This window comes from Thunnus maccoyii, chromosome 14, assembly GCF_910596095.1.
Source record: "Thunnus maccoyii chromosome 14, fThuMac1.1, whole genome shotgun sequence".
Classification (NCBI taxonomy): domain Eukaryota; kingdom Metazoa; phylum Chordata; class Actinopteri; order Scombriformes; family Scombridae; genus Thunnus; species Thunnus maccoyii.
The window spans coordinates 26,830,099-27,118,456 of record NC_056546.1 but is presented as its reverse complement, the minus strand read 5'-3'; the positions used below and the strand labels follow the sequence as shown (position 1 = coordinate 27,118,456).

The 288,358-nt window shown below is 40.1% G+C and overlaps 3 protein-coding genes across 45 annotated transcripts; 1 reads left to right on the top strand and 2 right to left on the bottom strand.

The window, feature by feature from the left end:
* Positions 1-91,943: 91,943 nt before the first annotated feature.
* Positions 91,944-144,957, bottom strand: bcl11aa (BAF chromatin remodeling complex subunit BCL11A a). Of its 2 annotated transcripts, none has more exons than XM_042434443.1 (3): positions 144,665-144,957; positions 140,061-140,513; positions 91,944-97,759 (listed from the first exon to the last, which is right to left on the bottom strand). In XM_042434443.1, exons 1-3 carry the CDS (start codon positions 144,717-144,719, stop codon positions 95,511-95,513), a joined length of 2,757 nt encoding a protein of 918 aa, XP_042290377.1. In that variant the 5' UTR covers positions 144,720-144,957; the 3' UTR covers positions 91,944-95,510. The 2 variants fall into 2 exon arrangements, with proteins under 2 accessions (XP_042290377.1, XP_042290378.1); XM_042434444.1 differs by having other exon boundaries at positions 140,061-140,510.
* Positions 144,958-158,536: 13,579 nt separating this feature from the next.
* On the bottom strand, positions 158,537-259,849 carry LOC121911669 (regulating synaptic membrane exocytosis protein 1-like). 25 transcript variants are annotated; one of them, XM_042433384.1, is made up of 35 exons: positions 259,632-259,849; positions 255,480-255,554; positions 234,239-234,449; positions 230,632-230,643; positions 212,039-212,122; positions 207,303-207,574; positions 204,227-204,924; positions 197,110-197,150; positions 195,765-195,878; positions 195,503-195,602; positions 194,678-194,801; positions 191,327-191,373; positions 190,458-190,573; positions 190,233-190,363; positions 189,667-189,838; positions 187,693-187,846; positions 183,496-183,661; positions 182,215-182,319; positions 181,553-181,612; positions 180,118-180,195; positions 178,750-178,863; positions 178,274-178,363; positions 174,903-174,986; positions 173,186-173,242; positions 172,753-172,818; positions 169,839-169,948; positions 169,476-169,594; positions 167,724-167,884; positions 167,363-167,577; positions 165,721-165,753; positions 164,267-164,432; positions 162,517-162,629; positions 162,290-162,391; positions 161,956-162,095; positions 158,537-161,015 (listed from the first exon to the last, which is right to left on the bottom strand). In XM_042433384.1, exons 1-35 carry the CDS (start codon positions 259,790-259,792, stop codon positions 160,797-160,799), a joined length of 4,710 nt encoding a protein of 1,569 aa, XP_042289318.1. In that variant the 5' UTR covers positions 259,793-259,849; the 3' UTR covers positions 158,537-160,796. The 25 variants fall into 25 exon arrangements, with proteins under 25 accessions (XP_042289318.1, XP_042289321.1, XP_042289320.1 ...); XM_042433387.1 differs by having other exon boundaries at positions 164,267-164,429; XM_042433386.1 differs by having other exon boundaries at positions 183,496-183,658.
* On the top strand, positions 214,676-284,376 carry asrgl1 (asparaginase and isoaspartyl peptidase 1). 18 transcript variants are annotated; one of them, XR_006099923.1, is made up of 11 exons: positions 258,769-259,016; positions 265,520-265,726; positions 266,386-266,528; positions 267,024-267,178; positions 268,069-268,190; positions 269,430-269,540; positions 269,905-270,204; positions 275,599-275,705; positions 281,486-281,720; positions 281,816-282,246; positions 283,555-284,376. XR_006099923.1 is itself a non-coding variant. In XM_042433411.1 (10 exons), exons 5-10 carry the CDS (start codon positions 265,540-265,542, stop codon positions 270,117-270,119), a joined length of 933 nt encoding a protein of 310 aa, XP_042289345.1. In that variant the 5' UTR covers positions 214,676-214,720; positions 215,168-215,238; positions 221,806-221,932; positions 258,769-259,016; positions 265,520-265,539; the 3' UTR covers positions 270,120-270,321. The 18 variants fall into 18 exon arrangements, 5 of the variants coding, with proteins under 5 accessions (XP_042289345.1, XP_042289347.1, XP_042289348.1 ...); XM_042433411.1 differs by lacking the exons at positions 275,599-275,705; positions 281,486-281,720; positions 281,816-282,246; positions 283,555-284,376 and adding exons at positions 214,676-214,720; positions 215,168-215,238; positions 221,806-221,932 and having other exon boundaries at positions 269,905-270,321; XR_006099922.1 differs by lacking the exon at positions 283,555-284,376 and having other exon boundaries at positions 281,816-283,277.
* Positions 284,377-288,358: the final 3,982 nt, after the last annotated feature.

Sequence of the window (288,358 nt, the reverse complement as noted above, 5' to 3'; positions counted from 1 at the left end):
CATATTCAAAACACTGCCATCAGACTCCGCATAAAGACCAAGAAAGCAGATCATGTCACTCCAGTACTCAGATCTTTGCACTGACTTCCTGTTTGTCAAAAAATGTATTTTCAAATATTGCTTCTGGTTTAAAAAGTACTTTCTGATCTGCTCTTCAGATGCTGACCTCTCAGGTCATCAGCAGAGTCAAAACTAAGCATGGACATTCAGTTATACATAATGTATATGAAAGAAACTTCCAGAAAGCTCCTTAGTCATTTTAATTCAAGACTCACAACTTTCCTGTTTTATACTGCATTTTATAACTCTGGGGTATTTATTCTACTGTACTTATCTCTCACTAGACTAACTACACTGCCACATTTTATTCCTCTGTTTATTCTTTTTAATTCTATCTTCTACATTATTTCATTATTTTAAATCCTGTCGTTTTGTATTGCCTTGTGTTTCTTTATATCTTGTCTTAATGCCTTTCATGTCTTATGTAAAGCACTTTGAATTGGCTCGTCGTTGAAAGGTGCTATACAAATGAATTGCAATACAAGGAATACCATACAAAATCAAAACTTCCCTTAATTTCATTAGCAGCTTCACTAAGTAAATGTAGTAGATGTATCATGACCCCATCACATGAGAGCAAATCAGGCCAAAAGGTGAAGATGACACCCTCACCTCAAGTTTCACTCTGTCGTCTAAGCTTATAAGACAGATGGACTTTTACAAAAACATCTTGTCTCCAGTGCAGCTTTAACTTCTATTCATTTGGTAGCTTTCCTCTGGTATGTAAAAATGTCATGAAACATATGTTCTCATATCAAACATACAGACTTTAAGTGAAAGTTTGCATTTAATTTACATTGGTCTGGCATGAAGATGGGGATGAGGGGGTGGGGGGCAAAAGAAGGGGGGAGAGAGGAAGGCTTCTTATTTCTCTCCCTGTGGGTCAGCTGCTAATCACAACTCTCTCGAGACCCCCGCTCCCCCACATCCCCACCCGAAAACCCCCCTAAACCCTGACACACACACACACACACACACACACACATCCGAGACAGCGATTCCTCTGCTCTTGAATAACCTCACCGGGGGCGAGGGATGAGGGAGGGAGTGGAGGGGGGGGGAATGGGGCAAAATCACCCTCCTTATTTAGAGGGAGAGAGAGAGAGTGAGAGAGAGAGAGAGAGAGAGAGAGAGAGTGTGTCTTTTGAACCCTTCCTCGCTTAACTGCCACACAGCTACGGGGCTGTCGGCTTGTCGAGGATTTCTCCTGGATGTGTGTGTTAAAAGACCCTCCCGTGGAGAGAGAGAGAGAGAGAGAGAGGGAGAGCAAGAGAACGAGAGAGAGAGAGAGAGCGGTAGCCCTGATTAAATGCTGGAGCCGTCATGCCTGCGAGCCAGCCAGGAGATTAATATCGGCGTAACCTGTTACTTAATTCATTATGGGGATACAGGCTAATTTGATTTGATATTATTTTAATAAAGTTCTGTGATATCCAAGATTGTTTCAGGCTATCAAAATAATTTTCCAGTTATTACAGTTCGTCAGGCAGGTCCCTTTGATAGCAGTGGTTGGCCAGGCCTGTCCTGAATACATTACAACCCCCCGCTCCCACTTCCCTCCACACACACACACATGCACACACACTGTTCCCCTTTTTCCTGAAACTCTCACATTCATACACACATGCACACACACACATACAAACACACACACTCCTGTCGAATTCCTCTTTCCCACATCTCTTTTTTACTAGCTTCACTTTTCTAGCAGTGCAGACTCATCCCTTCTTTTTATTTCGTTCCTCCACAGTAATCTACACGTTTACAAGGGATGGCATAATAAATAATACAAAAAAATAAGTAAACAGGAAAAGGTAACTGGGTTGGAGAATAACTGGAACTAGTAAGTGGAGGAGAAAATGGATGTATGGACAAGCGATTGGAATGTATAATCAGGAATGTTTGCATGTTCTGTCAAGGTTAAAGGTGCAACATTTAAAATATTTCTTATTACTAATAATAGATAATAAAATGTCTAAATACTTATAATAGTTAAACCAAATATCAGGCCAGTCAGGCTAGCCTTCTGTTGGTTAGACTCCCTCGAAGAATCAATAGTAAAATCAAATGTATGTTCACATAAATCTGTACATACATATTACAAATGAGGCATTATTTATTTGAATTTATGAATAGGATAGCCCCTTGAGATATAGCAGCTGATTTTGTTTTTTACAGAATATAACACATTCACAAAGACATTGTTACATAACAAACATAGACTACAAATCTACAGATACTGACAGCTCTCTCACCATCTCCTAGACTATCCCAGCACATGTTGGAAATGCAGCAGGTCACATGTCACCAGTCTATAAAGGGCTACCATAACTTTTTGTGCTCACATTCACATGTATGGGCAACTCACTTCTGAGTTTCCAGTTCATTTAACCCTCATGTGGGAGGAAACTCTCCAGTCAGACTTGAGTCATGAATCTGGTGAATTTAGCACTTAAACATTTTGAATTCTTCGAGCCAAAATATTAGAAAATGATTTTAGACAAAAGTCTGCGGCAAAGCAAATCTTCAATTTCCTGACAACAGATACACTTTAAATCAATTCAATATGCAACCAATCTCATTGTTTTAGGAAAAAAGTGGAATAATGGAAAATAATTGGAAATAATGTTTAGGACTTAATTTGGGGCTTAATAGCAAAGATTTGAGACTCACTTGTGACCTTTAAATCAATCACTTTGTCCCACCTCTGGAGGAAACTGGAGCAACAAGACAAAACCCATGTAGACACTGGGAGAACACGCCAACTCTACACAGAAAATTCTAGTTATGCCAACACTCTACTGCTTAAAGCATACCAGGGAAGTCCACTGTCTGTCAGCCCATTGCATTTGACGAGAATGCGAACAATGACAAACTAACCAATGGAATTTTGACTATTACAGCTACCCCACACATTGTCCATGTGTAGGACCCTTGTCTCTGGCAAGGACATATTACAACTTATCTCACAGTAGTCATACACCACAGCTGTGTGTCGGTATGGCTGCTTCCATACAGGAAAACTGTTGTCATTGATCTGCAATTTACCAAGCAAATGGCTCAGGTAGTCCTGGAATGATGATGATATGTTTCCCTCTTATCTAACTTAAAAACATGAACACACATCTTGTCCTGCATATTTGGTTTTTAAATGAGCCACAAACATTCAGCGAGGAAAAGTGCACTGCCAGTGTCAGTTAGCAGGCTAGGTAGCTAAATAGCTGCTCAGCGTCAGCACATTAAACTGTGTATAAGTGTACATGCAAATGTCAGTTCTTACTCTTCAAAAGCACTGCTAACAACACACTGTCTGTCCATGACCAGTAGCCTACAGCAGTTTGTTTACTTTGTCTTTTATTGCCCTGCCGGAGTTCAACCTTCCAGCTGCTGTCAATCAAACACAGACACCTCCACGCTGTTGCAGACACCAAAGAAAGGAAGTGGGTCTTATGTGAGTCTTTCTCTTCTCCGGCACATCACTTCACGTCAACTGGGTTGCTGAAGTGGGCCAGAAAATATGAAACTTTAGCAATGTTAGCAATGGAAAACAGTTCTTTGTTTGTGCCATAAAGCAATCTCTGGCTGCCAACTATTGGTGCTGCTCCATTCACAATAACTCTACTAATGTCTCAACATACATTTTGTACTGTCTTATTGATGTTAAAATACTCCACAAAGATCCTTTAATCAAAGTTCTCTCTTTCTCTCTGGCTCCCTTTTACTTTCTGCCTCTACTTTCTCCCATCACCAATGTCATCCATTCATTATTAAAGCTCCCCTCGCCTCGTCTTTCCTGTGTTCTGCTCTATTAGAAACCCTTGTATCAGCTGCTCCGGGCCATAGAAGGACAGAAGAAAGAGGGGAAAAAAAATAAAATGAAGACATGTTCGGCTCTTTGCAGAGGGGCGTGTAAGTCGCCTGTCAGCCTGTAATCACTGTGTCTGCGACTCTGTATGCTAATTCATCTCTCCATACTGCTGACTAGGACATGCAATATAAATGAAGTTTGTTGGACTGCACAAGGGCTGACTTGAATAAAAGATCAGGGTCCTGAGGAGATTCGGGGCTGTTATTAGCCATGTGGAACTTCACAACCACACCGCCAGAGACCTAATGTTGTAATGAAAGCCTTTTTACATGGAAATTGGCATCTTTATCCCTGTCAGAGAGGGATTAGTATGACTGTGGCAACTTTGTGCATTAGTGATTTGAATGGATGCAAGCTCAGGAAACTAAGTATGTTTTTGCTAAAAATATATGTTAATTTCTGTGTGATCAGGTTGAATACTACCTGATGCCTGAAGATTGGGGTTATTACTTCAAATTGCAGCACAAAGTATAAGCTGTTGATTCATAAATACGGTATTAGTGAAAGTGACAGATAATGTTGGCATTCTACAGGAAACCAGTTTGATGTTTGTCCTGCAGCTATGACTCCTTATAACACTGTCCTTAAATCTAATTATGGCTTGTACACAAGATACAAGCTAAAAGGCTGAGCACTGTAACTGTCATAATTCTCATGTTTGTACATAACTGATAAAAAAAAAAAAAACATCGCCACTCCACCTATTTAATACTATGTTTTGGTTATTTAAACTGAAAGTAAGCTAGTAGGTGATGTTGAGCTTTCTGTATACTACTTAAGTGTTTCAATTGAATGTTTTATTTGTAGCATCTCTTGGATTTTTTTACTCTTTTTTTACGTTATTAGCACAAAATTAAAACAAATTTATATATATTCTACATAGTTTAGAGCTGCACCAATCAATATTCTCATATTAACAATAGATTAAATGATGATCTTCCTTTGTAGTGACAATATTATCATTTGCAATTTCCCTCGGCTAAAACCTATCGCGTGTTCTAGTCTGTTTTTGGCTCATTGTTTTGGTTATTCAACAAGAAAACCTGGCTCTCATGGCACTCTCATGTTTCCAGACCCAGCAGGCAGCACTTTTCAGGAAAAAAAAAGCTCTGATACACCCACTGTATAATTGTACAGCACCAAACTACAGACAGACAAAGTTAGCGATTAGCTGGTGAACATATTGAGTATCTAGCCACTAAAAAACAGATATCTAAGGTGGTGGAGACCAAAACAGAGCTAAAAGGAGAGTGAAAATTGGATATACATTACTCAGGTAGCCAAAAAAACACAACTCTGAACATAATTTGCTCCATGTCTCCTCCTGTCAAGTTTATGAAGTGATACTGTGTCAAGATGTTGACCAAAAAAAAAGAATGAATGCAGCTTGAATTCTTGAATTGAGATCATACGAGTTCTTTGTTATTGTTGTAAAATTAACATTAACCAAATCTTAACCACAATACATGCATATGTGGTAACAAATTCATGATACATTCAGGTACAGCACCACAGTGTGAATATATGATGCCAGGAGGTGTGTTAAAGATTAAGTCCGTTAAAAACAGGGTTAGGTGTCACAGCCCTCTTTGTCCGGTTAGTCCTGCTATGAAAACATACATGCTCCTTTGTGGATATTTGGAAAATGTGGAAGCATTTTGCTCTACACTGAGTTAGAGTTTCGAGGTCAAGGCCTTCAGTCCCCCAGAGGTTCTATGAAGGGGGCAGGTGTGCGTGTGCGTGCATGTTTGTGTGTGTGTGTAGTTGTCCATCTGTGCTCAGCGCCTTTTGTATTCCTTTGTCTGTCTGCATCTGTGTGAAATATGTTGCATGTGTTTACTATATGTATTTAGTGTTTGTTAGTGCTCACTTAAACATGCACATAGTGTGTGGACATGAATCTGTGTATTTGTGGGCTTGCATCATACATGTCTATGCGTCTGTGTACAACAATTTATTTAACGCATATAGACATAGATATGACTGAGCATTCTGAACTTTCTGTAGACCCTGAAAGTGAAAGAAGAGGCTGCAGGTACCTGTAGACCTCAACCCCTCTTCTTATTTTACTCCTCCCTCCTCCCCTCTGTTCCTTCTTTGTTGATGTTTCATTGTAGCAGGGATTACGAGGATGAGAGGAGAGGAAGGAAGCAACTGCAGAACAAACACCACCGTTAATATGGCGAAACTGAAATCAGCTGTCGCTTCTTCTATATCTCAGTTTTCTCCTCCATATGTGTTTCTCTTCCTCTTGTCTTGTTTCTATTCCTATACAGAGTGTCCAAGAACTCTGGAATCATTAAGGTATTAGTTGCACTGTGTAGGTTTTGGATGCAGGTTGTGAGTATGGCTGACAACTGGTGCAAGCAAATAGGATGTTTGGACAATGAGGATTTAAAATCTGTTTCTGACAAGCAGTTTTGGTGCACATTTTTTGGAAGGAGTCCTGATTATTATTATTATGTGCATAAGCAGTTTCCAGTCAAAACAGTCAGTTTTTGTACAGTGGGTTCAAATGGTCCCAAATGGTAGATGGTGGTAACGGTTTGAAATCTTTATTTTCATACATCTAATGCATTTTATAGGCCAGAAGTTTATATCATGCCATGTATTTGTATGTTGTGGTAATAGTGCTGCTGTTGATAAGTCTTGTTTTCTCTCATTTTTTATCTTATTTTTTTATTTTTTAGCAATAATCGGTTCATTTTCTTGCCAAGGTCGATCCTTATTACCAGATTTTAATTTGAGAAAATAATGTTGTGTGTAGTTTAAAGTAACACTTTGTAGTGTTTTGCTGCAGGGACAAAAGGCCTTGTTGCTCAAGTATTTCCTCATTTAGGTAAAAGCAAATAAAATAAAGGGGAAATACCATCACCAGGTCAACAAATACAACAATTACTGCGGTCAGAGGTCAGGGGTCACTCTTATCCAATTTCTCAAATTCCGCCACAGAAGAAGGGGCCTCTGCTAGATCCCTTTAGACACTACATACTAACCCCAGTGTTTTTACAGCCTGACTCAAAATGATTATTAAATTTGTATATACAGTATAATGTGATTTAAATTATATTCAATGTCTGCAACATCAAACTCTTGAAATAATATAATGTGGTAAGTAAAGAAAAAGGCAAACAATGCTTGATGCTCATTAAATAAAACAAAACTGAATTCTGTATTTTTACCCAGCAGATAAAAATTCTAAACTTGTTCTGTGAAGTGCTGATCTGTTGGGAGCATGGTGTGATGAAAAGGAAAAATCCTCATTTGCATACCTTGATGAAGCACAAACAATTTTGTTTTTCAGTGGTTCTCATTATTTGTACCATTAGAACAAAGACGGTCCTTTTAGGTAACGTGTGATTTGTGTTTGAATTGCAGATACTCCATTGTACTATGATAATCCTCAAACATTTACATTTACATGATATTCTTATGGAACATGGCAGATTTAAAGCAATTTTGGAAGAACCACACATCTCCTAAAGTGAATTTTGCTCTATTTGAACTCCATAAAAATATCATAACTGACCCGCATCTCTTTATGAACTCTCCCATCATCCTCCGTGTAATGTCTCAGTAGAAGAGACCCTTCTTTTTCTCCTCTGTGCTTAAAATGACAGACTGTAAACCTGTTTTACACAAGGTTGTAAAGAGGCCCTTACCCTTTTCTGGGGTCTTTGAAAGTGGCCATAATTTTTATGCAATATTGCACTTTTTTTGCATTTGTATTTATTGTTGTTTCCTTTTTGTCCTTCAGTATAGGTGGCAGGGCAAGGCTGAGGAGGGGAATAAGAATGGCACAGCTATAAGCATTGAGATTGAGTTGTAAAATACATTGTGTGGCTCAGGGGAGCTACTTCGTCTCTCTGTGTATGATGACTGTCAGTGTTGCAAGAAAAGAAAAGAAAGACAAGACCGGTGGGTTCAGCCCAGCGTACTCTTAAATAACCTCCTCTTCTTTCACTGTTTTCTTGTTGATATTCAGAAATTATTTTCAAACAGCACATCAGTCTTTAAATCTGTATTACTGAAATTACTTTCACTGTAGCCCTTCAATAGTTTTAGGACGGGGAATCCAATTATTAGTCATATTAGCTTCATAACTCAGTCGTATTTGTGTCTTTTGGATGTTTTGACACCACAGACGTGATATTTGTAGACACTGAAAGGCTCAACACAGAAGATTTCTCCAACATTGATGACCAGAGACAGCCGTGAATCCCCTCAGGCACTTCAGCGGAGAGGTGAGGATGACGTAAAAGATGGTTACAATTTCACGTCCACAGCTACTTCACTACTTTTGGAATGACTAAAACAGTGGTGACCATCATACCAGTCAACCATTGCACTTAATGTACTGTATCTACAATCCTGTTTCATCACATGGAAGAACTGAACTGATGAAAGCTGCACTGATCAATATTTTCATATTAACAATGAGCCAAATGACTGTGTGTATTATGAGAGGTGTTGCTCCTCAAAGAACTCAGAGAATTATCATCCAATCCTGCAGCGCCCCTCAGCTCTGCACAGCGTTCACCTCACTGTTTTGGTTCAATCTCATCAGCCCTCTTTCCAGTACCAGCAGGCACCTGTTTTCACCAATAAAGCTCTAAAAACTCATCTTACCTTATCTGCCCAGGCAAAGTTTGTAATTAGCTAGTGAACACAGTGGTGCGTTTAGCAGTTAAAGAGACAGATATTTTTCTCAGGAGTTGGTGAAGCTAAAAGGAGAGTGATTATCAAAACACAACTCTAAATCAATAGTAATGTTGCTTCATGTCTGCTGGCTGTATAAATAGGTAACTATTTGCTAACACTTTAGCCATAACATGTTAATGAGACCGTAATATGTCAAGAGTGTGTGGTGTTCAGTTTGTTGTGGAGCTCTGTGCTCAATTAGCAAACAAACTGATTATTGCTGCTTACAGATTTTAATGCTTTCCTTTAACTCATTTCATCTTTATTTTTGATATTTTGGAACACACTAACTTGCTCAATGTGTCACCAGGTCAGCCAAAACTGAAGGATTTTAATCATATGACCAAGTGACAATGCTCAAAAGTGCCATAACACAGCAAATGATTATTATCTAAAACACATAAAACATAAATATAATATTTATGATAGTTTATATAATATAAGATATTTTGGCAAACTTGACTGTTGCTCCATCTGTAAAAATTTCCTCTGGATGTGAACGTCACATGGGGTTGTGAGGAAAGTTCTTTCCAAAGCTGCGACTTTCACATTATGAGTTCATACTTCTATTAAAGAATCATCAGACATTGGCAAGTCATGCCCTCAATCAATAATTATGCAAACACAGGACTAATCAATATGTGAAATATAAAATAAGGACAAATGATAATATGGAGATGGAGCACATCTCATTTCTTCGCCAGTCAGATGAATATGTTTGAATAGTAAACATTAGCATAGCAAAGCATCTATTTGGCTTTTATGTGATGGGGCCTTGCATTTTAGTTGGCACATGATTCAATATTTGAACAGTATTTACAGCCAGAGAGATAGAGAGAAAAAAGTGTTTTAACTCCAAAATTATATTGCTCGGAGTGATAGTGGTAGTAATAAAGAAGTTATTGACCAAATGATATTGATCGACAGCTCCTCGGGCAAAACGAGCCGACCTTGGTCTCCCTCTGTGCCTTGCCCTCCCTCCGCCTGCCTCCCCTCTACTCTCCTCCCCCGGAATTCAATAATATATTATTTTACACAGTTTAAAGCCGGACAACAAATAGCTGCACAGCACAAGGTGAAGAATTGCTGGCAAATATTTCATGGCTATTTGCCTGTAGGAATTTGGCAAGGGAGTGTGTGAGGGTGATTAAAATCAAGACTCCAGTCAAGGCTTGATTAGGGGTTGCCATTCAACAGAAGGCATGGCAGAGAAAGAATGAGAGCGAGAGAAAAAGGAGAGAAAAAGGTTAGTCGGAAGAAAGGAAAAACCAGCTCGGCATAAATCAGATAATGACCTTGAAGTCTTTGCAGGAGAGAGGCAGCGGTAACTACATCCAAGCTCTGTCCCCCGGTTTATTCACAAGGTCAGAAGAGGGAAACAATGGCCATTGATTTGGCCCTGAAGAGGCGGGGAGGAAAGGCCTAGGTGATTGTCACATTACACTCTTAAAAAATACACTTTAACACATGGCAGATTGTGTAAAGTCGCAATTCTTTCAAAATGGTAATGGTTTGGCCATGATTGGTCTCTGGTAGTTAATTCCTCAATAGAAATTAATGTATTTTATATCTACACTTTGTTTGAAACAAAGACAAGAAAAAGTGGGATTAGAATAAAAAGCGATTGCCACCGATGCAGGCCAGACTGCACCGATAACAGCTTTAAACATACTTAAGAACGTGTCCATCTTGTGTCAGATTTCAACGTGTCCATCAGTATTTTTCAACATATATTTTTTAAGAGCGTAAACCTAATGGCTGGCAGCTTTGTTCTCATGAGACAAAACTGATTGTAGTACACAGATGACAGCTGGAATAACACTAGCAAATTAATAGTCTCTCGGGACTACTGAGTGTCAAAAAACTTGGTAAGTGAGAAATGTTGGACTTGAATGTAACTGGTTATCAGCAGGTCTCTTCTGTTTTTAACAGTTCAAAAGAGATTCTCATGGAACTGCCATACGCCCTAGTTAAAAGGAATCTGACTCCTGGTCGATGACTTGACCCCTTCTCAGTCGATGCAAGTATTTAATATTTAAGACAGATGTTATGAGTAGTCTGAGTTCTGGAGTTTAATGTGTAACTCAGTTCATTTCTTCTTCTTACTTCTTGTCAGTTTTGCCAGCTCTTCAAGGAAAGCTGCTGCCATGTACTCAAAAAGTTGGTTTTGAGCTACTCACATATGTTATTTGAATATGTTTGTGACACTGATTCTGCCTTCTTAGCACGCTCTAACACACACTTTAACACAGTACAACTTCATTGCATATGGGAGGAGCTGTTATAATCAGCCATGCTCAGTTGTTGCCAAATGCTAGGCCTTGACACCATATTTTCCTTAGCAGTCTGAAAAAGTCCCTACATTTGTCACCAGTCTTATTTCTGCTTTGAGAGAAAAAAAGTCACAAGGGTGGTCTGAGAGGTCACTAAACATTGCCAGTTTGGATAGAGTGATACTTGTTTAGTTGGCTCTGGCTTTTGAGCACATTCTGTGTAGGAGTGAGGTATTTCCCTATGACTGCAAATTTTTCAGACATATCTTGCATGTTTCAAAATCAGCTGCAGACTCAGAGCTGACTGCATAATAACTGCTGGAATTTCTTCCCTCTTTGGCATATCAGCATATTCAAAAAGGTGTAAAGAGACAGGAGCATTCTCACATTTTTGAAATGCTTCCACCCATTGCTGTCATAACTCCCTGCAAAGAAAGCCACATCACAGGCTGGATATTTGACTGAATAAGGCAACCAACCAATAGTCATAGCATAAGAAGGTGTCTCTATGAATGGTTTGCACTAGTCAAAGTCATCATATTTGTAAGAATGCTACTTCTGTTAATGGTACAAGCAGTATTGTAATAATAAAATGTGTGATAGGTTACCCAAACTTCATCAGGACACATACTACTGTAGAACATGTATTGGGCAGTAATACACTACAAAGTAACAGGTTACAGCAATGTAATTATTTTAGTTGGTGAAATTCTGTAATTTCATTACAGTCCCATTAAACTTTAACTGTTTCAACATTTTTTAGGGGCTTGCTGTGAGGAGATGGATGACATCATTGATATCAATTTTGTCTGTTCTGGTCAGAGTCATGTTAGCTTAGCGCAGTTAGCCTTCACCAAAAGAGAAGAAATACACATTCCAGTAAATCAAAAGGTGTTTTATTTAAATGTTGTGTATTTTTTGGTGCATATACAAGTATCACTTGGGTTTTGTTCCAAGTTGAATGGCTCACTGTGAGAAAAGGACTTTTGAAGTGCTGCGTGCAATCACCAGGGCTAAGCTTGCTTTCCACATTCGTTAAATGGATATGTGTACAATGCAATCCAACATATAATGTAACTAATTAGTATAAAAGAATAATCTTAACTCACAGGTCCACTTACAAGCTTTTTCCTGAACTTTTAACCACATCTCTTAGTCTTCATTAGCAACAGGATGGATCAGAGTATTGAATTTCTACATCAGGTTGGGGAAAGACTGCAACCCCTGTCTCTGCTCTGAGTCATCTATTCACTGATGAAGCACTATATGTCTGAAAGCTCCAGAAAAGGCTAGTAAGTGGCCCTTTGACTGCAAATCTCTCTCTCAGTTACTGTGCTGTTTCCATATTCAAGAATGAATTTTGTAAAATATAATGTTACCTTTTCAACAAGCAATACACAATGAGTAATTAATACTATTTTTTGACTATGTTGCCCAACACTGATTAAGTCACCAGCAATGCTTCCTCTATTAGGACACCTCAGAACAGGTGAAGTAGAGCTTGATTACCGGTGGCACAGAGAATAAGTGAGGAATCAAAAAAAGGGAGGGAGATCAGATCATCTGTAAAGCATGCTATCACCGTCACCTCACTTATCCTGTGTGAACACGATCGTCTTGTTCGTTTGCATGTCAGAGATGCTGATGGAGAAAGAGATGGCGGTTATGCTCAGTAAAATATTCATTCTGCTTGCAGGCCAGCCAAGTGAAACATCCAGCTACTTGGCAGACATGGCAACTGAAAAGAAGAACGGGGGGCAGGGTGCATACATTATTGAAGTGCCAGGATGTTATCAATTCATACAAGGTCAATATGGAAGATTTCAATTTGTGCCAGTGTCAAGACAAAGATTTCTCCTTGTTTGGCTCACATACTTGCTCTCCTGCTTTCTACCTTTCCTGCTCCGTCACATTTCTTAATATTCTCACAACTCTGTGGCACACTGTGTGTTACATTGTCTTGGTTTTGTTCTTAACTGCATTGAAAGTCTTGTGAAGCTTGGGTGCATGATGGTACAAGATATGACCTTACCTCTGGCAACTTAAAATTCAGCCCACAAGTCTATTTCCCCTGCAACACAGATACACACACACACACACACACATACACACACACACACGCACAGTGTTTGCCGTGGGAGAGCTCCTCATTTACATCAATTATGGATAGTCAACTTCCATCCTCGTGGCCTGGCGCTGCATATTTCATGGAGAGGGGGGTATTTTATGAGTTAATGTGTCCAGTTGACATGCCTCTGAAAGCACTGGCCTGTCCCTTACACCGTGTGCAGGGCTAGGGAGAGCACGCAAACACAAATCTTGTGAGCCCATGTGTGTGTGTGTGTACCCACTCAACCTCTTCCCTAGCCACATCAAGCATCCAGCACAAATATGTCTTGCAACCTCAGTTTCTGCTACAGGGAGGAAGCACCGCTACATAAGTGCCTACACAGTTTTGGAAGTGACTCTTTGGAGTTTCTTTTTTCTGTCTTTTTGTTTGTTTTGTACGTTGGTGAAGAAATCAGAAGAAAAAAATCGGTATGCAACACAATAAGTATGTGTGGGATACTTGTATGTGGGATATAGAAATGTGATGTGGTGCCTAACACCTAACATCCAACACAACTTTTCAACCCTTTTTCAGAAAGGCCCGTAAACAAAGCTGATAACAGCACTCGTTATGCCTGCTCTCACCGCCGTCACTCTCACTCCTTCTCACTTTTTCATCACCCCAACCCTCCAACGCACCCACCCATCCATGATCTCCCCACTCCGCCACCAGCTCCACCACTATTTCTCTCCTCGCCCTCTTGCCAGCCTGTTGGGGAGGTGTCACCAGCAGCTGGTGTCTTTGCATAATGTGCGAGGTGTTTATGTGCGTTTTTCATCTTTCTCCATGTCTGTGTGTGTGTGTGTGTGTGTGTGTGTGTGAGTGAGTGTCAGAGAGACACGGAGAGAGAATGTGGGAAAGAACGGAAGCTGTTCTCGGATGGTACAAATTGCTTTTTTGACCCCGTAATTAGTGGCAGAAGACACTCTGAAGGAGCCAGTGATGAAGCTCCCGTGGCCGGATTTCAACATGGACGCATAAATTATCATTTATGGAGCACTAATGGCCTGTTGAGTTGTCCTCTCAGACCTCGCTCTGCCACACCGGCTCTGTGATCGTCCACAGCCGCGCCTGGTCATCTTTTATGCGTTATATCTCCGGCATGAACACTAACTATGACATGAAAGAACGCTAGCTCTCCTCCCATCTCCTCTCCTTTCTCCTTTCCTCTCCGCTTCTGTCATCTGCTTTCCTTTTCTTTCCCATCTCATCCCCTCTCCTCTCCCCTACCTTCCTCTCATTCTCTCTCGTTCTCCTGCTCCTCTTTTCCTCTCCCCTCCCATGTCCTCCCGTATAACCTTTAACTCCTTCTTCCACTCCTCTACCTTAGTTCCTTGTCCCCTTCTCCTCTCCCCTCCCCCTGTCCTTCCTCTCCTCTCCTTCTTATATATTCTTTTTGACTTTCTTTTCTTTCTTTTTTGGTAAAATTTATTGCACTTCCTGTGACCACAACCTATAGGAAGCTGTTCCTACAGATACAAGGTTAAATCCTCTCATGATACTACAAGGTGTTTTGCATAAACACATTCAACATTTTTCCAGTAATTTTTTTACAGAGCAGATAGATTGCATTATATGCACACACATGTGGGTTAACAGTGTGTATTTTGATGCAGGCTTATGTATGTTTCTTGTATGCTGTACAGTGTTTGACACTCACAGTGGGTGAGGTTTGCCCTTAAAACAGCTGTCATTACAGAACAGAGTAGGAAGGAATGCAATTAGACACGTCAGCTCTGCGATCCATCACTGGTTATTATGGCTTCCACAAGGTGAGGAAAGGAGAGAGTGGCCCATAGATACTGAAAGCAACACACACACACACACACACACACACACACACACATACACACACACACACACACATAAGTGGGCCTCCGTGTCCGACAGCTTTGTGACCAAAAATGAAAACACAGATGTGCTCATAAGCAGGGAAACAAGTAAGCAAGTCAGCTTATGCTTTCTAACACTGTCCAACACTGGAGAAACTATCTTTCCTCCCTTTGGCCATCATGAACTCCCGACCAGCTAATATGGCGCCAGAAGAGGAGGTAGACATTGTGTATTTTGCTCAAGGACACTCGGAAATATTTTGTTGCATGGAAAATTATCCTGTTGTGGAACATCGTCAGTAATGTTTGGGACAAAGTAAGAAGACTGGAGTCCAGACTCATTTTAAAAACTGATGAGCACTGCAGGTCAAAGTTGCTCTGTCAGGTTTAATGAGATTAAAAATGAACAGTGTCGGAAATGTTCACCTTCATTCTTTACTCTTAAATAGATCAGTGTGTCCCAACCCGGGGTGGAACCATGTCAGGTCAAAAGATAAGTCTGAGGGGTCATAAGATGAAAGAAAACCAAAAAAAACTATTTCTGCGACTATTCTGTTTTTTTTCTAGTGAATCATCATTTTACGTCTTCAGGCGCCTGAAAAGGAAAAATCACTCTTTGGTCGCTCTTTGTAGACATGCACAGGTTGTGATGTATGTATATATTCAGTGTCAGATTTCATCTGTTGATACCACAACAACACCAGATGTATGTATTGTACATGATCAGGCCATATGTTGCTTTAATTATACACCACACAGTGATTGTGTTTACATTCTTCCATTCACTTTGTGATATGGAGAGGCGGTGGGACGGTTTGCTTTGTCTCATTATGGAATAGGAGACTACTGCCGTGCAGACAGCAGGTATATGCTTTCATAACTCTGACTGAGAGCAGCGAGCAGAAGGATTGCAGTGGAGATGGATTTGCTAGATGTGTGAGTCTTTTTTCAACTTGTTTAATGTTGTCTTCACTCACAACAGTCTCAACCAGCATCAGAAACTTGTAGGAGAAATTGCAAGCAGCCCATGCTGACCAATCAGTTTTTCACTTTTCCATTACATCTGCACACCATGTTCTAAACACCCATTATTTTACAAGAAAATTGGACAGTAATTTTGATGAACATACTGTGCATGTAAATGGACAATGTAAAAAGTGAATTACAGAATTTCAATGGCCATTTTGACAATGTTTTTCGCAGTAAAAACTTGTCACCACGGGAATCCATTGTAGCTAATGTGAATTAAAGCTGACCACTGACTGCTGCTTTCTCCATGTAGAAAAAATCTTCAAACTAGCAGCACTATTGTAAGTTTTCCAGTGGTATGTACGCTCAAAAAGAGTATTGTTTTAACAGGGAACTGCACCGATTTTACACATCGAAGTGTGTTTCCAGGTGTTGGGGAGCACTACTGTATGTATGAAAGAAAGTTGTATAAAGCCTTTAGTGTCTCCAGAGGGAGATGTGTGAAATCTGATAAATTGCCTCAAGTGATGTCACTTGAGTCAGAGTCGGTTGGGGCTGAAGACTATAAATTTGAAAATGAAACAAATCTGGAGGCTAGCAGCTCCAGGCTACATTAGTAGGCTACATCTGACCTTCTATTATAGGAGTGCAATGCTAAATCAGTGGAGTACTCTTTTAAAGGTCCTGTGCGTAAAATTTAGTGGCATCTAGTAGAACGGAGTTGGCAGAAATGGAATACAATATTGACAAGTATGTTTTAATTAGTTTATAATCACCTGAAAATGAGAATAGTTGTGTTTTCACCTCCATATTTCTACAGTAGCCCACATTGGACAAACCAAACACTGGCTCTAGAAAGGGTATTTCAAGTTTTTCGCAAGTTTCATGGCCACCGTAGGTTGTCCTACATGCTTGAAAGGGCAGGGGGAGGAGTATTCAGTTTGTCGCAATCTGCTACCTCACTGCTAGATGCCACTAAATCCTGCACACTGGTCCTTTAACAAGACAAGACATCCCTTGTGATTATCAGAATGGCCAAACTTGGTCTAAAGTGACCCAGTAATCTTAACACATGCGCATGATGCCAACTAGTAAGTAAGGAATCAGGCAAAGAAGAAAGAAAGGAAAAAAGAGGAAAGCAGGGGGTTCAGAGAGGCCTAATAGAGTGCTGCAGTACCTCCTGGACTGTTTTAAACCGTCAGTTAGCGGAGCCCTCCACATCTTCAAACACACTGCCTTAGTGTGATGAGTTCCCCGAAGAGGTCTGCGGCTACTCTGCCTTGAAAGCACCCAGATTTTTGCCAGTGTGTGCACTTTTAATTGCACTCCCATCGCTTGCCCCCCAGTCCCTCAAATATCTCTCTCTCTCACACATACTGCCCCTCACTCACCCTTTCTCCACAAGGCCCCCGACTGCTCACGCCTCCCCCTTGTCTCTTTCTCATTCTGTCGTTTTAGCCCTTTCTCTCTATCTGTCCATTCTTCAAAGGGGAACTTCATTCACTTTATTTTAATTTCATAGACGACCCCTAAGGGGAGGAATGAGAGATGGCAGTGTGAGAGGGAGGGAGAAATAAGAAACTCGGCTTTATTTTAGTGATGGCTCTGTGGTATTGGGGCAAAGCCTTTGATGGTTGGTTACTGGCCAGCCATGGGCACTGCCTAATAAACAAATTAATAATCCCTTACAGTATGGTGTTCTTAGCTGATGTCTGGGCAGACATGCAGTTAAAGGATATTTCTAGTTTATTACAACTTTAGCCTTCTATTTGTCATTTTGACCATCATTTCTTTTACCTATAATATTGTACTCAGCTAAGTGATTGTTGACATCTGGGAACATGGTGACTAAACACTAAAACAAAGTCTGAAAAGGAGCAGTCAGGTAATCAGACAGGTTGTAAACAGACCAACAGTTTAGCCAGATTCTGAACCATTTCATTTGGAGGTAAAACTGAGAGTGAGTACACAGGAAAACTACAGTAGGTCAAGGTTGAACCACAAACGGTTTATTGACATTTTCTCTCATGACTTTTTACGAGCTTTCCCCATCCAAACACAAGAAGTACATCATCGGCTTTTACGGTGTAACCAGTGTAGGAGAAACCAGCTTCTTTGTGTGATACATCTTCATGACTTCTTTGAGCTTCAAGATCAGATTAAAGTGGCTGAAGGTGGCTTTAAACAGTATGATGTCATTACTGCTTTGAACAGGAACACCATGATGAGTTTGATCTATGCACGGTTGGAGAACCCGGTCAAGTTCTAGAGGTGGCATGGTGTTAATGGCACCTTGAATACTGATCGTTCCAAAGTCAGAAAGGACTCCAAGAACAATTTATTTGATGGCGGATGTTAACAAGAGACAGTTTGGGCAGTGATTTTATCGTTTACTGTTATTTTCTCTTCCAAATAAGTTTGACTAAGCTGGCTGTATCGGATCATCTGACAACTCATGGTCCTTGCCTCATCTGAATAGTTTTTAGTGATGTTGCACAATAAACTTGGTGAATAAAATATTATTATCAATAGGAATGATGGTCAAAGCAACGAAAATAAGTGTTTTGAATGAATTATCCTTTATACAAGAATCTTTGTTGTATTTGTTAATCTGGACACCCTTCTAGGACATAACTGTGTGCACAAGTCCATACCACTGGTCACTGAAGAAAACCCTCATATCTCCAAAAGGTCAGCTTTTCAGGGTCTACAAAGACAACTTTGTTCTGAGCTCGACCTCCATGTCTTTTTCAGCTTATCCAATGTAGTTTGAAAGGTTTTCATAAGCCTCAAGGGTCGTAGGTTTCTCTCAGCCCATACCATTTCAGTTCAAACTTGTTCATGAGGTTTTAACAGGTTTTACTATTGCATGTGCATGTGTGTACTGTACATGTACTATGCCCCTGTGAGGGCTTGACATCCCGAATATGATGTATCTGTGTGTGTATGTGTGTGTGTCAGCATGCAGGTGTACAGGTTGTATGAAAGATGAGCCCTGACGATGGGCCGTCCACCTTGCCCTTTGGCTATTTCTGTACCATGCCTTCCCCGGCGTCGGTTGTGTAATGATCTGGGAGATAGAGATCGCTCTTTGTTTGTTGTCTCTATCAGCCATAACTGGGCCTTGGTGCCAGAAGGTCAAGTGTACAGAATAAGAACAGGCTTACACAACACAGAAAACACAGACACACCTTTGATGTGAAACAAGGGATGTGTGTGTCTCTCAGATTGAGGGCGGTGATTGATTTCAGACAACAGGAATCTAGCTGTGCAGAAGTGGACTTGCAGTATACCATTTCAGTAGCAAACACTATGTAGTGTGTTGAAGCAACAGCTACTGTACTGCTTGTATAGATCAGTGATTTTTTGGCAAGCGACTCCTCAAAGTAAAGCAAAGTTTACCTGGAACCCCATGTCACACGCTGCATTGTCTACCAGTTAAATGAAAAATGACCTACTTTGTTTTATTTGAATAACTTTTAGAGGCTTGAGGAGATAAAATACAGTAATTCACAAGAAAAAAAAAAAAAGAGGACAGCTTGGGAAACAATTGTGTGTCAGAAATGTGTTTTTGTCTCATCTCCAGTGAGCCCTTGTTAAAGTCCTCACCACGAGGTTTGGATATGTGCTATATTACATAATGACATAATTTAAAAGTTAAAAATGAAAATCAGCAGTATACTGCTATGATCGCAATCTTATCAAATAGTTTCTCTCTTTCTTAAAACAAATGAAAAAATCAGCCAGTGAAGTGCAAATATTTAAACTCAACTCTTTTTTGAGAGTTTTGTAAAAAGGAGTGTTCCTCTTTTGAAACAGCAAGAATAAGGCAGGTAACTTCTTAATTTTAGAAAATACTTGAAATAAGTTTAAAAAAAAAAACAAAAAAAAAACTCCTAGTCCACTTACTAGCTCTCTCCAGGCCTTCCAATCACATCTCATGGTCTTCCTCAGCAGATGGAGTTAAACCTGAGAAAGAAAACAGAGAGAAAGATGGTGAGATATATTTAAAAAAAAGAAGTTGGACCCTGAGTTTGTTTTTGTTGTTGTTGTTTTTTTGTCAAACAAATGTTTTCAAAGTCAAAAATGAACTGTCATTAATTAACTGAAACAAGCTGATTTGCATTATAAAGAATGTGGACAATCTGTACTGACAGATTTGATCTGTTTGCTTTAAGAAAATAAATAACAACAAGAAACAAATAAGGCCTGAGGTGTTTGTGTGGGAAAGTTCTTAAGATGCAAACACTTGTTGCTAAGAAATTTTACCTGAATTCATCTGACAGTTGTCCAATGTGACAATGTGATGATGCTCCATCATTTCACATTTGACTCATTGGAGAGAGAAAAGAACACAATTGAAACACCACATCAAGGTCTTTTTAATTGATGTTTAAATCTTTTTTTTATTAAAGTGGGTGTATGTTTCACTGCGCACTATACATTTACAAGAAATTTTGTCTTGATATTTCAAACTTCCGCTGGCTTTACTTATTGTCTAATTGGAAACAGCTATGATATGGTAGATTCATGCTGACTATTAAGCAATTATCAGTTGTTTGTTGCTTTGTTAAGTTTTTGTAAGAAAGGTTTCAAAAAATAAATCAATAAAATGATTTTAAAAAACTGGCTATATGTGATGTGACAGCAATCGCTTTGTTTTCAGACTCTGCAGTTATTAGATCTCCAGAGAACTTGAGCATCTTTTAATTCATTATTTTGGTTTTACGGCCCCTTTTATCAGGAGTTGGTTGAGACCAAAGCAGGGCTAAAAGAGAGATGAATATTGGACCTACATTCATTGGATGATCGAAAACACGATTCCAAATAAATGTTGATGTTGATGTTGCTGCGTGTCTGCTGGATGTGTGAATAGGCGACTGTTTGCTAACACATTTGCCATATCAACTTAAGGTGATGACATGTCGGTGTTGTATTTACAGCTCTTTGTGCTGCCACCAAGTGGCCAAACAATGATGCAAAAAGTTGTTTTGAAAGTAAGTATTTTGTCCTTGACATAATTCATGTGTAGAGCTTGGTGTATTAGTATTCACATCTGTTTCGAAGTTTTGACAGAGGTACATTTTGGCACTTAAAGTAGGAGAAAGAACAAACCTGTGTGGGGTCTCGGGTAAAATGCTGCAGGGATGGAGAAAAGACATAAATAAACATCAAACGAAAATGAAATTTACCTGTTTGATCATTAACTTTCTCCAAGTCCTTACCTGCCAACAAGGACCAACACTGGAGAGGAGAAAGAGGGAGAGATTGAGAGGAGAACGAGAGTGTGAGGAACAAGAGCTGAAGGCAGAATGTCCGCTAGGAATACATGCTGTGCCTTGCCAAATACAAAAACAGGCATCTCTCTCGTCTTTCTTTATCCTCCTATTTTATTCCCTTTGTTCGAGGAACTCGGCGTACAGGACTTCAGAGGAGGCTGCAATGAGCACATCAAAGCATGCCGACAGATTGTGGCCCAACGGACACACTCGAAGTGGGCATTAATTTCTTTGTTGAAAATGTAGAAAAGGCGAGCACAAAGTGGGGAAATGAAAGCAGCTTCTTTTCTTTTGTTATTTTTGCCTCCTTCCTCTTGTTTCGCTGTTGTTTAAGCATCGTTCCCCTCTCAGAGTTCCACATGTCGAAGGTACTGAGGGTCAGGTCAGCACCTTGTTTTTGTCAGATGCTCGTTTGGGGAGGTTTCCGTCCTCCCTTCTGTCTTCCTTTTTTACTTTCTTTCTCTCTCTCGCTCTCCCTCTTGCCGACTCTTCTGACGAACTCTCTTTGAGTTCAGCCCACATGGCTCTGGGCGAAAATCAATGCCCATATGTGTCTTCAGCTGCTCTACACTGGACTGATGAAGGTTAGAAAAGAGAAAGAAAGACAGATGAGCAAAATTGAGAGACTAAGAGTCCACTGATTACACACAAAATATTCATCAAACTGTGCATCTGTTTACCAAAATAATGAATGAATAATTAAATGAGGAATGCTCTCTTGACTCTTTTTTTGTTTTTCATTCCCGTCTGCCCCAGGTGCCTTTTTTTTGGCCAGTGATGGATGGGGCGAGGGCAGACTAATTGTGGAAAGTGTCGGTGCAGGAATTAAAGATTATTACCAGAGGATTCAGCCAGGGATTCGTTCAGACCAGCATTCAATGACCATTAGCCTACATAGTGTGCTGCTAAGTTCACTGACCTCGAGTGGTGAATCGCAGACACACTATTGATCGCCATCACAGTGCTTCATTGTTTCAGTGTCATGGCTAAGGCTACTCACTTTTTTAATTGTTTCCCGTTGAATTGCAAAGTAGAGAGTGGGAGGCAATTGAAAGAGGCTTAGAAACGAAACTTACAAACTGTGCTTCGACAAGATACCTTAAGGAGAGGTCAAGGCAAATGAGAGGGCTAGAATCTTACTTCATCTTTACTTCACTTCATTGTTAAACTTTCCATAGAAACCATGACAGGTATACATTAATGATGGGACAAGTTATAAACTCATGACTAAAACATAGCTTCTAAATACAAATGAACCCAATCAAAAGTTGGTTTTCAGTGCTGTTCTTGGCAACCCAAAGTTCAAGATTCAGGAATTCAACAGGCATCTGAAAAAATTTCAAGTGTCATAGTCTTCAGAGCAACTTCACCATCACAGGAATTGGGTGCCATTCAGCTTGGCATAGCCCCTCAGGGCGATGTTTCAGTCCGTTCTTCAGGAGTAGCCGACATTTCACAGCAGCATACTCTTCCTGGTTTTGATGCCTTTTTGCTCACTGCACTGACCCTTTTAGAAATTCTGCAGAGACCACAGATACTTCCTTGGACTGTAGATGCTCCCCGGATCTTTCGCTTTTTACGTCGACCTCTTGGCCTCTTCTCTCCGGTTTTGATCTCCCTTCCCTGGCTCCGCGGCCCCTGGAGGGTGTCAGCGCTGGCTGAAGGGGCTTCCAGGGGGCTTCAAGGGGCCTTTCAATCCTTCATCCAGGTCTTAGTGTTCAAAGACCTTGGCCAGCCATCCATCCAGCTGCACACACATAGTTGTGCACAAGCTCGCACTCACACACATTGGTGTAGAAATGCACATAGCTGCACTGATAAAATAAAGAAGGGAAGACCAAAAAAAAAAGCACTAAGAGAGAGAAGGAAGTGGTAAAGAGGAGTAAGAGCTGCTCTGAATTTCAGAATAAGATCAAAAAGAACTTCTGTGAGATATGGCCTTAGCACCATCAAAATGAGATTAAAGATGTCAAGTGAGTCCAATGTACAGCATGCGTGTGGAATATAGTCGATATTCTCCCCCTATAAACAGAAATGAAGACACACACACACATTCATCCACACTCTAACTGCTCCCCTCTCCTCTCTTCCTCTACAAGGTCTCGGGGTCACGTCAGAGCCAGATTATAGCTGGTTCGTAACGTTGTATAAAGCTGCAGTGTTCCCTAATTTAACACTGCCTTCTGGGACCCTAACGGCTGGAGCCTGGATGGAGAAAGCAGATGTGCCTTCCACCAGAGGAAATAGTCGCTGCTCGATCAAGCGTAAAACGCCACAGCTTACCGGCGAATTTCATGGCAAAGTGATGGGCAGGGCGGGAGGAGCTGCAGCAGTCGCTACTCTGAGATCTATCAGAAATGTGTATCTAGACCTGTGGACTGCTGGGAGGGTGATTTAGGAGACGACAGATTGCGGGATAGAGGAACATCGGGAGTGTGTGTGTGTGTGTAGGTGTGCATACGGTGCTTGAGGGTCCTTTGTTGTTTATGAAGCTGTGTGTTCGAATTTGTGTGCACACAATATGCTTTGCTGTCTATGAAGCCCTGGTTGTGTTTGTGGATGTGTGTATGTCCGTGTGAATGTGTGTGTGTGTGTCCTTCAGTGGTTCAGTGGGATAACTGTGTGTGCACAAGGCTTGCTAGGCCTTATCTTGATGTCCTAGTTATCGATTGGGCGACATGGCAGATAAGAAAGGATGAGTACCCCCTCCCACCCATCCACAACACCCCCCAGCCGTCATCCACATATCTACCCCCCCACCCCCACCCACCAGCCCTACTCCTCCTGCTCTGTGTGATACAGATGAGGCGAATTATAGCACTTTACGTGTTTACATCAGTCCAACCTCACTTCCAAATTGACAGCAGATTTTGTATCTGAAACTAATTTGTAACTAATGTTGTGGACGAACCTCAACATGAGTTGCTTTTGTTTTTGTTTGGGTTTTTTGTGTTGTTTTTTAATGGCAGCATGGCTCAAGTAATGGATCAGTCGGTCGGTTGGTCCACCACTTTGTTCAAACTGAAATATCTCAAAAGACAGACCTTCATGTTCCCCAGATTTTAAAATGTGTCCATTTCTGTATTTGGACACATTAATAGTTAATTCATTAATAAACATTAATGTCCCACTTGGTTTTTGTTCCATATAACAGTTTTGCAGGATGATAAATATCATCTGTTGTTTGGGTTATTTCTACTAAGTGTCTTGAGCTGATAAAAATAATTAGTTAATATAAAATTACAATTTGGTGATCTCTAAAACAATGAATCAATCATAAAGAGAATGGATCCCGACTAAAAATCAAGGCACACTGCTGTGCTAAACCACAAATGTTAAAAAGCAACAGGGTTCAAAATAAAACCACTGTATATCAACCACACACTGGTCTTCTCCAATGTCAAGGTCAAACTGGTGAAGACCAGTGTGTAGTCGATGTTCATTGGTCTTTGGTTTTTGGCTTTTTAGCTTTTGTACTGGACTAATTGATGTTTTTATATTAGCAATGAGTCAAATAATTCTGTCCAATGAGAAGGTGTAGCTTGTAGAAATCAAGACACAGAGAGCTTCAAACCTGGCCCAGCTCCTCAGCTCTAGTTTTGTTAGTTACACAAAGTATCACAAAATTGTGCATAATTACAACCCTAGTGCCATTTGTAAGACATTACACCACTGCCTGTATTTCCTCTGTGCACTGTGCCTAGCAGTGGTACAGCTCAGTGTAAAACCCCAATCACCAATTCTTTGATTAGTCAGCAGCACTACATGGAGTATCACAGAATGGAGATAGACTGTAGCTACCAGCAGCACTATTTGAAAGGTGATGATGTTTATGACACCTTGCATCCCCTTTCAGATAGTATCAAGGCAAAGTAATAGGTGTCAGTTCTGACTCCTTCCATCTTCCCTGAAAATGCTCTTACACTGGGAGTCAGTGGTAATGCTGCACTGGGAATTAAAGTGTCTAACATTCAGATCAGTATCTCTTATTTCTGAGATCCAAATGTGTCTGAAGTTAAAGTATGGTAAAATATTATATCTGCTATATATTTTATTAGATTGAAAATGTTGTTCTTCAGCTGAAGACTTAAGTTCTAGAGTGAACACACAGGGCAGATGGAGTATACAGAGTGATAAAGGCAGAGCACAGGTTGGATTATTGCCAAAGCAACTTGGAGACTTCACGGTCTCTGAGAAAATGTAGTTGTTAATTTCAAGTCCTGAATGGGAAGTTTAGAGAGCAAAGCACTGAAAAAGTGAGATATAGATTGGCAGAAGAATGGATGTGAATGTTAAAAATATATGATGAGCATGTACAGTTTATAAGAGAGTTTGGGGAGTGCTCAATTCAGATGATCAGTTGCTGTTGAAGTCATGGAGTAAGTAGTCTGTCAGTTGATCTGATGTATTGTAAAAGATGAGTTATGTGCAGCGTTTGTCTGAGTTGTACTTTATGTGGAAACATGTTTGATGTGACCACCAGTCACTACATTTGAAAACACAGAATATGTAATTCATGCCGCTAGAGGTCTCTCAATCAAAACAATAACAAAAGACGGAATATGATGACATTGTGAAGTAGCGGTTAGGATTCCTTCAGTGTTCATTGTTCAGGATGTTTTTATCAGGAGCCAAATTATCCGCTGAGGTTTCCTTTCCTCCTCTCCAAAACAAACACCCGGTGATTAAAACCAGTAAAACATTGGATAAAATGGTTTCACATAAAAAATTAGTGTTTCCCAACGCTGTTTGGTGGACACAGGACACAAGGATGGGCTGCGAGCCAAGCTGCTGCTAACGTTTGCTCAACTTGTTTCTCTGACGACTTAAGAACGTAAGAACAAACGTTCAGCAGGTTTTTACTGGGAGCCGAAATATCCGCAGAGGTCTCCTCCTCTCCAAAACAAACATACAGCTGCTCAGCTAGTTTCTCTGACAACTTAAGATCCAGGCGTCCGATGACTAAAATCCTTCATCCAGTTAAAAGATATATTTAAAAAACAATCAAGATATAAAAGGTTTATTGTAAAAATGTGGCTTAAAACTGAATAAAAGTCAATTTATGACACTTTCTTGCAGACAACCACAATGCCAACATATTATCTTGTATGTGTATACAATACATTGTCAAGGCTGTTGCTAGCCTATGACGCTTGCAGCTCTTTCTGACAGAACCTGTCAGTATGCTAACGGTTAGCATAGTAGTAGTCTTACTCCTTCCTTTGTAAAGTACCCGGCAATCTTCATAAAGCTAACTTTCTTTAAAGACTCCTTTTTTGTTTTTGTTATTAACGAACTGCCATTGTGATTTAATGTTTTGACATTTTAATCTTTGTAAACTTGCGACCAGCGTGTGGCCTAGTGTGTGAAGATGTAAGTTAAAGTTATTTTTATGTTATAGCCTAGAAAGTTTGTACCTCGTTTTGTTTAAAAAGAAAAAAAGAAAGCTGGCAGAGAGCGTGTCACAGTCGGCCATCTAGCCAGTGTCGTGTGCACACTGACAAATACCTTAATGAATTTTGGGAGACAAAACATCATTTTTCGTCTTCTGAGGTGTTGTCCATGGTGTTGAAAGGTGCGCTCAGAAGGTGTGCTAAGTGCTGAAATAACTGGCCCCCATCCTGATGAAAACGCCTGTGGTGCGTGCATAAGCCCATACATGTGCGCGTGCATGAACGTGTGGTACACATAATGGTCCCAGTTTGGGGGTTTGAAAATATGGTTGGCTAGTCAAATGTTGTGTTTTCAGCTTCTTTGTCTTCTTTATCTTGCTATCTTTAGCTAGCAAGATAAGCTAGGGGATAGCAGGTTAAACTTCAGCTAGCAAGATAAAGATGTTCAAATATGATGTAGTTGGCTCTGTGGACGTGCTAATTCCAAAAGACTGATGCTGTTGTTTAGAAGTTTAGGTTATGCAATAAGTGGGATGATTTGGATAGATTATATTTAGCATTTTTACATTATACTGCATACGTTTCCCTTCTTTGTAATATTTTAATATTATCATTTTTTTTCCTTTTTTCTATTTTGCACATCCTTTTGATAATATAATGTATTATATCATACTTTTACCACCAAACCTGAGTCAGTGTAATTTATGTGCTTGTTAATTCTGGGCAATGTTCCTTCCCTCACCAGTTCTCTGTCTTTTCTACAAGCAGTTTCACTATGGCAGATCAAAAGGTCAAAAGATGAGCTTGACTCATTTATTCATCATACAGTACACATGAAGGGATGTCATTTTCTTTTTCTCTTTTTTTTTTCTTCTTTTTTTCCGTTTTCACGGCTGCTCGGGCTCATAACAGGAAAACCTGTTTGTGTTTTGTAGTCTCACGCTTGACTTCACCCTCCTCCTCCTCCTCCTCCTCCTCCTCACTAACCGCTGTCTTGTTTCTTCTGCCCGAGTGGCTCCCTTTAAATACGCCACTTGGTTGAACAATTAATTATTCTAATGATAGACCAGCACTCAGTGGTGCTTTAAACAGGGACAGGGAGAAAGAAAGAGAGAGAGAGAGAGAGAGAGAGAGAGAATGGCACAGATGCAGATAGCTGTGATAATCATTTGGAGTCACAAAAGTAGGTGAGCTGCAGTCGGTGTCAATGCGTGCCACATTTTATTGGTGTTTGTAGATAGACAGACAGACGGATAGATGAGTGTACATTCCCCTGTTACACTGCAGTGATGAGGGTTAGTCAGTCGATAGCTCTGAGCAGAATCGACTCTGCAGAAGCCTTGACCACTTGACCAGACATCAGCTCTTCTACGCTGCCCGCAGGCCTCACACACACACATGCACGCACACACACACACGTGCACGCACACATACACAAACAAACAAACACAAGCAAGCATTGAAGCACAACTGTGCACACTTGTCCTGCAAACACACAAAGTACACCTTCCCTTATCTCAGTAGTGTGTGTATCTTAACATGAACTGGGTCAAATACAACACAGTTCTGCACACACACACACACACACTCCTTCAAAGCCCTTTCAGATGTCTTACTAGGGCATTTGGTTCTCCCATCCGCACCTTCCAAGCAACCACCCCATTTCCTTGTTCCGTGTAGCCCCCCTACTCCCCGAATTTCACCCCTGTATACTGAACCGCCCCACACACACACACACACACATCTCACCAGCTCAGCTTGCCCTCAAGCTTCATGTGAATAAGGCCGGTGTAACATTTTTACGGCTACAGCTCGCGTTGGGCGTGAGCCACTCCACTACCCGTTTCCTCTTTATCCTTTTCCATGCAGCTTTTGTTGTTTGGCACTTTGAGAACTCTGAGAAATGTGAGTCTCTATAAAAAATGAATGCACCCTCCTCCTTTTTATCCATTTCCCCCATTGCACCGCTTCATTTTTATGAAAAGAGGGAATAATCTGCAATCCCTCTATTTTTTCCCCCCCTTTCTTCTTCCTCTTCCTTGCTGACTGTTGCGCTACAACTGCCAATACTCACCGTGAATCCCTCACGGCGAGAGGGGAGAAGGTAAAGAGGAAGAAAGAAGGGAGGCGTTAAACAGAAGGACAGAATAAAGGGCACGAGAAGAAAGAGGAAAAAGACAGAGGCAGGAAATAGAAAGAAAAAAAAAAGGTGTCGCTTTAAAGCATGTTGTCATTGTCAAGGCAGTGCCAGTGTGCCAGGCAGGCAGCAGGCAGGCAGTCAGTCAGTCAGTCCCCTTGGCTTCAATAAGATAGATGCCCAGGGTTCGATTTGCATATGCTATTCAGGGCATGGCCACACCATCTCTCTCTCTTTTTTTTATTGTTTTTAATCAGAGGCGAATGTCAACAGAATAAATGAAGTTGCGCGGCGAAGTGAAATTTTTATCACATCAGTGGTGGTTGGGTGGGTGTCGGTGTGTGTGTGTGTGTGTGTGCGTGTGTGTGGGGGGGGGGGGGGGGGGGGGGGGGGGGCATGATGATGCCTCCACACATACCTCAACACCCCCCCCCCCCTTCACACACACACACACACACACACACACACACACACACCACATACCCTCCACCTCCATTCATCACAGGCCATATTGAGGGAGTGAAATTCAGTGGCGGTGCCGGTAATCAATGGAAGGGCTCCATATGGCGGGGATCAAAGGTGTCACATAGTGTGTGGTTCTGCTTTATTGCCAGCCAGCACTGTTAATTGGACAACAAGATCAGAGGCAATATTAAAATCCAATTAAATTGATATGAACAGATTGCCAAGTGATGTACACTAATGTATAATTGAGTATCAAGCAAATGCGAGTGGCCCGTCTCGAGCGCCGAGCTGCTGAATAAATGATGGGCGAGCCGTAGAGGACGGAAACAAGTTTCCACATTAGCCCCCCCCCCCCCCCGCCCCACCCTCCTCCTCCTTTCTCCTTCCCCTTCCCTCCCTTGCTCTCTGGGCCCTCAGATATGGAGGGACACAGATTTTTTTTTTTTTTTGCTTGTTTTTTTTTTTTTTTTTTTTTGGGAGCTGGCTGACATTCTTAAAGGGACATTTTTGTCCTGCATAATAAGGGCAGAGGAGTGGAGGGGTTGTCTGGCTGTGTGTGTGTGTGTGTGTGTGTGTTGGTGTGTGATGAGGGCAATGAAGGAGGAGGCTCACATGTGTATGTGTGTGTGTGTATGAATCTGTGTCAGTGTGCGTGTCCAAAGGGATGGGCGGGGCTGACGTGTAAAATTTTAAACTGCGTAATTCCATCACACGCACATGGCTTTAATTTGAGTTTAATAAAATCTAAATGATTTATTGCCTTTTTTTGCCGGAGCAAAAGCGAGTGCATGTTGCGGTGCTTTGGCTAATCAGACATAAACACGGACAGCCCCCATCTCCGTGGAGACGCTCCACGATATGGAGTGCTCTTTAAGAAAAAGAAATAAATAAGCAGATAAAGAAGGATGCTCTGACACTATTTAACAGACCAACGAGGCCTAGTCCAAGGTGACATTCCCTGATAAGGTACACTTGGACTGCAGCCCAAAATAATCAAAAGTTCATCACCACTCATTCATTTATTAATTGAATATTTTTAGCCTTGATTTAATGCGTGGAGCTGTAGTGCTAATTCGTGACATTGGGAGGCCGATAAGGAGATTTACATTTCAAATTTTAATGATATTTTGGCTCTAGCGATCACTGCCTGTTTTAGGGCTAATTATTTATTTCTGTTGTTTTGGTTGCGGTCCAGCATATGCTGTGTGTTTTTTTTGTTTTTTTTATGTCCCCCCGCCTCCCTTCTTTCTTGCATTAAGCTGGTTTCCTTAATTAAGCGGGCACGGGGCTCATTAGCTGCCATGGCGATGGGGTGGCATGATGTGCCCGTCTCAGTTCCCGCCGGCGATGCCCGGACAAAGTGCCTGGGGAGCAGGTGCTGACAAGGTCGCGGTGGCAGCGTGCCATCTGGACCGAGGCTCAGGCCCCATCGCCGCCTGGCTCTTTGTAGCTATAGCTGTGGCTAATGCCATCCACCAACAACCCTGACTCAAAGACATCAAAACAGTGCTGCGGTTCTTAGGAGATCTGTGGACTTAACAACCGCTAAAACAAAGGCGCAATAATTGGTTTTGGCGCAATCTGTCCTTCGTTTGCCACTCAAGGAGCTTTTGTGGTTATTAAGGGAGCTCAGAACAGAAGGCACATTGAAGGTTTTCTTCATTTAAGCATGATGCACCTCCATTTGCATAACATAGATGTCCATGGCAGACTCACATGTGCACATACATTAATGCATAGATTACAACAATACACAGCTCTCCTGGAATAATAAACATCGCTTAGGGACTATATAAAAATGATAAGTGGGGAAGTTTAAAACAATTAAATTTTCTTTTGGTTAAGGGGAGGGTAGTGTGACTTTATTTTTTTTTTCTTTTAGAGAGCAGGGGAGGGCCTTTAATGTCATTTTTCTCAACCCAGATTTATATTTCATTTCATCTTTCCCTTGTGAGATGAATTGTTTAAAAGGTAGTAACAGTGAAATTGTGTGTGCTGAAAATGCAGCGTCACATGCAGAGGACAACAGTCCTCTCTCTCTGTCATAGCTTTATTTTTCACAGGTAGCTAATTGAACTAATATGTTTGTTTGGAGAGAAAATTCTTGCATCTGTGTACAGAACATAATCTCTCTAAAAAGTTTGTCATAGCACGAGCTACTACCCCCGCAATCATTACAGAAACTTAGTACATTTAAATGTGTCATTAGAAAATAATCTGTAATAAAATGAAAGTGAAGTTTCTCACATGCTGTCTACTTGTTTTACTAAGATGCGAAGTTTGGAAACTTCAGTTTGAGATGTCATTTTGGAGCCTTACTTCCAGTTCATCATTGCATTTTCTTCAGTCCATGGTGATGTAAACAGACAGTTTTATCAGTTCTTGTAGAGTTAGCCCAACTGTTACAAATTTATTTAAATCTTTGTTTATACATATTACCTTATATGTACATATCACATAACTCTATATCAGCTGTGCCTAAAAACCAAAACCTTTGTCTGACTGTAATGAACTTGCACTGGTTCCCTCTGAGTCTCAGTCATATGATGTTGAAGCCCCTCAGCACATATAGAGGTGATGACCATGCCCCTTTCATTCAGTGACCATGGCAACCTAATGCAGTAACCTTTCATTTAGTGTTTCTTGGTTCTAAATAGGGGGAATAAGTTATTAAGGGTGAAACAGTCGTACCAATACTGATATATTTTTAGATATTTGGGGGGAGGGTGCAGATTTTTTTTCTTTTTTTTTTGTTTTGAAGACTGAACTAGAGTAACAAAGGTGAATACTTAAAGTTCAGACCCTCCCCACACTCCAATATTTTTGTACAGGCCCTTACTGTACTGTTTGTTTTCTTTGTTGTTGTTTTTGCAAAAATTACAACTTGACTGTATAGTGTTTAATACACTGAATTACCAGCACTAATGTGCCAGTTGTTATTGGTATACAAGTCGTTTGACTATCAAATCACATGGTTAACCTTGTCCAACGGCACTAGCAGCATTATAGCTGTGTTGTTGTGTTATTATATGTATATTGCTGAGTAAAGCAAATCAAAGTTAACATTAATGTTGAAACCCACAAAAAAAATATTTTTCTTCCTTCCGTAATGGATATCTGGAGGGAACTAGTTTGTAAATGTCTAGGAATGCCACACAGGACTGTCTAAACTCCGACCACGAACGCTAATCACAAATTACCAAACCCTGAGACTTGGATGTCATTCAAAAATCCCTCCTAAAATTAAGTGAATGTCAGAGAGCAAATGCTTACCACAGCGGGACGAAGAGTCTGCAATTTGTCATTTGCTTTAACCTGCTGTACAATTTGTCATGAACTTGTTGGTTGGGGTGGTTTAGAAATACAGAAGAGGGTTCCTTTCTCCTCCCTGACACCGTGTGGTATCACCTCCCTCCCCACAGAGCGGCAGATTGTCACACGGTTCTCAGGCTTTGACTTATGAAGCTGCCGGTCGCACTCTATTTGAGGCGACCGTTCCACTGTTGGGCTCGCTGATCACAGGGCCTGCACACACATAAAGACACATATAACCAAGAAGGAAACCCATACTTAAGCACTGGTCATTCCCCACTCCCTCCTTCCCTCCCCACATTATTTTACAACCTCTGTGGCCTCCTAGCCAGAGGCCTTGGCTGTCATTATGCGGTCCAGTGTTTGGGTTTGCAAGCCTTCGCCCTCTGATTTGGTGGACGGATGCTTTCTTTTAAAAACGAAGGTATAAAACGTGGCTTAATCCTCCTTTCCTTAAACATAAGATGTCAAGGTCATTAAGGGTCCCGGACCTTTCAGTAAAACACAAGCATGAGCGCCACATATGGATGTTGAGACATGCTCAAAGAGAGCGCAGATGTTTATTTTAGAGATTTCTTGGAGGCTGGTTTGTGGTCAGCCATGTGGTGCAAGGCCATACATGAAAGGAAATGTTGGATTTTGAACGCAGAAGTACTAACAGGCTTGTCGCACACAAGCTCTCCGATGATGGAAAAATGCTTGCATACTGTGAAAGCCTGACACATGCGGGGCGGGTGAAGTGCAAATCTGATATGAATCATGATGTTGTGATTGTGTGATTATGCTCCTTTTTAGCAAAAAAAAAAAAAGACATGGAACAGCCCAGGAAGTAATTAACTTTCACTTTAACTTTTCTCTTACACTTTTTACAGCTAAAGCATTACAAATTAACTGATTACATTACAAAGGTATTTACATTGCATGGAACTGTCTACATTTCCACCAGACTTGTAATTGCTAGTTTAAGACTAAATAAGTCAATATTCCTGTCAGAATTTATTCCATTTCTGCCAACTTGGAGAACTTAACAGAATTAATTCACCGTCCAGAGAGGATGTAACACTTACTTTTATTGGTAATATTCAGAAAAAAGAACATTAAGTCTGTTATAAAACAGTTTTTTGTCAATAGTCCAGGAATCAAGAAAAACAGTTTTCTCTACTCTTTCTGCGATGTCATTCGATCAAAAAAAAAAAAAAAAATCCTTACTGGTAATTAAGTGCATAAGTACTTAATGTACTTTGACCACTGATACACACAACAGTATTTATGGCTAAGTTAAAGTGGTGTTTGCCTACATAGGGATAAACAGAGTGGAGTCTGAGGGATTTTCTTGAAGGCTCCTAATTTAATCCTCCATTCCCTAATCTGGTGTGAACCCCTAAACCCCTCCACACACAAAAGCTGACCGACATAATCCCTGGTGTGGAGAGATGGCCACTCATTCCCTCAAGTTTAGGACTGCAAGCAGAGAAAATGACTACTCTGTTCCTTACCACGCACATTTTTACATATTTATCCTCCTCCTCTTTTTCATTCAGCCGTCAGTCATCGACTTGCATCCGTCCATCTGCTGTCCGTCTTCACTTCGCTACAAACGTGTCTGAGTAAGTGAAGAGAAAGAACAAAAGGACCGCAAAACAAATCACTGATTAAATGTGCGAAAGACAGAATGTGAACAGAGACACTTGACCACAAGTTATTAGTAGCACCGGCTCTGCTTTGCTACAATGCCATCAGAGACATATATTTTCCTGTCACATCATTTCCCTGCAGCACATACAGTAAGAATTAAAATGGCAGAAATGGACAGCCTTGACTCTCACACGCCCCGTTACTAAAATAAACCACATTATTTGGAGAAAATCCATGATTAGGGCCAAAGGAAAAGAAGGCCCCTCGGTTAGGGGGCGAATGGGAGGAAGAATGAGCGGTGGAGGGAGGAAGGTTGGTGGGTGGAGATGGACGGGTGGGGTGTGGGGGGCACAGTAGGGGGCTAATTCTCCCCATGCCCTGCTGCAGCTGTGCCCCTGAAACTGACTGACAGATCCCTATGCGTAGGGGGGTTTCGGCATATGTCAGAACAGTAAGGGGCCTGCCAACTTCCTGTTACAGTTTTCACACTTTATATAGCAGTCAATCTTAAACTTTCTGTCTGGGAAACAGCATTGTTGCAAATATTTTTTCCCCCTTTTTTTCCCCCCAAAAGGTCATTCTGATGCAGACTATAAGTGAAGTGTTTGTGTAGATTGTCTGAGGGGAGTGTACTTATGTATTCAAGCTAATTCCTGCCAGCAAAAAAAGGATGAAAATTTGAAGTTGCCTCACTTTTTGTGTTAGAGAATATGAACTGTAATGATAGTACAGTGATTATACATGTTTATCCATTTTTCAAATAAGTATAAAACTATTTTAGGACATGTGTACTGAAAGCATCTAAGTCTTGAGCCTCTGAAGGGGGTGAAAACTGCCTGGAAATCATACTTTATATTAAATCAAATCCAATCAAATTGAACATATCACTCCCTGGATGACACTACTATCACTGCATAAAAAAACATATAAAATATAATTTCCTCTTTTTTTTTCTTTTTCCAAATATGAATTTAAATTTCTATTTCTATTACTTTTTAGTTTAGCATTTGGAGTCGTGCTTCTGTTCACGTGTCTTTAACTTTAAAAATAAAAATTCTCACAGGGGTTTGAAATGATGAGATTTTACTTAGTTTTTTAGTTCTGAGGTATTGATACTGTGAAAGAGCTGATATGTTATGCACATGTTTTCTCTATATTTAACTCCAAATGGTACTTTCTTATCATTCCAAGCTGTCATTATGACCAAAGTTATCTTAAGTTAATCACTTGATCATTAATCAACCAGGTTATTTACTGCTGTAAAATCTTTCATTCCTCAAAGTAGACTCAGCTAGTAATTTTGAATTCTTCTGTTTAATTTCAGACTGTCCTCCTAATACAAATGACAGAATCACTGGTTTCAGCAAGCGCCTCAAAATGACATATGTTTATGTGTAAAGTGATAAAGCCCTGCAGCGGTCTTCAGAATCATGACAGGAGCAAAGGAGGAAATCAGGTGACGTTATTATAAAGCTCACAGACTTTCAGAAACTGTTTTACAACTGTCTTCATGGCTACAAACCACTAATGATTCCATTGCTAATGAAATAGTCATTTTTTGTTCTTAGCTGTAACCTCCTAAAAACTGCACACCATTAGCAGCCAAGTCTCGGAGAAAATACCAAAACATTCCAATTATGTCTGGAAGAAAATATGTTTTTAAAAGAATCGCTGAGTCTCACTAGAATAAGAATACTGTGACCTTGATCGAGACCTGCTCCTGCAAGGACACCCAGGGCCAAACAGGAGAGGGTCCTGTATGGGCATTTAAAATAGGAAGACATGAAACGCTGCGCTGTTAGAGCAGCCACCCTCCTGTGGCGGGACCCTAAGCGCATAACCTTATATCAAAGCTTGGCATGTAGCAGAGCAGCCAGGGAGAAGCACATTAATTATTGAGGAGCATACGGTAACAAGCTGTGAGCGCCAGCGACGGCCTATTGTAAGGAAGACTAGCACCCCATGTCCGATTATCTATTGTTAACCTCGTTTTTTCCCGTCTCTGTGAGCACGCCGGCTATGAGAGGGAGAGAGATATCCGCTGTCATTCTCTCTCTCTCTCTCTCTCTCAACACACATTCATACATACAAACACACGTCAGGGTACGACTGGGAGGGGAATGTTTTCTTTGGGTTTCTATTATACTCCAACACAATATCCAACTCACTCTCTCCTGCACACACACACACACACAGTTGGATGGCTCAAAGGGCAGGTTATCGGCTCAAACAGTGGAATAACATGTCAGCCTCGGGGGATTTTGAGCGAGGTACCTGCTAGTGCAAAAAGGCCGTGTGCAACCATCCTCTGTACACCTCTGTACTTCCCCTTACCTTCCTGACCAGCTGCTGGCTGCTGTTCACCATCTTTACTGAGAAGTTGGAGGAGGAAAAGGCAGGGGGTGGAGATTTAGATCTTTTTTTCAACAGGCGGTTGCATCCTCTTCCCTCATGCTCCAGTAGCTCTGCACTGCCTCCACATAATAGTTTTTTTTTTACAAAACTTTGTTAGGTGCCTTGAAATTAAGAAAAGTCGAGGACTGTGCCTAGCAGGCTTACTTGCACTATTATCCATAAGAAGTGCACTGGAAAAAATTGTAGAATAGTATAACAATAGTTGTATATTTTGTAGTTTGTTTGGGGTTTTTTTTGCTCATTTTTAAATTCTAAAGTCTTAATCTTGAGATCAGAGGTCCATGTGATTTTGAGTTATTTTTAGTCAACAACATTTCAGTCTCATCTTTGTCAAAGAAAATATTTTAGTCTACTTTAGTTGATTCAAATGCTTATACTGGTCTTGTTTTAGCCATCTGTAAATTAGCTGATAAAAAGTTTGTCAGTATCTTAGTCAGGACCAAGTATGAACATAGTCAAACTTTATCAAACCTCATTGACTGATTTTACTGTAGAATAAATTGTACTGAAAATTAGCCATTAAATAACTGATATGATTAGGAAAATACAAACATTAATTACAAAGGCAACAAAATGTAAAGACAGTTTAGATTTTTTCAAATTAGATTTTTGCAAAATCCTGTATTTTGAATAAAAAAGCCTTAATAAACAAAACTAAGCAAACTCCCTTTGATGAACCTTTCCCATCCTGATTCAGAGTTACTGACTCAAATCATGTCAAAGTCAGAAATAATTCTGGTAAGATTATGAGTCCTAATTAACTTTAAAAGTGTTTTCATAGCATATATCAACATTTATCTGCCAAACTCACTGTTAGCACTTATCTTTCCAACACCTTCTCACTCAACAAAGCTCTAGTTCTGCTGAGGCTGCAGAGTGTGACGAGGAGCTGAAGCTGCACTGCAGGTGTGCTACTGGCAGGACGACCACAGCACACCGGAACACAGGTCATGGATTAATATTACTGTTAATTGTTAAATTAAGTTTGTGTAATTTCTTTTTACCTTAATTTGTCAGAGATTTTGTTTTCAACTCTTCTTCATTTAACAATATAGAGACTGGTTTTGTCAAGACTGATTCATCTCGTCAGTGTTTCATCATCTTCATCGGAAAAAGGTGATTGAGTTTTATATTTTGTCACAGTTTTGTTAACAAATGAGCACTACAGACATTTTAGTAAGAGTTGTTAGTATTGTGTCCATTCATCTTATTTATATCTATGCCATCACAGTCAGAGTACACACATGGCAAGAAATCTCTTTAAAATCCAGATGTTAGTGAAAAGAATGTCACATCTACATCTAAACACGGTGATTTCTGATACGGTAGTCAGTTGTATCAAGGCTGAGAAGTGAGTCATTTACTAAAAAAATGGGGTTTGAGAACAGTGAGAAAAACAATGTGTGGGTCAAACAGAGAGAGAGGAAGAAACTTCAAGAGCCAATATTATTCTCTTACATGAATATTTTACTGTAATTTATATTTATTATCAGCCGTAGTTTATAATGAAATGTTGTTGCTTAAATTCAAGTTCATGCAAGAAACAGTATAACTGTCCAAAAAGAGTTTGAACAAAGAGTTAAAGAGTTTTAATAAAGAGGGAAATAAAGTAGAAGAAGTTTAAAAATGATCAAGCAGAGTTTGATGGCCAGTTAAAGACTCAGGCCAAACGTCATATTGTGTTCAGTGTATAAACACACACACACACACACATAAGTCAAATGTCATGCCAATAAAGCCTATTGAATGAACTCAGCAGGGCTGGCCAGTGTTGACCGCCCTTTGATCACAGAGTGGTTTGTTTCCTCAGGACCGTGACCTCTGACCCCTGGTGGGGAAAGGTCGAGTGCCTCTTCAGCTCAGTGCTAATGATCCATTTAACACCCTTCAGCTGTGTTAGTGTGTGGCATGCCGAGGGTCTGTGTGTGTGTGTGTGTCTGTGTATGTGAGACAGACAGAGTGCGCTGTTGTTAAGTACTTCAACCAACACTTCAACAACATGTAACCTTAGACATAACAGCACAAAATGACAGCTGACATCAGCCGAGCTCTCATTTTTATGAATTTTTCAGAGTCACATTTGACAGCCACTGAATGCAAACATGACAAGTATCAAGAGGAGTCACACACGGCTCTGATAATGTCACATAAGTCCTGTAACACGGCAGCCACCGCCTCACACACGGAAAGAAAAAAAAAAAAAACAACAAACCACAACTTTTCCAAGGCTTCCAACTCACACGAACCAATTCATGTATCCTCCACCACCCTGCTTGCTTTTTTTATTTTTAATACCACATTAAAAGGGATTTTATTAATTAGACAGAAGAAGCCAGAGTGCCACACATTCAGCCTCTGCTTGCATTTGATGTGATTTCTGTTAAAAAGGAGCATTCCCACATGTCACAAATCCCTGCTGCCGTTCCACAAAAAAACAACGGCAAACAACAAAACAACAAAAACAGCGACTGAGTCGCTCTCAGTAGGGGCCGGGGCCAGAGTCCCCTTTCAAGTACAGTTGCAACAATTATCTTCAAAGCCGAGCCGAGCGGGAACCTTTGTTTTCCTCCCAATCCGCATGGCTTGAACCTGACCCTGTTTCTTCAAGCCTGTTGGAGGATAACATGTTCCTACAGTTTGATAGCAAGAGTACATTTTCTTATGACTTATTCATCTTTTTTCCTCTCTCTCTCTCTCCTTAATTTATAATTCATTTGATCTAAAATTTCATTAATTTTCTAAAATGTTCCAATTGGGGCCTTGCTGGGCCCGGGCGAAGGGGTTTTTTCTTTGTCCAACCCTCTTTTGTAGTCGGCTATTATTCTTTTATGTAGCAGCCTTGTAGAGGTTATCGTCTTCTGAGGGCAAACAGCGCTCGCTGGAAAAGTTTTAATCAGCTTTAATGAGTGGGGTCAGTGCTGGAACCAGAGAGGGAGAGAGACACAGACCGGAGCTGGGAGAGAAAGTGAGAGGGAGAGACAGCTGGCCTCTGAAATGTATGGACATTTTTATCTTTTTACATTTTCTGTCTCTCTCATTTGCACTTTTCACTTTTTTTTTTGCCTGTCCTTCTTGTGATAGCCAGATTTAGCTCAAATTGCACTGGAATCTTAGGCATGGGAACAGATTATAGATAATGAATGAGAAATTCATTTTGGGCCCGCTATCTTCAAAGTATCATTCCAATCAGACACTACAAGACCGCAATTAGGAGGTGAAAGTTAATTTTTAAAGTCGTCCGTCAATAGCCATCAAAATATTTCCAACGTGGCTGAGAGGAGGGACAATTATGTGTGAAGTCCAAAACCTCATCTGCCTTAAATTCCTCCACAATGATAACGCTAGTTTAGTCTTTCTGCTTCGACAATCCCTGGCTTTTTATCATTCCCTGAAATCCTCACATATCCCTCTTTTACCTTCTCGTCTTTAAGTTACCTTGCCTTTCTGCGCTCAGTCTTTATCAAATGTTACCGGCCTTTCTCCTGGCTTTAGCCTTGGACTCTAATCTTCTTCCAGGCGATAGTCTAAGCCATTCCATTATTAGCATTTTACAGCCAAGGCTGACTCGCTCATCGTGACATGGTCTGTGTCTCGTTTTAGGCCGAATGGCAAAGATATGACATACCTCACCACTGCACAGGATTGGCTGTTTCAGAAAGAATTTTTACACTTGCAGTTAGGAGTTGAAGTTTGGATTCTCAGGGCGTCTGTCAGGGTGGTTCATCTGTCCCTTAATTACTCTGTATAGAGTTCTTGACTGCTTTATCTTTCAGTATTATAACTGTCACTTATGACTTGCTGTAAGAAAATATAGAGAAGAGTCATCAATCAAGAAATCATTATGCAAACAACTTAGAGAGACGACAACTTAGAGTGGAGCTGAAATCTCAGAGTGGCAACATCACTAAAAGTAGGTCCAACATTTAGCATCTTAGCAATGCTGCCAAGTTCCAAGATCTCAGCAATCACTTACTGTTAAAAGAATTTCTTCGTAATGACCATTAAACAATAGAGACCGGAGCCGAAGTATCAAAATTTAACATAATTTATTTCCCTGTACAAGAAGGAGCGTTTCACAATGCAACACACAGGATGAGGTTAGAAAGAAAAAGGCTCCCAGTGGAGCGCTTCTAACAGGGTTTTATACACCTGAAGTAGGCGTTACAGTTCTTTTCTTAATCTATCAAATATAGACTTATAGATAGGTCATGTCTGTTTTCAGTTCTCCTGTCCAGGAGCCATCCTGCCCAGCTGACCCACAGATGACATGTCTCACCCTTTCTCCAACGAATTTTCATTTCTACATCTTCCTCTTTACAAATATAATGCTGAACTTCCTTTAACCTTAGCTGATGAGTCTGCTGATGTTGCAGAATTGCAGTACAAGACAGGAACAGTTCATTGTGATCTAGATAAATTGTAACACCCATACACAGTGTAATCATAATTTTTATAACACCAGTAGAACAGATCACTGGAGCTATGAAAATACCCAAGTTATGACTAACCATGACTAACCTTTGAGCAACTTGTTTTTGTCCCTGAACGCAAGAAAACCTGGAAGCAGCTATTAATGACCACTTCTATGGAAATGTAGTGATTAAGTGATTGTCATCTGATTCTGCAGTTCTCCTTAGCGTATGAAGCTTCATAGCAACTTTTAACTGATTGTTTTCACCTGATAGTCTCACCGCTCTAATAGCTCTGTTTTCAACCACTACAGGCAACTGTTTTCAGCAAAAAAAGCTTTAAAATCCCACCTGCACAGCACTAAATGACAGTCAGGCAAAGTAAATGACTAGCTGATAAGTGGAGCATTTAGTAGATAAAGAGGTTTGTCTCAGGACTTGGTGGAGAACAAAAACAGAGCTAAAAGACACGTGAACAGAAGTACGACTCCAAATGCTAATGTCGCTCTATATCTGCTGGATTTGTGAGTAACTATATTCTAACAAGATTGCCATATCAGCTTAAAATATAATAATAATATAATATATTGCAGCATCTATAAAATGAGTTTTGACAGTTAACACAAGTTAACTGTTTATGATTGAGAGCATAACTTATATTGTCTGCAATGGCAATGAAAACAACCTATATTTGGATTAGTGAAATACAGAAAGTTTAAAGTAGTCTTTGCATGCAAGGTAGCATATGTAATAATCTTAAGTCAGAGTTGGGACCATGTTATGTAACTGTAAACTAATCAGAGCCAACTGCATTTTAACTTTTCTTTGGTTGATAGAGGATTCATCAGTTTAAGGTTTTCTATGTTGAATCTGAGTTGCAGACTGAAGCAGTGGTCAGTTCTTCACAATAGATGTTAGATTCCACCTTCCTCAGCTCACCTCTTTCGCACCATGAGGCCACAAAGCTCCATTGATCTTTGTCTTGCAAGCATTACTATGTTTTCCTCCCTTGTATGCCAAGGGAAAAGGTTAGTGTGTGTATGTGTCTGTGTGTGAGAGTGTGTGCATATGCTTGTGCCCCTATCTCCATCATCCCTATTATCTCTTTCCCCACATATCGAAATGTCACTACATCTTTCTTGCAAATGTCTTCCTGCGTGCGTGATTTCTGAACGCATGTGTGTCTCTTTTACATGTATATGTGTACGTATGCACCTGCTTTCTAGTATTTCAGCCTGCATTTGTATTGAATTTATTACAAGCAAGAGTGCGTGAGCATTGGACGGTGCATGTGTATGTGTGTGTGTGTGTGTATGTGTGTGTGTGTGTGACCGGATCGTGATGCAGGCAGGCCTCACCACGCTCCCAGCGGTGCCGGAGCCTGAGCTCAGAGGGCCGGCGCTTAGCCCTGGTGTCGATAAGCGGCCGCTCTTCAAAGAGTGCTGAGGAAAAACGGCTCGGCCCTGTCAAAGCCGGACAAATTCCCTGCTAACACCCTGAGCCTCGCTGCTCGAACAGTTCAAAGAGCGAGAGGAAGAAAAGCCAGGAATGGAAAGGAAAGGGACACAAGGGTCTATATATACATTATATATAATTATATATATGTATATATACATATAAAATATCAGCATGTCTTTTTGAGGTGAAGTTCAGGTGGGCATGTTGCACCGGAGGTTGCATTTATGGCCTTCAGTATTAAAGAGCTCTTTTTGTTAGCACATCAGACCAACCAATATTTCATAAAAGTCTTTGATGTTATTGAGTATATGATAGAGGTAAAACCCACATTCAGTTTGGTAAAGTTCCCTGACTGTTCAGGCAGATGAAAATGCAATGAATCGTCAATTAATCAATTAATCATTTAGGTCATCTTTTAAGCAAAAAAGTCAAACACTGGATGGTTTCAGGTTCTCAAATTTGAGAATTTGCTGCTTTTCCTTGTCTTACATCATAGTAATTGCATATCTTGGGGTTTTGGACTGTTGGTTGGACAAAAGACATCTGATGATGTCATCTTGGGCTGTAGGAAATTGTGATGGGAATTTTCACAGATTTTTGATGTTTTACAGAACAAACCCATGAATTGATTCATCAAAAAAATAATCAGATTAATTGATAATGAAAATAATCATCAGTTGCAGCTGATTGGGTACCGTGTGTGGTGGTTGCTTATTTGTGCCTAAAGGGACAAACTAGTGGACTAGTGGAGAGTACCATTCAGCCAGTTGAAGAATGTCGTGCGTGACTCAGAAGGAGCACTGAGAAAATTACCCTAATGATGACATAGTGATGTCATCAGGGTTATTAGCTTGAAGGCTACACATTTTTAACAGAAAGCTTGACTGGTAGGCTACTACTACTCTGCTGCTTCGTTTGTGACCATTCTTTGTATTTTTCTCTCTTGCAAGTCAGCTAACTTTATGGCAACACAATACTAAATCAGTGGACTACACGCTGCTATTGATGAATATATAAAGAACCTGTGTGCTGAGACTCTAAGTGGTGTTGTCAGCATATTGTTTTAACATGCTTCCTTTTTTAAAAGACGACTTTTCCCCTCCTTTGCCTTTTTCCTTTTACATATGAATTAAACACTGAAAAGCACTGTCAGACTGCACATATCATGAAGACAGCAGCTCTATAATATGTAGTCTGGGTATTAATCCATTGGGATTGTTTAATTAGGAAAAGTGCAAATAATTTGCTCACATATCTCTCTACACTGTGGCAATAATAACTAATAACTAATGAAACAAACACACAGTAGATATCAAAGATCACAATTTACACTTACACTTAACAGAAAGGAATGGTTGGAATTATTAGTTCTAGGATACAGTGATCATGTCTACAATAATGGAACTGTACATGAAATAAGTTATAACTGCTCTGATTTATCACTGTGGAGCTGCAGCGCCACAGGTGACAGCAGGAGCTTCTATACATAGAAATCTCACCGTATGTGTTCATGTGCGGGTATGCATTTTTATTAAAGGAGACAATATTCTGCCTTCCATATCTGAGATCATTACAGTGACAAATATCCTTGTATATGGGTGAATTCATTTGATTTATTCATACAGGGACAGTGAGGGACATTGGGAGGGACAGTGATGAAACATGAAAGAATCTTAATCACAGTGGTTGAAATAATTGGAGGTCCGCGACGCTGCTGCCATATTGTTCCCAGTAACAGCACTATCACAGCAGCTCCAGCCTTAGCTCAGCAGATGCCAGTCTGCAGCCCGCCTGCCTCTAGGAGACGATTTACTCCAGAAACACACCAAAAATGACCAGGAAAGCCTCGCCCGTGGAACAAAGGATCATGTGATGTGTTAAAGTTCTACAAAAAGCAGAGGGGGGTGATAAAAAAAGCGTGGCCTCACCAACTCCACTTTGTTTTTTGGGGGGGAGGGGGGTTTTTTGTTTTTATTTTATCATTGGCATTAGTTCTCCAGAACAACAAATGATTCTCAGCTCTGCTCTTGTGAGAATTTTATTTTTTTTCTTTTATCTGCCTCTCAGACATTAATTATATATTTATACATATAGAATATGCAAAAAAGAGCTGAGGAATGTTGGGGAAGGCAAACTGATTAAAAATTAAACAATGCAGAAAATCACTCTGTTACCTAAAGGGATGCTACAGTACATTTCTCTAGTTTTTTTTTTTTTTATCTTTATCTTTACTCCCTCTCTCCCTTGCCGCTTTCATTTGTTTTTTTTCCCTTCTTTTTCAGTTGGAGATTTCTTTAAAGCTGTCTGCTCCGCAGGCACGCATGCTTCCCAGCCCACAGACAGCGGCAGAGTGTGTGTTCTGCATATGCTTGTCCTCTCTCTGTGTGTGTGTGTGTGTGTGTGTGTGTGCGTGCAGCCGCATCCAGGCTATTTGTCATGGCGTAGGCTGTTTGCTGGGTCAGTCCAGATAAACTAATGTGTCAGTGCAACGGGGCTCCGCCGCTGACCAGAGCGCCTGCAATATGCAAAGACTTTGAATTATTTCTCTGCCCCGTGGCTCCCCCGCCAAACACCATGCGAAAAGTAGAGAGGAGAAGAAGACGAAGGGAGGAAAGGAGGGAGGGGATGAGAGAGTATAACTGGGAATAAGGAGGGACAGAAAGAAAAGAGAGTGAGATATTGGAGGGCAGTGAGAAAAAAAAAATAGAGAAAGAGGAATTTGGAATGGTAGAGAAGAAGGGAGTTGCCAACTAGCAGAGAAAAAAAACACAAACAGGGAGAAAAAGATAGAGTGAAGGAGAAACAGATGAGAAAAATGGAGGTGGGGGGCAGTTTGTGCCTATGTTTGCCCTCAGGGAGAGCATTAGCCAGCCTTTGAAGAAAGACAGAGAGGCTTAAGTGGCAGAATTGAGACTAACACTCACAAGGTCAAAGGGTCGCTGGTCACACTGATGGCTTGGAACATGTGTGTGATCACAGGCAGACGTGCGCGCTACCTTTTGTGTGCCTGTTGATGACTTACATCAAAGGCTACAGACAGGAAATGGAGCCACATGTAGCATTTTAGCGCTTATGATCAGAAATGAGAATTATTTACTGTTAAGTGATGATAATGAGCAAACGTCAATTCAAATCTGAGATGGATGTAGAATACCCCGTACATAGAAAGCAAACACTTCACAGTCGACTACTGCCGCCTAAATATATCACTTACCAACTTTCCCAGCGTTGTTTACTACTTAACTGTTCAGTTATTCATGTGCACTCAACTCCTAATTATGATGTTTCTAACCGCACTTGAAGGCAGCGTCTGTTTTGCCTAATGGGGTGTGGCTGTGAGTGCGGGTTTGTGTGTGTGGATATGTGCTGTTTGACTCACAGACTGTCACACAGTGTACTTGTGAATAATCTTGGGAATCCAAACTTGGATTAAAATGCAAACTACTGTTTTCAATGTGTAATTAATGAGAACAGGCTAATGATATGTTAGTTTCCTGATAAAGTGGGAAAATATGTAACAGTCAGTTATAAAAATTTGGGTTTCTCACCATCACAGCTTGAAGTGTTGGTAAACCCACATGTTTTCTCATTTACTCCTTGTGGTACAGTATCTTAACGTGTTTATAGCTTCTAATTTTAATTTCTCCAGGTTTTGAAATATGTGTTTGAGATTTCTGACTCCACTCCCAACCCTGTCTCCTCTAAATTATATAACTCTAAATTGCCACAGGCAATATGTTTCCTCAGATGTAATGCTGGCCAGATTATGTTTTCTAGTAGCATAATGATAAATGTTGTTAATGTATTTGGCGAGTCAAAAATGCTGATACAGAATGTATCAGGAAAATGTTCAGTCACAATGTATTTCATTTACTTTCATATCCAACCTTGCAGTACAATATCTGCTGGCAATGACTACAGCATTATTCAACTTTTTTACTGTTATGTTCAGGCAGTGGAAGTACTTTAAGGTTAAGGTTAGGGTGAGATCATAGTCATGTTTGAATGCAGGAAAAGTCCACAGTGATTTGAAGCACAGGTCACAACATGTTTAGTGACATTTAACCAAAAACTGTAATTTTACACTAAACTTAACCAAAGTGGGGTTTTTTTCCTAAACATACACTCAAATGTGAACCCTAGTCTCTGGTGTCAACATCCCATATTCAGTACGCCCCCCAATCCACCCCGACCACCTCCATCCGACTTTAGTGCAGTCCATAAATGTAGCACTTCATTCATTCACAAAACGTTGCCTGTGAACATAATCTAGGCAGCAATTACGCTTGTGAACACAATGTAATTGGAAAACCAATTTCGCAGTATATAAATGTAACTTCAATGATACAGTGTTGCCTCTTGGTTTGAATTGAATTTTGTCTGTGGTGCTTCAACAGCAACGTTGTGTTTATGTTCTCATTTACTGTGACAGAGATCATGGTTAGCAGAAGGTCGGCAGTGGGGATGGCTTTGCTAGCGTGTTGCTGATGTTTTATGTTTCCTTCACTATCGACAACCTCAACAAAGATCAGAATCTTAATGGAGAAAACACAAGCAGCCCGAGCCTACCAGTCAGTTCTTGCAGTCTCCATATGGTACCTCCACTGTAGCCCGGAAATGTATTTATATTTCTGAGGAGGTGAATGGTAATTACAATGAAGCAAAGGAGCCTATATGCATAACTGCTGTAGCTACACCATCACCCCTTAACGCATTAACTTAACTATAAATCCAGCTTTACTCTGGATAATCCATAAAGCCAGCATCAAATGTTTTCATAGGGACTACTGTTGCAACTGTGTTCAAATTGTGACAGGGATACAATTTCTGACAAAAATAACTTGATCTTCACTGCAAACAAAGTTCCATTCACCTTCATTTTATCGGAGTGGAGGCAGAAATCGCAAATAGATATCTCAAAACCTGGTCAAATCAATTCAAAACCACTAGATACCACTAAAGTTTGAAAATATGTTGTTGCGATTTATATGAAGTGATCCTTTAATCTATGTTTTGAATTCTTTTCCACCCTGAGAATAAAAGTACAAGGAAAATGTTGAATACTTGGATTTTTTTTTTTTTCATGAAATTGTCTAAAGATGGGGAACATACATTAATAGGACAGGATGTCAGCTCTAACCCAAAAATGCTGGTACTGGCCTTCAAAAACCCACATTAGTCGACAGAACTGGCAGTTTACCCAAAAGTTACTCTAAGTTTGTAATCAGAATGACCTTGAAGGCACATGTTTGTGTGTACACGCCTATACACCCACCCCTCCATCAAAACACACACGGTACCCTAAACGCGCACATGTATAGCCATACAGATGCTAGCGATCATTATGGTCTTCTGTTTCGTCAAACCTCGGATTCGGCCTTTTTGCCTCTAGCTGACAACCGTGTGAGGGGAGATTTTTTTTTTTGCCTCATTTTTGGCAAAGGATCAGACAAGCTGCACAGTGGTGTATTAAAATGTCAGCTTAAAATGAAAATAAACAACTTAGGGGTGGAAAAGGTTTGGCGATACCGCTAACATCAACCCCACCCCCGGACAGAGTTGGTATGGCCCTGGGGCAGAGGAGAGATTGACAGGTGGGCAGGCTGGATCTCACAGCCGCAGGGGGGTTTCCCTGTTTGAACGGCAGGAGCTTTAGGACTTAGTTTGAGAATCTAAGAATAAACAACGATAAGGCTCAAACTTCATTCTGCTGCACACATACATATATACACAAATATATACTGTGTGTTGAAGCACAAATGCAAACATGCCACAGCAGTGTATCACTGTACTGTAAAACAATATACTCTAGAATGGTAGAAAATGAAAAAAAGTGTCCTAACATTAAATCTGACACGCTCTGTGTTCTTTTCTGTGTAACTTTTATATACATATATGTATATATTACATGTATTGCTCACCTTGCATTATCAGGACACAATGCCTTAAAAAACATATGAACCTTTAATGTTTATTTATGCGGTATAACGGCTCTCATGAAATAACGTGAGATAATGATGTTCAAGCATTGTATAAATACTTACAATTACTTTTTATTGAAGTTGTCCATTGAGCCACTTAAACTCAGCAGGATAACGTATTTATTTATGACTTGTAGTTATTTATGACTTGTATTTGACAATAAACATACCCAATGACCACTGATGATAACTTATGATAACAAAGGATGTTAATAGTGCATTCAAAATTTACAATTTGACCTTATCTCTAATATTACTCAATAACATTAGTTCAACAAGTCTAAGGCCATGGTACTAAACAGTGGGATCCCCCATTGTGTTGAGGGTAAGATAAAACGCAAGGTCGACAAATGGATTGGTTTGGCATCCGCAGTAATTCAGGCTCTGCACCTGATGTGTTGTCGTGGTGAAGAGGGAGCTGTGTCTGATTTAGTGGCCAATCTCTTGTATGTTCCAATATGGTCATGAGATTTGGGTTATGAACGAAGATGTCAAAACTCCAGCAACACCACTTTATTATGAGACCAATGTGCTTCAGCTTGTGGCCTTCATCATGGTCAGCATACAACACAGTAAACATTAGTAATGTGTAAAGTTGTTCCAGAAATCTCTACTCTACTTTGGGTTATGACTGAAAGAATGAGATTGCACATACAAGCGACTGGAAGTTAGTTTCCTTTGCCAGGAGGCTAGGCTTCCAAATAGGGTGAGGAGCTCAGACATCTGAAAGGAACTCAGGAATAGAACAACTATCTGAAGGAGTCACTTGAGGTGGTTTGGGCATATGATCTGGATGCCTTCTGGACACCTCTTTGCAGAAGTATTCCTGTCATACTGTACATGACAGGAATACTTCTGTCAGATACTTCGGCCAGATCCAGAACATGCTGGTGGGATTACATATAACATCTGGCCTGGGAACATCTGGCCTGGGAGGATGTAGCTAGGGAGAATGCCCGGGCTACCTTGCTTAGTTCAACACTGAGCTAGCTTAGAGCATCTGTCAACTACATTATTTTGTAACAAAAAATCCACTTTCTAGGAAAAGAAGAATGTCTGGGGAAAAAGTAAATCATTCATTTATAATGGATGATGTTACTGTTTATTCAATGTGATTAACAGACTCAGCTATTGAAATTTTGACAATGCTCACCATTTACAGTCCATTTATTATATGATATTAATCCAACCACAGCCGAATCAATGTAATAGACATTATACATTAAACACATAACAGAGAAGGTTATGTTGCTATGACTGACCTCGCTGGGTTTACTTGTTTTACCACTCTTCTGTCTTTAGTTCATTGTCAATGCACTTCCTGCAGCTGCTTCACAGTAAAAGCCTTTCAGCAAGAGAACTGATTGTGGCTTTTACTGTGAGGAGAACATGTTGAGTTATAATCATTTGGGGAAGTTTACAGTAGTAAAGGTCTGTTGCAGTTTGTCTACAGTAATTATTTGGACATGTATCAGCTTATTTTGTCACCTGATGAGTTTTGCACATTAAGATGAAGAGCAGCAGGTGTTTACAGGGTCTGAGTAAATTCAGATCACCAACATATGGTTTATAATGAACTTAAGCAACACTTTATTATTCCATTACTTCATCCCATCCATCCACATCCTAACCATTGACCACTGAGGAGTGCTTAAGGAATGCTTGTTTTTGTTTCCATTTGACTGATTTGTCTCCAAACTGTCACCTTTAGCTTAATCAGTGCTTTTCATTTAAACCACATCTACAAGTTCAAATTGAGATTCACTTCCTGAAGGGCTGACAAATATAAATAGTGACTTTTATCAACAAAGGCACTTTAATCTCCTCTGTGCATCAACCGTCATCTTAGCAAAACACTCTTAACACTCCCTTCTGAAACATCCTCTCTTTCCTCATTTCCAAATTCCACATCCTAACCTATTAATGCACGCGGCGCTTGCTCGCTCTACCCTGCATTTTCCCGTTCCTCTTTTTGTATAAATATACGATTAACTAAAAAAAGACATCATTTGTTTGGCTCAGTGCGGTCCCTGAGCGTGTTGTTTCGGCCCCATGTACAACACGGAGAGTGTTTGTTGGCGTTAACTAGCACACGTGTCGAAAATAAACACCTCGCTCAACAACGCTCCATTAATAACACGCCTTCGCTTTGTTGCCTGCTTGTTTCTGCTGCTGCTGCGTTTTGTTACTTCGCTGCCTTACTTTCCATGTCTTTTGTAGTGCCTGTGTGTGTGTGTGTGTGTGTGTGTGTGTGTGTACAGTAGGTAGTGTCTTTCTATGCTGTACCTTGCTTGTAGTTTATGAACATAGAGATGTAAACAGATATGAACAGATAAACACACAAAGTAATCACAAGATGATCAGATTGTACACTTGAATTGACTGTGTGTGTGGCTTTCTGCCTCTCCCTGCCCTAACCTGGGCCTGATTAACCCCTATGCTGACTATATATATTATATTCTTACAGAACGCATGTACATATATGTGTGTGTATGTGTGTGTATGAAAAAGAACTAAGAGGCAACCATCAAATCTAACAACGCAGGACTTCTGAGAAGTTTTCAGTACTCCTGGCATTTTTGCACATGCATGTTTGTAGTAAAGTTTGTGTGTTTGCATTCATGTTAACCCTAGCTGGGCTATTTTGGGTGGCTGGCATTCAGGAAAAAAAAAACTCCCAGAATGTCACAAGAAACAAATAACCCTCGCAAACCCACTACCCCCCCTGTGAACAACAGAGACAAAAAAGAAAAAGGGGGGGAAACTTTTCCTCTCATGAATATGCAAATATATCACAGAGGAGTCAGCGCTTGTTTGAAGAACTGCTGCTTTTGTTTCCAGCAATTAATATCGCAAACAACTGCTCTCTCTCTCTCTCTCTGTCTGTCTGTCTGTCTTTCTGTCTGTCTCTCTCTCACTTGGTCTATGAATATGGTTAGCAGAGTCGATAGAGCTCTCTCCTCACTCAGCTCCCTGGATGGATTGAGATTAGCAATGGAAATGGAAAATACATAATGCAATAATAATAATAATGTTAGTCAGATGGATGGATTTAGAATAACCTGCAATTTAAAAATGAAAAAAAATGAAATGGTCAGCTTCTGAATTGCTTATAACTCTTATGCTCCCAAAGATGATATCTTTCAAAGTTTTAAAGTCAAGAAACTTCTTTTCCTTTACTACTAAGTACATCTCACCGAGAGCTTTAATAGCAGAGGAGCCTTCCTTCTTCCCAAATGGAAGTGCTGTGGATTCACCTTCCCTGCCCAAACCATCTAATGTCAGGTCTAACCTTCACAACTTGAGTGATATAAAAAATTATTATTGAAAAAGTTGTTATGCCTCTTTCATCCCTATTAAAAATGTAAAAAGTTTTTTTTTTAAGTTCCAGATATCTCCAGGTTATTACCTGTCACCAGCACTGGGACATCTTTATCCTTAGGATTGTCTGTTGTTGTACTTTAAGCTTTTGTATTTCTTTTTTTTTTTTTTGGCTGTTTAGACATGTTTGTCACTGCTCATGCTCACTACCCAAAGAAGTTTTCCCAGAGAGAAGCAGCAAGCCACCAGCAATGGTTCATTATTTTAGCATAGTGGCCACAGTCAGAATTGCAAGTCACATGATGCCAAAAAGACTTTTTTTCAATGCTACAATATTCTAATACTGGTATATTTTCATGAATACGTTTCAAAAGTAAGGCTGCCTTTGCTGCTTTGATACTGCAGGATGGAAAGCATGAGCTGTTTTTAGAAGGGGACACAACACTTACTGCTTTCTTAGTCTTGAAATGCAACAAATCATGTATGCATTCACAGCGCATCACATCCAGTATGTACATTTACATGCTGTTTAATGTGCTGCAGCTAAGCAGCTAATTAGCTAACTTTTCCCCAGTGAATGTTTGTTTTTGGTGGCTCGTTCAACAAGCTAAGGTGCAAGATAAGTTGTGTGTTCATGTTTGTAAGTTAGAAAGTTAGGAAAGCTAATGTGGGTTGTTGTTCACAGTCTGTGGCTCTTGTGTTGTGTAGCAGGATGCTATCAGGCTCAGTGCGACTATCTGTTCTGCCTATGATAGAATGCCATGTTATTTCTTTATGTAAGATTTGATTATCATCTAAGTACTAAGAGTATTCTGTTGAATAAGTGCAAAACTAGGGGAAACCAAAAAGTGCAAAATATACATTTCTTACTTTTGGTTTCACGGGGCATGTGGCTTACAGAGCAGATATGTATGCTGTAGAGGGGAAAAAAATGCAATTTGATTTCAGATGGAATTAAAGAATTGTACCTAAAAAAACTGTAACAAATATTGAGTTTTGAACAGTGAGTGTACACTTGGCGGAGCACCAGAGGACACTCAACACAGCTTGAGTGAAGCAACACAGTGGTAAAGGAGTCTGCTCACCAGAGGTTCAGGTAAGGCCTGCATCCTTTCTTCTGTGTCAGGAATCAATGACTATCAGTAGGTTGTAGCCTGTAAGTAGCTAGTAGGCTTTGTGTTGATTATTCCTCGAGACACAACATCAAATCATTTCTCCAGTACTGCCTGTGACATGATAATAAACACAGTTTTTTGAGGCTTGGTGGTACATTATATTCAATAATCAGACTTTGCTGAGTCCTTGTTTCATTCTTTACCATTATTAAGTCCAAATGCAGACCAAATATTGTATTGTGTTGTTTGTGATCTTGGCCATATCTGTCAAAAGAAAATCCAGTCAACCTTCATTTCCCCCAGTTTAGACACCCCAGCACTCAGTCCTCATATTTTGATAAACAGCAGAGAGAGGGGCAAGGACGTGCCCTGTCACATTTCATGAGAAGCTGAGTGCTGAGAGAAGAGGGCATCTGTCCGCCCTGCACAGGCTACTCCTCAAATATTAATAATGATAATGAGCAAAGGGCTGACCAGGGCCCGGGGCCCACAACTAGCATCCCCTTATTAGAATAACCCCTGCAACTCTCCATGTCACACACACACACACACACACGCACTCAAGTGAATATGGACATGAACACGTGCGCATGACAGTATGACAGTCAATATGCACATATATGCACACGCAAATGCATGCAAGCCAACAAAGACATATTATTCAAAAGATGGATAATGTGAGAACATGCAAACACTCACACACACACACACACACACACACACAAATGGGACAGACATGCAAATGGGAACCCATTGGGACTGAGAAGAGGATTCCCCTCTGGCCAGAGAGCCCATACTCAGAGCCCATCACCCCTACCCCCCATACCCTCCTGACCCATGTCACACACAATCAGCCTCCCAGTCCAACACACACACACACACACACTTCAACTCTCCCTGTCTCCTTCCAGCACACCACATCACCCCCCCCCTACACACTCTGTCTGTGTCTCTCCTACACATCCACACACACACACTGAGACATGGCGGGTGCCCTGCCTCACCCCTGGACCCCGTTGGTCATTAGTATGGAGGCCTGTCTGTGTTTGTTTGGCTTCTAATGGACCATTTAAATGCAGAATATTCACAGCAGACAGGGCCATCCTCAGGGAGAGTGCACACAGAGGCCTGAATATGCTTCGGCTCCATTATCCTGGAGGAAGTTATTCTTATTATCATCACACAACGCCACACTGACTGGCAATGAGTTAGTGTGCTCTGGCCCTCGGCTGGCTCCCTCTGCTCTTCATGTACTATGTTTAGAGGAGGGTTGCAGGTTTGACCGCCAGAGCCCACAGCACCTGCAATACTGCCTCCTCTTCTTATTGTTATCTATAGCATATGCAACTATAGTATATATTCTATTAAGATTATTCACAATTTTCCTGGTGTACATACGATAATTCACATTGCCTTTCTGTCTCAGTTGATTCTGCTTCTGTCTGTGTTGTCTATGGCTGCTTCAAAACTCATTCAACCTGCATTAAATTCAAGGTGAGTTCTGTGTTTTTTAACGATATGGGTCTTATTTTGGTAAGTTTGCCCATCATTCTCATCAGTTATGATGACGCATGATGAAACACTATTGCTGAGATCTGGGGATGTCGTGACATTGCAAGTAAGCTCCTGCTTTGCCAAACCTATTTAAAAGAGAAAGTAGAGGTGAACATTAAAATTATTACACAGTATGTCCTTTATTAATTAGATTTTGCTGACCGGCTTCCTGGTTCAACCCTTTTCCTGATGTATTTACCATAGTTTTTTTATGCAGACCATTTGTCTGTAGAAAGACACATTATAACCAAAATTTCATGTGTGCTCATTTTTGATTTAACGATTTAGATAATCTGGCTAAACTGTAGTTTGGTATGTTGCCAGTTTGCCAGATTTTTGCAGTTAAACGGCTGGAGAATGCTGAAAACAAACTATTTGATACAGTGAGTGTTGTCTGACCCAGTCTGAAGACTGTTGATACTTATTCCAAATGTCACAGAGAGGGCTGGGATGTAATTAAGAGATATAATTAATCTGAGAAACTTCTGTACTAATTTTAACAGTGTACTGTTTTTGCAGTTAGCATACATGATCTCACTTCTGTTTTCTACAAACAGTAATGATAAAGACTTGTGCTGAAGCACGTCAACCAAATTGTGACTTTGGAGGTCCGATTTCAACTAAACTTTACAAAGAGAACGCAAAATGTCCTTTCAACAATTTAATACTCTCTTTTTATTTTTTTTTTCACTCTTCTTGGAGACATCAGCACCCACACATTTTTCCAGCTGTAACTTGCTACTCCTTTTCCTTTGTGGATTTCACTGTAGGACAACAGAAATCAATAGCACACTCAATCCAGCTGTTTTTAAAAGTGCATGCCAGTTTTTGAGATACTTAATGTTGTAACTTTTCCAGTTTGATCACACTTCATAATCAAAACATGAAGTGATGCTTCTTTTAATGGTTCACTGTAGGATGTTTGTGTGCTGTGAAGGTCAACATACTGTTCCAGTAGATTTTTCACAATAACAAGTTGCAATAACAATAACAAGTGTTGAATGTTTGCATTTTTTTCTTTTTTGGGGGGGGGGGGTTGAAGGACCTGGCTGCATTTAAACATAATGAATGTCATCACAGTACACTGACTTATTAGCACATTCAATCCGAAGATGTTGATAAATACAAACAATGACAGTCTGGATTCAGCCAGAGCCAAGTAGGAACACAACAAAAAAGATTCACTCAAACTCCCAGCCCGTGTTCCTTCAGCAACTGTCTAACAATTGGAAGATTACATTGATCACAAAAGCAACAGAAGGTCACAATAAGGCACTACCTTACAACACACTGTAAGGTACTACAGTATTATCCTCCTGGGTTTTGAATGACTGTTCAGGCATATTGTGTTAATGACCTTCAAATGTGTGTTTGCAGTCAAACTAAAAACATGAGCTGAATGCTTCTTTATATTAATCGCTACAATCAGTTATGTCTACTGATGCAGAGCGTTAAGTTTGGCCTGGTTGTTTAATTCAACTCTCAAACGGTGTTGTCATTCGTGTTTATAGCGGTAGATGTTTCAAGCGTTATGAGGTATCAGACTGACAGATAGGTGTTGCTGTCCAGTTAACTTGTCTCGTCTCATAGCAGCATCGTTCTCTTTCTCTCTGTCCTTCCTCATGGTTAATCTTATAAAAATGAAAGGGAGTTTGGCATGAGGCCGAGCAGAGTGCCATCCTCTGCCGCCGGCTGTAGATTAGCATAATGTTTTAGAGTTTAATGTGCGCGCCTGTAAATTGTGTGTGTGAGTGGGTGTTTGGGTGTGTTATGCATTCCTGTTTGTGTATATATCACAAACTTACGTATGTGTATGTGTTTGCATCTCTGTGCATGCATGTGTTTGTACAGAAAGTATATGTATGTCCACATGTGTGCGTGTAAGTGAGGTGTTGAAGTGTGCGAATATGTATGTACATGTACATTTTCTTGTCAGTGCATGTGTGTGTATGTGTGTGTGTGTGTGTGTGTGTGTGGTATGTATGCTCAGTGCTCTCCGGGGAGCGGTGGTGGTGGTAGTGGAGGAGGAGGGCTGGAGGGAGGCTGCTGGCCCAGCGGGAGGCTCCAGATGTGGGGCTACTGAGCTGACAGGCCTGGGCCCCTCTGGGCGTATGTGTGCCAACCACAACCTCTCTCGCTTTGCAGCAGCCCCTTCTGCGGTCTGGTTATGGTGTATGGACAGAGAAGAGAGAGAGAGAGAGAGAGAGAGGGGAGAGAGACTTTGGGTTATAAAAAAAAGAGAAAAATAAAAAGGGGAAAAAAGAAAGAGGAGGTGAATGGAAAGCAACCAGAGAGAAAGAGAGAAAGCAAAGCTTTAACGTGCAGAAGCTTCTCAGCATACAGACTGTTATCTGTTGCTTTAGGACAGTATGATGTAGACATTCTGGAGGCTCAAATACCTACAAATTAGACACAGATACATTAAATCTGTCACTGAGCCCAGCTGAGCCCAGGTGCCTTCCAACACGCTCATACACCCTGTCCTCTGTATTTAAACAAATACAAATAATACAAATAATGTTTGTCGAGTGTTAAATGAGAAAATTGATACCACGCTCATTCTGTGAGGTTAGCCTTGCTGCGAATAATGTGTTAGCAGGTGAAAACAGCTCTGTTAATAATGTTAATTCACTAATTAACAAGCTGTATCTGGTTTATTTAATCCATACACAAACAAAAATGTAAAAATATTATTTGTGGTTTTCTGGAGAGTTGCATGCTGAAACTATTCAGAAGTACTGGATTAACAGATTATGAAAAAATTGTTTAACTAAAGAACTCCCTGTAAGACTGCAAACTTTTTATCTGTTTCTGTGCAGAGTAAACAAACCAAATACAAAATTTAATTAGCTTTAGAGGTATTCATATGCAGTTTTTTGAACTTTGGAGAGAACCAGGCTAGCTGTTTCCCAGTGCAATCTTTATGCTAAGCTAACATGATGACCTCCCTCCGGGCTTTAGCTCCTTACTTACCGCAAAAACATTGTCTACTTAAGAATATTTTGATTATTACTTATTGAATGATATGTTACGTGTACCTATAAGGTGTTCTGCTGTTTACTGAGTACTTTTTTTTCCATGCTGTGCCAAAAACAAATTCCACCAACTCTGGTCATATGGCCATTAAAGTGAAGTGAAGAGAAGAATGGTATGGATTTTCTGATTTAACTCTCAGCAAAAGAGGAAATAACCATATGTACAAAAATGTTTAAGTATTGTGTTAACATGTAAAAATAGAAAGCATTTCTGTGATTAAGAAAGCAACCGGCATGGTTTGGAGGAATTTATTGACCATCAACAACTAGCAAAGGCCTTAGCTGCACACGGCACTGGCGAATTCCCATCCTCACAGTGAAGTCAAGGGGTTCACACACCTTCCAACTCCGAGCAAATCAAGATGATTCCTAAATGTAGGCTAACCGGTGGCTAGCTAGTTAGAAAAGAAGACAAAACATGTAAATAAGAGAACTTACGCCATTATTAGAGGGTCTTCATCCTCTTTTGGTGGAGGCTAGCTGCCTCTCTCAACCTCTGGTTCTTATACCAACTAACAAGTTCCAGACCAGTGTTTCCACTAATTACACAGAAATAAAATTTATCCAACTACTTTGGTCCAACTATTAGTAAGACAACAAATAAGCCGACCCCCCCAAAATATGATATGATGCAATACGCAACCACTTTATTATCAGTTTACATTGAAATTCATTTTGCATCCTTCAGCAGTTCAGTTTAAGAGGTTGACACACAGATTAAACATACAGTTATACATATGACACTTTTCACAGTCATACATAACACATCAAAATGTCAAAATAACAGAATGTAATTGGGATTAGGAACTGTAATCACTAAATTACAAACTGTAATCCCTTACACTATTTTATACTGAAGAAAGTAATCTAATTACTGTAACTCATCGCTGCCCGACACTGCAGTAGAATAGCTTTTTTTTTTTAAATGGACACAGTTGCTTACACTGACAACAAATGTGTTCACTGAAAACTCAAGTTCAGTGTTTTTCTAAAAAGAATATCCCAGTCAAAAGTTTACTTTCTGAGACAACTGCAGGATTTAGATGTTGCCACTGAACACTAAACCCCAACCTCTCCAAAAGAGCTGCTCCATCGTCACCGCTACAAGCTGCAGCTTTACTGAGCAGCTCTAAACCTTAAATATGTTCAAGGATGCGAAAATGAAACAAGGCAGTGTTGAAGAAGAGCACAATGCTCATTTGAATCTCCCTAGGAAAAAATAAAAGATTAAAAAATAAAGCAAATTCTCACATTAACAAAGCAATTTATATATCGAAGCTTCCAGAGCAGCAGCAGTGAGCTAACTTATTGGATCAGAAGCATTCAGCAGGATTAATCCGGAATTCCAGATTTTCTGACCTGAACATGTGACCCACGTGAATCATGGTTGTATGAGTAGCCCAAGTGAAATGGAGAGGATTTGAGGATAACTATCAGCTGAAGTGTGTGAAGATTTTTTTTTTCTTTTCAAGTACATCCACAAGGATGTTTGTCTGCGTTCAGCTCGATCGGTGCTGCTGCACCATACTCTGTATATTTTCCTGCTTTTTTGTCCTTTGCCAGTCACATGCCTGAAACACAAAGGATTTCTTTAAAAACTTTTTTTTTTTACAGTAATAACCCCTCATAATCTTCTGTAGAGAGGCACGCTCACAAGCACATGTGCTAAAGATTGCTCCCAGACACACCAGTACAGATGTACACTGTTTATAGGCCTATATGTCCTCACGCACACACACACATACAAGAACTATAAAACACACACACACACACACACAGACTACTTTGCGGTGTGTGTTGTGTACAGTGCTGTGTCAAGCCTGCAGCAGTTCTTCCACTGAATGTTATCTATTCTTATCTGTATGTGTGACTGGCCTGGTAACACTGGGCCTGCTCCATACGCCTTATCACTGGGACAGGCAGCAACACCCCCCCGGACACACACACACACACACACACACACACACAGACGAATACACACATGCATGGACATATATGCAGACATACTATACATGGGCTAAGTCAGCGGTAGAAAACCTGCACACTATCAAGCAAATGGCCATCTTGAGTTTACACAATGAAGAAAAGGTGAAGCATTGAAGATGGTGTCTTTACTGAAAGGGTTGTTGCTCTTCACTTCTGTTAGCCACAACTGCGGGAATAAATAGCTCCATATCTCACATATTGTTGGCGGTGGTGATGTTTGCGCACATTTTATAAAGAAATGAATGGTTTCCTTGCAACACTATCAGCGATGAAATGGAAAGTGAAAAGGTAGCCGAACTGTTCACTCTTCACACTTTCACAGGTGATCACCGTGAGGAAATAAACAACAACGTGAGGAAATATCAGTTATATTTTTAGTTATTTTAAAGTGCTTGCAAACCTTTGCTGAGGCTGCGCAGTGCTCGGAATGTGGTATTTTAATGAAAGACGTGTATTAGAAATCTTTAATCTGCATCAGGATTCAGATTTGCATCAAAATACACAAAATGATAGGCAATCATAGGACATGTGTCAGTGTTTTTTTGTTTTTAAAAAAATGTACATACAGTATGTGCAGGAGCTAATAAGAAAATTGAGAGAAAACCTGAGAAATCTGTCAATAAAATTCCTGGATCTGAATTTGCACCAAAGCACTTTTTCCTTGGCTCAATGCTTAACTTTCATAGAAATCTGTTAAAGGGTCAATTCATCCTAATAACAAAAACACACCTTTGCTCTCGTACCACTAGTGATGTCTGGCCATGCAAACAGTTTCAGATTTGGAAGGATTTGGACACTTCTGCTGCAGCCCCGATACAAAGGAGGTGAATAGAATATTGTTTCTTTTATAAAGACTTCACTGTCTACTGTCAGAATTTGGGAAGCTGCGTCTGTAACTGTCTGACATTCACATCCGCTCCTTTTACTCTCTTTACACAACTGCTTATGTCATTTTTCACGTGTACAACCATTAGCAACACAATGAATGCCTTCAAGACAAGACTGTCCAAAATTGTGCACCATTTTATTGCGTGTTGACCCTCCCTCTGTTCAGAATATAGCTATTCTGAACCATGTGGCAAAACTATTTTTCAATTTTGGATGAAATGGGACGATACACATAAAATCATACACAAAGATACACAATTATCCCCCAGTTTGATGCTGTGGATTTGTGATTTAAGATATATTTCTGATTGGAAACCTGACTTTAAAAATGGTGTGCACAATACACCCTGTGATTCCAGATTCATGAGACACCCTAAATACAGTATAAACAGCAGGTTTATGTGGGTTTGGAAAGAAAATGAAGGTGAACTTGTAAGACACCATCTTAATAAGAAGGCTTTGGGAAACTTAGTCCATGTTTGGTCAGCCCATCACCACTTTGTTCACTCTCCCTTATTTTCACACACAATGTGGACGCACACACACACACACACACGCATATAGAGCGCACTTGCCCCTGGTGTGCTGGAGGCAGGTGGGGCGGGGGTGGGGGGCAGTGCCCGGGGCCATATGGCAGAGACACAGACATTTACATAATGTCATATTTTATTCAATTAGCCATTCTAAATGCAATCAAAAGCTGATGAGGGCTCTGAGCTGCCTTGCTGATTGGCAACATGATAGCGCTCTGACCCCAAACACAGCCGCGCTGCATCCCAATGATGCAATATTGAAACCATCCCTGTGCTCCTACACAAACCCAATTCACAACTCTAGAGTGTGTGTGTGTGTGTATGTCTGGGAGTGAGGTAGAGACAGAGAGTGAGAGGGAGAGAGAGAGCATGTGTGTGTGTGTGTGCATGAGAGAGGGAAGTAACTTCATCATTTAGTAATTGAGAAGGGATGAGAAAAAAAACATTCGGTAAAGTGACAAAAGAAGAAAGAAAGAGAAGAAAGGAAAAAGCAGAAGACAACAAAGGAAAGAGTGAAAGGAAGGAAGGACAGGTGTGAAAGAGAGAGCAGGTCAGCCAGTGTGTGTCACATGGTGTGGGTTATATTTGGGCCGTTTGGCTGGTGTGATGGTGCAGGTGTGAGTGTGTGTGTGTTTCTGAGAATCAGGAACTAGACCGATAGACTAGTCCTTTAGGACCACCGTGCTCAGCCAAGTGTCAAGCACACACTCACACAAACACACACACACACACTGAAACTGCCATCCCAGAGGAGAAAAGCGTTGGTGGGTAAAGGGACCAGGTCCCCTTGAACAGGAAGGAAGGAAGCAAGGCCTAACGCCACCGCGAACACACACACACACACCAGAATGAGCCTACAAGCTTGAATGCACATGTATAAACTTCATCAAAGCACATACACACAAACACAAGTGGCTGTTCATGCACAGATCCACACACATGCAGTTAATCCTCCAGACACACACGCACACACATTGCCATGCTCTCAGCGGCAAGTCAAATAAACAGTTTGAGCAGGGCGGTCAGGTACTGCATGGTTTAACAGGGCCAAAGTGTTTTAAAGAGGCTGCTGAAAGGTGCTCAATATGGAATGGGCTTTTTTTTCTGTTGGAATAAATCATTCTTTGTAGTCCTCAGCTCACAAAACCACCAAGGTAAAAGCAAAGTTACTTCAACATGAGAAATTAGATCTGATTCAGTCACCGCTGCATTATCTAAGCATTCAGTTATTTGATATGATTAGTTTAACTTAAATGAACTGATATTGTTTTGGTTTTAACAGAACATTAAGTGTGCTGACAGATATGTTTGCACCCTCATGCTTTGGAGCAATATATGTTCATAATATTATTAATCTATACTGTAAACTGTAAAATCTCAGATATGCTCATAAATGACAGTGAAAGAATAAGTGGTTTATTTTCTGAAGGTAATATCACCGACTTAATTCAAGTTGGCAAGCATGCACAGGAAGAGAAAAGATATTTCAAAAATAGAGAGTGTTTACATGATTCTTTCAACAGCTTGTGAAAGGTATTAAGATGTAAAACCAGCCCTCTGAGCAGAATTAAGTTCCCTTCAGAAAGGGCAAGTTATTCTTATCCATGTGTTTACATGAAGCATGTTCATTCAGAGTTTTTTATTAGAATATACAGTACATACTGTACATATACAATCACCGAGCACTTTATTATGAATACCTGGGCAATCTAATGCAATCCAATACAACAGCTCTTCCATTAATTCTACTTTAGCGAAGGTTATACATTTTCAGTTTTTGTTCACATTTGTCCCCTTTCATGGACAAGATCTTAGGAACACTTTTCAATATAATGCACTCAATTATAAAGTAGAATTATCACTTTTCTGACATGGTCAACAAAAACTGAAAATGTAAAAGTTTTGTAAAAATAGAATTGATGGCAGAGCTGTTGTACTGGTTTGCATTAGATCACACAGGTATACATAACATAACTACTAAATAAAAGAAAAACATCTGATAAAACCATGCTGAAAGTAGGAAACAGCACACGGTTAATACAAACTGACAGTGGTGTGGAGTCACTGACTTGGACTCAAGTCATGAATCTGGTGAATTCAGACTCGTCTTGACAAAATCAAAAAAGAAACTTGAAACTCAACTTTGATTGTGGAAACACTTGGACTTCAGCCTTTTGACTTGGAAACACTTGACATTCTTCTCAAGTCCAAAGATTATTGTTGTTGTTGTTGCAAAAACATCTACTAGTCATTTTCCTGACAACTAATATACAATTAGGTTGTGCAAGCAGGAGGGGAAAGTGCAGACTGATGATTGTTTACTTGTTTCGAACTTAATGCAAAGTTAAGGACTTCTGAGCATTCATTAAGATCTTTTTCCTGTTTTTTTTCGCCACATCTTACTGATTTGGTTAAATGAATGTTGCCTTGCTTATCATCATATTCTGGTTCCGCTGTGGCAGGAGCACAGACACGAGCGCGCACACACACACATACACACAAAGCACAAATGTCTGTCTTTCCTGCTCACTTCTAAGAATGGTCTTATCAGTAAACCGCATCTAGCCCTGTCTGCTCTATACTGTACAGTGACCAACACACACAAACACAGGCAACCTTAATGCCCCCGGGGTTAACTCCTCCCACCAGTTCTTGTGCACTGTAGGTACTGAACTGTAGATAGGGAACACTGAAGACTCACATGCAATATCTGATGTATACATACAGAAATGAGAAAGAAACACACAGAGAGAAAAAAAAGAAAGCCACGAGGACAAATTTGCATTAATTATGCATTCATGTAGCAAGGGAGAAAGAGACAGACATAAAGTGAGAAAGATAAGGATAATTTAACACTTAGGACACCAGACCTGCAAGGAATGTGCAAAAGAAATGTTCAGAATTAAATAGTACAGATGAATTAATGTTTCTTATCAGTTAAAGCCATTTGCCACCCACATGATTTCTGCATATTAATATTAATGTTAATGTCAAAGGTCAATACCAATGTTAGTACTTCTTAACCAAGGCTGCTGAAAATTCATATTTGGGTCACTATGTATCTTCAGTAGGTACCATTTTTATTGTATAATAATAATAATCAAAATAACAACAAGGCTTTGGTGTTTCCTAAAGAAATGTTGTTCTCGGAAAAGCCCATGAAACAGCATTTCGACCACCACGGGACTCCAAAACTCTCAAGAGATTCTCCAGAAAACCAGACGGTGAAATAGTTTTAGGTACTTCAGCACCTTCCTAAGGCAAGGTGAGACAGTCTTCACTGCAAGTTTTCTACACAGTTATGTAATTTCCTCCCACACCACACCGGAATGATTTGTCTGGTCATACATCTGATGAAAGAAGTAGATTCTTACAGACTCCCTACACTTAATGGTGAACTTATTAAATGTAAGATGTTTTCAGTCAGATGAGAGATCTTCATCTTTCAGTGTTTTTATTTTCACTTGATCAGTAGGAAGGGCCTTCACCTTTGGACCTCCAGCTGACAAAACCAACTATTATAATTTGCCGCTTATGAAGCAAACACAGTTGGAACTGGGTTGAAACAGGCCGCACATAACTCTAAGATACAAAGACACTCTGGTATCATAATGTATATCAGGGTCACATTTGGGCAATATTTTAGAGCAGTTATAGTTTGGTAATTTCCCTTCAAACTTTTATGAAAACTACTGAAAATACTGTTCATTCTGGTCTCAGTGGTTTGAAAACCACAAGTCCTTCAAATGAATTGTTTGTGTTTTAACTTTTGTATGTGTTTTAGTATTTGTTGCCTTTTTTGATTTGGAGGTCATTTTTCTTATTGTTTTTGCTTTCATTTTTGAATGGATTTGGGGGTAATTTTTTGCATTTATTGATTTGGGGGTCATTTCTCACGATTTTTATGTTTTCACGTTTGTATGTGTTTTACAATTTGTAGTGTAGTGTGTTTCTCAATTTGGAGTGCATTTCCCTCATGTTTGTGCTTTTAGAAAGTTTTTTTGTTTTTTGCTCTCAGGAGCCACCATACAGGTCTCCTTTAGTCTTCAAACTAGATTAATTTATTTGTTCCAGGAGACCTTAAGGAGCTTCCACACAGTCCCCAGTCAAATGAGAAGTTGTTTAATTTCACATTCATTGGAAATGATTCCAGCCAGTGAATGTATTTAAAAACAAACAAACTGTGGTATTCTAATCATAGATTTCTCCCTAATCTCTTGTGTAATCTAAAAAATGTTGGCATTATAAAGTATCACCTTCCTGTTTCAATTCACTGGTCAGTTATTCTGGTCAGCTCGGGATGTTTGTGGCCCCTGGAGGCTATATATTCATCACACCACACAGAATTGGACAGAACAAATATAGACATTGCTATTAGGCTTGTGCGTATCGGTGATCGGTTGAAGGAATGATCAACAATTGTTTTTTCCTGCGGCGATGTTAAGACAATTTTAACTAACTTACTATCAGAACTAAAATGATACAAAAATCATCTCTAGAATCTGCGCCCTACTGTAAAATATAGAGATGCTTCTGGTGGAGCAGCATGTCCATTCAACCAGAAATAACGAATGGACAATATGAAAATAGAAACAATTGTTCAACCCTAGCTGTTATTCTTTGTCTCCTTCCACTAGTGGGGCCTCAAACATAAAGTTCTTCCACCTTCGTCCTGACATAGAGGAAAGGTCATGGTGTCATTTAAAAATGTTTTTTCCCTTTAGAAGAATGAATGTGCTCAGCAAATTTCATACCAATCCTCGTATGTGATTATGAGATATCTTGTGTACCTTTAATTCTATGGGAATCTATCTGCCCATTAATTGTTGGCAATTCTTGTGTATAGATGGAAGAGTTTGCCTGATAGTGGTGCAAGAGATATAAAAGGTAAAGGATTCACCAAAAATATTAGGATTCATCCTCTGGAAAGAAAATCTGACCTTTTGTTCTCGAGAATATTTTGTGCTGGTTAAGAGGAAATTGTGATCTGATGAAGATGCCACACCAGTAAATGTCTGGCCAGTACTGGTCCAGATGTCTTGCTGTGACTTACACCACCATCCTCAGACCCTGCCACTAGTGGGACAAAATTGAATTTGAGCTTCCTGTCAGAACATAACTTAATAAATGACTCTGCTGGTCTGTTAGACCTGAGTGTTTCACTATTCTGTCTTTCACCTTTTCTGGCTCAATCAAACACAGGCTAACACACACACAAACAGTCTTTTAAGGTTCTGGTGGTCCCTCCTATTGTTTGCAGAACCAGCAGGGCTCTGGTCATTGTGTTTGGAGAAGGGGGTGGTGGTTTGTTTGGGGGGGGGTCTGTCTGGTTAGGAATTGATTCAGTCTGGGACTGAGACAGGGGTGGAAGGTCGTAGCCTTGACGGTGACCCCCCTCAGCTGAGACAGTGAATGTGTGTGTGTATGTGTGTGTACAATGTTATATAATTATTTATGAGAAACTGAAGATAAAGAAGATAACTTCTGTCGGCACATGCACACTGTATAATGGCAGTTAGTGATATTTGCAATTATAACTGTTTTTTTTTTGTGTTTTTTTCATGTAGCATTGTTTGTGTGCGTGAGTGTGTGTGTGTGTGTTGGTCCCATGATGAGGAGTGTCTCATTAGGCCCAGGAGGAGGCGCAGGAGGAGGTGCAGGGTCACTCCAAAGGGAGAAAGGAGATCGATCAGGAAGTATACCCCCCACCGCCGCCACCACCATACTCGTCACCTGCTACACACACAGAGATAACACACACACACACACAAACACATACACAGTTCACCATATATCCTGCATCCTAAAATACACCCAAAGATGTAATTAGGAACAAATACCTTTGATGTAGTTCATCACATAGACAAATTTAGCTCAATATTTTAAAAAAAAATCACTCACAGACACACACAAATTCAGTCAGGGTCCACTCTGTTTATTGCACTGTTTCTGGCAATACCTCAGGTTCCTCTGCATTGACATGTGATAGACAGGCGCATTAACACGTAAATGAATACAAAAGAGATGTAGGCACACAGTGAAGGACAAACACTGTGCGAAATGACCTCAACGTACACACACACGCATACACACACATACACAAACACAAACACACTCCAATCTAAATTACGGGTGCAAATTGGGTGAAGGGGGAGACGCAGGAGGGGGTTGGAGGCGACTGAAATGGAAGAGCCGGACTGATCAATACTGCTGGAGATTTTCCTCCCTCTACTCTCCTCTCAATTGTCATGCCTCCAAGCAATTAAAGGCTCCCTGTCTCTCCTGCTCACTCTCCCCCGCCCCCTGTTCTCTTTCTCTTCTTCTTTCTTCCTTTCTTTCACCTCATCCTCCTTCTTCAGTTGCTCGGTGTCAATGTTTAGAGGACTGTCTCTCCTTGATGCTTCGGTCTTCACACACTTTCTTCAGTTTCTGTCTCCATGTCTCTCAGTGTCTCTCTCGCCTTTCCTCATCCCTCAGTCACTTCACATGCATTATATTGCACTGTAAGCAAGCTAACAGTGGTTCACAATGTAAATGAAAGGGACTTAAACTTTAGCTTCGGTACAGTTTTAAAGTACATGAGATTTGCCTTCCTAACGATGAAATGTCTTTTCAAGTGCATTTCTATAATGATCAGCACTGTATGTATTGATGCACTGCATGTATCTTGTATCTAAGTAGGTTAAAAGAAGCCTTAAAAAAAGAGTTTGCAAATCTCGACTAACCTTGTGTCTCTATTTACCCAACACCTGCACTCACTAGTTAAAGTAAAAAAAAAGTGACCAACTCATGAAAATGACCCCTTAAAGATGGAGAAATCTGTAGGATACAAGGGTGTGTTCAGACTGGCTGCCCCCTCATCCATTCGAATGAGGCTGTTCCATCAATGTAGAAGGAGTTTCAACGCAATGGACTCAAAAAACGCAGGACCCGCAGCATTATGCCATCCAGTAAGGTAAGGCACTGCTGTGTGTACTGTAAGCGTGCATTCCTGGTAATTTGAAGATCCTTTTACACACCAGTATTTAAACACTGTCAATCAGTAAACACTTCTGTGGCATCTAATCATGCTGTCACATGCAAATCACTCACAAAGTGTCAGGAATTTTAACTGATCTTTCTGTTTTAGATGACTGTTGGTGGTTCTCCTGCTTTTATCATCTTATGAGATATTTGCTATCTTTTTTAAGCCATATCACCAGACAAGAATGTTGATGTTGGACCATACTGCAAAACACTTGATAATATTCAATGATGTTTTTGTGTTCAATACCAATGTTTTTAAAATTATTTATTTATACAATAGCTGCACATGGCAATTACAGTATGGTAGAGGTTAGGGGAAGAACGTGGTTACAGAAAATCATCTGTGGTTCATCTGTGGTTCATCTGTGGTTAGGGTTAGGTAACTAAAACACCTGGTTAAGGTTTGGTAAAAATTGTGGTTCAGGTTTAAAAGAAGCACGGATGCTAATTGTGGCTTTATGACAGCAGACAAACCTCCGTTCACCATCCACCCAGTATATCAACCTTACTTATGACCTTTCTACAAAGGGTTCACAACTACCTGCATTGGCACTAGATGTAAATCGTGAGTTTCAGAATCAAATGTAATTCATGGGGATACTGGACTAATCTTTCTTTATCTTAGTTGTCTCTTTCTGTTTTGTGAGTTTTCTCTCTTTTCCAACTATTGTGTAAATATTCCATGTGACTCCCAGTGAAGAAGAGGGTGGCAATTTTATTCTTTTGTAGATGAGCATAGGATGTAGCCTACTACAATACTGATTTAGACAGGCATTTAAAAACCAAAACATTTATTTTAAAGAGCCAACCTTTATTTTACCATCACTATTGCAAAAAGACATTTGTTCCAGTGTGTGACCTGCGGATTTCCTCCATGTCCACCTACTGCAGAGCTTCCACTCTTCTCATTCGGCTATGAGCTTCGCGCACCAAGTTGTAGTTTGGCTTTTATCAGCTGCTCTGCCAGTTACCCACGTTTCCATTTGAGCTCTGCTAAAGTGCTCCATGAATGGAGTAAATGGGAAATGTGTGAAACACTTACCGTGCATGTACGTGTGTGTGTGTGAGCGTGTATTACAAATGAGAAAATTACATCATATTTGTTTCTTCTTTGCACCTGCTTCAGAGTGAAAATTTTTACTTTACTTTTTTTATATATTTTTGTATGAATATATACTTTCAAGTCCACCAAATAATAGTATCATATCATGTGCGTTGTGTGTGTGTGTCTGCCTGTTCCATCTGTGACCTTGCTGTGAAACAGGAGATACTGCCCATCAGGTGTGTGCTTGAGACACATTTACACGCAAACACTCACACGCTTTCACCCACATACACACACATATGCACACACAGCGGGTGGCCACAAACAGAAGCATACAGATGCCAGGTCAGGCTGTAGGTCAGTGTTGCCTTTGTGTAACACAGCATGGGACCAACATAGATTAGCACCAGTGTGTTGAGGTAACACTTTGTTAAAGAGCTGATACAGGGGCATCGTAATTACTCATTGACCTTAACTCACGCAGACACACACATATACACTGCTACATAGTCAAATGACACACTAGTTTATGAAGTGAATACATAGGAATTTCATGATTTGGTAGATAGATAGGTACTGTGTGTGTGTGTGTGTGTGTGTGTGTGTGTGTGTGTGTGTGTGTGTACACTCCTGTATACTCTTTATTTTACTCTACCTCTAGTAGTAGTAGTATTACTGTGGTAGCAGTAAATACCATCATAAATCTATATCATAAATAAATCCCAAATATACTGTATGTCAAAAAACGTGTTTTAGTAATGCTTTACTCCTCCTGTGAAATGTTAAATATGTGTATGTTACTCAGTTTTACCTTCTCAATTCAACAAACAGTAGCTGAGAAACTTCTGCTTGTTAGGTTATCTTGCCTGGCTTGCAGCTTATAACAAGCTTTTTTCTGTAAAGGCTTTCAGCTAGCATTAGCTCCATGCTAAACACAGAGAGGTTTCTACAGTTTTCATGGTTGGCATGTCCACTGTCAACTTGTTTCACTCTGTCCATATTAGGTTGAACAGTCTTTTAACTTCTGCAAAAAAATGGGTTGGTACTAGCAGTCAGGTTTACCCCCTTAACATTCCTCATTTCCCTGGAAGTAACATGAAGCAGCACAATTTTTTGTCATACTCGTCCTATTTATCATGTCAATTTAGTCCCGTACAAGATAACTCATCCTACACTTGGTGTTTCATACTGGAATTTATCCATTAAATCCATTTTTCAGTGACCAGTTAACCTTTAACAACATGTAAAACCACATCTCACTGTTAGCTTGTGGGTCGTAGTAGCTAGCAAAGTGATATCATAGGTTTTTGGATATCAGTTAGCAAAAACTTTGATTAAATGCAAAAGTGCACAGTTGTGGTCTGATATGTTTATCATCCTCCTGATCTAACAAGAGAGGTGAGGGTGGTGTAAGTGAGGGCAAACAGGTCTTTACAACTAAAAATAAATGTGTTTCTCCATGCTCTCTAAGTCCACTTTTGAAGAATAGTAGTAGTGGTACAGCAATGGTAACAGTGTTGCAGTATTAGTGTTAATCGTAACAAGAGTGAAAACAGCACTGTCCGTGGTTTGTAATAGTATAGTACCAGTAATAGTGCTACATTGTTGTTGTTATTGGTGGATTGAAGTGTCTTCCCATTCTTTATCCCAACAGAAGAGTCTCTCAGCGTCACTCAGGCTCCCTTAGGTGTGCGGGGTAGGGGAGCGATGTCACTAAGAGAGAGAGAATTGCATTGTGGTACTCTGAGTGTGACGCTTCGCCTTCACAGACAAATCGATTAGAGTCAGTTCAGCACCGTGGATGCTCCAGGCGTTTCACATAGAGAAAGAAAGAGAGACAGAGGAGGAGGGTGCGAGGGGAGGGAGGGTGCGGAAGCTGGCCCTCCCCCAGCTCATCTTAAGGGAAGAGAGCCCTGCCAAAAGCATGCAGACTGAATACATAGACATGAACAGCGATGCATTGTCTGTTGTTTTACCTCCAAATTAATTCTAGTTTCACTGTGACATAACATGGTGACATGAATGTTAGGTTTGCTATGCAAAAGACATGTACAGCTCATTTATTAGAAACATACGCAGTGCTCCTCAACATTCCAACAGAAGACTTTTGGAGTTTTTTTTACCTTATCTAGTACTTTAATGTTGTAAAGACAAAATAGTACTTACCAAGTACGAGCTATACTACAAGAAAATTAGTAAATAAGTAAGTTAATTTGGACACACTAAATAAACATAGTTTCAATAAAGACATCATATCCCTGCTCATATCATCTAACATTGTTAAGACAGTTAAAGCATCCTGAAAGTGCTGATAAAGTGCTGTAACAATGTAAAATACAAGTTATTCAGTACTCTGTCTGAGCTGTGATTATCCATAGTGTAGTGAGAAGAAATGGGAGATTTCAACTGTCTCCAAGGAATTACACTCATATAGTAATTTATTTTCTTACACAATTCAACTGGGGAAACACATTAGTTGTATAGACATAATTTCAAGGAGACAGAGTTGGCGATTTTGCAGTAAACTTAAAAGGAGTTTTTAAAAAGTCCCTTTACTAATCACACTGCATATTTCATTTCCACATTGCATTCTGGTCTGTTGAGGCCACTGCTGTCAGGTGCTGTAATTAAACATCATCTGATGCTACAACAACAGGTGGTAGAAATTCTATATATACTTATAATATTTGGTGTCATGTTTAACAATCTTGTGTAGAACAATTTTATGTTGAGCTTGTGTATGTGCGGATTTATTTAATACCAGTGCCACAATATAGATCCACACAGAACACAGTCCCCTAAAAATTATGTTTACATACTTTTGTAGGAAATGTAAATACTGCATGGAGTCAAGAAAAGTCGCAGGAACTTGACATAGGAGACTGAGGTTAATATCCTGAGTCTCATGTCCGTTTAGGTTTAGGATATTAACACCTTGGTTAAGTTATAGGAAAGATTATAAATTGGTTAAGGTTAAGGTCATGCTTTTGGTTAAAAACTGAAAAAGTGAACATGTCCTGTCTAATGGTTGAAGTCAGCATTGACTTTTTCAGTATTTAATCAGGACCACCATCTTTGCTTTTGCAAATTAGTAGTATAGGCACGGAATTTTTAGGATATAGGGTTGCCTCATGATGACAGTGCTACACATAATAGAACAAGATTAAAACTAGCAATTTATTCATGCTAGAACCTCACATGTGCATCTGTAGTATTGAATGGATTTATACAAGAAAGTTGAGGGGTTTTTGTGTTTATTTTAACATTATTTTACAGACAGGTACAGCATTTGTTTTCAGTACTTTGCTTTTAATAATTACTGAAATGTAATGACTATCAGGCACATTCTTGTCATCTCTACCACACACACACACACACACACACATATGCATACATATACACACCTCCCCTTTGCCCCGTCTGGGCTGAAAGGTCATTGTGTGTCTGGGAAAGCCGTGGTGGGATCCCCTTAACTCATTAAAGGTCACTTGTATTCAGACCAGACACACACAGACACATATAGACACCACCTACACTTCCATGCACACATTTAAACATGTAGACAGGACACACACAGCAGACTCAAGGCCTGCTTGTTAAAATGAAAAATGTCTTGCAGTCCCGTGTGTAAATTAAAGGACAACACACTTTCAAATGAACCGGCCAACATGCTCTATAATAAGCTTGAATTCAGACAATCATGGCGGAGGATATTAGTACACGATGTTGGTATTGAAGCCAAACACAGAGGTTCTGAGGTTAGCTTGTCCTTAAACAAAGTCAGCTCATTTCAAAAAATCGTTATTGGTATGACTGAAAAACTTCTGTTGCCAAGGTAATATACAGTATATAAGGTATCAGGTATTAAACAACAGTAGAGACAGTGGCAGATGGCTTAGTAATTAAGCTGAAAAAACAAACATCAGTGTTAACAGCAATAATATGATAAACAGCTCTTCCTCTCAGTCAATTATAATTATGTATAAATGTAGGGAGAGCTGGAGTAAGCACCAGTATATACTGGAGCTCCAAGCACTATGCCTAGGTATAATAATGTAAAATGGTTATAAAATTATGAACATGTAGTCAAAGAAACTGAGTGTAATCCTGCATTTAAGTGTGTGTGTGTGCGCGTGTGTGTGTGTGTGCCAGTCTGCCTCCTGTAAAGGGTTCTTGATTTAGCTGATTGTAGACCAGAGGCCAGTGCTGTGCTAGTTGATTATGATAATGGAAGAGTATGTTAACAAGAGGCTGGATCTTAAGTCAGAGAAGGGGACTGTGGTTATCCAAAAACTGACCCTGCAGTTTAGCATAACAATGGAGTCAAAGTCTTGTCTTGCTAGTCTTTCTCTCTTTCTGTCTATTCATGCTCTGTAGCTCGGAGTGAAACAGGGAAACAGTTAAAGTAACACAATATATTTTTAGATTGTTGGTCTACTTAACTTTTGAGAAGTGATGAGAGCACTGACACCAAAATCATCCATATGACCTCAGTATGTTGCTGGTATTTCAGTTCTCCCTGCTAACACATTAGCATAAATACTGTTGTATGATACAGTCATTCGAACAATTCTCTTTCTGTCGTTCTAAAACAGGAGTTCTTTAGTGTATGTACTATATTTTTGTGCAAAACGTTTCTTAAATTTATTCATCAGTAACTTTTATGTAAACTCATATTATTTTATATTATCAGTACATCAACAGCAACTTCCGAGTATCCTTGTCAACTGATACTATTTGAAAAGAAGTTGCAATTCATATTCATTATGTGCTTTATGTACTCACACAAGTGTATCTCCTTCACTCACAGTGATTTTGAATAGATGTAGATAGAACACAGTGATGAAAAAACTGTAAATATAAAATGCTAAAGTTGAAGTTCCACAGTGTGCAAACCAGTTTTCAAAGCAATTTGAGTTTAGCTAATCTAAATCAATCTGATAATCAGATTAAATTGTCAATCAAAATATGTTGATTGTTCTGTAAATCCATTCCCAGCAACTTGTGCAGCTTGTTGTTGCTCTGATTGGTGGATCATTTGTCAGTTGACTAAAATAGCCATCAATGGCCACAAAACCAGATCTATTTAAATCTCTGAACAAAACAGAGATGTGGGCAGCGATTAAGAGATTGGAGCTAAACTAATTTCTGTGTGAATTCAATTCAATTCTCCTTCAAATCAAAACCCTGTGAAAGTTCTGTGATCTTTTGGACTAATATTTCATCCCTCAGCATATTTAAACCCACAAGGTTGGATGGATTCTAGCTAGTTTTTCTCAAAAATATTTCTCTGGAGTACTCAGGGAATAAGACAAACAAACTTACAATCATACTTGGCTTTCATGAGCCAAAGGGTGAAATACTTTTACCCTTTGTGTTTGAAATACAGTCATTCCAGGGTGTTTGGACAACTGACACCCCAAAGCAGAGAGGCAGTGGCCCAACTGATAATCCATCTTTTTTTTTTTTTTAACCTTAAATCACTGTCACACACATACATGCGTACTCACACAGACCATCGCACTCCACTGTCTGGGGATTATTCGAATAATTATGAATAATACATGAGTGTCTCCCCTCCCCCTGGCTCCCACCGCTGCCTCTTATTGGCTTTGGCACACCGCCACTCATTCACTACTGTCGGCTGGTCGGTCTGTCTGTCTATCTAGCTGTGGGACCTCAACACAAGACGCGCCTCCAACAATCAGACCTCATTTCCCTCGTAAAAAGAAGATCAGTGCAGGCCCATGACCACAGCAATCACATTAGCAAAGCCCTTTCTTATGGAAACAGGCCAAGTTTCGGGAGAAGGGTGAAATTTGGGGGAGCGTTCAATCAACAAAACAGAAAAATATTGTTGGGCTGACTCAATATGGATTTTTCAGGGCTGCTACTTATAATAATGTTTTTGGTTTGTGGCTGCTGTCGGCCAATATTTTGTGCCAATGTCTATTTTCTTTAGAATTTAGGCTTTGATTAGGGACAGGATGGCAATGATTGCAAGGTTACAAGAAAAACATTTCTTGGAAACAGTTCTTGCTCATGATTTTAGTAAAGTTATTTGGAACACAGCTTTGAGAACTTTGAGATGCTTCCCATCTATGTCCTGACCTGTTGTGCTGATCAACCAGTCTTCACCAACATTTTTAACTCATGACTTAGCCTGTTGAAAGCATAGAAGCAGTAAACTGTGATCTATGTCCTTGATGACTATACCACTGATACCATGATCTCTCTGGTAATGCAATTGCTCAAATACATGGCAACTATGATTAGTTATGGTTAGGGGCAGGTCGTGGAATGATTCAAGTTTGGCAACTAAAACACTCCACACAACGCAGCCATCGTCTAGATTTGATACACCTCACAGGATGATCTTTCTACATACTTACAGATTATATACGTCTTATATATACATTTTTCAAATTTGTGCAAAAAGGTAAACAACATATTTAATATTTTGATTTTCATCATTTTTTTCTGATCTAAACATGAAAATTAAGAATGTCCATGTAATGAAGCAACAAATAGTCTTATAGTCACTATTACTAAATGTGAGCAATAGCAGGTAGATCATTTCAGGACTAGTCTAGATTTGTAAACTGTTTGGCAATATGCCATTCATTGAGCTATTGTTATTTATTTTGAACTCTTCATTTTCTGGTCATCTTTTCTAATTTGTCCTAAAGGACCAGTGTGTCAGATTTAGTGGTATCTAGAGGAACAGTCTTGTCAGAAATTAAATATAATATTCATAAGTATGTTTTAATTAGTGTATAATCACCTGAAACTAAGAATTGTTGTGTTTTCATTACCTTAGAATGAGCTCTTTATATCTACATGGGAACCCATAGGGTCCTAGTTCACCATGTTGCACCACCATGTTTCTACAGTAGCCCAGAACGGACAAACCAAACACTGGCTCTAGAGAGGGTCTTTCGTGTTTTTCGTGGCCACCATAGGTTCTCCTACACGTTTGGAAGGAGAGGGTGAGGGGTATTCAGTTGGTTGCAATCTGCAACCTCACTGCTAGATGCCACTAAATCTTACACACTGGTCCTTTAACTGAGAAAAGCTAGACGGACACTCAGCTGTTTTTCTGTAGTCTGTTGTTTGTCATATTTGCATATTTTTAACTGATAGTTACACTCAAAAACAAAAGCCTAATTCTGTGAAGTTGTAGTTAATAAATGTTTGCTACACAAATGTCACCAAAAGATTAGGAAAACATGGGTTCCCTCATTGTGATTTATTGCATGATCTTTTCACTGAAATGGCATTTTTACTACCTCAAGAAAGTGTAGAGCTTTGTATTTCTTAATAATAAAAAAACAACAGTATGTGTCATTTTCATTGAGCATTTCCTCTTATTTTTCATATTTTCTTTTTAAATGTACTTGAAAAGAAACCCAACTCCATGACAATACCACTTTTTGAGTGCTCAAAAAGATAGGTGCTCAAAGATTATTATTATTTTTGTCAACAAAAAGAGAGTTTTTGATTGTATGTGTGTGTCTGTGTGTGATCACCCCACCCCTGTAGCAAACAAGCAGGAGAGATGAGAGGTTAGAGAGAAAATCAATAGCTCCTCTGAGCACATTGCCTGACATAACCTTGTCAGACCCGGGCAAGGGTACACTAGAACACTAAGGACAGAAAGCAACACAGTTAATCCTAAAATGTAAATAAAACACAACATATGCATTTAAAGTGGGATTATTTGAGGGAACAATTAATCTCTCAGATCTTCCAAATGGATGCTAGAAGGGTTTATAACAAGCCATCAGAATCTTTGTTGAAAATGTTTTTCATTCGAACCTAGTGAACTGAAAACTGTTAGTTAATGCAGCAATATTTACTATATGCAACTTTCCCATGTTGTGCGTTGGTATCTTGCTAGCAGTTTTGCTTAATTTCTTGTGTAATTCTTTATGAATTAAAAAAAATGTCAAGTTCTAGTTCAAAATATATATTTTTTTATACAATTACAGTGAAAAACATGTTAAACAAATGAGAATTGTTGTTCCTACTTCATTTGTTAGTGTGAGCATGTCTCCAAAGATAAGATGACTACATTACCCATAAACCCTGTAGGTTCCTGTCGCCAAAAAAGATTCATGCTTCCTTGGAAAAGGAAGTCTTTCCACCATCTGCCACTGCCAAAAACAGTACAAGCTTAAACTGTGTTAATGCTGCGCAGCAACGTCCTCCTGGTTGTGCTGTGAAACATGCTCTCACATTTCCCCACAAATACATCATGATGGCACGTAATATAAAATGTGATCGGGGTTTGTGCGTGTTGTCTTGCTCTGTGTCTGAAACCTGTTCGGTCAAAGGAACCGATAAGCAACTCTGATACTGATAATCGCCTGGACGTCACTGCACTACCTCCCCCTTTCTCATCACGTCACATCGCAGTCAACTTACGCAGTGTACAGTAATATTGGTGAAGGATCTGAAGTCACACACATATGCAGGTCACTGGCTTAGACAGTGCCACATGGGGGATTTGATCCAAAATCTCCATCGAGGTGAAAGGTGAATTAGGGTCATCACACCGTGTGTGCGTGTATGATGTGCTAGTGTGTGTGTAGGTGTAGGGATAGTACAGAACAAGCCTGTAAACTTCAAGCATGCGCACCCTCAGACTATTACCACGAAGGCTTTAGAAGGCAAATCAGGTCAGCCGTGTGACCAGGGGACAGGCAACAGTCTGGTGTCTGAAACACACACACACACACACACACACATCATCTTCTTCCTTTATTTTTCCATCTCTCTCTCTTTCTATCCTTCTTTATACCTACAGCACCTTCTAAGAGGACATCATTATACCGCAGGATCCATCTTCTGTGTTGACAGGACCATGTAAAATATATGGCGCTTGTCTTGGCTTAATGTATTGCTGTGGAAGCAGAGGAGACCAGGCTAATGACCACACAGCTTCATTATTTCAAATATTAATGCAATGTCCCTCCTTTGTGTCTCCTGCACATTATAGTGAAGAGCACCATCATGGCTGCCCTGTAAGAATTACAGAAATCAGACCATTTACTGTAAAATGTAACTTGTTGTTTTAACTTAAAAATATGAGTGAAAGAGCTGCCTTAAAATGTTAGGTTGAATCAACAAATATAAATAGTTCTTCTAACAGAACCAAAAAATATTTTAAATAACTAAAACTAAATATTGCATGTTGTATAAACCCTTTGTCTTCGTCTGGTGGATTTAAATTAGTTATTTTATTGAACTGCTCAGCTAGTCATTTGAAATAGTAAATTTAATTCAGATTCATTTTGGTTTTCATTTACATTTTCTTAATTTCAAGTGTCACAAAGAATTAAGAAAATGCACAAAGTACAATGTACAACTAAGAGGTTGACATGAGCAGTTTTTCTGACTTGGTTACTCTGTCTAAATCATATATGAGCTCAATGCGGCATTAGCTCCATGCTAACATCACTTTGCTGTATTAGCTAGCTGTATTGGTTAGCTAGCTAGCTAAACATCCTCTCATCTCCCTCTTCTCTTCATCTCTTCACTCTCAGTCTCTCTTCCTTTGTTTCCTGCCTTTCTTTTGTACTTCTGCTCCATATCCTCTTGATATCACCTTTCTTTTCATTTTTTCCTCCTCCACCTTCCTCGCATCTTCTTCCTCTTGTCATTCATTCATCTCCTCCATCCTCACTCCTCCTGCTTTTCTTTTCCTTGACTATTCCTCCCTTTTACACACTCGGTCCCTTCATCTTTTCCTTTCTCCTACACCTCGTCACGCCTTTATCCTCCTCCTCTTCACCCTCCTCCCACTCTTCTTCTCTTCCTCACTTCCCTTCTTCACTTCTCACTCCTCGTGACCTTCTGCCATTTTTCCCCCATTATTTACCATTATTTTCTTTTTCTCCTCATTTCCTCTCCTTCGCCAAAGAATCAACGCTCCCTTCGCTTCCACACACACATACGCACCTTTTCACACTCAAACTCAAATAAGAATATAAAACACCCACACATACATTGTCATATGCAGTCAAATACACATGTTCGCTTGCAAACACAACACACACACACACACACACACACCATCCCCTCGGTGTGGTCAGGCGACTGGGGCTGACCTTTTCACCGATTCCCGTTATTAGAGAAACTGACATTCAAACCTCCCCAGCCCCCAGGACACTGAGACCACTCCTGAACCACACACACACACACACACACACACACACACACACACCAAGCTTTTGTGGTTCCATCATCTCACCATCTATCCCTCAAAATTCATCTAGGAGACTATCATAAATCCATCCATGGCTGCTGGTTCGATGTTACTTGATTTAATCAAGTTTATTATTGTCAGGACTGGAAAAAAGTTCCTTTTATTTTCTGTAGTTCTGATACAATCACAAATGTAGTTGAGTTTTTTGTTTTTTTTTCTTTAAAAAGCTCTTTATTTGCAGTTTTTCATTGCATTGTCATTTTTGCTGAAAATTATCAGAGTGAAAATAAACATTTTACAAGATTTATGATCTTGTATTGTTTGAGCTTTTTAAGTGGTGAAATAACTCATCACTTTCAACTCCAAATTACTGTTACTAAAATATCAACACATGTTCACAGTGAACAATGTTCTGTGTACTTGACTTGTTGGCTGAACCATGTTTGGGCTTCAGATGAAATCCTCACCACATAGTAGACTGTCTAGTGTTTTTGTGCTTTTACAACAGCATTGTGGTGATTTTTACACTCTGTGTTAAAAAGGCAACACAAGTCAAACTCATTGGTTAGTCCTCATTTTCAAAGCTCTTTCTCTTGTAAATGTGAAACATGTGAATAAACAAATAAAGTATAAATAGAACCTCATTGTTACTTGTCCAAGTATGTTTTTCCATAGTGAGCATCCAGTGGGGTTATTATGAACAAATAACATTTTAAATACATTTTTATTTCTAATATTGTACTGTAATACGAGGGGTAAGTGGTGAGGGTGCTGACTTTGTGTCTGGGGCATGTACCTTAAGAGTCAGTCTTTTAGTGTTATATGATGTAGTTAGCCAACATTTCCATATTCAAGACTCTTTTACATTCTGTACACTGTTACATTTTAAACCGAGCCAGCTGGAAACATTAAAAAGTCTGTCAGAGTTTTCAGCTAGCGAGCCACAACTAATAAAATCAGCTAATGGTAGTTGTCAGCTCTCTTTGTGTAAAATCAAAGACCCATTGTTTCCAAAACCTATGAATTTGAAGTAATAAATCTGCCACCGTTATCACTGTGGAAGTCATGTATATGCCGTGCTAGAATGGAAAGCTTGACAGGCGTAGCAACAGTAACTACGGCTGGCAAGGCTTATAGAGAATGATCAATTGTGAAGCAAAGTGCTTTACATACAGTGTTTTAAAAGACACATTATCATCATATTACAGCACGGTTCATTAGAGGAGAGTGACTTCTAGTTAGTTTATTTAATCACACACTGGTCTGCACTTCACTGTGTGTCATCAAAATTAGAAATAAAAATGAATTTAAACAAGATTTTATAGGACAATGAAAAGAATAAAGAAAAAACAGTCAAATGAAAATGTATGAAAATGAAATAAACTTCATAATAGATCATGATAAGAAGTATTGTTAACTCCTTCAGTTTGGTAGATTAGTGTGTGTGCAGGAAGAGATCGGAGGGTCACAACTGACCTATAATTAATTACTAATTCTGCACACGTGGGAGATGTCAGGAGAAACACGTAACAAGTATCAAACTAAGGTTACTGTTATGATGGTGCAGCTTGTGGTTTCCTTTTGGGAAATATTATTTAGTTTTATTTCTGTTGGTGGTTGTTTCTCCTCTGCTGATTAAACACTGCAGGTGTTTTATGTGAATTACAGATATTTTCCTGATTTCTATATTTTTTTTTTGTTTGTTTTGCTTTTAATAAATAAAAACTAGTGAAAAAGGTCTGCCTTGACATTCACATGTGTGAAGCCGGGCAGGCAAAAAGCATGAACACAGTGATGGAATTAAGCATGTAGCCAACACGTGTATGTATTTATTTGTCCATGACCTAACCACAAACAGTAATTGAGCATAACAATACACTCACTTAGGTCTTATTTAAAATGGGCCAAACTGATTAATGTTATTACAGTCAAATGGTGCCTAGTTTACTGGAGCTGGCCTCAACCCATTTGAAGTACACACACACACACACACCCATGAAAATAAACACAATCAACTCGGGCTGTCATCAGTCTGTTATTACTTTGTTACTGTGTTTTAATAGGCTGAATGGAAAGAAGGAAAAAAAAGTACATTTACTTCACTTCGATTTAGATGAGGTAAAGAAAATGTTCACGTCCTGACTCCGTGTATGTGTGTGTGTGTGTGTGTGTGTTATAATTGTGCGCACATATCTGTCTATCGTTTGATAATCCTTAGTTAACAAGTTCTAGCATGTGGGCTCTTAGCAGCGTAATGGACTCAGATTAAAGCCATCAATCATCTCAAATCTAGTGGAGCTTGACACACACAAACAAGTCTTGGAATGACAATAATGCACAAATGCACTTGGCTGACCTTTTGTTGTTGTGTAGATGAGTTATGCTGCTAAACGTTTACAAGTGTGTCTTTGCTTACTTTGATGCAGCTGTGCGTGTGTGCGTGTGTGTGTATATTTACTTTAGCAGAGAGCCTCCCAGTGGCCCTGTAGTGTCACTCAACACTCCGCTCACCTGTGGGTGTGGTTGATAACAGGTGTGTGTGCATGTGTGTGCCCTACATGTGTGATCTTGTGAATGTACAAAGGTGCAGATGGGCCAGTAGAACAGGTCAATCATATGACCAGTGGCTCTGGGGCACAGGGTGTGTGTGTGCGTGTGTGTTAGTATTGCAGTGACAGTTTCTGGGAATACAAAGAGACATGTGGCACACAGCCAATTATGTGTGTGTGTGTGTGTGTGTGTGAGCATTTGGAGCTAAACCAGCCAGAGGGGATGGGACAGGTAGCATACCGTACATGTACACCTCTTCTCTCTGTATCTCTCTTATCACTTTCCCTTTTGCACTGCAAAAAATGTCCGTCTTAAACTATAGTTGTTGGACTTGTTGGTTGGATTGTGCATTTATACTGTTGCACAAACATGAGGGGGGTGAGTGGAGGCTCTAAGATTTCAAATAAACATTCCAATTTGATGATACACTTCTTAAAGCGGACACGCTTTTTGTGATTTTCTATCATTTATATACTGTTGTCATGTAGCAACTGGAAGCAGTGGGGAACAGCTAGCCTGCTTGCCTGGCTGTTTTGTGTTATCAATCGAACTCTCAACAAGAATAATAATGAGAATAAGCATATTTCCCAAAATGGTGAACTATTCCTTTCACAGTGAAAAGATTTTGCTCATTTTTATCTATGTGGCTACTCAGTAAATGGTTTTTGTTCGTGTTTTATTGGGCTTTGTTTCACTGCATAGTAAGTGTTGTTATACCACTGCGGCATCCCACACTACTAATCATAACAAATACACAACACAACATTTGTATTTAATATGACTTTTTAAAATATACCAGTGTGTCCAGTAAACTTTGATGTTTTATAGTGCTACATTTAGCTTTTTCTTGCCTACCATACTGGGAATCAAACCCCAAGTCTCTGTGCAACTTATACTACTTTTCTGTGTTTTAGTGTCTTTTGTGTCAGAATTGTTTCTTAAATGGAAAAAAGTAATACACCAATGTTCAAAACCATTTAGTCCTGGAACAAAAACATGTAATCTGTCAGGATGTTAATCTGTTTTAATCAGTGTGTGCTGTTGCGAGCACCCAGAGGGTGAGCATTATAATTTTTTCATCTTTATTTTCCCTGTAAAATCAATACCACAGTTATTACAGACGCAATTAACTTTTGATAGTTTGTTTGAAAAGTTTTAACGATTCTTTGATTAACAACATGCAAGCAGATGCAGCAGCTGGCCGACAGCTGTATTACCTGTAGGGCTACAGAATGTCCATCAGAAGCATGGAGGCAGGGCTTTCCTGTGTCATAATGTTGATGAAATATATATGTATACACACACACACACACACACACAAACACACACACACACATATATATATATATATATATATATATATATATATATATATATATAAAACTAACTAATTTATCATAGCAAAATCTCTCAGCTTGTTGTGTCTGTTGTCAATGTAAAAGCCTTGTGTGTTAGGAACTAGTGTCCAACTCAGAATGTCTAAATAATTTAATAAGATTGACCCTTTTTACAGTGTTCTTCGCTCTCTCTTTCCACTCTCTCTCTCTTTCTTTCTCTCTTCTGTGACCCAGAAAGAGAAAAAGCCACCTCATCAGGTTCACCCTCCACCTGTAAGTCAAAAATAGAGCTCGTTGAAAAGACAAATATTCACAAGGCTTAAGAGGAAAAAAAGAAAGTAAGGATACACTACTTTAACAGTACTCTAGCCAAGACTTAAAACTAACTTTAGTCAACCGGCCATTGGGGTCAGTGGATTTAGAGTTTCACAAGACAGTTTGACCTCATTTCTCAGCAGCGTAAGCAGTTTGAAGGATAGAAAATACCGATGACAACAACTTGACTGTCTGACCTGTTCGTGGCTGCTAGAGCAGAAATCTTACAGGACCTGTCTGATTTCAGATAGTTGAAGAGCCAGAGTTTAACCAACATAAAAAAGTGTAAATCCAGATTATCCCTACTGATAAATCAACACGTTACCTGTGCTTGACTTATAGGTTAATTTCAGACATGTTTAGACTTCAGAAGAAATCCTCACCACATTCTGCTAAGGATTGCAAATTCTAGTTACTGGCTACTGGTGAGTCAAACCTGTTAGCCGCAGGCCAGGGTAACAGCTTGCTCTCATGAGGGACAATCAGGAACATCCTCATGTCAAACTCACAACACACAGGGCCAGACTGTCATGTTGCGGGCAGGGTTTGTGTGAGGGTTTTAACTTTTGCAGCAGAATAAGCGTCAAACATATGTTATCATAATGATGATACAGCTGGTGGCCTTGCTTCTGGTGATTAAACGCCAGAGGTCAAGGTGTACCAATGTTTGTGATTTACAACTATAAATGATTATAGTGGTTTCTGTTATTATTTTGCTTTTAGTGAAAATAATGAGAAATGGTGAATAGTGAAAAATAAATACCATCTGCGACAGTTTTTGACTTGTGACCCTTTAAAATGAATGAATGTCTACTTGTCACCCATCATTAGAGGTCATGGCCTTAGTGGGGACATGAGTTGTGAGCAGTTTAACCAAACTTTGATTTTCTCTCTTAAATGTATCTTATTTGATGCAGGTTCAAAAAAAAAGTAAAAGATTCGAGAGAAGTGTGAAAAAAATCATCCTGTGACACCCCTAGGTTGAAACCACTGACATAGGGTAATACCTTTTTAAAAAAAACTAAGAATTAATGGTTATTTTTAATGTTTGGTAACTGCTGACATACAGCAACTCTTCTTCAAATTTAACAATTACTTAAAAGGACACAAATGTAGTGATTCCACCCTGAATTCCTACTGAACAACTCAGTCAAACAGCCTTTCAGCCATCATGGGACACTAAAACTTGCAAAGCCAGACAAATAAAATTCTTTCAGATGAAACAGCAGCTCCTGGAGGCAGGGTGAGGCTGGTTTCACCAACTCCCCTTGAAGCTTCTGAGAAAACAAATTCCAAATCAATATGAGTCTTTTGTGTGTGACTGTGTTTGTGTGAGGCATTCACACATATCCGTATGATCACACGGCATTCAGCAGACATCAAAACTTAGACCTGGGTGAGGGAGCGAAGGCGGGGCTGTAGTGTTGTCTGTGTCCGCTGTGACTCTGAACTAGACACAACATACAAAACACACCCCCACTTTACCGTACGCACACACACACACACACACACACACACGTTTAGTCTTCCCCTCACAGCGAGCAACAAAGGTGTGCAGTCATGTGAAACCCAACCCTCAAACCTGCAGGTTGACCTTTGACCTGTCACAGACACACATATGAGCACAGGAGGAGAAGGAGTGGAAGAGATTAAAAGAGAGGATGAAAGAGTAATGTGTGAGTGTGTGTGTGTATGTGTGTGTGTGTGTGTGTGTGTATGTGTGTAGTAACAGGCTTGAAGACATGCAGGAGGGTCACAGGAACACATACAGATTGGTTCCAGACATAACAACCTAACACACAATGTCCCCTCACCCACATGTGTGTGTGTTTCTATTACTTTTTCCCATACGCACACACATTAGTACATCTTGAGTTTATGCAGTGTCCCATCTCTCTCTCTCTTTCTCCCTCTCTCTCTCTCTCTCTCTCTCTCCCTCTCTCCCTCTCTCCCTCTCTCTCTCTCTCTTTCTCACTTTTCCAGCAAAGGTGACCCAACCCCCTCATCTGTGTAGCTGCAATTAACCTCCATAACCCTAATGTGTGTGTGTGTGTGTGTGTGTGTGTGTGTGTGTGTGTGTGTGTGTGTGTGTGTGTGTGTGTGTGTGTGTCCATCCGTGTGTGTGTCCGTGTGCGTGTCCTGAACTCAGTTATACAAGTCAGGCATGAGTCTCCAGGGCATGTTGTCACACACACAAACACACACAAACACACACACACACAGACATGCATGCGCACACATACACACTCACACACCCACACATACCCTCACACATGCGCACTGATAATCCATGTCTTTCCTGGACATCCTTTTATCCAGCTCAGGCCCCAGGGATTTTCCGTTAGCCCAGCCAGGCCATGAGGCCTCTTTCTGGGGTCAGAGATCAGAGAGAGGCCCTTCATGACCCTGGAGGATCCAAGCACGATATAGCCCTTACAGCCGTCTGCCGTCGCTGCGCTATGAGGTCAGGGGGTCAGAGCAGAGTCAGGTAGGATGATATAACACAGAACATCATCTCATACAGTCCAGACAGTGAGATTCATCCACAGTGTACAATAGGCAGGCTATCAGGCTATATTTAGTGTTTAATGGCCTGGTTGCTTTACCATGTTACAACAATGAAACCAGACGAAATGACCAAGAGATGACACTGTCCTTGAAGTGGCACTCATAAGGTATTAAAAGGCATCATAAACTGTTTATAAGCACAGTGTAGTTGCCTACTAATTGTTATAACTGAAGCTGGAGGTAATAAAGACAATGTGCAAATGATTTAGGATGTAAATCAATTTATGGGACAACTGTAAAAAGTTAATGACAGGATGCTGCAATTAATTTGTCTTTGTGACATTTTACATGTGATTACATTGTACTTTTTTAAAAATCTGTGCTTCCAACGGTTCCTTAAAACAGCATGTAAAACCTTTAGTTAATTAAATGTCCCTTTATTAAAACAGGCCTGGGAATTGTCCAATTAATATCATGTTTTGAGTACAAATATGTAAATAATTGTTAAAAAAAAATCTATTAAAAACATCTCATACAGAGCATGCACATTTGACACATGTTGCTCTGCTCCCTCGCTGACCCTCCCCCATCCCCCTATCCATTCATTCTTTCATTCATTCACTTTGACAATGATTTTGAACTTCAGACTGAGTTTGGGGTGGAGTGAAAGAATGAGGGAATGAAAGGGGAAGAAAAGGGAAGGAGGGGGCTTTCTTTCTTCCTCTAAGCCTACTCTCTGACCTTTTGACCCCACACAGGGCCAGACAGCCCTCTTTTCCCCCTGCTTCCTCAACCCCTCACATTCTTAGTTACAAAATCCTTCACATATTCTGGTTTGAAGACATGAACGGGGCAAGGTTGGATGGGGGGACAAGGGAAACAGACTTGGACATGATTCGCCACACCTGCCATTGCTGTTTGATTTGTCTTTCTGCACCTTGCATTCCAGCACTGATGGTCTATCAATAGACTTTGGCCTCTTATGCCTCAGCTTAGCTGTGTATGAGCATGTGAGTGCTTGCGTGGGGTGAGGGTTGTATAACTACTACTCTTAAGACCGATTCAAATACTGCTGGTTATAGTGACAATATAATCATCAATGTGAGGGCAGATTTGAAGTAATGTAAAATATTTCCTCAATAAAAATAAAATTTTGTAAATTATTTTCACTACTAGAAAGAAGCTGTAGGGGCTTGAGTCATGGCAAAAAAGACAGTCGAGACATCAACATTAACCCACCTGTTGTCCTCGGGTCAGTTTTGACCCGGGAGGACAACAGGTGTCATTATGTGCTGTCATCAAAAAAATTGAAATGGTTTTAAAGCAGTATCCTGACTAAACTTTTACATATACCAGTCTGCCATAATCCATCAACATATTTTCCTCTGATCTCAACTATAGTTAAAATAATTCATAATTTCTAAGTCAGGATCCTGTTTTGAAACTATTTCAGTATTTTTGATGACAGCACATAATGACATGTAGGGTCAATTTTGACCCGGGAGGACAACAGGAGGGTTAAGAAAGTGATTTTGAGGCTCAAAACAAGATTAAATAACTTCTTAACACAGACATGTTTTGCTGTGTGGTCTTTGTCTAGTCTAAACAGATCGTGTGGTTACACCATGACATAACATCTGCAAGGTCAGATAAAAAATGTAGAAATAAACATATGAACTCTGACCTTTTACCTCCTGACATCTCAGTCACAACTTCGGCTTGTAACCTACACCCACTGAAAACACACAGTGCAACTCATAATGTTTTTATAGGATTAGCAGTAACAGCCTGAATCAGTGAAATCCCTGCTGTCAATGTTTTAACAGCAGAGCTTACCTGCTATTGTTTTGTGACAGAGGTACATGACGTAAGCTTAAGATGTTCCTCATACCTGTGGCCTGGTTTTGTTTGTCAGTCGATTTATGACAATCTGTTTTGGAATTCAGCACGTTCCCAACACATTTCTGCACAGAGTATGGTTCCCACAGCATTGTGTGTGAACTAGAACCTTCTCTTACTTATCTGGTTTTTCAGCCAAAGATCAAAACATGCTGTAGCTTTCATCCTGTGAAGTGAGCACTAATGCATCTGATCAGGGGTTTGATGTGATTCTATCAGTGTTGGCTACTGCAGTTGACTATATTTATCACACATAAAATGTTATTATAAGGTTTTGTGATTTATTACAGCTTGGATCTTATTTTTGTAGTTTTGTCTATAACATTGTACTCTAATTAACTTGCAATAAGCCCCCTCTGGGCAGCAGAAACAAGCTATGAAGGCAACACTGACATGTTATAAAGTTGATCTGGTAAACTTGTTAGCAAGTAGTTTCCAATTTACACATCCAGTAGACATAGAGCAACATTAGCATTCATTTGGAGCACTGTTTCTGGTCACCTGATATATGTAAGTCCAATATTCACTCACTTTTAGCTCTGTTTCTTGTCTCCACCAGCTACTGAAGAAAAGTTTTTCATTGTTTAGCCGCTAAATGCTCCACTAGTTTTACCAACTAGTCTCTGTCTGTTGTGTGTAGGTAGCATACAGTGACTTCTTCTCTGAAAATGGATGCCTTCTGCAGCCAAAAACATTGCATGCTGTAAAATCAAAACAATGAGCTGAAAGGCAATTAAAAAAACTCTGTAGAGCCGTGCAGAGTCTGGTGAAAATCTTTTGTGGTTTCATCACTACAAGTGTGTGATCCATTGTTAATAAACAGATATTGAAATATAGCCACTTCAACTGCTGAGATCTGGGAATGCAGTGACATTGCTAAATGGAGGAATAAACTAAGAATAGTCACAACTCCAAGTTCAGCCAGACTTATTTGGAGGAGAAAATGAGGGTGAACAGTTAAATTACCCAAACTGTCCGTTGCAAACATTGATCACCAGTTTCCTGGTTTAGTTTTGACCTTCTGGGTTATGTTGTAGTTGTGTTGTGCATCAACACAGGTTTTCTGGGGTTTTTTTAGGAATCATTATCAACATTTTCAGGTTTAGCTTAAAATAAAATGTTCCTAGAGCTCACCAATTACTTTGGTGAGCACAATTTTTTATCCCAATGAATAATGGCCAAAACTATAAAAAAAAAAAAAATAAGTACATTGTCATAAACTGGAACTATCCTTTAACACTGTTCAAGTTCCACAAAGTTTGCAGACATACTTTCTACCTGTTTACTACAGTCATCTTTTTGCTAGCCAACTAGCTGTTAGAAGTATAAGTATGTAGAACATATTCAAATGAATCAAATGTTTTCGCCACCTTGCATTGACACCAGGTCATACAGTTCATTCTCACCTCTAATGGTAGCACAGAGTTTTTTTCTGCTGATCTTCAGACAGTCAGCTTCTTAAGCTTAAACACCTACACAGGGACATTAAGTGTGCTGTGGTCAGAGGTAGTCAATGTCTGTGCCATTATTCCTTTACTGACTTTGATTGCAGTTTTTTACATGCCAGACTGGCCTTGTGGCCATTATATGTGCTAAGTAATGTTCAGTGATTGATTGCATTTACTTTGCAGCCAGTTCCTATAGACCGCAGTGGTCAGCGTGTATTAAACCGTTCGATATGTATAGAAGTAGCTATTCCTCTGTATGGCAGGCAGCGGCTGGCCAAGACAAAATGCATTTCTGTGGCATAGCACACTATGTACACATCAGATACCAAAGCACACTCAGAAGGAAGAAAGACAGACAAAACACACACACGCACACGCAAACATACACATACATTCCTTTTTGCTATCTAGATTCTATTGGAACAGTGTTTCGCCAAGGCCATACAGTGACAAAAGCAGTGTGAAAACATGCTTTCTAAAGTCTTTGGAGAATCTCTTATTGTTAAAACCCTGCAGGCCAAAAACAAATCCATGGGAGTTTATGGGGGGCTGCAGGTCATGGTTGTATAGATTTTATAACGGTGACAAATGCATTATGCTTTTCACATAAACCAGCACAGGAGAGCCCCAGTAAAGCAGAAAAGGCCTGAATGCTTCACGGGTTTATAACACAATGAATTTATCACAGAAAGAGAGAGAGGGAGAGGGGAAAGAAAGAGGGAGAGAGAGAGAGAGGAAGTGAAAAGAATATGATGCTGATTTGTTTTATTTGCACAGGCAGTGCTGCTGGTGGCTAGTCGCATTGTTTAACAGGGAGTAAAAAGGAAACTGCTGCCACTTGTGGGAATCTGAGGTGGGAAATAAAGTCTTACAGTACTCCCATGTCCAACGCACTGAGTCTCTAACATACTGAATCTCCTCAAAGCCATGTGAGTCTCTGGGCTTCCTGGTAGCTTGCCAGACTACAATAGCAAAATCATTGTTTTGAATGGGAGTGATGCATGTTCTTTTGTAGCCTTTATTTGTGGATGTAAATATAGGCAATTTCTGTGCTTTTTCGGTGCTGTCTTGCTTTACATTCATACAGTGCAACACATTCACACCTGGTAGTCGCCCAGTACAACCAAAATCTCACACTGCACTCCTCTGCATTGGTTGGGGTTCACTGCCTTGGTCAAGGGCACTTCAGCAGTAGCTGATGAGGGAGAAGAAAATGTTCCACCCTCTAAGTCTAGAAACCTTTCCTAACTTTTCTCTCTGTACTAACAAAGTAAAAGTGACCCTAAGGAAGAATGCATGGCATCCTTTATAAGAAACAAAAACCAGTTTGTTATACTTTGAGTGTGTTCATCAAAGGTATTTACTTTGAAGTGAGAGCAGAAAAGCCTTCAAAATTGAGTTGTACAACGAGTCGACCTTAGCATTCTAACCTTTGACCTGCCACTGAAAATGGCAGCAGTGTACGAACAGATAGCAAGTTGTGGATTGTGCTTTTTTGTCCATGTGCATGCCCAGTGAATGCAGAGTACATTATGTGTTCACTTTTGCACCTTTTGCTATTAGTCACTTGCTGAAATCTAACATAGCTCTAGATTGTGCAGTTCACACTAAAGCAATAATTTCTCATTTTCAGTTTTTGGCTGATAGTGAAATGACTGAATTTCCTTTTTCAATGATTAGCATCCTCCCACTGAATTCCATTCATAGTTTTGAATCTTATATTTTAAGGATTTGCTTCAATTGAATATATTCACATTATGCTAGCAGGTGTATAGACGCTTTCTGAGGAGACTTAAGTGTGTGTTTGAGCTGATCAGACGGGTGTGGTGGTTGGAGGACATAGTACTGATGGATCCTGACAGATTTATGAGGCTTTGTGACTACTGAGCAAACAGAAGGACATAATGATATTTACTCAAGTACATTCTGTGAGAGGAGGAGCATATATCTATACACATGCATATACTGTACACATGCATGCACGCGCGTGTGTGTGTGTCTGTGTCTGTTTGTGACTGGGGGTGAAAGGAACATAACAGCTTTTATCAGTAGCAGATACTGTACAGCACTTTGAGGAGTGACATGCATAGTACACATGTGTGCTCTGAGATAGTATGCAAACTAGGTGAGAATGGTCTGATGCACATACATAAACACACACACACACACACACACACACACACACCTACACAGGCATGTACTTGTACAGCATGTACAGCTGGACCTGTTCGACCAACAGGTAGGATAACAGCAGACACGCAAGTGTCAGGAGTTTTTAGAAGTTTTGATTCATTTGCATATCCACCTGCTCAGTCCTCTCATGCCTGTCAGATAAGACAATGACATCCCTCTCTCTCTCACACACACACACACACACACAGAAAGTCATGAAGTACATAGAGTACAGGGCCAAAGGCTAGGTTGAGGTTGGGGGCGGAGGACTGAGTTCACTGGGTTCAAGCAACAGTACGAGACACAGAGACCTCATTAGAGAAAGCATGTTTTAGGAAAACGCCCAGCACAGGTCACGCTGACACCCATAACACACACATTAACACATACTTAAAGGGGGTGACCTTTGTGCTCTGAACTACATGTATGTACATGCTGACTTGTGGAAATAACAAAAACTATTCAATAGTCAACTCTCCGTTTGAAGTGAGTTACAAGCAATGAATATTTTCATAGACACGTGTAAAAGATAGAACATAATATTTATAATATGGGGGAGACGGCATTTGCAGGTAGAAAATATCAAGGGGTTGGGGTGGGGGGCACACACATACTCACACACAAACACTTGAGATAACTTGACACACACAGTGGAGATAAGCGACAAGTGCCATTATACTTTCATTTTTTTTATTAATTGTTTTTCGATAAAGGGACAAAATGGGTGTGTGAACAGGATTATGCAGACATCTGCCAGAAAACACAGACAGTGGTTTTCCCAATACAACTGAACAGGGACCCCAAACAAGTACAACAGAAATTAAAGAGCTAGGTTTGTCCAATGACCATTGGCCACATTACAAAAGAAAAAAAAATCAAAATTATATTATAACCAAAAATATAAAATAAAATAAAAAGAAACCAAAAATAAGGATCCATTCCATGTCTCTGTTTTGAACAGATCATATAGGTAATAATAAATAGTAACTCCCATAGTAAAAGATAAAGTTCAAGTTCAAGTTACAACAAACAGCTCTCAGAACAGGAATAGAAAAGGCTGATAACAAAATATTCCGCATTGCCATTTACAAAAAAGTCTCAACTCAAGCAGGCTTCTCCACGTCCCCCGGGTCATTTTTAAATATGCTTTGCATATGAAAGTATACCCAATCTAAATATAAAGCACCATTTAGTATTTGGCAATGAAAAAAAAACTGCAAAACATTTAATTTCTTTTTAAATGTATTTATTTTGACGCTTTTTTCGTAATCCATGTACTGCATATGAAGTTTTTTTTCTTTTTTTTTCCTCTCTTCTTGATGTTGGAATGTAGTCAGGTGGGAGGGGTGAGAGAGACAGAAGCACACAACAGAACAGGCCGACGTCAGCTTGCATTACTGCATACAAGAATGGCAGCAGGAGGGGGGGAGGGAGGTCCGAACCAAAAACCAAAGAAGATATGTACAACCACCTCTGTGGACAGGAAACAGAGCGGCGGCCATCTGATGGCCCGCGACGCCTCCCAATGCCACATACTTTAGCTGCTTTTTTATGGGGTTTTTCCTTTTATTTCTTTAAACATACAAATAATTCGCACTATATTATCCTGCCAAATTAAAAAAATATACCGTGGCAGCTTGGGATTTTTTTTCCACTACCAAAAAAAGGTATGGTAAATACCTTTAGAGAGAACAAGCAACAGTTAAAAATACGAGCCTCAATATAAATACTATAGTGCCTACTCTAAGTGAACATTGAATTCAAATACAATTCTAGAAATACAGAAAAAGTAGACCATAAATGTGTTTAAGCATAGGAATCGACATGAGTGTGCATTTTCCTATATTTTAAGTTCTTTATTATATATTCATATATAATCTTAATCCTTTCCCCAATGCAAATTGTATTTCAACCTGAAGAGCTGTGAAGAGCCAAGGCAAAATAAAAGACAAAACCATCACAGATTTTTTTTTTGTTTGCTTTTTTCTTCTTTTTTTATCATTTCATATATACTGTGATCGGAGTCTTGAACACCACCAAGACGCTGAGGAAAAGAGAAACGACAACAAAACTTAACAGTTTCCCTTAAAAGATAGTGAAGTGTTATTTGCAAAAACGTTTATTTTCATATCTATAATTAAAGGAAGATTAATACAAAAACAGATTCTCGCAGTGTGAGCAACAAGATTTGAGTGTCTGTCGTCCTGCTGGCAAGGTCTATAGATTGCCCAGGTGTAGATGACGACAATGATACAATACAGCTCCTTAAAAACCATGTGGATGTTTGGCGCTGCTGTGGCCAATGGGACCAGCATCCATATTGTGACCATGTAGGAGCGCTGGTTATTTATGTAAATCACATCAAACCTTTTAATTTACAGACCTTGCCAACAGGGTGAATTTTCAGCCCAGGCTAAGCACTGGGGTTTCTAGGGGTAACAAATTGACAAATGGTCAAAGGTAAAATGGCAAGGGTACAGAGGTCAAGGGTCATGAGGCTGGAGTTGCTGGCAACAGATTATGTGTCTCATCTTTTACTGCTTTTTAACAATGGGACCCTCGTCATCTGACAGCATTTCAATGGTTTCCCCTTCAGCGTAAACTTGTAAACTGGGAAAATTGAAACAGTGCACTTCATGTCCTATAAATGACAATCTAGCTTTTAGACTCAACCCAGGTACCAACATTGCATCAGTGTGGGACAATGCAAGAGAGATGTCGGTACTTACTCTCAGGCAGAGTGACAAGTGCTATACTATGAAAAGCTTGAATGAAACTCAAGAAGGAAAAAAAAACCTCTCCTTTTGGGTTAAAAAGCAACAGCAAACAAAAAATGTGCCCTGCATTAGCCTATGCTGATACTGATTAAAATGATCGTATTTCACTCTTTTCAAGAGCCCTGGAGTACAGATATATATTTTTGCAATTCTTTCTTTTTGCTGCAATTCATAGTTAATGGCCCAGTTTTGATACTAGAATATGTAAAGTGAAAGAGATTGCCTCTGATCCCCATAACATGTACGTAACTTCCAGTTCTGTGTAGCTTCCAGCTTGTAGTTATTTCAATGCTCTCAAATAAAGTTAGCCTCATTTGGAGCTCATATATTACTTTATGCATTGTTCCACACACTGACATATTGAAGCAGCGTTGTAGGTTTGTGCTAACGCAGATACATGACACTTCTCAGCCATGTGCCGTATCCCTCAAGTTCAGGATTGTACATTACAGATTACCTTTATCTCAAAAGTACCTCCTTACCGGAAACAAAACTACAAATAATTCAGATATACACAATACTGCTTGTACCATGCTTGCCATGAAATCCACATATTAAAGATAGCCTATTGAACATGTAATAGGTAGTTAAATGGTCTTTCTGATCTTTCACATGAGTTGTCACAGTCCATTTGAGCAGTCAGGTGCTTGATGCAAGGACCTTTCCTGGGTGGCTTAAACCTTCTAGCTTTATCTAGTGTGACCCCAAACTTATACCAGATAAGATTATGGCCAATGCAGTGTTGAGATATCAAAGGCACTCTTTCTTATTCTACCAAATGATAGTACAAATTGAATTCCTAGCACACCCTTGTCTTTTTGAAAGAAATTTGAAGGCCGTCATTACTTTCAGTTTAGTCATCAAGCCAATGCATGATTTTCTTTTTTTTTTTTTTTTAACCCTGTGTGAACATGGCGTCTTTTAGAAAGATCAGGATAAGTGCATTTCCAGGGTTGTCAGAAGAGGGTCAAGTCAAAGACTGTTCATTTTCCATGTTACAACACAAAACTGTACATGATATGTGTCACAGAATGTATGCAGCATGGATGTATCTTTCTTGTCTTTTCTCTTTTTGAAGAATAAAAAGAAAAAACAGAACAAGAGAAAAACAGCAACACATTACTCAACAACTAACCAACCAGGGACAAGTTCTTTTCTTTTTTTTGATTAGCAAAAACATACTATGCATGCTGACTAATTCTTAAAAATGGAAAAGGAAAACTCAAAAAAGAAAATAGTACACAACATGTAAATTATTGCACAAGAGAAAGGCTCGAAGTTTTGCGTCAATGCAAGAGTATTGCCCCGATACAGATCATGCATTCAATGGGTAATGGAAACGGGGTGTGCTGGTGCAGAGCACATGGTCTTAAGCTTCCACCAGATTGGCGAAAGTGGAGTGTTGGGGTTGGGGCAAATCTACAAGGGGCTGGGAATAAACAGGGGACTAATGGCGGACATAGCTGCGGGGAAAAGGTCCCATAGTTCGGCCTTCTACTCTGACTTTATTTCGGTACTCAAAGGACGGTCACTGTGCCATTTTTTCATGTGTTTCTCCAAGGTGCTGTAGACACTGAAGGGCATCTGACAAATTTCACACTTGTACACGTCTTTGCCCACCTGACCGTGGGTCTTCATGTGGCGAGTAAGTTTGGAGCTCTGAGCACAAGCATAATTGCACAGCTCACACTTGTATGGTCTCTCCCCTGTGTGGCTGCGCCGGTGCACTGTCAGGTTACTGCAGTTCTTGAACACCTTGCCACAATACTCACAAGTATCACTCCTGCGGCCATCCTTGGAGTTGGGCCGCCCAGGGCCCCCAAGGTGTGGTGTGCTGCCGCCACTTCCTGTTCCACTGCGGCCCGACATCCCCCCGTCCAGTTCCCCCGGTGGGGTCGAGAAACGCAGACTGCCGTTCTCTGAAGAATGCTCAGACGAAGAGGCGAAGGGCGATTGTCTGGAATCCCCAAAGTTCAGAAAAGGGTCCTTGAGTTGTCGGGAGGCGGCATAGCCAGCCAGCCACTGGGAGTAGACGTTCTCCGTATTAGGGATTGTGGGAGTGGGCACGTCAAATTCCTTTTCCAGCTTGATGCGTTTGGAGAAAGGACTAAGTGGACTGGGGCTACCCAGAAGTAGTTTCTTAGAGAGGCCGACAGAGGCAGATTCATTAGGGGATGCTCCCCGCCCATTGACTGTCGAGACAGAGCCCTCCTCTCCACGATCTGTTTCCAGCACCGAGTCCCCATCACACATCTCGCGATTGTGGTGATGGTCTCGGTTGAGGTGATGGTGCAAGTGGTTCTCCTGGGCCATTGCATTCCGTTTGTGCGCGTTGAGGGCTTCACTGAAGTGCTGCATGCTAGCGGCCAGACCCATCCCCTGCATCACCTCAGGCAGTGAACGGGGGATGGGCCCTTCATCAGCCACTCCTCCCAATCGACTTCCGATACCTCCGTTGTTTTCATGCTGACGTGCTGCTTCAAGGTTCAAGCCAAAGTGGTAGCTGCTGTTGTTTCTTCTGGCTGCCCTCTCTCCGTTCTGCTCTTCCTCCTCCTCTCCCTCTTCTTCCTCCTCCTCCTCCTCTTCTTCCTCCTCCTCTTCCTCTTCCTCTTCCTCCTCTTCCTCCTCCTCCTCTTCCCCATTCTCACGTAGCATGCGGTTGTTCACACTTTTCAGCTTGGCCACCACTGACTTCAGAGCATTGCTTGCGCTGCCCAAGGGCTCACTGGTGCCAGGCTCTGGAGAGGAGGCTGTTGAGAGTCCATCTTCTGACTTGCCTGTGTTTGGCGAGGAGGATTTGTGCATGTGTGTCTTCATGTGGCGCTTCAGTTTACTAGCCTGTGTACAGGCATGATCACATAGGTGACATTTGTACGGCTTCTCTCCTGTGTGGCTGCGCCGGTGCACTATTAGATTACTCTGAAACTTGAAAGCCTTGCCACAAAACTCACAACACTTTGATTTCAGGGGGGTGGTTGAGGAGGGTGTTGCCCCTGCAGAGGGGAGAGGGGTAGTAGGAGTGGTTTGAGAGCCCACAGGTGACTGCATGGAGCCTGGAAGAGGGGGTGGGGTAGCAAGGTATGGAGGCTTGCTGCCCCCTGCACCTCCTGTGCCTCCGCTTCCTCCTCCTGTCTGGAATGGCTGGAGCAAGCGCTGCATGGGGCTGGGCCGGCTGGGGGATAGCGGGGGAGTGGACCCTGAGGTGTTGCCCGCCAGCTCCCGTAGCCGCCGTGAGAAGTCCATTGTAGGAGGGGGGTCCAGGGGCAGAGGAGGATTGAGGCGCAGCACCCTGTCAAAGGCACTCGGGTGGTGGGCTGCCAGCGCCAGCTCCTCTGGGCTCAGGTGGTGGGGGTCCAGGTGGTTCCTTGGAGGGGGGCTGAATAGGGGTGGCGTGGGAGGGAAACGCTGATGATGTCCCCCACCAACAGCGCCAACAACGCCAAGTCCACCCCCTGCTCCGACGCTGTCCCTTCCACCTGAGCCCGAGCCAGGGATGCGGAGGAGGTTGAAGGGGCTTGCATCGGGAGGCAGATGGAGGCCGTGAAGGGGAGGCTGAGAAGGGCAGTCTGCACCTCCACCCAGGGAGGAAGGCCCACCCATGCGTGGGGTGAGAGGGCTGCCATGTTCACTTTCTAGGTAGATACGAAAGCCATGGGTGTTCTGGGCATGCTGCAGCAAGAACCAGGCACTGCCGTACGACTGCTTACATGTAGTGCAGGTATAGGTTGTTGGCTCCTCCTTACCTGTAAGACACAGAAGAATGAATTGAGTTAGATGGTATTATAACTGATATGTCCACTTAAACATCATCCAGATTATGTTATACATGACTGTATGAATCATCCAATAATAGAGTGTATTTAATTGTAAAGACTAGAGAAGATCTAAACATTACTATTTTCAATAAAAGAAAAAAGGATTTTCAAGTGTTTCAAATTCATTTGGAAACATTAATACAGTCATTGTACATAAACAGTACTGTGTACAGAATGAAATTCATGAAGGACAACTCTGTTCAACTTGGCTGAACCAATCTTTTATTTGAACCTAAGGCCTAACTGTTACAGCTTTTAAGAGTGGTCGGCACATGGTGTTGAGGGCTTTGCAAATACAACAGTAGCTCTTATTGAGGTCATGCCCCACATGAGTAGCATGTGAGAAGTAGTGTGTGTGTGTGTGTGTGTGTGTGTGTGTGTGTGTGTGTGTGTGTGTGTGTGTGTGTGTGTGTGTGTGCATTTGTTCTTCTCCCAGACTGCTCTGGGACATAATTTCTCCCTTTAGACTGACTGTGAGTCCTCCATTGTCAGCAAGAGAACAAAGAAACAGGGCTATCCCGGCGGACTACCACTTCCCACTGATCTGCCAAAACAGAGGTTTGCTGACAAACACACATACACACACAGGGGCACACAGGAGAGGCAACTGGGGGAAAAAATCCTTCAGACCTTTAAATTAGTGCTTCCTTATTTCTGTAGCAACGGTATAATTACTTTTAAAAATATATATCTGATGAACTCTGACAAAATCTCTAGATTTAACTCAATCGGTAAAATAGTCAGGAATGAACAATAGCAACAAAATAATCAAAAGAAGGATTAAAAAGAAGAATACTCATATTTAGTCATGTTTCTTAACATCACATCCATAGAAGTATACACACTGAATTCTAGATTCACATTTTCTTATGTCCTTTTCATTCTCCCACCGATGCTGATCAACCCACAGACAAATGCACAAACACAGACTCACACAGACGGTACAGAACACGCCGGCTGCCTGAAGAAAGTAAAACAGTAGGAAAGTAAAAACATTTAGGCTCCAACTGGTGAGGAAAAACAACCTCTTCAGTCCACCTCAAAGCTTCTTCTCTCAGTGAGTCACTTTGAGATGGCGACAAGAGGAACATTTAAAACAATAATTGCCTTTGAATGGCCTCGGCAATGATGGCCTGTGGTGGGACCCGCAATGCATGTGTAATCTCATTAGGGGACCAAACGGATGGCCATCAGCTCGTTTACAAGATTAGATGACAAACAAACCCCCATCGCTGCCATTCAGAGCCTTCTATTTAGCACAGTGCAATGTGGGTGCAAGCAGAGATACACATTCATACACTAACACATAAATGGATATCTACAATTACATGTAAACATACTAGAAAACAAACAGTATAGACATTCACGTCACATTTCAGGCATTTAGCTATATATACTATACTAGGGTCAAAGGTTAAGACCTACAAAAAGGTAAGAGCTGAGAAAAGTATGTGCAACCTGCTGAGAAAGAATTTTAACACAGCCTGAATGAAGAAGTTATTGCACATAAACCTTAAACTCTACAGCATAAAAACTACCAGGAGAGCTGAAATACTGACAAAAAGCCCTGACACCATAGAAATAAATTCATGTACCTTTGACTGACACCAAATGTGATAATGTTTCCTTTAACCAAAATGAATGAAGTTTGTAGCAAATGTGTAAAACCTTTAACTCTAACCTTTCAAATTCTGGTTAAGGCTGATATGTCCAAATGCACATTTTATGTGTGGGTAGAAATACAGTTATTTATGGAAAAACAACCATGACAATTATATCAGCATCCAAAAATGTCAAAAGTTACAAAACATAATAGATTGAAACATGCTGTGATATTGCAATATCGCAAAAGCAGAATAAATAAATAAATAGGTGTCATTCGAGGGGTCATAATATTGATGCTAATTATCTTAGATGATTTTTTTGGATAAAAAGCTATTTTGCTGTAATGTGTCATGAACAATAAATTGGAAAACATCCCATTAATATGTAAACAGGTATGGTGGGTTGTAAAAAAAAAAATACCCAAAGAATTGGGATGTATTACCTGCTAATTACTGGCAGAACGAATGACAAATTAACAGTGATACTAAAAGGATGTCACGGTTTACATGAAAGCTTTTATATATCACCACACAGCAATTTACTTCTAATAGCCAGAAAGAGAGTCAGGTTGTAGTGGAAAAAAAACTGCTTCAACACATGTCTGCAAAGGGGAAATATGTGGATGTGTTTGTGAATGTGTCTTTGTATAGTTGAAAGAGATGTAATTTCTCTAATGCTGAGGGATTTCTAAACATACATAAACAAATTAGTGTTAGAGTTAAGGTTCTATTTACAGGAATGATACTGAACATTGAAAAACCAGCACGTCTTCGTAAACGTGAATGTGTTTAAGTGTGTAGACAGTGGTCCTGTCTGTCTGTGCGGTTCAGTGTTTGGCGAAAGATGTCTCTGTCTCACTACCTCTCTTTCCGCACACACAAACACACACTTATCCCACATGACCAACAGTTTGGAAAGGCTGCTAAATTATGGATCATTAAAATCGGCACAAATTACCACTAATTGTGGCCACCTGCATCGGATCTAACCTGTGAATATCATTTGCATTATTAGGACTAGGGAGGCTCTGTTTTATTTATGCATCTTTTTTCATCTGGTTGATCCACTCGACTCCTGGACACTGACAGTGTTAACAACACCACTGCACTTTTTCCACTTTGGTTGAATCAGGAGATGTGACATGTCCAGAAAAATGTATAAATAACTCAAGTGATTCATCCATGAGAATGGATGTATTGAAAGTTGAATGGGGGCCACTGAGGGGGCCCAGATTTTTTGCCCCTAATACATCAATACTGCGGATTGATGAATCTGGAATCTTGGCTTATGTAGTGGTCTAGATTGGTCACAGCACAATGATAAGACAAAGTAAAAGACGGATTTGTTTGGGGGGTTTTTTCCAGATAAAGATGTAGGCACAATATTGAGCAAAACAAGAGCAAGGCAAAAATAGTGTATCTCTTAAGCTAATACGCTCCTTTTTGACTCGTAGCTCAGACTTGTCTGTGCGCTGATTGAAACTGTAAGGTTAATGGATTTTAGAGTAGGCGACCGCTCCACTCTGTCTCTCTGTAATATACTCCCATCAGCCACTTCATTAGGCAAACTCTCCACCACTCCGAGGTAGAAAAATGAAGTGAGAAAGCGGAATGGAGAAAGAGAGATGAAGACAGATAGAGTCAGAGAGGGGAAAGACAGAGATGAGATAGAAGTAATCCCTCTGGTTTAAGTTTAGATAGAGGTGACAAATACCTGCTACAACTTTTAAGCTTGGACACTTGGTATGGATGGAGGAAGAGGAAGGGGGAAGGAGGGAGGGAAGATGGAGGTAAATAATAGAATCCGGTTCTTTACTTGGGCTAACTGTCAGAGATCTACAGCCGCTACTGAGACTCCAGAGAACACACACTCGCGCAGTTTCAGAAATGTCCTAACACTCAGTACCAGCCATGCTACAGTGACAAGCACAGGCATTAAGCCCTATTAAGCCAAGGGCATTGCCTGGACACTTATGTGGTGCGAGATGGAAGAGGGAGGCAGTAAGGCAGCTTGGCTCATGTTTCACAGGTCCTGTGTGTGTGTGTGTGTGTGAGAGAGAGAGAGAGAGAGAGAGTTTGTGTGTGGCAACTTCCTTTGGCTCTATCCATCCCTCTCCAAAGGAAGTGTAACACTCTGATCCAAAGGCAGTCCAAGGAGCTGAAATAATGCCAGTGCACCAAACTGAAGAGACATACTGTGCATCTAGAAAAAGGGGATTCATTCACAAGAAGCATCAAAAATGCACATTTTTAAATGCATCAAATGGTGGAAAGACTTTTTCTTTATCTCTTGATGTTCTTATATCAACTGTGTTGTGATGCTTTTCTTCCTCTCTAATTTGCAATCATAGTGAAAATTCCATTGGAATTGTGGATTTAGTTAATTAGCACCTTTAACTTGTCAAGCTAACTAGTGGTTCAATAGTGAGAGACGCCAGAATAGAGGTTAAAGAGTAGAAATGTATTCCCTACACTGCAGTTGCAAAGTGCAAATACCTCAACACATTAAAATCCCCTTCCTAAAGTGTGCTATTACACAGGCTGTGTACACCTCAAAAGTCATGTTTATGCTTAAAAGGTTCAAGGATAAGATGTTCTTCTTCTTTTTTACATTGTTGGAAAGGGTTCTCCTATGATTCTCCTATTTTCTGCATTCAAGCAGCTACAAACATCCTAGAAGATCAGTGAGGGTTCCTTAACCATCAGCATCTACATCTGCATATACGTCTATATACACAATTGTGCTGACTGGCCATGCCATTGTGACTTCTACTGTACATGTGTGAAACATGTCAACGTTCGTAATAAAGTATTGACAAAGTTGCGCGTGTGTCTAAATTTCAGGGCTCTTAGTGGTTACACATGGGAAACTTAAGAGTGCACATTTCAGACAGCCAGCAACACATTTACATTTTTAAATTCTCTTTAATGAATCCACCACAGAACATCAGTCTGCATAGCTGTCTGTTCTTCAGCCAGTCATTCTGTCTTGTAAATTAGCTGGATTGCCACCATTAAATCCTTCTCAGACCAGCTGGGAAACAAAACTGGTTGCCAGTTCTTGGCCACCAGCTATGACAGACCTACCACTATCTTACTGGCCCTTTTATGAATTTAATCCATCTCTACATATTCAATTTCTTCTTCTTTCATCAGCCATCCCTTAAAATATTTTCCCTTCATGACTTTCCGCCCTCTGTTGCACTGTCCTCCTTTTCTATCCCCCTATTTCTCTCTTTTCTTTCCCATCCACATTGAGCTACAATAAGGGACTGTCTCCTTTACTGCCCTCCCTCCCCCTCTCCCCTCCCATCCTTTCCCCCTCTCTTTCCACCCATCGGTGGCTCTCCGGTGGTGTCCTTGGCTGGGTCCACCTCTGGGTGAGATGATAGTAATTGAGGTAATGGAACATCGCTGAAACAGGATTAGGTACGCATACTGGGAGTGAGGGACAATGTCCCTTAATACAATTTGGGATTTCTATCTGAGCCTCAGGCTTTCAGGATCTGCTGCTTATATTTACATCTGGGCATCACCGCTCACCCCTGATCACCCCCTGCTCTACCTTAAAGGGATACCTGGACGTTTCATGAGAATTTTAGTGTGGCATGTATAGAATGTCTGGAGGGATATGTTAATTGATTGCCACGTCATTTTTTCTTACTAAAACAGCATTACAGTTTTAGAAATGTCCATCTGCATTGCTGACGTCTGCTTGAGCAAGAAACTGAATTTTTGCACGCTTTGGTGCAGTTTCTCTGTGCATTAACCTGACCTCTGACCTCTAAAAGGACAAAGGGTAAGTGAGCTAGCAGTACTCATAAAATCCAGTGAGGAATGACAGTTTTAAGGTAAAGAACATATGCATGCTTTGTCAAAAAACAAAATGATTCCACTGAAATTGCCATAATATTGTATTTTTTGTGATAAATTCTATTCTTGTATCTTTCTTCCCTCTCTTTAACTCTCCGATTTTCATAATCCATATGTGTTTTCAGTGACACATATAACTGCTTACTGACCAACCCTCATATACTCATATCTCACTGCTCCCACTATACATTTGTACTGTCACTGATACACTGACCCACTTAAATCAAGGCTCTTTCATGTCTCTGAGAGCAAACCATACCAGAGTAAATGATTCTCAAATGGTTTCTGCAGGACACAACATCATCGACTCCAGCCTTCCTCCCTGCTCCCCACCGTCCTCCCTTCATCATCACCCACGAAAGTGCAACAGTTGCGGCTTCCTGGTTCGGGCAGTAAAACAGTCTGTTTTACTGCCCGAAAGCACTTAACCATATCATTGTTGTCATGTGAAAATCTTGTTGCCCTAATTATGTCTCTTTTCATGTTTTAATTTCAGAACTGCATGTTCTTGTTGACCCTTGGGCATATCTGCGAAACCATTTCAAAACCCTGCTGGTTAAACTCAAAAACGCATTGTGGTCAAGTTCAAAGCAAGTTTCTTACGAAATCCAGGAGAACAACAAAAATAAGAACATTCATGCATACTTGAGTGGCATCCTATTAAATTGTCACAAAATTCCCGTAACTGCTATATTGGTCTCATACACTGTCATACCAATGCAGTGGGCTCACTTCTGAAGAAACTCACACTGAGGTCCAAGAGAAGGGATCTGCACTATTCTCCTCTCCCCCAATTATTTTTCCCTCTACTGAAACTGGACTGCGAACAATTGGAATGCAAACAGTGGCAGCTGGTGTCCTGTCCGCTCACTGAGGGGAGCGACGCAGTCAAATAACAACATGACTGCAATTGCTCAAAAAGGCGGCGCTCTGCTTGGAAGGAAATAAGACTCTATTACTGACTACGAGTCGCCGGTTAGATCAAAGCAACTTCCCAAAACACTGCAGTTAGAAGAAAAGCATGCAAAGATTGGATGTGTAATCATAAAAGGGGGTTGACAGACGAAAGAAACTATCTTACAATATATGAATAAGGAGTAGGGATTAGTCCTGCTTGTCCTGCAGTCACAGTCCTGAACTGTTTATTGAGCTTCCTTCAAGAGGCAACCACTCTATGTGTTTGACAAATGAAGATCCTTCATATCTACATCCAGAACATTTTCAGTGGTGTGTATATCTGCTGGCTGGGGAGGCCTTTGACATTGTGCAGTCGTTCACTCTCGGTGGTGTTATTGCATGACATTATCAAGGAACCATAGAGGCCTCAGTATTCTTAAAATGAAGCTTGTTGGAACTTCTAGTAGCAGCAATTTTTGCAACTTTCCGAAAGACAATCCTATAGCCTTGCCTATTTTCCACATCCCATTTTGAACCTCTCGCTCTTTTTTTTAAAAAAATTAAAATTCTTCTACCTTTTGTGGTACAAAACAGCATAATTTGAACCACAACAGCATAAATGCTTATGATTGTGCAATTCATTGCATCGAGAACTACAAAAACACACAAAAGACACAGAGGTTTTGAAGAGAAATTGGGGAGGCAGTAGAATGCAGTCAGATGAGTCTATAGTGGTATGTGGCAGCTATGAGAAGAGGTCAGACAACCTGGTCATACAAACTATACTGAATCCCTAAGGTGCAGACATGTGGAGACTAATATTTTATGGCCTCTCTGGGCTATTAGAGGACAACTAACTACCTAGAAAGAATCACTGAGAATCACAAACATCCCACTTCTGAGTTCTGAGTATCTCTGTATATATAATTATAACATTATCCAGGCACAAGTGTGATCCATTAACACTAATATTCTGGTTATTATTATTGGGGTTTTTGGAGTATTTTGTTTAACTTATTGTCTGGTTTCTGATTTCTTGGACACTGCTTCTTTTATCACTCTTTTTATCATTTACATCGATTGAAGCTAAGAGTCACTTTATCCTTCATCGATCATTATCATCATTAACTGCTGTATGACTTGAGTAAATAAGCTAGAATAGGGCGTTAAATGAGTATCTATTGGATCCAGCTAACACATATTTCAATATGGATAAAGACTTACATTTTTAAAATCATTACATGCTTAAACACAATAGAAAAAACCTGATCATAACTGGGATACTAGCATGCATGTAAACATACTGATTGGAAACTGCAAGGCCCCAGTGTATCTGAGAATGTCTTGATGTGTTTAATACAGAACCAATGGAGTGACAGCTATTCTTTGCAACAAAGGTCTACAAAGTACAGACCAAAACTCTGGAAACTTAACAAAACCATCTTTTTATCTTCAAAAGAAAACAGTTCAATCAACGCCAAAGTTGTCAGATTCATAAATATTGAACATCAAGGTGAAAAATAAAAACTACTGTCACTGGTCAAAACCCGTATAAGCTGGACTTAAAATAGCGGTAAACAACTTTTTCACATAGACGCCTCCAGGCCTGACAGTAATAATGTGGTATTTTTATGGAAGAAAGAACTATGAATGCATTTGAATAACCAAAAACAGCAATGGATTATTGAGCCTGTCTGATTACATGCTGTGTGTGCATGGATGTGCACGAGAATGTGTGTATCTGTGTGGTCCCGCTGAACAGCCATACACTCTCGGCTGATGAGCAAAAATATCAATACCGTCTGTCCCTGAGTGTGTGAGTATGTGTGTGTGGGGATATATCAATACCTTCTGTCTCTGTGTTTGGAACTCCTGCTGTGCTACAGACTGTGCTATCTGCAATTCTCTCGCTAGTACACACACACACACACACACACACACGAGTAGTATGTGTGTGTGTGTCCATCCGTCCACCCATTATAGCCGCCATGTGACAAAGTTTCCTCTTCTTTTTATTTGTCGCACACACACAAACACACACACTCTATCACACACACAAACACACACACACAGTAAAGTCTCGTAAAGGCTGTTCTAATGACACAGCCAGGGCCCTTAAACTGTGTTTATAAATGTAATTAAACGGACCGGCCTTTGTAGAAGCATCCAAGCGCACTGTAGCTGTGATCCAGTGTGTGTGCATGTGTGTGCGAGTGAGTGTGTGTGTGTCCATTTGGAAGGCCGGTACTCATGATGGCAGGGACAGCCTCCACTTAACCCTAAACCACCATGGTGAAATTACAGAGCATCCAAATTACAGCACTTATGTGAGCAGAGAGAGAGAGAGAGAGGGGTTTGAAAGAGGGAACTTGGTCCTAACACACACACACACACACACACACACACACACACACACACACACGATATTCAATGACTCAGCTTGTGGACTTCCACTTCAATGTAGAAACTTACTTTCAACTCCTAATCTGTTGCAGATTGGTGACCTTCATCAGAGTTTATGTGGTCATTTCAGGTTGGTTTTGAAGTTATTGTCGCTGCACGCAGACATTTGATTGATTGCTTACATGCTGAATAACATTGTATGTCTCAGTTCTCCTGGTGTTGACCGGTGTATCATTTTTAGACATAAATACATAGATTTCATGAAGATACAGTAAATAATGTATCCTGATATGTGAAGACTGACATTGGTCCACTCATCTGTGTCAATGAGGCCACTGTGTGACGCAGCAGGAATACCACAATTACATACTTGCATGCACACACTCCTGGTAGATTACTTCACATGAATGGGCTAATTCTTCTATTTACTTTGTGATTATCGCGTCACTTCCCACAGTTGTAAAATGCTTCCTCTTATTATTATAAATTACTGTGTATCTGATATGCCTTCAAACTCAAGGATTTATCACTAAAACCAGCCTTCCTGAGTCGTATTTCATCATCTCACCAGTACCTGAAGCAACCACGTTTTTTTTTAACGCAGTACTGTTTTCAATCTGAATGCCTGGTTAATTTAGGATCTGGTTCAGTCAGTGTTAAATGTGTCCAGTATGTGAACTGTATCTTCAAGATGAGATGAATATATGGAATAATGAATCAGTAGCTTTTAGCATTGGTGCTTGGATCACCTGCGATTGAGCATGAAATCCACAGAGACAGTCATGATGCTTTGGGAACTTTTCTGTAGACAGGTGACGCTTGAGCATTTGAACCAGTAACAGAGAAAATAATCAGACTGAAAGCAATACCATTATATCACAGCTTATAATAATAATGTGATGGCTTAAGATAGTGAAAATGAGTGAAAATCTTTGTGCTGAACTGAACGAAATCAGCAAAGTGATTTGTAATTTCCACCACTGTAGTGTGTTTAACTGATTTCAATGAGACATTCTGAGTGATCTTTTATTTCAGAACTTTGAGAGGTGGGGAGTTTTAGTGTCCAGCAGTCTAAATGCTGAATGAAATAATAGAGGACAATTGAAGATTTGTAATTATGAGGATGTTTCTGGCTCAAAATAATTAAATTTAAATTCGCTACTGGCAGTCTCAACACAAAAATCACTCTAAATATATGTGAAAGTGAGTGAAGTAGAGTAAACAAATTAGAAAAGGTCAATTAAATTATTACAAAAGATATATGTGCTTTATTTTCCCTGGAAGCACACACACACACACACACACACACACACACACATACACGCTTATGTCTTAAATCCCTGGTGAGACAAGAGCACACGCTGAGAGGAAGCAGATTTTCTTTAGTGCCACAAGCAAGAGGTTGGTGGTCACTGAAGACACACACACACACACACACACACACACACACACACACACACACATACACAGTCTGGTATTGAGTGATCTGCAGGGACCTGCAACAGCTGCCAAGCAGGACAATTCAGTCATCAGTGCGTGTGTGTGTGCGTGTGTGGGTGTGTGTGTGTGTGTGTGTGTCTTGCAGTGACCACAATGGGAGATCACTCTGAGCCGAGCAAACACCTCAGCTGGCCGGAGGCCCACACACACACACACACATACACACACACGCACACACACATACAGCGCTTTGCTTCTTCTCCTCATCTAATCCCTCCTCCGCCCAGTTGGTTTCATCCCTCCATCTGTCCATCAACATTGCATACAGGTGGCTGTTCTCTCTCTCTCTGTCTCTCTCTATCTCCTTTTTCTCCTTTCTGTTGCTCAATGCCTCTTTTTTCTTTTCCACATTCCATCTTTTTCCCTCTCGTCATCTCTTTCACTGCCTCTTTTCTTCCCAATGATTCAGGGACAAAACAAAAGAACGAAAAAAGAGAGGAGAGAGGGAATCATGGAAGTCAAGGAGGCAGGATAAGGAAAGAAGAGCACAATGAGAATGTGAATCCCTAAAACACAAACAGCCACACACACCCTAACCACCCCCACACACACACACACACTCACACATTTACGGCAACATGTGGACAAGCTGCGACTCGACCGAAGAAAACGCAAAACCTTTTGCACATCTATTCTTTCAGTCCATCACACCCGCCCTTCCACTTTCCCTCCTTGTTTTCCTCCCTCTATTCTTCCACCCATCCATCCTTTTAATCCGTCCATCCTCCCCTCCCAGGTGGGAAGCACTCAGCGCCGTCTCTTTAATTGTATTCATCCGACAAAGCCAATCGATAGAGGACATATTTAATACAAATTTATGACTATTAGCCATCAGCGATAAAAAGCCTTTTTTTTTTCCAAGATAGCTCTGGTTTGTGGTGAAAGAGAGAAAGAGAGGAGGAGGTGGAGGAGGAGGAGGAAAGAGAGGAAATACATGCCATCCTGCTTTTAACACAAACAGCCTCCCACAGTCTCACTGTCTGACCTTGGAGAGATACGGTTTAAGCTGCAACAAAAACACGAGAATTCAAGATTTTTTCTTTTTTTTTTTTCTTTTCTTTTCTTTTCTTTTCAGACAAGGCTTCAACTTCAAGTGGGTCTCGGGTGTATTTGGGAGGTTTTTTCAAGCATTTGATTTTAGTGCACGGCTCACAAGAGGATTTCATGATGGACTCATACAATATACACTCATACAGTATTTTATATTTGAGCGTTATAAGCTGCTTCTCCGTTGGCGTTAATGACAAAAACTGATGCTGATTGTGCCATTAAGACATCAACATGATATACTTTACATACTGTACATACTCATGTTAATAATATGTATATTAAAAGGCAAATTTGACACCATTTGATGCTATTTCTAGTTTTTTTTTCCATAAATCATTTTCCTGCCAAAAGGCATGTGAGGTGAAATCCTGCATATACGAGAAACTCAGAATTAAATATCAAAGTTTCCTGATTTGGTCACTGCTCTGTTACACACAGAGACAAACAGCAAGGGAGTGTTGCGATGAGATAAAGCACGAAGACAAACTCCCCTCCAGCGCTCCTTCACAACCTTGTCTACTTAACAAACACTGTAGGCTTGATTCATTAGAGCTGCAGTCACTACACCCTGAGAGCCCTATCGATCCCCCAGACGTTTTCTACAGGCCGGGGAAAAACTGACAGCCGAGAGAAAGAGAGATGAAGAAGGGGAAAAAAAGCAAGAGAGACAGGCTGAATATATGGCTCTGTTAATACGTAGCGAGCAGCAGTTTACCTGCCTCTTTAAATTCATTCTGGTGTGCAAGGCGACTGTGACGGCTCCCGGAGAGAAAAGCCCCCCGCTCGTCGCCAAAGGAAATCTTTCGCCCTCCAAGAGAAACAAGGTGTGCATGGGCTGGAACCAAAGTCAGATGATGGAGAGAGATTTTTGGTTTGTGTGAAACCGCCAGTCAAATGTATTAGACAGACAGTGAAAGTTAGCTCTACGGTGGGTTGACTGGTCATCATCCTTACACAATTAAACTCATTTCTTATTTGTACAGCTGATTTTACCACCTTTACAGAGGGATATATTGTGATATTGAGAAGTGTCAGGATCGATCAGGAGAAAAGAGAAACACCTTCTCCTGCATGAATTCAATTTTTTGGAGGAAAAATATATCACTTTATTTTTGTAACTATTTCTTTTTTTTTTTTGATGAATGTATCAATTTAAAAATCTGATCACCCACATTTTTTTGCTGCCTCAGGGCAACAATGTGTGATATGGGTATAAAAACCTGATTCCTGTGGAACAATCATTAGTTGTACAACAAATAAGTTGTAACATACACACAGTCCCTTGTTTTATTATGTAATTTATTTTTTTCAAATTCATTTTATCAACCTCAGTCTTCATTATTTTTGTGTGAAATCTCAGGAAGCTGCTGGTTGTGACACAGACATGAGCAGCACAATATTTTCTGCACTCTGCTGGCTCTGCATCAGAAATCACAAATCACAAGAAAAGCTCTATTCTTCCATTCCTTACAAAAATCCTGTTCACGCTATAATAAATGGTAAATATGGATCTTTCCTGGTTTAGAAGACCCTGCACAATAAGGTTCTTTTAGACCATAAAACGTCTGTTTCCACTGCAGTAGGTGAGTGTTAGTAGCCAACTAAAACACTGACCAGGATCTTCATTTCATACATCATTTTACATCTCCATTTCAGAGCATGATATTGTCCTAACAACCGGCCAAACTGCACAACACTGAGTCAACTACTGGAAAATCACACATTAGGAATCTAAATCTTTAAATCATCAATTATGCTTCCCTAGAGTTTGTGCTTGTATTTATTCTATCAAGTTATCTTGATTTAAAGCTGGTAAATAGTCAGATTTATCTTACTTTTAAGAGTTTCCACCCCAACATTATACTCACTTCAGCTCCTCATGTGATTCATCTGAAACTTTTCATCAGGTGTGCAAAAATGAAAATATAAAAAGATTCAGACACTGCAAGGGTCCAACACAATATTCAGCAGGGGGCTAAACGCACCAAGACTGCTATATTTAAAAAAAAGATCACCCAAAATATTATATTAAAAATACCCCAAAATTAAAGAATCCTGACATGGAAAGTGTCACAACCGTGTTACACACCTGCATGAGCATATGGTATAGATAACGCTTCTGAATGTTAAAAGACTTTTGAAAGCCACTTGTGTTTGTGTGTGAAGCGGTATTCATTCCTGCATACACAAACACACACACACACACACACTGACATATGCCTGGGGCTTGGCCACCAGCAGAGGACAAAAAGGCCAGTAAATAATTGAGAAGTGTGAAAAGCAACGAGGGGAGGAAAAAAAGAGAGAGAGAGAGAGAGAGAGGGGGGGGGGGGTGGTGGGCAAGACAATACATGCAGGTTTGTTTTATATATTTCTGTTGATCTCTTCAGTATTCACATGCAGACGAACAGTATGTAAAAGAGTTTTTGTGAGAATCTACACGCATGTGACAAATTGTCTGAGCATTTCTCTTACTGTGTGTGTGTGTGTTGATGTGTGCATGTGAGTCCAAAGATGCTCCATTAGTGATTTGGAAAGTGGTGTGGGGGCCTGGCATTCCCATCAGACCCAGTATGGCCTAAGTGCTGCACCACACACACTCCCAAACGCCAACCAACCCCACCCTCATGGGCACAGCCTGGGTGCCCCCCACCTCATCCCACCCTTTAATCCTACCTAGGACGACCTAGTAGCGCCTCTCAGCCGGGTTCAAAACACCACACACACACACACACACACACACACATGGTCCACTAATGACCAAACCCAAACAGCTCCCAAACAACTCTGAAAAGCTATTAGGAGAGGGCATTTTGATGGGGAAGTGATTTTTTTATATGCCATTAAAAGCCATGGATAAAATGGGCATTCCCGTAAATACAGCCACAGGTCGGAAGGGGATAGCCAAACAAGGATAATTGACAAACCAGACTTCCCCCTTGAGATAAAGGTAGAGGAGTGTCCACATGCTGAGTATGTAGAGTAAGTAAAAAGAGTAAGTAACAAAAAATTTCTTTAGTTTCCAGTTTAATGTCTTTGCCTCATTTTGTGACTTTTTAAGTTGGTTGATTTACACGTCATGTCCTCTTTTGGACATTATGTGGATATGCGGTGACTGTTTAATTCATTTATTTGTTTGCATTTGCTTTTGATCTGTATGAGTTTCTGAAAACTTTTGGCTCGAGCCTTTGACATTCTATAGCTCACTACACATGGCATTACAACAGCATGCAGGGTCTTGCTCTTAAAATGTTTTCCCTTCATTTGAGTCCTAAATCTGACTGAATGTTGGTGTTAACCATAAGACATTTATCAGGTTATAAATCTTTTCTACTACTTCTTCAACTAACTGTTGAAGCTGCTCATGCTTCAGAGCTTCATGGACAAAACGTAACACCGAACACTACAGGAGATTCTTTCTCCTGGTGATATATTGTACCTCAAACTCATTTATTTGTTTTTACTGTGTGATTCCCTCCTTAATACAGTTCATGCTTTTTCTACATTTATAATCTATGCCTTGTAACATTTGTAAGATAGTTATACTCATGCACCTGAAACAGTGTAAATCTAGCAGCAGCACATGTAATATTAAAATGAAGCGCCTCCCTGGGAGAGTTGAACCTCGTCCACATGAGGCTCTTATCTATACACACCTGCACTGGTTTCTTTTCAGCATTTTTTTAGACATACTTTTATGAAACCTTTTGTCCGTTTCACAAGTTTTGGGACATGCTTTTCAAGTTTTATGGACTGCTTTTCAGGCAAACCTTAAACATCTGCACGTTTATGTTCTCTGGATTGTGTTGCTCTCTGTCATGTCTTGTTTTGTCCTCTGCTATTATAATAAGTTTTGGCATATGACCGACATTTAGATTTTAAGCCACAGTTACTAATTTTTAGTCAAACTGAAACTTTGAACACTCTCCTGAATACTTTACGTTCTGCATTGTGAACCTTGAGATTTGAATTCAGGCAGAGAGACCATAGAGGCTCCTGACAGGGAGAAAATAGCTCTGGTTCCAGGGTAAACAGGGTCCATTCTTTATAAGTGGAGAGCACCGGGAATCACGTCAGGTCAGGTTCAGACACGATTTAGAGCCGAATACGCACTGACGCAACTTTTTCCTAGAAGGAGACGCTCGGCTTGGCGTACCTGTTTATTACCCGCTCTCCTCCTCTTTCCTTATCTCCTCCCTTTCTTTTCCTCTTTTTTTTTTCCAATTCAGTCTTTTTTTGTCTCTCTGTCTGTCTCCTTCAGGACAGAAGAGGGTTAGAGAAAGACAAAACATAAACATCACTCATCATCCAGCACACACACACACACACACACACACACACACACACACACACACACCCTCCTGGCTCAGCCTTATTCAGCATTAACAGCGAGTCATTCAGCACCTCAGCAGCATTTCTATGGCCTCGTGATAAAACTGAGTGAAAGAACACAAGTAAGAAAGAGGAAACCTTCAGACACCCTCGGGGCCTGACACAAACCCTCCTCACATTTAGGGTAGGATATCTTCCTCCTCCTCATTAGCTCTTAATAATCCACAAGGTCATCATATTCATAACAGCTGTTAGGCAATCTTTAGAAAAAAAAACTTCCTGATGAGAAGGTCACTCAGCCTATTAGAAAAACCTGTCAGTGTTTGCTAGCTAGTTTAAATCCTGCTCAACCTGGGAGTGGCCACAGTGGGGGAAATGGATTAACAGGTACATGTTACTACACGACATGTCATGATTAAATACAACATGCAAATATATTAACCACTTTTCCTGTTTTGGAATTATCTGTATCATCGCATTTGTTCTTCTCTTTTGAATGCCAAAATAATTCCATCATTTCTGTGAAAGGAAAACAAGAGGAGGAGCTGTGGGCTGAAACAGCTGGGATGCAGGTTGTTATTCAGAGCGAGAACAAACTGACAACTGATAACTCTTTTGTTTTGATGCTGGCCAATGTCATAAATAGGGTTGCTTGTTCACACTACAAGAATACATATGACAATGTAAAGTATATTTGATAACGATCAAGATGTGGCAGACAAGACGGCGTTTCAGTCACTAATGTAGTAGGAGGCCAACGTCTGTGTCCCAACACTATGTAAGAGTTCATTGTATTGCTTTTTTTTCCATAGCCACAGTGTTAACCACACCATGCTGCCATGAACAACACATATATAACAGACATAAATACATTTTTGAAGTGTTGGTATTGGACGTCAAAAATCATTTTCATTGAATGTCATCATCCAATATCTATATTCTTATCCAGGCAATATGGGGGGTTGGTCCACTTTTTGATTAAGTGATAAAAGCAGACAAACATCACACAACATCACACAAACACATACTGTAACATCAAATGTCTGAGTGTCTGGCTAGAAAAAAAAACTCACTTACCCCTAATATGGCCTGCAGATAATTATGGCTTTACTTGCCAAGGTTTTGGAAAATCAGCCTTTGAGATTAGTGCTGCCATCCCAACACAATGGTGGTCACAGCATTGAAAATATACATTTAGAAAACCTCACAACAACATATCTTTCCAAAAGCAGCATCCCAGTTACCCTAATAATCTACAGACCTCACAGAGAACATCACTGGAACTAATTTCTACCAAAGAGTTCTGGAAACATTTGGCACTGTGTTCTGTGGTTTAGGGACAGTGTATCTGGAAAGACACAAAGTTGTTGAATTCTTTGAATAGCATTCTTCAGTATTTTGAGCAGGCCTAATGAAATTCCATTCACCTCCATTGTATTGTTGGGGATAACCCAAAACATGGACACCCAAGATCAAAACTACCCGCATGTTCAGATACCACTAGATACTGTAAAAAATATATTGTTTCATAATTTGGGTGAACTGACCCGTTAACATTCTGTACTTCTCGTCCACTTATTCATCCCTGGGGGGCATATAGTAGCGTGTCAGGTACATAAATTAATATTTTCTAACCACAAACTACACTTTCCCCTACACAGCATCCACCCCCGGACCCTGTAAAACCCCGCACCACTTCAGTTTAAAACTGTTATACAATCGCTATATTTCTTCTTTTCCCAGACCTGCTACCTGTAAACTATACTCCCCCATCTCTCTCTCTTTCTCTCTCTCTCTCTCTCTTTGTCTGTCTATGTCCCCCGCCCTCTCTTTTACTCCCATTCCCTGCAGCTGAGCCCTGTAAATCAAGTTGAAACATAGCTCTGCATATGTGTGTGTGTGTGCGTGTGTGTGTGTGTGTATATATATATATATTTATATATATATATATATATATATATATATATTTATATATATATATATATATATATATATATATATATATATATATATATATATATATATATATATATACTGTGTGTTGCCTACTAACTGCTGCCAAAAAATGTGTCCCAACTCCCCCCCCCCCCCCCTCCCTCCCTATACGTCTGTCTATAGGAGGAGGAAGAGCCAGAGGGGGTGAAGGCGTGCGTGTATGTGTGAGTGTGTGTGGGATTAAGTTTGGTGCTATCTGTCAGGGTCATACGGGTTGAAGGAACATATCCTAGACGCTTATCTCAAGTGGTGCAGGGAGAAAACGTAACCACACTGTGGTGACTCCTGTCTGCAGGTTCTTTTGTGAAAGAAAGAAAGAAAGAAAGAAAGAAAGAAAGAAAGAAAGAAAGAAAGAAAGAAAGAAAGAAAGAAAGAAAGAAATAATCCAGCAAATTACATACCGGAACAAACAGGCACTGTATATCATCAATCATATTAAAAGGATGCACATAAAGTTGTCCTGCTTACTGACTTCCAACACTGTCCTCAGTGGCCTAGTACACACAGATATGTGGGAGCAATGTAACACCAGTTTTATCTCAAACATGCTGCTTTTACAATTTCAAAAAATGCATTCAAACTCACATCTGAGACTGTGAAACATCATAAATTTTTCTTTTGCTGTACAGGGAAGAATTGTTTGACTTTCTCTGGTAAAAGACAAAATGTGTAACTATGGTTGTAAAGGACATTATAGAATGGGACCAGGATCAAAAGATAGTACAAAAAGCAACATAGTGTACATATAACTTACAAACTCAAATCAAGTGGAGCTAGTGTTAAGTTACTCTTTAGAGAGAGAGAGCTCCTGTGGTGTAAACAGTATCCCAACAATTTCTGACAGCTGACAAATGTGTATCATCATATCTACCGAGCCTAACCTGCAGTGTGAGTTTGTAAAAAAAAAAAAAAATACATATGCCATTTGTTTGAAAAACATAACTTGAGAAGCTTCAGAATCATGAGACAAGGCAACACATAATTCAGATTACTGCACTGGGAACTTGATACAGGAAAACTATTCTACATGAAGATGATTCATAACATGGTAAACAACTACATTTATCAGAGTCATGGAAGCATTATGAAACATTTGGACACAAATACATAAAGACTTTCCCTCCTATGTAGCACATGAAATAGCTTTACTTTTCATGCAAACTTACTGTGCCCATAAGTATTCACTTTCCAGAGAGAGTTTTGTTATTAGTGTTGCATTTATAGTAATGTCACTGGTCATTTTTTTGAGATCTCATGCAGTCAACAGTGTGAGGGAAGTGAGCCAGTTAGTGTTTCTATTACTGTAATTCAATACAAATGTTTCTTATGAGAAAGCAAAAGACTGATGTGATGTCAGCTTGTGATTATAGCTCTGCGCTTTACTGTTAAAGCATGTTAGAAAAGCAACAACAGACCACTTGTGTTACCAACGTCATGGTAGTTTTTTTTTGCAGAGACAGTGTGTGATAGAGGGAGTGTGTGTGTGTGTGTGTGTGTGTGTGAGGGGAAAGAGTGTCAAAAGCGTGCCATATTTAGGCCAGACTGGCACACAGCTAAGATAGGCTAACTGTTGCTTTCCACACATTGCACCAACTCTTTTTACCATCTGCCCTCTCTCTTTGTCTCTGTGTGTGTCTGTGTATCGCTCTCTTTTGCTGTCATTCCTTCCTAAACTGTCCACTCTCTGCCCGGCTGATGCGGGCTCCGCTACCGCCTCCCACCGCCTCCTTTCTTCCTCTTCTCTCCATTAAAAGTGCCTCAAGGTCTCAACTAGGCAGCGGCACATCTCGCACGTCTCACCAAAAAACCCCTGACGGCCATCACAGCTCTGCAAATGCAGTTTCTGGCCTTAAAATGGCTCCTGTTTAAATCCGTAAGAGTGTAATATCATAAGTGAAAGGCTGCGACTATAAGTGGCAATACCACTGTGACTCACACACATAGAACCGATTACACACACACACACACAAACTCATTCATACAGAAAATCATACTTACAGACAGACCTGTTTGCCTGAACAGGAATTCACGTTTCTCACTACCTGTTTTTGTCAGGCTGGAAGCCAGATGTGTGTGTGTGAGAGAGAATGGAAAAGAAGTATGAAAGAGGAACTGACCGCTCTTTCTGTGTGATAATACTCAGCGGGGCAGGTGTTGCCAGTCAACCTTATCATTGGCCTTAGCATGAGAAGTTCAAGTGTATTAGTGAAAATTAGAAATTCAGATTGTCCCTCCAAAATTTCAGCTTTCAACTGAAGTCAGAAAGTTTCCAAATTTCCTCGAATTCAGTTTGACAAGTTGACATAAAGAAATGCAACAGTGGGATATAAACTTGGACAGGTGGCATATTGCTGAGTGTTGAGAAGCTGCTGGTATATATACACTGCTAAATATAGTACACACACTGTAAACTTATTCTGTTAACACACCGCTGTGTGTACAATAAATTCAACTCTTAGCTCGGTGTCATCTCTAGTGCCTCAGACACAAACAGTACTGGACTCTCTTCACTGGAACTAGAGCCCAACATGTTAGCAGATATTTCTTTTTTAACAGAAGAACATTTTTGATAAGGATCCCATAAATTTGGTTGTCAAAAGAAATTACTGAACAGGTTCATAGTTAGAAAATATAAATAATTCAAAAATATATCACCAAAGGCATATACAACAGTAATAGTAAACTTCACCAGGATTTAAATTAGTATCAATAACAACAATAAACAACAACACAAATACACTAAATATAAGATTTGGCAAAAATTTTAACTCAAGGTCCACTTAATAGCTTTTTCCTGAGCTTTTAACCACATCGGTCTTTAACAGTGTATGACAGTTGAGACAACTGAGCAGTCCATGTGCTGATGAAGACCATGCGGTGCGACTGAAAGTTTAGGAAAAAGCTACTAAGTGGAACTAGAGTTAGTTTTTTTTTTTTTTTGTGAATGTAGTATTTCCAAGATCAGAAATGACCTTCAAAGCTAAATAAATAAATATATATACTTAAGTTGAGAAGAAAAATAACTCAAAAATATTAAATTATTTTTTAACATAGCCTTTCACCAATGACTAATCAGGTATTGATTTATTGAATCCTTCATCTACAAATTTCTGTATCTATCAGCAGTTTATAGGCTGACGCTGATATATTTGTTATAAGCTAAAATCAGTTGATAATATCTGCCAATAAATCAGGCTGTAAGTGGAACTATACTTATCCTATAATGCACCTTAGGAACCTGACTGTGTATATTTAGCTCATTAGCACTTGCAGACTCCAGTCCAACCCCAGCAGCTAAAAACGTTAGCATTCCACATGCAAACCACTAGCGCTGCTGTAACCCCGGCCTGAAACCAACACCCCTATGCTGTGGCCAGGGTTGGGGGCCGTGTTGAGCTAATTAACCCTGTTAATCTAAATGGGCACTGGGTCAGAATGTGCGTGTGTTTGTGTGTGTGTGTGTGTGTGTGTGTGTGGCTATAGCTGGCTAACCCCAGCAGATGAGCCTTCACCCCAATCATAGCCCCCTTTTTTGCTGGCAGTCTGCCGTCGGACTTGGCAGACACACACTCGCAAGGGGTCTGGTGTGCACGTGTGTGTTTATGGCTGTGTGTGCATGCATGCATGTGCGTTTGAGCCTGTGTGTGATTGCACAGGGGAGGGAGGATTATAGATGTTGAACATACACACGCAAATGAGCACAGGGCCCGACTGGTCTGCATGGTGTGTGTGTGTATGTGTCTGTGTGAGTTTGTGTGTGTGTGTCTGTGTTGTACTAAAGCCAGCAATGTTTTACTGGCCCGCTGACACAGTGCATAAAAAGATCAGTGGGCCAAATCCATTAGTGGTATAATTGCATTACATGGTAAATATTCCTAAAAGGTCAATATCTCCATTTGAAACATCACCATCATCACAGAGTTTTGCAATAGAAACAAGAATTCCAGGATTTTTATAGAAGCTGGGGGCACAAAATAGCACTTCCAGGCATCTATTATAGCAATGGTTTGGCAATCAAGACAGATTTTCCACCTCTGAATGAGTCACTGCCAGCTTGTGGTGGTCTAGCAGGTGATCGTATAAAGAATGAATGTCTGAATTTGATTTTAACGCTTCCAAATGCCTTTTGCCTCCAAATTAGTGATGTCCAGTGCTGTGCCATAAAAGATACAATGTGAGGAAACTAAGTGGCAAAGTTATGCATGGTGAACCAGGGTTGGTGGTCAATTTGGATGGGTCAGATTGATAAATTACACTACACTACAGGCAGGGATGGTAATTTGATGAATATATTTGTCTGAAAAAGAGTAAGAGAAAAAGACAGAGCGAAAAAGACAGACAGAGAGAGTGGGCGAGTACAAGACAACGAATGTGTGAGGAGAACTGAAAGCGAATCTAACTTTATTTGGTATTTATGTAAAGTAATTCTGTGTAATTCTACTGTATCGCAGTGAAGCATATCAAAGTCCAGCCACAGACTTAACATGCAAGGAAGACATGTGCTCAAATCTGTAGTATACAAATACCAAAATGTCCCAAGGGTTTGGTGTCCATAAGCTGTTGTGCTGACAATATCTGTAAAGAATATTTAATATTTCACCGTTACCTTCTTCTGTTCTTGACACGGCGGAAAGTGTGACAGGTGTGTGAAACAGTAGTTGTAAATTTCTATTTTTGAACACAGGTGCTCACAGCTGAAAAAAATTCAGATACACATGAATGGTGATGTAGTAGAGACAGAAAACAAAACCGAAAAAAAAAGTATTTTAAAAATGAAATTTCATTCACTTCAATTGGCAGTAGTCACATCTATCATTAGTATCTGTGAAGCATACTAACTGCAAAAACAGTATACTATCAAAATGTATGTAGTATATACTGTGTACAATTTTATGTAGTGTGGACTTAAGGCTCAGCAAGTTTTTTATAAGGCACTTAAACTCTCCATATGAAAACATAACATCTGTTAGGTGGTTACACTTAAAGGGTCAGCTCACCTGAACCACAAAAACACACATTTTCTGTGCTATCGAACCGTGCAGATAGTTTTAATTGTGTGTGTTTGGTGAGATGTTTTTATGTGTCAGTGATAGTGAGGTGTGGTGATGACCCAGTGTGGCCAACGGAACAACCTTCTACAGAAAAAGTAGTTCTTGTGAAAACTGTTGATGTGTTCTGTGGATTACGCAGAGTTATGGCGACACTCTGTCTGGGAAGACACGTTGCTGTGTTTTTTTCGTTTTTTTAAAATGTTATATTTCAATGCTGTAAGCAGCACAAACTCAGCCTTATTGTATTTAAGTGGAGGCTGAGACAAAACCCGGACAAATTATGGAAATATTTGTAATTTGAGTGAAGCAGGCCTGTAAAGCAAGGTGAGCCAGCTTTCCTAGACTGCTATAAGCAGAGCGGGACACACTGAGTAGCTGTGTCTATATCATGAAACGACCAAATAAAAAGCCAGTATGTGGTATAGTTGCATCATCGATTTAAAAAAAAAAGATTGATGCTAAAAGTGTTGAGGCAGACAGAGAGGAAAACCAAAAAATGGGAACACACAAACACAAAAAGGCAAAAAAAGAAGATAACACATAATGTACAGTACACACAAACACACATACACACACTCACAGCCTCCAGGCTATTGTCCTCCACATTTAGGTCAGGCTGCAACTAACAGCTTCACACACACACACACACATACACACACACACCCCAGGAGGCTCTCCTCACCTGCAAAGAGGCCAGTTTGGACACAGTGTCAAAGATTAAACCTGTGTTTTATCTCAGAGAAGGGAGCTGCTTGGGGGAGAGTGTGTAAGAGTGTGTTTGTGTGTGTTCACTCAGTCCTTTAAACCAGAGGGCAGAGGGTGACTGGAGAATACACTTTTTTTTTTTGCTCACACACACACATGCACACACACACAGCTGCCCTTCTCTGTGTGCGCGGTCAAGTAGAAAGGTGGATCTGTGTCAGGTAGCAAGGGTATTTACTGTTACTGAGACAAGCAGGCCGAGAAAACACAAACACAGCAGAGAGAGAGAGAGAGGGGGGGAAGAGAGGGCTGAGAGACATAGAGGGAGACTGAAAAAAAAAGAAGAAAAAGCAGGGAGAAACTGAGACAGAAACCAAGAGGTGGAGGAGGAAGAGGACGAGTAGCGATGCTTTGAAGGCCTCAGCGGTCAACAAACGCAGCCATGTGCAACGTCAGACACGCAAACACACACACACACGCACACACACACACAGTCAGAGAGAGAACTGGGCAAGTGTTAAAAGGGCAGAAACAGAGCTGACAAGTTATTTCTACATCAGGCCACGTTATGCTGCAGATGCTTCATTGGAAAAAACAACTTATTTAAAAACTACAGGAAAACTTCCAGCAGATTCAAAATCATATTACCAACCACCCATGAAGGAGGAAAAAGTATGTGTGTGTGTGTGTAAGAGCGTGTGAGCTCTTGCGTGTAGGTGACAAAGCAGTCTCCATCATAAATTAATTGGAGTGTGACCCAAAAACGTAAAAGTCCTGATCCACTCCTCACAACTATACTGTAATAACGTGTTACATACATCATCACGTCATTTCTCATCCAAATCAGCTTCATAATAGTGAAACCAAGAAACAAAACCCTCACAAGCGCATCTGCAGCTGAAATCTCCATTATTACTGGATTATAATTCCTACATTATAAAATCTCTACCAGCAACATGAACATTATCTCACTCAGCACCTGCCAATCTGCCTTTACCAGTCAAACAATAACCTGCTGCTTCAGAGGAGAAGCTGAAATCTTCTCTATCAGCTGTTAAGGAACTTCATGCGCAATTGATAAATGCAGTTGGAAGATAAACTGATGACTGAGTGTCCAAGAGTGTTCCTCTGATTAGGGTAGTGGATCAACAGGAGACACAGGCAGAGCGAGGTAGAGAGAGAGAGAGAGGGAGAGAGAGAAAGAGAGGAAAATGTGGTTCTTATCCTGCATGTCTGACTGAAATAATTCTTGTAGAGATGAAACCATTAGACCATTAATTGATTAGTCAATCGACAGATAATGAAACTGCAGCAATTTTGATAATAAAATAATCATTAATGTAATTTTTCAAGCAAAAGTGCCCAAATTTGTTTGGTTTTGGCTTCTCAGATGGAAGAATTTGCTGTTTTTTATTTTATTTTATTTTTATTATTATTATTATTATTTGAGTATTGGTTGAATGAAAAAAGTAATTTGAAGATGTTTGCTTTAGCTGAGAAAATGCGATAGATGATCAAACAGTTAGCTGATCAATGGAGAAAATGATCTTTAGATTAATCAATTATCTAAAATAATTGTTAGTTAATTTCTTGTGAGGGTGGAAAAGGCTTTCCAAACAGGACTGGTCACTTGAGAAATTGTGTTGAAACAAAAAAGAAAAAACAAACTCATGTCAGAGGTGGATAATAATAACTGACCAATATCATAAAACATTCACACAAAAAAAGGAGATAAAACAGAAAATGTCCTGGGAAAAAGAAACTTGCATCCTGAAAAATCCCTGGAGACAAAAAAAAATGTTCCATCCCTAAGAGGCCTTTTTTGTTTATCTCTTACTTTGCTTATTTATTTATTATTTCTGCTTTCCTGCCACACGGCCTGGGGAGCGAGGGACCACAGGTGCTCGGGTGAATCCGATGGACATCCGCAATTTATCATTCATACGCCAGTGACGGCAGACCCGGCCGAAATATGGCACAGTAAACACAAACCATAGATCATTCACAGACACAGATACACACAGACATCCGTAGACACTGATAAACACATAGAGACACACACACACACACACACACATAAAATACATCTTTGAAGACAGATGCTTTTATGCGTACACGGAGCTGGACACGGGTCACATCACAACATGCTTCTTTCAGCGTGGTGTAGATATCTTTTTCTTTCCGTCTCTTTATTCCACTTTATCTTTGTCTCTCTTTTGGGATGCTTGTCTCCCTCCCTTGCTTTTCTCTTCTTCTTGTGAATGTCTGGCAGACTAGACACTTTAAAGCACAGAGCTGCCACCCTCCCATTAATGAAAAAATAGATTTGTGCTTTAACCCTGTGGAGTGCAAACATTTGTTTCTCCTGAACAATTATAGCTTCCTCTTTAGACTTTTCTTGCACAGTCTCTTGTCAGGAAGAATACATTCACTCAAACTACCCGGATTCCAACCAACTTGCGACCTTGGTTCAATCTTTCGTTCTTTTTTCTCAGGTATAAATACACTGGAGAGATGACAGCTGCCCCCCCCCCCCCACCCTGCCCCCCCCTCCCAACTCCTACATAAACTCCCCTCCCCTAAACGCCCCGTGCCTCCAAACTTTTAATCCAGGCTTTAGAGGGATATATCACAGTGGGACATCACTGCTGGCCTGCATCTGCCAGAGCGAGCTGGGAGCTGATTTCTGTGTTTACATAAGATTAGAGCGCAGGGAGAAAAGAAGGTAGCCGATATGGTAGCTCCAAGCCAAGCAGCTCTCATTTTTAATGCAGCAAATGCTGCCACAAACAGCCTGCAGGACGGGGGCTGAGGAAAGATATAGCCAATGGTAGGAACAGTAAGTTACACCACTTACAAGCCTTAGGGGGGTGCATGTGTGTGTGTGTGTGTGTGTGTGTGTGTGTGTGTATGTGTTAAAACTGTGGATGCACTGCCCTGCCTTTACAGACTTTGCAGCAGTGGTCAGGGATTCTCAAAAGAATTTGACACCAATACACAATAATCTCTATAAATATCAATATTAGAAACCTCTTACTTATCACCAAGAGAAATAATGTAATATCTTCACCAGTCAGGCAAGATTTAAGAAGGGCAGACAGTTCCAATTGCTATTTTTGTGTGACAGAATTTGCTTTATGGAGAAGTAAAACTGAGCGATTTCAACATCAACAACCCCATCAAGAAGTTTAAAGTGCACTGGAGGGTATTGTGACTTTGAAAGTGCTTAAAGATATGGACCATACAACAAATAAAGACATATATGCTTTCATAACCATCCTTTTCCTCTGCTGAAAAAAGTGTGAATTCAAGCAGGAATCTTGTAAAACTTATATGTACAAATGATGCTACATAGTGTATGCAAAAACCAAGGTAGACAGACACCTGAATTAAATATAGGTTCAATATGTTAAGCTAGTTAAAGCCTCTGATGAGACAGCTTGAGGAGAGCTCATTTAACCCCGTTGCTGATTAGCTTGTGGGCTAATTCAACAATATAATGCATATTAAAGCTGCACTAACCAATATTCTTGCATTAACAATGGGTCAAATTACTATGTTTAATGTAAAAGATGTTGAAATCCACTGTATGCTACCTGCCCAGCACCAAGCTACAGACAGACAGTGCTAGCAGCGGGTGAACATAGCGGAGCATTTAGCAGCTAAAGAGTCAGATATGTTTTTCAGGAGTTGGTGGAGACCAAATTAGAGCTAAAAGGAGAGGGAATATGGGCCAGAAACATGACTCTAAATGGTGCTACATCACCATAAGAACATTATGAAGTGATGATGTGTCAGTGTTGTGTTTACAGATTGTTCTACTGTTCCCAAATGGTCAAAATAAATCTTTAACAGTTCTTTTAAATTAACTTATACAAATTGGCATGCATTTGCATATCAGCAAGTGTGAACTGAACTGTGTCTTTTCAACTGAATGTCCAATATGGAGTGTCATGTTACATAAGCTGACTGTTCTGTATTTGCTCCATGTGTCTCTGTCTGTACTTATAGGTGCAGGTCATGGTGTCCAGTTCACAGTTCACGTTGCATGTACTGTAAGAGCCCACACTGTAAACATAAAGTCCACATACCACCTGCCCTATCATATGGCACACACACTCACATGTACAGTACATACAGTATACACCCATTGACCCTTGATAAATGACATAACCATGAGACGTGTGTGTAAAACAGCAAAGCAAAGCTACTTTACCCCTGCACTCACACATACAGAAATGTCAAACAGGCGTCTCTGGCCTTTATTTTAAACTCTTGTGAAAGCTCAGATTTGTGCTTGCACTGACCACAAGGATCAACATGGAGTCTACAATACTGGCACAAATATGTCCAGAAACACACAGAGATACACTTTGTGCAGGGTACATTTACATCCCTTGGAACATCAGGACACTTTTAAACTTTCTACACAGTATGTTAGGCCCAGATGTCGCATTCACTCATCTATACTGTGCAGTACCTCTGACAACAGCAAACTCCTGACACAATCAATCATTGCAATCCTACAATTCTACAAGTTCTGTTGAAACTAACTACATATGCAAAGCGCATGTCCTGAGTTACTGTTATGATATTTCAGACTACAATGTTTAACATTTGGAGCAAATTAACATCTATTATTGTAAAACATTTACTGAAAGGAATACTATGTAACTGTACATTATGCAATTCTTGGGTACTTCCATGCAAAATTTGAGACAATGTAACCTGCATAATTAAAATAAGTGTAAAATCTCTAATATTTCTAATTATGGCTAATGATCCCTTTTTTTTAAAGCTGCACATCAGTAGTAAACAGTTTTGGTGAATAAAAACTTTTTGTCAGCTTGTGACCCGCGACAGTCAGGAAATGCCTTGATGCCTTGCTGTCTCCTTCTTAAAGGTTATGAGCATGTATATGTGACCTCCTAACTGTTACAAGTGTAGACTTTATGGTTTATTTCCTGCATGTGTGGAGTCCTATTTTAGTCATGCAACTCTTACTCGCCACATATCACCTTTGATCCTTGTTATGTGTGAGTGGGACAGTGTGTCTTGTACAACATGGTAGCAATAATGAGCACATGCTTTATTATAGGGGTGGAAAAAAACACGCAAAGTCCAGTGTGACATTGTCAGTGCCAATGTCCGGAAAGGTCCAAATCAAGTCTCTACCCCCTATTATAATATTAGAAACACCATCTTAAAACTACCATTAAAGTTCACACCTTGAGTACAAAGATGAACGCTATTAAAGCCCCTGAGCAAGGCACTAGGCTGTAGTAACTGAACAACAACATCCACAAACAGGAACTTAACCGCCAACACATATCTTCAAAGTAGGACACATGAATACCAGTGAGCAAGGCACTAATCCCATCAATCAAAAGTAAAAATGTCATGACAGCCAGGACAGCAACTACCATTGAATACCTGCGCAACTTACACATACAAGTTGAAACGCAGCTCATTGTACCACTTTCCAACTGTGCCCCTTAAGCAAGGCATCAAACCCACTAAACCTGCTCGGCAGCCAGCAGCAGCAGCAGCGGCAGCTCGGCTTTGTAAACGTACAGAAAGTGTGTAACCCTCTCCTTCCTCCCTGTTGCACCTCCTGACCCTGGCTGTTGCTGTAAATATAAATACGCTCCGGCACTGTCAACTTGCACTCAGTTACACAAGCACAGTTCCACAAAGGTTAAAAATATGTATATTTTACTTCCTCCTGCTTTTCTGCCTGTCTATCTGACTTTCTCTATGTGCGTTTTTTTTCCTCCTTCTATCTTTCTATCTCTTGAAGTGCAGGGCTCTGCAGGTCAGGGGCATTAGTGGAAATCTGCTGTAATTTTTTTTTTTCCCTTTCTTTTCCTTTGTGTGTTTGAACTTTTTTGTTGTTTTTCATTTTTCTACTTTTCTTCTTTAACCCTCCGTGGCACCGTTTCCATGCCAGCAAACCGGTCTGAACTGGTCCTACCGAACTATGTTAGCGAGTGTGTGTGAGAGAGGTGTGTGTGCAGGTAGATAAAAATGAGAGCAAGGCGGACACTAACAGTGGGTTAATATGCTGAGCCAAAACGAGAAAGATAGTGTGTGTAATTGTGTGTGTGTGTGTGTGTGTGTGTGTGTGTGTGTGTGTGTGTGTGTGTGTGTGTGTGTGTGTGTGTGTGTAGCCCCCGCACCCACCCACCCACACACACACACACACACACACATACACACACAACCCTATGACACCCGTCTCATCAAACAGTTGGACGTCGGCCAAGTTCATCTGTTAATGGACAGCCATCGTCAGGACCCAGCCTTTCCTACCTCGCTCTCCCCTCCCTCTCTCTCTCTCCCTCTTTCTCTCTCTCCCTCACATCCCCTATCCCCCCAGGGTGATCTACCCCTATGCCCTCTCCTCCTCATCTCTCTCTTTCTCTCTCTCTCTCTCTGCCCTTTTTATTTTGTCGTCCCATCCCCCCGTTTCTCTCAACACCTCTCCCAGCGTTGCAGATTGGGGCCTGCATTTCCCTTGTATGGCAAAGATAAACAGTGTGTGTGTGCATGTGTGCGTGTGTGTGTGTGTGTCCCTTTGTCTGTCTGTCTGTCGGCAGACGGTGCTCGGGGTGTGTTATATGCACACACACACACACGTCTGTCTTAAGAGAGTACCTTCGAACAGACGCTTTTCTACAAGCTAGAAACAAAAACAAAAAAAAAGTCAGAAATCAAACAAAGGCCAAAAGACAGGTTAGGTTCCATTAAATTAAGGGAGATAAAAAGTGCATGTGAGTGAGTGTGTGTGTGTGTGTGTGTGTGTGTGTGTGTGTGTGTGTGAGAGAGAGAGAGAGAGAGAGAACGAGAGAGAGAGATCAGCGGTGTTAACTACAGTCCAGAGCGTGTTGAAACACATCTGTCTTCCAAAGAAAAACTGCAGGTAAGAAAAAAAAAAGGGTGAGAAAAAGAGAGATTGACAAAGGAAGAGAAGACAGAGAGACAGTGAGTGAAAGATATATGAAGGGAAATTCATAAAGAGCAGGTGAAGGTGCTTGTTTTTCTCTTTCTCTCTCTTTTTTGGTCTTCACTTTAAAGACACACACACACACACACACACACACACACACACACACACACACACAAAAGGCTGGCTTTCCTCCTGGCTTATTTGTTGCAGGGCAAGAGTTCAAGGAATTACAGTCTCTTTCACACTTCAATATTTATTTAACAAGATAGATGATGTCTATTTTTAAGTACATGGGGGTTTTTTTTCAGTTTGTGTTTGGGGCAGACTGAGCTGAATAGTTGAGGGACGGTGAGATGAAATAAGAATTAAATATCGCTGTTGTTATTGCCAGTGTAATTTTGAGGGCAATTTTGTGATTTTAGCTTCGGGTATGATTCCTGTACAGGTCTGGAAAATGAAACGAACTCTTCAGATTTGTTGAAGCTTTTTATGGTGATAAAGAAAACAAAGCTGATTTTCTAACATCCCACTGATGCAGTGGGAATTAAACTGTGACCTTCAGACAGCCATACACAGACAAAAATAATGTTATTTTTCCAGAAAAGCATGGATTTGCTATTTATTTTCTTTTAAACACCATAACTAATGTAGTTGCTTGTACTGGCAATGATATATATTATAAAACTACATGATAAAGATTCATGTCAGCAATAAAAGGACAGATTTTGAAAGTTTTTACCCTTCTGCAAACATCTTTTTCCAGTATGACCACACACAGCTGAAATATTTGTGGATATTAATCACACATGCACACACAAAGTCACGCATACATGGATAAAAATGCCTAAAATGTACATTTTAGCAGTTCTCTATCCATTTTTGGGGGGTAAATTATCCATTAGATTTCATCATATCTTACCGGGGCAATTACATCAAGAAAATGATAGTGGGTATGGGATCAATTATGCATACCCTTGGCCAAAGACCAAGCATCGGGCAGAAGGAGAGGGCATGTACACACACACACATACACACGTGAAGAAGAGGAGGATCTCATAGATGTGGCCCATCAGTTCATCTTACTGCCTAAAAAGTTCATACGCTTAATAATTTAGCTGTGCTCTGGATACAGTTTCCCAGCTGAATATTAACAACTTTGAAGTGAGTAACAGCAGCCAGAGGTATATAAGGGTGTGTGTGTGTGTCTGCATATGTGTGTGTGTATTTGTAGGGGGGCTAAAAGAGACCTCAGGAAACAGGCCTCGTGAGTCCCACCGGAGACAACCCCTCGAAACACACACACACACACACTCCTTCTATTCGGCTGCGTCCATTACACCACCATTCGTAACATTGCTAATTTCTGGCCAATTAAGAATTCCTTTTCATCGCTATGTAGGTTCCCATATCTCCCTCACAGCGCTTGTACACAAACTGGGAAGACGTGGGGAAGAGGAGTGTGTGTGTGTGCGTGTAGGGGGGGCATAAAGGGAGGGTGAAAAGATGAGAAAAAAATGAAGCAACAAAGGGAACTGAAGAAGAAAACATAAAGATTAGCGCCCGTGCACCAGTTGTTCTCGTTTGTTGTTGCCGCTTTCCATCTTTGTTCTCATTTTCTTAATTGTCCGGCCTCATTATTAGATGAAAATTGATTTATTTTATTGACTTTCTTTCCTTTTTTGTCTTCCTCTCTATCCCTCACGGAAGAAAAAAAAAAGCATTTTCAGAAGAGGCCTCCTTTTCAAAGGAAGCGTACCCATAGGGTGTGTGTGCATCTGCAAGCATGTAGCTAAGTGAGTGTTTACGCACAGGTGCCTATTTTCTTGTGTGTATGCACAACCGCATGACACACACACAGAAGGAGACACATTTTTCTGCTGCGGACAGAACAATGGAATTCATTTTCGTTCTTTTTTTTTTTTTTTCTTCTTTTTTTTGAGTTTCCGTCCATGTTTACAGAGAAACTCACTTAGGAAGACGAATCACTGTCTCCAAAATGGCAGCCTTAGATAGAGTCGGGGAGGGAAAAATAGAGGTATCTGACATCTGTTTGTTCAAGGAGAAAGAGAAAAAAAGGGGGGGGGGGGGGGTGACACTAAAAATGAATAGGCTGACAGACAGAGAGAGAGAGAGAGAGAGAGAGATGGGCATTGAGAAATCATTTTACCATGTCAAGACCGACACGTACAGGGGAGAGCCAGATGGTTTGCATTGGGTGTATTTTGTGTGTGTGTATGTGTGTGTCTGTGTGTGTTTGTGAGAGACAAGCAGTGTAATGAGGGAACAGACGTTACATCATGTAAATTAAATATGTCCAATCTCTGGCTCGGTTCTCAATCTTCACACAATTAAAAAAAATGCAACTTTCATTTATATTAGCCTAAAAAACACACACACACACACACACACACACACACATATCTCACCCAAGGCACAAATGAGAAAACACACGACACACACTGAAAACACACAAACACCCCTTGACATGCCGGCTCTGACAAGCATAGCTGATGTGCGCCGCGAATGTGCATGGTAATAGGCCAATCAAAAATGCAAAACAATTGGCAATTACTGTGAGGACCTAATGGTCATTAGAATTTACAACTAGGTAATGAACTAAAGTCTGCCCACTGCATGCATATTCATAAAGCTATTTGAGCTTTGAAGATTAAAGTAGCGCTTAAAATTCAAATGAGCCTCCGCAAATTATCGGGAAAAGTCAGCGCCGCTGCTGCTGGTGGCGATGGGGGAGTTCCTTATACGTGCATGTGTGTGTGTTTATGCGTGTATGATTTTTTTAAGCATCATTAAACGGTGGTGTTCCTCGACATCTGAGGAGTGAAAACTGTAATAATGTGTTTTGGGGTTTATCCCGACAACAGTCGATGTTGGTGACATCATGAGAGATAGCAGATTCTTTTTTCTTCTATGGATTTGTCACTTTTCAACCTTCAAAAAATTTTTAAGTATTTACACCTTTAAAAAAAAAATTTAATTTTTTTTAGTGGAAACACCTTAGAAACTGAATTAAAACCATTGCGAGATACACTTTAAAACACTTTAAAACTTGATGATGATCGTGATGATAATAATAAAAATGTCACAACATAAGATCAAAGTCATTCAATAGATCAGTGGCTCCAAACTTTTTTGGCTTATGACTCCTCGTCACCACTGGTTGCATATTTCAGATTATGACCAAAAAGTGATATTTTCCTCTTGTTAAATATTGTCCATTAATTCAGAAGAAAAAGCAAAGATTAGAGAAAAAATAAACATAATCCGGTGCAGCAGAAATATGTTTTCTGCTTTCCTGTCCTGTTGCGACTCCTTCAATGTGTCCTGCCACAAGTGTAGATTGTACATGTGTAGGTTACTATGAGCGTACTGCATGTTCACGTACATGCGTGTATTTAGATTTGTGTGTGAATAAACCTTTACAGTGTGATGTAATAATATATTCATGCAGTATATTCAACACATCAACAAGAAATCAGCAATGACACATCATACCGGTGGAACCCAACTTCATACACCAGGCTGTGACTAGTAAACACACAACACGATAAACAATCTATAAACAGCTTTTCAAAGGCTGTCCTGTGGAAACCACACATCTCCAAACTGTCAGCTTCTCATCATCCAAGACAAACTGTCTTGTTTTAGGCTTTGCAACAATGCATTTTTGAGACAACCTGATGGCTTTCATATTGCTTTATTTTCCTAAGAAGTAGAGGAATGGGCAGTTTTTAGGAGTGTGGATAATAGTTTTTATTATTGATTAGTCTGACAATTATTTTCTTAATTAATTTGATAATTGTTTGGTTTATTAATTGTCAGAAGACAGTGAAAAATGTCACATCTTCCAAGCGGACATCTTCAAATAGTTAATTTCGTCTGACCAACAGTCCGAAATCCAAAGACTAATGTGAATTTTTGGATTTTTTTTTCTTTAAACTTGACCTAAGCAATAAATTGATTATCAGAATAGCTACAAATCCATTTCTGTTGTTCCACTAATTGATTAAGTGACCACTTGTTTCAGCTCCAGAGCATTAATCCTTCATTTAATCTGATAAATTCCAAGTGACCAGATGTGGAGATACATGGTGTTCCCTGGACTGTGACTTACTACTAATACTTTTAGGATTTAAAAATGTAGGTCCATGACATCATCAGTATAAATGATTGAGCTCGTTTTGGCTCCTTGTTCATGCAGGTGATCTCACACTGAAGCTTCCTCCGAGTGAACAAATTGTTAAATGCTGTCGGGGACTCGGGCGTCTCGTCTTGCACTTTTGTGCACGTTAAACACAATATGGAGCGATCATAGGAATTACATACTGTATGTTATCCTGCTTTGAGGATGGATCCCACTTTATTTGGCACTAAAGGTGCTTTTAATTTGCTGAGAAGAAGGATGTAAAGTGGAGAAGGTGGTGGGAGTGACAAGAACAAACAGGCTGAGGATCACAATGCCAACATAAAAGATTATACCCACTCAAACAGAGCTTGTGTGCCTTTACAGTATACGTGCTCTACATATGGACACACACAGTTACAGGGTGGCAGTGTGTGTGTGTGTGTGTGTGTGTGTGTGCAGTTGTAGTAGTAGTTCAGCCAAATGAGGAACATGAAACCAGAGTAAGGAGCCAGGCCCTTCCACACACACACACACACACACACACACACACACACAGGCCACATAGACATTGCCAGCTCAGCCCTGGCACACACTACCAGGGGATGTCCTGCATCCACACTGCCAGCTCACACACACACACACACACACACACACACTTTCATGTCCACTCATGCTCCACTGAAACACACATATACACACACAAATACATGTAGACATGCTGTATAAGTAATGATACATACAAAGGGAAGCACTGACGAATGAACAGATATCTAAGCAGTCATATCTGAATATATATGTGTGTGTGTGCATGTGTGTGTGTGGTGTGTGTGTGTGTAGAACCAGTCTGTAATCCAGTGGCCTATATAAATAAGCTTTGTAGTGTATAAACAGTTTTATGAACAGGCCTTCAACTCCATTCAACATAATAAGAGAGCTGAGTTACATGTGCACCCCCTGAGCAGACCGAGCCATGTGTGTGTGTGTCTGTGTGTGTGTGTGTGTGTACAGGAATAAACACACACACAGTGAGCAGCAAGTGAGCCAAAAACAGCAGCTTTCCCTCTCACCACGAAGGAGTAAATGTAGCGTGGATGTCGAATCGCTCGCATAAACACCAAAGAGCCAGATCAATAAACAATCCTCCATCACAGAGCGAGTACAGTAGTCCACTTGACGTCACACATGCCTCTGACACATCGTCGCCGCTGTAAATACTGCAAACCGGGAAATAACGCTGGTCTTTTTAAAATGTCTTTTCTTTTCTCTGCTGTTGTCATTGTTTTAAAATGGTTTAGCAACCACAGTAACGCGGGAGATCTATGGTTTGAAACAGATCTGTCTCCATCTTTGGTTGTCGCCGCCGCGGTGTGTCTGCGCCGCACTTCCCAGGGTTCCCAGCTGTCAATCAAAACGTGTGGGCAGCATGACGTCTTTCTCCTGCTTTTTTATTTTTTGTTGTTTTTTTACCCTTTAATGTTGATGATGTTGTTGTGTCTGTTGAGCCGTGGTGATGGTGATGATTGCTGCTCACGCTCTTCTTCTATTTATTCCAAATGGAAAACGCATCACTTCCTGTGCAACCAGACTACTTGTCCTGGGAAGACTCAACAGATACTGTAGTAATTTGCACTATAAAAAAGCTGGCAGCCTAAACAACTCGCTGTTATTATTCTGTCAAGTGTACAGCATCCATCATCCAACCACTAATATGATAATATGAGACTCTCTACTCTCTTTCCCCACTGCACAGGCAGAGATAGTGAGGAACTAAGTACATTTACTCAAGTACTGTATTTAACTACAGGTTTAATGTACACGCTCTTTACTGTTTGTGCTTCCACTTTATGCTGCTGTATACTTCTACTCCACTACATTTATTTGGCAGCCATAGTTTTCAGTTACATTGACGATCACTCTACATACAAACAAAATAGAATAAGCTTTAAAAATGTGACACATTATTATAGTCTGAACTACTGAATCAGTACAAACTACCTGAAATCAGCTCCACTATAAGCTGTTAAACATTAAAATACTGTTTTCACCGCATGAGTAATAATAATATAATTACATAATGCCTAGTGAGTACTTAAAGTACATTTTACTGGTAATACTTTTGTACTTCTTGTGCTTGTGATGGAGGATTTTTAGACTGAGGTATTGCTAGTTTTACTTGCATTTTAGATCTCAATACCTCTTCCACCTCAAGGAGGTCAAAGGTCACATTTAGATACAGAGCAGCCAGTGGTGGACGTAGCAGGAGTCCACTGTCTTGCTCAAAGACACTTCCTGGGATCACCCAGAGTCATTTGAATGAAGAACCAGGACTCATGCGTGATGTTACCCCTTAAAATGAAGCATTTGTCACCAGTGTCAGAAATCTACCAGATTAACCAAAACTTAATTTTTTCTTATTTTGTTTATTAAAATTATCCAGTAATTCTAAAGAAAAAAGAAAACATTAGAGAAAAGTCTAAGACATTAATGTGCATAAGTGAATAAATTGTAGCAGAATTGTTATTCTTGTGCTCTCCGATCCTGTTATCATCTTGTGACCCTTAAGGTTTGTCTTGTGACCCCATGTGGGGGTCCCGACCCACAGGTTGGGAACCCCTGCGAAAGCGGACTAGATTTAGTTCAGAGATTCAATGCTGCTGCCCTAACACTATCTTATGTAACAAAAGATGGGTGTGTGTCTGACGGTGTATGTGTGTATGTGTGTGTGTGTGTGTGTGTGTGTGTATGTGTGTGTGTGTGCTTTGAGCATTACCGAACAGGATAAAGGATAAATCAACAGGCTCACCGGTTTGGACTTTCCCAGCACAGGCAAGAGGAAAGCAACAATGTGAATCTTAAAATTCACGTGAAGTGCTCCATATTCTATTTCCAGCAACACAAAATCTCTGCCCAAAGCACTGCTTTTCCGTTCCTTGTTTTATTACTACGTCCAAAATTTGTCAGCAGTGAATTCCAAGTTTTTTGGTCCGTCTGGACTGCAGACACGCTCTGCAAACACACACCCACACATTTACAGTGCAGCAAGACAATAATCACTAACACTAACAGTCAATATGCAGCTTTTTTGTGAGCGCTGAATATAAAACACAATGCAGCTTGTTGGTCTTGGCGGCAGATTATTAGCTTTTCCTGTCATTCCAGTGGCCTGCCGAATGTGTTATCCTGCTGCTGACATTTTCTGCATACAGCGAGATGTTTACATTCAGCGAGCTCATTCAAAAGGCAGACAAAATGCTGGAGTTCAAACGCTGCACTTGAGTCCACTAACTAAAATCTTATGTTAGAAAAGAAAGAAAGAGAGAGCGACAATAGATTAGTAATGGCAGCCTGTGTGTGAAATCTCTTTGTAGGCTTGCCGGGATGTGCTACAGCATGACACGCACACACACACACACACACACACATGCAACAAACATACTGTAATTGATGCAGTATCAATTGGCTGTCCCGGATTTGCATTGACTGCTAATGTTGCAGGGAGAGAGACAGACGCATGAGCCAAAAGAGAAAATGAGAAAAAAAAAACAAAAAAGAAGAGGAGAGAATAGAAATGAGATAGAGAGCGATATCTGACACCGAGCCAGACAATGAATGGGTGTTAAAAATGCACTAATGTGTATTGAGGTCGGTAGCATTAGCCAGTGATGATAAGCTAATTGCTAATCACTAGATCATAGACTAACAATAGTCATGTTACAAGGCTTCAAGCCAGGATGACTCTTCAGTGGGATGACCATAATAATGGACTGAAAACTGGATATTTTGGGGTGACAAATATCATATTTGTCTCGAGAAATGTTGGAATTTATCAGCGTGTGCTAGTGCTGATAACATCTCAGTTAATCAGCTAATACTGATAGGCTAACACAGCTTATCTGCCAATACTGCTCAATGGAATAAGCGGTCAATAAGATGAACAATTCTGTGTTCTGGCTGCGTATCAATTTCTGCTCATTAACACACACATCATCTCTGATTTTCCATAGAGGAAAGGATTAAATTCTTGATGCTCATTATAAGAAATCAATTGACTGACTGGACAGAGATTATATTTATTTTAAATAATAGTAATAACAATAATAATAATAATAATAATCCACAAAGAATTCATCTTACATTTTAATTTTCAAGCCAAGATTTTTTTCAATCAAAACCACTTCAGTTAAAAGAAAAAAAAAACACACAGAGAGAGATATGGCCATTCACACACATATATTCACACACACACACACACATGCAGCCCTCTCTTTTGAGACATTAGCGATGCTGTTTCTGAATGAGGGGCGCCTCAGGGATTATAATCAGAAATTTCATCTCAGTCAGGGATTAATAGAATAAATGGGCAAGAGAAAGAGCACAAACCATGTGTGTGTGTGTGTGTGTGTGTGTGTGGTGTGGGTGGGCGGGTATGCTGCCTTTTTGCATCGCTGATCGGCATTTTGCCTGTACAGTGCTCTCTCTTGCACACACACACACACACACACACAGGTAATGTCTCAGCTCTCCTCGGTCGGAGCTGTTTGATATGTAAATAGCAGCGTTCCGGCACAAGTCCGACGCTTTGTGTTCCTCTGAGCCTCGCAGCAGCCGCAGCAGCTCTGTAGCACTCTGACCATAGACGCAGATACACACATTTTTTACAACAAGCAGCCATACAGCCGTCACATTATATAGGCAGATACATGCAGAAAAGCAAGCTACATAAACAGAGCTGAAGGAAAAGATGCCTCACTTCCTTCCACTGTAGGATTAAAAACATTCCCTGGATTTGTCATAGATGTTAGATTTAAATATAATTATGAGAAGCAAATCCTCTAAAAAGCAAGAAGATAAATGAAAACTAATAGTGTGATCGTATTTGTATGATTAAACAGTGCTTAAAAACCACACACATTCAGTCATGTGGACGCTAAAACCAGAACCCAATAAAAACTGTGCTGAATTTAAAATATTAGTAGAACAGCAATAGTATTTAACAGTCTTTACTGTAAAAAAAAATATGATCTCTTACTGGCTGAGTAGAGGCCTGATTCACTGTAAGGAAAACCTACATGTACTATTAGAGACACAGTGGAACACCAAGCCAGCATTTACAAATAAGAAACACACTCGCATTCCTCCCTCTCCTCCTTTTTTTGTCATTAGGAATGCTTTTGGACGGCTGTAATCGCATTCGAAATTCCAGCAGATTTTTTTTTTTATTTTTTTTTTATCTGACATCTTTACTTCACCGTGACAGTTTGGGGTCAATTAGGATGAAAGCAAGGGTCGGGAGGGAAAATACTGGCTTTAATTATCAGCTATCAGAATGGACGTGTTGCGTAAATTCAGCATGTGAGATGCTGCTGGTGTGTGTCCAGTGGCAAAGAGAAGGTCCGAACAAAAAAAAAAAAAGAAGCATCTATTAAAGAAGATTGATTTTTTTGTTTATGTGCAGAAAGCAGATGGACATTTTTTTGTCTGAAATTCCAAACATGTAATAATGCTTGGCCTTTCTGCCGTTCAGCCTGACGTCAACATCAGACAAGATATATAACGCTGCTGTCCTGTTTTCTCCTCCTGTCTGAGTGTACAGCTGTTCCTACCAAGACGTTCCCACACACAACGCTATTGAAGCAACCAGACGCCTGTATTATGATGTAAATCGCTCTAATAACCCAGTTTAGCTGGTGAGTGTCTGTGAGAGTGTGTGTGTGTATGTGTGTGTGTGTGGGGGAGTGGGTGTGTGTTGAAATGTATAGTCACTGCTGGGACACAAGCAGGTTTGGCTAAAAAAAAAAAGCAGTAGATAGATTTGTCTCTAGTGCCCGAGCCAGCGAAGACGAGGTCAAAGGTCAAATGCATGTTTGACTCTCAACGATTTCCTTCATCTGCACTTCCTGCAACTCTAAATTTTCATTGTGGCGAGTGAGATCCATTACAAGAAAGGACGAGCAGTGCTCCCAACATCTTATTGTGCTTATTTCCTCAAACACAGAAATGACAAAATGGAAAACAAACGGCAACATTTAGGATTCCTGAGCTGCATTCAACGAGCAAAGTGATAAAGTGTGTATTTTGCTTCTGTGTTTCCGCTGCTCTATTTCATCCTCGCTCCCTCTTTCTCTCCCTCTCTCTCTCTCTCTCTCTCTGTAACGGCTAATTTAGTACAGGCAGCCCGCCACTAAAAACTACTGCTAATTAAAATGCACAAGGAGAAGAAAAAAATGGCGCTGCAACAAATAATTAGTGGTGTTAAGATGCTTTAAATAAACGACTTTCTCTCTATGAGCAAAACTAAAACTGGCTGTTCCCTCTCTGTGCTCGCCTCTCATTTGATTCTCGCACTGGGAAAGGAGACGGAAAGGGAAGGAGAGGGAGAGATGCAACTGGAGGAAAAATTGTGCGTGTTACCTATGAAGTTTGTTGCAGAGGTAAACTCGGGGAAAAAGGGGGAAAAAGAATGAAAGAGATGGAGAGCTGGGCTGCATTTCTTTGGGTAAGATGTGGCAGTGGGAGAGGGGGGGAAACCACATCGAGCGGACACATCTGCTAGGGCCACATGAGAGAGAGTCACACACACACATACACACATACACACACAAACACGTTATGCAAGAACACACATTCTGTGCACCCAATCCCAGGAAGAAGCTCGCAGTTACTCCCCAGACTGAAAGTCAGAGTCATGAATGCTCACACACACACACACACACACACACACACACACACACACACACAGTTTTCCCTTCAGTTCAGCCAATGATCCCCATCTGCACACACACACACCCACAATAGCCCTCATAAGTGCACAAACACACTGACCAGTGGTACCACAAAATCAAGGTCACTCATGTCTCTTTGCCACTGGGATTTGGTCACCATGGCCAAAGTGGGCAAACTGGGAAAATATACACACACATTCACTCACATACTGCATTGAATTCAGAGGATCAGTGGAAGGACAATTGGTCAGACTTAGGTTGATGAGATCCGTTACATTCTCTCTCACACACACACACACACAGACGGAGAGAGAAAGCCATCCTAAATCAAACCATTGTGTGTGCTTTTTTTGTCATCTATAACAGAGAACAGATATTCTTGGGAGGGTTCCTCCCCACCTGTGACGTCCTTCTGTTGTTGTTTGTCTGATAAAACCCCCACCAAGCCTCAGCCAATCAGATGGCTCGCCTTAACAAGGACTGGCATGTGTGTGTCACCTATAAAAACCTTGCGCTCAGACTACCGCAGTCTCCCACATGGTTTGGGTGGAGCGTTCGTAGGTGACATGTAGGCTACGCTTCAGACTACGCCGGCTTGTCATACCGTACAGCAACACACACACACACACACACACACACAATGCGTCAAAGATATGAAAACACAACCTGATGTTGCACACACACCCACAAATATACACCCATCCAGGGCAATACACACAACCAAAATGACACTGTAGAATCTGGACACTGAAAGCTGCTTTCAAGCTGCAGGAATTCATTTATGTCTTGACATGTAGCGCTTCTGAAAATGTTAAGAGAAAAAATGACTATTGTCCTTTTTTTTTTTTGTATTCTGCCAGATTTTACTCTGAAATTGCCTCCTTAGCCTCTACACAGAAAATCTGACAAATACTGCCTCAGAAAAGCCACTGCCACCGATAACCATGTGGGCAAATCCAGATAGAAGTGATGCATGTTGGGAGTTTGAAAGCAGGTATGGTTACCTGGGAGAGGCTCCTGTTTGGGGAAAATACCCCGGGGCGACGAAAACCGGTCCTCGTCGTCCTCTGCCAGCGTAGCCTGGACTCCCACTTCCACGGGCCTCCGGCTGCGCAGGGAGCCCAAGGCGGGCGACGGGGTGAGGGCCAAGCCTGGGGAGGGCGAGGGGGGCTTGTCCAGCCCCCGGCCCACAGCCAGGCAGGGCGGCCCGTGGCATCTCTTCCTCTTGTGCTCGATGAAGAGCAGGATGTCCGCCAGGGGGAAGGTGGCCTGGCACTGGCCGCAGGTCAGAAGGTCCTGCTCCAGCGAGGGGTGAGCGTCGTGACCCAGCCGGGCCAGCCGGCCCACGGTCGAGCCCGGGTGGTGCCCGTTGAGGCTGCCGCTCTCCTCTGAGTGCTCCGAGCAGCGCTCCGACAGCTCCTCCGACGAGACGACGGCCGTGGAGAGGGGCTCGGCTGCTGGCGAGGCAGAGAGAGAGGAGGGGGGGACAACCGCAGAGGAAGAGGGAGAAGAAGAGAGGGGTGGGAGGAAAGAGGGAGAGTGAGCAAAAAAGAGGAAATTAGAAGGTGATGCTTACTCTTAGCAGAAACCATGTGTTCATATTTTTCTTTTTTTCCTCCTGTAATTTATATTGATACAACTATTTGTGGGAATTGATGACAAGGGAAGAGTACAACCAAAAAACCTAAAAACATTCTCGTTCTGTCACATACAGGATAAGATTTAAAAAGACAAAGCTAAATAAAAGCCTGACATGTGGTACAGACAATAACGGGGTGAGAAAATGTGCCTTGTAATGATAGAAATGCATGTAATGCAGGAAAAATGATTACAATGCAAACTGATCCGGATCACACATCATAGACATAAAATGGTGGGAAATAATATCTTGACTAGCTGCAAAGCTGAAATCAGATTCCTCAAAGATAACAATTTCTTTGCCAATGACAGGGAGAGCCTGGAAAATGATGGTTAAATACAGCATTCACCAAAACTCTAAATATGTGGATGAGACTTGCATAACCTTGTTTGTACAGGTTTTGATCCTGTAATCAGCAGAAGGAAAAACTGTCACAAACATGTCCAACATGTGTGCCGGGGAGCGGAGAGGCAGGCGGCAGGGAGAGTGTGTGTGTGTGTCAGGGAGAAGGGAAACTCTTCCCTCGGCCTCAATTACATGTGCCTGACTTATAGTTCTTAGACACCAGCCGCCTGTACAGCGGGAAATCACCCCAAAATGAGCCGTTCAACCCGATTCCTCACCCCTCCAAGGCCGGATTAACTCTTGACTACTTTTTTTAAGAAGCCCTTTGTCAAGCCCAGACCGTCCTGCAGTGGAGGGAGAGGAGTGTGAACAGAGCGGCCCACTGAATTAGAGAAGCGAAACGGGAGAACATAATTCACTGTCCCTCTTTTAAAGAAAATCTTCCAGTCCAAGGTGAAGAGTCTGACTCTGTGCTAGCCGCCTAATGCATGTTGACCTTCTTTACTCAGCCGCCCAATTTCACATTTTAATGAACTTAAAACCACTGAGAATCAAAAAATAGATTTTAATTTTCACTGTCTGGGTGATTGGTACAGATTTTGTCTGATAACAAGGATAGGGCTGGAGAGTGTGTGTGGGAATGCATGCAAGCGTGTGTGTGTTTCTGTGTGAGTGTGTGTGACAGAAAGAAAGAGAGAGGGAGAGAGAGAGAGAGAAAGAGAGAGAGAGAGATAGTGGCTGAATGTAGACTACATCCCCTCAAGGAAATATCATTTGAACGCCGCAGTCCTGCGCGACATCTGTGCGCAAACTGGGACATGGAGATAACATGATAAATTCACCAACACCACCACTACCCCCTCCACCCCCGGCATCACCCCCTCTACCTCCTCCTCCTCTTCCTCCTCCTCCTCCTCCTACTCCTCACCCTTCTCCTCTTTGATTTAACTTCAGGTCAACACAACACCACGCAAGTTACACAACAGCCTCCAGGGAAGGAGGGGGGCATTAAATTCACAAGATAAAACAAAAAAATTCTAATGAAAGCTGCGTTAGCCCCTCACCTTTAAAGTTGAACTCAAGACTGAATATCCAGTGTTGAAAAACATTTTGTTGGATTTAATGGAGCATGAGGAGGGAGAGTAAGAGACCTAAATAAGATTTTTTTTTTTTAAATACAAAGTAGGTCTCCATGCACATGGTTCAATTTCAATAAAAATTTCCAAGACACACGTATAAATCTCTTATTTCTATCTACTTTTAAAGCAGATGGAATAAGAAGCAACAGGAGCAGAGAGGATGATAATATGTCTGCACACTATTCTCACATATCAAAACATGCAGGACAATTCTATCACATTTCCTCAGTTGGAAAGAATAACACAGGGAGAAAAAAATGAGGGCATAAATGCATTCTGAATTATAATTCCTTTAACAGCAGCTGCAGGTTAAAAGTTGCACCTGTCTGGTAATGAATCTATAAAACAGTCACAACTTAACTATGAAACTACTGGCTCTCTGCCCCAAAATAAACTATTTTAAATTGTATTCCATTTTTTTTGGCACAATATGGAAATTCGTATTTTTAATCTGGAGGAAGAGATGTGGAGTTGTAACACTGAAAAACACTCAGCAGAAGTGTTGAATTTTACTACTTAAATTCAGCCGGATCATGCTGTTAAAAAAAGCAAAGACTGGAAATGTTATATGCTGTAAATAATCTTGTATAAATATAGAAGAGTAAGAAATGTGGAAAATAAAAATGTTGCTGTTAAAAAAGAAGAAATAATCAGGGATGGATGTTTGCTGGAGAGCAGCAGGGTGATTACAAATCTGTATGCAAAATGAAATGCGTGTGTGTGTGTGTGTGTGTGTGTGTGTGTGTGTGTGTGTGTGTGTGTGTGTGTAAGGTTTGAGGGAGTAAAAGGCGAGGTCTGCAGGCATATCACAGTGTAGCTGCATATGCTGATTGCAGCCTGCATGTATGTACAAAATGGGATGCACAAAAAAAGGAGATATCGGGAGAGTAAGTGGGTTTGAGGTGATGAAGAGGAATGGTAGATTTTGGTGGTGGTGCTGGTTTTGAGAGTGTGTGTGGGGGGGTCGTCCTCCTCTCTGCCCCCCCCTCTCTTTCTCCCTCCCTCCATGCTTCCCCATGTCTTGTATACTCTCCCTTTATTCTAAAGAGATCGCCAAATAGTAGCCCGTGTAGATGTAGAGGGGTGGTGGTGAAACTGATCAGGTTCAAGTTCAGCGCTGGATTTTCTGATCGTGCTCTGCCTCCTAGCGACGGCACATGGCCATGGTGACTGTCACCCTAACGGAGCCACACACACACACACACACACACTCTCTCTCTCGCTCGCTCTCGCTCCCTCTCTCTCTCTCTCTAAACCAAACAGCTACACAGGCGACAGCCAGTCAACATACCGAAACATAATCAAGCACTGATGCGTAAAGACGCCCAAATATCTTCTTGTTTTATGTTTGCGGGCCACTTGGAGAGCCGCTGAAAGGTGCGAGGTGGCGCACAGTACGGCACATGGTGGGGCGATAAACGCCACTTTGCCAATCGCCCCACAGTTTCCAAACATACTCATCTGCTTCCCCGTTACATATCGCACTTATGCCTGAATATGAAGCCAATAAACTAAAAGAAATGCATCTTGGGTGATAAATAAACGCCGTGCGTAAAGACGGGTTCTGCCGACTCAACTAAACATTGTTGGAATATCTTGTCGCTTTTCCTCACTCGCTGCAGTTGCAACGCACCAATGAGCTGATATTTGTTTCTTACCTTAACTGTACGTGAAGAATTGGAATCATAAGTTGACATTTTTGTCGGTCCAAATTTGGCTTTTTGAGAAAAATAAATGCAAGACACAGGACAAGATATGCTGTTGTCCTGTTGCTGTGTTTCTAACTCTGAGCTGCAGAGGCTCTGCTGTGTGTTTCAGGAAGAAACGTCTCATCTACACTAAACATCAATAAACTGCCTTTACATAAGAGGCATTAGGATTTAAAAGTGTGTAAAATATATCGATTTGTGTTGTCTCTACTGCCGAGCTGCTGATAGAGGGAGGCAGTTGTAAACAGTCGGACACGAGATTTTCCCCCCTCGATCCAAAAATCCACCTCCAAGTTTTTTTTTCTTTTTTTTCTGAAAGTAATCCAAAAATAGCACGAGAGAGAGCAGATGAAACCTGCCCGCAGAACTATCAGATGGTGATATTCCGGGGGGTGATCTCTCCACGAAGCTCCGCGGACAGGACGCGCTCTGCTACCGGGAGCCCAGTGCGTTCCCACTGACCGGAGCGACCGTGGGGGCACCGCAGCCAGAGCGAATGCACATTCTCGCCGTGTAACTTCCCTGTTTTCGCAGAGAAGCAGTAACGGGTATACACCGACACACAAAACTTTTTTCTCTCTTTTCGGGCTCCGAGCGGCTTTTACGCACGGAGGTGTCGCACTTTCTCGCCACGCTGTTAAGTCCAGTTGACCGGGTCCGAGCGGTGCGTCCGGTGTCCATAAGCTCTTCTTTTGCTGCCCTTTTCCCCTTTTGCTGAATGAATTGAAAGGGAGTCAGAAATGAACAATTGCTTTCTTTTTTGCATCTCTACTTACGCGAAAAATCCCGTTTGCTTAAGTGCTGGGGTTTGCCTTGCTTGCGGCGAGACATGGTGGCTGGCGGCGGCGGCGTTCAGCGCGGATCACATCGGGGAGAGCCGGGGTTAGAGAGGAGACTCCGGTGGGGCAAAAGAATATCTTCATCCAACGCCTTTGTCATCCACAAAAAATTAAAAAAAATAAAATAAATTAGAAATAATACAAAGATGGCGCGGAGGCGAAGGTGGATCGCGGGATCGCCGTCATGGCTTTTTTGAGAAAGGAGAGCAGAGGAAAAAAGAGAGAGAGAGTGTGTGTGAGAGAGGTGGATGGAGAGAGAGAGGGGAGAGAGATGGAAAAAATGGCAAAAGCCCCCCCCCACCCCCACCCCCCCCTCCCCCCCAACACCACCCCTCCCCTCAACCCCCCCTCTGTGCTGTGCAAGTTCAAGTGCACGGACGTGACGTTCCCGGCGAACTTGAACGTCAGGCGATGGACGGACACCCGACATACAAAAACATGGGCAGGGCCGAAGCACCCGAGTGGGAGTGGGAGTGGGAGGAGGGACGAACGGGACGCGCAATAACAACACCAATGGACGGTCATTAGAAAGAGAGAGAGAGAGAGAGAGAGAGAGAGGAGGAGGAGGAGGAGGAGGGAGGGAGGGGGGCTGGACATGAGAAATAGACCAGGTGGAAGCCAATGGACACAGAGATCAGGGGGGCCGGACAAGAGGCACTTGGAGGGAGGGAGGAGTATGTGTGTGTGTATATGTGTGTGTGTGTGTGTGTGTGTGTGTGTCTGCGCGCGCGCGCGAGTGTGAGAGAAAGAGGAGAGATGTCTAATGAAAGCAATATGCAGAGAGAGAGAGAGAGAGAGAGAGGTGGACGCAAAACAGGGCAAGGGAAGCCGCGGACAGGAGCTCACTGGAGGGGGGCGGATATAATACTGCTGCATGTACTAGAGACCGGAGGAGTGTGTACGTGTGTGTGCGTGTGTGTGTGCGCGTGTGCGTGCGTGTGTGTGTGTGTGTGTGTGTGTGTGTGTGTGTGTGTGTGTGAGTGAGTTAACAAAGTCTGTCGCATGCGGTGGCCACTGTTTCAGACTGAGAAAAGCGCGCAACGCTGGCCACAAGCTCACCTGGACGCACGCGCGCGCGCGCTTAAAGGCTACAAGGGGAGAGAGAGAGAGAGGTGCACGTGTTAAAATGACAAGGAGCGCGGCAAACTCTCCGGTAGCAGAGAACAGGACGGACAGGTTGAACAACCAACAGAAATACAGGCTCTAACCTGGGTGGCTTTACATATACACGGTGTGTGTTCTGCTCTGTTTACAGTTAATAATCACATCACATTATTCTACATTCAATACCTGCAAACCGCAATATTTTACCCAACAATAGTGCATAATCACTGATATTTATAATAACCTATACTCATAACAAAAAGAGCGAAAATATGTTCTGCACCTTTGCAGAAAAGCATTTGAAGACACTTACAACCTTTGAAGAATCAATGATTTTTTTTCACCCTAAAGGAAAAAAAGTTTTACCGGTTTATTTTTTATTTCTATTTTATTTTAAGGAACTGCGGGGATTCATATCTGATGTCTGGGTCACTTCTATACATGACTTGTTTCCACCTTTAGTTAAAATCCAGCCATTCAGCTCCCTTTGTGAATAACGCGCACTGTCTGTACCGTTGGAGGCGTACAGTAGTGTGTGTGTGTGTGTGTGTGTGTGTGTGTGTGTGTGTGTGTGTGTGTGTGTGTGTGTGTGTGTGTGTGTGTGTGTGTGTGTGTGTTGAGGGGAGGGGGGCAGTTTAGATGAGGCACTATAGGGTCCAAAGCCCCTCTGTCTGTCCGTCTGTCTGTGTCTCTATCTGTCTGCGTGAAATCCAAACTGCAGACCGTGGGAGTGCGAGCGGGCCCATAAGAGCCCCGTGTAATAACTTTCAGATGTGCCTCAGGTTCGAGCTGCATACGGTACAGGGGAGGGTGTGTTGGTGGTGGTGGTGATGGGGGTGGAGAGGAGGAGAAGGAGGAGGAAGAAGAAGAAGAAGAAGAGGAGGGGGAAGAGATTGTAAATACTCTTGTAATAAAGGGGGTTTGGTAATATAAGACGCGGGGCTTAAAACGGCGAAGGCGCAGCCCGACGCGATCCGGCTTTTAGAATAACTACACAGGCATCAGCTGAGGAGACACCGCGCAAAATGGGCAGAAGAAGAGCCACTGGTGCTGTGGTATGAGGTGGAGAAGAGGGAACAGGAGGAGAAGACGGAGAGATTCGCCAGGAAAGCGGCACCGGCAGCGGCAGCGGCGGCGGCGGCGGTTCTACACCGAGAGCCCGGAGAAGGAGCGACCTCGGCGGCGGCGACTCTAGTGGTGCTTCGGAGACCTGGAGCTACGCGCACTGACCGAAGAGGACGCGCACTTAATACCGAGGGGGTGGTGGTGGTGGTGGTGGTGGTGGAGGGAGGCAAGACAGAAGGAGGAGGAGGGGGAGGAGGAGGAGGGGGGTGATGGGAGAGAGACGGAGAGAGAGAGAGAGGAGCCGGAGGAGTGGAGGAGGAGGAGGAGGTTCAACGTCAAGGGGGAAAAATGCATGACCAGTGAGTGAAATATTTTTGCAGGTTGCAACTCGCTGCATGGCTTATAAAACGGACCGGCATTAGTGTGAGTGTGTGTGTGTGTGTGTGTGTGTGTGTGTGTGTGTCTGTGTCTGTGTGTGTTCGCGCGTGATTGTGCGTGCGCGTGCAGGGCGATTATCCCGTTTGCGACCGCGTGTCAAAGTTCAGGCAAGTTTAAACGTCGCAGGGGAGATTTTTGATAATAAAAAATATCATTTTAAACAGAATATCATCTAAAAGCGATATTAACCAGGAGCTGGTTTAAAACTTCATCCATTCCTTGTATTTTTAATCCTACAACCTATTCACAAGTGTAAATGCTGAATAGATTTGAGAACTATTTCCTCTCATCTGTAGATTTTAACTGTCTGCAGATGGACAGACTAATTCAGTTTTATTATTACTGAGCCATATTCATCTTCTCTTCACGTAGCCAGTTAAAACCAAACTAAACAACTCAACAGGGAAGCATTTAAGGCGGGATGAAAGATTAAAGAGAAGGAATTCATGTTTTAAGACTGAATTATTATTTCTGAAGACCAGCAGCGCTCTGGCAGTTTGGAAAATCGATTTTGAATATGTTTTTCACTGTCAGCAACAAGGTAGATCAAAAAAAAGGCGCGGACGGTGAACGTTATGTGGAAGTTTAGTGTAGATTTTGATATTTGTTTCTTTCTCTATTCGCCTCATTTGGGCGCTTTTGCATAAAGGCGAGTTATTGTAATAAGTTTGTGATGATTTCAGTATCAGTGTGGGCACCTTTCCTCTTGATTTCAGCCCCCATCAGTGATGGAGACGCGCCTCTCTCTTAAAAAAAAAAAAAAAAAAACCTCCCCTCTGTGCATCCAAGATCAGGATAAAACATGTATTAAAGATCCTTAAAAATACTAACACAAGCTACAGAGTGTAAAGAGAAGACCTGGTTGATCCTTTGCAAAATGATGCGTCCTTTTAAAGAGTGTAATTGGGGGTAAATGGGAGGATTTTAGCTTTCTTTTCCCGGGCATCGGGTGTCCTGGGTGGCCTGTTGCTGTCTGGATGGCGACAGGCGGCCACCGCACCTACTAAACCTGATCCAGTAACACTAGAAGCCCTTACAGGCGGGCTGACACGGCGGAGTGGTGCACCTGGAGAGAAGAACATCCAGAAGGAAGCTGAGACTTTATCATATTATTGGTATTAATTATCAGATTTTATGACTTATCGTCTAGTCTGCCTTCATTTCACTTCAGGCCGATGTGGCACCAAAACATCCAAACCTGTGCGTCTGAGCAACAACTGATGGCTTCCTGAAGGTTTTATTGTGTTGATAGAAATGAGCCATGCAGCTCATCCATCAGGGGAAAACTTTTAATAGAGCCCATGTTATACCCACTTGGTACCCACGCTTAAAGGGGCCCTCGTTTTACACCCCGCACACACACACACACACACACATACACACATCCGAGAGCACTAACCTTGACCTCTCTTTACACCCCGCTCCATCTGTTGGCAACAAAGAATGTTTTTCCTTTTTCTCTTCATCCCATCTCCTCCTCTCTCCCTCCTCCTCCTCCTCCTCTGACTTTATGCACCCTCTAACACACACATACACACACACACACACACACACACACACACACCAAGTCAAGACGGGACATTGATCAAAGCCCGCAGAGCTGCTCGGACTCAGGGAGCGCGCATGGGGGAATCTCTATATGTAAATGGCAGCGCGTCGCCGGTCCCGTCATAAATCAGTCAGGCTGCATGCTTAATGTGGAGGTACAGCAGCACTCTGCATGCATGAAAGACGCAGGCCTGGCTGCATGTTTACGTGTGTGCATGAATATATGTCATTGTGTTCCATATTTAATCTCTTATTTATTCATTTTTTTTAGAAGAAGCAAAAACCCACCAGACCTCACTATAGAAGCCACAGGCTACTTTCAGGTGTAAAGATAAAAATTGATATTGCAGTATTTTCTGCGGCACATGTAGGCCACACTCTGCCATCTTTAACTTTATCTCCTATTCAGCACTTTTATTCGCTTGTTAATGCGGCTACAACTTCCATCAGCCTATATATTCAGTACATATGCACTGAGCGAATGGACAGCGGCGTGCTTTGATGATATGTTCATAAAACGGGGAAGGGGTGTGGGGTGGGGGGGGGGGAATTTAGGCTTTGTAAGGAGCGTGAAAAGAGCGCAGGGACCACAGGGCATCAGACCGGCGGTGGTCACATGCGCGCCTTCCCCTGCACGCACGACAGCTCCGGGGAAATTGAGTGACTGGGGGCGCATTTCAATATATGGAAATGACCGGGGGGCTCCTGAGATAAATCAGCTCCACACACTCCCTCCCTTCCACACTGTCCCCCACACCCTTCCACACCCGCCCGCCCCCCCTCCACCCCACCCCTCCCTCCCTCCCTCTGCAGGCTTCCTCTTCACACCTTCATTTCTCTCCCTCTCTCTCTCTCTCCATCCAGACGCTGCTTGTGTTGCTTTTGTCATAATTCCCCAAAGCCGTGCGTCAAAACGTGCAGAGTAAACTGACATTAACGGCGTTATTATACAGAATTAAAAGGCGACATAAAACACGCTGAGCCCGCGGTGGATGGGGCCTAACAGTTGTGTCTTTTTGGGTAAATTAAAGGATTTGATCTCCAGTCTGTGATCAACGTAAGCGAAATATCCACTGACTACTGTACAATCAAATCCAAATGTATGCATATTATGATATTCAGCGTGTAAATTGTTACATGAGATAACTTGCATCAGCTTGTTGGCTGTATGCTGAGAAAAATATTTAAAAAATATATCGTTTAAAAAGTGTGATCAAATTGTTTTAGGTGCCTGTTCACCGCTGAACCTGCCGGAACCAAACTTCATATTGTGCAATTTAGTAAATCGTCAGTGGGATTCTGCATAGCGCCAAGTAAAAATTATGATTAATTGTTGGGCCTTTAAATCCAATGTGTTATTCGACTGCAGTTATTATTTATAACAAATAGTTCGTGTTTTATGATTACAATCGTATAAAATCAGCCCTTTTCGCGATTTGTGTAAAAAAAAAAATGATATTTTTGACAAATAATTCTAGCAAAAACGTGACCAGTGTTGTGATAAAAAAAATATCATTTTTGGTAGGTTTTCGGTTTTCATGTGTTTATTTCCGACGGGAATGAGCTTCAAATCCCTATTAAATCCAGTGCCAAAAGAATTTCAGGTTCTGGTAGTCTCCACACACACACACACACACACACATCACCATCACCACTATCCTCACATCCCAGAAGCTTTACAATAACGGGAGCCGGCTGGATTTCACAACGTGCCATTATCACACCGGGGATGTGCGCGCACGCCGTTGCGTCGGGCCGGTGGTATTAGATAAAATCAGACGGGATTACACGGCTATAGAGCAAATTATCAGACCCCCCTCCCCCCCCCACCCGCCCCTCCTCACATCCTTCCACCACCACCACCACCATCCTTCCTTCCTCTGCATGATGTGTGGCGCTGATGTGACGGCTGAGTTTAAAGTCACTCACAGAGCGCTTCAGTCAAATGAAGAGGGTCTCCCAAACTGTGTGTGCCACGAGACAGATCGTCATTAAAGCCACTTAGCGCGATTTCACATCATGTTGAAAGAATTTATTGTCTCCACTGTATCTCATAAGTGACTGACACGTTCTCTCATTGTGCTGCGTTGGGACCACTTGGAAAACCCTCAAAGGACCCCTGAAGGGCCCCAGACCACAAACAAAACCCCCCCGCACTGCATTGCACACACACAAGGTCCGGTGTCTTTTTAAAGAGTCATGTACCGCGCACTTTCCTCTCTCTAACCCTCCACCACCACCACCACCACATCCATCCATCCATCCATCCATCTAGCTGTAATGCGCGGACACGTTTATGTTCTCCGTATTAAGTCGTTGTTAATTTTACACTAAACGGGTTGTTATGAAGATGAATGACGGGAGCAGAATGATACACTTGGGACAGTTGTGCGTTTTTTTTTTCTGTTCTGAGAGGAATCCTGTGCTGGTGCTTATAGCTATAGGGATCTATAAAGGCGGGAGAGTGCTGGTCTGGAGGGACCAGTATGTGCTGCTGATGTTAAACATCACGGTGACAAGTTACTGGTGTTTTAAGGGTTTGACTGATGTGTGGTTTGCTACTAAAAGCTCAAAGTGTTTTTTTACCAGGATTGTGATTAATGCAAACGTTTGTGAGACAGAGTTTAGACCGATATGTAACACTAAACCTCTCTACTGAGAGCCGGGAACATTAACATGAAATGATGCAAACCTCTGTGGATGGTGAGGTGATGGATGGATGATAGAAAATGAATAGTTTTATAATCCACACAGTTGAAAAATGCTCTGACATTCTGCTTTCTGCTCAAAGGAACATCAGCAGACACCTGAGCTGAGAGCAGTTGATGGACTCCTCTCTGAGTTGTATTTTAAAGTGAATGAACTCATCTAACAGCCGCATAACCTTTAATATAGTAGCTGTAACCAATGTTTTAAGACCCCCATCAAAAAAGCTCCAGTGATTCTAGTTGAGGTGACTTTCATGGCTCAACATCTCCAAACACGGACTCTAGCTCCCTCTAGCGTCCAAACACCGCCGCTGTCAGAGCGCACGGAGATGTGATCGGGGGCCCCTGAAAAGGCTGCAGCCCTCCGTCGAGGGCCCAGAGCATCAAACCGAGGCTCAGGGTGGAAATAAAGGATTAGATTTTGGAATTACATTTTGACAGAGTGATGAGAAGTATCGGAGGTCTCATTAAAAAAAAATCAAATAAATAAATATGAGCTTGAATGAGGAAGGAGAGGTGGTTTAGTTTGGAACAGAGGATGGAGATGAGATGAAGGAGCGGGCTGAATGAGAAATAACTCAAGAGGAAAGCTGATGAAATATGATTTTTTTCTGGATTAATTTTTCGGATTGTTGAAGGTGATAACAGTCTTTTTTCTAATTGAAGTCTTGATTTATGTTGATGGTGTTGTTTCATTTCAAAGCTGAAATTCTGAAATAAAAAAAAATCAACTCTCATCTCCTTCAGTTGTGCTCTGAAACTTTGTTGTAAATTAGATTTTTTATTTCAAACAAAAAAGTTTTCTAAACAGCCTCCAGCGTTATTATTCCACTAATTTTATATCCAGACAAAAATATTGTCTTTAAATCTTTAGTTTTGCTATTTTAAGCTGAACTTACTCGGGTTGCAACAAGACGTTCACTTATTTTTATTTGTCTATTTCGTTTTATTTATGATTTATTCTTTTTTTTTCTATACGGCAAACTTCTAGTCTGATAAATCTCATGAAAACAATAAAAAAAGATGTTAAGCAGATTTTAATTTTTAGGCTACAATATTTCACATCTAATCGTTATTATTATCATTATTCGGTTATTATTATTCTTTTGGGCTTTTCAAATAGGTAATAATAGCGATAAGGATAATAAGAGTGCCGCTCTTCATGAAGTCATTAGTCTAATATCAAATCTTGTCTGACTATAAAGAGCGTTAATTCCTCCGCAGTGATGAGCGGCTGTAAATGAAGTTGGATCCAGTAAATCTCTCCGCAGAGCTTCTCTTCCTTCAGCGCTGCTTCTACCTTCGGAAGGCTGAACGGGCCGCACCTCAGAGAGCTTTAGTGATAAATCATGTATTTTTAATGAATATCAATAGAAGAACACCCCCCAAAAGCCAGGAGCCCGGGCCGGCTATCTAATTAGATTAAGCGGCGGTGAGGGGCGGTGCGGGCCGGACGGGGAATTGTGCGGTAATGATGCTGTATCACGGCAGCGACTTTCTAATGGGCTCTGAAGCGCTGCCACGCAGCCAAACTAGGGGCCCTTTCAAACCATTAACACCGAGGGGGGAAATGACAAATCTAATGTGACATGACACCCTTCTGTTTCAGTCTGCCTCTTAACCAGAAAGCCTCAAGTCCCCGCGTCACTTATCAACTGAGTTCATACACCGCAATTCTACACACACAGTGGAGCGATAACTTATTATTATTATCATAAGTCATCAATTATAAGTTGCATTGTTTGTTTTCATTAATGTCAAATAACACTTGTTCCATCTAAAGAAAGCAGCAAAACTGCTAATTTCCTATTAAATAGTGATCCTACAACTAAGTATAGCACGATATACTTTACTTTATAGAATTATTACAGCAAAATGTATGGAATGTTTTGGGATCATGATATACCAAACATCAGACAGCTACGACTCAATGTTCCAAAGGGCTTCACAGAAAAACAGAAAAAAACATGCAACACAATAAAATAATAGAAATGAATTTAAAGGCACAGAAATGCAGATTCATGAATTTTTAGTGCTGGTGCAGAGTTGTGCTGCAGGATGTGAGGTTGAGTGCAGGTACATATGGACTCAAAAGCTCACAAATACTGCAGGAAGACTGAGGAGTGCTTTAAAAGTAGTGAGTAATTTTAAAATCAACTGTATGGAGGTTATTTGTTCTTGTCTGGCTGCAGCATTCTGTAAAAGTTGAATATGTGAGCAGGCTTTGCCACTCAGGCAGGTGACACATTTTTCTGTAGTCTATATTTAGCTGATTCGGGCCATAAAAGGCACCATGAAGCACAATAAGCTTACTATAAGTCATTAGTGAGAACTATAAACCCCTATAAGAACACTGTGATATGGGAAATATATACAACTCTGATGATGTCATGAGAGGAACGGAGCAGTGTGTGTGATCAGTGCAGAAATACTCAAAGCTCTATAGGAATATTCATGAGAAATGATAAGTAGCACGTAGATTATATAGGAATAAAACAGGAACATTTCAACAGACAGATTGGTTAATTTTACCGTTACGTCTGTGAAGTAGACATTTAAAGCATCTGATCTGATCTGAGGTGTGAATGGCTCGTCTGAGAACAAACACCTCAGATGAGGCTTTTGTAGTGATAAAATCTTTCATAGATTTAGGGGTCATTTAGTAATTTGGAGAAGTTTTGGGAACGGCAGGGGACCCATCAAGTGACAGTTTTGTTTTAAAGGACGGAGGCAATGGAGAAAAATTTAGATTTAACTGACATTTCTGTGTCATTAAGTGTGACTGTTTTATTGCATAAAAGTTGATGTGTCCTCCATAACTTTATTCGTCAGGGACAACACTCGTTTTGAAACATTGCTATGGGACATTAAGTCTCTCTGCTGGAACTGAGAATAATCTCATTCATTTTCATGTCAGGTTTTTTCCTAAATGGTTTGGAGGAATCTTTATCATTACAGATGGTCAACACTGACTGCTTAATATCTCATATTGAGTAAAATGCTAATACAGGCATCAGTATTAATTAATTTAATAACCCTAAATTATTTATAGATTAATGAATTGTAAATTGAGTCCTGACACATGATAGATTGTCTCAATCACTCAGTCATTCTCTCATCCATGTGTAGCACACATGATCTCAGCTGCTTATTGATGCATTTATGCGTTTTCTGAAAATCACACTTCGCGTCTGAAGAAGACAGATTTCTAGCTGTTTTGTGACACCAGTTAATATTTTTTTGTTAATAGTAGACGTGTCATTAAGAAACAGTGTGTTTGCTTTCTTGCATGTTGAGCCTGCTGGTTGAATTGAGGAGAAGCTTCATACATGCTTATTAATTTATATGTGAGTAGTGGAGCTGAGGAGAAGTCCGTTCACTTCCATTATCATTTAGGTTATTCAGGAAAATGTACATTCACATGCCTGCTTTCATTTGGAAGGATTAATAACAAACACAATACGCACACTACATGCAACACAGTGTACATATTATGTCTTGCAGGTTCTGCTTAATGCACATGATGAACCTCATCTTCTTCATTTCTTTATTCATTATTTTTCTATCTAAATGTTTTGTCAACACGACAGTTTATTTGACCATCAGGCCAATAAAGCAAACAGAAACTGAAGGAGAACATGAGAACCTGATTCAACATTTGCTTCCACTGGTTGTAACAAGCAAATCAGTTGATCACAAGATGGCGCTAAAGAGCTTCATATGTCCCCCAGAATGAGCGTTTGATCTACTGACCTCTGGATGGAGATTCAGAGAAACACCAATGCTGACAGTGTGAAAACATCAAGCTGTTACGTTCTCATGAAGACTCACCGGACGTAGACGTTTCCATACAGCTGATGATGATGATGATGATGGCTGGATGAACTCCAGGTTTTAGCCTCTTTTGTGAAGATGATACACATTTCATTTTATGTGAGCACATGTGGTGCATTTTAAAGGTATGTTTAACATATTATTTATCATATGTTTATATATTTGATAATGTTTTATGTATCTTATGTTCAATGTGTGTGTGTGTGTGTGTGTGTGTGTGTGTGTGTGTGTGTGTGTGTGTGTCCGACAGATTTCCTCTTGGGGAGAATAAAGTTCAAGTTGAAATTGGACTGTGTGTAATTTATGTAAAGTAACTATCGTACACATGCTTACTTGTAAGTAATGAAATAGTTAATATATTAATAATAACATATAATTGTCATATATTTACCATTGATTATGACACAAATGGACAGTCATTTCCTGTGGACTGATACTTAAAAGTCTTGAACACTAACAATGTTCTCTCTCTTACACACACACACACAAAATAACACTTGAAGCCTATTAAACTATTGCGCAAAATATCCCGCTAATGAAAACACATTCTGTCCCTTTCAAACTTTGTTTTATGATTAGTTGATCTTAAAGCAAACAGTGAGATTCTGTGGAAAGCTTTAAGGAAACGTTGGTAAGTAGAACTCAGCTCCTCTGGCCTGATGCTGTGCTGTCTGTCTGTCAGAGGTCTCAGTGATACCTTCATTGTGGAGATATTTTGCACTCACATGCTACCTTCTCTTCATAGCAGTCACTTGGTGCAGTTTACATGCTATATATTATTCATAGCTTCATAGCTGGATTTGTGATTGGTCAGTCGTCTGTAGCAGGACGAGGGAAACTGAATATCCATGAGGCTCTGGAAAAGTAGAAAAGTTCATAATCTTGTCACCTTTTATGTTTGTTTGTTTGTTTGTTTTAATAAAATGTTACATTGTCTATAAAGTTGTTGTTTTTTTAACCTCATCATGTATGATCCTGCATGGTACTGACAGGCCTTAACAACTAAATAAATATTTTGTTCAGCTATTTTTTTTCTAATCAGCAATGGACAATTCTCCAATATAAAGACAGATGCTCCAGTCAAGGGCATGAATCAGGAAATAAGAAATTTCCTCAACACTGTATGAAGTGAGATGATTAAATCAGAACATTTGACAGAATTCTTCCACCTGACAATCTGAGCTGATGGTGTAGTAACTGGTAGGAAAACACTGCTGTGACTGTGTTACTGCACAGCTACATCTAACCAACCGTCCTAAATAAAGTATCTTTAATGTTTTCAAATTAGCTTTAGGTGCAGGAAAAGGAAGCTCATCATTGTCTTCCTGGTGTAAATGCTGTAAAGCAGCTGATGACCTAGAGTCTCAGATGAAAGACATGAAATTTCCATGAACTCACCATTTGTAAACCACAGGAGTCCTGTTATCCTGTAACGGTTTTATATATAATGCACCATCTCGGTGCTCTATATTCTTGTCTGTTAGATGTATTTTGTCCTACAACATGCATAACTCATGTGACAGAAAGAAAGACACAGAAAATAAATATATGAGTCAATAAAATGGGACTTGGTATATTTTTTTCCTTGTAATAGCTATATGTGGATGGGAGGAGGAACTTACAGTGCTTACTGCTGTGTATTAATATTATTAATTAATACTTTTTTTGATCTGGATCAAAAAAGGATCAGGATCAGATTTGTTGGCCTATGAATTTTATAGAGGGAAATAAATAAATACAGCATCTCTGCATTTAAAAACTGAGAAGCCATACCTGGTCTCACCACAGGGTGGCAGCAGTAGCCTGGAGTGAGGTCCAGAGAGTTGAAGAGTTGACTACCAGAGTCAGTTCAAACTGAAACTAAAATCACTGAGGACTCACATGTAGAGAAACTGTAGTGGTAAATGAAAAAAGATGTGAACTATCATCTCTAGTCTGTTTTTATAATGTTGTCAAAACCATCACCAGTGTGTCATATTCAGAGAAGAACCAAATACTTATCATACAACTTTTAACAATGTAGTATTGCTAGAAGTCAGCAGGGCCTTTTCCTACGGGGCCCTGTTCTTAAGGAATAACCTTCCTGCTGATGTCAGACAATCAGAGTCTGTTGAGTACTTTAAATCTAAACCTCACGTTTCTCTCTCTGAATGACAGATTCATCCGTCTCTCTCTCTTGTATGAATAATGTATTTTCTTGTCTCTTGTCCCGTGTATGTGAATGGTGTGACATGAGTATCCCCTGTGTGCATGTGTAGTCAGTCCTCCTGCCAGGTCTCCATAGTGACGGAGGTCACGTAGCTCAGGTCATTTTCTGTTCTGGTGGCACTTGGAAGCTGCTTGGCATCCTCTTCATCACATTCTTCATATATATTATAAATCCATTACAATTTTATTATCCTGTTCAATGCTGTATTTTGTAATTTGTCTTTATTGTTCTGTACACACATCTTTTGCACATCTGTCCATCCTGGGAGAGTGATCCCTCCGCTGTTGCTCTTCCTGAGGTTTCCCCTGTTAAAGGGTTTTTTGGGGGAGTTTTTCCCTTATTTGAATTGCAGGTCTGAGGACAGAGGATGTTGTATTGCTGTACAGACTGTAAAGCCCCCTGAGGCAATTTTGTGATATTGGGCTATACAAATAGAACTGACTTGACTTACCATGATAAACCATCATATGTTAAGATTTTTCAAAGGTGGCCCAACAGTGTTATACAAATAAAAGGGTGAGGATATGTGTATTGTACTTTCTACTAAGTGCATCCTAAATATCTCTTTGCCATTGCTTTCCTAAGACTTTAACCATTATGTCTATTCTCTTAACTACCAGAGGTTATAAACAAGCATATTGACATGGAACTCTGTTTTCACTGGTTTGATTGGTGGGGCATCAAGGCAAGAAATATTACAAACCTACTGTAGCTCATCTTACCTTCAGTCATACACCAGTGGATCCAAGAAAAAACTGGAAATGGAGGATGCATTTTTTTTATGTAGCGGTCAAAGCACCAATGAAGAATAAACTGTCACAATCACATTCACCATGTTAAATAAAGCTCTGAAGCACCTGCTTCACAATAATAACGAGGCCACTCCCTTCGAAAAAGCCATGATCTTCTTCCACACAGTCTTTTATTTGTAAATAATAAAAATGAACTCTTGAATATAAAACATACACATCAGTAGAGCCACATCTGTTATACAAACAAGAACTGTTGCAGTGAATACTTCGTCTTTCGTCTAGAATCGTGGTTTGGGAGTGGGGAGCCATGGGCTGTAAACAATCAGTATTCCTGGAGTAATACTGACAAAGGAAAGGGCAGTCGGCCACACCGCCAAGAGTTTCAACAGAAACATCTGCAAAATATGTCTGCAAAACCAGATTTCTCATTGGCTTTAGAAGTCCAGTCCAAACCAATAGTAATAAACAGGGGGGAGGGGGGTTTAAGGAAAACAAAGTAAACTTTGTTCCAATTGTTTCTGCATTTTTTTCTGCAACTGGGAAAAAATAAAGGCCTATTAGCGCCCCCCTGTGGCTCAGTGCCGCTCAGCGGCTCGAGCACATCGACAGGACGCAAATTCCCCTCAACAAGATCAGGAATGTTAGTGTGTCAGCGATGTTTTGTTTGTTCATAACTTAAGTTCAAGCCGCTCATCCTGATTTGTATGTACAAGGTGTGCATGTGTGTGTGTTTGTGACGGGTGTACAGTCAGATACACTCTTTTTATATTCATATATCTATATCTTTATAATTTCTGTCAAACTCATAATGATACTTCATATACATTTAGCTGTTATACGCACATTCTCTATCTCTGTCTCTAGCCCCGACTGTCTTAAACTACAGTTTAGACACCTACAGCCTCAGTGACGCCAGGGGCTCGAGTATGCTCAGTACTACAGAACAGCACTGTTGTTCAAAGGGTTCAAAGAAAAAACAGAAACAAAGAGAATCTTTTTTTTTCCGGAGACTTCCTAATATGGATATTTAGACCCAGAGTGGTAGGCGTGGCCTGGGAGGAGTTGATTCCCCCCATTGGTCCGCTCCTGTTAGGGGGCGGGGATGGCTTGGCTTTTCTCGGTTTGTATTCATATTCAGTACGAGCAAACTGTACAAGAACATGCAACATACAAGCTGGCCTAAAAGTATGTGGAACTAACACACATAGTCTAGTCTTTTTTTCTGTTTTTGTTTTTTTGAGAATTGTTCGTTAATTTGTCTCGTCTTCGATTTTACAAAAAGTAGAGAACAAAACAGAAACAAAACAAACGGAACAAAAGAAACGTGCATGCAGCTTGGGGCCGGGGCGGGATGTCCCCGAGTCATGCTGCTCCCTCCTACAGGGGGAGTTTGAGGGGTCAGGAAGGGGAAGAGATGGGGGGTGGTGGTGGTGGAAGTTGGGCGAAGGGTGTTCGGGCGAATGTGACCTGAACCTTATTGTCGGCCTTTGGCGCAGCATCACTCGAAAACCAAACATACACACACACAGAGGGAGTCTGCACCTTATGGTACCATTCTGAACTCTAAAACGAAGAAGAAAAAATGATTCCAAATGAAAAATAAAAAGCAAATAGTAAATTTGGCCTCTATTTTCTTTCCTCTTTGTTTAGACAAAGAACAAAACTTTTTGTTTTGCTTCCGTCTGAATAAAGCAGTCAAGCTTTTCTTGTGCTTGCTTTCATATCTCACAACAAGGCTAAGAATGTGCACGTGCGTGTGCAGGCTCCCTTTCCTTAAAAAGGTTACCAAACCATGCCAAACCGCTGCCCCTCGTGCTCATCTACACCGACACTGTTACCATGGTAACACCGGTAGAGACGACAGCCAACCTCTATGTGATGGTACAGCTGCATGAAGCTGCATCAGTTTGCTACTTTACTATCTCGCACTCATCCCTGTGGCCTAGCAGTAAGCTCTACTCTGATTGGCTGGAGGGCTACTGGGTGGAGGACTCCACTTTGATCGGGTGCTCTGATAGGGGCTGCACGAGAAAGGAAGAACAAAAGAAAGAGAGAGAAGTGAACAATAATGAACGTGGACAGAAACTCCACTGCTGCAGCTCAGAGGAGAAAACAAAGAAAGCAAAGCTTTGAAAACAAAAAGGCGCAAGGAGAGGGAAGAGGGAAGGTGTGAGACGTGATTGTCAGACTCCAGCTAAGCTTTGATTGGCTAGTTCTGTCTCTCCCTCTCTCTCTTTCTCTCTCTCTCATTCCCTGTCTCTCCATCTGGTTTTTCATTGGTTGACCGAGGGCTTCTGGTTGTCGTCCTCGGGCGTGATCACGCCCTCTGCTCAGTTGTGGTCCAGTAGCTGTGGTCCATGATTTTGTCATTTAAGGTATATTGGGGGGTTTTGCGGTCGCCATTCCGGTCACTAGGACCGAACGCCCGGCGGCGGTCCTGAGCTGTCCAATGACGTCTGAGACGCCAGCCGTGTGAGCGGAGCTAATGTAGGGTCCACCAATGAGGACGGCGGAAACAGTTTGTACCAGCCAATCACCGTGCTTGAGAGGTCCAGCTCCTCCAATAGGATCTGTGCTACACCCATGAAACATTTGTGGTCCAATCGTCCATAGTCGCCCCACACTATCACCTACAGGAAAGAAGGGTAGAGATTAGTAAAACTGGTGAGTGTTGAGCTGGGAAAAGAAACACACATTATGACTGTGTTTATAAGGAATTTCTTAACACACAAGGGTGGCAATAAGTAATTCTAGGCTTCAGAATGACCTGACTCAAGACTTTAAAGCAAAACTGAATGTTTGATTAATACTTTTGACCAGGAAAATAGAAATTCTCAAAGTCAGAAGTCAGAGGAGTCCAAGCCAATTTCAAGTAAGAAAAGTCCAAGTCAAGTCTTGAGTCATTCAAAACAAATCAGGTCTCACATAATTTGAGGCGAGTCCTGGTCAAGTTTCAAGTATTCTGAAAAAAGTTTTGGTCAAATCAAGTCTTTCAAGAAAAGTCAAAGTAAAATCTCAGTCTCAATCTCATTTGAGACAAGTCTCAAGTAACTGAACGCAACTCAAGTTTCAAGTAATCGAGACAAGAGCAAGTCAGGTCTCTTGTCATTGGAGAAAAGTCAAAGTCAAGCTTCAAGTAATTTGAGACCAGCGCAAGTCAAATTTTCAAGTCCAAGTCAAGTCTAGAGTATTTCAAGACAAGTTTCAAGTAATTTGAGTCCAAATCAAGTCTCAAGTCCACAAGAGCAAATCTAAGTTACACGGCTTTGTGAGGAAATGGCAAAGATATTGCAGAGCTCCAGAATAATACAATGATAATGCTTTTTCCTTCCAAAGCTGTGTTACTGGTGTTTTTTAGTTCTTTTATAGCACAGTCCTAATAAAGTATTCAACATATGAGTTTAAGATTATTTTCTTTACAATTGTTTCAGTATTTATCAAGTGAAATGAGACTTAAAATATTTGCTTTCAAATCTCAAGTCAAGTTAAGTCTCTAGGGAGTGAAATCTCAAGTAAGTCAGTTTTAGTCTGACTCAAGTCCTCACACACTCACACACACACACAGATTACCTGAAGCACCTTGCCCTGGGGACTCTCATCAAAGAGCAGATGCTGCTGGTAGAGGGGCTCCAGGGTCTTTCGTGCAATCTTAGTTTTCTTTTTGGCTTTACAATTTCCATTGTCCAGCAGGTACACCTTGACATAGGGAGCTGGAGATGGAGGAATGGAGTTAAGAGGGAGCAAACAGAGAAAAAGGGAAGACAAAGAGAGATTGGGAGGTGGGGAAGAGGTAAAAAATGAAGACGGGGAAGAAGAAAGGAGGGAGAAACTATGCTAGGTTGTGTTTGACATTCAGGCATCAGACAAAAGTGCTGTTTCTCAGGTTTGAGTGTGAGTGTGTTACCTGGGAGGGATTTGGAGCCTGGTTTGGGAGTAAGGCCGCGAGCCCTGATCACCTCCACCTCCAGCTGGCCTTTCTTATCCATCAAACCGATCTGAACATCACCTGTATGTATGGTAAACCCACAAACACACATATGAACCCCATTAGACAGTCAATTAAACACATTAGATATATACTACACTTAAAAATCATAGAAATATAAAGTCTGTGGTGGAGTCCTCACTCACCCATGGCAGGTGTTGCTAGTGTTTGCCGGCCCACCAGCTGACCGGGGCCTAAACCGTCCAGGAAGTCACTAAACTGACTGTCAGCACCCAACCGCATCCCTGAGAAGATCAGACTGACACACACACACACACACACACAAATCATTAAAAAAATTCCCACGTCACCTCTCAAATCACATATTGTAAGAGAGAGGCAGAAACATTTGGTAATATAAACATTGATAATGGTTACAAAACAGCACACTGCCTGACATAGTCTCTATGATGATATTACCGCAAGATGCAGTAGATATTTTGACCTGTGCATAACTAATGTTTACTCTCAAGGTCTTGCACAGTTCAGTCAGACAACCTTGGCCACTGAATAAGAAACATAATTGTAGTAACCAATTATATTTCTTGTCTGTCACTTTTACCAGGTACCTTCTGATATAATAACAAGACTAATAGTCTACAGCCACACAAGTGGCTATTTGAGGCTGTACTGAGGCACAGTGGTGCTTTGAGCTAAATGCAAAATTTTAAAATGCTGATTTTTCTGCAGATAAATGTTTACCATGTTCACCATCTTAGTTTAGCATGTTAGCATGCTAAAATTTGCTAATTAGCACTAAACACAGTGTAAAATTTAGACTGACAGGAATGTCATTAGTTCTGCAGGTAGTTGGTCATAAAAATTCAAAAAATTAAAATTTGGACCTGATGATGGCACTAAATGAAAAGTTGAAGGAGTACTCTACTGATTTAGCATAGCACTCCTTTAACATTGTCACACTCAATATGGACAATTTTTAAAAAGGATCAAAATGGATAGCAGCAGAACCAGAGGTATTGTCTTACTTATTCCACACATTCCTCTTCCTTGACAAAACCTGGAGCCTACATTACCCACAATGCAACTCAAGCAGATTCACTTGACTGTAAAGATTACGCTGGTAGATATTGCATGCTATTATAGCCTTGAGCCATACAGTGTAATCATTGTAAGTCACTTGAAGCAGTTCATCAGATTTCACACAGCTCCCTCTAAAAGCCACAAAAGGCTTTATACAACGTTTTTCACAGATGCAGTAGTACTCCCCAACACCTGGAAACACACTTTGATGTTTAAAATCAATCTAGTTTTCCTTTAAGGGATCACTGTTATTACATGTTATCCCATGGAGGAAATGAAAAAATGTTATGGTAATCCATCCAATACTTGTTGAGACATTTTAGTCTGAACCAAAGTAGTGGGCTGACTGGCCGATATTGCCAACCCTAGAGCCACGTCGCCAATGTAGCTAAAAAACATGGAAGCAGTGTGCCCTTGTACCCTCAACCTTCAACAGAGTGTTTACCCCCAATAAAATAACAGATGAAGCATGACAGAGATCAGATTTGAAGTATCTCCGGAGTCTAATGTAGCCACAACTGCACCTACAGAAGCTCTTCATGGAATTTCTGTCCTCATTCTGTAAGTGTAAAGCAAAACTTAACTTGCTGGCATTGTCTTGCTTGTGAATAGAAAGCAGCCCTTTGAAAATATAATAAAATTCATAGACAGAGCTCCCATTCACAAGCACTGTCACAGTCCTTCCTGAGAATATTGTCCACCAAATCATGACGCTCTACCTCTTCCTAGTTAGGTTCTCACTATGTGCTGTAGTACACTGAGCATATAGTCAACACAACAACCTTTCTGTGTTCACATGTAAGTCTTATATTGACAACAGCTGTAGACTGGACACATGCGTCAGTGTGTACGTACTTCCCCTCAGAGCTGTAGCTGTTCATGCTGCCATCGGTGGATTCTCTGCTGGCCTGCCGGTTCATGGCTGTCCCTCCTCGTGGGTACTCCACTGCCATACCCGTTTCCACGCTCCTCTGTATGCTGCTGCTGCCTGCCTTACCCACCTTCTTACCTGTTGATGCTTCTATGGCAAACACAGAAACATGGTGTTAAGCCATGGGTCTTTTTTGCACGTGCCATTTTAACCAAGGGTGTTATCAGTTATCAGGCATCTCATGTCATACGTACCCAAAATTCAAATTGGACCAGCATTTGTACATGACAGGATAAAGACTATAATATAATATAGGTTACAAGCTTTCAGACGCTGAGTTGTTTCTTTTTGATACTTCTTTGCAGAGATTTCAAGGTAGCAACTCTGACAAGCCTGATAACTATAGGCTGAGATCTATCGCTATGCGGGCCATCCCATGCAAATTAATATTCCATGGTGACCTCACCAACATATCAACAAATTTGAACACACAAAAAAATTCATATCAGGTTTTTTTTAATCTGGAGAACCCTTTAAACCTGCTATATTAGCTGATGAGGTCACTGCAGGAAGATGTGGTTGACGTTAATATGACTCAGTCACCTACAGTATATCTTGAATGTTTGGCAGGGTAAGTGAGGGATTGAGGGTTGAGGGGCTGAGGAAATCATATAGTGTACATCCAACCTTAAAGGAAGAGTTCAGCTCTTTTTAAAAGCCTGCTGTTTTAAGTCCACGAAAAGAACTATTAGCAGCGTCTCAGGTAGTGAGACATGGATATCAAGTCAGATTTAGTTTTATTTTGTTAGTGAAATTAAAGTAGTGACATTTAACAACAACAAACTGCTGGGAATTTGTTTTCTTGACGCAGCCAGGCGTTTTCTAGAACTGAACCAGCCTTTAAACATGATTGTGGCAGAAGAGGGTGGAGTAAGGAAGCGTGCCGGAGACAGAGTTCGGGAAGGGCTGGAAGTGCTACCTTTGTCTGTCTATCAAAGCTACTCTTCAACTCTCCCTTGCTGTCATTCTCTCTGTGTGGTTCCCTGTCTGCCTGAGTTTGATCTATTCTGTCTGCATCTGTGTCTGTAAAAAGTGTGTTATGATGCTTTATTATGATTCTTTATTAATTTAATTTAACTTGAACCAATGAGAAGATCAGACTAATGTCTCACAATACAATTAGAGACACATCAGAAAAGTTAAATCTAGCAGCTGCTACATAATGTACTCAACCCTCTAAATGTATTTTTTTGTAATGTGTAATATGATATCATGCTCTATGTTTGATTATCAAGCACCCACAATGCACCTTTATGGCACCTGTAAGTCCTTATGAGCATCACCTGCAGTAAAGTGTTGCTTGTCATAGTTTCTTTCTGTCTTTCACTGTGTGTCTACCTGCCTTTAAAACTGTCTGTCAGTCTAACTATTGCTTTACCTTTCTGTCTGTCCGCCGCCTTACCCGCCGCCTCTGAAATAACACACACAACAACAACAAATCCAATAAACAACAAAAACAGCAACAGTGGATACAATGGTAAACCTCTGTGTGTGTGTCAGTCTTAGTGACTGCCTGCTCTCTGCCTTACAGTCTGTATTGTGTGTGTGTGTGTGTGTGTGTGTGTGTGTGTGTGTGTGTCTGACCCCTCGTTCACAAATGCTGGTTTAAACTGTATCTGTAGTTTAGTCTGTTGCTGTGTCCTGTAGAAATCACCTAAACACCACTAGAAGTTAGCATATCTGGTCTACGTGAGGTTTGAGGTCACAGAGTTCAGTAGAGGGCTCATATAAGGGTTCATTTCTAGAGTGTCTGACTAATTGTGTTATATTGAAAGGAATAGTTGGACATTTTGGGAAATGAATTATCTAGTGTAACACATTTGAAACTTTCAACCAGAGAAGGCAGTAAAACACTGCTTTGTGGGATTAAGTTACTCTTAAAGCCATTACTGGTGTTTTTCCATCAGTGGGACTCAGAAACTCGTAACCTGGAGCTTCCCATATCTGACCCTTTGAGAACTAAGGCAAGCTAAGGCAAAGGTGGCTGGTTCTGCCTTGCTTTCCATTGTATTTTACAATCTGGGAAGGATCAGATGTACATCTTGAATGAAATGTGTCCAAACTTTTGACTGGTACTGTAAGCAATTGAAAAGGTGACAGCGAGACAGACGTTGCCATTTGTTCAAAAATGTGCGCTCCATTGTTCTTCGTTATATATGAAGTTAACAGTCCTCGCTGATGTACACACAGAAGTGAAACTGTGGTTACCGCTATGTTATTGTGTTTGTTGTAGTTGAGATGTGATGACACATCTGTTTGACTAATCACAAATGACAGTGCTGAGCATCCTCCTCCCTCTGCGAGTACCTGGAGCTTGATTTAGTACCACCTCCCAAAGGGTGCCAAAATTTTGCTCTCGGAGCTTATCTCCAAAGCAGGTGGAGAAAAGTGGAAACAAAAGCAGAACCCCAGACAACGGCTACAAGTTCAGTTATGGGTCAGTAAGTCCCAGTAATGGAAAAACACCATACATGTAGAATTTGATAAGTTCTGACTTTGGCACTTCCCAGTGGTCTCAAAAACAGACACTGCAACAGACAGCAATGTGCTTCTTCCCCCTGGGATTGTCTCTTTGTAGACAAACAAAACCATATGCTATCAGACTGATTTGATACTATAATCACATAAAAAAATTCTACATATAGTGGCCCTAAGAAAAAGTTAATGAATAACCTTTCAAGCAAAACCAGCTGCTTCAGCTTTACTGAGGAGGATAAACATCGTAGATCATTTTTCTCTCTGTTTATGATCTGCTAATGGAAGGTTTACCTTACAATATAAAACAGAATAAATGCCGTTAGAGGCTGCCAATCTTCTTGGCAATGGTATTATTTATTTACAGTAATTATATTAATGTCTTAAAATGATTGTGAAAGGTATAATTTAATGAAATGGTACACACAGCAACTTTAAAGGCCTTCATTGAGGATCTAGGTGGAAGGGAAGTAGGATCGTTATTGCTATATGATGTGTATTTCCACATGTTTCTTTGTGTGATGATTTCTCAGACGCTCTCTGACCTGTCTGGCTGAGTTGTGAGGTACTCCGGCTGCGTCTGGATGGCAGGATGGCGACAACACGTTGGCTGAGGCTCGAGCGCCGTTTTTTGATCCCGCTTCCCAGGCTTCCAAGTGCCGTGTCTGATTGGCTGCCGTCTGCGTGCTCCATGCCATAGATCTCACCACTCACACTGGTGCTCTTCATCATGTGGCGGCCCGTTGCGCGCATGGCCCGGCTGATAATCGTGTTTCATAAAATAAATCACGCTTATTTAAATATCACCTCGTAATTCCTCTATTGAAAGGTAAGAATAAGTGAAAAACACAAACATGCATAGTTAGTGTGTAGTGTAGATGTGTGTGTGTGTGTGTGTGTGTGTACCTGAAGCGTCCCCGGGGTCTCTCTGACTGGATGGACATGTAGCTGGTGCTACTGATGCGAGAGGCACTGCTGGTTCGAGAGATGGCTGACACGTCGCTGACATCACTGTCTGAGGACTTATGGGAAATGTTCTCACTGCTCCTCCTCTGGTCCTTGTAGAGCTGCAGGAAAACACACAGATTTTTGCTATTACATGCTAGCCTGAAAAACCTGCAATCAATCAACTAATCAATGCTGATAATAATGCTACCCATGCTCACTCACACAGGTGTTTTCACTTATTGCAGCTAATTAGTCTGCAACTTCTTTAGCTGTTTGTAACTACTACCTAGTTACATTGTGTTGCACCTTTAAAACTTAAGAAATGTTTTAGTTAGTTCCTTAGTAGTGTAAATCAGTTGCTATGAAACATTTGTAGTGCCGTCTCCTTCCCTCTTCACTCTAAACGGGTTAGATATTAGCAAGCTGTGTGTTAGTTTTATCATTTAGTTCAATTAGCTAACCAACAGTAACAGTAGCTTGTTTTTCTTTAGTGATGCTTACTTTTCCACCTACATTATAACCAGGCTAAGTTTCACCTCACGAAGAGCTGGGGCAGCCAGCTCCTGGTGTTACTTAATGTGACACTTAATGGAACTAAGTCATCATTAATGTTATTATTTACACCTATGCTTTTCCTGCAATGATGAGACAAGTGTTTGCTGTGAAAAAGGTCTACAAGAGGAGGTTTAATTAGGCAAATTAAGTGAAAACATATGATTGATGTATGTATGGGAAAGAGCCTTTATAGTGCCCAATACTGCACTCTGGAAGTAAGATGAAAATGATAAGTGTAGATGGTATTAGATGTTTTTTTTTTTAATCAGATCTGGTCCAGTCTGTGCCATACATTTCTGTGACACTTCGTTAACTAGTAGTTTACATGTTAATTATTACATATTTATTGTGAAATAATTAATAAATTAGTAAATGTAATGTCTTAATAGAGTGGTTGGCTACAGGTATTCATTAACCTTAGTTGATCTAATGAGACAGTTTGATCAGTTAGAGCACGGTATTAGTATAATTATTGGTTTCAAAAGAAAATCCCATTCATCTCACGATTGCTGTGATTGCTGTTTCAGAAACTTGAAAATGAAAGCTACTGTAGTGTAAATCTCTAATTGCTTTTTGGAAACCCTCCTTGTTATTCAAGCCTTGATCACCTTCTATCACTCACCTTCAATGTGTTTTAATCCATATCACAGCATTAGCTGCCACTTGGATGTTTTAGCCAGTTTGTGCTGAAGATCTATATCAGATTTAAATCATTTCACATTCAGTCCGATGGGGGACAGTGTAATGCATCACAAAGACAGCATTTTCACGATGCATACAAAAAAGTTCTACTAATGGCATGTACACATGTGTGAAAGACAGGATATCGCCATTAAACTGTCAGTTTTCTGTAAGTTAGGGCTAGGAAAACCAGCAAGTATGGATTGTACATTTCAGTATCCAAGGTGTTAGGCACATTCTTGAGTGACTGCCCAGTTGGAACCAATTCATTTTATTGAGTGGTCTCCACCATTACTGAAACATAATTTATTACTTTCTTAAACAGTGAATGCAATTCACTGCGATGCACTTCAGCAGCATTATGGCTCATAATATCTGGCTGGAAACCCTCACAGTCCCTCTCCACTCTCCTGATGAGTTTGTTATAAAGTGTACTGTCAGGCTGAATGAAGCCAAAAAAGGGCTGAGGCCCACCTCCTGTTTGTTCTTCAGGGAACTGTCCAGGTCCTGTTGGCTGGAAGTGGTTGCAGCTGACACCCGGTTGGAATGAACCCTCCTCTGGAGCTGACGAACACACTCCTCTGCTACCAGGGCTTAACACACATGCACAAAATACAAGAAATTCAGATAACTCCCACTTAACCAGACACTGTACTGTAAATTGACCCATTTGCACAAAATTAATGTTCTAGTATGGTCATCAAGGAGAACATTTTATGTCACAGGAAGTGACATAAAGGGGATACTTGTCAACAGTGTACACGTTGATGTTCAACTTTTCCCTTACTCAGACTTGATGATTCAGGTTTAAATGCACACATACTCATGAACACACACCTTGTTCTACGGTGTTGCTCTTGGGGGGAAGCTGTGGGAGCTGCCTCACTCTGCGGGCCGAGGAGGACATCACTGAGGAGGAAAGAGACACACCACCTTGGAGCAGGCCCCTAACACAAAATAATACGATAGTGAAGCAGACAGAGAAGAAAACAGACAGAGGGAAGAAGAGATGGAGAGAGAGAGGATTGGAGGACAAGAGAAGAAGAATGAACAGAAAACAAGGATGAAAAGAATGGGAGTAAAAAGGAGAGAAAAGGGAATTTGGGTCAGTATGTAGAGTCCGTGAACCAGGGTGAACACTGCAGCACCGGTCACTCGCTGGTTGGATGTCACATTTCTTGAAGCAGTATTATTTTGACAATACTCTGAGGGAATGCAAAAACCGAGCAAAAAAACATCTATTCATACTTCATAAATTTATATAAAAACATTAAGTAACAGAATGTGGCTATAAAGCATCAGTTTGTGGAAATAAATCACAGCAACCATGTTTTGGTAAAAAAAAAAAAAAAATCAGTGGCAACAACATATTCACAAAAGGAAGCAAAGTGAAGCTTGTTCAGGGGTTGGCAGTGAGGAATCCTGTTACCAAAAGAGCAGCAAATAAAGATTTAGACAGTGAAAAAACAAAGAGAAGGTGTCACCAAAGAAAGCCTTCGAGCACAAATCCCACCATGTCTGCAGACAGTCATTCATTCTAATGCACTCTCACAGAAGACCCAAGAACAGGTGTATTACACTGTAAATGACCTACAATCACTTCGTCTTTTCCAGGTTTGTCTTTTCTTGGTGTTCTGGTCATTTTATTAAGCCACTGTATTTAGAATAAAGCAAGTGTAATAAATGAGTAATGTTTAATAGATTAATTATTCTAAAATACACGGTCCAATGATTATGCATATCTTAGTTACCCTTGTGTTTTACAAATTATCCTGGTAAAAACATTCAGATGTTGTTCAAGGGACACTGGAACAGACCAAAATATGCAACACAGGAATTTAACATCGACCACAAGTATGAACACTGCACTTACACATCCACACCACACATATACAGTAGATACACAAATACAGAATAGCAGCAGCATCCGAGGCTGTTTTGTGGCAAAGACATGTCACATAAAGCACACACATACACAAACTGACAAAAGTATGTAGGAGTGAGAGAGCAACCCTGACTTCTCAAGCACAATATCTACAGAAAATGAGAAGGCAACTGCCTCTCTGTTACTGGGATAGTTACAGAGGACACATTCATTTGAGGGGAATCCCCTTACCAAGAGGCCGCAGTGGGGCCTTCTTTCCTCTGGAGCCCCTTAAGATAGAGGTGGGCTTGATTCTGGTGTACACACACACACACACACACACACACACAAACAAACAAATGCGACACAGTCACACAAGTGTCATACAAACCCAAAGCCCCGCAACACAGTGCACAAGCGGCAGCAATGCAGGAGCAGAAAGGGGGAAAAGTATGGGGTTGAGGAAAAACAGAGAAGGAAAAAAAAAGCAACAGAATACAAATAAATAAAACGTGATCCAAATAATGTTAAATGAAACATTAGTAAAATCTCTTGCTTGCAGGTAGCATTCACCTTGATTTGCTAAACAATCTTAACCACAATAAGTACACACTCCTTGAAGAGTGTGAGTATGGCTCGAGCCACTTAGGAGAATGCAGGTTATGAATGACCGACATCTAAACATCCAACCCTGTCTCCTAAAGATAACATTTATATATTACTAATATTTGCAACAGCAAATATCATTTAAAAGAAACATAATTATACCACTTTGGTTCAGACTGAAATATCTCAACAGCTATTGGATGGATTGCCATAGAATTTTGTATAAATATTTATGTTCCTCAGAAGGTGAATCCTGGCTATGGTGGTCCCCTGACATTTCCTCTAACACCACTATGAGGCTGACATTTTTCGTTGATTTTAGTGAAATGTCTCAAAAATCATTGGATGGATGCCATCAATTTTTTTCAGCCCCTCTTTCAGTCTTTATCAGCCTCAGCTGCTGATATCGAATGAAAATTGTCATAGTCTCACCTCATACTAATAACAGCCAGATAAATTTGGTGGAATTTATCTGGATATGCACAAAATGCCTCAAAAGATACATAAACCTATTTCAAATCTTCACCAACTACCAGTTAAATACCAATAAATATTTAGCTTACAACTATCAAATGACGTCCATGTTTTATTGTGTGTCTATGTGACTGGCCATAAGAGGACATATTTAGAATCCCTGCCACAATCTAAGACTTGCTTACAAAAACATGGCTTCTTCCAAACTGGTAAGTGGGTTTGAGACAAGCCCCCAGGAACAGTGCAAGGCTTTGAAGCCAATTTGTAATAGTGGCCAAACCATGTAATCACAACTTTGTGTCTGTCACGTGATGCACACTGGCCCAAAAAATAGACTTGCATTGTGAAAGAGATGTCTGTAAATCAGCGGATACATCTTTTTGAGCATCACAGCCCCTGTGAAATGACTCGTTTCACTATCAGAATTTGATCCATTTGGTCCAATAACATTTGGAAAGTTTAGAAGAGCTGCACGATTGAATTATTTTAACCCTATTCAAGTCGGTGGAGGGCTAAACCATAAGTTAGTGGGCTCGGCCGGCGGAAGTATCTGGCAAGCCTGCTCTAGTCAAACTAGTCTAGTCTAACTTTTCTAGCCTCATGCGCCACTGAGCAACTTTCATAAGAATGAATGGAGCCCCGCCTCCAACGCTGTATCCAGTTCTCTTTATACATCCATGGTTTGAGAAGCTACAATAGCCATTTTTAAAAAAAGAAATTTGAGATTGGTGTAATTTCAAGCTCTTCCTATCAGTCACCTCATACACTAATGTTTGACATGTGCTGAGCCTACAGTACATGCCTTACCTGCCACTGTCAGAGAGCTTCCTGCCAAGAGTCTGACATTCAGGTTTTTCCAGGGTCCGAGGCTGTCTGGAGAATGGTGGATGAGCAAAGGGAACACAGAACAGAAAAAAAGATGGATGGATGGATGGGTGGATGAGAGGATGGAAGAGAACATGATGGAGGATAAATCATTTAGATTTAGAAGAGTCTGACTCTGTCTGGGGGCTGTCATTGGCCTTATAAGTTTATGATCTGGAAAACAGGAAATAGGAGGCATGCTGTGATGGATGGTATGGTGGTGATATGAATAAGGAGTGCCACACATTCATGCTTCATCTGTAACTCTGTGTGTGTGTGTGTGTGTGTGTGTGTGTTTGTGTGTGTGTGTGTGTGTGTGTGTGTGTGTGTGTGTGTATATGTGTGTGTGTATGTGTGTGTGTGTGTGTGTGTGTACCTCTTCTTTGTACTGAGGTGAATTAAAGTCTCTTGAGTAGGAAGTAGCATCCATATTCTCCATTCATGGACATGAGGATGACAAGGATGATACATGCACCGCCACACACACACACACACACACACACACACACACACACACACACACACACACACACACACAAATGAACACACACAACCACACTTATGAATTATGAACATTGTGAATTCTAAGTCAATGCTGGGCACTAAGCCTTGAAAAACAGAGACTTCTCAAAGACTGAGAGGAGAAGGCGAGCACACAGAAGCTGTAAATGCAATTCTCAGAACAAAAAGTAAACTCTGAAAGACTGCAGGAAGCAAACTCAACAAGGCGGGATTTCACACCATAACCAGTACAAACTACAAGTTCAAAAAGAGCAGAAACCAAGGCTAAATACAGTGAAGAAAAGATAGAAAACCAACAGGACAAAGGTATGGCAACAACCACAACCAGGGACGAAAACTATCTCTACAACTCTTGTACAGTACAAGTACAAACCACCAGAAAGCACCACCCACGAACTGAGGAGCCATAATAGCAACCCTTCACACAATGTGAGTGACAAATTGTAAAACAAAGTAGAACTTCTGTGCCTAGAGGACATTGTGACTTTTATTTTGATTTCAAGTTCTACGTTGTAAATCATGTTCACTCTCACTGTGTCCAACTAATTCATCACCACATACAGTACCAGGGGTTTAGGTTTAGCAATGGAGAACTAAATTGCAAAAGAATAGCTTGTGATTTTATCTTGTATTTCATAAAATAAAGTGAAATCACACAGTTGCAACTGCAACTATTACTGGCTTCAAGAAAATAATAATTTCAGTTTTAAACTAGTTTAAGAAATAGTTAATGAAGCTATAGCCAGCAGGCAGTTAGCTTAGCATAAAACCTGGAAACAGAGAGAAATGGCTAGCCTTGTGCCACACATTAAATCCTGTTTGTTTAACCTGTACAAAAACTGTGTAAAAAGGTGTAAAAAGGATAAGTTGGAGTTATATGCTACATTATTCCTTAGACAGGAACAGTGACTTCCTGGAGTTTTATCCCTTGTTTCCAGTCTTCATGCTAATCTATGCTAACCATCTCCTTCATATTTAACTGACAAATATGAGTGGTATCATCTAACACTCTGAAAGCAAATAAGTGCAGTTTCAAAAATGCACAACTATTACTTTAAAGGCATTTGAAAATGTGAAAATCAGCTTTTTTCCTTCTGCATTAAGTCAAGTTAAAACAAATTGTGCTTGTTTAATTTGATACAAGATAAAGTCACTCCCTACACATAGTGCTTTTATCAAATAGAAAGATTTGCAGTGGTTTAGGTTACAAATTCACTTCCAGCTGTTCACATAAATATCAAAACTTGGCAAAGATATTGGTGTTAGCTGCAAATATAAGGTAGAGCTTGACATCTGCCTGCACCTAATAAGACCCAACTGAACCCAGAGGATTTAATTAAAGTTTGAGAGAATGAGTTCCTTACGTTGATGAAAATAGTAAAAAAAAATAAATTAATAAATAAAAAGGAAATTGGTAACATATTTAATGATGAATCGCATTTTTCTCATAAAGAGCCCTTTAACTTTCATTTAGATTGAACAGGAAAGTTTAAGGTTTGGGCCCCAGTGGCATCAGATTTTAAGGCATAAGTCAAGCTCTAGGAAGCGGTTGGGGGTCCACAAAAGGGTACCTGTCATCTTCAGGGGAAGCGTGTTGGATTAGAATCCTGGGACTTGCGGGACGTCTCCGGGGCAGGGAATGGGACAAAGATTTTCTATGTGTACACGGGGAAAAAAATCACTTCATTGAAAAAAATCCCTGTTTGATAATCTAATATGCATAAGAGGGCAACAGCCACTGCACACATGCATTCTCCTAAACAATGGCCACATACCAACATAATACAGCACCTAATCTGGTTAGATTGAAAAAGTGATTTTTTTTCCTGTTTGCAATTTCCCACAATTCAGACAATGTTGGCATCTTCTGGGGGAATTTTTTAAAAATAGTAGCCTTGATTGTTGACAGAGATCATTTTTAACATGGTCAAATTTTACAACACCAGTATACCAATACCTTGAAATCTAGGGGTGCAACGGTACGTGTATTCGTCCTGAACCATCATGGTACAGATGTTACGGTTCAGTGCATGCAGTCACACAAAGAATATGCTCCATGACCCAAACAATTACTGTCAAAATAGTTTAATAATCCACTTCCTCCAATGTGCAGAATAATAACTCTAGAGCGCGAGTTCCACCCAGAAGGTTTTGGCAGCGCATTACTTAGCTGTAGTATGCTCATGGGTGTATGCTAGCCGGCTTAGCCAAGGTAGCCTGGTTACCCTGCAGTGTTGCTGCTATCAGAATGACAAACGAGAAACCCATAACACTGACCGAGTGCAACACTATTATTAAATATGCTCTGTTATCTCCATAGTGAAATGATACCACCTCTCCTCGTCCCCCTCCCCTCTATGATGGTTGTCTCCACCGTCATTTCTGACGTGGTCAGACAGCAAGAACCAGTTCTAAGAGAAAAATGTAGTTAAAGTATGAAAGTAAAGGTAGTGGTAAAGGAAGTGGTTTGGTCCCTCTGAATTTTTTTATTTAACCTTTATTTAACCAGGAAGTTCCTTGAGATTGAAATCTCATTTCCGAGTGAGACCTGGCCAAGACAGCACACCAGTTACAGTTTAAGTAGAAATAAAACACAGCAGATAGGGAATACAAACATCAAATACACAAAGAAGAGACTAAATCCAGCTCATACAGGCAGTTACTTTTCATGGACTTTTAACATGGCTTTAAATTTTTCTATATTTTATATATATCATTATATATGACATCATTAGATTATTAATACTGAAGCATCAGTGTGTAAGCAGCATGTTACTGTTGTAGCTGCTGGAGGTGGAGCTAGTTTCAACGACTTTATATATAGTTAGACCATAAATCAGCATAAAACAGCTGTCAGCAGGTGTCCTGACTCATTGCAAGAAACAGAAAGCTTGTTTTCCTTTTCCACTGCAGCACAACTAAACTGTTTCAGTAATAGTTTCCTATGCAGCACCACTAAACTGTTTCAATAATGGTTATGGCCAATGAGCCATTGTTGGATGTTTATATTTTTCAAAATAAAAGACCAAAATGTTATTTTCTACCTTTCCTCTTTTTTCTGCTGCACTGAAATTGTACCGAACTGTGACCCCAAAACCAGGGTACATACTAAACCGTGAATTTTGTGTACCGTTACACCCCTATTGAAATTATATATAGGATATATATTACCCAAATTAATGTAACAGCAAGTCATTGCAAAATCAGAAAGCCAAGCCTTTTCATGCACAGAGTAAAAAGCTAATTGTGCCTATCATGGCTACAAGTTAAATATAATGCTTCAAGGGGCACCCTAGTCGCCATGGCTGGATTAACCTGTTAGGGGTGCCTCATGCAAACATTTCCTGTTGGTCCCCTACTGACCCCCACATACCACCCTCTTTGTAATGTGTATGTATCCTATGCCTGTTGACATTTCTTCCAGTGCAGTAGTAGTACTCCTGTGCTGGAATAACACTTAATTTGTGTTCATCTATGGTAATTTGAACAAACCCAAATTTTCATAAATACACATCATGTAGCACACAAACTAAAAACTAAAATAACAGGCCTTTTAAAACTAGATTTTGATATAGGGTCCCTCTGCAAGACAGGACCACAATATTAGCTTGTAATGCCTTACTTAATGCTTACTTTAGTGGTGCAAATTCCCCAACAAATTTGCAAATAATCAAATTACTGAAACCAATTAAATTTTCAGTGAAACTGAGGCTTTCCCTGGGTATTTGGGCCCAAGAGGAAGTTGCCTGCTTTGCCCGGCTGATAATTGCCTGGTGGCCCATGGGTTTAGGGCGCAGACCATGAAATGCAATGTCCCTGATTCGGTTCTGGCTGGGACATTTCGTTGCATGCCATTCCTCAGCTCTCTCTCCTTTTATTTCCTGTCATCTGTCATGTAATTAAGGCAATGAATGCCCAAAAAATACTAAAAAAGAAATTCAAGCTGCAATAATTGGTTTTTCAGAATGAAATTCCCTCTTTGTGTTTCCATGAACAGTATTTCCCTCTTGAGTAGTGTGGTAGAAATACATCCTGGCAGGCACATATCGAGTTTGCTGTCGGGGAAACATACCAATGACAAACCTACATGCAATTGCCAGGATGACTATACCCAATAGAACATAACAAGAACTGTGAATTAGGACCCTCATCTCTTATAGTGTCACACTACAAAGGTATGACTTCACAGTCAAGTCTTTCAACATACAAATGGTTCTTTGATTATGCTGTGGATGATGGTTGACCAAGAAAGCAGTGCAAGCACCACAGATCTCTTTGGATCAAGCTGCACAGCTGGTTACATGCCTATTTTTTTGATAAACAGACCTTGGTGACAATGGGATTGGAAGTGAGGTATTACTAAAGAGTGTAGTTGAAAAATTAGGCACATCAGTGGTTGAAGGGTCAGTTCTGCTGAAGACTGGATTGTGTGAAACTAAGCGGGATCAAACAGGTTGGTTGGTGAAGTATTTCATCTTTAGCTACAGTAAGTAGAGCCTTTGGGAAGGTGTACAACGAGAGGTGCACCATTTCTGATGTTGGGGTGCCAATAGTGCCCCTACTTTGATGGGTCAATGAGGATGTCTAGATACTTTTTTTTTTTTTAAATTGCATGCAATTTAGATTTTAAAATTAAGCAATTCTGAAATTTAACAAATAGAAGTATTATAAATGATACTTGTTAATGATCTACTCCAGGCAGTTTTGAGAAATCATTGCACCTTCATACACAATTTGAGGATTGTGCCAAAGCAAAGGAGCTGCTGGATGAAACAGCAGAAAGACGGACTAGAGTAGTGTACAGCAGGAGTCTGAGTGGTGTGAGGAGGGGGAAGCTTAATCTTCAACTAGTGTAGGACCATTCAGAGGGGGAGAAACTACAAAGACCAGAAAGGTAGGATAAGAGACTACATGAGGGGTGATGGGGTACAGAGGCTGGTACCTTTCAGACTCTGGTGAGGGGACATGATTGTCTGGAGTTAGACAGTTGGCACTAGCGCTCCTAACCCTGTCCAGAGAAGGTTGAAGATCACTAGAGGCAGCACAGCACAACATGCCATCCAATGGGGGAAGAGGAGAGGAAGAGGAGACAGAAGGAGAGGACAGAAACAAACACAAAGAGAAAAACAATGGACAAACAGAAAAAACATTTTAAAAGAAAGTCCGGTTAGATTCCCAAAATCATAATGCTAATCTGAAAACTAAACCATGACTGGCTGGTTGACGTAAGGATGGGTATGTCTTTAAGTTGTCATGGTTGTCATGGAGATGGAATACTGTATGGCGGAAAACGTGTTTTTTTTAATTGTCATGGCATAGGATGGAATGATCTCTGCACTTTTTTCCCAATCTTGCAGTTTTACAATCATATATTTAACCATGGATAACAATCTGTATGCAGACGTGTGCGTGTCTTACCTAACCATCACCTCATCTGTCAACATTTGAATGCGGTGTGTGATGGAGCGGCGCGTTGCCATGACCATGTGCGATCCCACGACAGAGCTTATCTTTCGACATGCAGGCAGCGAACTAGTCACAAGATGAAATTTTCAAAAAGAGCATGCATTCGCAAATTAAGAAACAAAAGAAAGGAAAGAAAGCTGAGATTGGGAATCTAATCTGCGAAGCTCCTACTGCTGAGGAAAATACTCACATATAAAGAAGTCCACAGGCTTATGGAGATCTCAATCTTATCTCCTTCTACTATAAATATGTGAAGTCTTGCAGATGTCCTAACTCTAACATTGGTGATTATCAGGTTTTACTACAACAAAATAATGAAGTGCTTCTCCATTGATTGGGGGAAAAAAAATCACACTGACAACACAAAATGTCTCATAAAAGGTCTCAGTATGCTTCAAACAACGTACTTGTAACATCAACTAACAGTTTGTGAAAGGCCCTTTCTAACATTAGAAACAGATGGATGCATCCAACAATTTCCTGGACTTTCCTTCAATCTTCCTTTATGAAGAGACTGTCCCAAAGTGTTTGCAATTATTCATATTTGTATCATATTTGTATCCTTCAAGAGTGGCCATAGATTTTAGATGAAAGAGGAGCTATTTTTCAAAAGTAAAAAAGTGCCATTAAAATGAATCCAAAGACAATTTCTCTTACTCATAGTCACAGCATTTCTGAGGCTTGCATGGGCGTGAAAATGGTTGAATCATCAGTACAAAACATTAAGGACTGTGTTTGAAGAAATCCTGAACATTTATTTTGATTTAAAAATTCCATGTCAAAAAATGTCTACATAAAAACTTCAGGGTAGAAGTTAACTAGGACTCCCAAGGTGCATTTCACAAGAAACATCCAATCGCAAAGCTTTAAATTGTGTTCCATGTGCTACTTATGGTAGGTGAAAGCCTAAGATTATGCAGTTAAGAAAACATAAGCAGCTTAAATCTACTAACCTCCAGATTCTGGGTCAGTTTTTTTGATTAATTCAGCAACTATGACGATGTGTTTTAGCCTCAACTGCAACCATGTGTTCTGAATTCATAACAGCTCTATTTTGCGCCTCTGACTGGTTTATTTGCCATTGCGATGGTACTTGAGGATTATGGGTATTGTAGTCACAGTGGCCGGCAATAACATAAATCTGTATAATAGTTACATTACCCACTTGAAACTCATGTTTCCGTGTTTCAGTAACATTGAGGATACTGTTAAAAGTAGATATGGGAATACAGACTGGGGAAAATACTTTCGGAATCATCTTTATTCGGAACAGATATAAACACTTTGTTTGTTTGAGGCATACTGAACCCTTAAACTTACCTGTTTGTGTTTTTTTGGATACCATTGAATAAAAGTGGCATCTTGGGTGGGAGTGTGTTATTGTGCCTAGTCGATCTCCTGAATTTAGCATGCATGCAGCAGACAGAAGAGGGAAAATGGGAGGAATGGGTGGAAAAAGAGAACAAAAGAAGTGTGTGGGAGTGTTTGGACAAACAGAAAGTTCCTTCAGGACAAAAGATGTGGCAACTTATCCAGTGATTTTATGCACAATGTAGTATGTTATTAAGCTTTTAAGCATTTAAGGATATTGTACAAGAGGCTCATCAGCTGATTTCTACTTCAAGACATTTACTGTACTAGAAAAGCAAGGCAAGTTTCATGTTTCAGAACTGTCGGTCAGAATTTCTGCGAAACAGTCAGTTTCTCAACAGCGTAATTCTTGCAAAAATCACTGGCAAAGCATGAAGGTTTTTGCAGTGTAAGCGAGTATAACTACTGCATGGCATGACTAGCATACAAGCTTCAAAAGCCAGCTTTCATCCCTACTGACAGGCTTAAAAACACCTTCCTCTCTCAAACACATCCATGTGTACAGACAGTACATACAGAAAGTGTTTATTGTCTTACTATGTTTCTATCACAGACAGGTATGGTTGTACCTGTTATAATCTGCCTCTCATGAGACATACAGATGTGTTCTCAGGAATGTAACTTACCTCTATGACTGTGTGCATGGGTGTGACTACACTTGATACATAAACGTTCTTTGACATATAAAAAATCTTGATATCTAAAACTGTATCAGTGTATAGGAAAAGAGTGCAGAGACATGATCTCTGAATCATTTTAATCACAAAGCTCAGATCGAATTGGTTGATAATCACTGGTTTGATTTTTACAAGAGGGCCGAGAGTGAATCCTTATGGATCTTTGCATGACACAGATGTTGAGCAAACCTTGTGTGTTTATTCTAGCCCTAGTAACCCATACTGTTGGCCTGGTTGTAGAATAGCAGCTCGCTACAGTAAGAAGCACTGTCCTGTATACAAGCATGGTCCTGTAGTGTCCTCTTGTGGATCTGAGGCAGTAGTACAACTGAACAACCACAGAATTTCTTTCTGCCTTTTTATAGATTTCAATTTTTCCTAGAAATGCCAGTTTACAAATCTGCTTCGTAATTGCCTACCTGTCACTTTCCTGACAATCCATTTTACCAAACATAATGGCTGGAACTGAGTCTCACTTCAGTATATTTCTTTAGGTCTGCAATTTTACTCTTACTGAATTATGTTGCAATTTCTTATCCTTTTTTGTGTAACAATACAAAGACCATTATGTAACTTTATTGCCTTATATATAAAGTAATGCAACTTTTATTCTGACATCTTAAATTTACTTTTACACCTATAATACAGAAATCAAACTCAAACCCAGAGCCAAAATGTAAACAATATGTCATGATTGGCCAATTTACCTGGTGTGGAGGCACTCAGCACTTTTGCCTCGCATTGACTGGTGGATCATGATGACCTCACTGTGGTTACCATGGGGATGGATGACACATGAGGAAATCAACAACAGTCAAAAAACCAGAAGAGCAGAGGGAGAAGAGGGTGAATAGGAAAGAGAAGCTCTCGCTGATTTCTATACATAGATGACACACACATACACACACATAGAAATGCCATAGATTTTTGCAACCAAAGCCTTTTTGTATAAAGACTGCCCTAAAGTCACTACAACATGACAATCAACTGATGGGTACTGCACCAAGCTCTGTTCAAGTCCAAAGAAAATAATTGTAATAAAAGAGAAACTCAGTGAATGAAAGTGCAGGAAAAATGAAATATTAAAGATAATTGCAAACAAAAGAATTTAACCTTTTTGATAAAATGAGGTTTTGCCAATACCGATGACAGGCATTCACACTTCACAGATTCCCTCCGCAACGGACACAGTTTTGCACAAAAAACTATTGTCTCATACCAACTTTGCATACAAATATGCGGTCACTATCACACACAATAAAAGCAAACAGTAAGAGAATAATTTCTTTGACAAACACTGAAACGACTGATGACATTTAGTCTAACTAGATGTATTATGAGTGGTTCTCACACACACACAGACACACACCTGTCATCCAGGTACTCCTCCTCCTGGTGGCGACCTCTGGCAGCGTCGTAGTAGCGGGTTGGAGAACGAGAACGACGAGCGTGAGGAAGTTCATCATCCAGACTCCTGAAAGAAATACAGAAAGACGGAAAGCAAGAAAGAAAGAAAGAAAGAAAGAAAGAAAGAAAGAAAGAAAGAAAGAAAGAAAGACAGAAAGAAAGAAAGAGGAAGGAAAGAAAGAAAAGACATAAAGAAAGAAAGACGCTTATGTCAGGTTAGTGGTCAGGCAGTATTGCAGCAGACTCTTGGTGGGGCTCATTTGGCTCGGTCAGTAAAAGCAGAGCTGGCAGCACTGTGTGTTCTGCATCAGACAGACATTTCATTAGTAGATGGACTCTGTTTGCTGGCTTCCAACAAACTCTCTTATTCCTCCTCACTCTCTACCATGTTGCATCTGCCTCTTACAAATATTAGACAGATGTCTCCTCACCAGGATGATACTGGTCCTTTAACAGGACTAAGAGTCAACAGCCATGCTAGCATCTCTATGAGGCTTTACTTTTACAGAGGTGCTTTGAGCTAAATGGTGATGTCAGCATGCCAACATGCTCACAAACACATTATGCGGATGTTTAGTAGGTATAATATTTACCATTTTCACCATCTTAATTTAGCATAATAGCATTTGCTAATTAGCACTAAACACACACATAAACCAAAGTGCTGTACAAATGGAAACTTTGACCTGAAGATGGTGCTAGATGAAAGGATAGGGAATCAAAGTTGTTACAAATCATCCTGAGGAGCACATGAATGTCTGCACAAAAATTTGTGGAAATCAATGTAGTACAAGTTGATGTGGCACTACAGGAAAAGTCAGGGATCAAAGTTATTGGGCTTCATCCTCAACCTCCCAAATTTCGTGGGAATCCATCCAACAGCTGTTGAGATATTTCAGGCTGGACCAAAGTGGTGGTGATGCATGCCTTACTATCTCAATTCTTAAATACAACCATGTAACAGGAGTGAGCTAGGAGTCCAAAGCACTGAAAAGTTCCTTTGGTCAAGCTGACCATAGCGCCCGCTCTCCATGAAGTGCAAAATTACAATTTTTCAAGCCTAAATGAGCTTAAAAGCATTTCATACTCAAAAGATTTAGGTCTATCACCTTTAATATAGTCAGTTTTCTTTTTCCTCAAAATGCTTGACTCATAATGATGCATAAGTAATATATTACTGCTTTATTCATGTCAAAAATCAGCATGTTTCTCTTGTAACCTTGTGCCAACCTCTAACCCTCACCTCTGGGTGGGAACGTTTGGTGGCCGTGACCGGATGCGCCCCTGCTCCTCGCGGTGCGGGGAGACTGAGCGGGAACGTATGTGATGGGTGGGTGTCCTCTGCTGATCAGGCACCTCCAGGGTAGACGTGGGCTCCCGTTGCCTCCCCCTGCCACGCTCATCTGCTGCTGAAGTGCAGTGGCATTGCACATGCACATATGAACACACATGCATAAGTAAATGTGGATGAGTGCACAGAAATCAATGTAAACATGGCAAACATGGAGAAAGAACTTCAAGCCATTCTTCATTGGTTGCCAGTGCAAACCTAATACAGCCCTGATGCACAGTTGATTTAGAGTGAACACTACAACGGCCACCTGGATGACACATAGTATCTTAGCTTAGACAGGACAATGGATAATAACTATAATATTTAGAGTCAAAGTATGTAATAATGACAAATTAAATAGACTTCAGCAAAACGGCAGTCTGTACCTTAAACCTTCATACCTAGATATGAATTATTGTCACTCAATATCATCAGTAAATAGAAAGCAGTATATGCGGTGTGCAGTACAAAAACACACTCCAAATCAGGAAATGCAACAAATGTGTTTTCCCTTTTAGTATGTGATTTGGTATTTGTTGCATTTCTGGATTTGGGGTGCGTTTCCCTTAATGTTTTCGCTTTCACTCTTGTGTGTGCTTTATCCTTAGGGGCCACCATACTTCTGACTGAAGACTATGCCATATGAATGCAAAAAACTCAAATCATTTATTTATCAAGTCCCACGTTTTAGCTTCTTTGTAGTTGGAGCCTGTAAGTGGCATTAAAATCATCCATGTGTTTTATAAAGACGGTTTACTCTAGTAATGATTAATACACAACAACTACCATTATCTGATCTAAGAGGACATTTGACCTATAAGTGATAAAATGTTGCTACTGTCTTGTGGAATATATGTGAGTGAACATGGCTAAAAAAATATTTCTGTTATTTTCTAAAATGTTTCTGAAGTAATTTTATCTGCACAGTCTCCCATTACTGTCCTTATTCACTGAATTAACTAGTAAAGTATACATTAGCTAAATGTGCATTATATACAGTATTTATACACACACACACACACACACACACACACACATATATATACATACATACACAGTCTTCCATGTCACACCATCACATATTTAAATAATGTACAATTTAGATTTACAACTGTATCAACATGTAAGCCTAGCATATCAAAGTATTTACTTTACTACTACTTTTTACTCTTAAGAAAACATACATGTTAACATGTTAGCATGGTGCCTGGCAGCTACAACAGGACAACCTGTCCCTTGGTTACAGACTAATAAAGATTAGACTAATAATAGAACTGCAGCAGGCTATTTTTCATTACTGTGTTCTGTATTTTTAAAATGTAGTAACAAAAAAAGCAGAACAATCTCTGAAGATAAAAATATAAATAGAGAGATCGGCCTTGAAGAGATCTGTGCAACTGTGTCAGGCTTTGTTGTGATCCCAAGGTCACTGGCTTCATTTCCAAGAGAACAGCATCTCAAAGCTCACAGTGGGCCATTAGTTTTGCTTTGGAAAGTGCTACCAAGGCTTTACTTCATTTATTCCTACCATGCATGGGAATTAAAACAAAAAGTTGGTTAAAGTGATGTGGTGAATTTTGCAATCCCTCCTGTCTGTTTTTGACACAGAACACATATATACACACAGAAAGGGTTTGACTGATATGGTTTGTTAGGAGATAATGCAAGCTGAATCTCAAAATAATTTAATGCCAAAATAGAATTCCATCAATTTAACTATTCAGTGTTTTCTCAAGAAGTTTACTCTTGTCTCTTAGTGGAAAGTGTCTGAAACAACCTATAAATCATTATCCTGAGGTACAAAAACTCTACATTGATATTCAGGATGATAAAGTTTTTCATACTGATGTGGAATTTGATTAGATTTCAGGTATTCACACCAAACATTTTACTATAGTCTCCACTTTCTACTGAATCCCCAAAAACTGATATGAATAGTAATTTAATATAATTAAATGTATGTTATGTAATTTAGTAATAAATGTTTAATAATAAGCTTTTTGTATCCATACTTTAGACTGATTATTAACAGCCCATACATATATAAAAACCTATACCGGTCTAACCCTCACATATGTAGACAAACACTCAAACAGAAATCTACAATATACAGATGTACACTAATACATACACAAACAAAAAGCTCAGTGTTTCAACATACAGTACACAGTAGGACTGTACTTTCTACTTTGCTAATGGTTGAACTGAATAAAACTGTCACCAAAAGAAATGAATGTCTTTAAAGTGTACTTAAGATGTGACTCATTCCCAAGCTCGTCTGAGGCAAAACTACTATATCTGAGTGGAGCATGGAGCCAGCCCCATGCCAACATGTAGTCTACAACATGACAGTGTTTCCCATACACTGATTTATTTGTGGTGAACACTCATACTATAATTTTGTTGTGTTTTTATATTCACATTTTAAGTAATTTTGGGGACCTATTATGCTAATTTCCAGCTGTATATTTTTATTTTGGGACTCCACTAGAGTAGCTTTGCATAATTCGCAGTCCAAAAAACTCCTTATTTATCTTATACTGGCCCTTTATGCAGCCCCTAAGTTCAGCTTCTGTCTCTAACAGGCAGTCTTAGTCTCTTAAGGCCCCCCTCCTGATGAGCCCACTTTGTTCTGATTGACCAGCTTTCCAGAAGCCTGTCAAGGGGCAGCCGTATCAAAGTTGTGTTAAGTCATTGCTGATGAAAACCCAATATTTCCTGCTTTTGCTGCTTCATATTAAAAGCTTTTATTAAAAGCTTAAATGACTAAATAACAGAAGACTTTTATTATGAAGAATTTACAAGAAATGAAACATGTTCATCACCGAATTAGCAGAGCTTCATTAGCGGCACTAAAAAACAGTCGACATAACAACATATGGAGATATTTGGAGCTCTTTGTTGAGCAGATCAGTTAGAAATAATGCAGGGAGGAATAGTACAAGCAGAAACAGCCACAGTGATGATGATGTTTGATGAAGAGCTGCACACGACCAGCACACCTCCAACAGGTAAACTATTTATTTTACTTTGCCAGCTCAATTCAAGTCATGGCTAGACGTGACTTCCCCCAAAACAATGGAAAAACACTATAATGTTAGCGGAGCAGAGCAGTGAACTGGCACGCTGTGTAAGGAGCAGATGACCATACAAAGAAATTCATCACAAACTGACGTTGGCTCAGGCTGAAAGTAGGAAAAACCTTTGGAAACCGAGCATTCAGAGCAGTCTGAAGCTGGTGCTTTTTGCTCACAGGGATTACTTCTACATACGTTTATCTCATTATTTGACACTTTGGCCACATGTATGAACATCCGACATATTAAAGCATAATAGGTCCCCTTTAAATAATACAACTATCGAATTCCATTAACAGGTCATTGAAAAACAAGAAAGCTTGATGAAGAATTTGGGTTTCGTTTACTTTTAAATCACTAATTACAAACAGCATATAACTTAATTTTAATGCAAAAAAAAAACTTTTCAAAATCAAAATTTCACCTTTCTTTAGTTTTTTGTCAGCTGATGTGAACTTAGCTTAATGCTAATATGTATGCATATGCATATGTATGTATGCTTAATGCTTGTGGTGTATGAAATACATTTCAGCATAACATTTTGACACAAAATGTATTCCATACAAAAACTGAAAAGTGAAAAATGTAAAGAAAAAAACACCACAAATAAAAATACAAGCTTCTGGAAAACACTGCATGTAATACTAGGAAACAGCCCCCACCCACCTTTAGACACTACTGCTGTACCCCCATCATATTCAGGGTCTGTTACACGCTGAGAACCTACACAGTCATAGACACACACACACAGACACACACGCACAGATGTGTATTACACACACACGCACACAAATATGTATGCACACATCCAAGTACAAATGCATATTAGGGAAGGGAAGCGAAGGCAGACATTTACATTAACATACATGTTTTACATCGCTCATACATAGTAAAACACACAACCCTTTGTCTCTTTCACAGTGATGCATGAACACCTACACACACACTCACAAAAAGAGGATATGAAAGAGCTTACACATAAATATACACAATTACGTGCATTCACAGACACACGCAGACTCAGACTTACGCTGCAGCTTCCTGCCCGGGGTGTCTGTGTGTGTGTGTCGTCGGGGCAGGTATGGGGAGGGTTGGGGCAGCGGTATGGATGAGACATCATGGGTTTGGAGTGGATACCAGTGAGGCTTGTCGTCAAGCAAGGCCGTCTCCAGCTCTATCAGGATCTGTTCAAGACATAATCCGCACAGTAAATAACTGCCTGATAACATAAAACAGACAGTAGGAGCTGCACAATAATATATCAGGGAAGATTTTACATGTACTGCTGTCAGGTATTTCTTTCATGTAAAAAAAACTCTGGTTCACAACAACCATTTCATATTTTGTGTCAAACTCTTTATCCTCAACAAAATAAGTTGTTGTTGTGGTGCTTTGCCACTGCATATAGAAATTATAACAGAGAAAATAAATGATGAAAATATGACTATATTATATATTAATATTACAAATTCTGGCCTTTATAAGAAAAATACACTCTAAAAATTACAACTGAATTTATAACGCTCTGTACATTGTGTCAATCTACTTCTGCATATTATTTCTTTAATCCAACCCATGCTGATAACAATGCCCTGCAACATACAGTATGTTAAAGGGAAACTTTGGCATTTTTCAACCTGTACCCTATTTTCCCATAATTTTGGTGCTCTCACTCAATACTGGACCACTTCCAAAACTTTTTGTCCACATTAGTCACTTAGATCCAAAATGATAGGAAAATACAGTCCATGTTGAAAAATACCTAAGTTTCGCTTTGACATATCTTGTGTTGAAAAGTAATATAAATGTGTGTGAATCATAACTGTATTAAGGAATATTTTGACCATTGGAACAAGTTGAAAACACAACACTGACATATTATCACCTATAAAGTTGGCAAACATGTCAGCAAACAATTGCTTTTTTACTCTAGCAGACATGGAGGATCATTAGTATTAATTGGATGTCATGTTTGTCTCCACGTGATGGACAAAAGTCAAATATTAAGTCCTCTCTAAGCTCTGGTCTGGTGTCTATCAACTGCAGAGGGTAGCTCTTTAGTAGTTCAATGGTCCACTATGTTCAACTTTGTCTGCTGTATTATGCTGAGCAGGTAATGTATAGTCAGCTAATCAGAGCTTTCTTGTTGAAAACAGCTGCCAGCTGTGGCAGAAAACAAGGCTGATGAAAGCAGAGTTTGCAGGCCAGAAAACCAAAGCAATGGTGCTAAAAGACACTAAAAGGCTCCTTACAGTTGAGGAGAACTCTAGAGTCCGGTGATAATTCTTCACTACGAGGAACCTCTTTCATATTACACAACGTCAATCAGTCAACTGCTTATATAAAAATATTGAGTGCAGCTTTAAATACTACATACAGTACACTGAAGTGTATAATGTTGATTATTCAAGGCACTTGGCACTTTATCTCAATTTAATCTCAATCTAACTTTAACCTAATCCCTTCTAATCTCAAGATAACAAACTGATTTCTCCCAGCTATGAGTAAATTATCACACTTCCCAAAGATAATAATTACGTTTGTGATTCTCATTTTTATGAGACCAATAACTTTAAAAACAATGTACTCTATCTATCTGGATATCTTTGGATATTATCTCATTATCTGAAGATATAAAGTATAGTCCCGATGCTAATATTATAATATTATATTATGTAGCCTACTTTACTGTCTTGACTTTTTGATATGCTCCCTTTCTCATAAGGCTGAGAGGAATAGCTCCATGATTACAGACGATGAAGTGTGGAAGTAAATGTAACATTTAAGTCCTGATTAGGAAGTAATGTGTAATATCTCAAGATAACATATTAATTAAATTGTTATCTAGTGATAACAAGTTTAGCCACCAATTTTACACTGTGATTCAGAGAGATTCATCATCACCACATTACTACGTCTCAAGAACAAGTGAAAAGGGCAATAATACAGTAGAAACTAGAAGACAGAGGAACCTTTATTCATTGTGTGTGTGTGTGTGTGATACCTCTCCCATAAAGGTGCTGTCCTCTTCTGGTGACCTGGGCTGGTCCCACACAGTCAGCTCCAGCATGTGGTTGCGGAAATCCCTGCGATGGACGTGAGTGTAGGCAAATGTTTGGTTCCACTTGGGCTCACAGGTCTTCTTCATTGTTTTCGTCCTTCGTTTGCTCTTGTCACTATGTTGAACAAGACACAAACAATACATAGCCACGTGCAAGCATACACACATTTTAATCGTTAAACCAGGTTGGTTCACGGAAAAAAAACAATCACAAGCACCAACTTCAATCGCTCAGTCTGGAAGCCAGTATGGAGGTGTTTTAACCTGCAGTTCCTCAAAAGGCCACGTGATGCAGGTTCCAACTAAATTATGAATGTATCCAATTTAAGTAGGAAACTCTAAGCTTTCAATGTTTTACACAAGTCAGGGTCCCAGTTGCTAATTTAAAATGTTTTGATGGTAATTTTGTAAAGTACTGCTTTATAAAGTATATATTATGGTGTACGGAGGGACATTTTTCATTTCTAAATATGTATTTTTATCTTCTTGTAAAGGGGAGGTTGGCATACCTGCGGTCAGGGAGGAAGTACATTTTGACGTAGGGGCTCCTGGGCCGCCCATCAGGCCGGAGAGGAAGCTCTGCAGCCTGCATCACGTTGACTATTAGCTGATGACTCACTTTGTCATACCACAGCTTTACCTGGGTGGGAAACATACACAAACATATCTGATGCACAGTCTTTATCATAACAAATAAACAGATCAATACATTCACAGTGTGCACACACACTCACTGAGAGTTGTCCAGGCATTAGCTGTGGAGCGTCTTGGAGCATCCCAGGACTGGAGGGAGATAGGACGTTTAAGGTCGGTCTCTCCATCTTCTGGGACTCAAACGAACTGGAACCTGCTATGAAAAAAACATGAAATAAAAGAATGGATTTGAAATCCCAAGAAGAGGTGGTGAAATGCCAAAACTTTTTCAAAATTTTTGCTCAGCAGTATAAACTGTCGGGGAGTGGGAACATGTCTGGTTAGACATACGTACATCATATATGTGCGTATGTGTAATCAGACAGACAGACCCGATTTCCAGTCTTTATGATAAGCAAAGCCTAATTGTCTCAGAGCAGATGTTTTCAGGCTGTGAGGAGAGTTGAATGGGGGGACATGGAGGGAGAGACGCAAGGCAAAGATACTGCCTGAGGTGAGGAGACAGGTGAATGCCAGTGTTCTAAAAACAACAGGAAGTTAGTTATTGAAGTCTGACCACTGATTTGGCTGCTTATCAACACGGTCAACAGTTCAAATCTGAACACAAGTACATGACAATTTTAGCTTAAGTGTGACTTACACCTTCTGAGAATATTATCACTGTATCTCTGATGTCAATCACAAATAAATGCCTATAAATCACCAAAAATGTAAACAAATGTAGACAAAAAAAAAAAAAAACAGGGCTCAAATTGTAGCCTACAGGTACTAACTGAGATGGAGGGTGTGTCTGAGAGGGGGCCCACAGTGTTGAGACCTCCTCAATCTTACACACAGAAATGCAAAGATAATGTATAAGACAGATAATCAGCCAGACAGACACACAGACATAAATCCAGACAGACTTACACTTAGAGAAAAAAGAGATGTTACCACAGCAGATACCTACTAGATTCTAATGGAGGGTGGGACGTGTCGGGGATTCTTGGGATATCACTGGAAAAGAAGCAGCAAAGACAGGTTTCAGTCACTCTCATACTGACATCTAACTGGATTAAACATAGTTAGTAGTATTCTTGATGCACAGGCATACATGCATATTAATGTAGTATTTATTATACAAGTAAAAAGTAGTATTGTAATTGGTTATTTAGGTTTTCAAGCTAAATGTCACATGGTTAAAAACATGGAGAAGCAAAGGGAAAATGTGAGTAGAGCCAAGCTCTTCTCATGAATGCAGTGTTTCCCAGACTCATTTAGACATTGCTGTCAGGCCAATCATGACTGGAAATGAGAACCAATAAGGTCCAGCTCATAACTCAGTAATGTCCACACCACCACCACCACCACCACCACCGTATAAAAAAGATCCAATGGGAAACACCAGAATCCACTGCACCAGCTTCATGTAATAGAAAGAAAGCATGGTAAGTTGAAGAACACTTATCAGTGTAATTTGTCATTTCAAATTAAGCATTTTAACAGCCTTGACCCAACCACTCACTTTATTAATGGTGTTTCTGACCTCAACTGAAAATATCAATATCAATTTTACAAAATCAATATAACATTCACTCTATGAAGGTCTGAGGACTGAAATGTCATTAATGAAGTGAGTACAGGTGCAGGATTCTTTTATCCCATGCACCTGTCAATACAACTTCATAGTGGGCAAGAACTTTATCATAATTGTTACCTGATGAAATTCTGTATTCACCAGTGGGGCAACAAACTGACATTCAAAATTTGAATATTATAGTGTTTATACTTAAAATGTTTATCTTAAATCCAACTATTAAACTGATAGGTGTTTTATGGACCCTAGGTTGCCTTGGAGCCCATTCAAATATGGAAAAAAACTAAATTAAAAGAGAAAACAATTAAAATAAATAAAATCAAATTTTATATTGCTTGCTTTATGAATCCCAGCTTTCCCCATTATAAACCAGAAAAGGAAGCACTACAAAGATCTTAACATCTGATACTGTAAGTGCTAGATTTCTTTTTGGCGTCAGACTTGAAAAACTAGCAATGAAATAAAGGAATCCCAGACGCTCCACAAACAGTTTAAAAAGCTAGCAAAAGCAATGCTACATAGATGGACATTTCCTATTGGCTATTTTGCATCCCCTCCAGTGAACCTTCGGTTTGATTTAGTTGGAGATGACAAACTGCAGCTGTTTTTACAAAAGCCAATATTTGCATCAATTAGCATCCCTACTAAACAGGATTCATTCAGTTCATTAAGGGATGCAAAATGGCACCAGCAAAATGAAAATTGTTTCCATAAGCGTGAGAGAATTAAGGAGTCCTAACAAAATGGGCAGATTACTTACTGATATTTTCTATACACCCTTCGTGAGTGTTTGGAGAGAAATTAATACATTCAACTTTTTTCCATTACAGAGGAAATGAGGTTCATTCTTAAACTGCAACATTTTCAAGAGACAGTCAATATTTTACTGTAAATTACAATGGATTCATCTGACTCACAACAACACAGTTTAGCAAAAATACTGAAGCACAACTTGTATATTTATTACTCAGTTGTTTACATGAGGTTACTTGGACTGAAATATCTAGACTAATAACATTTCAGAAGACTATTGGATCCTTAAAAAAAAAAGTTCAGAATTTTATGTTCTAGGTTTGTTTGACAACTTTCTAGGGGAAAAAAGTCTTCACATCTGACCCTATAACACAGTCACGTCCTGAGGCATTCTTGTTTCAATGTGTAAATTAACATGGTAATGCTTTATATTATAGGTCTGTAATTTTCTAAAAATTTCCTTGGATGTTTCCTGATAGAATTATGCATTTTTTTTTACTAATTATGAGGAAAGAGTGAGACTGTTGAATGGGTACACCAATTAATTGCGAGCAAAACTTAGAGACTTTTAGTAAGTGCTTAGTAGAATGCAAAAATGCAAAATTTCTCTAGAGGCAAACATACATTTCAACATATACGGAGAAGAAAGTTTCTAATAATAAGTTAACAATGAATATATTTTCAACAAATATCCCATTTTCCCTATAATTAGTACCAAATTATGTATTTGTTTCCAAGAAACTTGTGAAGAAACTACTACAAAATTATTTTTGGAGTTTTTTTTTTTTTAGATACGCACATCTGATCTTGAAGTAGAGATAAGAGATAGAGATCAATTTCATTGTGTGCAATACAATATATAACTATTTGAGTTTAAGAACAAGCCCTAAATACCTAAAATCTGTGGCTATAGATTACTTTAAATAAATTTAAAATTTTAAAATGTCTTTCACATTACAAAACACTAAATTTATCAATTTATTATTATCTTAGTTATGAAAGTATCCGGAACCTCAAAACTTGACATGAATAAAGTTTTCTACCATATTATAACTACAAATAAATATACAAATTGAGACTTCAGGGTATTTAAATGAGTGATAGCCAGAACAGACCAGTAAAGAAAGAATGAGAAAATTAATGAATTAAATAATATTAGATAAATAAAGAACATATTAATCAATAAAGCTATGAGGCTGTTAATGTATATAAATAGTTGTTTTCTGTCTGCATGGAATGATGAAATACCCTCCAACAGCCTACTTCACTAACACTTCAAATTAATAGTCTACTTCATTAAAATTAAACCACTCAAAAAGGCAAGTAAAACTATATCCACAGCATCAATCAATATAACCCAAGTTACAATGCTGAATTTTCCTTTCTAGACTATTACAGAAAACATATCAACCATTTTCTGGCTAAATAGATAAAGCATTTATGACTCAAAGGTATACAATCTTAATTTAACATGATTTCAAATGAGTCACTTTCACACAGCAAGCCATCTACAGTGTACTACCCTCAAAAATGTGTTCAAGACCTGCTTGGTGGAATTTTATAAGGCATTAACCAAAATATCTGATGCAGCCACTTCTTGTCTTTTATGGAGCATACCGCCAATTTTATTTGGCCAATAATAATTTATCTGATGCCATCCAAGAAATAAACACAAGTGCTTTTTTAAAAGGGATATATAAGACAAAATGGAAATCTCCTGTTCCAAAACTTGGCAAGTGCCAGCAGTAGGTAATGGCTGGCTGTTTTTAATACTTTGAATGCAGGCACACAGTCGTGGTCAGAATACAAATAAATGGCCCTGTCTCCTCTTTTATCTGAGGTCAGCCAACTCTGAGTCACAGCCTCACTCAATGCCGGGTTAATTTCAATGCAACACATAGAATTTTGTGAATTGGAATATGAGTATCTAGCAGTGACCACTGTACTGGGTGTGTTTTATTCCTGACTTACCCAATAGGCCTGGATACCACTAGTTCCACTTGCGGCTCAGCTTGAGACTCCAGGATGATATTGTAAACTTCCTTCATAGTCGCCCCTGGTAACAGCTTCCCGTTCCACTGCAAGACCTCATCACCTGAAATCACACGCGCAATCATTTGTGAGTATGTTTTTTACACGAGCAAAAATCAGCAAAAAAATTAGTCCATCTCTTAGTACTTTCCAACTTCCCTAGCCTGTCATCGGTTCTAACTGAAGACACAAATCTTTAAAAAGTTTAACATTTTTAAAAAAAGTCTCAGGACTTTCCTAAAACAGCTGGCCACTGTAGTTTTTAGCAAACGGGAGTAAAAGTGCTCACATTTGTTGCTCTAGTGCGTATTTACGTCTACACAACAGTGTGTGTGGGACTAAATCACAATCGTGGCCTTGTTCATGATAATGAACCAACATGCAACCATGTGGCTCTTTATTGTGTTTTTAAGAATATGTTGGATAACAATGGAGCTTGATGGCACAGAGGAATAAGATACTGCACTGTATATCCAGCTTTGGCTAGTAGGATAAATTCATTGTTGGATTCTAGTCTAGTTTTTAGCTGTGACAATAAGAAAAATTAAACGCTTTTTTAAGAGACATCAAGTCAAACTGTATTCATTAAAAATTCAGAAAGGGTTCTCCTAAGATTTAGCATGCAGCATAAAGAAACATGGTGAAAAAGACCTTAAATATCTACAATTCTTTATTGCTAAATAAGATTACTTTAAGATCATTATGGTTTTTCCAGTCTTTGTGAGGACCTGCAAATATTGTGATGGGTGTGATGGTTTAGTCTACCTGCTCTCAGATGTCCCACCACGTCAGCCAGGCTTCCCTTCTTGACTTTAGTGATGAAGGCACCTAATCTCCCTGACTCTGTTATTCTGCCTCCCACCACCTACAGAGAGGGAGATAGAGAGAGAGATGTGAGTTCTCCAAAAAAAGTTGTGTGTATCCGTCATATCAGAGGTAGACAACACTGACTGACAACCATTTGAAATGACTGTAAAACTAAACATTTTTCTATGTGTGCATGTGTGTTCTCCAACCCCGCTCTGACCTTTAACCCCAGCAGAGCCCCGGCTTCTTTAGGCATGGTGGCGCTCCTCTTGCTGAGGGTGATTCGTCCAATCAGATGGTCTCCCTCCTTGGATGGCTGCCAGGTTACAGGATGCTGAAACAGGAGAGGGCAGATAGATAAACAGATGCACACTGACTTTCAGAAGACATATGTATATAATGTATATGCTAATATATACACAAATTCAAAAGCATGTGTGCATGAATCCAAAGGAACCAAAGAAATACAAAACAATGAGCTACAACTTAAAGGTTCTATATGTAGGAATCAGAAATTCCTCATCATCAGTGACATATGTGGGCAATAAATGAGCTGTAGTCAACATCCTGGCGTCGTCGATGTTAGCAGAAGAGAGGCAAGGCAATTGGGAGCACGCAAAAACGTTACTTCCATTGGATTGGATAATTGGATTCCGCAGAAAATCCAGCCCGGGTCCTTCACATAGAAATCAGTCCAAAGGCTGTTACAGACAACCGAGAAAGTCGGGGAAGGTCTCAGTTTTTGTGTTACATTACTACCCATTCACTCATTGGCAATAAAAAAACGATTAATACATGTAAATTGCCTCATAATTCTACATATAGAACCTTGAAGAAATAGTCACTTTTACATTTATATTTTCATAAGTATGTTGCCAGTCTAAATTGAGAGTCCTTGTTGTTCCTTCTGAAGTAGTTGTCTTATATGTTTACAGATCGAAAATGCACCATAATTCAATTGTGTTGATAATATGGCCAAATTCATGTGTGATTACTTCCAGAGCTGGTTTGAATTAGAGACAACTTAATGCATTTACAGTCAGATTTGATGCTTTTTCCCCTCCATCTGATGACAATAGGATCACACGGGATCAAAGGTTGCAACAACTTGAAGGATATTTCCCAGGATTAAATTAGCTTAAGTTTGCTACCAACTATCACTAATTAATATAAAACAACAGTCTTTTGACATCAAATTTATAAATCCTTTACTGTAAACACCCAGGGTCTGGTAGGTATTTCATGGGAAAAATCTTTCGGTACACAAAGTCATGTGTTTTACATTAATGGATTCTTTCAAATAAATATAAAAACAACAGTGAAGTTAGAATTGGCATTGATAGCTGATTGTTTTTAAGAAAAAAACAGAAAGACTAAATTCATTCACAAAGGATGCAAAGAAAAGTACAGGACACACAAATTGAAGAGTGATCACCACAGCAATGAGTCATAACATGATGATATATCTCCTTTAAAATGTTAAGAAAAAAACTTCACGCTAATTTGAAAACTTGCGAGCGGAATATGAAATACATTTTTTTTTTTTTTTTTTTAAAGTTACTTACATGCCATACAGTGGGGTCATGTGGGTAGCACTCCCAGTCGCCTGCAAGAGAAAAGAGACCAGCTCAGATACTGTGAATGTAGAAGAGACGATGACCTCCTTCGTATCCCTGTTGTGCACACACACACACCCACGCACACACACAGATATAACTGAAACTGTATACACAGCACATACCAGCCTGAGTTCTCTCATACACAGCTCTGCCAAATTTGGGGGCTCTTCAGAAGGTATTTGTTTACAGTGGAGAGGGTTAAGTTTATTGAATATTCAGGCCTGGGCTAGAATTAGAAATTTATCACCGCAGTAGCAGGCCTCAAAGTAGTCCGCCGAGGCAGTGATGATACCAAAGGACAGCTAAGCCTTTTAAAATGCTATAAATCCCCCCCAGATATTTTACAGATTAGATGTTGTAGATTTACTCCAGGGGTAATGCAGTGATGTAAGGCTAAATAAAAACATTGGCAAATTACAACCACAAATTGATGGCCATTACAAATCATGAAATCCAAAAACATGACCAAAAGTATATTATAATTGCAGAAAAGCACAAAAATAATTATTTTCTGTTCTTTTCCTTATAAGTATGGAGGCATTAGTGTGCCAAAGAAATAATTGACCATGCACTAAGCCCCGCCAAGCTTTTAGTTGTTGCACTGCACATACGCAGTTTACAGCAATAGAGTGTCTGATTCACCACTAAAAATTCTTGCTGATTTTTGAAACAATGGGACTGTAATTTAGACAAAAGCAGGCTTCTTATTTCTAGCCAGCAACCATTGGTTTTGCTGGCAACCATCAATTTTGTCAACTGTGCACATAAACACACAGTACAAAGGACATAACACTAGTATTTTATCATTGATAGCTAGCTAGCTAATTATTGTTAGCGCCATGAGTGGGTTGAAAACTTTGTGTCAGGTTGACTCATTTTGAAGCTAGAACCCTGTAAAAGGGTCTTCAATGTGCACTTGATAGCTACATACATGATATCACGCTAAAAGACTGAGGCTAAAAGTCAGAGCTTTGGACGGCCTTGTTTGGATGCTTAGCTTCGAGGAAGACATACATAAACAAGTCATAGAGAGGTATGATGGTTATGAGTCTGGTACTTTATTGTTTGGATTTTCAAACTGTGTGTTTCACTTTTCATGTTACAGTAGAAAAGGCTTTGAGGACGATGTCTAACCGATGTGTTTGGCAAATGTATGGCTATCTTGGGTAACAACTGGAGTATAAGTGCAGGAATACTACACAGTGGATGTTCCAGTCCTGAACTGGGATATATTTAAAACTTGTAAGCTTTCAAAAACTGATAATGATGATAGTGACAAATGATATGCTGCTTGGCTTTGGAAGTAAAAGTAGGTCACTTACGTTACTACTGTAAGTAATAAGCTAGTTAGCTGGACATGCTAACATTAGCAGATTACGTTAGAGCATACAAACACACAGTTTAATCCATTCCTTACACTTTTGTTTTTAATATTGAAGAGGCAAAAAAAAAAAAAAAAAAATACGCAACACAAACTTTATGTTGAGTATTGCTCCATGCACACCACTTCAGCATGTGGAGAAATCAAAAGCTTAAAAGACCTGCCATGCCAAGTGACAGTTGTTGAGCTATGTTTGGAAAATTGCAATCATAAAAGCTATTATAACTTGATTAAATTTGCATTTAAATGACTATCAATGATTATCAAAGTAAAGAAAATAATAAAAAGATCATTAAATGAGACAATTAATAATTCTAATAGTTCATATTTGTTCTTCAAATAATGAATTAATGATTGATTAATTTTAAAAAGGCTTTTAAACCAAACTCTTCGCAACTAATTTGTGGGAGCTGTGATTGACCAAACTCCTACCAACACATAACAGCTGGCCAATCGAAGCTCCGGCTGTTAGTTTATACATTTGATCAAATCTATTAATTCTATGCTGCTATGAATATACCTCAAAGACTTATTCTACAAGTCTGATAAACTATGTTTAAATAAGCATGAAAGTTTATTCTCAACCTCGGAAACAGTAAAAACAATCAAGACTCAAGGTACATTTATAGTACTAGCTTTTCTGAAGCTTTCAACCATATTAAACTGTCTCCATCAATGGATCTAGCTTGCTAAAAGTTCTAGAATAACAGACACAGAGCACATCAACAGATCCATTTGCATGACAACTGAGCAAGCTCCATCCACTGATGAAGACCATGCAATACATCTAAAAGCTATGGAAAAAGATAGTAAAGGGGACCTTGACTTGCGATTGTTTTGCCATATATTTATAATATAACTCCTTCAAATTAGGTAAACGGCACAGTTTCACTTCAATTGTTCATGGTGATGAAGCAACAACAACACAAAAGCTACAGTATGCTGTACACAAACACATCTACTGACAATTTTCTTTGTTGATTCTTTGAATATCATCTGTATTTTAAGGAGCTCTCAACAGAAACTGGTGCTTTTTATTCATGTCCAGCAGGATATTTTAGACAATTACACAAAATTCTTTAAGTGGTTCAACTCTGTCTTCTGCTTTAGTCCAAAAACCTGTCCTCCTCTGTACACATGGGCCGGGGGGCGGTGTTGAAATGTGTGCAGGACCTCGACGACACAGTTATGACACAGAGTAAAGCAGAGCCAAGCGTTCCTAGGAGCCAGGAGGCTATGAGGTTAATGAGTTGTGACAACTTATAGTGACATTATGTAATCTTAAAGCAAACGCTCTGACGATAGACAGCCGAGTTCTCAGTTTCACAACTCAAGCGTGAACAAAATTTTGTACAGTGGGTGGGCCACATGGGTGAGTGTGTGTACTTGTTTTTGTAGACTAACAAGGACTGAATGAAGTGATCAAAGCCACCACGGGGTCAACTGACAGTTTGCTAAACACCTGCCCCCAAAAACAATTGTCCAATCATAGCTGTAACTATCTCTCAAGCACTTTTAAAAATGTGTGCATGGAGCTTTAAGAATCATACTTGATTTCCAGAGAGTTTGAAAGGTTGTGTTTTTTATCACCTTTCCAACACCATAACCACAGGCGAAAAAGTGTTAGAATAGGTTAAAGAGTGTGTTTATTTACTCAAATGTGAGCTGCTAATGTTAGCATGTCGAGTTAACTAGCCTACACAGTAGGATTACTTCAAAGGCTAAACAGCATGTCATTAACTAAGTACATTAGTTTTTGGGATGACAGGTTAGGTTAGAAAAACACCTATTCTGGACTGAAAAATCCACTTTGAGTTTAGGGTAATGTTAGCAGGTCTGTTTTTCTCTTTTTTTGGTTTGGAAAAGTTTACACTCCAGAAACCCCAACCAATAGTCACCCAAATTAGCGATATGTTCGCCAAACTCATCAGTTAGTCCTCATGCTAAAACCCTCTTCTCTTGTAAAAGTGAACCTATTACATGAATACACAGACAAAAAAATCATAAATCTATATAGTATTTTTATATAAATCTAAACAGGGTTATGTATGAATAACAATTTAATACATTTTTATATTTATAATACTGTACAATAATACTACGGCTAACTAGCTCTACCCTACAATACATGAACAGCTGCTCCTTATTTCCATGTCCTCTATACATGCATCATTAACTGGTGTAGATGCTGTAAATTAAGATGGTAAACATCACACCTGCTGAACATCAACATACTAACATTATCACTGTGAGCTTTTAGCATGCTAACATTAGCATCTTAATCATAATAGGATCTACTGTATGTATGTGACTGACTGTATATTTGAGTGTGTGTGTGTGTGTGTGTGTGTGTGTGTGTGTGTTTCTGCTCTGATCTTACAATGATTTACATGCCTGGACTCTTCTTGGCTGCCAGCAACCACATCTTAGAGCTGACCCGGTCTCAGGCTCGAGCTAAAAAAGGAAGCAGTGTCTCGCTGCCATGCCGGTGTGTTTAAAACCTGGTCTGACAAAACACTCTCATCCTAAACCTCCACTTGATCGATGTCAAAGCGCCTGGTCTGGGTTCTGCATGCACCCTCTTCTTCCTCTGAACAAACCACACTTTATCGATGTTAACATCCTGGGAAAGTGCAGCTTTTATGTAGCAGGAGCTGGCTACAGTCAGATGTGGTATGTTTGTTAAATACTGTCATTGTTATTATTAGGTAAATTGTAAAACTACAGGGCCTGTCCTGAAGTGGTGATTCTATTTGTAGTACATAATCTTTCCTCATTTGAGCATTGTTTTATTTTCATGGAACTTTTTCTACTATATCATCAAGGGCCAAGTCACCTAAAAAGTTTAATTTGAGTTTCATGTTGTCAGCCATGGCTCAGCCACAGTCACAAAATCAAATTTCACAATATTTTTGACTATTTTTGACTGGATGTCTATGCTAAACATAGTCAAAGAGGTGAACATATGTAGGAATACTCCCTGCAAGTCAAAAGCCTGAACACTTTGTTTGTGATAGAGCTGACATTGGCTCATCAGACATACCCATAAACAGCTGTTTGTTCCATAGCCTTTGTTGCTAATGTTGTTACTAATTTTATTCCATGTATTGTTTACATTGTCCACTCTCATATTTGGGATCGGATTCCAACTTGAACTTGTATGGATGTATTTGCTGTGACTTAGCCAGAACATGATGCTGCCGTGTCTGAATCAAGCCATTAGTTTTACAGGTATTTGATCTTATTTTGACCTGGTGATGGTTCTAGATGAAAAGTCAGAGGGTCACCAATGATATTACAGTTTATCCTGTGGAGAACATGAATCTCATTACCAAATTCCATCATAATTCACCTAATAGCTATTGAAATATCAATAAAGTGGTAGACCAACTGACCAACACTGCATTCCCAAGAGCCATGCTTAGGTAAGACTATGCTACCTTTCATGATTTTTTTACAGGTTTTCAACAACATGTAGGAATGCTTTCACCCAGTCAATATAAAATTGTTTGACTTTTCCATTATCAACTTATTACCAGGAAAGGACAACATTAAAAAAAATGTTACTACCCACCTCTAGTCAAGAGCCCTACTTACTGGTTAAAGGCTGCTTCTAGGCCTTGAAATAAAAGAATATTAGAATACTACTCTGCCCCTTATAATAATATAGTTTAGAATTTTTTTATAGCACTTTTGGATACATAGCAGCAAGCCCGAGTGCCTTGGAATGGTTAGCAGTGAAGCGACATAACCCAGCTTGGACATGACAAGGTTAGAGTGTAAACAGAAGTGTGTTCTCAGGCTTGGGGACATAGCTGGCAATGCAAGGCCACACAAGGTCGACACTGGGATCAAACGGGGTCAAACTGCCCCGTCGCAGACACACTAACACGCACACACGTACGCTCAGTGTGGGGTTGTCCCCCCCCTCAGGGCCAAGCTGAAAACAATATAATATGACACACAGGAAAACATTCAGACACGCACACAGGATCACACACACTTGTTAACATGCACACTGGTATACTGCGTAGCTGCTCACTTTGACATTCAGACTGCTGGCTATGGCCCACTGCAGAAGTTAGAAATGTTGTAAGAGCTGCACTGTTTCTGCAAAAAAACACCAGGCAATAGATGCAAAATGCTACATTTACAAAATTGAAAAGATGCTAATGTTCTCAAGTAGTTTGGTGTATATTACTTCAGTAATATGACACTCCATACAACAGGATTAAAAATGGGAAGTTTTTCTTTAAATCAGTAGGTTATATCAGTGCAGCCTTACCTGATCTGACCACTGAATACAGAGAGTTAATGACGGGCCTCCAAATTCACAAAGTCTGAATGAAGACGGCAGCCTGAGACTTAACAGCTCACTCCACTTCTTACATTCACATCCCATAATAGTGTGCGAGTGTCAAACACACACACATACACACACATACCGAAATTGCAGTGCCTCATACCTTAAGACAAGAGAGCTTATATACAGTATTCCTGTCTGATCTAGTCATTCATTGTTTAAGTGAGTGAACTATTGCAATTTAAGTGAGTGGAATAAATTACATTATATCATTATTCATTTAAATGAATATTACCGCTCATAGTCCTGGTTGAAGAGGTTTGTAAATGGCTCAAGAATTGTACATTTTATATAGAGATGTGTGTTTTTTCATGTCCCTCATCCTAAAGATCTAATTAATTCAACTGCTGAGGCAGAGCCTTCATTAACAGCTCCTGTGCTGTAGCTAATCTATTAGCATTAGCTTGTTCAGTATATTGTATCTCCTTGTTTGGTATGATACATGCTAAATATATCCACACTGAACTACTGCATCACAGAGGTCTGTGCAGTTTGATTACTCCTGTCATTAATCAGTGATGGTATGAATTCAACCTGATCATCACAACTAAGAACAAAACCAGACACATTTTACAGCCACCTTCAAAGCGAGTATGATGGTCCTATAAACAGGCTGTATGCGGAAGTAAACAAGCTGCCATTATTGCTGTAGCATCTCATTGTTTACACATGGAATGACACTATAATGTCAATAAATGTATCCAAGAGATCCTGTAGAACTTGTTGAAATATAGTCAGCAAAATGCCATTAAATAATAATAACGGTTATAATCTAAAAAACATTAACTTTTAACAGAGTCCACAAGGTTCTGTACAAGTGTCCCTAAAGATCAACCAGCCTGTCTGTGAATTAATATTACATTTTTTCAAAGCCTGTAATAAGTTGAACACTACTTTTCTGAGAATGAGTAACTTCCACATTCACACAGGCTACCTTCATCTATCAGAGGGGCAACTGGTGACCATGATCAACCCAAACATCTCATTTCAGCTATAGTCTATAAGCAAGGAACGAGCAGATTTCATGACATTTGAACTTGTGATGTGAGAGACATTACACAGATTTTTAGTGTTGACCTGTGGTTGTAAGAACCTTCTCGGCCCAATAAGTATAATTATGAAACTGCCATAAAGCAGTAGTGAGACGGCTCATTCCCTCATATTTTGTAAAGTCAAATTGCCTCAGATATCTTGCGTGATGGATGAACAAACAAATGAATTGAACAGACAGAGGTCAATACTCTTCATACTCTGCCTCGCTGAGATCAACAACAGTTTTTTTTTTACGAGCACAGCCTGATGATTGATATGTCTCTCACCTCTCTCACTGACACTTTCGATCTCAGCATCCTCGCAGCTGCTGTACTCAGGCGTGGTCCCTCCCTCCTCCTCTGAACTGCTGACGCTGGTTTGCCTCTTCCCTCCGGCCCCCAGCCCTCGCTTCGGCTTGTAGGGTCTCGGCGGCGGTGGACGCAGAGATTCCGATTGGTCAGAGCTTAGCGAATCGTTGCGCAGCATGCTCTCAGCCTTCTCCCGTTTGGTCCGTCTCACTACGGGTCCCTGGCCTGGGACTGATCCAGGACCCGAACCCGGAGGCTCTCTGAGTTCAGGGGGAGGGACTTGCTGCGCAGGGGTGTGTTCATGCAGCCCACCAACCCCACCCACCGTCCTCTGCCCAGGCCGAACGCCATCGCCCACCTCCCCCACTACGCCCGTGCCATGACCCTGCCCTGACACAGGGTGGCCCCGGCCTCCAGGAGGGACCGGCCCTGCTTGGCGAGGGGGGCCAGCGATGTGGTCCATGTGGTGGTAGCCCCCCTCTTCTGTCCGTCTCACCCCGCCACCTCCTCCCACAGGATCGTGCTCCAAAGAGCGTCCCTTTGTCAGCCGCCGGCTTTCCCTACGCTCCCTGGACTCGCCTCGGAGTTCCCGGTCCATGGAGACTTGGGTCTGCAGTCTGGGCTGACCTGGCCTGCGCTCTCCCCGACCAGCTGCTCCGCCTCCCCGTCCATTTCTCCTGGGGGGACAATCAATATGTGGATGGAGAGGGAAAGACAATAATATAGGGGACAGTTGACAGAGACGGTGCTTCAAACATGTACAGTAGAACATCACTGAATGCTTCATGTAAATGCTCAAAGAATTGTTGTTGTACTCTGCACAAGATTACCCTCACTGGAAAAACCAGTTTAGAGACCTGGTTTACCCCAAATTAGACATATTATTTTAGTGTGAATGATCCCACAACTTTCATTTTTAGCTAATGCTAAGTAAAAGCTGAAGGTACAATCTTTTGTTCACTCAATATTCAGTTCTTCTACACTGCCATGAGAGTCAAGCTGCGACTAATTATTGTCATTGTTAAAAAATCCATAGACTTTTTGATGAACGAGACAATGAGTCCACAGCCAGGCTAACAGTTCTGTGAGGTTGTACAGCTTTAAACTAAATGCTAATGTCAGCATCCTAACATGTACCCAATGATAAAGTTAACATACTGATATTCAGCAGGTATAATGTTTACCATGTTTGCCATTTCAGTTTGGCAATTTAGCATGCTAATAGTTCCTAACTAATACTAAATAAAAAGTACTGCTGCAGCTGGTGTGAGTAGTTTTGCAGGTATTTGGTCATAAGCCAAAGTATTGGAAAACTAAAATAGTTGTCGAGACATTTAATTCAAAACAATAATGTATACCTCACTCATCCTCTGGAGACAATTAATGGAAAGCCATCAAATAATTACAGAGATACCATATTTTGACCGATATTGCCATCTCTAGGGTCATGCCACTATAGTCAATCACAAGTTTGCACGGGCCAAAGTGACATTTTCAGATTGCTTGTTTTATCCAACCAGCAGCCCAAACCACAAAATATTGTTTGAACAATTATATAAAAGCAGCAAATCCTCTGGGTCTGGTTTGAAAAGTGCCTTCTGTGAGGAAAAGTTTATTAAAATGGTTGTCGATTAATTTTGTTTCAATTACCTAATTGTTTCAGCACTACATGAAAGTCAAAGGCAACAACCAGTTTTTATTGTCACTTATTTTTACACCATCAGCCTACAATATAGGCATCCAGAACTGGAAGGAAACTATTTACTGTTAGTCAAGTTATTGTAGTTGTAGAGTAAATGTTCAAGATTCTACAGTGTTTGGCTGCTTTTAGCTTCTACTTCCCTTAAAACATACAGCATAATTATTGACTGATAGTTTACCTAACAAATACCAGTGATTTTGCTACTGTTACCATTTCATTGTTTACATCAGTGTCTACTAATAGAAATCCATGAGTAAAAACACATTCTACTATCCAGTGTTGTGGAACATAATGCATTCTTCCATTACACACCCGTTGGCGTAGGAAACAATGACACACAGTGCTTGTTTAAGAGGCACAATCCACCACTGTATAAAGGAAGCCACTGATGAATGCTGCAGATATTACTTGATAAAAATAATTTTAACATAGTTTATAAGGACTGCTTTTAGTAGCCTGCAAATGTTTCTTTCAGGTAGCTGAGAGAATATATGCTAGAAGGGCACTTCACCAATTACACATTACACAATCAAGGTCAGTGGAATACCACTAAAGCTGTGAAAACAGATGTAGAATTTCTTCTGTGGCTCTGGAGGAGCTTTCTAAAGTCTGACAACAGAACCCTGATGATGTCACAATGATGTTATCAGGGTTATCCCAGATTATGCTTGCGGACTAATTTATAGCAGAAGCCTGGGGTTGGAGACATGGGCATTAACCAGGCAGGGTGGATCTAATGAAATACACTACTGGGTTGCATTATGGGATTTGTAGGAGCTTGACCCATATTAAAGACTAAATGTCTGAATATCTCAGCCTTTGCTGCTTATATTTGGACAATTCTTTTTTCAATCTGTTTCTTGTGAGTACTCAACTTTATGGAACTGCACTGCTTAACTGCAAGTAATGTTAGCTACAATATATTCATTCAACAATTAAGTGAGCATTGCTGTATGTCTTCAAGCTATTTTTTTATAGGCAGTGTTACTGTATGCCATCATTTCAATGAGGTTTTCAACTGGATATGCAGAAATGTTAGTGGTCAACAGACATTCTTCAATTAAAGGAAACAGAGATCTTTCCTTTCTTTGAAACAGTGATGCTCTGGTAGGGAGCCATTGGTGTGAAGTCTTTTCTCTTGAGACTTGAGGGTCAAAATTGAAGGTGAGCTGTGAATGAGCCACTTTTAAGTTGTTGAAGTTTTTTCTTTTCAACGCTTGTGCACAATTGGATATTAGACAGCGGAATACTGTCTACTAAATGATGAAAGAAGAACAAAATATTTCTTCAGTTTGTTCACATCTGCCAAATACGTTGCCTCACAGTGTCTTTCAGCTGTACTACATTGCTTACGTGTCTCGTGGTGGTTCGCTACGTGACCGGGCGTCGGTGCCAGGTGTGGTCCCGGGTGCACTGGGTCGGTTGGGGTCTAGGGTTGCGATGGTAGAGCCCGGAGGTGCTTGGGAGCGAGATCGGAGCTTCTTATCACCAGGAGTTTGGCACACAGATGGCTCGCTGACAGCTGAACCAAGGCCAGCAGGCTTCCCAGACGGACCAGTGAACCACTCGCCCGGCTTGGTCAGGAGCTCCTGCTGCTTCCGGCAGTTATTACAAACCCAGATCACCTAGAAAAAAACAAGCATATACAGGGATTACAATCAGAGAGATAAGACAAGTCTAGATCACCTGAGTTTTCATCATATAGTTTCTGTACAAACAGACTAAATAACAACATATATATGACATACATTTACATAACTTTACAGAGAACTGATTATGTTTTTGTGGGTAATTCATACAGCTGACATTAGTATCACAATAATGTGTCCAACAGGAAGAAGCCATTCTTTACTGCAGCCAGTGAAAACCATTTCAGCCAGCAACTTTGCCAACCACTAATCTGAGGCCCAGCTTCAATCACTGTGACTGTCAAACAGGAAATGGAACAATGCACTTCCTAAAGAGCTGCACTGCTGCCAACGAGTGGTCCAGAAAAAAGCTTTTATGGGAGCTTTTTAAGATCAACATCACGCCACTTATACCAGGCAGCAGCTTGGCTTCCACTGTGGGCTGCTTTTGGCCTCCAAATGAAGAACACAAAGCCAACTGGATAATGAAAGGATACTCAAGCTGCTGCCAAAATAATATCTCCCGTCTTCCTTCTTTCCATTTGTCCCATCACACATATGCACACCAACTATACGTTGGCGATGTTCACGCACTACAGCTGAGAGTGTCCAAATACTTTTTTTTTCCCCTCACACTTCTGTGAGATTCTGTTCCGTAATCAGTGTGTACAGAAAAATCTGCACAGAGTCGCATGTTTGCAGTCTTAATCTGTATCATGCTGGCTCCATTCACACTGCAAGCCTTTATGTTCAATTCTGAAGTGCTGCTCACAACACTTATTCATTTTAGGACGTAACACATACTGTTTCTGACATCAACGCATTTTGACAGTGACGACAAATTAAATTTCAAGCAACCAACAGATTTTACATTATGTACAATATGTGTTGACTTAAAAATCAAACAAGTTTCTAATAATGTTTACCTAACAAAACAGGCCAAACTTGTCAAACAAAACAGTGTTTAGCACTAAGACTGATTAGGGTATCAGATTTTGATAATCGATTAAACCTTTTTCCAAGTCATTTTTCAAGCAAAAATACCCAAATTTGTCTGGTTTCAGCTTCTCGAGTATCTTCTATGATAATAACCTAAAGATTTAAATATGTCACCTTTGGCTTGGGGAAATTGTGTTGGCACTATTTTCTTTCATAGAAATATAATTGTTAGCTAGAGCCCTAGCACTATTTAATGTTTCTTAGCACAGGCAGCCATGCAAAAACGTGATTTATATCAAGAAATATCTGATCAGAAAATATGTGAACAAGCCTTGGCACAGCAGTCACTAGTAATAACATGACAGTTTTCAACACTCAATGCTATGGACACATTCAAGTCAGCACTTAAAAGATATGCTGTCAAGCATACTTGACCTTCAAAACAGTAGATTAACAAAAAAAAATCTTAACTAAAAGGTCCACTTAACTTTTACTGAAGCTTCCAACCGCATCTCACAGCAGATGAAGCTTGCTCATTTGTCAAGTAAGCAATCCTCTCCATGACAACTGAGCAAGTTTGAAAAAACTTCACTGAGGAGAGACCTTGAGATGAAAGGAAGATGGTGATGATCTTGAGACCTTGAGATGAAAGCTAGTACATGGACCTTGAGTTGAGATTTTTTTGTCAGAAGACAAGATAATGTATGCCTACATTTGCATTATTATTTTTGTTGAAAGAGCTAAATCTTAAAATTGTGTTTTTTTCTCTTTTTTATTAGTGAATTCTAACTGTCACTCTGAAGAACAGTTAAATCAGTCACTGTGCAATAACACTAAAACATCCATCATACCTACACATTACAAGCAGGCTGTATTAACTGTACATAAACACCTACTTTATGTATATAAATTAACTTATTACATTACCCATTCAATATTGTATGTGGTCCATGTGTTGTTTCTATATATATGTATCTATTTATTCACCTACATGCTTGTACATAACAGTGATATGTTTATGTTTAATCATCTTGTTTGACTGTTGTCCTTGTTTTGGCTGCATGTCCAAGTCTGTCTTCCTGAAGATTGTTGTGTGTAAGTACACTGAGAGCCACTAGATACCAGAGTCAAATTCCTTGGGTGCGTAAACATACTCGGCCAATAAAGCTGATTTCGATTCTAACAATTCTGATCTACAGCCCTTTCCCTGACCTACTATTATCATAAAAGACAATAACACACAACATTAAAAAGAAAGCCAAACAAGCAGCTAGACTGGTATTTTAGAAGACGCATCAGCTCAGTCAGAACTTTGCATTCAAAACATACATGTATGAAGCTTTGGTACGTTTCTCTGTGCACATGCCTCGTCTACATCTCTGCCAGTTCATATTGATAAGGCATGTGGGTTACATCCCAGAATAGATATGAGGATTCATCCAGTAAGACAGAGCTGAGCATGATGGCCTCGCAGTGTGAACGCAGCTGTCGTCATAGTCTTGTGTTGACATCAGAGCCAGAATGAGGAAGAGTCGATGACAGAGGACGTGAGGTTGGGCGTGAAATAAAGAGACAGAGAGAGGATGGAGGAGAGCGAGGGGAGGTTAGAGTCAGTCCCTCTCCTCCAGCCACCAGGGTTCTCATTACTCCTGAACACTCCCCAATGACTCTTTAAAGAGAGCTAAAATAAAACACTCTGGCATCGGCCATCTCCACCCCCCACCCCCACCTCCCTCTTCCTTTTACCCTTCCTCTCTCGCTCGCTTGCCATTGCTCCCTCCCTCCCTACCTCCTCCTCCTCCTCTTCCCGCTCTCCCTCTCACCCCCTTCCCTTCCACTTCTCCCTCCTCCAGATTGCTTTTGATTAAAGCTACAAAAGCCGAGGAGAAAACAGCTTTACACCAACGCAGCTATATTTATCCTGCCAAACACCCCAGCACCACCAGGGAGAGAGGGAAAACGTGTGCTCAAACACACACACACACACACACACACACACACACACACACACATATACTATACACAGCAAAGAAAGCAAAACACTGCCTCATGTGGGACGTTATAGCTTTGGTGAAAACATCCACCAATCTGTGATTTTTCTGCAGCCAGACCGATGAGGTGGACGGCTGCCAGATCGACACTGCAGTGCTCATCTACTTGTCCATACATTTACAGGCAGCCGCCGTCGGTTGCTATGTAGTCACATATCAATTTCAATGAGTTTTGGGCATCCACAAAATTTTGTAGCTTTTTAACAAACGGTTAGAAATTTGTTCCATGTTTCTGTTTACTTCAAAGAATATGGATATTTGTGCACACTTTAATAAAGAAAGCTTTCAGTGTTTGGTGCAAATGCTAAATCTATGATATCTTCATCAGAGGTGGTAAGTGTTTGATGGAGCTGAAACATAACTAAGGCTGTAACTAACAATTGTTTTGTTTAGACCAAAAACCCCAAAGATATTCAACTTACATTAACACAACAGAGAAAAGCTGAATATTGTCACATTTGAGAAGCTAGAACTATCCAGTGTGAGGCACCTCTGCCTCTTAAATGACTCCAACTAATTATCAAAATTATCAACTTATTTCAGCTATAACCTTTAATTACATTCACTTAAGTAGTTAAGGAAATTTTTGAGCTACTTAATTTGAGTGTTTCCATTATGTGCAACTTTGTACTTTCACTCCAACACACAGAGGGAAATATACTCCACTACATTTACAGTTTTTAACAATCATAGTTACTAGTTACTTTTCACAGAAGACCTTCTAACGTATCACAGTAGGGAAAGAACAGGTGTAAATAATAAAATGAATTATGTATGAATTCCATTTAGCTGCTTCAGTTTTAGGGTGCTGGCTCACTAACACACTGTCATGACTTACAGGGACAGGGAGCCATCGTTATGTTATTAGTAACACCTGTGCTTTTCCTACTCTGACCATGTAGCACCACCTGAACCTGCTACAGCATTAAAATGATGCTTATGGGTCAATATATTAATGATATTGCAAATGGGAATGTTTTGTATGGCGATACTTTTCTTTAATAAATAACTGGATATGTTTTGGACTACTGGACAGAATCAACAAGCAATTTGTGTAAATAACATACATAATAGATAGTAGTTTCTCCTGAAAGAAGAAAAAACTTACTGGTGAATTAAAACAGCAGGAAAAGTTTCCATTTTCTTAATGCAAAGTAAATTTCTACTGGTGGGGAAATGTAGCTACACAACAAGTTTTATCAGTCAACATGTGCTACAATCATAACATGAGACCAAAATCAACACCCACATCAAACCTCAAACAGTTAAACAGCTCAAATAACTGCATTTGATGTAAAACCAATCTTATCAGTTACTTGTTATAATACGAGTTTAAAGTGTTATGAAGTATTTACTCTAAACTCAAGTGAAATGCAGTTGTTTAGTGTGTACTAGTGTATTCTTCTCCACCCATAAGGAAGTATATTCAAGCTGCATAGTGAGATCATGTAGCAACGTGTGTGTATCTTACCGAGACTCTGTTCAAGCGCCTTCTGGATACTAAGCCATCCGCATCCTGTGCAGTCCAGTCCATACACAACCAGATAGAACATCTCTGCAATTTATTTAGATACCAACATTTAATGAAAGAGGAAATCTTAATAGAAGTTGTACCTAAAATTTATAACCACAACAATGAATATATAAATAATATGGGGTGCAAACCAATTGACCCTCCTAAAAACAGTGTGGACTCTTTAAGGAACTATTGATAGAAAGAAACAGAAATAGGTGCCCCTCTTGTAAATACCAAATTAGTATTCTGTGTTACAATACTGCACATTGTGTGTGTTAACATTAAATTTGAGAATAAAGAATAAATAGGATGAGGCCTACAGGCTAACAAAAGTGACACTGTACTGATTTTCCTCAACAACTTCAGCCCTCTGAGCACAGCTTCTCTGGTTGTGCCACTTGGTATAGCAGTTTCTATATGGCATCAGACACAGAGGCACCTTTCAGCTCTGGCACATCCAAAACATCATCTGGTGCCTGCTCTGAGATTTGCAGTGGCTGCACTGCATACTCCCAACAACCTGGTACCACTTGGTAGGCTGGATGACCACAAGAAGGCCTGTGACTGAGATGTTGCAGGGGAGGGGTGTGGAGCATTGGATGGTGAAAGCACATCCAAAGGGGAAGAAGGAGCAGAAAACCGCATTTCTCCATCCTTTGGATCAACAGGACCACTCTCCTCTTGACTGAAACTATGCACACACAGTCAGGCAGGGATTTAGTTGATGTTGCTATAACCTAACTGGCAGCAACAACAGAGATCTTGTACAGTACACATGCTACTACAAAGAGGGAGCCTGGCTCCAGACTACTGAATTACTGCCCGCGTCTCCAATCTTATTAGTTATTTTAGTGCAAATAGAGGACAATAATGAAGAAAAACGAAACAGACACTCAGTCAGATTATCAAGTTAACTAAGAGGCTCTGCAGCTGGTCAGAATTTAACACTGTTTTTTTCTAAAGAAATATAATTTCATAAAAAAAATATTTAGTTAGAAAAAGCAGTGTTTATATACAGTTCTGCATATATGACATCTATTATTATTATGTTTTCTTTTTTTTTTTTTTTTATTGTTGCCCCGTGGTGTCTAGTTAACTAATTCATCCCACTTTCTAAATAAAATCAAATAAATATTTTATGTGATTTTTTGTGTATATTCATACACAGATTTTTCATTAATCTTGTAATAAGGATGCTCTGGCACATATGAATGTGATGTCACTAGTCATTTAGTTAAATACTGTAGTTCCCCCACATTTATTTTTTTGTCTGAGGAGGATCTGTGTTGTGTTGAGACATCACTAATTAAAGATTAAGGAAGCTCTTATTCCACTGTTTGGTTAGTTCTCTATTGTATACTCACTGATTTCTCTGAATATCCAGCACCTACCACATTGAGGTTTTGTACAGGTGGATGCACACCTGACTATTCTAACCACATGTCTGATTAAACATTTAAATGATCTTTAAGGCTCACCTTGGGTTGCTATAAATTTGAATAACCCTTTTTTAAAAATTGTTATATGCCAGAAGAGTCAAACTGGCAGGGTACATTTTGTGCATTTCATTATTATAAACATATTGTAGGTAATTAAATTGCAGAAATGTAACCAAAATTTTGCATTTGTCACACATTGACAATACACGTTGAGTTGTGAGATTTTAGACACTGCAGACAGGACCTGCGTGCTTCCAACATGCAATACAAGGATATTTACTATTGCTAAGTGAATGCTATTTCATGGTGAGATATTGTTTCGATTGGAGATATATTCTACAGGTCATACAGAGGATGCAGAGTTTGCAGTGGCACTGATTTAGTTACACCTAAAAGAAATGACAGTAGCTCTGTCCTTCCTATATGCCAGTAAAACCACAACATTTTAGGTTAGGATTGACTGTATATATATATATATATATATATATATATATATATATATATATATATATATATATTTATATACAGACTATGGGTTAGCTGGGTTAATTATCTGACTGAAGAGCAGGTGGTTGGTTAGCCCCAAAATGGCTACTTTGTTTAACCTATTTGCTATGCCACCAATCAAAATAATACATAAGTGGAAAGCACACCTCACGCATTTGCATTAACCACATGAGCTGAGTTACCTGAAACTATGTAGCGTCAAACTCAGCGGCAACCTCCGGGGCTGTAAAATGAGGCCAATGCGGAAGTGCCAAAAACTGCAGTTCATTGAATGGCCACTTGAGGCTGGCTCCAAAAGCGAGTCAATCCCTCAATCCCCATAGACCCCCATGTTAAAATGCCCAACTTTACAACAGAAATAAACATGTTTACAGCCTGGTACAAAAAACGGTTTAGCTCTCTATAACTAATTTCCCCTTTCATGACAACTGTACGGGGGGTGATTTTTTTTATATAACTCACCCGTTTAAATTTTATAAACCTTAAAGTTATGCATAATGAAGGACATGGCTGCTTTGAGTGACAGGTCCGCCAGCCGCTAGGTGGCTTGTTTCAGCCATTCCGCCCGCCTGTTTGCCCATTTTTGATTGGCTGGGAGTTAGGCAGCATCACGCACTGCCAATATGGCGACGGCCGGAGCGGCTCACATTGAGCTTCAAAAGCTCTTCAGAAACCAACAGATGACGTCCAGGTAAGTACGTCCACATTTTTATACAGTCTAGGTGTCAAACATATGTAAAAGTGTGTAAGCGTAATGGCTGACACAAAAAAAAACTACGCCAGGAACGGTCAGGGGCGTCGTTTGCGTTTAGCTAACGCTACGGCTAAAGCTAATAACCTCCACACATACAAACATGCTAACATCAAATTTGACGACAGAAAGTAGAATAACGGCTTATAAATGTCATGTTGTTGGTCTGATGTGGTGCAGTTTAGACAAAAAGATTGGTTCTTCGTGCTTTTTTGCGGGCATATTCTCCATTAAAAGTTAAAAGTAATGTTTGTAATTGTGTAGCCGCACTTACTTCTATCTATCTATCTCCCGCACTGGCACGACGGTGTTACCTGGAAACAGCCAGTCAGTGGTGCTGACAGCGTAATATACATCTCATGTGGGGGTTTCATGTGTTTTATCCAGCAGAAGCCACGACTCACTGAATCGTCTGCCCGACATTTTCAACGAAAGAACCTGTCCCGCTCTTCTTCCAAGTAAGTCTACCTGCAGCCCGAGTATCTACATGACACACCCAGTTTACTACACGTTTCACTTGGTTAGGTTTAGCCATGAGCAGTGAGACGGTGAGGGTTAGTGGTGGAAGTTCAGATCCTTTACCTAAGTAAAACTACCAACACAGCATTGTAAAAATAGTTAATTAGTAAAAGTCCTGCATGAAAAATCCTACTAAAGTACATAAGTATTATCAGCTTGATGTAGTTAAATTATTGCAGTAAAAGAAGTGGTTTGGTCCAACTGACTGATATGTTATTATATATGACATCATTATATTAATAATACTGAAGCATCAGTGTGTAAGTAGCGTGCCACTGTTGTAGCATCTATTTAGTCCAGTGGTTCCCAACCAAGGGGTCGGGCTCCTCCAAAGGGTCTCCAGATAAATCTGAGGGGTCGTGAGATGATTAATGAGAGATAAAGAAGAAAAAACAAAGTTCTGATACACAAATCTGTTTCCAGTTTTTGGGATGGGCTGTTGTATAGTGAAGTTGAGGTCTCGTCTTAAGTCTGCATGACTACAATTAGACCCTTCTGGCTGATGACAAGGATGACATTTTTTTATATTAAATATATTAAATTAAATATATTTTTAAATTTTAAAATGTTAGAATGTGTTTATGGTAGTATGGTGACTTTATGATTGAGTAGCCAACATCCAGACACTGATTTAGAGTTTGTATTTCCATATAAGCTAATATTTATTAAAGATATATATGCCTTTGCACTAGTGTCTTGTTTTACAGTTTACATTGTCATTGCACTACTGTCCTGTCTTGTAGTCTATATTGTTTTTGCACCACAGTCTTCGTCTTTTGCTTTACTATGCACAGATTTGTTCAGTTTATGCTCTTATGTTTTATGTTGTGTATTTTATGTCTTGCACTCTCTACCTGTTTAACTGTTGCAGCATAGGCTCCTGGGAAACCATATTTCATCCCAAATGTATACTTGTATGTGGATAAAGATAGTATTTTACTATAGTGTTCCTAAGACATAACCTTTTTCAGTGGTATTTGTATAGTACTGCATCATATTTTGTTTTCTGCTCATAATTGTCACTTGTATTAATAATCATAATAATATTTTAAATAATCATAGTAGTAATAGTAGCTGTATATTGTCCAGTGAAATAATTCATGGGACTGACTGAGTGGGACTGATTATTATTATGATTCTGAAGATATAACTGATCTAAATTAATCACAGCATACATGTTATAAACTCTCCTTTTGGCAACTGTATTGTTATAAATAAAATTTAAACATCATGGAGTAAGCATGATGTATGTGCAAAAAGCATTTTAATAAAAAACAATCTATGATGGAGACAACATTAATCTGGCCATCAAATCATGGAACACATGTTCTACTAAGCTCCACAAAGGTTGTGTACAGATGTTTGGCATGCAATGTGAATGTTAAAAAGAAGGGAAGCATAATATACAGTATTCATCCTGCAATGCAATCACCTACAGTGCATTGTCTGTGTTGTATGCTCTGACAAAGGTTGCATGATTTCAAAGCTTAAACCTGCTTTTACTTGTTTTGGCCACTTGGGGGCAGCAGAAACAAGCTGTAAAAACAACAGTGGCTTATCATCTTGACATATCTATTACTTTATAAAGTTGATATGGGGAACCTGTTAGCAAACAGTTGCTTATTTACACATCCAGCAAATAGCATTCATTTGAAGATGGCCACCTGATGCATGTGAGTGTAATATTCACCCTCCTTTGAGTTCTGTTTTGGTCTCCACCAACTCCTGAGACAAATATCTGGCTCTTTAGCTGCTAGATGCTTGAATATGTTGTATTCTGCAGTTTGGTTTATCAGAGTTTTTCAATGAAATATCTAACTTTCCTTGATATTGTACAGTACAACAATGAGGTATCTGAGCATTATCTAATGTTACATTCATGTTCTGTTTGTCTTGCTTGTGTTTCATACTTGTATCAATTAGATTGCATCATAAAACATAATCATTTTTGTTTTTTGCATGCATAGTATGTCTGTATATATGCATCTTTTCAACTACAAATCTATTGTATGTCTGTACTGTAGAGTCACACACCAAGATTGTGGCCACCACTTAAATTATTTGAACACCCCCTCCCTTTCATAGCTTTCATTTTCTGAAGTGTGCTGTAGTATTCCACAATTAACAAAAATCATGTTATTTCTTAATATTTAACTATCTCACCTGCAAGCTATTAAAACAAATATTCTAGAGAACAAAATAAGCACAAAGAAAACATCAAAATTTAGTTCTTCTGCTCATGGCTGATAGGTTTGCCATTTCTGATTTAATCAATTAAAAATAAATCAATTCTGATAACAGAATAAAATTAGTTTAGGTACCAAAAAAAGGGAAACAAGTGAAATTTGCTGGTTGACTTAAAGGTTGTGTTTTTGGTCGACTGTCTCACTGGTCAATTGTCCAGTTGGTCTATTCCCTTCTAGGCACAATTCACTCCCTGCTGAAGCAGTTATTGTGTTTCACCTTTGTAAGACGTTGTTAGACTGTGTTGATACCGCAGAACAAATGGCCAGTATTGTGGAGATATGGAGCGGTGAGCTGTTATTTTATAAGAGACTCACTTAATCCCATAGTAATCCCTGTATTAGATCACACTCTGATGGTGAAACAAGCGCCGGAGAGGAAGAACCGTAGGCAGGCAGAGAGCAGCCTGACAGCAAGCTGACACACACACACACACACACACACACACACACACACACAAAGGATGGACATACATACAGGCGCCTACTCACATAAAAGCCTACTGCATACACACAATCAAATATACGCACATGAACAGCGATGCACACATGCAGATATAAATGCCTGCTCTTATCCACATACACACACACACTGCAACAGCAGCAGCAGTGTGTCACATGACCACAGTAAGACCCCCCCTGAGATGAGTTTGTGAGTGAAGGAGAGCGCCAGAGAGAGAGAATAGCTTCTCCACAGATGGAAACTAGGACACCAAACCCCTGTGTGTGTTTGTTTTGCGTCCTGCTGCATCTGCGTGTGTGTCTGCGTGTCCATCTGTGTGTGAGTGTACTTGTGTCTGTCGAGGAGCAGGAGTCTGTATCTGCATGTGTGCATCATTACTCATGTGTATACAGTGCGTTTGTGTGCTTGTGTGTGTGTGATACAGTGTAAAAATGAATAATCCAGCGGTGAAATCTTGGGAGTTTGCATAGCTGGATGTTTGTTTCCTGGAGAGAGAAGGCCATTTGTGTAACCACAGACTGTACACTATGTGAAACGGGTGAACAATTCCCAATGCATACTCTTCAGTGGTGAGTATGTTCACAATATCAGATCAGTTTTCTCCTTTTCTCTCAAGATAAATTAGTGGTTTATATCCATATAAGTCAAGGTTGCTTTGGATTTGTGTTAAGTGCACACCGGAAGAAAAAACATAAGTCTTCACTGTCACTGCTACTGATAAAAACTGATTTTGACTGAAAGCTGATCTCATTTTGGGGAAAAAATGAACACAAGGAGACACTGCTGGTGAGAGGGGAAGAGGAAAAACTCAATCAGTCTAATGCATTTAGAAAAATGTGTCTGTGGCTCAAAGGTACAACAAATCTCTTTGTCACTTTGGCAAATAACCAACATGGATCTAAATTACTAAATCGTGAAAAGTTAGCTGGAAAAAAATCAAGAGAAAATTATCAAATGTAGGCTACAATCAGTACAGGAAGCATTAGCTCGTGGATTATACTATGTTTTAGTTCGTTAGCTAGTTAATCAGTCAATTAGTTAAATGTGACTACAAAACAAATATCAAAAATCCAAGGTATGCTAATATATTTAAAACTCAAAGAAAATACCAGTGTATCTCCTGGATTACGATGGCTGTTATGGACACTTTCCTACTGTCATCATGTCTTCATGCAAACCGCTGTTGCATTAGCTTCTTCCACTCAATGCTAACCCTACAGTTTCTTTCATGTATTTTTCTAAAAAGATGATTTTTTTTCCTGGGGTTTACTATCCATATTCTTGGAAAAATGAAATTGTACTACAGCGCTAACAATTCTAATTAATTGACAATTAATCTGTCAGCATACAAAGAAGCACATAACACATTGTAACTGTTGGTTTCTCCCTTATCCATGATATCCATCCACACTCTCTTTTAATGTCATCTTTTCAACTTATTAGCCTTTTAGCTTATTTCTGCCGTCTAAAGATACCTACATTATTCATCTCTCCCCTTCCTGCTACTGTTCTACTACTGCAGCCACTTGACTAGCTTCTTCTGTCTAACTGGTGACGTTTCACCTAGGAATGTCTTGGGCTTGTCAGAAACTGTCATCAAAGGTCATCAAACGCAGCTAAAAACAGAAATATTACAGCACCCCTTCATTCACAAATGTGTTTTGCTTTTTGTTTCTTGTATGTGCAGAGTTTGACAATAGAAGGTTGTTTTCACATTCATCTGCTAAAAGGGGAAAGTTTCTCTGTGTTCACTGAAAATCTGATTTAACATGACAAAACCTGGAAGTTCTGTATTCACTTCGGCTCTGTATACAGAATATAGAACAATTTACTGCATATAAACACTGTATGGAATTACTGTATACATTGTGCATTTTGACTATTATATATCTGAGGAGATCTGACTGAGTACTGTGCACTCTACTTTCACACTGGAATCTATCCAGTGCAACCACAGTCTTCTACTGTAGGTCAATGAGCAGCTCCACTGGAGCAGCTGGCAGTTAAGTGTCTCGCTCAAGGGCACATCGACAGCAGTTGGTGAGGGAGATCTAAGTGTTAACTCCTTCATCTTTCCAATCTGCATTTACCCTGCCAGTTTAGGAATTCGACATTGTGACTTTTTCAGTTACCACTGTAACTGTAACTACTACTGTACCAGAAACTGAAATGGTTTGTGAAATTCAGAATCCAAGAGTATTCATGCTAAATAATATGGAACAATCATACTAGGAGGAATAGTAAAGATGCAAAATGAAATCGAGCCTTAACTTAGTAAACACAGCCACAAGACATGTTTTTTTTTATTTTCCACAGTAAGAAGTATCAACTCACATATGTGTCATATGTCACTGACCATCTGATGAACAGTGGCCTTGCAGAGGGTCCAGAGAGGGTCAGCTGCCTCTTCAGGGTACATCCCAGCACCTTGTTATCAAGCTCATTATCAGCATCTATGTAAGGCCAATAAACAACCACTACCACAGCCCCTCGGGAGGAAGGAGGGGCATCTGTTAGTCACATCCATCTTAGGAGAGCCAGTAAGAAATCATTCAGTCCTGTAACTCTGTCTCATTTCTTTTTACTCTAGGTAGGAGCACCAGCCTTAACTTAAATAACAAGTTCAACATTTTGAACTTGTTACTATTTTTTTTTTTTTTACCAAAAGTGAGATGGGACTCTCATGTCTCTGCACAAATATGGTGCTGGATGTGATTAGCCTAGCTTAGCACAAGGACTGGAGGCCCATGTAACTCCCCCTAAAAAAACATGTTGTCATTTGGCTGGATTATACAGACAATACTTGTTAGTAAAGGATCAATTCATTGTTGTTTTTGGTATTTTCAAAGTTCTGACAATAAGAAAAATAGGACTCATCCTTTAAGTATGGAGCCTGGATGTGGTTAGGCTGTCTTAGCAAAGACTCAAGGCACTGGGAAAGGGTTAACTTGGCCCTGTTGCATAGTCATTGCACTGTTGTCTGCAAAAGAAACAGTTCTAGCACATACATAACTCCTCCTAAAACCACAAATGGCCAGTTTTACATTTCTGTTTAGTTAGTAAGCATTAGAGGTGCTGGTAGGCATATTTTTGAACTACAGAAAAAGCCAGACTGGATGTTTCCCACTGCCTCCAATCTTAAAGCTAAGCTAGGCTACCTCTGTCCTGACTCCAGCTCCGTACTTAAACGTACAGACATGACAGTCATATCTTCTTGTCTAACTCCTCAGAAAGAAAATAAATAATTATATTTTCCAACATGCTGAGATACTTCTTTAAAGGAAAGCCAATGTCAAACAAAAAGATCCTTTTTGTTCTCTCAATTAGAGCTACAACTAACAATTATTTTCATTATCAATTAATCTGTGTATAAAATATCAGAAAATGGTGAAAACATTGATCATTGTTTCCCAAAGCCCAAAGTGACATCCTCAAATGTCTTGTTTTGTCCCAACCAACAGTCCACAATCCAAAGATATGTAGTTTACTGTCATTTAAGACTAAAGAAACCAGAAAATATTCATTTGTATTATTATATTCATCTGAGAGACTGGAGACCCTTTTCTCTTAAAAATGACTAAAAAGGACTAATCAATTATCAAAATAGTTCCACTCTCAATTACACACTACTATTACACACTTAATTATAGTTCATGAAAATTCAAGATCAAGCATTCAAAGTCTCCAGAAAACATCAATCAGATCTGACACCTTTAAACAGAGTTCGAAAGTATGAACTGTCATGTTTTTGTTGTCATTGTGAAAGCAGCGCATGTCACTGTCTGTTTCCATCTCTCCAGCCAGCAGCTCGACAGCCAGTGTGCACTAAACTTGACATATTGTCATGTAACACTGCCAGGCACCATTACACTTCCTGCTATCGCCTCGGATCGAGCAAAAACACACCGAACGCCTGCTGCCTAACAGGTGAGACAAATCCCACATATCCCCAAGGGAGGGGAGGGGAGTGGGAGGAGGGGCGGGACCAGGAAGTAGCATCAGCCAATGACAGCTTGACGTATGGCACCGGCAGCATGCGAGGCGGCAGCCGTAAACGAGGGCGTCTATAAATCCTGCGCTAAGGATGAAAGACTGCCACAAAGGAGATTAGTGTCCACAGCAGCTAATGAGGTACTATATCAGCACAGCCCGGCACCCGCAGAAAAACACACTCACACAGACATACATATACAGTACACACACACATACACGCACACAGAGGAAGCTCATACACAAATAAGTGCATTTGCAGGCACCTATGTGCATTGTATTTGTACAGTAACACGCAGAACAATATTCTTACAAGCAAGCACAATGCATGATGGGCACACACTCTCTCTCACAAACACACATACAGTACACACACACACACACACACACGGGCCATATCTACAGTTAAGTGAGTTGATCAATATTGAAATTCACTTTGGCTCCCTCAGACAGTACACAAGGGCCAGGTCAGGGCCTTGTTCCAGAGGACAGATGTAACATATATTTCCCTGACACAAACACACACACACGTGCATCATCAGCGGGTCAATGGGAGGACGAGTTTACCTCCAGCTCCTTTCTCTCTCTCTTTCACACACAAATACTACCCTTTCTCTGAATGAAGACAAAGATAATGGAGAGTGTGTGTGAGCTTAGGCAGGTATTTACACACTGTTCCCATCGTAGGAATGTGTGAATATGTTACTGTGTTTTGGAATCCCCCAGACCCAACCATCAGCACGTTTTACACACCCACATGCTCACACACACACACACTCTTTCCTTGATGTTAGAACTGAAGTGTAGAAGACTGAAGGAAGTCATGACACTGCACTTCCCTTTTTCACCACTAAATGTCTCCAGTTAGCAAACATAGCACCTGGTAACGTTAGGGTCAGCTCCAGGGGTGTGTGTGTGTGTGTGTGTGTGTGTGTGTGTGTGTGTGTGTGTGTGTGTGTGTGTGTGTGTGTGTGTGTGTGTTTGTGAGTGAGAGAGAAAGAGAGGAAAGTGTGTGTGTGTGTTTGATATCCACAAGTATCCAGTTTTTAAGTCTTAAGTTTTATTTAAGTTTCTGACTGACTAAAACTGAGATGAATAATGAGTTGACTGTTGACTGAAGACATTCATGTAATATATAGTATTTTAGAAGATGTAAAAGGGTCGCCATGTATTCATACATCTGAAGTGAACCTCCTCAACCCATGCCGGAGCAACTTACATCCAGTCTTAGAAAATGCATTTTGTTCAGACAAGGATTGTTCAAACTGACACAAGTTTAATTTAAAGGGGCATTCCATCAGTTTTACACATCAAGACTAGTTGGCAGTACTGCTCAGCCTGTGAATACAGTTACAATGACTTCTGTATCTCTGGAGAAGCTTTGTCAAGTCTGGGAAAATAATCCAGATGATGATGTCGTCAAGATTAAAATATCACAACTTGCGCTTGAAGACTTCAAATTTATAGTTTCATTATGGCAAGTGTAGGGCTCAGTGTTTTTGGAGCTTGATCCACACTAGGAACTAAAAGTCAGTTGATTTTGAATATTTTTAAGTTGTCTCTTGTGAGGCCTTCAACATAATGGAAGTGTAATTCTTAATTCTGTTAAATAATAATAGTGTTGTCAAAGTTTCCAAAGATACCAAATACTGGGCCAGTCAGGCTAAACTATGTGTATACAATAGTGCACAAGACATATTATAGACATCTAGAATGTCTGTTTAAGCCTTGGTGCAGCCATAAAACAACATGAGATCATGAATTTGAATATTTCACTCAAAGCACAGTAGGTGTTTTATAGCTTTAATGAAGACTGGCTGGAACAAGCAGGAAAAGTGTAGAAAAAAACTTTTTTTTTAAACTTTAAAACTCAGGCTTTAAAAGTTTAAATCATCATTTAAAGGTAAAGTCAGTGATTCTAATTCTAATACACTTTTTGGCAAATTCAGCAAATATCTCCTCATGGTCCACTAGATGTCTATTCTGTGTGTGCACAGCCCTGGCTCTGTAAATGGGCATGAAAACACAGTGGCTCGGAGCGAGCCACAAAACTCTACTCCAGCCAATCAGCAACATGCTCATGCACAGGACGGGGGGAAGTCATCAGAACAGCTGTCTGTGTGAGGACATGACAGTCTCCCCTCTCCATCACCTGTTGAATGGTGGGAGAGAGAGGCTGTGTTTTTTCTCATGGAAGAGATACATGGACAGAGACACTGAACGCAGGTCCAGTGAGAAGTGGGAAGGCTGCAGAGAGGCGGAGAGTGTGGATGGACTGTTGTGCTCACATGAGATGAAATTGTCTTTCTGCTCATGATGTGTGTGAGAGGAACAGAAGTGACTCTATAGCTAATGCATCACTCTGGATTCCACCATATTTCTCTTTTGGTCATTGCCATGGCAATGTGTATCCATGAATTTGGTAGGCAGAGCTTCTGAAGGAGCATGAAGGGTTTTATTTGTTCAGGTGTTAAGTTCAAATACCAAAAATTGTTCTCCAGAACAACTGACTAACTTTAAATCACCCACGTTGAAAGACAAATAACACATTATTTTGCTGTCTAGAAACTTTCTGTTATTAGAACTACATTAGTAACTACTTATTTTTTAACCTTTTCTACCTTTCCGAACCTTGGATAGAACTTCATTATGCTGGTGAAACATATAAACACGAACAGCAACACTGAACACTCTGTGGAAAATGTCCACACTGTCTCCATCTTACGCAAACAAGGTAAATTTGTTTTTATGTGTGTATGTGTACAGGAGCATGTAAATGTGTCTTCCTTGTTTGTGTGTGTAACAGCCATAGGCAGTATGGTGGATAGTGTGCTTGTATGCGCAGAGAAACACCATACAGTGAGAGTGTGTGTGTGTGTGTAATCCTGCTTTCATAAGAGCGTGTACAGCAACAACCAGGAGAGAGATGGCCCCCTTAAGACCAGTCAATGAGAGACGGACGTGGAGACGGACGCAGCTAGCGAGACTGGCGATCAATAGTAATCATGAGGCGCTGTGGCGTTAACAGCAGATGACACATCGCTCAGGCTTTTCTACTGTGCTGCACCCTGACACAAAGCAGCACAAAGGCATAATTCCTTGGAGGTTTAGATCAATAGATATACATTTGCGCAAGTATCAGGCGCACAGTAAGATTATTTTTAAGGTATTTTTGCCTTTATTTGATAGCTGATTCCTGTCAAATTTCAAGACTAACTTTGTCAGTCACAGTGGCTAGCAAAAGGAGTTACAAGCTGGTAGTTTCTACACTCAAATTCTGCTTTAGAGGCCTGAGAGAATCCTGGGACCATCACTGAATTTGATAAGTAAGCAATGTAGCAGTAGTAATGCTGCACAATTAAGTGGGACTCTGTTGAGGCATGACACAGAGTTGCCTCTGAGCTCACAAGCAAAACTATTACGTGAACATCATGGCAAGATAAATGAACATGTTGAGTCTCCTATAGCAAATTCCTAAATGTAATAAGAAGCTATAAACACTCACAGGCTCAGGGAGTAAGACTACTGTGATGCTAGCAGTAGTGGTAGTAGGCATAAGACAGTCCTGAGCAGAGGTAGGTCAATAATCTTACTATACAGACTGCTTCATTGACTGACAGTAGGTTGTGATTGTATACACGACTTAAAAGAAATAGTTCAATATTTTGGGAAATAAGTTTATTGGAAATTTTGTCTGAGTGAAATGAGAGGATCGTTATCACTCTCCTGTCTCTGTGTTAAGTACAGAACTGGAGTCAGGACATATCAGCCTAGCTTAGCATAAAGACTGGAAGCAGGAGAAAACAGCTAGTCTGGCTCTCTCCAAAGTTCAAAAATACACCTACCAACAACTTCATAGCTCACAAATACACTATGTCTTGTTTGTTTAATACAAATAATAACAGAAACGTAAAAATTACTATTTACAGTTTTTCCATCCACGTACACGTACTCTGTGCAGGTTGTCAGACATGGTCATGAGCACAGGTTCTGGTGTAAATCTCTGTACAGGCACAGTCTTACCAAACCTGTCAACCTCACTGACAACAAGACTCAAGGAAGCTGCGCACAGTCACTACACCAGCTGTTGTTTGGCAAGAAATAGTCCCAGCACATAACAAAATGTTGGTTGTGGAATCAAATCAAATCAAATGGTAATCTGTGTAACTGTGATGCAAGGTGTCAGCCATAGAGATGTTGGTAGCCATTTTTTTTCTGTTTCCCTCTATCTCTAGTTTTTCTGTGCTGAGCTAGGCTAACCACGTCCTGACACAAACTGAAATAACTGCTATAAACAATTATATTTTACTACTACTAATAATAATACTTTATTTTGTATTTATTTGCACCTTTCGTAACGCACCAGAGTAATGATTTTCATGAATCCTCTCCTGCTAGTGAAAGATAAAACACATCTATTTTTTGAATTTCTAAGAGTAAGAAAATGATAAACAGGGAAAAGGGAAAACATATGTCTAAAGACACATTACATCTTGCTAATGTATCTAGTGCTGAAACAAATACAGTAGATTAATCAATTAGCCGGGTGGTTCCATGACAGTGACTCTGATTTTAATCAGCAATGATAATGGGAAAACTAGAAACAAAAGAAGCCACATTTTTTTTAACATTGTCAAGACCGTGAACTATATGTTCCTTTTCATGCATGTTTCTCATTAACCTCCGTAGTTTTTACACATTAAAGACAAAAGGCTCTTCTGCTGTTGACAGTGAACTCAAGAACAAGATAGGTTCATTTATATATTGAATTTGACTGATTTTGAATATCATTACTTAATGAGCAGTAGCTGTTTTTGCCCATGGTATACTTTGCATGTTTGTTTTGCTTTCGGAGTAAATCTAGCTTCCCTGAATCTTGCTGGCCTCAGAGCTCTTGTGTCTTTATCATTCCCAAATGACAGATTTTTTAAGACATTTTGACTTGTCATAGAAGGAAAGGCATAGGTGGAAATACTAACATAGACATGACTCTGTTCCAGCAATTAATGAAATGCAATGCAACAGCTAATATTGGTATCAGTTATACCTTTGTTTGACAGTCAAAATGTGTGCAGTGAAAAAGGTCTATTTAACTTGAGTTTCACTCCAGGTTTTTCCCCTTGCTCATGCACACTAACACTAACCCTCATCTTCAACCGGAAAAGGCTCTGTTCTCAAATAGAGTGCATTTATAAAACCAACATTACGTCTGTTTTTAACAGCATCAGTGGCCTGAAAACACCAGCAGATGAAGCAGCCATGCCAGTAATTCTGAATCAGAATTGGTCTAAAAACAGCAATCTACCAGTGCCGAGCAGTCTGAGTTATAGCCACATAAAAGCACAGACCCCCCGCAGAAATACAGCCCTGGACATTACAATTAGAGAGAGGAGAGGTGTTCGTGAGTGTTTGTGTGTCTGTGAGTGTATGTGTGTGTGAGATAGAGAGAGTGAGAGAGAGAGAGAAAGTAACACACAACACTCGTTTCTAGTCTCCCACGAGAAGAGGAATCAAGACTTCAAAAATGGCCCTTTCTGTGAGAAACACGCTTCAGAACAACACACACTCATCTCTCTACTAGAGCTCAGCTATCACTGCAGATAATGAGCCCTGAATATCATTAGCACAACACGCTATGCATGTGGCTGCATGCACCACACATTGTATATCATTCTTCCTAATAAAACTTTATTTATCCATCGCTCTATCGATCTACTTTCAAACATGTTCTTTGAAAGCAAGACTTCACACTCATCACAATTTATTCAGAACATGAGATAAATACACAAGACAGACAAGATTATTTTAGTGAATATCAAAATATTGTTGCTATTAAGCTTCCATTTTTTAAATTTGGTGTATGTAGAGAGCGAACCGTATGAGTGAAACCAGAACTTCACTTTATTCATTTGGCTTTATGTTCACATTTTTCACATTGATCAAAAGTATACACCGATTTAAGAGTTGTAACTTGTTTAAGTCAACTTACAACATCGGTGCTTGTCGCCATATTTCTTGCAATGTAGAAAAATGATATCCTCAGTTTTTAATCCCCCCACTAGCCTTGAGTGGTCCTTCAAACTGGGGAAACAGTCGTCAATGGGCACAACACCAGACCCACAGTATATGAATCACTGAACAAATCTGTGATGTGGGCAGCAATTCAGAGGTCTGTGATCAGATTAAGACTCCAACCTTGGAACAAAACCTTGCTGAACAGTATGTCTTGTGGTCATGGGATGTAAAAATTCATGGGAATTTTTCCGTATGCTAAAAAATGAATCCTTGTTTAACTTTGTTAAGATCACAAATGAAGAACGTTCAAATTCTAATAGAAAGTGCTGCAGTAGATAATCATTATTTTAAAATAAGGAAAGACAAACTCTACAAGAGATTGCATCAAGTAGCTTCACAAGCTTGGACCAAATATAAAATGTTATTCTCATTCGAAATCATTACCAAAGTAACATCTGTAAAGTGATGATCACAAACACTCACAAAATGTCTCTTTGTATCCTCATAATTTAAACCATTAGTTTAAATAAAAATTAAAAACTCTCTAAAATACTGCATCATTATTCTATGCTAGTGCCATTCATTCATCGGAGCTAGACTTATAAAAAGCCAGTCCAATATATCAGCCAATAATTGCTTATTGCAGATACAGTGTGAAGTCAGCAGAACGTGAGCCAGTTTAGCCTATCAAAGACTGATGCATATGCTCTTTGATGCCTGAGAAAGCCAGAACAACCTTTTGGCGTATGTATGCGCCCCAAGAGCACCATTCATTAGAAGGAATGAAGCACCATTCTCAAACACAGTATTTAGTTCTCTCAATACATCGATTCACTAAACAGACAAAAAAACACTCCGGATAACTCAAACTTCATCCACAGAAAATCCAAACGAAAATTCCTGGACACAGGAATGACTGACAATTGACTGACAAGTTGTCAAGAAAATTTCTATTTGTGAAATTATAGTGATTTATAGTTAAGTAAAATTATACCATTCCCTTGTTTGCTATGTGCAGTATTCTCAGGAAGTGACCTGAAAGACCTCAAGAAGCCCAGTTTAAGAAGCACTTAATTAATAAGCAGTAATACTGATCTGGACTATACAACACACTGATAGGCTGCATATCATTCAGGCCCAGAATGATCCTTGCCAACACTTTCACTTTAACTTTGAGTGTTTAGTTTGAGTGGAGTGGAAAAAGTGGGCAGAGTAACTTTGCACTTTTGGACTGCTGTGCCAGGCAAGATTAATCAGTCCCAGAGTAATTAAATGAATCCATGTCAAACAGTAATTCAAACCCGGTCTGCTGTCCAGCTATACAGCCAGTGCTACATAAGGCCCGTATTCTGCCAAAACGCTCCTCTTTAGAGCCAGTGATTGTTGTACCAAGCTTTAGCAAGGGAAGTGAGACTGCTATGTACAGCACACCAAAGCACTCTTGGACAGCCATGGTGTTCAAGCCCAGCCAAGTATCATCAAAGTGCTGGTTTGGCAGCTGCCCTGAGGGAAGGTAGCCAAGGCCAAGTAAGGTTCTAAACCTGATACAACTACACAAACAGAGGAAGGTGTTAAAGGCATGTCCGCTGGGAACACTTCTCCAGCAGTATAACATCGGATGATTCTGCTTAACTCTTGTTTAACCAGGCCATATGATGATGAGGAACAGCTCTTCTGTACAGCAGTGGAGCAGGCCAAAACATAAACCCCAAGAAACACGCCAGATAAAGACGGCCACCCACCCTTCCATCTGCCTGTCAACTGCATTGCACACCGTGGCAAGCCCAACTAAGCGTGTCCCACTGTGGCAGAGATAAAGGTTATATGATGTTGGTTTGTCTGGGTGCTCAGTGCTGGGTTTAATGGGTCCAACCACCATGCACAAATAATTTAGCAACAATGACAATTATACTTTCTTAAGGGTTTCATAAAGAGGAAAATGAAAGAGGTGTGTATAAACTGGCTGCTGCTTTCACTGAACTTGATAAGAGGGACATTTGCTTAGTAAAACTGACCTTATGAGATTTTTACAGCTTAATAGCTACTGTATGTCTCTAATAATAGAAAATATATCAATATATAACTTATATCTCTGGGCCTTTCTTTATAGAGTTTACGCTTTATTCACGTTTGCACAGGCATGTTTCCACCTCCTCCCACACATTAAGTTTTCAGTTGCAAAATCTAAAATTGTTCATAGAGTGTACTGATCTGTCTATGTGATCTACCTGTGATGACCAGGTTGTTTCCCTGCATGTAATGCATGCTGCAAGCCTTCAGCCCTTAATGACCCTGAACAGGAATATCAGTAGATGTGGAAATGCAAAGGATACATAGATGTTTTAATCTGGTTGCAAGATCATGTAGTTTGGTCAAGTCTGATGTATTATTAAATGTACATTTTCCACCATAAATACCATTAAGGCAACTACTACCGCTGCTACTATTGATACAACTGGTCCTACTTTAATTATATTAGACAGATAGAAAGACAGACAGAGTGACAGATAGGTACATACACACATACATACATACATTCTGTCTGAACCCATTAAGCTGGTTTGTCTTAAAGGTTGCAGGCAGAGTTATGTAGTCCAGAAAAGAAAAATCACAGCACTCACCACTTTGTCCTCCTGCAGCCCAGCCAGCCATCCATGTATAATGAAAAGAAAGACAGAGAGAATGTGAGCAAGGATGATATCTGAAAGCATGGCAATGATCCTACAATGACAAACACTAACACACAGATATTTTAGTTTCTGTAACAGTGCAGTTAGGCTATGGAACTGAAAATGCTATATTTTTTACTACCCTGTAAGTGTAAGATGGAAGTTGAAATGTCCCAACAAGCCCTTAAACCAATACAATAAAATAGGTTGATGTCATGTCCTGACACCTCTTTGGTTAAGGTCTTGTTAAGATTGGGCAACTAAGACTACAGTTTTATCATTGCAGAATTGGTGTTTTCTGGACCTTCCAGCCCAATCTCTAACTTTGTGATGGTGTAACAACTGCATAACAACAGTTTAACAACAGTATAACAATGTCGCACTACAGCACATCTGCCTTTGCTACCAAGAGAAGACCATAAATATTCAACCGTGAAAGGACACTTATCAGGAAAACATTATGTTGCTTGAAAGACCCCATGAAACAGAAGTTAGAGCATCTTTAGCTTCTGTACTGATGCATTTCTCAGTGAAATGGAATATTTGAGCGTGTACAGTTATAAGAGGGATTTAAATCAAATCCTTCGCATTTGATTGGACTTCCAAAAAGTGGGAAGGGCTCAGAGTTTAGCACAACATGGAGCTGCAGAGAAAAACAGCTACAGAGGACTGTTGGCTCCACACACACCTCCTTTACCTGTTGTTAGATCAGGAGGAGTATGAGGGAGAGATGAATGAATTAGACCTCAGCCACATTGATTTAGAAATGAAAACAAAGTATTTGCCCACTGATGTCCAAACACACATCTCCTCCTATCTCTCTTTCTATTGCTCTGTTAGCTATTACAACCAACAAATGGTGAAGTGTGGTTTTATATGACCAGTGCGACTAGCTACTCACCCCATGTCATATTTGATTGGATGAACTTTTGTAAATGCCTCTGAGTGCAGGGTGAGTCATCAAACATTTGAAACCGTTTTACAGGAAGAGAAAAGACGGAGATTGTGATGTAAAAATACTCTGATATTAATCAGACATATATTTGGCATATAACAAGAGATAAATTGACAACACAGGGACACAGGATTAAAACTGGGAAAATGTATTTTACATTTCATGGGGCCTTTAAAGAAATAGGTCAACATTTTGAAAAATACCCTTATTCACTTCTCGTCCGATACCTAGATGAGAAGACTGATACAAATCATTTCTGCATTAAGTATGGAGCTAGTGCCAGCAGATGATTAGCTTAGCTTAGCACAGGACACAGAGGGAAACAGCTAACCTGTCTCTCTCAAAAGCTCACAAATATGCCAACCAACCCCTCTAAAGCTCACTATTGAACACATGTTATCTTTTTTATTTAACCAATACACAAACAGAAATATAAAAATGACAAAAAGGACTGGAGCCAGGAGGCAATTAGCCTAGCTTAGCAAGAGGATGGAAGCAGCAGGAAAGCTAGTCTGGCTCTGTCCAAAGTTAAAAAGTACTCCTACCAACGCCTCTAAATCACTCATTAGTGCACAAACAAACAATGTTAAAAAGTCTTTCTTGACTGACAAAACAATTCTTCCAACCAGCGCTGAATGTCTGGCAATTGCACTGTTGCGACAAGGCTCCAGGAAGTCACTGTAGCTGGCTGTTGCTAGCCAAGAAATTCACAGATCTGTTACTCAAACTGGACTTCCTGTTCCTGGATTATATTTAATGTCACTCCAGTACCTGAACAAACACACCCCCACCAAGGGTGAGGGTGTGTTTGTTCAGTTAACTACTGTTAACTGTTCACAGTTAACAGTAGTAGTACATTCCAAGTTAAATTTTCATTCAAAATATCCTGAAAACACTTGCAAATTGCAAATTTATGCGTGTCTGTATGTGTGTGTGTGTGTGTGTGTGTGTGTGTGTGTGTGTGAAATCCACTTTTCAAAGACCTTCTCCCACTGAATGCAGCTGCCACCCACCCCAACACACCACCCGGGACCCCACAGCTGAACTCTCCCCATGTCAGGCAGTAACTAATTAGGATGTACTTTTGAGTGTGTGTTTGTGGTGTGTGTGAGGTCATTAAATGCCACACCAGCGATGTAGGGGAGGGGAGGGTTGGGAGAGGGGACGTCACTTATTTCAGAGGAAGACTTGCCTCCCAACTCTAACATACACACACCTACACCCTGCTGTGCGTGTATAGGGCACCTCCGGACCCCTGGGAGACCGAGACAGAGTGGGAGACCACCCCCTCTGTCCACAGCTTAGTCTAATGCCCAATTAACCTTTACCAGTTCCTGCCTGGGTCACACACACACACACACACACAGACACACACGCAAGCACAGACCACATGGGTAGGCGCACACATAAACACACAGTAACACACACAGATGTCACATACAGCACACATCAACACACATCCAGAGCATCCTATACACTAACCCCATAAACACACACACACATATGTGCTATGGCTCATCACCTCCACCTGAGTTCCAACACCTGAGGCCCTGATATTGCCTGATCGGACATACAGTGAACAGGTGCATGTGCTATACGTGTTATTGTGTCTACTGCATCTGAGTGCAGATTTGGATCCCATGATGGATACAGACCAGTGCTACACCAAGAAATAAAGTGTAATGTAATCTTTTCATTGAGACCAATACAATTGGTTAAGACAACTTGATAAAACTGCTATAATGTGTACAAATGAGCTGTTTAGATCAAATACTTAAATGTTTTTTTTGTTAAACAAAACAGAAATAACTATCCAAACAAGATATTGAAAGTTTATTGTACTGTATCTTTATACAGACGGAATTGAAGGAAAAACCTTAAAAAATGTGCTGCATTGTTTGGTTCCTTCTGTATGGAGGCCCCAAACCAACAAAAGGCAGATTTTCAGACGAGATTATCAGAGTCAAAAATGCAGTAAAACTGAATCTATCAGTTAATAATACTGTTAGTTACATAATTAAAATGGAGTGTATAAGTATAAATAGTACAAGTAGTAGCAGAAGTAGAAATAGTAACCTCTAATCAGTTGCTAAAAAAAGAGAAAAACTTTTCTGTATTTTCCTTTACCACCATTTATTTATCAGTTGATTAAAAATAATAATAGATTTTACTTCAATTTATCTTTCATTAGTTCATTTTATTCTTCAATATTTTTTTTCTTTGGACAATTTTGTCTATTTATTTATCTATCTATCGATCTATCTGATTATCACTGAAGCATTAGGGAAAACTGGAAATGTTGCTTGTGACAATAGGGAGGGATTGAGCAAAATAAGACTGTTTTTAACTAAACATTTGAAGATTAAAGGACAAGTATATTTCTTTAAACAATCCATTTAAACTATTAACCCAACTGGATTTTGTTGTACCTGTTTTATTTTTGACTTTTGTCTGTTTTAGGGCTCCATACACTTGTTCCGTGTTTTGCCTGCAAATTCGTGTATGTGGTTTTCACAGGATATGTGTGAATCAGAGTAATTGGCCATGAGAAAACACTGACACATTACATAAGACACACTGTAGTCCACCCCCTTCCTCTCTCACCGTGTTGGATCTCAGGGAGACTCTTCCCCCACAGCGGGCGCAGAACTTGGTCTGGCAGTACGAGCACAGGTTCCCACAGCCGTCTGCAAACTTGGTCTTGTGGCAGATGCCGCAGGTTGGTGCGTCATCCCGGTGAACGGCTGTCCCCGTCGCCGCCGTAGCCTGCCGGATCACCGTCTCCCTGTAGCTGGACAGCTGCTGCTGGATGCCTCTGGAAAAAGTGAATAAAGGAAAAATCGAAACATGAAGGCTTTGGCATCTTTGGAAGTTGATGTGTTTTGGGTGTGTTGATCACAGCCAGTGTCTCTGTGAGGCTGTACTTGGGCACCACAGTGTTTTTAGCTAAATGCTAACATCAGCAGGCTAACAATGACAATGTTAACAAGCAGATTCTTGACAGGTAAAGTTTACCTTGGTCACAATCTTAGTTTAGCATGTCAGCATGCTAATTTGCTAAATAGCAAAAAATATAATGTATGAGGCTGATGGGAATGTCATTAGATTTGCAGGTCATAAACCACATCTTGAATAAATCAAAAATTTGATCAGATGACGAAACTAGATGAAACGTCGGGGGATCATGTTACTAAATGTCATTCCATGGGGAACATGAATACCTGAACTAAACTGAATGGCAATCCCTACTACACTTGTTGCTGCAATATTTCACTCTGTACCAAAAATGCCAACCTACCGGTGGATCACCAAAGTCACTAGTATATATCCTCTGGAAACCATGAATGTCTGAATCTAATATATAGATACTGAGATATTTCAGTCTGAACCAAAGTGGTGGACTGACCAAACAAACCGATCAACAGACCAATGTTTGACCTGTGTGAAAAGTCAGGGAATCACAAAAGTCAATATGGTTTGACATCTGAAGACCTAGAATGTGTGTACCAAATGTCTTTACAATCCATCCAGTAGCTTAAAAGACATTTCACACAAAAACCAAAATGTCAGCTCTCATAGACCTTTAAGGTCTGTAAAAAATTTCACAGCAATCCATCTGATAGTAAATATTAATTTTAAAATAGTTAATATGTATACATAAAAATATAAAGATATGAAAAAAATAAACATCTGACTGCTCCTGCATGAGTTGAACTCTTTTTAGTTTCGGCCTTCTACAGTAAAACCAGAGATTGTGAATGACTGCATATCACACAACGGTGATATGATACAATAAAAACTATCAAAGGATGGCAAGACTTTTATCGGATAAATAATAAATAAATAAAGGGGAGGAGAAGTGAACTGAAACCAGAGAGCGAAGAAGACAATCGTTGCATTAAGTCCAGTCGATATCACTGTTCTCTGTACTGTTTGTGTGTTTTGGTGCAATCAACTTTTTGTTTGTGCTATTGTTTCAGGCTGCTTTGCCAGCACGAGAAACCCCTAAAATCGATATGAGAAAGAGAGGGGAAGAGTATTGGTTTTATCTAAGATGTTACAGTATGTTGATTAATTGGATTTCACACTGTGGAGATTGAGGAGAGAGCAAATATAGGGGGAACAGACCAAAGAGTGGAAAAACTGATGGGCTGAGAATCACAAGAGGAGAGAGATGTATTCATTTTTATTTCACGTAGTCAGGGTAGTTATCCTAACCATCGTCTGAGCAGGCAGATCAGTTCTGATCATATAGACTACTGATTTATAGAGGGTCTTAGAGAGGGGAGTGAACAAAATCTGATGTATACATACTATACATGTAATGTGTATCAAGAACAGCTGGCTGTATATCACAATAAGACAAGACCAAGACAGTGAGGAGAGGAGAGGAGAGAAGAGAAGAGAAGAGATGTCAAATCTTGCATGTTGGGCAAAATACTGAACCCCAAATAGCTCCCGATGGTTGTGCCAGCACCCTGCGTGGTAGCTTGCCCCCATTGGTGTGTGTTTGTGTGTGTGCGTGAATGTGAGTGTGAATGGATGAATGAGCAGCAGAAACATTGTAAAGCATTTTGGATAAAAGCGCTATATAAATGCAGCCATTTACCCATTTACCATATAGGGGGGAGTGAAGAGGAGGAGAGGAAATAAGAAACAAGGAAGGGGGAGAAGATGAGAAGAAATGTCAAAAGATGAGAGGAGAAGAGGGGGCATGAGAGAAGAGGAGAAGAAATAATTAAAGAGGAGAGTTGAGCACAGAAAAGTAGGCAGGAATACAAAAAGAAATGAGGGGAGTGGAAAAAGAGGAGAGAAAAAGGGGAAGAGGAGAAGTGAAAAGGAGATGAGAAAAAAAGAGAAGGGGAAAAGGGTGGAGATGAGAGGAGGAAAGGGGAAAGAGGGTAAGTGATGAAAGAAGTGAGAAAAGGAGAAATGAAAAGTAGAGTACTAGAGATTTTAAAAAGTGAAGAGAACAGCGTGCAGAGCAGAGGAGAGAAGGAGGGAACAGAGAGGGGAGAAGAGGAGAAGAAGAAATAAGAAGCTAGGAGAGGAGAGAGAGTTAGGCAAAGGAAAGTAGGAAGGAAGAGAAAAAGAAAGGTGAGAGGAGAAAAAAGGAGAGGAGAGAGAAAGGGGAGGAGAGGAGAAGAGGAAATCAAAAAAAGGAAAGGGGAGAGAAGGGGAGTGGTGAGAAAAGGAGAGGAAAAGAAAGAAAAAGAGGAGTGAAGAGAAAAATTAATTAACTTAATACGTTTATGGCAAACTGCTCCTTCCACCAAACCGGTCTAAAATGCAGCATAGCAGATCATAATGCACACACTATGAAATAATGACTAGAAACAGCACATAAAAACAGTGGTAGGAAGTAACTAAGAACATTTACTCAAGTACTGTACTTCAGTACAACTTTGAGGTACTTGTACTTTACTTGAGTATTTACATTTGATGCTACTTTATACTTCCTCTCCACTACATTTATCTGACAACTTTAGTTACATTTCACATGTCTATGAGTTGTTAACAGCTCCACCAAATAGTGATTTTTCCCTCTAAACTTCTCACATGCTTTCATTTCAATAAATGTTCAAATGATCCAATATTTCAGCAAAAATCAAAGACTAGAGAAAAAGTCCAAAAACCAAAAACAGATTTGTGTATCAGAACTTTGTTTTTTTTCTTCTTCCTTCTCCTATTTATCATCTCACGACCCCTCAGATTTATCTGGTGACCCTTTGGAGGGCCCGACCCCTAGGTTGGGAACCACTGGACTAAACTAGCTAACTGTATATAAAGTAGTTGAAACTAGCTCCACCTCCAGCAGCTACAACAGTAACATGCTGCTCTAACACTGATGCTTCACTATTAATAATCTAATGATGTCATATATAATAATATATCAGTCAGAGGGACCAAACCACTACTTTTACTGCTAGGATTTTTCATGCAGGACTTTTACTAGTAATGGAGTGTTTTTACATTGTTGTATTGAACTTTTACATAAGTAAAGGATCTGACTTCTTCCACAACTGTAAAAAACAAACCAAAACAAACCTCAGACCACCATATCTCAAACACTAAACAATGACGAACACACAAACCCATTTGTGAGAAAATAAAAGCCTTTTTAAAGATAAACTGGACAACGCTGACCAAAGCCATGCTCCAACATCCTAACATTCAATCACTGCTCAGTCACTCAAAAAAGTAAAGAGCATTTGTGATACTGACAGCATCTGATATCATTCACCGGCTGTGCATTGTAGTACATTACTTACAGACAGGGGACCAGGGATGCAGCCTCCTCCCCCTTCAGCTCAGCCATTAAAAACTACAAATTCCAGCAGCGGAGGCCAGAAAAAAGGAAGCCCAACATCCGATACTTTGATAGAGAGATCAACATTGCTCCTTGGGGTGTAACGGAACAAACTGTTCGTCCAAATACAACCTGAAGAAAACCCTTCAGAGAGGAGCAGGACCCAGTGGTTGAAACACAACCTGCCCCTGGAAATGTTAACACCTGCCCACACACACACACACACACACACACACACACACACACACACACACACACACACACACACACACACACACACACACACACAAACAAACACACATACACACACACCTCACCCCATCTCCTCTCTTGTAATCCCTACACAAAAACACACTGCCAACATACACACATTTACACACTAACTCATACAAACCCACCAATGATGACACACACACTTCCTGCATGGGAGCAATAACCAAAGGTCACAGAGAGGTCACCTGCTGCTGCAGCACCGCAGGATTTACTTCCTGATCCATGGCTCTCACTGTGTCCCAACCCCTGGCTCTGTTCATAGGCTAATAGAGTCAGACCAATATAGAGTACAATATGGGTGTGATATATAGAGCCAGTTTGATTGATTATACTGTATGTTTATTGTAGAATTCATCGATACTACATTGGTTGTCCATGGGAAGCCTTTAAACTGAATTGAACGTGATAATTTTGCTGGTGGTGATTCCACATGAATATAAAGGCTTATGTTTGGTTTTTATTATGATGATTATTGTGCTGCTATTTTAGAGATATTGGTGATACGTGGCTTTAATCCAAAATGGCTTCTATTGGTATTAGGCTTAATAAATCCTTCTTGGCTAGATGTAACTACACTCAATAAAAATGGCTCTGTGCACTCACTCCTCCTCACCAACCTCCTTTCCTTCCTGTCTTTCTTTCTTTGTGTCCATCAAACTTTTTGATTATTTTTTAACTCCTTCAGTCTTTGCTCATGTTCCTTTCCTTCTTTTCATTTGTGCATGCCTTTCCTTTTCTCCTTTTTCAGTTTTCCCTCATATATCAGCCTATTTTTCCTTTATCCTTCACTTCCCATCCTGATGATAATCACTCCGGTCACAATACCACCATTTTTTCCTGTTTATGTGTGTTCAGTGTACTTGTTAATCATACGATACAGATATTTACTGAGATTAAACTCCTTAAGAAGAATGATGCATACAGTAAATATGCAGGAGGTGTTCTTGTTTATGTAAATATGAGTCAGAGAAAATGATTAAGGTTAAACAAAAACAACAAATTAACAATGTAAGAATAAAAGATTCATGGAAGAGAGAGGAAATAAGTATAGAGGGAGAGACTGAGATGTGGGCTGAATGGTAGCTAATAATCACAAACAGAAACTCATTAAAGAGAGATTTTTTTCAGCAGTATAGACGGGCAACTTTTTAAACAAACTGGCAGCAAAGTGAGGCAGTTTTTTTACTGACAGATTATTTCCAATCTCATCTACTTTGCTGTTTTTTCAATCGCTTTCAAGTTACCTTTAATGACATTTACACTTCATGCAGATCACCTTAAAGGCCAACCAGGAAAGGCAGGGATTATGCCCTTTGAGTCTTTAGAAGACTTTTAATGGGAAATGTCAGTGCAAGAAGTGTTGAGTTTCATGGACAGTATCTTAACGAGTGGAAAAACAGCAAAGTAGAAATGGTTGGAATTAGTGAATGATCACAGTATTCTGATAAAAATGGAAACTCAGACCAAAAGAGTGTTGAGTATAACATGACTATGGTGTACTGATGGAAGTGCTGTGGAAATGTACATTAAACTAATTTATCAAGACAGCAGGTAAATATTGAGGAAGATCAGGAAACAGGAAGACATAACTAAAATGTGACAAAACATACTTATCATAAAACTGGGAAAATTAGGAATAAAGGCCTGTATATGACATAAGCCAGATTCAAATAAAGTTAAGTTGAGGTAAATAAATTTGAGAATTTGTTTCTTTGAGGGAGGCTGCCACTGAAATGGAGCCAATGAACAGCCAATGAAATGAAATACAAAGATGTGGAGCCTACCTTCCAACAGCCTAGTAATTTCATGCAACATAGTGTAAGCTTAACAATTACCATGGAACCTACTATTGCTCAAAACTATACATTGTGTTTACTGACATGCTAAACTGGCGTTACTATCACTCACTAAAGTGTATGCAGAATTATTCTTTCAACACATGCTAAACAGTTAGCTAAGTTAGTATTTTCAATTTTTTTTCAGAACTGATGCCATCGTTAGGCTATCGGGTCTTGATTTGTGGGTCAAGACTATCGAGTCTTGAATACACCTCAGTGTCAGGGACGGCCTTATATGAAGACATTTAACTGTCATCACTACTGTGTACGTACCCTCTCGCTCCTATGCAAAATGCTAGCTGAGTGGCTACTTTCCGTACCACTGCTTCCTTCCTGTTGTAATTACCTGAAGTGGGACACCAAACAGAGAGCTAAGTTTAATCAGAAAACGTTAACCTTCTCCAGAACATCTGAGTGTCCGTGCCAGGCAACAGCCTGGCATGAACCGGAAGCAACCAGGACACTAGTAGCATTTCCGCGGCTGAAGAGATAACACTGCCCGCTGGGCCAGGAAGCAATGAGGATCCCGGAGGGTCGAAACTGAACACTCATTTTGATAGATTTTTAATTTAGAATCGAAATTGTGACACCCCTAGTCGCTACTATCATTCAACAAAGGTTAGGCCTATATTTATTCTTTCAACACATGTTTAACAGTTAGCATGGAGCCCACAGTCACTCAACATTAAGTTTTCTTTCAACATAGCATATGTTTAACTATTAGCATGGCACCTCAAAAGTCAAGTATACTCAAAAGTATGCCATATTACTCACATGCTAAACTGTCTCACCCATTCAACAAAGTTTAGGACTAAATATAATTATTTTTTCAACACAGGCTAAACAGCTAGCATGGAGCCTTCAGTGTACTGTTAGTGTTGTAGGTTATAAATTATGAGTTAGTGTTATCAGTACAGTAGAAATGAGTTGAGTTATCACAGTTCATTTTGTAAATTGCTGCAGTATGTATTGATTGTAAGTGGGTATATTGAGAGTTCAGTCATGACCAGAATAAAGTTTGTATCCGTGCATCTTTCATACAAATACTCCCTTTACAATAGCGTATGCTAAACAGTTAGCATGCCACCTACTCTGCCATCTTTCTGCAATGTATACAGTAAAAGCATTCACTAACGTGTTAAACTGAGTAACAGATCCAACAATCTACAAAGGATACGTGTGTCATTTTATCTCTGTTCTCCTCACTTAACAGAAACCAGGGAGGCAATGGACTAAATCTAACACAATTTTGGTGTTTTCTGCTATGTGTGTATGGTTTTCGTGTGTGTGTTTGGCAATGAATGTGGCAAAGTAGGACATACTGTAGAAGCAAACAATGAGAACAGTAGTGGGAAATATATCAAGTACATCTCCGCAAATCAGTCAACCACGACAAGCCATCAAATTCTCTCTCGCAGGTGAGAAAAAAAATCTTTATCACATCAAATAGCAGTGTCGGGAAATGTATGGGGGGTTGGCAGATCATTATGAGAGCGAGACAGGGAGGAGGACAGAGCGAAGGGAGGGGAAAGAGAGGCAGAAAGACAGGAAGCGAAAGAGATCAGAGAGAAACATACACAGTGATGGAGAAACAGCTAGCGTGCTCATTAAGAAAATGCAGAAAAATATCCATATTCAAATGTAGTAAGACACAAGGTTAAAGCAAAGTGAGAATAAAAGCTTCACTTTTCTTATGCACATGCTCTACTTTTCCATCAAAACATTAAATACCTTTACTCTTGAACAACTTCAGAATAAACCCTTTGTGCGTGTAAGTGCGTGTCTATGCGGGTGCATATATACATATTTTAAACAAATGGTACACGATTCACAGCAGGAACCAGCATTAACATAAAGTGTCTCGTAATTGAGCTGCGCAGCACTAACAAGCTCGATACTCTGACTCCACACACAGAGAGAAACCTAAGCTTTGTCAATGAAAATGTAAATTCAATTGTATTACACACAACAGCAACACCATGCAAAAAAGTATCCCTTATTTAATCCCATACCAAGCTGTAAAAATCATATTTTTCTTAATGGAAGCGCAAAAATGAGTTGAGATCATTTCACTTGTTTCCAAAGTAAATCAACCTGTTTCTAGGATTTAAACAATACTTGTCTTTTAGAAAAACAATGATCATTTAGTCCTTGCTTGTTTAGTAAAAGTAGGTTATTTCAACATTTTTTACAGTGAGAAATAAACTGGTGAATATGTAAATGTAAATTACATCTGATCACTGCAAATATCCACCATAAGAAGTCATTTAGTTTACTGTGGAGTCTTTAAATGTTGTGTTTCTTAAAGAAAGTGAACAGATCTGTCAGAGGAGTGAGATAACGTCTCTTTATCAAGTAGAAATTGACTTCATAAATTGTCCACTTTACATTTTGTTGCTGTCTTTCTTTTGAGATACTGACAATTGAAAATAAAAAAATAGGTAAAATTATATGATAATAAAATTATATAAATAAAGGATAAGAGTGGCGTTATTCAATATTTTCTTTACCGTCAACAAATTTCAGGAAAAGACTAAAATCAAAAATGTCTCCAGCACTTAGCCCCAAGCTGAACTGCAGTAAATCTGTAAAAACAGTTCAAAAATATATAGGTTCATTTTTTTAAAAGGATCAGTAATTTCCTAAAACAGCTGGGCACTGTAGTTTTTAGCTAACATTACTCAAACAAGAAGGAATAGTGCATTTGTTGAGATTGACATTAATAGATTTTGGACAACGATGGAGGTCTATGGCACAGAGGAATGAGATATATTAGGCTTTGAACACACAGGCAATACGAAGAAGGTAGGAAGAGCAAAGAAGACAGATAAATAAAGGGTAAGGAAGGATGGAGGGTGGAGGAGTAGAGGGGGAGGTGAGGTGAGCTTCTGGACCAACTTTATAGCACTGTGACAGATGCTACGATGCACCGTAACTCAAAGCTGGATGGCACATGGACCTTTACCTGGCAAGGACAAACGGAGAGGACACACACACTCACACAGGGATATCCCTTGTTGGCATTCTACCCTGCAGATTTGAATGTGCTGTGCAGCTTCAACTAGTGCAGTCTACATTTTGCATAATAAGAATTTAATCCTATATGACAATGTCACTATAAAGCAACAGTGTGCAATAGCAGGGCTGATGTGCTTTTAGCACATAAATTCTTCTTTCTATTTCACAGATGATTACAGATTTATGGAGGTTTTGGGAAAAGTGTTTATGTAGGTCACTGACCTTTTTACCTGCTCACCTGATGGGCTCAGTCTCTTGTGTGTTTGTGTGTGTGTGGTGTTGTAGGAACTGCATCTAGGGACCATTTAATCAACCTGCGTGCCTTGCCTGACCTCCTCATCCGCACACTGTGCAGGCACACACACACACACATATAGTTCCTATAAAAGATAAGCCCGACAAAACTCTGTATTCTCCTTATTGCCAACAAATGCCATGAAAAGAGCAAAACCAACAATGAATTAATCCTACTAACAGGCATTGTCTGTATCTAAATCTTTATATATCTTATTCCTCTGTGTCATAGAGCTCTATTGTAGTCCCAAAAAAACACATCAAGCATGGGCACTGTAGTTTACTTTGACTCACTCCCACAAACACCATCCTGCTGTCATAAATACTCACTAGCACACCAAATGTGTAATAATCCACAGCTGAAAATAGCCCCCAACAAGTGCACTATTTACTCCTGTTTTAGCAATGTTTGCTTAAACTACAGTGGCCAGCTGTTTAAGGGAAATCATTTATTAACTTTTAAAAATGAAACTGTATATTTGTGAGCTGTGTTTTAATATTTATATCTTCTATTTTGAAGGAAGTCACAAAGTGTTGGCAGATGGACCAACAAGTTGTTGGTTTTGGTCTTTTCATGGGATTTGTTGACAGTATGAAAAATATAAAATAACAACCACACGCACACTTACATCTCATCAGTGCTCAGTAAACATTCAGTTTAAGATATTCTCAAGTATGAACCAAATATCATCACTGTGAGTCCACTCATTCTCACCTCTTGCTAATGGACTCTGCAGGCAAAGTTTCCCTTCAATTTCCTAAATTGCTTCCCAAAATGGTTTTGGACCCAGAGTCTGGATCCTCCTTCAAAGTTTAAAGTTACAGTTAAGCAACTCTAAAAAGTCAAAGACCCCCTGCTTGACATACAGTAGATGTGTCCAAAAATAGGGCAGATAAAATAGCTGAGTCCTTCAGTCCTTGAGCGTCATTACTTGCCGCTAAGCCAAATGTTGGCACGGCCTTCTCCACTCCTGGGCTTTTATAAAGCAGGGTGGCATCAGGTAGGGATTCTGAGCCAGCTCCGACGCTTTCCCTGTAATGACTCAGGCCTCTATGGCCGAGTATGAGTCACTCCTCCAGTTCCTGGATCGATATTCAAGAAGCGGGCAGACATGAATCAAATAACAATGAGTCAGTGTCAGAGAAAATCACCTCACAGCCATTTAGAAATTAAGAACTCCAACTCTGTCTCTCATTCTCATTTTCTCTCCAACACTTAGTTTTTAAGTAAATGTAGTCCCTTGTTACTCAGTTCTGTTGTGAGATGTTTAATTGAAGACCTTCAAAAGTTTCATTCTGTCCCACTCAAACCTGTCTCCTCAGCGTTCGCTTTTCCTCCGCCCCAACCTACTCTCGCTCCTGTCTTTAATCTAGTCCCCACACACACACACACAGACACATACACACACTCTTACTGTAGAGGAGTCATCTGCAAGATTGATTGGAGCTCATTCTGTGTCCTATTATAGACGAGTATTAAAAAGTTTCCTCCCTCTCATGCTATTTGTGAAATTGAATGGAAGGTAAAATGCATGCCAGAATTAGAAATGGGTTTCCGGTTTGCAGCGAGTGTGTGTATATCTGTGTGTGTGTGTGTGTGCGTGCGTACAGAAAAGGAATTTGTTTGCATGCAAAGGAGATCCACCTACACTCACTTTAACACCTTATTATTTGCAGAAAACACTTTATCACCTTTACAGGCAGATAGAAATCTGGAGATTATGAAAGTGTTCACATACAGCGTGTTAGGCTGCATCAAACCGACATGAAACTCACATAAAAAGACAGCGTTTTAAGGTGCTCTTGGTGAGAAAAATGCTTTAATTCTGCCAAAATGACACTAAATATAGACAAAAACTACAAGGCATTTTGTATTTATTGTTAAGTTATGAACATCGTGATACAGTAAGCTGTATTTTCATAAAATAAGAGCGATAAGCAAAACTCAATTAGGACTCTTGGTCTTTCTGGATAAAGTCAAAATGAGTAGAGCTACAATGATTAGTCAATTAATCAATTAGTTGTCAACTATTAAATTAATCACCAACTATTTCAATAATTGATTCATAGCTCCGGCTTCTCAAATGTGAATATTTCCTGTTTTTTCAGTCTTCTGTGATAGTAAACTAAATATCTTTGTGTTATGGACTGTTGCTCGGGATCAAAGTAGATATTTCTAATAGATAGGATGTCATCTTGGGCTTTGTTAAACATTTTTCACCATTTTCTAACATTTAATGGACCAAACAACTAATCAATTAATTGAGAAAATAATCATCAGACTGATCGATAATGAAAATAATCATTGCAACTGCAGCCCTAAAAATGACTTTTTGCATTTTATTGTAATTGACCACCAAATGATCAGTACCTAATAGAGATGTTTGTCTGAGAAATTATTTTTAACACAGTCATGTGACAAAATTTTTTTGCCACTTTGATTGACGAACCCTACTTTATTAACAATACAGAAAAAGAAATAGTGTCTGCATATAATGTACATATACAGCCTTCCCTTGTGCTTACCTCTGCATTAGTGCATGTATGTGATGTGCTGTGGCCTGGCTGCTCACCATATGGCAGCAGGGACATGGAGAATCTCTCGCTCTCTAGTTTTCTCTATCTGTGCCAAGCTCTGTTGTTCCTCCTCCATCCCTTCCCCTCCCTCACTTCCGTCAGAGAACCCACCATGCTGAGCTGCTCGGGTGTACTCTCACCTCCCCCACTCCCTCCATCCCTCCTTCCATCCTGCCTTCTTTTTCTTATATCACACTCTCTCTTATTCTCTCACGGTGTTTGAACGTACGTACGACTCATTGGAGAAGAGAGAGACGAGTAAAAATGATCTTCCATCTGTGATTTCTCTAATTTGTCCGCATAAATATAGACTTTTTAAAGAATTGGGTTTGAAAGTTTTGGTTATATAATAAATTAACAAAGAATGATGCCACAGACTTAGGTTTTGGGGAAATCCCAACAAAGAGGGAAAGATGATTCATGCCAAAACTGACAGCTGTGATTTAATACACAACAGTATGAGTGTATGTGATGCTTCTTAGCTTACCAAACTAACTCTTCATCGTTCATTTCCTCCTCTACTATTCTCACCTCCCCCTTCCTCCACTTTCTCTCGATATACTTCCTTGACTGCCTTTCCACCCACTCGCTCCTTATCCTCGCTCTTTCTCTCCGTTTCTCACTCCTTCTCTCTTTCTAACTCGCTCTTATGATTCCCACATTCTTTACAAATGGTGCCCATCTCCCTATCAAAGAGCCAGTCTCTCTAAATCCAATTTGAAGATTCTTTATTGTGATTCTTATAACTAATAGCATCAGCGCTCTGTCTCTGTCTCTCCAGTAGTAACTTGAAGCACCATAAAGCGCGGAGCAATTGAGAAAAGGGTTCTGCTATGGAAGCATTCTCACATCAAACTGTTTTTGTTGAGTGTAAGGTTGCCAGAACCACAGGGCATGAGCTAAAACGTTGATGGCTGATGAATATTGAAGAGACAACTTGTGGCAGGTAAATAGTTTAACTCCTCTGTTAGAATCATCTAATCCTGCTTATGAACCAGCTTCACTCAAAGGACAAATATTACCAGTCTCAATATAATACCAAATCTGATGTATGGCCTAATGCATTATAATAAAGGGGCCATATTCTGCACATTTACAGATCTATATTTATATCTGGGGCTCTACTGGAATATCTTTGCATGATTTACAGTTAAAACTCCTTATTTATCTTATACTGGCCCTTTATGCAGCCCCTCAGTTCAGCCTGCAGTTTTAGCTCCTGTCTCTATAAGGCCCCCCCTCCCAAGGAGCCCACTCTGTTCTGATTGGCCAGCTTCCGGAAGCTGCATCACAGTCGACCTCCACTTGGAAGGCTATATCATCAAACTATGAAACAAACTATAGTAGTTTCATTACCTTTTCTTGTTTTTTACTTGAAATGTCAACTTCTCAAATACATCCGTACATGTTCTAGCCGAAATATGCCAGTGGACAACGCAAACACATGGAAAAACCTTGGCACCAACCTTTGCAGACGAGGCTACAGAACCAACAGCCGTTTATGGGCATACGCAATGATCAGCTCGTCACAAGGTAGAAAAAATGTCGCAAACTGTCATCAGAGCAGGTTGAAGTTCTGGCTTTTGACTTGCAAGGAGCATTTCTATATACTTTAACCTCAATTTTTGGAACTTTGACCATGTTTAACAAAGATATCTGACATAACAATATATAAATAACAGAAAATCACAAAAATACATAATATGGCTCCCTCAACAATGAACAACACACATAGCCTACTTCTGAACTCTGCTGCCTTGTTGTACATCAAAGCAGGGACACAGCTCTATTCATCTAGTTTTCTATATATTTACCCTATGAGGCTCACCATCAGCAGTTCATAGTTAACCACAAGCTCAGTGCTTATAATCCCCTTATAATTGATCCCAACGCACTTCAGGTATATGTTAATGAGCACAACATGTGCTACTGCATGCATGATGCCCTATAAATCCTCATAAACACTGAGTGGTGAGGCCTTCAGCTTTGATAATGCAATTTAAGACGTTCCAGGAATTTTCCAGGACCTGTGGACACCCAGCATGTCAGCCGGCATGTGGGGAAGTGGGGGTGTAGCAGAGGGGTGGCTCGACACATGTACTGTGTTACCACCAGAAGTCAATAAGCCGCCAACAACAGTCCCCCCACCGGTCATTTCATCGATTATTGGCTCCAGTATCCCCACCTGGCCTTTGTATAAATGGACCAGCAAGAGTATGGGGCCCATGGGAGGGCGTTCACCAGCTTTATGGTATTGCTCAAGTCATGTACCCCATCACCATTTGTTGCTGCATGGATGTTCAAGAGTGCACAAACTAACATACCAACACATACATTTGGAATTAGACAAATACCTCAGGAAGACTATTTTTAGATTACATTTAAAATGAGATAAAGAGAGAAAAGACTGATGAAGTGAGAGGGAGAGACAAGAAAAAAAGAGAAGAACAAAAATGAGAGAACAAAAGATAAACATAAGAGAGAGAGAGAGAGAGAGAGAGAGAGAGAGAGAGAGAGAGAGAGGGTGGGATGGAAGGAGGGATGAAAGAGAGAGAGGAGGGACAGATGGAGAGAGCACCAGAGCCAACAGCAGAGCTAAGTGGGTAGTGTGCTCCCCAGACAGCGCTCCATATGGCCTGGCAACGCCATACACAGCCAGGCCGCACACACACACACATACATACGCAGCATGTATACACACAGACACACAGCATGTATACACACACAGCTACTAAAATACACATGACACAAACAATTCACACACGTAGTGCATAATCACACTTTGCCATGTTTCCACACATGTACAGGCTTCAGTCTGAGGGGGGACGCGACGGGGTGATATCCCTTGTTCTTAAAATAATGACATAACCATCCGCTTTGATATATTACCATTCCCTCTTTTCATTCTCTTTGTATTAAGTGTGACACTTAATAAAATATAAAACCTGATGTTTACTGTAAAAGCTATCAAAATATGTTACATTTGAAACTGCTCAGATGCAAATTTCCTACAAGCGTAGTTGAAGGGGAGCGCTTGTTTCGTCTTGTGCACAGCTTTTATGAGTGGAAACATCCCCTTCAGCTGAGTGTCAGAATGTACTCCAATTCCTTTACGTGATTTAGAATTAAGACATATCAAGAAAAATTTTAAATCAGGTTTGTCAAATACTACAGCTGTCCAAAAGGTGCTCACTAGGCTACAAAACAAGGTCACCTTTGTTTAGTATATGGATGGCATCTTTTCCAGTCCTGACAACAACAACAACAAAAAAAAAAACCCTCAGCAAATCTGAAAGAGTAGGGGCTTGTGGTATTTGACAGTCACTGGATTACTTTTTCTCCCAAACCGACATGGTGAAATGCAGAACTGGACAGGTGACCATGGCCACTTTTTTTTAGAAGAGGAAAAGAGGTTAGATACAATGACTAGTAACTCTGTGCTTGCAAAGTGCTTTTAAGGAATACTGTAGACTGGATTTCCAGGGTGCATCATATCCATGACATCATGTGTCCTTGATCAGTCTTGTTGCCTGACAAAGTTTTAAAGGGTAATTCAGGTTTATTACAACTTGGATCTTATTTTTGTTGTCTTGGCCTTCATTTTCTATCGGGTATGAATATGGATATAACACTGTGCTGACCAAAGTACTTGATGAATGGTGGGAACGTGAAGACATTGCTACAATAAAATCTGACGAGGCAAAAAACACGAGTCAATTCAGACAGGTTGTAAATAAGCATTTTAGGCAGATTGTCTAAACAATTTTATTTGAAGGTGAAACTGAAAGCGAGCACACCTGAGATGTTGGTAATAATAACTCACACTATGTGCATGCACTTCTACAGCATGTGCTGCAGCTCAAAGTTGAACCAAGAAGTCAGTCTGTAAAGGCCTCATTAAAGTGCTTGTTGTGTCATCTAACAGCATCTGAAACTGCATTTCCAGTATCCAAATCATTGTGATTGGACTACACATCATACAACTTAATTTCTTTTCAAGCATACCTTAAACCATGGACATTATGACTAGGGACAATTGAGGTAATAATTTTAGCAGTCGCCTTTGTTTTCTCTTCCAAATAAATTTGACTAATCTGGAGCTTTGTTTAAAACCTGTATGGTCAAACTTATTGCTCATGTTTCTTGCCACGTCAGACTTCTATTCACCAAGTTAATTTAAAAAAATAACTTAATGAATATAATGTAATTACTACCAATAGACAAAATGACCAATTTTACAAAAATAAGACCGAAGTTGTAATTAATATGGAATTATCCTTCAAAGAGTGTTTGACTATACATGGTGTAACATTCATTTGAAAAACATAAATGGGTAGAATTGACAAGGTGATGGACCACAAAGCAAGTCCACTTATCAGTCAGACAGTGTAACTGTGTAATTATGATAATATCTGGCTCATACCATCACGTCATAAAACTCCCATTCTTTACTTGTGACTATTCAAAATATCCAGTCATAACCAACTAAAAATGTGTAAGGCTTAACCTGTGTCTTATTTCTTTATGTTGAAACTCAAACATACAGAAATGTAACTGAGAGAGTGTCAAATCCCTCTCCGGTCCCCACTGGAGCAGAGACTCATGGGAAGACCAGGATAACAGCCAATCCCTGAAGGAAGTGAGGAAATGACTCCTCGCCAATCCCAGGGCTCACCGAGGTTACTACGGGGCTGCTGGGCCATCGCCATGGTACCCTGCTATCAGGGGACACCTGGCCAATCACATTTAGTGATGTTAAGTGTAAACATCCTTACACTATAGTCACTACAGTGTGAGGATGCACTATAGTATAGTGCATCCATGGCACCTTTACAGAAGCATGGGGTTGACTGTGCAGACATGGGTGGTTGGGGGAAGATGCAGGACTGGAGAGAGGCTTAAATATTCTATGTATGTGAAAGTAACGGCACTTTGCATAAATTTGACCAGACTGGACCAGTCTGTTGTTTTGGATTAAATTAGTTCACACCAATTTCATCGACACCATACAACACTATTTTGCAAAAAATTAACACAAGAACTTTTAGTGGCACATCTTCAAGAGAACATACCAAATGCTGAATGACTAATAACCATTTGATACTGCATGGACTTTACTCAAATTAAAGAATAAAATGCTGATTCAGTAACACAAGGTCATTAATACGACACACTGTGACATACTGTGGTGATATTATCATGTGAAAGCCTTAAATCTTCAGTTATGGTGATTACAGTGGAAGGATTATACGTTCCTCTGCGGACTAAGAAACTTCTGCAACTCTTGGCTTATTAAAAGTTTAAAAACCCCTTGAGATGAAACTCAAAAGTACATAGTGGTCAGGTTTAAAACAAGGCATTTTCTCTTGCAGTGCTTTCAGATTGCCAGCAGCTCACCAGAAATTCCTTCTATCCCTACTGAGCCGATCAACCTGACAAATGTTTGGCAGTAGATAACCATCAGCCAGGTTTCCCTGCCCACTTTATTTCCTACAGACGTTATAATAATTCTGTGAATAAATATTATACCACGAGAAATACACAATGAGCAGTCTGCCATGCAGGGATTCCCCAAGCTATGTTTAATGAAATAAGTACAGGAATGACCAATATTCTCCTTGATGAGATGCTCTATAAACAGTACTGCTATTAAGAAATGTTGATTGGGTTTATCAGGTTGCACCAGCTAGTCCGGCTAACAAATGCTAACCCTACCTGGTGAGTAGATGATTTTTCACCAAATAAAGTTAAAACAACTTCCCAAACACCACGTTTTCTTTGTTCTTTACTTTAAAAGTGCTGAAATCCAAGCTTTAAACACAACTTCATTGAATTTCTTTTGCTGTTAGCTATACCACTAGTTTCAGCATTGAGGACAAATGATCAAGATAAAAAAAAGCTAACACAGAAACTTTGTTGCTAGAGGAGTATTTTTTTTAGGTTATGCTAAGTAGCTAAGCTACCACCATGGATTTAAAACTGTATGTGAATTTTGTATTATACATTAGACTTCGTCATAGTGGTAAATTTGACGAAGATGTACTGTAAGTTGTTTCTGTTGCAATGCTAACAAAAGGCTGTACAGATTAGACAACCAATAGCTAAAATAAGTGACAACGGTAAAATAAGAAGCCCATTAATTATACTCTGTGTATGTTTATGTGTCACAGACAGAGAGAGATCAAGCATAATGTAACATACATAACCACTGTGCTAACGTTCATTCATTTCAAAGAGGTCACTGCATTAGCAAAGCAGGGGTACAGACACAGACATAGCAAAAATTTAAAAAAAAACTAAGGTCATTTGGCAATGAAGTTAAAGCTGGCTAACGGTTGGACATGCCCATACCAACAAAGTATCTTGCATTTTTTAACACAGTACTGTTTTTGGTCTAAACACCTGCTTACGGAGCTCAACATCCTGCTGGGTTGGTGTGGTTTGCCTTAGAATTACTTTATGAATATGGTATTATCTCTGTCCCAGTTCAGTGGTCTTTACAGAAGGAATACTGTCCTCAATACCAACTGTAATGTCTGGTGTTTAGAGGAATAATGTGGGGAATACTGACCGGATAGGCACAGATTGTATAATGTTATAAATAGGGGCCATATTGTGGGATTCCTCAGAGAAGCAGATGTGCTCCAGCTGACTTACTCTGTAATCCCACCTCACTCTCTGATCCAACAACACACACACTCCAACACACACATACATGTGCACGCAGATAGAACATAAACAAGCTTTATCCTTTGATCATTGTGTGGCAGAAAAAAGACATTACTGGCTGTAGAAGTCACTGTGAACAGAAATGCGTGGAAACTCGCATTTCAACGTGCAAATAAGCCAGCGGGGACGGAGATGCTCATATAACATCAAAGAGCGAAAACGACAGAGTCTGTTTCAAGTAGAGTTGGCAATTCAAGTCTGTATTAACAACCAATGATCAAATAACCAGACTTTACACACATACCCACACACACAGACATAGCAGTGATGGAAACATGATCACTGAGTTGAACCATTATAAAGAACCGCTCCTGACCAACCCATCAAACATACAATCCCCACTAATTGGAGACGAGATGGGAGGCGTTATTTCAGCAGAAGTCAACCGCTAACCACCGGCAGCCTCAGTATGATGGCAGTTGGCAAGTTAGCATCACGATTGAAATGCTTCATGATTCATGATTTACAGGTTTAGAGAAATACAGAAGTAGAGACATCACCACTGCTGAAGCTGGATGTATTTTACCAACTGTAAATTTCCAAGTGAAAGTTGACTTCTAATGATAATCATAATATCATTCAACACTGAAACATGTAAATCACCTGGATAATTTAATGTTCACTGGCCACCAGTGGTCATTGTGTAATCAATATTTCAACTTCATTTCTGAGAAATCACACAGATCCTTAGCAGTTATTGCTATTAAGAAGATATCAGTGAGACAAGATTTGGAGTTATAGTATATTTAGAACACTTCATCGTCACAATCAGTAACCACTACACCACAGCTGCTGAATTGGTTAAAACTGATCCACAATTCAAACTGATTCAAACAACTGTGCTTGAACGCACAACCTCTAACTTTAGCCAGCCAGTAATGGCGCAACATAATGTTAACCTCTGTAATGCAATGCTGCTTGGGATTCATAGTTGACTTCGATATTAAAGTTTCTGTGTACACTCTAACTTTGTATCAGTTCTGTTTTCCGAACATTATACTGGTGCCTAGTGTTGAAGTGCTGAAAATCCTCAAACACCTTATCTCCTGCGAAATACTGCGAAAACAAATTCTTACTTTCAGAATCCTAAGTGACTGATATGAACCCTTTTACTTTGCTACACTGTTGGCCTACACAACCTACGATTGTACTCTCATGCAAGGCCGGAAAAACAAAGCTTTTATGGCAACTTTACTGGAAACATATTTTTGTGTGTATCATAAAAATGTTGAGCTAGCTTGAGTGGCTCTCCAACTGAATCATCTTATGACCATATCTGTAGCTGCTTCGCCTCTTGTAGCATATAACAAATGAGAAAAACTGTAAAGAACAAAGGCCCAGTCACATCCATCTTTAAAGCAGCAAAAATTTTTCACTTAATGGAATCACTGGGCGCAGTGGACACACTATTTCCAACACGTGAGTCTTTCATGTCAAGCTGAGCTTTAGGGAACTTTGACACACCAATTCAAGCCTGTTACCTACTGCTGACCTTAGAGGAAACTGTGTGAGCTATCATAGCTTATTACCTTTGTTGCACCTTTCACTTTTATAGAATTGTTCTCTGCTAGAGTATAACATAAATACGTGTCTTGAATACACTGTGAACTTATTGTCTCATTAGCAGCCAGCTAGCTAGCAGCCAGCCAGTTTGGAGAGCTATTGTGACCAACTAGCGGCGTGTTCCCAACTGGCTAGCATGCAGTTAATTCGCCAGCTACAGCCCTGCTAATAATCTCTACATTACCAAGTTTATAGCACCACTGATTTCACAAGGACGTGCAGATGAACTTCACTGTTAGATTTTTTGGTGTGGCCATAGTTTGACTCCCATCACATTTGCATAATGTCCACCTTTCAATAAATTGATGAAAAGTCAGCTGAATTACATGAATCAACATATGCCCCTCAGACCAAAAACAACTATCAAATGATGGATATAAGCATATTCCAGACACATCTGATTGAAAATGGCTTATATTACGCTGGCTCTACTATGCAAATAAAATCGGTTACGTATTTGATATCTTAGTCCATATCTGCATTTCTAATCATCCATCACAGCAGTCTTGTAGTGAGATGATGGTCACCCGTTTTCCAAAGCTCACATGAAATTCCACATACAAGTGAGAGGAAGTACTGCAAGAACTGAAACATGTCATGTACACATACACATGGTAGTCATTCCTCCAGACGAGCAGCTTGGCAGAAGAGCTGAGCAAACTGCGAGACTCACATGAATCCAGCCTAAGCCAGCAATTCTACGGAGGAGGACGACAACATCGACTAGTCTGTAATGACTCAACGGGATCTGGACTGGACTTATCAGACTGATCATGTCCATCTTCACAGCGGACGCTACTGTACTACACTGATAGATGACAGCCAAGCCCAAAGCAACAGGGCTGTGTGTCTTCACAGGCATAGCTCCTAAATATAAATCTAAAAATCTAAATGAGGTGCCAGTGCAATGTCATTCCACTTACAGTATAATACAAATTGCACAATAATGACTTGAGTCACACGTCTCCTAAAGTTGATCACCAGAACGGGAGTTTATCTTTTGTTCTGTTGACTCATCCAAGGTGTAAAATAGGTTTCACAACAAAACATGAATGAGTCAAAAGAACAGACTGCCAGCTCTTGACTAGAGGTTGTTTTGGGCCACTGGGGTGACATGACACTGAAGTGACGCAAAGGCAAATATAGGACCCATTTTTAACTAATATAGGTCAGTTTCAAATTCCAAATTTTATCAACTGGGTGATAATTAGTTGGTGGTTGAATAGCTACAGTTGCCACTCACCGGACATCATTTTGCTGGGGAGGTTTTTTCTGCCCAACCAGGTTCACCGTTCTTGCTTGGATAGGCTTCTCTTCTCTGAAACACACAAAGTAAGAAAAATACTGTTAGTTTGTTATGCTAGGCTTTGCTATGAGCTTTTAAGTATCAGTATTTGTCTTCTTATCCTCATAAAACCTTGTGTTTTGATATTTTTTTCCCTAGTTGTTCTGATTATGTTCTAACTCCTAACGAATTGTAACAAAGGTCTGTTTTTAAAAGTACAGCTTTTTCGTGTCACCTGAGTTCAAATGACATTGCACTCACTCCACCAATTGAACCAAACTACAAAAGCAAACGCATCAAATATAAACTAAACTGTAGAGAACACTCATTCAGACTTTCTTTGCAGTGTTCAACATACCTTCAGGCACCAATGACAGGCCTTAGGCAACAATGACATGTTTTCAATATGCCCACTGACACATTTTCAGTGTGATTTAAAAAACGCCTCATCCATAAACATGAACAGTGGGCTCTGATCAGTCTGATCACAGAGGGAACTCTAGAGAGAAATCCCCATCAACGCCCACGCTGTCTGAGACAGAAGAAATGTCTTTTCATCATCAGTACTTTCAGTATCCCTCTCATTATGAGACACATTAGGAATGGTGAAATTTCTTTGCTCCTCATTGATACTAACCATCTTCTGTTGTACTGACTGAGTGAGGAAAGTGGTGATTGAGGTAGGTTTGACATCCTCAAGTTACAGAGGTAATGGATACTGTGTGCATTGCAAAGGGACCAATGCTACCTTTTCAAGACTGATACCACCTTTAAATATCATGTAGGCTTGGGCTATTGCTGGATTTTGGTGTCTGAATAAAAGAGGTTTAAAGAACCATGCCAGACAAGACTATACTCTTTTAGATTTCTGGATGTGCTTCCCAACATTTCAGACATCCATTGGTTTCTATCCATCACAATAGACATCAAGTCTGCATTATTGTTTTGTCAGTGTTACATTATTATTACATGGTAATGCAGCTCAAGCAGAAACAAAGAAGTTTCAAAAGTCTGCTTATAGATCTCCATATTGTACAAAAAAATAGTGGAAGCCAGTGTTTTTCCAAAACTTTTTTTTTTCTCCAAAGATTAATTCAAATTTGTAAAACACTACAGCAGGGTTCACCCAATGGTTAGATGTGATGCAGGGTACAAAATTAACTTTTCTGTCAACCGGCCAAATAGCTAGTGAATGTTCAAATTCTACCAGCCACTCAATAGAGTCCTTTTTTTGGCTGGTGAGTGAAGCAAATCTACCAGCTACTTACATAGTTTACCAGCATTTGTCTTTTGGCTGCTGCTGATTTTGTGTCTTGATGTAATGTATTATTTTTATATCTCTAACTGAAAGATGTCTGTCTTGAATATTAAAAAAAGCTTAAAATCAAGTTGTTAAGCCTTTCTGAAATCTTTCACAGCACTCTTGAAACTACAATACAAGTGACTTTCTCACATACTGATATATTACATTTTTTCCAGATATCTGAAAACATTATTGATATTGTAATATCCATATCACTATAGAAAAAGTAGATTGGCACAGCTAAAAATGTTAATATAGTGAGTAGAATACGTAAATTGCATCACAACATACCTATATACACACCACATCTTCCACATCATGCAGAAAATACACACACAAGCATACACACAAACACCACACACTCCAACAAAACCTTTTTCACACACTTGAATCAGCTTTTACAATGAATACTTATGTTGTATGTGACTGTGTGTTCCCTGTATAGACCTAAAACAAGTTCTTTACATGTGTGTCTAACTTCTCAGTGAGGTCAGTGATATACTACTACCTCTTTATAAATGAAAATAAGGGATCAATTGGAGGACACTTATCATTCAATTACTTAGCCCTCCACTATGCTTTTAATGAATACTGACGTGAAGTGATTGCAATGCGATGCAAGAATGTACTTCCACTGAGATTCTCATTTCATCACTTCACTACAGTAAGGAGGGCTATCCTACTGGCTGAGCTATCAATAAATCTGATCGTTTGACCTTAATTTGTAACAATACAATGCACTTATATTAGGATATTTGTGACTGTGCTTTATGTGCTGAGTTCTTTAAGGTGAGTTTCGATGGTTACTGGTTAGTGAGGGAATTCTCAGCACTGATCATGAATGATTTGTAATATTCCTGCAGGGTGGTGACTGCACTGTATTATGTTCCTATATGTTACCACTGCATGTATGTAACTGACATTTAGGCTTTTAAAGACGGTATAGGAGTAGAGTGGAGGGTAATAACGGTTAATACATCTTTCTTTATGTGACTGAAATTCATTCTCACTGTATTACAGTTTACCTGATAATAATTACCAACAAGACATCATTGTTTACCCATAATTTATTTACCATTACATCATTATTGCTATGGCTATACATCTACAGGGAGGTATGCATATATACTGTGATCCTATATGCATAGAAAGCATAAAGACTAATGATGAGTATAACTTCAAATGTTCATAAGAGGAGAGTATTCTCTGCCTCTCTGCATTACAACCCACACTACCCTACTGCTAGTGCACTTACCATGCATGTATTAGTCAACCAGTGCAGCTTTACAGTGCAGACCCAATCGTAAAGACAAACGCACACACACACACTGCTCTGCTCTGCTCTGCTGTGGCAATCTACATCCAAACAGTGATGAGAGAGAACGGTGCTGAGGCCAATATAGGTTAAGACATGTATGTGCTGACAGCCTGCCTTATTTGCAGCCGCTACAGTATGACATGACTGACTCCACTGGCTTCTAATACATTACTGAAAATGATGCATAGCCACTTAGAGCCGGAGCTATATATTGGACATTTCCTTCTTTAGATGCAATGAATCGATCCTCCGTTCCAGTGCTGGGCTATCAGTCCGCACAGAGGGCTTAAAATAGAACAGGAACGTAAAGCTTGAGGAGCGCCTAGCTTAGGTGGGTCGGTCTATCTTTCTATCTGCTCGTCTATGCGTGCAGCTCCATGCAGAAAACGTGAGAGACGAGGCATAGCTTCAACTTGATGCATTTTGTGGTCCTGGAGGAATGGGGGTGGATGTGGGTTCATTGCTGCACCGATCGCGGGGACAAATAAATCTGGAGGAGAGTTTTCTTCATGCATGTATGGTGATGGTATAGGAGGAGGAGGAGGAGGCGGATGCACACAGTGAATATAAGTCACTCCTGATTCGAAATGACATTAAACAGGCACCTTCTCTCCCCTCTGTTATAGGCCTACTGGTTCTATAACAGCCTGTGTGATGTCTGTTGCAAGAGCACTGGCCTACATACAGTGCATAAGGATGGGAAAGGCTCAACCGCACCCCAGAGCTGAGAACAGCAGCTGTTGAGATGGATGCTGCACAGATAAAAAGCCAACAGGGAGGGTTTTACTTTTACTACTCTCAATGCCAGGCTTCAGTGAGCTCTTTGCTGTTTCAACCCCCTCCTCCTGCTGCATCTATCAATGAAACATTTCAGGTAAAGTACAGATACTCTCCACTTGACTCAGGCATTAGCGTGTGTGATAGTGGTGATGTTAGTGAGACAAGCGCAGATGAGAAATTAGTTCCTATGTAGTGTATACGGGAGGAATGTGAGTGGGATGTGATGCTGCTGATGATGGGGCATGGTGACACACCCCTTCATCCTCACAGCATCCTCCTCCTCCCTCCTGAGCAAGTTACACCTGACCCACCAGCACACTCACTGAGCTTCTTGCAGGAGCAGTGGCAATCTGCAAACAGGACTTTACCCTGGTCTCAATTGGCCCGAGCATGTTTCCTCTGGCACAGAGCTGAAGCCTATATGGGCCTGTGAGTGAGTGAGTGTGTGGAGGGATCTGCAGGATGTACACACACACACAAACACACACACACACACATGCACAATCAGATACAGTGGCGGGGAGCAGAGGTCCTGATGCTGAAGCACACGAGAGGAACGGAGGTGGATGGACTTCTTCAGAACGGAAATAGCCCAGGCCCAGTCTCTCTCTCTCTCTCTCTCTCTCTTTTTTTTTTTTTCTCTCTCTCTCTCTCTCTCTCTGTCACACACACTCACACACACACTATGTTTCTCTTCTCTCTCTCTTACTTTAACATGGCCTCCTCCTTCGCCTCCTCCTCCCGCTGCCGAGCCAGCACAGCCATGATGATCTTCCTCTCCTCCTCCGTCAGGTGGCTCAGGTCCGGCTCCGGGATGGCCGGGGCGACGGGTGGGCGCGGGCCGCCCCGAGGGCCCACCGAGGCGAACATCTTCCCCACCACCACCACCACCACCACCACTCTCCCTCCTCCTGCTCCTCTTCCTCCTCCTCCTCCTCGCCTCGGTCGCGATCACGGATAGAAAACCCGCTGGCGGAGCCCACGGATCACGACATGGCCCACGGACAAAGCGGCGGTTGGAGCGACTGATGCGGAGTTCCCATGGCGGTGGCGGGGGGCACCCAGGGCGGCGGCGGCGGCAGCGGCAGCAGCGGTGTCGGTGCTAGCGGTGGTAGTAGTAGCGGTGACGGTGGTGGTGGTGGCGCCTCCGTTCCCGGTTGCCGTTTTCAGCTTCTCGTTCTCCCTCTTGCTGCTCCGCTGTCTTCTCCCCCCACCCCCCTCCCACCGCCCGCCTCTCCCCTCCACCACCTCCGTTTCACGGGGAGCCCATATCTCCGGCGGTCGGTCGGGATGATGGCACACGGGGGAGGATCTCGCTTCCTTCCTTCAGGCCAGGCAGAGGAGGGGGTCCCTGAAGGCGGCTCGGGTCTCCGCTCGGTCCGGTGGGCTGACTGTGTGGCTGCGGGGCGAGGCGGCGACTTCTTGTTTTCCAGCGCCGCCGCTGATGCTGATGCTGATGCTGCTGTCAGGGAGACGGAACCGTCAATGGGACCGCAGCCCCTCAAGCGCGTTCACTTGTCTTGCGACGGGAGCGCGCAGCCCTCATTTGAGAATGGGGGGCTCCACTCACCGTTCAGATGCGCGCTCACGCCATCCTATAGCACACATAAAAATAAAGGGTTCCTCAAGGGTGCCTTGTTGGATTATAGGACCATAATAAGTCATGCATGTTTGGCATCACTGAAACAAGAATCCCTTTTGGTAACATATAGTAGTTTATTCTTAATTTATCCTAAAAACATATACAGATCTCGGAACATACATACTCATGTGCCCTATACACATATAAGCTCCTACATAGCCTACAAGATGACCAGAAATCCTTTAATTTAAAATGGTTAAAACCAAACCACTTAGAAATCTGTGATAAACTAATTGATAATGACTATAATGGTGGTGTAAGGATATTGCTTCAAAAAATGATACAGCATTCATTTTTAGTTGTGGTGAAACTTCACTCCAAATTGGTTAATTAATGTATAGGCTAAGTGGATTGATTACACTATATTTAGGGCTTTTTAATGGGTTTTCTGCATGGTTTAAAACCCCTTAAAAATTAGCCAATAACATAAAAGCCATTCCTTAATTTGTATCTTTAAAGGATTTCAAGGATTTCAAAGGGCTAAAAAACCTTTTTTCTGGACTTTGGCTAATTTAAGTAACCAAATTGGGTCTTTGAAATAAAACAAGCAAAGACAAAAATATCCAGTATCAAAATCTTCATCTTAAACCCCCAAACCATTGATCCACTGTGTCGAGGAGCAGTAGAGCAAAAGTGGAAAGAAGAGTGATTTTATTGCAATCAATGGGAAAGTAAATTTGCAATGTACAACAGTATAAAGAAATAAGATGAAGAAAAATGACAGAAAATGCTGCAAAAATAGACCATGAAAATGAAATATAAGCCTACAGTGTATGATATATGAAGTGTTGTAAGTAAAAACAATTATGACATGCAGAATACCACTCTAAAGAAACATTTTCTAGTATTGTATGAACCCTCCACAGTAAGAGTGTATGCACTCTCCTCCTCTTCCTCCTCCTCCTCCTCCTCCTCCTCCTCCTCTCAGCCACCAATCATTGCGTGTTAGAATGACGCGCATCCCCTTTTTTTCTCCTTCCTCCCTCCCTCCCTCTCTCTCCCTCCATTCTTCCCTTCTGTCCTTCCTCCTTATCCATCCTTCCAGCAGTTCCCAGCTTCCACCACTCTCTCCCACACACACACACACACACACACACACACACACACACACACACACACACACACACACACACACTCACACACATACACTACTTCCTCATGCTGAAAAACAATCTGAGGGAAGCCTGAGGTTTATCACATAGCCATGCACATGTATGACTATAGGGTGACATTTACAGTATGTCAGTGGACAACACTGTAATTATGGGCTGTGGGGGTTCCAAAACAGTACTATGAAGATATAGGAGAACATGACAGAGTGGGGACATGTAAATCATATGTACAGAATTGTATAACACATGATCATATATTGAGTCACAGTGACCTAAATTTGGAAACAAATTTACTTAAGTGGACTATTCTTAACAACAGATCCAGATTTGGTAAAAACTGATTTCTGAGCTATCTATTTGTTGACTGGTTTGAAAATGGACAACTTTTTATACAGTTATAAAGACCCTGTAGTAAAATTAGGCCATGCTACATTTTCTGGAAGCCTCAAGAGTCCCTAACCTAGACAGTATCACCATCAGTTCATAGTGGAATTTAAAATCAGCTTCTGCATCTTTGTATTTCAGCACCATGGTCAGCTCACTGCACAGCAGGGCTGCTGCAGACAACAGTAATATCAGGAGAATAGCATACAGAAAAAACCCAAGCCTATAGTCCCAACCCTTCATCGTCATCATCTCATAATACACCAAAACCAACAAACCAATTCTCGGAACATTACTGCAGGGCATGCAACAATGCATACTTGCTTGACTTGCTCACTAGCTCTGAGTCAGCCTAAAGGAGTTTCCTATTTAGAGCCACATGCTAAGGGAAGAAGCCAAATAATTCAACTACAACAGACACATTTCAATAAACATATTGGTCAAATAAAAGAACATCTCAGGTAGGCCTGTCTCCGTTATGAAGAAAGCAAAGATGAAGAAGGTGGAAAAGTCAGAGAAACATCTGCTACAATAGATGATAGAAACATGACTGTTATTGGTCATGTAGAGTATCGTGCCCTGCAAACCACGCCAGTAGCCCATGCTACTGTATCTGTATGCGTGTATCAAGGCCTAATCAGGGGCTGTTTGATGGCTGATGACTGAGCTATTTGGTATCTTAAACCTATAGGTACACAAACATAGTTTGCATGTTTTTATGATTTATTCTCTATGTCATCTGTGTTTGGAATATGTAGTTTGATCACACTTGCTGTTGGTAACCTGCAGTCACATGATATTAACCAGCCTGTCTATATCAAACCACTGATTTCTTCACTGCTAACAGTCAAGCAAATTATCCTATTAGGAAGCTTTCTGTAGTCCAAGTAACATTTTTAATGGGACAGAGACTGTTTGTTCTTAGTTATATTTGCCCTTGTTGACAATGCTAAATGGATCAATGTGGCCTACTTAACTATTAACTGGACTAATTGGTCTTTTTATGTAATGTTTAACTTTCAGTCTACTGCACTGGTTGCATCAAGCAACCAAAAATAAAAAACGGAAATAAGGAAATTTTGCCTTCATAATAAGAAGCTAGGTTTTGTTTTGTTTTTTTGTTTTTTTTATGACCACAGAACTTCAAACACAGCACTGTGTAAGCATACTACTACTACTACTACTAATAATAATAATAATAATAATGATAATGATAATGAGAATAATCACAAGCATATTAATATGAATAATCATTTTAAATCAAGTTATAGTAAAATGTTTGACCCTTCCTTAAACTGTATGTGTTTTTCTGTTTGTTCAAATAGACATAGGTAGGTTATATAGGTTATATAGACTACATAGATTAAATAATAAATATTGTCACAGTAGCAATAGCCATAAGACATACTGCACAGTAGGTCTGTTACATAATTTTTCACAAATCTACTATAGATAACAAAATAAACACAAGGCTCCTGTATATCCCAGTTGTTGTAATATAACCTTGTTACATCCAATACATGCTATTTGAACAGTGAATGGTGCTGAAATGAAGTCTAATAAACCTACCAGAAATTAAAGTTTAATGTGTGAATTGCACAATTTCAGCCTGTTTGACCAGAACAGATTAGTTCCTCACAAACACTGAAATACCCCTCAGATACATTTCTTAACAGTGTTATAAATCTATTTTATATTTCATTCTTAAATTAATGAAAAGTAATAAATAAAACATAAAGACCTGCCAACAAACATTTGCTCCTGTTTGAACCTACTGCTGTTGTCACGTGTTGCATTTGATTTTGAAAACGTCATGGTAACTACATATCGGAAGTGCTGCGAATTATTGTCAACTTCACCAGTCCTCCGTGACAGTCGGTAAGGTTCCTCGGTTGTTTCTTATTATATTCGGTGTGTTAGCGGTATAATGTGGACATGAGAAGGTTAGTTGTAATGTTAATGTCGCCTATATTAAGCCTGCGATAGCCAAGAAAAACAAATAGCGTCCCGTTACGCTGAATGCAAATAGGCCAATCTGCTCATTTTCATAGAGTTGGGTTGTACCGCTATATGAATGTATGTATTCATATGCAGTCAGTAGGTTGTACACACAGCCTGCGCCGTTGTGTTCAGTGACAGCAATGTTAGTTCAGTGTTAGTTTAGTGTTAGTTTAGTGTTAGTTTGGTTGCCTGCAGCTTTCCGTCATGTCGCAGCATGGCGGCGCTGCTTCTTGACTTGAGTCTTTCCTGATTTCTACTTCAGCGCACACACAGCTCATCAAGTGGCTTTGGTTTAAGTTTCAAATATGTAACACACCTGTTTTAATATGATGTTAGGCTATAACTTTATTTCTTTCACTCCCTGACGAAACATACTGTTAAACAGCGGATATTTAAAGAGACTTAAGATTTCATTTTGTTACTTTGTCATTCAAGGAAGCTTGACCTGCAGTATCCTTGTAGAGAACAATAAAAGATTATTTACTTTGATGTCTCATAAATTCATTCATAGGTCATAAAATAAAACTGGAGTGATGATGACTTTTATCTCTAAAGCCTACATGTAGGCTAAAGCAAAGTGTTGATTTATGATTTTATGATTTAGGCTAAATTCCATGTTTGATAACACGTGCAGATGCAATAAACAATCATTTTCATTTCTAATATAATTAATGAATCAGCGGAACCAGTGGTCTATAGAATAGTGCACAAAATAATGAAAACTTCCCAGCACTATTTTCTAGAGCCCATGGTGGAGTCTTCAAATGTGACCTTTATTCCAAAATTCAAAAATATTCAGTTTACTTTCATAAAAAGCTCAGAAAGAAGAAAATATTCACAAGTGAGAGATGCTTCTTTTTTTTGTTGCATTTTTGCTCAAAAAGGAGCATTTGTTTAATCAATTATCAAAACAGTTGCAGCCTTAGTCTTCTGTTGATCAACTTATCAATTAATCAACTATAGTTGTTCCACCTTTTTGGATTCACATTATGTATTTTTATATTTTTTATTTATTATATATTTAATATATGTCTTTCATATTAATGTTCACCCAGTTGTTATAGAAGAAGAAAAACACATTTCAAAGTGGTTTACATAATGCATTAAACTTGAAAAAGGAAATAGAGAACTAAATATCATAATGTAAAATAAAACATTCAAAAACATTTTTAAAAAATCAATAAGATAAAAACAAATAATCAAATACTGCATAGGTAAAGAAGTGCATGGTCGACAAAGATGAGCACTTAAGCTTCAGTCAGAGATGTTTGAGAAGTGTGACACTGAAATTAAAGCTTGATTTTTATACATTTAAGGTTGAGAAACACCACAGTGTTTACAATTAAAGATTTGAAAATATGTCATGCAGAAAGCACAGGAAGTGAAACTCACATCATGCTGGAACTGTCTGTTATGATACGGCACGTTTAAAACCACATCCTGTTTATCTCTCCTCAGTTTCTTCTCAGGTGATTGACATGTTGCCTGTGCTGGTGATTCATGGAGGGGCGGGTCATATCCCAAAGGAGCGATCAGAGATGTCCACTGCAGGGGTGTGTGCGGCAGCCCGAGCAGGGTACGCCGTCTTCCAGGGAGGGGGCAGCAGCATGGACGCTGTGGTGGAGGCTGTGACCCAGCTGGAGAACAACCCCTCCTTCAATGCAGGTACTGTGATGTAAAAACACACTATGTAATTAGTAGCATCCTATTGTGCCCGCTGGTTCATGACCTACTGGAACACTTGAATAGAAAAGAGCCATCGTTAATAAAACTAGTAACAACTGTGCTTTTCCTACTATGACAAGTCAAAATGTCTGCTGTGTAAAAGGCCTGCTGTCTGTCAGTCTGTTCACCACTTTCTCATAACTCAAGCAAGCATTTTGACACAATTGTAACTAATTACAGTGTTAATTGCTGCATTACACTGCCTGAATGGAGCCATCGTTAATGCTGTAAGCTACACCTGTGTTTTTCCTGCTATGACAAGATAAAATGCCTACAGTGCAAAAGATCTGTGGATCTGATTCTTTTAGAAACAGTAAAGAAACTCGAGAGCTCTGATGCTAGCAACGTTTACAGGATCAGTGGGGAACTGTCAGACTCTCTAGGACCTCACAGAGGGTGTAAGATGAATCGAAGACCATTAGTGGCTAAACGTTGTCATGTTCATGTAGAATAAAAGAAGAACTGGGAACAAGATAGCAGTGTACAGGAATTTTTTTGTCTTTTTAAAAAGGATTCTTAAGACTTCTTTTTGTTTAAATTATAATCTCAAAACCATTAACCATTAAATGGTAAATGGTTAAAGTCAAATTTATTTTCAGGGTGTGGATCAGTGCTGAATGTCAAAGGAGAGGTGGAGATGGATGCCATTGTGATGGAAGGGAAAACACTGGCTAGTGGTGCCGTCTCTGCTGTTCGCAACATAGCAAACCCCGTTCAGCTAGCAAGACTGGTCATGGACAAGGTATGTACACCTGTATATATAGTGTTGTACAAGTATATAAGGCAAAGATAATATGCAAATACTATGTGCAACTATGTATGTTGATACATTTAGACTCAAGTGTTAACAGCACACTGTATTATTGTGTGCAAGAATTAAACTTTTCTTTTAATGCCTACATTCTGCAGATACTGTATGCATGATGCCACCATGAACATTCAAATACACTCACAGCTGTTGATCTACATAGCTGCTAAATTGAGATAAATGCAGATTCACATCTCAACTTTGCTAATGACAGATTATTTGCAGGTTTCAGTACAAACTTGATGAAATGTGCCAAAAGAACCAAAATAACATGTAATGTAGCTTGAAGAAAGAAAGTATGAACCATGATTATGACTGTAATCTGGTTTGGACATTGGCCTCAAAACACTCCTGCTTTCCAAGTATAAATCTGTTTTGTAATAATTTATAGATGTGTTTTATGGATGTGAACTTTGATCTCTGTTTTAGACCAGTCATGCCTTTCTGACAGCGGAGGGTGCCAATCACTTTGCCCGGGTCATGGGTGTCCCTGAGGTGCCCCAAGAGTCCCTCATCACTGAGTACTCCCGCATGCGCTGGAAAAAGAACCTGGCACCGGATGCCAACCCTGTGGAGTGCCAAATGTGAGACATGACATCACATGATAATATTTTTGTTATTCCTCCATGCCTTTTTTTGCTGTATATTATTTCCCAAACACTTGCGCATTCTCCTCAACATAACTAAATACACTACTGTACCTCCTTGCCGTGCTATTGGCTCCTCATAGCTCCCGAGCTCCGTCTGAAGTATTTATTTTCAAAGGAAGGATTTTTAGCACCCGCTGAGCTCACAGGTCAACAGCAGCAAAGTGGATTATGCTGCCTGCAGGAGTGATATGAGAAGTCTCTTTGTTTTAATATACTTTATTGCAAGAGTGCACAAGTTAAATGTCCATTGCTTAGATTGCATAATTTCTGCATTTTTTGCATATTTATACTTTTGCTTCAAGAAAAGAAAGAAAGAAATGAAAATTATATAGAGAAAAAAATGTCACATGCATAATTACATGAATATAAAAAAATGGAAATACTGATGCTGCAGAGATATTACCACAAAGCAAACTGATGATAATAGTACATTCATTCATTAAAGTAACGGCTCCAATTAGTCTGCACTGTAACGTATTAAAGAATCTTGTATATACTTTCCATGAAAACTCCCTTCAATATTTGGAGTTTGTTGTTTTAAAAATTGCTTTATGCACATTTGACTTCATTGGATCCTGTGTTTCCTTCAGTTCAGTTTTTCTACAATTCTATAGATTTTTATATTGATTAATAGTTTATAATCATAAAAATACTACCAAAATTGTGCTCTCTTTTTCGGGAAATTGTGAAGGAAGTTTCTAAGTTGAAAATATTTGTGGAAGTATTGGTTTGAGAACATGTTATTTATTTAGATTAGTTTACTTTAGATTAAAATGAAGTAATTCATAAATCATTGTGATGTTCCTTCATGTTTTGTTGTGTAGGGGGAAGATGGGCACGGTTGGAGCCGTGGCAGTTGACAGTGAAGGAAATGTAGCCTGTGCAACCTCTACTGGTGGGATTCTGAACAAGATGGAAGGACGGGTGGGCGACACCCCCTGCATAGGTCAGTTCTCACATCTGTAGTGTGTAGTTACACATATTTGAAAAAATGAAAGATGCTGTCTGATAGAGAGCTAGACTCATTGGCTTTAAAGTGTGAAGGTTGTAAAGGTTTTTGTCAGATTGTTTCCTTGTCTTCAGTTATCTGTTTAGACTTTGACCAGTACATCTGGTTATTTAGTAAACAAAGGCAGTTTGGTTAATAGTTGGCTATGAGCTCTGTGATTTCTAACAACATATCATACAACAGAGCTAACATGTTGCCTGGTGCATGTTAATATATTTGTATTTGTATTTGCATATTTGTGTTGAATTTTGTAAAAATTGCATTACGTTCAGTCAAAGTTGAGGGCTTCACATTGACAACCAGTGTAATACTCACCAACTTACTGTGTCAGAGATGAACAGCACTGACTGGCTCATACTAATAACACAATGCTGCATGACAAATATGCCAGAACCTAAAGTGTCATTTGAGAAGATATTTACTGTATGTACGTGCTGGTGTGACAGAGGTTAAATCATCTCAGGGTTGTTTCACACTGAGCACTGATTGGATTTTGACAGTCATGTTTAACTCCAGACCCTGAAATGAGCAACAAATTGTTAAAGTTGTACCAACAAAGTCAATGAAGCCAAAACTTCAAATCAGAATGAAATTAGTCATTGTTTTAATAAGATACAAACTCACAGAACATTGAGACCAAACATTTAATAACTCAGGTAACTTAAACCAACAACAGTGAACATAGTGGAGCATTTATCAGCTAAACAGCTGATATTTATCTCAGGAGGACTAAAAACAGAGCTAAAAAGAGAGTGAATGTTGGACTAACATTCATCAGGTGGACAGAAACAGGCCTTCAAATAAATATTAATGTTGCTCTGTGTCTGCTGGATGTGTCTCTAAACAGGTGACTGTTAGCTAACAGTCGTCCTAACAAATTTATGTTGTGTTTGCAGCTTGTTGCACTGCCCCCACATGGCCAGTTAATATAATGACTACTACTTGAAGATCACAGTCTTTATTATTCATTTACTAGCTTACTTGTTTTGGCCACATCAGCCTGAAAGTCACATTTAGCAATACAACTGCAGAATAAAGCAGTTCAAAAATACAGTGAGTGAATTTCAAACTGGCTTTACATCAAATGTTAAAGAAGGAGGTGGATTTCTTTTCAAATTGTAGCTCATCAAGTGTGTGCCAGAGTGTCAGAGTAATGTTCTGCTTGGTGTGTGTCAGGATGCGGAGGATATGCTGACAACCAGGTTGGAGCCGTGTCAACTACAGGCCACGGAGAAGCCATCATGAAGGTTACTCTTGCCAGACACATCCTGTTCCTCATGGAGCAAGGTAACACACACACACACACAGAAACATTTCTGCAGTGAATATAGATAATGCTTGCATGTAAATCATGCAGAGATTGGGGGATAGGTTCAGTTCTTGTTAGAATAAATGACACAATAAGGAAAACTCTCCCCCTCAGCCATTATGAACATGGCTGGTACCAGCTGTGACTTAAACACACTCATTTACATTTCCTCTAATTTAGAAGTGGGTCCTTCTTCAGTGAGTGCACCAAAAAAGTGGCCACTGAAGTTGGAGTTCATACTGTACTGCATGTATACAGTGGGAAAAGAAAAATCTCCATTCACACAGAAGGTGATGTTTCATCCCATTTTATGACCTAATTTCTTCTCTTTTGTGCTCTCAGGTCAGTCAGCAGAGGCAGCCAGCGACTTGGGTCTGGCCTACATGAAGTCCCGAGTGGGGGGCCTGGGCGGGGTAGTGACAGTGGATCCCCAGGGCCACTGGGCCGCTCGCTTCTCCAGTCTGCAAATGTCCTGGGCTGCAGCCCAGAAAGACACCCTGCACTATGGCCTGCACGCTGGGGAACACTTCACCCAGAGCATCACTGACCCTCGCTGACAGAGCACGCAACCCTCATGAAAATACGAGTAAATAATAATACATGGTCTGCATAACCCAGGAGAGGATACGTGCAAGGACAACAGTGAGAATTATTTTTTTATTATGTAATTTCTTATTGACTGCAAGATGGAACTCATTAAGAGACCAACCAAAAATCTTTACTGATTAGACCCCATCATTAAAATATCTACAGTGTTAAGGCAGTGTGTGATTTCCCATGATCCTCCGGCTTCCAGATGTTCTCCGGAAACTGACGAGACTTGCTGTTGAAGTAAGATCTTTGTCTGAAACCACATGAATTTCAGCTGGAACAGGATTTATTTCCACAAGAGCTCACTGATCTGGACCTGGAGTTGAGTTTCACTCTGGAGACAAGCTGTCATGCACACAGGAGGTGGATAATCCAACTCCATAGTCTAAACAATCTGCATGATAAGAGAGATGATGGTGCAACATCAAACCAATTTTTTTTTTAATCACACATCAGCAAATCAGCTAACTAGTTTTTGTCTCCAGAACAAAAGTTTGATTAGTTAAAAAAATAAACCATATTTGCCGCAGCTTAAAATGTGGGCCCAACATAAGAATCTTTATATCTTTAGAATCTTATCTTACTTTTTTTCCTATAGTTGGTTTCAAACATAGACTGTATAAAAATAATGAAAGTAGCCACTCTGATGTCACCCATTGGTTTGTGGACTTCTGTTTTGAAGCCTCGACTTTGGCATTTTGAGTGTCACCATCTTGTTTTTTTGGAGCCACAAGTGATGAGAAGTAAATATTTTTGGACAAGAGCGTGGAGCTGGGGAGGAGCTCCCGAGGGTCCAACTACAGCACCCATGGATGTATTATAAGAGCTGGATAGGCCTCCACAGCTCAGACTTGCACCCAATTTTTTTCTAGTGGTCACTCGCAGTATTGCAGCAAAAAATCCCCCAGCCCCTCAAAAAGCATTTTCCCTATAGACCACCAAAAAAAGAGATGTCTGTAAAACTGTTGACAGGACCCCTCGAACTGCAAACAAGGTCAAATATGACTCTTTCTATTATGAATTTTTGATGAGGTTTTATATTTGTAAAACTTTACTTGAGCTGAGAAAAGTGATTTAAAAATCTGTGACGTCACCATAGTGTAAAGTCTATGGGCCAAGTGGGAACTCGGGGGCGGGGCCAGTAGGGGAAACACTACTGTGCATATTCAGTGGGCCGCACATCACGGAAGTAAACCCGGAAGCTAGAAACTTTTTTAAAAATGGCACCTATTCAGTCCTATAGAAATTGCTCGGCTGGCAGCGCATACGCCAAATAAAATTTCTAGCTCATTCACTGGAAAGTTTTACAAATATAAAACCTCCATGGATCAAAAGTTCATAATAGAAAGAGTCACAATTGATGTTGTTTGCAGTTTGAGGTGTCCTGTCAACAGTTTTACAGATGTCTCTTTTACAATGGTGGTCTATGGGGAAAATGCTTTTTGGGCCGCAGGGGGATTTCTCGCTGCAATGCCACGAGTAGCCACTGGGAAAAATTGGCGCCCTATCCAGCTCTTATTATACATCCATGTAATACATCCATGACAGCACCTTATGCCCCGCCATGGTAGCGACTTGTCAATCAAAACGTAGCCACGCCCTAAAGCATAAACGGCTTTATCATCTATTTTACTCTAAATGGGACCATAATTTACAAAATGAACATCATGCTGTATTGAAGAAGACTTGAGACAAGCAACTGACACCATAAACTCCTTAGGAAAGTGTTCACTGAGGAGATGAGGTCAGAAGTAGGGTCATTTTGGCCCCCTGATGGCCATTATAGAGAATGCATGTTTAAGGCACTTCTGCATTGTCTTCACATTTCAGACCTGCTTAGTTTCAAACTTCACCGAAGTTGTTATCCCACTATCACACACATACACTATCCTCATATATGCAAATTTAAAGCAGTATTGATCTGATCTGTACTGGATTAGTTGGCAGACAGGGGACATGTTGTAGATGATGTAGTAAATTCAATTGTTCGTGAAATTTAGAATTTTGTACTAAAATAAATGAATAAAAAATTTACTGGGCAAATAACTACATAATACTCTTGTTTTTTTCAAAATCTAAACAATTCAACAGTTTGAATAATGGATGGAAAACCAGAAATGTTTAAATACTGCCGAGTCTTCCTGCTGTGTTCACGTACTTTACCACTCAATGAACACTAACACTGTTTTGATTTAGATTTTCACCTCCTCATCCTGTGTAATCATATAAATGTATTGAGAGCTACTGGTTTGAATCTGTGTGTTGAAACAGTAAGTCCCTGTGATTTTTCTGTGGTTGTAGTGGGAATTTAGATATGCTTAAAATGAAGCACTGATCTCACTGCAAAGTTTGAACAGTGGCCAGTATTTCTGCCGTGCTGCTGACCCGATGATGATTGTTAATGGTGAAGCATTTTGTTAGAAAAACACTGATGATGACAAAAAATGCCTTTAATCCCTGACCATTGTGTGTCTCATGCTTCATTTACTCAGAAAGTCTGTGTGTTGAAGTGCACTGATGTGTATTATAGTGTATACTATATGTGTTACCCCATTGGATCCACTAGATGGTGCTGTTTTAATACATATTAACAGTGAAACAGCCAGCAAACACAAGTTACATGACTTCCGTCAGATGCATTTTCTCTGTCAGTGATGCTGACACAGTATCTCCGGATACATTTTCTCCACCTGAATCCACACAACAGCCAGTAAAAGAAGACATATTTCTTCTTCTTTGGTTGTGTAAACAGACAGTCATTGGCACTGGAACTGTTGGTTCAACTACAGTACCTGGATGAAAAGAGTCATTACCAGGGTTAAACAGGGCAGATCTTTAGGGTCGGGGATCTAATGAGTGTCTTTGATAGCAGTCCCAAACAGTCCTTAAGCCCAAACCTGCACAAGTGCAGTTTATTGACAGTCAGCTGGATCATGACCAAGATGTTTTAGGGTGAACCCCAAACATGAACTCATTTTCAGATATAAATGTTTCGCTTTCTTAGATATTTTATTAAAGAAAGTTGATACAATTATTATTTTAGATGAGAACATGCAGGTTATTGATAAATCATTATGATCCATTGGTGTAATTATCACACTTTAATTTATATAATGAAGTGTTATCTATACTTATAAATGGTAAAATATACAACTAAATGAAAGTGTGTACATCAAAAAGGAATCAATCTAAATTTAGTTAGATACTATGAGAAAAAAGACATAAACTCAACTAAAGGATTCTGACTGTTCAGACCAATGGAGCTAGAACATACCGCATTTAATATGACATTTAAAACACTGAAACTGTGCTTCAAATGAAGTCCATGACCTCAGTGAATGTACCTGGACATGAGATTTGTATTTGTAGACTTTCTATCTCCATGCTGCAATAAATATGTATGGAGTATGGAGACAGAGCATTAGTATTAATTGACTGTTTTGGAGTCTCTCCTGACCTGCTGCACCACAGTCTGATGGAACCTCATATTGTCCAATATCATTCAGAGTGATCCTTTTCTGGCCATTATTCATTGGAAAGTTTGGGTTGTTGTTAAAAGGTGACAGTTGTCAAATGAAGTATTGCATTTATGAGCTTTGGTGTCAAAAAATAAAAACCCTGGAGACACGCAAAGAAAATATTAGCACCATAAAAGAGCTAATATGAATATCAGTTATCAAATTGTTTGAATGTCAGAACAACGTAATCAGTGCTACATGCTGGTTGACAGCATGTCTCTAACTGTTGCCATGGGTATCTATAAATATGTCCAAAAACTGTTTTGTCCTCTTATATATATTAATAACTGCAAAATCATTATTGGTTGAACTTCTTTTTGGAAAATGAGAGGTTAGTTTTAGGGCCGTCATTGTTCAGATTCCTCATATAGTGTGTTTCATTTAATGGACATGGAAAAAAGCTCAAGGTCAATCTTGTCTCTATTGCAAATCCAAAATGTGCTGGTGTTGGCTAGATACACAAGCATTCTTAATTTCTTCTAAATACTCAATAGAAATAATGACATGAATAATAAATCATATATTTAAATGTTTTATTTTTTAAATTTCAATTTGAGACAAGAGAAAGATCTCATCAAGGCCAGATTAGTGTGTCACAGGGTTAGACCCACAACCATTTATGCTCACACTCACACCTAAGTACAGTTTAGAGTTGCCAATCAATCCAACTGCATATATTTGGATGTGGGAAGAAAATCAGAATACCTGGAGAAAACCCACGCAGGCACAGGGAGCAGATGTCAGCTCCACACAGAAAAAGGCTCCTGTCATTTGGCAGGTTTGAACCCAAAACCTTTTGCTGTGAGGTGACGGTGAAGTCTAATTTAGATTATTGGTCAATTATTGGTCATTTTGAGTCTGTCCAATATCTGAAGAATGAAATCACTACCAGTTTGACTCTGAAGCAGCAGTGGCAAACAGATTCTCCTGCCAGGCTCCATCAAGGTCAATGATAACACTCTCCAGATTGATAGAATGCAGTACTGTTATTTGAGTTAGTGTTGGATGTTCTGTCATCATCAGTGGCACTTACAACTGGCAAACAAACATTGCCTGTATTATCTTTGGAAGCAGCGTCTGGCTTAACATGAGTGGGAGTAGCAGGCTGTTAGTCATCATCATCATCTTCAGAAATCTTGCTTTCTGAGAGTCCATCACTGGGACTCTCATGGTTTGAATATCCCTCACTCAGACAGGCAGTGGGGGGATTCTCTCCTCAAGCCAGTCTAGGGTGGAACTTGGACATGAAGAGACCTCACAGACCAGGGATAATATGGAAGATGGGCCACATCTAGTAGTAGTGTCTGGCACACTTGGAGTGGATTAGCCTATATCATAGGAGTCTTCATAAATTGCATCCTCACCACTGACGGACAGTGGTGATGGACACCACCATGACTAGGACTCTCTCTCTCCTGAAACCTGTCTCCTGAGCTAGGACTGAATTATCGTGATGAAATGAGATTTCTTGAGATTTTAGATTTCTGGAAATGATCAATTTCATGGTTTCTTGTAGGTAGATTGATGGACAAATGTATGTTACCTACAGTATATATTATCTAAACAAATTTTATGATGATTTTGAAGCCTGACACGCTTTTTTAGACTAACACAGGATGCACATGGAGATTAGGTCACAGGTTAAATGTACAGCTCACAGATGGCTGAGGCATCACTTATCTGGATGGGAAAAGCATGGATCTATTTTCTTTCTGTCTTCTATATTTTAATTCTCTAGAATTTCCATTCATATGTGTGCGTGTGTGTGTGTCTGTGCGTGTTTCTGTTTGTTCTTTGCATATGGCAGGTGTTCCAACATTCATTTGTTTTCAGGCTTATTTTTCCACTGCAAATGCAATCTGTTTATTTATTAGTGCTGCTGCTGCAAATGTGCTTCTGTGTGTGTGTGTGTGTGTGTGTGTGTCAGGGTGTGGAGATTATGCTGACAAGAAGGTGCAGGGGAGCAGTATCATGCGCAGGCACTGGAGAAGCCATCATGAAGGTTACTCCATCCAGACTCATCTTGTTCCACAAGTAAGTTAACACACACACACACAGACGCACACATACGCACACACACACTCCCAAATAGTCAACATTTTAGTCTTGTTCAGATCTCCTTCCAGCGACTTTGTCACTTTGTGAAAGACATGAAAAGATTTTAATTCATCACACATTTACATTTGAGATCCATGAATGATCCTGATTCCAAAACAGGATTATTCTACAGATGTTATCAGATTCATGGTTCAAGGTTTATTTTAATGGTCATTATACAATGCAGGATTGTACAATGACATTTTATGGTAGCCCCCTCCATGCTACACACATAGACAATGTATTTATAAATATTAAAATATTTTAAATAAAACAATGAATTTGGCAATAAAATATAAAGTATATAAAAATAGCAGTAAATAAGTAATTGAAAAGAAAAAACTATATATAGAAGGAATATGCGGTTACATATGTACTGTATACAGTGTATGGGTGGGGTGGTGACAGCGGATACCCAGGGCCACTTGGCTGCTCGCCTCTCTAGTCTGCAAATGTCCTGGGCTGCAGAGACACCCTGCAATGCGGGCTGAATCCTGAGGAACACTGTAAACAGAACATAGATGACCCACACAGACAGAAAACACAACACATATTGTAACTTTTTTTCAACACAGGGAATCCAGAAAACACACTCTGGATGAGAGATATCAGTAAAACAACTTAGAGCTGCCAGTACTCAAACTATTCAAAGCAAATCTGAGCTTTCTCATCTATTGTCTGGCGGTTCTAACAGATCAGTGAAATTCGACCTCCAGTTCCTCTCCTCCCCTTCCTTCGTCTGTCCTCTGCCGTGTTTGCATTCTCATGTATACGAAACACACATTTGCTTAGACGTGCAAACACTGTCTCTTAACTCCCACTGACTTATCAAGTAATGTATGTACTGTATATAGATCATCATCTGTATTGAGACTGAATTGTTTTTACTGTCAAATATCAGAATGAAAGATTTTAAAGTGCACTGATGTGTGTGTTTAAGCCTTGACTGCCTTTACTGTACCAGTGGATTGACTAGATAAGAGGGTGTCACTGGACATAAACACTGAAATACTCAAAACACACATCTCACATGACCTTTTTTAGAAAAACAGATTTTTCCTCTTTCTCAAATTTGTGGCCATGTTGGCCCATGTGGATTGTGGATTGTTAGTCTTATGCTGATTTTATTTGGATATAATATACAGATGTTTGGATGTGGTAAATAAGTAAGTGAATTGTTGTGTCATATTCCAACTGTTTGCTAACACGTTCATTATAACAACTTTATATGGTGATAATATGTCAATGTGTTTATGTCATTGTGTTTACATATTTTTGCGCTCCAGCATCACAATGCGACTCCATGTGGCTAAAAAACAAACACTCAATTAATGTAGATTTAATCTAGAAGTAATAGCAATACCATACTGCCAAAATACTCCATTATAAGTAAGTAAGTAGTAAGTACTTATTCAAGTAAGTTCTGTGTTGGAAACATTACTTAAGTAAGAGCACTGAGTTGTCACTACTGATGCATTAATGTTACATAAGTAGCATTTTACAGTTACATCAGTTACATTTTACAGTTTCCATCTGAATTGTATGGAGTAAAAATGTCAGGAAATGATAAAATTTTTACTTTTGTGACATTCCATCACTGTGCAAAACCACCACACCACTCAGAAACTAGTCACAAAGCTGTGTAGTAGTTACAATACTGGTATGAAAATATCCCAATATAAAGGTGATACCATGAGTTATAATATAGACACATTATTCTCAGCTAATACCTACTTGAATTATATCATGACATAGCCCAGAATTTGTTTCATGAAATGTAAGTAAACAAAGGCCATATTGGCTCATGTGATACTTGCCATGGCCCACTTTGAGCCTTCAGGGTTGGAGAGCCTTTGTCCCAGCACTGTGTGCTGTCTGGGTAACCCTGGGCAAGCCCAAATCCTAACCCTGAACTGGCCCCTTGAAGAAGAACTCACTCCACAAACATTTCCTCACTCTGAAGGATGAAAACTCAAACTGTCTCTCTCAGTGATACTTTAACACACAGCTTGTGCTTTCAAGCTGAAATGAGGCCTATGCTTTTTTGCTGTTTGGTTTTTCCACAACCCTTATTATTGTTTTGTTTAGGGTACAAACTAGAGCAGAAACCTACTGGTATCAGGATCTGAATGCAGATAAAATACTGTATACCTCAAGGCTGAGGAATAAGTGTTTATACTCAAAGCACCATTAGGATGTGGGGATAAGTTGACACTCATATCAGTGGTGGGGTATGTGATCTACAGAGGATATCCCACTCACTATTTACCATTTAATGGATTGCATCAGATCACTTATGAAAAGCAGACATAATTGTTCAAAAAGCTTGTGAGAGAGTTCTTAAACACTTGATGATTTTACAATGGGCCAGTCATAAGGCCTTGCACACTACCAGGCAAATGTTTCTGAGAGACTCTGCTGGCAGAATTATAAATTAGACCTGTTACTCTGCAACTAAAAACATCAAGCCCACTGTACGCTGGGCAGGTAGTGTACAGTGGATTTATCAGAGCTTTTTTTTTTATGAAAACAGCTGCCTGCTGGGTCTGGAAACAACACTAATGAGAGCACTGAGAACCAAAACAGTTTGTGTTGTGGAATGGAAAACCAGAACAATGAGCTGAAAGATGCTAAAATGCTCCGTAGAGCTGAAGGAAGTCACAGTCAGATAGTAATTCTCTGTGGGTTTTTCACTATGACTGATTTCACATTAAATGTAGTAATTTAGTTCATCATTAATATGAAAATATGGATTATAGCAGCTTTAAGTTAAGGATGTGAGTACCTCTTCCACCCACTTTAGATGCTTAAATGTTTGCTGATCTCTCACAAAAACAACAACTGTGAGATCACACCATGATAGAGATGGCACATGCTACAGTACAAGAGAATAAAAACACCTTGACAGTGTAGCATCCTGGGAAATCTAGCACTGTCATTTCCATCATCACAGTTCTGTACAACGATAGCTCATGGTTAATATCCACAGACATCTCTGTGGAAGAATTTGCTTATCTAAGTGGCTATGTAAGTAGAATTATATACAGAAAGCCCAAATAAAGACACAGGTGTGACCAGGATTTTAGACATGATGTTTGATTAGTGACCAAAAAGTCATTATTATTATCACGATTACTGTATGTCAATTATATTTTCTGTCAATTTTGTTTCCCTAAATTCCATTTAAAAGCCTTCTCCACACTTGAAATTGTGATTTCAAGTTGAATTCTTCGCAAGAAAGTGAATAAGGGTTTCCAAAATGTCAAACTACACCTTTAAATTTATAGTTGTTGAATTTTTAATTTATAGCTTCTAGGGAACATGGTTAGGTTTCCATTAGATGGATGGAAAAACTAGTTCATGATTAGGATTTGGGTTAGATTGGGATTACAGTTTGATTTAAGTTAAGAGTTTTGTTTAGGGAAAGTGTTTGGGTTAGAGGTTCAGGGCTTAGATGTGGTCAATTGAAATTTGTTGTGTCACTGGTCCTTTACATCACCAACATTAAAGCCGGAGAATCTGTGCACATAAAAGGAGACCTGTTATTGAAATATTCTCAGCTGATCCATGCGGAATGAAAAGGACATCAGCGTACAGTTGACCTCCCAACAGTCAGCTGTGTGGAGGTCGATGCAGTCTCTGCAAGGTGAGATTAGGCCCTGCTATTCTTTCCTCGCTGCTGGGCATCTTATCTTTTAGCTGTGTTCACACCCTGAGATCAGTAGTTTTTTTTTGTTTTTTTTTTGTCTAAACAAAGCAAAAATATGGGTTGGTAAATGCACATATTTATTTGAAGGGCTATATTGCAGAGTGAATGTCCTTTAGAAGAAATATCATAGGGCTGGGGTTGAGAGCATGGCCATAGTATAAATGAGTTTTAAGTTAAATTAGGGAACAAACAGTTTATGGAAAAAGGCCTCATTAACATATGTAGGTAGCCTACTCACGCTTTCTGTGAGTGTGTATGTATGTGTGTCTGCAAGGTGAGATATGGCCCAGTTGTCCTCAGCCTCCTGGCTGTTGGCCAGTCCGGAAGCTGCAGTCAAGTTAAACAGAGGAAGGCAAAATTATTGCTTTCATAATAAAAGCCTTCACTCTACAGATGACGCTAACAGCTGACACTGACAGGGTAGGAACATACTGAAGTGCACTGTCAGGGTAGGAACACATATTGAAGAGCACCGTCAGGGTGGGAACATATTGAAGAGCACTGGCAGGGTAGGAACATATTGAAGAGCACTGGCAGGGTAGAAACTTATTGAAGAGCACTGTGTGAGTAGGAACATACTGAAGAGCACTGTGAGGGTAGGAATATATTGTAGAGCACTGTGTGAGTAGGAACATACTGAGGAGCACTGTGAGGGTAGGAACATATTGAAGAGCACTGTCAGGGTAGGAACATACTGAAGAGCACCGTCAGGGTAGGAACATATTGAGGAGCACTGTGTGGGTAGGAACATATTGAGGAGCACTGTGAGGGTAGGAACATATTGAAGAGCACTGTCAGGGTAGGAACATACTGAAGAGCACCGTCAAGGTAGGAACATATTGAAGAGCGCTTACAGGGTAGGAACGGTCAGGGTACGGTCAGGGTCGGAACATACTGAAGAGCACTTACAGGGTAGGAACATATTGGTTGAATCCAAATGTCCACCCTACAAACTTGTGGACTGAGCTCCCGCGGACTTTAGTCATACCTACCTGACATGTTCACCGTCATCACGTCAAGTCTGCAAGAGCACTTTTGCAGACTTGCAGGGGATAAAAATGCACTCTGAGATGGGATTTAAGACCTCCAGTGTTTCTTGCATAGACTGTAAATAATATGGACGTAGCCATTGTGACATCACCTATTGGTTTCTGAAGAGCGGTTCTGAAGCTCAAAGTGGGCAGCTCCAGCTGTCGCCATCTTGCAATGCCTAACTCCCGGCTAATCCAAAATGGACAAAGAGGTGGAGATGAAGCGGGCCGAATGAAGCCTGTTGCTGAAACAAGCCACCTAGTGGCTAGCGACCTATCACTCAAAGCGGCCACGTCCTTAATTATGCATAACTTTATGGCTTTAGAAAATTTAAAGGAGTGAGTCATAAAAAAAAAAAAATCACCCCCCTGTACAGTTGTCATGAAAGGGGAAATTAGCTATAGAGACCAAAACTATTTTTTGTACCAGGCTGTAAACATTTTTATTTCTGCTGTAAAGTTTGGCATTTTAACATGGGGGTCTATAGGGATTGACTCGCTTTTGAAGCCAGCCTCAAGTGGCAATTCGAGGAACTGCAGTTTTTGGCACTTCCACATTGGCTTCATTTTTCAGCCCTGGAGGCTGCCATTTGGTTTCTCGCTCTGCTGCTTTACACTAAACGCATCTGGTCAGAAGGCTTAGTGAGATTTTCCCTTTACATGAACTGCTAAACACTACTAATATTATATTCACATTAAATCTTCAACTGAGGACCTTCACATTGTAGATGGACAAAAACCAACCTTTGCCCATCTAGTTTAGCAGATTATAAAAAACCAATCCAAGTCATTAAGCTTATAGGACTATCATTCTGTGTGTACATTATACCTCACTACATCAATAAATTTATACAACAAAAGTGAAAAAAGAAAATGTCATCAAAAGTAAATATTTTACATAACGTATTAATATTATTATGAGCGTTATTGTTTTTTGACAATAATATTAATTATTATCATTTTGTTTACATCATCAGTTTATAGCCTATTGCTGCAGCATTATGGGTAATTTTCCAAGCGAAGTCTAGTGAAGTCTGCACTCCAAGCGGACTCTCTGGAAGTGAGCAGAAAGTCTTCTTGAGTTGAGGGCCCTTGTGAGTTTGATGAATTGTGGGTTTGGACAGCCCTCAGCACTCACAGACTTCCTGGGAAAGTTCTTAAGTGCGATGAAGTCCGGACATTTGGATTCAGCCTTTGAAGAGCACTGTCAGGGTAGGAAAATACTGCACTTTTATATAAACTATGTGTAGGCTACTTGCTATATTTTCTATGTACATTTCTAGTGTTACTTTTTATTGTGAAAACAGTGAGTGTGCCGGAAACGAACTCGTATTGAGGCTGACTTCACACACCGGTCAGAGAAAAGGGGGCCGGACTCAGTCCAGTGTTCCTCCTACAAAAGCCTTCAGAGTGACAGAGGACAGTCTCAGCTGGGACGGAGGAAACTCGGCGTCAGAAGAGACAAGGAGCAATAACAGGTCTGAATTCTTCCGATTTTTTTGAAGTTTTAGAAGTGATTGTGATCTCCAAGTTCATCGCTGCTCCGCTGGAGTCCTGGAGACAAGTGACCGACACATCACCGGCACCAACAGAAGACGGCATTTATTTTCTGACCAGCTCCGACTTCTTAACATTTACCTCACTGTTTGTCGAGGAATGGTAGCTGCTATTTAACACCAAGCTGAAATGTAAAGAGCAGCAAATCTGGTCCGCTGTCCGCAGGAAGTAAGTGCTCATGGTGAGTTACCGTCAGACCGGTTTCGCCAAACTCCTTTGAGAAATTAAGTAAGTTATAATTACAACAGTTTTCGCCACACTTATATAGGTTGTAAAACAGTTATCAAGACTTTTTTTCATTAAAACACACTACTCTTAAATTCGGCATGGATCTGGACATCAAAACATTATTTGTTCACTAAAATTTCAACTTTGACAACTGGTTTGTCTGTTTTTTACGCACAATTCTAATCTGAAAGTACGCCTGTGAGGCCGGTGCAGAGCACTGACAACAAACAGAAATTGTGAATTTCTTTTTAATAAAAGTGCTTCTCGGTGGGTCATCTATAAGCCGAATTTGCACGAAAAGGCATTTTAAAGGTTACATTTCTTTATCCAGGCTGTATCTGGTATAATAACTTGCTGATAAACAGAAAAGTTCTGAATTGATAGATTTTTGGATTTAGTTTGTCAAAGCATCTTTAACTTGAACTTGAACTGGATTTAGCCTCGTCAGTCACAGCAGTGGAGTCTGTGGTGCTTGTCAAAAGCTTTTTAACTGTCTGCAGTGTACTGAATGACTGTTTAAGAAAAAACTGAAGTGCTCGCCCATGAAAATATTTCACATACTACAGGCCTGTATAGGCTGATGCAGAATATATATATATTTATTCTTTATACACTGTTTCTTAAATACATATTAGAGGATCAAATTTCCAATGTCCTAAGAGCATTTTGCAGTGTCATCTTGGGGTAGGCTACAAATGCATTTATGATTAAAAACACTTTCTAAAATACACTAATTAATTAAATTAAACAAATTTCACAGTAACCACACCGAGGGGAGAAAACTTAAGTAATCAGATTACACTGGGCTACTTTGGGGGGAAATGCTGGAATTAATATATAAAGAGAAAAATATAAATGTATATAGACTATATTCTAAATATGGCTCTTAGTTCTGAAATATATAGAGTCATGTCATTTTTTCAAGTAGGCTACTCCAAAAATAATATGAACTAATCAGGTCATACATTAATAGAATGTGTCTTTAATTTGAGAAATTGGTAGAATAAAAGGATGTACTGTACAGGATGATAAACCCATCTAACCCTGGTGTATCAGAGGTTACCATCCTCTATAGCACAATAAGAATGCTAATGGTGTAACTAATATATTATTAAGTAGATGTGATCCAGTGGGTAGGATCTTCAAATGGTTTTAAAGCCATAAAAGAATGCTATATTATGGCTTTTAATTTATACTGTTGGTTGTTTGGTTTATGATAATCACCAAGTCATAGTTCAACCATCTTTTTATTTACCTCCAGGTCACTGGGTGGTCGATTTCTAAAAGTACATTTTAAGTAGGTAATCAGTAATCTTTAGCTGGTGGGATATGAACGTGACCCTCTCAGCCCTGCCTATTCATCCGTCTCTTTCCTCCCTGGGGACGATGGTCGCTTTGGTTCCCAGGCAGAAGGAGAACACACAGTGAGGAAAGTGTAAGTATTATCTCTATAAGACGTGACAGAACTCTGAGTAGCTGATTTTTTTTTTTTTAAAGGCTTTAACTTACAACATACATGTTTTTTTAGAAGATTAGCTTGTCAGTTGATGTACGTGGTAAGTGTTGAGTATATAGACAACAAAATGATCCAGATAATAATTCAAGTGAGCATTTATCCAAATTAGTGTTTTCTCTTCTCCAACTGCTCATGACCATTATTTTATAAAGAATAATTACATTATTTCTGGATCATATTTAAATCGATCACACAGAACTGCCTGAAACAGCCATATAATGTATAATTTAAAGTTTGGTAATTGTTTTGCTGGACATGTTTTCATAGTCTAACGTCACAGAAAATGCCAATGTAGTCTCAACTGTAATACACAGTGTAAAGGTTTAGCTTGTAACATCTGAGCCAATGATCTGCTTGTGACATTCAGATGATTGTGGGGTCAGTTTGTTAACCAGTAAGCTGAATGACAGTCTTCCAAAAGCTAGATGTAGTTCTTTAACAGGGAGTCCAACCTTTCACCTTTTCAAGTGACTTAGAGTAGTTTTCATGTGGTATACTGTAAACTTGGTGTTGTTCTGTACAGACTACACAGGAAGTTCTTTAGTTAGTTCAATGCAGTTTATGTCCCTGTGAGTTTGCCGGCATTTGTGTGTGTGTGTGTGTGTGTGTGTGTGTGTGTGTGTGTGTGTGTGTGTGTGTGTGTGGGTTGTTTGTGTTGATCCAGGCCTCTGGGCTCTTTGTGTTTGAGGAGGGGTCTCCGGCCTCGCGGGGCTGACCTCAGGGTTGCCATGGAGACAACAGGAGCCACTTCCTGAATTCTCGGCCCATCCTGCAATACATTATAGGGCAGGGAGCTGGAGCTGAACTCATGATTTGAAAAAAGGAGTGGAAAAAAAGGGAGGGAGCAAAGACGATTCTATTGTAATGGAATAATTAATTCTATGAAAATGTAATAAAGTAAAATAGAGCAATAAATTTAAGAAAAAGAATGCAACGCAGTAAAGTTAGTGTGGAGCCACGTTGAAACAAAAAGCATACAGACCGTACTTCAAGTCAAGGCACCAACAATGTATCCTGAAAGAAATTTAAAGGAGGACAGCCAGTTGGCTGCTTCGTCTTGTCAGACTTGGAAATACATTTTCTCTCAGTCGTAGATTCAATTCAGTCACTTAACTGTTTATGTGTTCTTGTCATATTAATTGAATGAATTGGCTATTTTCTTTTGATACATTGCATTAGCCTAGCTCAGCATAAAGACTGGATGTTACAGCATGTACGTAACTTTCCCTGAAACCACAAGTGTTTGTTTTTAGTTTTCTTTTTGTTGTACAGATTCAACAAATGAGATACAATGTGTTAATTAGTGAGCTTTAGAAGTGCTAGTTGGTGAATTTCTGAACTTTGGAGAGAGCTAGGCTAGCTGTTTACTCCCGTTTCCAGTGTTTATGCTAAGCTAGGTTAATCACCTTCCGGGTCCAGCTCTGTTCTTATCACACGGACATGAGAGTGGTATCAATCTTCTTATCTAACTCTCTCAAGGAAAACAAATAAGAGTACATGTATAATGGGTGTGTAAAGGAAATTAAATTTTCACAAAAATTTAAAATACAAGTTTTACTTGGCATTAGACATTTGTTGAGAAAGGCCAGGAGTTTATTATCAACTTTTCCAACATCATTGCAAAACACAGTCCTTATTTGGAGACAGAGTTTCCTGCAAGGCCCCGGTACTCTGCACCCGAGGGTGTCGAGGAACATTAACCCGCAGTTTTTGTCCTGTAGGAGTCAACAGTGTTAATAATCAGAGTTCTGGTGACACGGGCCACCAGCTCTGTTAGTATTCAGGACCCTGATCGGAATATCCACCGGTCTGTTAAACTGTTGTCAGAGTCTGATATACAAGGTCAACTTGTCAGAGAGAGAGAGGGCCGAAGGAAGGAGGGGGGGAGGGCGTGAAAGAAAGGGCAGGATTTGTGCTATCAGATAAAGAATGGAAACTTGTAGGAAAACTCCAGCTACTCGCACACAAATGCGAAGGTCGTGGCTGTTCCCGAGTTTTGCTAATGAAGATTAGGAGCTAAATTGTAATCTAATTATGAAGTCAAGGGCACAGATTACACTTGTTTAATTTGGAGTCAAATATTACTGATTGGCATATCAGTCTAAGCCTGGGGATTTGAGAATCTGGTCAAATGTGTCACTTTTACGGGTAAGTAACACAGTGTATATGTGAGGAATGTTTAGGCTCTTAGATTTGGGTTTAATAGTGGAAAGTCATGTCATTTGGGGCCACGGCAGGAAACCTGTAAATGTAAAACCCACTAGGCTGAGTTGTAACTAGTGGAGTGGAGGTTCAGCTTGACACTACAGGAATGCAGGTACTGAGTCACCAATTACACTTAAGTTACAGAGAAAAAGAGCCAGAGTATTCACAAGTTCCTGATGGTGAATCACAGAGGCGATGGTGTGTGTAGATGTTATACAGGTTGTGTGTTTTGGAAGGACATAATACATCTGCCAGTGGATATGGTCTATGGCAGAGAAGTGGGGCTTTTATGGAATTCTGTAAAGATGAGGAGCGATAGCGTGTTACATTTATCAGATCAGGCTGGTATTGTAGTATGCATTATCTATTGCTTCCTGTCTACTATTTAGTCTTTCATTTGTGACTCTCTAAAGTTACAAGTGTGTTGTAGTTCTTTTTCTCGGAAAGTCTGAAGTGCAAAGAAAAGTGAAGTTGTTTACAGTTCAGATTGGTTTGGAATAAGCTAGAGCTGCAAGAAATGGGTCATTAGCATCTAGAGGGAGAGAACAAAGAGTCAACCCCTCACAAGAAGTAAAGCTTCATCAACAGAAAACCCACAGAAAATAACAGTGCAGAATGAGACCAAAGACAAAAATTCAATCTCAAGCATTATGGTCAATGATGAATTGTGGCCAACACAGTATATTATACTTAAACCTCTCAGGTGATGAAACAGAAGAAAAGCTGCAGGACTTCAAAGGCTGACTTTGGCACAAAATGCAACTAGAGGTCATCTGAAGTGCCTGGGTCCTTGATATACTGTACCTTTTAATAGTGTTTAACCTGGCACACTGGCTCTCTCATTGTGTTGCTGTATTTGTGATGTAAAAGAAGTGCCTCTTGAGTGGATGAAAGAACACGGACACGGTGCTTGCCATACTTTAAAGGTTTCCTCTAACATTTTTAAACACCAATATATCACCATTGAATTCACTGTCACCTTGGCATATTTACTGTACTCAGTTCTGAACATGATAGGCTCTACCTCGCACCAGTGACGCTGCTAGTGTTTCTCGAACTTAAAATGACATTTAAAAGTACATTTCTCAGAAACCCTGACGCCATATTTCAGGGAGTCGGTGTTACTAACAGACGAGCTGTTAAAGGTATACTATGCAAGATTTGTTGGTTGGTGTTTGTAGACAAACAGCATTCAAAGTTCCTTCCTGGCTCCACCAGAGCAAAAGAGAGAGAGAGAGAGCAGCGGTAGTCAAACGAGCTACAGAATGAATGTAGAGAGCAAGCGGCGCTGACGAGAACAAAGAAGTTGAATCAGATAAATAAAACGTTATTTTCTGGTTGTTTCACCGCGGTTACGTTCTAAACCACAAATAAAGACGCCCACACCTCCGCACAACCCTGCAGGAAGGTACTGAATTGCTGGATTCGGTGTGAATGTAGAGCTTCATCCTGTCCGCTGTGGCCTCTCTGCTCTGCATGTGTAGCTCAACCTCGCCCTCAGTCAAGCAGACACACAGACCTGCAGCTCCTTATACATCCATGACACAGAGACAGAGAGCAGAGCAGAGGAGAGAGGTGGAGACAGGGATGTAACCTGGTTGCCACGCTACGAGTCCTGACCTCACACCCTGCGCGCTATTATTGGCTGAGGGCTACACACCCACAGCCCAAAGGTTGATGCCCAGAAACATCCTGAACACAGCAAAATAATGAAAAAAAGAAAATAAAGGCAGACGCAGGGTCTCAGTAGATACATGCACAGCCACACACTTCTAGTGGGTCATAAGTGATGACTGAGAGGAATTACTTTTGTATGAGTCTATACATAGTTGTTTGTTTTTTTTAGGGAAAATCCTGCATAGTATAGTATACCTTTTAACTTCTGTAGTTCTCTACTTTTCAACAGGTCAACATAGGGTTAGCTGTCAGCAGTCAGCTATTTAAGCTGTCTGTCCCTTTACAACATTCAGCATTTGAGAGGACTCATTGTGCTGTTCACAATTTTTCAAGTCTGTCTTAAAACAACAGTGAAGAGCCCAAATGAACGTTGAAACAGGTTTTTCTTGCTGTAATCATTCCTCCTGTTCATACTGACCATTAAAATATCCCTTCATAATGCACTTACAGTGTAAGTGATGGGGGTCAAAATCTATTATAATAATATATTTAAAAGTTTGTCTGAAGCTAATGTGAAGCTTCAGTCATCCAAATTAGTCAAATGAAGTATCTTTCAATGTTACAGTCTTTTTAGTGCTAAAGTTCCTCTTTTTGTTACTATTCTTCCACCACAGTTCAACAGGGAAATACAAAGAGGGAATTTGATGCTAAATAGACTGTAAATGTG

What these genes read in the sequence shown, in the direction of transcription:
- bcl11aa (XM_042434443.1), bottom strand. Translation starts at nt 144,719, where the DNA reads ATGTCTCGCCGCAAGCAAGGCAAACCCCAGCACTTAAGCAAACGGGAT. An exon ending in AAGCAAACGGGATTTTTCGC is followed by an intron (nt 140,514 to 144,664) that starts GTAAGTAGAGAT and finishes CTGCCTCGCCAG; the next exon opens with CAGCCGAGCCCCTCTCCACG. An exon ending in CAAACAGGAGCCTCTCCCAG is followed by an intron (nt 97,760 to 140,060) that starts GTAACCATACCT and finishes TGTGTCTTACAG; the next exon opens with GTAAGGAGGAGCCAACAACC.
- LOC121911669 (XM_042433384.1), bottom strand. Translation starts at nt 259,792, where the DNA reads ATGTTCGCCTCGGTGGGCCCTCGGGGCGGCCCGCGCCCACCCGTCGCC. An exon ending in ATGACCCCACTGTATGGCAT is followed by an intron (nt 195,879 to 197,109) that starts GTAAGTAACTTT and finishes CTCCTGTTTCAG; the next exon opens with CATCCTGTAACCTGGCAGCC. An exon ending in AGCTACAGCTCTGAGGGGAA is followed by an intron (nt 162,630 to 164,266) that starts GTACGTACACAC and finishes TGTGTGTGTCAG; the next exon opens with TCTGATCTTCTCAGGGATGC.
- asrgl1 (XM_042433413.1), top strand. Translation starts at nt 265,540, where the DNA reads ATGTTGCCTGTGCTGGTGATTCATGGAGGGGCGGGTCATATCCCAAAG. An exon ending in CAACCCCTCCTTCAATGCAG is followed by an intron (nt 265,727 to 266,385) that starts GTACTGTGATGT and finishes ATTTATTTTCAG; the next exon opens with GGTGTGGATCAGTGCTGAAT. An exon ending in AACCCTGTGGAGTGCCAAAT is followed by an intron (nt 267,179 to 268,068) that starts GTGAGACATGAC and finishes TTTGTTGTGTAG; the next exon opens with GGGGAAGATGGGCACGGTTG.